Raw genomic sequence first — 288,358 nt, 5'->3', positions numbered from 1 at the left:
GAAGCTAGATCCATTTTTCTCTTTTCCAGTAGGTTTATCCAAGGAACTTAAGGTAGTAATGATGTGCATAACATCATTCGATTCATACATATAAAGCTATCTTATTCGAAGGTTTAAACTTGTAATCACTAGAACATAGTTTAGTTAATTCTAAACTTGTTCGTAAACAAAAGTTAATCCTTCTAACTTGACTTTTAAAATCAACTAAACACATGTTCTATATCTATATGATATGCTAACTTAATGATTTAAAACCTAGAAACACGAAAAACACCGTAAAACCGGATTTACGCCGTCGTAGTAACACCGCGGGCTGTTTTGGGTTAGTTAATTAAAAACTATGATAAACTTTGATTTTAAAGTTGTTATTCTGAGAAAATGATTTTTATTATGAACATGAAACTATATCCAAAAATTATGATTAAACTCAAAGTGGAAGTATGTTTTCTAAAAATGGTCATCTAGACGTCGTTCTTTCGACTGAAATGACTACCTTTACAAAAACGACTTGTAACTTATTTTTCCGACTATAAACCTATACTTTTCTGTTTAGATTCATAAAATAGAGTTCAATATGAAACCATAGCAATTTGATTCACTCAAAACGGATTTAAAATGAAGAAGTTATGGGTAAAACAAGATTGGATAATTTTTCTCATTTTAGCTACGTGAAAATTGGTAACAAATCTATTCCAACCATAACTTAATCAACTTGTATTGTATATTATGTAATCTTGAGATACCATAGACACGTATACAATGTTTCGACCTATCATGTCGACACATCTATATATATTTCGGAACAACCATAGACACTCTATATGTGAATGTTGGAGTTAGCTATACAGGGTTGAGGTTGATTCCAAAATATATATAGTTTGAGTTGTGATCAATACTGAGATACGTATACACTGGGTCGTGGATTGATTCAAGATAATATTTATCGATTTATTTCTGTACATCTAACTGTGGACAACTAGTTGTAGGTTACTAACGAGGACATCTGACTTAATAAACTTAAAACATCAAAATATATTAAAAGTGTTGTAAATATATTTTGAACATACTTTGATATATATGTATATATTGTTATAGGTTCGTGAATCAACCAGTGGCCAAGTCTTACTTCCCGACGAAGTAAAAATCTGTGAAAGTGAGTTATAGTCCCACTTTTAAAATCTAATATTTTTGGGATGAGAATACATGCAGATTTTATAAATGATTTACAAAATAGACACAAGTACGTGAAACTACATTCTATGGTTGAATTATCGAAATTGAATATGCCCCTTTTTATTAAGTCTGGTAATCTAAGAATTAGGGAACAGACACCCTAATTGACGCGAATCCTAAAGATAGATCTATTGGGCCTAACAAACCCCATCCAAAGTACCGGATGCTTTAGTACTTCGAAATTTATATCATATCCGAAGGGTGTCCCGGAATGATGGGGATATTCTTATATATGCATCTTGTTAATGTCGGTTACCAGGTGTTCACCATATGAATGATTTTTATCTCTATGTATGGGGTGTGTATTGAAATATGAAATCTTGTGGTCTATTGTTACGATTTGATATATATAGGTTAAACCTATAACTCACCAACATTTTTGTTGACATTTAAAGCATGTTTATTCTCAGGTGAATATTAAGAGCTTCCGCTGTTGCATACTAAAATAAGGACAAGATTTGGAGTCCATGTTTGTATGATATTGTGTAAAAACTGCATTCAAGAAACTGATTTCGATGTAACATATTTGTATTGTAAACCATTATGTAATGGTCGTGTGTAAACAGGATATTTTAGATTATCATTATTTGATAATCTACGTAAAGCTTTTTAAACCTTTATTTATGAAATAAAGGTTATGGTTTGTTTTAAAAATGAATGCAGTCTTTGAAAAACGTCTCATATAGAGGTCAAAACCTCGCAACGAAATCAATTAATATGGAACGTTTTTAATCAATAAGAACGGGACATTTCAGTTGGTATCAGAGCGTTGGTCTTAGAGAACCAGAAAATTTGCATTAGTGTGTCTTATCGAGTTTGTTAGGATGCATTAGTGAGTCTGGACTTCGACCGTGTTTTCTTTAAAAATGATTGCTTAACATTTTTGTTGGAAACTATATATTTTTAACATATGAATATTATGTGATATATTAATCTCTTAACGTGTTTGATATTATGTGATAGATGTCTACCTCTAGAACAAGTCCCATTGACTCACCTAATAATAATGAAGAGTCAAATGTAAATTGGAATGATTTGTGGACTGATTCACAAGTTCCCGAAGAGGAACCGGAAGAAGAGTCGGAACCGGAAGAAGAATCGGAACCGGAAGAAGAATCGGAACCGGATGAAGAAATAGAACCGGTGGGAGAAATAATAAAACGGTTAAGTAAAAGAAAATCCTCAACCAACCGACCAAAGTTAATTATGGTCAATGGTGTTTCCGCCAAGGAAGCAAAATATTGGGAGGATTACCAATTCTCCGATGAATCGAATTTCGACGAGAATTCCGATGATGTTATAGAAATTACCCCAACTGAATTTAAAAAGGCAAAAGAAAATAATAAGGGAAAGGGCATAAAAATAGAGAAATCTAATTCCAACCCCGATGAACTTTATATGTATCGTCAACCCCCGAAGTCCTTAAGTTGTAACAATGACCCGGGAACCTCTAAACCACCAGGTTTTTCTAAACCAATGTGGAAAATTACGGCTCGTATTAGGGGAACATCATATATCCCTAGAAACTTGGCAAAACGAACCAAAACTGAAGAAGAAGAAACGAGCGAGTCGGAATAAGATAGTTGTATTCGTGTGGTGTAATATATGTAATATAGTGTGCTTATGCTTTATGATATATGTAAAAATTGCTTGTATTAATAAGTATTTTTTTTATGAATCTAACTCTTGTCTATTTTACAGTTTAAAAACACAAAATGGATAGACAACCCAATATTTTAAGAGACCTACCCGGAGACATGATTGATGAAATCTTGTCTAGAGTTGGTCAGAATTCCTCGGCACAACTATTTAAGGCGAGATCAGTTTGTAAGACATTCGAAGAACGTTCCAAGAATGTCTTGGTTTATAAGAGACTTTCGTTTGAAAGATGGGGGATATCACATTGGGAAACCCATAAGTTACGATGTGTTTACTTTGACGCATATATTGCGGGGAACCCAAATGCTATTTTACGCAACGGGTTAAGAAATTATTTTGACTCAATGTATCCGAATATAGGACTTCATGATTTAGAAAAAGCGGCTAACATGCAACATAAAGAAGCATGCTATGCTTACGGGTTAGTAATGTTCGCTTCTCACCAAAGTGAGAAAAAGAACATCGGGCTACAGCTATTAAACAAAACGTTCCCACAAGTGACGGAGTCGGTAATTGGGGTAAGAAATGAGGTTTTTAGATTGTTACGGGACTGTTGGACATTACGTAACCCTCGTCCCTTTGATGACGTTACAACACGCTGTCTTATCAACGGCCATAACGGTTATGTTGCACAAGACCAAGGATGGGAAGTAGTCCTAGTAAAACCAGAATGCATGACTTGTTTCTGGACGTATGAATTACGTGTCTTTATTGCCTTTGCCGAACGACTTGTGTACTAGCTAGAATTGTCTTCACAACTATCTTGTATCAAAGTTATTGTGTGCTATATTTCATGCTTTATGTAAAATAAGCGGTATTGTAAGTTTGTAAAATATTGTATAAAAGTTTGAACGCGAAATATTATTATAATCAGTTTTTCATATAGAATTGTAGTAGTTGAATTGTATATTAGCTACTAAGTATGAACTTAACGGGTAGGTACTACCCGAATTTAAACTTATAAAACGCTAATATGAAGAAAAAGCTTTTATAAATGAGTTCATATTATGCTACGAAATACTATTAACTACTCTTAATATTCTGTATGATTAACTTGTTCCATTTAACTATTTTGAAGGAAATGGCACCGACTACTCGACACACCGTGAATATGAATGAAGAGGAATTCCGTACTTTTCTAGCTTCAAACATAGCCGCAGTACAGGCTGCGCTACATACCAACAATAACCTTGGATCTAGCAGTACAGGAAATCGTGTAGGATGTACCTACAAAGAATTCACTGCCTGCAAACCTTTGGAATTTGATGGAACTGAAGGACCGATCGGATTGAAACGGTGGACCGAGAAGGTCGAATCGGTGTTTGCCATAAGTAAGTGTACTGAAGAGGACAAAGTAAAGTACGCTACGCATACCTTCACAGGTTCTGCGTTAACATGGTGGAATACCTATCTGGAGCAAGTGGGACAAGACGATGCGTACGCACTACCGTGGTCAGCATTCAAGCACTTGATGAACGAGAAGTACCGTCCCAGAACCGAGGTCAATAAGCTCAAGACAGAACTTAGAGGGTTACGAACCCAAGGATTTGATATTACCACGTACGAAAGACGATTCACAGAATTGTGCCTATTGTGTCCGGGAGCATTCGAAGATGAGGAAGAGAAGATCGACGCGTTTGTGAAAGGATTACCGGAAAGAATCCAAGAAGATATAAGTTCACACGAGCCCGCCTCCATACAACAGGCATGTAGAATGGCTCACAAACTAGTGAACCAGATTGAAGAAAGAATTAAAGAACAGACTACTGAAGAGGCCAATGTGAAGCAAGTCAAAAGAAAGTGGGAGGAAAACGGTGATAAGAATCACCAATACAACAACAACAGCAATTACAACAATAATCGCAACAATTATCCCAACAATCGCAACATCAATCGCAACATCAACAAACGGCCCAACAACAACAACAACAACAACAACAGCAACTACAACAATCATCCCAACAACAATAATAACCGCAACAACAACAACAATCAGAAGCAGCTATGCCAAAGGTGTGAAAAGAATCACTCGGGGTTCTGCACCAAATTTTGCAACAAGTGTAAAAGAAATGGTCATAGCGCGGCGAAGTGTGAGGTCTACGGACCAGGGGTTAATAGAACGAAAGGAACAAATGGTGTCGGAACGAGTAATGGCGGAGCAAGTAGTGTCGGAGCAAGTTATGCCAATGTAGTTTGTTATAAATGTGGAAAACCAGGCCACATTATTAGAAATTGCCCGAACCAGGAGAACACGAATGGACAAGGCCGTGGAAGAGTTTTCAATATTAATGCGGTAGAGGCACAGGAAGACCCGGAGCTTGTTACGGGTACGTTTCTTATTGACAATAAATCTGCTTACGTTTTATTTGATTCGGGTGCAGATAGAAGCTATATGAGTAGAGATTTTTGTGCTAAATTAAGTTGTCCATTGACGCCTTTGGATAGTAAATTTTTACTCGAATTAGCAAATGGTAAATTAATTTCAGCAGATAATATATGTCTGAATCGAGAAATTAAACTGGTTAGCGAAACATTTAAGATTGATTTGATACCAGTAGAGTTAGGGAGTTTTGATGTGATAATCGGTATGGACTGGTTGAAAGAAGTGAAAGCGGAGATCGTTTGTTACAAAAATGCAATTCGCATTATACGAGAAAAAGGAAAAACCCTTAATGGTGTACGGAGAAAAGGGCAACACGAAGCTACATCTTATTAGTAATTTGAAGGCACAAAAACTAATAAGAAAAGGTTGCTATGCTGTTCTAGCACACGTCGAGAAAGTACAAACTCAAGAAAAGAGCATCAATGATGTTCCCGTCGCAAAAGAATTTCCTGATGTATTTCCGAAAGAATTACCGGGATTACCCCCACATCGATCCGTTGAATTTCAAATAGATCTTGTACCAGGAGCTGCACCAATAGCTCGTGCTCCTTACAGACTCGCACCCAGCGAGATGAAAGAACTACAAAGCCAATTACAAGAACTTTTAGAGCGTGGTTTCATTCGACCAAGCACATCACCGTGGGGAGCTCCTGTTTTGTTTGTCAAGAAGAAAGATGGTACATTCAGGTTGTGTATCGACTACCGAGAGTTGAACAAACTTACCATCAAGAACCGCTACCCACTACCGAGAATCGATGACTTATTTGATCAACTACAAGGCTCGTCTGTTTATTCAAAGATTGACTTACGTTCCGGGTATCATCAAATGCGGGTGAAAGAAGATGATATTCCAAAGACTGCTTTCAGAACACGTTACGGTCATTACGAGTTTATGGTCATGCCGTTTGGTTTAACTAATGCACCAGCTGTGTTCATGGACCTTATGAACCGAGTGTGTGGACCATACCTTGACAAGTTTGTCATTGTTTTCATTGATGACATACTTATTTACTCAAAGAATGACCAAGAACACGGTGAACATTTGAGAAAGGTGTTAGAAGTATTGAGGAAGGAAGAATTGTATGCTAAGTTTTCAAAGTGTGCATTTTGGTTGGAAGAAGTTCAATTCCTCGGTCACATAGTGAACAAAGAAGGTATTAAGGTGGATCCGGCAAAGATAGAAACTGTTGAAAAGTGGGAAACCCCGAAAACTCCGAAACACATACGTCAGTTTTTAGGACTAGCTGGTTACTACAGAAGGTTCATCCAAGACTTTTCCAGAATAGCAAAACCCTTGACTGCATTAACGCATAAAGGGAAGAAATTTGAATGGAATGATGAACAAGAGAAAGCGTTTCAGTTATTGAAGAAAAAGCTAACTACGGCACCTATATTGTCATTGCCTGAAGGGAATGATGATTTTGTGATTTATTGTGATGCATCAAAGCAAGGTCTCGGTTGTGTATTAATGCAACGAACGAAGGTGATTGCTTATGCGTCTAGACAATTGAAGATTCACGAACAAAATTATACGACGCATGATTTGGAATTAGGCGCGGTTGTTTTTGCATTAAAGACTTGGAGGCACTACTTATATGGGGTCAAAAGTATTATATATACCGACCACAAAAGTCTTCAACACATATTTAATCAGAAACAACTGAATATGAGGCAGCGTAGGTGGATTGAATTATTGAATGATTACGACTTTGAGATTCGTTACCACCCGGGGAAGGCAAATGTGGTAGCCGATGCCTTGAGCAGGAAGGACAGAGAACCCATTCGAGTAAAATCTATGAATATAATGATTCATAATAACCTTACTACTCAAATAAAGGAGGCGCAACAAGGAGTTTTAAAAGAGGGAAATTTAAAGGATGAAATACCCAAAGGATCGGAGAAGCATCTTAATATTCGGGAAGACGGAACCCGGTATAGGGCTGAAAGGATTTGGGTACCAAAATTTGGAGATATGAGAGAAATGGTACTTAGAGAAGCTCATAAAACCAGATACTCAATACATCCTGGAACGGGGAAGATGTACAAGGATCTCAAGAAACATTTTTGGTGGCCGGGTATGAAAGCCGATGTTGCTAAATACGTAGGAGAATGTTTGACGTGTTCTAAGGTCAAAGCTGAGCATCAGAAACCATCAGGTCTACTTCAACAACCCGAAATCCCGGAATGGAAATGGGAAAACATTACCATGGATTTCATCACTAAATTGCCAAGGACTGCAAGTAGTTTTGATACTATTTGGGTAATAGTTGATCGTCTCACCAAATCAGTACACTTCCTACCAATAAGAGAAGATGACAAGATGGAGAAGTTAGCACGACTGTATTTGAAGGAAGTCGTCTCCAGACATGGAATACCAATCTCTATTATCTCTGATAGGGATGGCAGATTTATTTCAAGATTCTGGCAGACATTACAGCAAGCATTAGGAAGTCGTCTAGACATGAGTACTGCCTATCATCCACAAACTGATGGGCAGAGCGAAAGGACGATACAAACGCTTGAAGACATGCTACGAGCATGTGTTATTGATTTCGGAAACAGTTGGGATCGACATCTACCGTTAGCAGAATTTTCCTACAACAACAGCTACCATTCAAGCATTGAGATGGCGCCGTTTGAAGCACTTTATGGTAGAAAGTGCAGGTCTCCGATTTGTTGGAGTGAAGTGGGGGATAGACAGATTACGGGTCCGGAGATTATACAAGAAACTACCGAGAAGATCATCCAAATTCAACAACGGTTGAAAACCGCCCAAAGTCGACAAAAGAGCTACGCTGACATTAAAAGAAAAGATATAGAATTTGAAATTGGAGAGATGGTCATGCTTAAAGTTTCACCTTGGAAAGGCGTTGTTCGATTTGGTAAACGAGGGAAATTAAATCCAAGGTATATTGGACCATTCAAGATTATTGATCGTGTCGGACCAGTAGCTTACCGACTTGAGTTACCTCAACAACTCGCGGCTGTACATAACACTTTCCACGTCTCGAATTTGAAGAAATGTTTTGCTAAAGAAGATCTCACTATTCCGTTAGATGAAATCCAAATCAACGAAAAACTCCAATTCATCGAAGAACCCGTCGAAATAATGGATCGTGAGGTTAAAAGACTTAAGCAAAACAAGATACCAATTGTTAAGGTTCGATGGAATGCTCGTAGAGGACCCGAGTTCACCTGGGAGCGTGAAGATCAGATGAAGAAGAAATACCCGCATCTATTTCCAGAAGATTCGTCAACACCTTCAACAGCTTAAAATTTCGGGACGAAATTTATTTAACGGGTAGGTACTGTAGTGACCCGAACTTTTCCATGTTTATATATATTAATTGAGATTGATATTTACATGATTAAATGTTTCCAACATGTTAAGCAATCAAACTTGTTAAGACTTGATTAATTGAAATATGTTTCATATAGACAATTGACCACCCAAGTTGACCGGTGATTCACGAACGTTAAAACTTGTAAAAACTATATGATGACATATATATGGATATATATATAGTTAACATGATACTATGATAAGTAAACATATCATTAAGTATATTAACAATGAACTACATATGTAAAAACAATACTACTAACTTAATGATTTTTAAACGAGACATATATGTAACGATTATCGTTGTAAAGACATTTAATGTATATATATCATATTAAGAGATATTCATACATGATAATATCATGATAATATAATAATTTAAAATCTCATTTGATATTATAAACATTGGGTTAACAACATTTAACAAGATCGTTAACCTAAAGGTTTCAAAACAACACTTACATGTAACGATTAACGATGACTTAACGACTCAGTTAAAATGTATATACATGTAGTGTTTTAATATGTATTTATACACTTTTGAAAGACTTCAATACACTAATCAAAATACTTCTACTTAACAAAAATACTTACAATTACATCCTCGTTCAGTTTCATCAACAATTCTACTCGTATGCACCCGTATTCGTACTCGTACAATACACAGCTTTTAGATGTATGTACTATTGGTATATACACTCCAATGATCAGCTCTTAGCAGCCCATGTGAGTCACCTAACACATGTGGGAACCATCATTTGGCAACTAGCATGAAATATCTCATAAAATTACAAAAATATGAGTAATCATTCATGACTTATTTACATGAAAACAAAATTACATATCCTTTATATCTAATCCATACACCAACGACCAAAAACACCTACAAACACTTTCATTCTTCAATTTTCTTCATCTAATTGATCTCTCTCAAGTTCTATCTTCAAGTTCTAAGTGTTCTTCATAAATTCCAAAAGTTCTAGTTTCATAAAATCAAGAATACTTTCAAGTTTGCTAGCTCACTTCCAATCTTGTAAGGTGATCATCCAACCTCAAGAAATCTTTGTTTCTTACAGTAGGTTATCATTCTAATACAAGGTAATAATCATATTCAAACTTTGGTTCAATTTCTATAACTATAACAATCTTATTTCAAGTGATGATCTTACTTGAACTTGTTTTCGTGTCATGATTCTGCTTCAAGAACTTCGAGCCATCCAAGGATCCATTGAAGCTAGATCCATTTTTCTCTTTTCCAGTAGGTTTATCCAAGGAACTTAAGGTAGTAATGATGTGCATAACATCATTCGATTCATACATATAAAGCTATCTTATTCGAAGGTTTAAACTTGTAATCACTAGAACATAGTTTAGTTAATTCTAAACTTGTTCGTAAACAAAAGTTAATCCTTCTAACTTGACTTTTAAAATCAACTAAACACATGTTCTATATCTATATGATATGCTAACTTAATGATTTAAAACCTAGAAACACGAAAAATACCGTAAAACCGGATTTACGCCGTCGTAGTAACACCGCGGGCTGTTTTGGGTTAGTTAATTAAAAACTATGATAAACTTTGATTTTAAAGTTGTTATTCTGAGAAAATGATTTTTATTATGAACATGAAACTATATCCAAAAATTATGATTAAACTCAAAGTGGAAGTATGTTTTCTAAAAATGGTCATCTAGACGTCGTTCTTTCGACTGAAATGACTACCTTTACAAAAACGACTTGTAACTTATTTTTCCGACTATAAACCTATACTTTTCTGTTTAGATTCATAAAATAGAGTTCAATATGAAACCATAGCAATTTGATTCACTCAAAACGGATTTAAAATGAAGAAGTTATGGGTAAAACAAGATTGGATAATTTTTCTCATTTTAGCTACGTGAAAATTGGTAACAAATCTATTCCAACCATAACTTAATCAACTTGTATTGTATATTATGTAATCTTGAGATACCATAGACACGTATACAATGTTTCGACCTATCATGTCGACACATCTATATATATTTCGGAACAACCATAGACACTCTATATGTGAATGTTGGAGTTAGCTATACAGGGTTGAGGTTGATTCCAAAATATATATATTTTGAGTTGTGATCAATACTGAGATACGTATACACTGGGTCGTGGATTGATTCAAGATAATATTTATCGATTTATTTCTGTACATCTAACTGTGGACAACTAGTTGTAGGTTACTAACGAGGACATCTGACTTAATAAACTTAAAACATCAAAATATATTAAAAGTGTTGTAAATATATTTTGAACATACTTTGATATATATGTATATATTGTTATAGGTTCGTGAATCAACCAGTGGCCAAGTCTTACTTCCCGACGAAGTAAAAATCTGTGAAAGTGAGTTATAGTCCCACTTTTAAAATCTAATATTTTTGGGATGAGAATACATGCAGATTTTATAAATGATTTACAAAATAGACACAAGTACGTGAAACTACATTCTATGGTTGAATTATCGAAATCGAATATGCCCCTTTTTATTAAGTCTGGTAATCTAAGAATTAGGGAACAGACACCCTAATTGACGCGAATCCTAAAGATAGATCTATTGGGCCTAACAAACCCCATCCAAAGTACCGGATGCTTTAGTACTTCGAAATTTATATCATATCCGAAGGGTGTCCCGGAATGATGGGGATATTCTTATATATGCATCTTGTTAATGTCGGTTACCAGGTGTTCACCATATGAATGATTTTTATCTCTATGTATGGGGTGTGTATTGAAATATGAAATCTTGTGGTCTATTGTTACGATTTGATATATATAGGTTAAACCTATAACTCACCAACATTTTTGTTGACATTTAAAGCATGTTTATTCTCAGGTGAATATTAAGAGCTTCCGCTGTTGCATACTAAAATAAGGACAAGATTTGGAGTCCATGTTTGTATGATATTGTGTAAAAACTGCATTCAAGAAACTGATTTCGATGTAACATATTTGTATTGTAAACCATTATGTAATGGTCGTGTGTAAACAGGATATTTTAGATTATCATTATTTGATAATCTACGTGAAGCTTTTTAAACCTTTATTTATGAAATAAAGGTTATGGTTTGTTTTAAAAATGAATGCAGTCTTTGAAAAACGTCTCATATAGAGGTCAAAACCTCGCAACGAAATCAATTAATATGGAACGTTTTTAATCAATAAGAACGGGACATTTCACATGATCCCATGTATATGGTAGTGTATGCATGGAGAGATATGCTCCTTGTACTCATTATATATATGGTTGTAATTGGAAGATAGAGTTAGGCCTCACAAATTACTTTCAATCGGCACATGTAATTTGAGAGAGAATTGCTCCACTTTATTTTCTATTTTATAGAAGATAAGAAACTAGGGAGAGCCTCTAATTGCTTTTGACGTTTGTAATTAGAGAGAACAACATCAATAAAAGATATTGTTTCCCTACTTATATTTTGTTTCTACTATATTTCTTGTTTCCATACAAAACGACAATAGTCACACGAACACAAACACATTAGTTTCATCCTCGCGAGTGACGTCGAGTATTCCATCTCCTGGCGGATCAGCTAAAGGTGGATATACAATAGATGCAAACACATTAGTTAGACGACTAAAATCTTTATATTCTCATTGGTGTGAACAAAGAGATGAATTATGGGGAACTTCTAATGCCTTTGAAGTAGCTACACCACCACCATATAATGATCTTCGTTATTTAAATTCTTCATCTCTCAACATTTGGCTGCTTGGTTATGAATTCCTAGAAACAATAATGATTTTTTTCCGACAAGAAAATTCATTTCTTATGCAGCCGAAAGAAAGCTTCACTACTTGATGTTGTCAAAAAGTCTACTAAAGAAGCAGTAGGTGTAGATGTTGTGATGCACGTGAAAGGAATAAGTGTGATCGGTCGACCTAAATGGTTAGCATATTACGGGTCACCATCTGCTCTGGTTCTAGTGGTGATGGCTGCTACGGTCACCATCTGCTCCGTTAGCACGATACTCACATGGTATAAGTGAACTCCGGTGGTCTCTGTTTGGTGTCAAAATTGTGGTCACTATGGAATTGATATGCTAAAGATGAAAATGACTATATGTTTTTAAGCAATTTAATTTGGGGTTGTTCTTTGGAAGAAAGTTAGGACGGACCGACGACTTAGGGTGTACAAAAATGAGGGACCAATGACGTACATAAATGTCTAGAAATGAAATTGAGGTGACATGGAAGGTTAACTATTATAACAGGTTAAATACATTTCTATAGAATAATTTAAATAGTTGAATGCATATAATACGAGATTTAAAAGTTAGACTCATACAATAGGAATTTGGTGAAAATTCAATGTATTTTCAAACAATTTTCCATAATTAATATGACATGAGATATTGTTATCCAGCGTTATTTGAAGCAACACGTTTATATTATGTTTTTTCCTTTGTTTGTCACATAAGTCATTTAACAATAAGAGGCCCCATGTGCCTTTAGTTGGCTATAAATTTGGTTGTCCGAATTTCAAATTATTCAACCTAAAAGGATATTCAGTTGTCCACATCTAAACTTTGTGGTGCTTCTCATTCTTCAACTCCTTTACTATCAAATGTTGATCATGATAGTAAGAAAGATGTTGCTCGCAACACTGTGAATTCTTATGCTAGTATTTGGGGAGATCAGTTTCTTACATACGATGAGGTTTGAACTTTAAATTATATTGTATGCCTAAATTTTAGTTTTATACTTTTTTTTTTTTCTAGGAGAGGTAGTAACTCACATACACCAATACAAAAATATAATATGCTAAGTTTTTTGAATCCAGTTAAGAATGTTATTAATTCGGTTTTCAATTTACTACAAAAAAAAATGTTTATTTGTAACGATTTTTAGTGAGAACTTACTATTTGATCAATAATAATACTATTTAGTTACCATTAAACAAGTCGTTACTAAATTTTAATCACTATATATGGTATTAGTGACCAAACAAATGGTCACTCTAGTGAAGAATTTTAGTATTTTGGTCTATAATAATTATTATTGACGAATAGCTCTTGTCCCTAAAGCCCCCTTTTTAGTGATTAGTTGGTTTATTCGTTAATTTGTTCAGTTTTAAAATTTTGGAAGCGAAAAGCAAACCGAACCAAAATTTTTGGTTCAGTTTTGATAAAACTGAAAATCAAGAAATCCTAATTCAACCAAAATTCATGAATTCAAATTTTGGTATTAAAATTGGTATGCGGTGTGTGTGTGTATATATATATATATATATATATATATATATATATATATATATATATATATATATATATATATATATATATATATGACAAAATTGCATGGGGGGTCCCTGTGGTTTGTTCGAAATAACAAGCGGAGTTCAAAAGAATTTTTTCACCTTGGGGGGTCACTGTGGTTTGCAATAGTTTCATGGGGGGTCCAATTGCCTAACACCGTTATCTTTTTCTGTTAACTTTCATCATGTGCATAGCATGTGAGGGTATAAACGTCATATTTGTTCACCTTGTCCTTTTATAATTCTTTTGGACCCCGGTTGTTGTATCGAACAAACCACAGGGACCCCCCGTGCAATTTTGTCTTAATTAAATAATTTAATTTTTTTTTTCCTCTTCAAATCACCCACTCCTGCTATTCTCGATTTCATTACTTCTTCACTTGCACATATCAAAATTAAAACCCCATTATTAGATATACTTTAATACCCCATTATTCATTCATAATCACAAATACAAAGTTTGGATCTCGAAAACTAGATTTGAAAAAAAAAACACCCATAATTAATGATGAAGATGAAGCGATGATGATGAATCGATGAAGATGAAGCGATGATGATGAATCGATGAAGCGATGATGATGAATCGATAATGGTGACGATAGTGAACGCCATTATCGAGAAACAGATATTCCGGCGTTCACTATCGTCACCATTATCGATTCATCATCATCGCTTCATCTTCATCGATTCATCATCATCGCTTCATCTTCATCATTGATTATGGGTGTTTTTTTTTCAGATCTAGTTTTCGAGATTCAAACTTTTGTATTTGTGATTTTGAATGAATAATTGGGTATTAAAGTAGATCTAATAATGGGGTTTTAATTTTGATATGTGCAAGTGAAGAAGTAATGAAATCGAGAATATCAGGAGTGGGTGATTTGAAGAGAAAAAAAAAGAAAAGAAAAGAAAAATTAAATTATTTACTTAAGACAAAATTGCACGGGGGATTCTTGTGGTTTGTTCGATACAACAACCGGGGTCCAAAAGAATTATAAAAGGACAATGTGAACAAATATGACGTTTATACCCTCACATGCTATGCACATGATGAAAGTTAACAGAAAAAGATAACGGTGTTAGGCAATTGGACCCCCCATGAAACTATTGCAAACCACAGTGACCCCCTAAGGTGAAAAAATTCTTTTGGACTCCGCTTGTTATTTTGAACAAACCACAGGGACCCCTCGTGCAATTTTGTCTATATATATATATATATATATATATATATATATATATATATATATATATATATATATATATATATATATATATATATATATATATATAGTGGTAGGATCAAGAGGGAAGTAACCAATCGGGGGAAGCGGGGGGAAGCAAAAACTTTTTTTTTTCGTTTTTTGAAAATACCTTGTTCACGAACATTATAGATGGGATGAAAATATGAACATTTAGTAGAGACACTTTGTGATAAATGTTTTTATTTTAGCGGGAAAACGCTCGAAGAAGTAATATATAACAATTATCGTGTTTTTCGAGCGTATGTTGAGGTTTTAGCTATTGGGGTTTAGATATTAGGGTTTAGATATTAGGGCTTATAGGGTTTAGATATTAAGGTTTAGAAATTTAGGGTTTAGGGTTTAGATTTAGTGTTTAGATTTAGGATTTAGATTGAGTTTTTAACACGAACGGTTTAGAGTTTAGGGTTTAGGGTTTCGGGTTTGGTGTTATGGGTTTATGGAATAAACCCAAAACACCAAACGCTAAACCCTAAACCCTAAACCCTAAACTATAAATCGGGCTAAATTTTACTTCACAAAACATGAAAAAAAACGTTCATATTCTTCACGAACAATATTATCTTGAATGTTATTTTTGTCGATCGTTTTCCCGCCTAAATAATAACATTCATCACGAAGTGTCTCTTCTAAATGTTCATATTTTCGTGTGATCTTGATGCCGAAAAAAAAATATTCAAAAAAAACGAAAAAATTTTTTTTTGCTTCCCCCGGCTTCCCCCCGATTGATTACTTCCCCATTGATCCTGCCCCTATATATATATATATATATATATATATATATATATATATATATATATATATATATATATATATATATATATATATATATATATATATATATATATATATATACTTCTCTCCATTTTGTTCTGGACCACACAGTCATATATATACTTATGAATTTTCAAAGTTTTTCTTTCTCAACTTTGAATTTAAATATATTTCTTTGTGTTATATAATATGTGACAAGTTATATAAGTAATTGAGTTTTAAATGTACATTTTATTGTTATGAGTTTTATCAACTACTATATAACACAAATAAAGATATTTGATATCAAAGTTGCGTAAAAAAGACTTTGAAAGTCAAAACAATATATACATACATATATATACATACATACATATATATACATATGTATATATATATATATATAAATATATATATATATATATATATATATATATAGATATATATATGTATATACATGTATATGTATACATATATATGTATATACATGTATATGTATACATATATATATATATATATATATATATATATATATATATATATATATATATATATATATATATATATATATATATATATATATATATATATATATATATGTATACATATATATATATATGTATATACATGTATATGTATATACATGTATATGTATACATATATATATATATGTATATATATATATATATATATATATATATATATATATATTACGGAGTATAATTTATTATAGATTATTCTCTCTCTCTTCGTTTCCAAGAATTCAAAAACAAGTCACACCCATTTCTTCACCTCCTACGGCCACCGGCTTCCGCTGGTGGTCCGGCGCCTCTATCGCTACTTTTTCGTTTTTTCCCTTCCTTCTTCTTGTCTTTTATTTGTTTCTTCCTCGCATTGGGTCTAATCCGTTTGGGTTTCAGTTTCCACGACATCTTCTTACCGCCGCCATCAAGATCCGTTGAGTACCGCGAGTCTTTTCCGGTGGTCTGTGGTTTCTGATAGTGGTGTTGAGTTTATTGACGGTTTTGAGGCTGGATCCAGTCGGAATAGGATGTTTCTTTTTCGTGGTTCAATCGAGATATTATGTGAGTCGACGGATTTTGTTTTCCGCAACAGGAAGATGGGTTTGTGCCAGATCGATCAAGTTTGTCGTTGGTTATCGTCTCGTGCTCCGTCGGTAGGTGTTACTTTTTCGTGGGTAAACCGGATTGTATTTTGGTGGTTGTCGATTTTTGGTTTCCATTTGGAGTGGTATTGGTTGTAGGTCGTGGCCTTTGTGTGATTGTTCGTGGATATAGCCTCGTTTGTGAAGAATTCGACCGGTCTTCGTGGTTTCTGCACCTCATCTTTTCAACTTCGTGATGAAGGTCTCCATCGTGTTTTTTCTTCTTAACCATCTTGGCACATTGCATTATCGCCACTCGATTTGAGAGTGTGGTAGGATCGTTTGGTTTAGTTTTCGATGGGTTTCGTGTTTGTTGTTCGTGTGCTCCGAATCCACGCTTTCTATCGGGTGTTTGCCCTTATGTGATTATGTTTTGTGTTTTGGTTTGGTTAATGAGGGTGTTTCTTGATGGTTTGATCCTTCATAGTCTTGTTAGAATTCGTGTTTTTAGGAATCGTGTATTTGTCATTCGAGTTTATGCTTGTCGATTGGAATTTGTACGTTGTCGTGTTGTTGTACTACCTAGCATCTTGCTAGTGTTTATTTATTAATATAATATATTGCCTTTCAAAAAAAAAATTATTATAGATTGAACTCAGTTTTAATTTAACCGAATTAAAAAAACTAATAGAAAATTAAAAGCAGAATTCAACTTTATAAAAAGAAGCGAATTGAACCGAATACCAAATTGAAATTTATTGTTTTTCTTTCGAATTTCGGATTAAACAGTTTGAAGCCAATATTAACAACCGATAATGGAATTTTATAAATACTTGTGTACCTGCAGACAGAAGATTTAGTAATGGTGAAACAACTTGTTGAAGATCTAAAAGGAAAAGTGAGTAAAGAACTAGTGATCCGAGCTTGTGACAATTCAATCCAACATATGAAGTTGATAGAGCTTATTGATGTTGTTCAACGCCTTGGCATAGCCTATCTCTTTGAAAAGGAGATTGAGGAAGCCTTGCAATATATTTATGTCACATATGGTGAACACGGGATCGGTATTAACAATAACCACCTACAAAGCATTTCTCTTTGGTTTCGAATCCTACGACAAGAAGGCTTTAATGCTTCACCAGGTATTTATTGAGAATTTATTTGTTCTCTAACACCCACTTGAGAAATATTGAAATGAATCCAACTTTTAAGTTGAGATCAAGAGATCAATTAGAGTGCGACATATGACGCGAAAATCAATGTGATTGAAAAAAATATTTAATTTTTTTTTTAGAAATTATTTTGTTTTAGGCACACAAAAAAAAAATTTCAATCACATATGATTACATTTGACATGCAGTATATCACATGTTATTCTGCATGCCAATTACATGTGATTGTAAAATTCAATCACATGTGAATGAAAAAATAAAAATAAAAATTTGAATTTTTTTTTTTTCAATCACATATGATTAGATTTAACATGCAGAATCACATGTGATTAGGTTTTACAATCACATGTGATTGGATTTGATATGCTAAATTTTAAAAAATAATTGTGTTTTTTTTCACAAAAAAAAAATAAACTTTTTTTTTTCACAATCACATGTGATTGTTGCGCCACATGTCGCGCTCTGATTGATCCGTTAGATTTTAAGCAAATTATTGGATTAAAGGATTACAACTCCCCACTTCTAATTAACTTCTTAATATCAAGGTTTTATGTTTATTATAGTTATCCTTAAATAGATGCGCTTGACCCTTAAAAATTGTTATTTCCCTGTCCCGAAATTACTGTCATAGTTTGTTTTTTCTATTTTTATTTAAGATATGTTAATAATAAATTATTTAATTTATTTTTCACTCAGGTAGCTAGCTGTTTTAAACAAAAAAAATTAGGGAGTAACTAATACAATAAGTTATACTAGTTAGTTAGTTGTCATTATGAATGTTTTCTTTCTAATAATAAAAAGGGTATTCGTTTGAGTATTTATTGTTATTTCGATTAGTCGACAAATTTTTTGCAAGAACCGAAAATTGTAATGTTGATTGTTGAACAAAATTTTTTTGCAAGAACCAAAAATATTAAGCTATTTTAACCAAAATAATGAGTAACTAATAAAATAAGTTGTAGTTAGTTAGTTGTCATTAATCATTATGATGTTTTCGCTCTAATAACAAAAGGGTATTTGTATAAGCATTTATTGTTATTGTTATTTCGATTAGTCAGACAAATTTCTTCAATCGATTGAATTTGACATGCAAAATCATATGTGATTAGGTTTTATAATCACATGTGATTAAATTTGACATGCCAAATTTTTATAAATTTGAAAGAAATTTTTTTTTCAAAAAATATAATTTTTTTTGAAAAAAAAATTCAATCACATGTGATTGTCGCGCCACATGTCATGCTCTAATTGATCCGTTGAATTTCAAACAAATTGTTAGATTCAAGGGATTACAACTCGTTATAAATATATAAAAATAACGAGGTAAATTTATTTTAATCTTTTATCCATAAATTAATATAAAACAAAAAAGATGGGTAAAAAATAAATAGTGTAACTCTATGACTAACAAAATGTACTAAACAATGTAATAATGTTCCTTAAATTGCGTTTTTTTTTTCTTTGACAATAAAGATGGGATGAATGGAGTAGTATCTAAATAAATTCATTGTCTCATTTTATAATTTATACATGCTATTCTTATGTGGGTTTTTAGTACTTGGTGTTCTTGAATTGTTACTTTCATATGTTTTTTAATAGGTTTTACATTGAAATTTTTGAAACATTACCCGGGGCGTTTATATTTAGTTGCATATAATGGCAAAATTGTTATAATTCAGTAGGCTTATAACTACCTTTAGTGGTTTGATTCTTGATGTTATAATTCAGTAGGCTTATAACTACCTTTAGTGGTTTGATTCTTGATGTTATAATTCAGTAGGCTTATAACTACCTTTAGTGATTTGATTCTTGATTTAGAATACTAATAATGAAGTGTAAGAACAAAGATGATAATGGAGAGAAAGAAAGAAACACTTTGTAAGTGTGAGAAATGGTGCAAGTTTAATGCTTGCATTCATGAGTATTTATAGCCTAAAATCTCAATATAAAAATACATACTTTGTGTACCAAAATTGACTATATGTATACACCAAAATTGACTATCCATATCTATATTATTATTATTATTATAACACTCCCCCTTGGATAGCAATTTTATTTTGTTGAAGATCAACTATAAATTACTGCCTCGTTAAAAACCTTGCTAAAGAAAACCCAGTGGGAAAAAACTTTAGCTAAGGGAAAAAGAGTGCATCATGGAGTTGACTCCCCCTCAAGTAGACATCGCTTCAGCTGTTACATCTTTTGAACATGTCTCATGCCAATGTTATGAACGTGTGTTCTGAAAATAGCAGTTGGAAGTGCTTTCGTGAAAAGATCAGCAGAGTTTTTGCTAGATTGCACATATCTCATTTCAATCTGGTTGTCCTTAATGAGATTTTGAGTGTATGAGAAGAATCTAGGTGGTATGTGTTTTGTTCGGTCACTTTTGATATACCCTTCTTTCATCTGTGCTATGCAAGCTGCATTATCTTCATAGATAGTTGTTGGACTTTTATCGCGTTCTAGTCCACAAGAATCAGTAATGAGTTGTGTCATTGATCTCAACCAAAAACATTCTCGAGTAGCTTCATGTAATGCAATCACTTCGGCATGATTTGACGATGTAGCAACAAGTGTTTGTTTTTGAGAACGCCATGATATTGCAGTACCTCCATTTAGGAATACATATCCAGTTTGAGATTTAGCTTTATGTGGATCAGATAAATAACCTGCATCTGCATAACCAACCAAATCTTGTTTTGATTCGTTAGAATAAAATAATCCTAAATCAGTAGTTCCTCGAAGGTATCGAAATATGTGTTTGATCCCATTCCAGTGTCTTTTGGTAGGAGCAGAGCTGAACCTTGCCAACAAATTAACTGCAAAAGAAATGTCAGGTCTTGTACAATTTGTAAGATACATAAGAGCTCCAATTGCACTAAGATATGGTACTTCTGGTCCAAGAATGTCTTCTTGATCTTCACATGGACGAAATGGATCAGCTTCAACATTGAGTGATCTAACAACCATAGGAGTACTTAATGGTTTTGCCTTGTCCATATTGAAACGTTTCAAAATCTTTTCAGTATATGTTGTTTGATGTACAAGTAAACCATTAGGCATATGCTCAATTTGTAAACCAAGGCAATACTTGGTTTTTCCGAGATCTTTCATTTCAAATTCTTTCTTTAGAAGTTGAATGGCTTCATGGATCTCTTTATTTGTACCTATGATGTTAAGATCATCAACATAAACAGCTATGATCACATATCCGGATGTTGTTTTCTTAATGAAAACACAAGGGCAAGTAAGATTATTTGTATACCCTTTGCTTATCAAGTAATCACTTAATCGGTTATACCACATACGTCCCGATTGTTTTAACCCATATAAAGATCTTTGTAATTTAATCGAATACATTTCTTTGGGTTTTGCATTTGATGCTTCTGGTACCTTAAATCCTTCAGGTATCTTCATATATATATCACTATCAAGTGATCCATATAGATAAGCAGTCACAACATCCATGAGATGCATTTCTAAATTTTTAGAAACTGCCAGACTGATTAAGTACCTAAAAGTAATTGCATCCATAACAGGAGAATAAGTTTCTTCATAATCAATTCCCGGTCTTTGAGAAAAACCTTGAGCTACAAGTCTAGCTTTATACCTTGTAACTTCATTTTTCTCATTTCTTTTTCGGACAAAAATCCATCTGTATCCTACAGGTTTCACATCTTTAGGAGTGAGAATGATGGATCCGAAAACTTTTCTTTTATTGAGTGATTCTAATTCAGCTCGTATTGCTTCTTTCCATTGAGCCCAATCATGTCTATTTTGACATTCAACCATAGATGTTGGTTCTGGATCATCATCATTATTCATGATGTCATATGCAACATTAAATGAAAATTTCTCATCAAGATTTTTCATTTCATTTCGGTTCCATAATATTTTTGAATATGCATAATTGATTGCAATTTCTGTATTGACATCATCAATCTCCTCTGCAGTAGGAGTACTGATTTGTGGTTCTTCTTGAACACTTTCTTTTACTTCATTATCAGCTGATTTTCTTTTTCGAGGATTTTTATCCTTTGAACCGATTGGTCTTCCACGTTTCTGACGTGGCAAAGATTCATGAGTGACGTTATTGCCAGCTTTTGGAATTTCAATTCGAGCTGGAGTATTTACTGCTGGTATATATGATTTTGTCACCGTTTTTGTATCTGTAAATGCATCAGGCAATTGATTTGCAAGTTCTTGTATATGCATTATCTTTTGAACTTCTGTCTCGCATTCTTTTGTGCGAGGATCAAGATACTTTAATTGAGGTTCACACCATGAAACATCATTTTCTTTATTTTTCATTTCTCCCCCTAATCTAGGGAACAATGTTTCATTAAAATGACAATCAGCAAAACGTGCTGTAAAAACGTCACCTGTCATAGGTTCAATATACCTTAATATTGAAGATGTTTCATATCCAACATATATTCCCAACCTCCTTTGAGGACCCATTTTTGTACGTTGTGGTGTCGCAATTGGAACATACACTGCACAACCAAATGTTCTAAGATGGGAAATATTTGGCTCTTGACCAAAAGCAAGTTGTAGGGGGGAATATTTATGACTTGCACTTGGTCTGATGCGAATCAATGCAGCAGCATGTAAAATTGCATGACCCCATATAGATACAGGGAGTTTTGTTCTCATTATCAATGGTCTAGCGATTAACTGTAAACGTTTAATCAATGACTCGGCTAAACCATTTTGTGTATGCACATGAGCAACAGAATGTTCAACAACAATTCCTATAGACATGCAATAGTCATTAAATGCTTGAGATGTAAATTCACCAGCATTATCAAGTCTCACCCTTTTAATGGTGTAATCAGGAAAATGAGCTCTCAATTTAATAATTTGGGCAAGAAATTTTGCAAATGCCACATTACGGCTTGATAACAGACAAACATGAGACCATCTGCTAGATGCGTCTATTAGAACCATGAAATATCTAAATGGTCCACATGGTGGATGAATTGGTCCACATATATCACCTTGAATTCTTTCAAGAAACATTGGTGATTCTTTCTCAACCTTAAGTGGTGAGGGTCTAGTTATCAATTTTCCAAGAGAGCAAGATGTACATGGAACCATTGTATCATGATGGATTTTTCTATCCTTTAGTGGATGTCCATGAGTACATTCAATAATCCTTTTCATCATTGTTGATCCTGGATGGCCTAATCTGTTATGCCATAAACTGAATACACCAGGATCAATATATTTTTCGTTAACTACCATATGTATTTCTGGTACATTTATATGTGTATAATGTAATCCAGAACTAAGTCTTGGCAGTTTTTCAACCACATGACTCTTGTAGTGATACTTAAATATTTCTCATTTTCTGTTGTCACTGACTGATAATCATACCCGTTAAGGTATATGTCGGAGAAACTCAATAAATTTCTGCTTGACTTGGGAGAAAATAAGGCATCATTTATTAAAAATTTTGTACCATTTGGTAGTATGAAATTTGCCTTTCCTATCCCTTTTATCAAGTTAGCAGGTCCTGATATTGTATGTATAGTTCCTTCCGTTGGTTTTAGATCAATAAAATATTTCTCGGATTTAAGTATAGTGTGTGTAGTTCCACTGTCTGCTATACAGAGATCTCCACCACTTGATTGATGTTGTATTCCATCAAAATTCATATTGAACTTCATATATAAGAAATAAATAGTGAGTACATTAATATTACACAATATTTTAAACGCAAATAGATAGTACTGAAACATTTAGCAAACATAATGACAAAGACAGACGATATTAAATCGTTTATTTTTCAAAAGACACACAACTTAAACATTCAAGAAATCTTCATATAAATCAGATGGTTTCTCAGTGACTGTTGGATCAATATTATCCACAAAATTTACTTCCTTTTCTTTACCTTTCAGCGAATCCTGATACATCTTAACAAGATGTTTAGATGTTCGGCAAGTATTAGCCCAGTGGCCCATTCTACCACATCTGTAGCAAGATTCTTCAGAATTTTTAGAAGAATTTTCTTCAACATCTTGTTTAATGGGCTTGTTTTGTGGTTGATATTTATATTTTCGTGGATTACTATTTCTTTGACCACCACGGCCACGACCACGACCACGTCCACGCCCATTACCATTACCATAAGGATGGTTTCTACCATAGTTATGGCTTTTGGCATGATGATGGTGATGGTTATTATAACCACGACCTTGCCCGCGTCCTTGTCCCTGTTTATAATTATTTGCAGTATTTGCTTCAGGGATTGCAAGTGTACCAGTAGGACGGGATTGCTGATTTTTCATTAATAGCTCATCATTTTGCTCTGCAACTAAGAGATATGAATTAAGTTCAGGATATGTTTTGAACTTTAGCATTCTCAAATTTCTTTGCACTGTGATGTTTGCAGCATTCATTGTGGAGAAAGTTTTCTCCATCATGTCTGCATCACTAATTTCATGTCCACAGAATTTAAGTTGTGAACATGTATTATACAGAGCTGAGCTGTATTCATTTACTTTCTTAAAGTCTTGGAACCTTAATGTTCTCCATTGTTCCATTGCAGCTGGAAGTAAAATTTCTCTTTGATTATTGAATCTGCTTTTGAGACCTTCCCATAAAACATGGGGATCTTCTACAGTCACATAATTATTTTGTAAGCATTCATCAATATGTTGATGAATAAAGCAACATGCCGTAGCTTGTTCTTTTTCAGAACAAGTGTTGTTTTCATTTATGGTTTCAAGAATGCCCATTGATTTAAGATGCATTTTTACTTTTATAACCCATGGCATGTAGTTGTTTCCAGTTGATTCTAAAGGAGTAAATTTAAGCTTTTCCAGATTCGACATTTTCTATTATCAAAAATTAAAACAAACATCATGATAAATTAGAGTCAATTTATATTCATAAGTATATAAACATTAAACATAAATTTAATATAACATAAATGATAAGTAGGTGACAGTGTCGACCATGTGTAAGCAATCATAAATAAATGTTATATAACAAAAATATAAATATTAGTAAACATAAATGAAAATTTGGCGACAGTGTCGACCATATATTTTTTCAGGTGGTATAACCGACCTATATCATTCTGGTGGTATAACCGACCATATATCATTTTGGTGGTATAACCGACCATATATCATTTTGGTGGCAGAGCCAACCATATTTAGTATTAAGATTATCGTGCTGATAACGTGTTATAATTCAGTAGGCTTATAACTACCTTTAGTGGTTTGATTCTTGATGTTATAATTCAGTAGGCTTATAACTACCTTTAGTGGTTTGATTCTTGATGTTATAATTCAGTAGGCTTATAACTACCTTTAGTGATTTGATTCTTGATTTAGAATACTAATAATGAAGTGTAAGAACAAAGATGATAATGGAGAGAAAGAAAGAAACACTTTGTAAGTGTGAGAAATGGTGCAAGTTTAATGCTTGCATTCATGAGTATTTATAGCCTAAAATCTCAATATAAAAATACATACTTTGTGTACCAAAATTGACTATATGTATACACCAAAATTGACTATCCATATCTATATTATTATTATTATTATAACAAAAATAACCTATATATGTATTTCAGGAAGAACAAGAAAGACCACACATTCCTTCAAGCATAGAATGCTATAGAAAGGAAACAGGAGCAACCGAGCAGGAAGCATGTGATAGAAGTTGAAGATGCATGGAAAGTTATAAATAGAGAGTCTCTTAGACCTACATCTATCCCATTTCCTCTAATTATGACTGCAATTAACTTTGCACGTGTGTGTGCTGTTCTTTATAAAGGCAATGATGGGTACAAGCATGTTGGAAAAGAAGTGATAAGCTATATCAAATCTCTCCTAGTTCACCCAATTGCTCTTTAATATTCCAAGTCTTGATGGTTTCTATTAAAGTTCTACAATCATCTTTGGTAGTATAAGCTTATAATGTTGTCTCATAAGATGAGCAACCAATAATGTTTAAACTTATTTTTTTATAAGACGTGCTCTTTAATAATGTTGCTATTACTAAAGTTCTATTAAATTTTAGGATAGTGTGGTTTATGTTTAAATCAATGGTTTTATCATATACGTAATATATAATTTAATATTAAGATCGTTTTGTATTTAGATCCTAACTAGTAATCGAGCCAGTACGCTACGCTGGGCTCAATTTAAAACTCAAAACCATTATGATTAAGGAAAATTGGTCAACATGCCCTCATCTTCGAAAGTCTTTAACAATATGCCTTTAAAAAATTGCAACATATGTCCCCTGTCCACGCATCACTCACCACACATTATGCAAGTATGCTCGTGTGTGATATGTGGACAAAGAGCACTTAGGAAACAAGCACGTTGTTAGTAGATACACACTAAGTAACTTGCAACACGCACTATGTGTGTTGCTTTTATAATAAAGCCGCGCATTCCAGTTTTAAACTTCCACACCCACCAATAACCGTATAAGTACGCACGCAAGGCGAGTTTTTGGAAATCGATCATTTTATCAAATTTTTGCTTGTCACTCACTCGGTGTCGATAAACATCAACCTACGACCGTGATTATACCCCAAGTTACCAACATCATACACATAATCAAGCATCAAAAAACCCACAATCATCTTTATAGTTGTTGAACGAGGGAAAATCCGTTAAATTCGACTTATTAAAGTGTTTGATCAAGAAACTGGACAATGACACATCGTCCACAATGTCAAAGAAACGGGTAAAATCGATATTACATTGGTTAGATTCGTTATTTGTTGCATACATTTCATCGGACACTAGGTGTGCATTTAAGTTACTAATTAATTGGTTGCCGTTAAATTGTTTTTGATGTTGTTTATACTTAGTTGAGTACTTATATCTTGTAAAATAAAAGAAAAACTCATTTTTGGGTTGTTAACGTATCAACCGGCAAAAAAACAACATGCACACACCACGCACTGAGCATTTCTGCAACGTGGGTGGTGTAGGGTGCGTGATGTGTGCTGGTGGTATTTTCATTTCTTTGAAATATTTATTGTTGGTCGTCATTGTTACTTTGACATACTGACATATCAAGGCCCGATTTGAGAACACAATGGGGCTAGAGACTACTGATGACGATAGCGTCCGGCTAGCTATAATTGTCATCGTATATATGAGAATGATTGGTAAGCAACCACATTACAAGATTGATGAATGTTTCTACATTTCATCGAGGATTTTAATAATATAGAACAATATATGTGGGGTTCTCGTGTCTGGGATTATAGTACCAAGGCTTAAAAGACCCTCTTTCAGAGCGTGATATGGAACCAACTGTAAAGTTAAATACACCATTCGTGGATTCATCTGGGCACTTAAGGTATTAATTAATAGGTTGTGTTTATATTAATATTTAGTTAATTTTAAAAGTGAACATACAAGATCACTTAATGATTATATACTTCTAAATTGCAGATTGGATTTGGGAGATATTCTGGAGGCAAATTGGGCGTAAAGCCATGAAGGTCTCGGAGGATGGTATTCCGAAGGCGGTTTACTGGGAGCGTCAAAGGAAGGCACTTTGGAAGGAGTGTTTGTCCTTGCTAGGCTTGGTAATTTGTTTCTTATTTTCGCTCGTTAAAAAACTTGGTAATCCTAAACTCATTTATCTAACTTTTAACATATTTTCGTGTTGATGAATCATGATGGTGTTGCTACTGATGACAGACCTCTAGAATGTTGGAGCCTACGCCGACAAAGGCAACATTCGACTGGTGGGTGGCCTCTTCCAATTTTTTTGACAGAGAGTTGGCTGTTGCTTAGGCACACGCACCAGCAGCCCCATCACCTACATCACACTCATCATCACCACCACCCACATCTTTAGCAGCACCCTCATCACGTCTACCACGTCTTGTGATGTTCGAGACTAGTTGAATGACCTGACCATACGGGCTCAAAATGATTGGACGACATATTTCCATCAAGAGCGTATGGTAATATCGTATAGTTATGTTAAATTTATTCTACTAATAAGATATATTTATTCATGTTTTAACATAAAATGTTGGTTTTATCTTTGGGAGGATGGGTACACTTCTTACACGGATGTTGCATTAGCAATTCGGAGATTACCAGTGACATCGGTCAAAAAGTTACGTTTTTACCTCCGATATTGAGCCCTTGATATTGGCTAAAAAGTCACGTTTTTACTCCCGATATTAGCCCCATTTATGATAAAGTAATTGACATTATCATCTAAATAAGCATTTATTTGCTTCATTTGGTAGATTATGTCATTACAAAGGCTATGTTTCAAGAATCACTAAAAACAGATGAAAAACGAGGAAAAACGAGCGAAACCGGTTAAGACGATTAACTCGCGTTTAAATAAATTATTTATAATTTTTGGAATAGTTTATCTACTTAATCTCATGTTGTAGGATATTCAATTATGAACGCGTGGGCGCAAGAATAGTTAGAAACATAGCTAAAACGAAGATTCTAGAGCGAAAACGGTGAAAGACAAGAAATCAAGTTACGATCCAACGAATCAGCAAGCCAAACGGCCTGCCAAACGGGCTGCCAAACGGCTTACCAGTATGGCAAACGGCCTGCCACACGGGTCAAGCAAACGGGCACAGCAAACGGGCAAGGCTGGCAAACGGCTTGCCAAACTGCCTGCCAGCCGTTTGCAGACAAAATTGGAATAATCTAGAATGTGCTTGCTCTCCAAGTTATACTTGCTCTCCAAGGTCACCTTGGTCACCAAGCCCATTTATTTACAACTTTGCCATCAAGCTTTCCTATAAATAGGTGGCTCATCCCACCATTTCAACACACACCATTCTTCACTTCTCTCTCAAATATCTCTCTATAGTCGCTCTCTAGTGATCTATAGGAGATTAGTTCTCTCTCTACTTTCTCTCTCTAGTTTCTAGAGAGAAAAGTACAGAGATTAGGAAAATAATTATCTCTCTATTGTCGCTCTCTAGTGATCAATAGGAGAATAGTAAGTAGTTAGTAGTAGAAGCTATCAAGCATTGTAACGCTATGGATATTATGAAGAAATACAAGTGTTATTCTGCCGACATTATTTGGTAACATCTTTCCTTTCTTTTATCAATTTATTATAATATTCTTATTCGATGTTTATGATTTATTAATATTAGAATTGCTTGTTGTCATGATGTGTGAGTAATTGCTTAATTGTTTGCCATGATTTATTAATGTTAGTTAGGGATGATTATCATTTCGTACTCGCTTTCTGTCTATGATATTAAACCTTGTTATTATAGTTCTTCCACCAATAAACGTGATTAAAACCTTTTATAAAGTTGACAATTATTAGGTAATTGATTATCTGTGTTTATACATTGGTCAATGTATGAACCCATTGGAAATACTATAAAGTACATGGGGAATTACTGTAGGACCATATCAAGACATTGGTCAAAAGTAGAAGACTCGAGGAAATACTGTTGCAACAGTAGAGTACAGTGTCGATGTACTATAGGACCACTTGAGCATGGTCAAGGTTAGAAGCTATGGAACCACTATAAGTCTAGTACATGGTGGATAACTAAGGGATTTATTGGGTAGATTTAAGTAAGGGCTGGTTTAAATCATAAATGGGAGCTTAACGCACTACAATACAAACTAAGCTTATAAATCTTTAAGGATGACTGGGAACTATCAAAGGTTCTAATTTGTCTACAAACCCTTAGATTTTACCAAACCATTGACAGATTGGAATTCGAAACAAAATCATAACCACTCACTTGGGTGATACACTAAGGTGTTAAGAAATGTTGGGTATTATATGGCTATGCTACTTTATTCGTGCGCTCAAGGTATGCACTGCATCCAAGATGGGCCACTTATATTCTTAAACCAGATAAAGCGTCGGGAGTTGAGCATAGTCCATCCGATCAGAATCTTCAAAGCCTAGTTCCTCTTGACATGCTAATCGGGAAACCGCTTAGTAGGAAATCTAGTGTTCACACTAAGATATATCTATCCAAAGAGTGTCTCGCAATCATCCCGACACTATGTTATCTTAAATCATGGTGAACTATCTTAATTACAATTATATAAACTATTCAACCCAACTATTGCCTTTACACAATTTGATATTCCGGATAAAAGTGGTGTCTAGAATAAACCGATTGGACTTGGTTGTTGGATTTTCCGAACAGTTGCCAATTTATTGGGACCAAAAGGATCCTGCCTCTCCACACAAGGTGTACCTGGCCACTAGCCTTGGATACTAAATTGTGTATAAACCCAATCTTAATTACTAAATTATCTAGATAAGCTTTGTTTCAAATTCGACCGCTCAAGGAACGACCCTAGGTCATATTTTCCCTTGCTAACCCATAGAAAAGAATAATAGATTTAGGCCCAGCAACATATAAATTAAACAATCAACTTCTTCTGTTGATATCTTGAATTGATGTTTTGAAACCTAAGGACACCGCATAAATAAACCGTCTGATTCGGGCATATCAGCCCTAAATCCATAAAGTTCCAAACTTTGTCTGCAAAATAATCGCTTTTTTGGTTAATTTTGTAGATTAAGAAATTATGAGGGCGATGCAAAAGGAATCAAGTAAAACGGAGCTAAAACGAAGATTCTAGAGCGAAAACGGTGAAAGACAAGTTACGACCTAGGAAATCAAGTTACGATCCTGGAAAAACAGCAGACCAGGGCAGTCATACAGCTTGCCATCCGGCCTGCCATACTGCTTGCCACAATGAATACGGCCTGCCATGCATTCGGGCAGAACAAACGGCCAGCTATGCCATGCGGGCAGGCCATACGGCCTGCAAGCCGTATGGCAGCTGGATCCTTGCCTATTTATGGGGCTTTTTGCATTCATTTTTATACACACTCAATTTTTAATTCAAATTAGATTTTTAAGTATTTTAGTTAGTTTTTAGTAGTAGCTAGCTTAGCTTTTATTTTCCGGAGGATATCCCGGCGAGTCCCTGCGATCTCGGGCAGATGTCTTCGGCCATTTCAGGTTTTTATCCGAGAAGGTTGTCTTATTAATTAAACATGTATTGTTATCATTTATGTTTAATAATGCGTTTCGATATTGCCATGTTAGCTTAATTAATTTGTATGTTGCTGTAACGACCCGACTTTTTCGACTTATAATTATACTTTATACTTTCACGAATCTGCGTATATGTGCGTACTGAGCTAGATAATATTCTAGACTCATTATCCATGCTAATTACTCTTGTTAATACCTTACAACGTGTTATTAAGTGCTTAATTACTTAACTTGATCCTCGAATGCATTTACGACCGTTAGTGTCTGATATGGCCGAAACGGACGGTTTTTATTCGTGCGGTGTCGTCGGACCGCAGCACGCCAGGATCAGCCACCCAGGGGGAAGGTACTGTTTTAAATTTATATTTAGCGGGGCCAAAATCGTACTACTCCTTAGTATGAGTAAGGGAAGTATGACCTAGAGTCGTATTTTAGAGATATCAGTAGAATCGAGCCTATATTTAAGCCTAAGATAGTTAGGAAGGAGTAGTGGTTACTTAATTTTGGGATTTTCTAATTTATAAGACAGATAAAGTAAATGCGATAAAATTCGTTATTCAGATAAAGTTAAAGTGAGTGCATACTATGACTTCATCAGTTATTCTGCCGAGATTATGGAATGCTGGCTCATGAATAGGCAGAGGCCTTGTATTAATTACACTGGTCCTAAACGCCCCTGTCATAAGACATATCACTGGGTACTGCGTTAGGCTTAAAGATTCAAAATAGACAGCAACGTCCCTTACCTCCGACGCCCGTGCAGTTTGACTACAGGCATACACGTTCAGACGTCTCATCTAATTGAGCGACTCGGTTGGGTGACGTATTAACATTCCACAATGGTCTAAACTTTCTTAAGTATAATAGAATACATGGTTTACAATATCCGAAAGACGTGATGTGTTTTAATGCTTTCGTTAATGATTGGTTTTAAAAGGTAGTTAGGACCTTAAAAAGAGTTCAACCATAAAGAACACCATGGCCAAGTCAAGCTAACTTCCATGAACAAGTTCGGTTATCCAAACGGTCCAATCCTTTATGTGTCTAAACAAACAGTTCCTTAATTAACTAACAATTCCTCAAGCGGGGTGCAATGCTTGATACCGCGTTATAGTGCAGTGTACTAATCAACACTGACCGGGTTCCATGGCCTTACTTAGCAGAGGTACAGGTTACAACAACCATTATGCTTCAGCGTGCACGTACGAATTTTATATGCATGGTGACTACACTAGCATAGTCTGGGACCGACAATGTACTACGGGTCTAGTCAGATGTTTCACTACGAAAGAGTCCTCGGTCGGAATACAAATCTTTATAGACTTACTACGACCGGTGTGCCTCAGTCGATCTTACGTTGTATCCGATAGACTTCTCTTACCAAGGGGTGACACAAATAGTGTACTCTGAATCGGGGTTCGCGACTTCCAAATAACAGAGCCAATAACTACGTTCTATTAGTTGGAAAAGCGATTGAGTTTAAAGCATAATCGGAAAGCATTTCAACAGCATACACAAACCATAATATTATTTCGGAATTATAACCGCTTACATCATAGCATACACTAAAGATAACTACTCGCTAATCATGGCAACAATATGACATAATATAATGATAGAAGACATTATATAAAGATAAGGGATAGAAGTACCAGTAGATTAAACGAGTTCTGTATACAAAAGTGACAACTTCAAGACTCCAGACTGCTCCTAATACAATCTTTGACGTTCTTCTCCGGGTAATAGGTTTCCCGCACGGATTCGAAGGCCTTGAGAGTATGACTAATATTGTACAAGATAGAGAAAGAAGTGACTTGAAGTGTGTGTTGGAATGAATGATAAAGACCCTTTAAATAAACAATGTTTTTTCCTGCAAACGGCTGGCAGGACGTTTGGCAGGCCGTTTTTGGAGGCCGCTTGCTAAGGCAAGCCGTTTATCGAGTCCGTTTGATCTGACCGTTTGACAGGCCATTTGCCATACTGGCAGGCCATTTGGCAAGCCGTATGGTAGGCCGTTTGCTGGCCTGCTCAGCCTGATTTTCCTAGATCGTAACTTGTTTTCTTGTCTTTCACCGTTTTCGCTCTAGAATCTTCGTTTTAGCTCCGATTCTCTTGATTTTTTTTGCACCGTCTTCGTAATTACTTGTCCTTCAATTCTAACCAACGAAGTGGGTATTTTGTCGATAAAGTTTGAATCTTTCTTGTTTTTGGGCCTTAATACCGGGGTGAAAACGTGACTTTTTAGCCGATATCAGTGTCACTAGTCATTTAAAGCGAGATATGTACTTGGTACACGTTAAACTTTGGTCATAATTGGAGTATTATGACTACTTAATCCTAATTGTTATTTCTAAATGACAATTACTTAGCTTGTCGGTTACCTAATTACGCTTAGTGTTTTATTAATGCACACTAGTTAGTATTAATGGGCTTATCACCTTAATGGACTAAGATCACCAAGGCCTACCCTACTCTAGCTAATGGACTAGTAAGTTAGCCCATCTTAATGGACTTATGAACCCATTAAGACATAAGACAAAATCCATTAAGATATAAGACAAGATTTCATGCATGCTTATGTACCTTTCTTACATGTTTTAACCTCATGCAACATGCTAGCCAACATGCCTACATCACCATTGTACCACCACCATGGACCACCCCACCACACCACCAAAACCGATCAATTTTGGGGAGTATTATTATTATTATTATTATTATTATTATTATTATTATTATTATTATTATTATTATTATTATTATTATTTCTTTTTCTTTCTTTGTTATATACACACACTTCATTCATTTTTCACAAACACACACTTCTCTCTACATTCTCACACTAGAATTCTCTCTTATTTGTAAGTTGTAAAACTTATTTCCTTTCTTTCTTTCTTTCTAAAATCGAAATCATCATCATCATTATTCAAAGATTCAAGTTTTGTAGCTTGAATCTTCATACATCTTGTAACTTCAAGCCTTGGTTTGAAGAACATGCAAGAACAAGGAATCCAAGCTTTGTAGCTTGAGGGTTCTACAAAAAGTTTGTCAAAAGATCAAGTTTATTAACTTATGATCTTCTTTAAGTTGTTTTACTTCAATTTTGTAACTTGCGTTTTCATTAAACAAGGATACAAGCTTTCTAGCTTGAAGTCTCATAAGTATTGTTAAGAGATCCAAGCTTTCTAGCTTAGGGTTTCATCATCTTGTTTGATCGAAATGTAACTTATGGTCATCCAACTTGTTAAAACAAAGGCTCACTAGCTTATATTCATTCTACATTGTAAAAATTTAAGTTTTATAACTTAAGGTTTTGTAAAAGTTGAAAGTCTAAGTTATATAACTTAGGGTTTCACATAGAACACAAGATCTAGACTTTCTAGTCTAAGGTCTTCAATATTTAGCTAAGATCTAAGTTCTATAACTTAAGGTCTTGCTTGTTTGGTTTGAATCCAAGTTTATAGCTTAAAATTTCAAATAGAACTTATATTTGTGTCGAAACTATATATATATATATATATATATATATATATATATATATATATATATATATATATATATATATATATATATATATATTAAGAACTTGATGTAACTTTGGTTCATCATCTTTCTCAAACTCTTAAATGAGTTGTACTTCTTTTCTTAGTCTTGACATTGTGTGTTTATGGTTAAAACTTGGTCAAAATGATGCTAAAACACCGGAGCACTAGAATCTGTTTTTCAGGGTCTGATCTGACTCCTGGAGCTTCAGGAAAATTAATTTCCAGAAAGTTCGGGATGTGTAGATGACTTTTCGTTTAAGACTCGCCTAAATCCGATATACGGTTTAGGATTTATGGTCTTCCGAAGTTCACTACGCCTTCGTAACGACGTGCTGAATTTTCTGACCTACTTGCACTTTGACCGTCGCCACGGTCAAACGACATCAAGTAAGGATCTGAGCTTCGGATAGTGGTAAGAGGACTCACAAACAGAGCCTTGGCCACTGGCTGCGCGTCATTTCAGTTTGTGAAGAGGTTGTATCGGCTGTTCGAATTCATCTTTTCGTTTCGACCTCTATTCTTGTTGAAAACTTACTTTACCTTTTACATATGATGATAATGATGATACTTAAGACTTAACTTACTTACTTTTAAATGTTTTGGGACGATTTACTGACTTATTAACCATTGAATTAGGTTGAGGACCTTTTGGACCGACTTACTACTTGCTTACATTTTTGTATCGACTTTACCGTACATCCACTGTGAGTTATAGCTCCCTTTTTACTTTAACTATTTTTGGGACTGAGAATACATGCACTTTTATGTTTTTCATACTAGACATGAGTACTTAAACTTTATATATGTGTGGGTGACATAACGGCACAAATTTTCCCCGTAGCTCGGTAACGTTTAGTCATTGGTTTATGAACCGGTGAACGCGAATCTTAGATATGGATCCATAGGGTTTAACATCACCACTCGGGCTAGTCGCGCTAGCATTCAACGGGTGTGTTTAATACTTCGTCTATTTTAACGCACTCGTCAAGTGTACTTTTAGGGGCTGATATATATATATATATATATATATATATATATATATATATATATATATATATATATATATATATATATATATATATATATATATATATATCTTTGTTAAGTTAGTTACCAAGCGCCAACGGTTAAGTATATATTTTTCATACTATTTTAAATACAAAAATCTCGTGGTCTACATTACTTTATTGTTTACAATAAAACTATAGCTCACCAACATTCGTGTTGACCTTTTTAGTATGTTTTATTATTAGGTAACTAAGACGATTATGCATCCGATGTACTCTGCATTGTTAGAGATGTCTCCTAGTCATGGACTTTTTATTTTGCATTCACTACTTATGTTATATTCGAACCATGGTTTTGTAATGACCTAAGTGTCACGTACTATTGTTAATGCTTTCTATCCATAGAAGCATGTACTTTATAAAAAAATTGTCGTTGGAAAAACGTTATCTTTTTATGAATGCAAAAACCCTGTTTTAAAATAGCATATAGTGTTATACCGTGTAATGGACCTGTTGTTGATGATCCGTACCATGATGGTTTTGGACGGGGCATCACATTTGGTATCAGAGCATTGGTTGTATGGAATTAGGTTGCATTAGTGTGTCTTGACCGAGTCGATTAGGATTCACTAATAGGACTAATCTACAACTTGATCGTTTACTTGATTCTGCGGAACTACTGCATACTACTGCTTACTATTACTGTTATGTGTTATTGCCGTATGCTATTGTTTATTCCCACTACTGCATGCCACTACTATCTGCTTTTGATTTCATGATACCGTTGTATGATACTATTATTTCCATGCTATGTACTGCTGTAGATGATCTAGGATGCTGTTGTTATTATACCTGATTACATGCTTGCTATATGTCTTACTGACATGGAAAAATTTATTTTTTCTTGTTCAGATATCGAACATATTCTCCCACACGTGATGCACCTGCACCACCCTCAGATGACTTAGACAGTTCATCATTAGACGAGACCAGTGAGGAGGATCCCGAGGAGGATACTGAGGAGGACCCCGAGGAGGAGCTTGTACCGCCACCCTATACCCCTCCGAAGAAGCGTTACCACTACGACAGTACCGTCATTCCTGGGGTAAATGGGGGTAAGCCATTCGTGAACGCACAGGGACAGTTGTTTAGGATCACCGCTCGTAAGCTGGTTGTGCCGATACCTCCTGACCCATTTGTGCGTAAGGTCGCTCGTAATGCGCCATCTACTTCTAGTGCTACTTCTGCACCACCTGCACCAGCTGCACCACCTACCCCACCGGCACCTCCCAACATCGAGGAGCTGATGATGGAAGTGCGTGCCCTACGTACCCGAGTGACTGAGCTCGAGGACCAGGTGTCCCACCTGATGGATGTCATTTATCCTCCATCTCCATAGGACTTATGTACTAGATTTCATTTTGTATTTCCATTAGTAGTTTTATGATTTCATTCGAGTATTGTACGAAAACTTATGGAGTTGTATGCGACTTTTTCTTATTATGTATGGAACCTAATGTTGTTTGATTAATTGTACGTCGTTTTCTTTAAGAATTGTATGATGGTTTTATGATATCTGTAACTAGTTTGCCATACTTAGTTAACATGTATTGTGTTGATTAAATAATTGATTACCATATTACTATGACATTATTAATTATTGAATAATAGATTTTGACTTAAGTCGAAATTTTTGTCTGGAAGATCAATGGGAGAAGGAGAGGTCCAAAAGAAATACCCACTACAGCGCAAATTGAGGAAATGGTGGCTACTCGAGTGGCTGTAGCCATGGCGAATGTCAACCCTGCACAAGCTCCGATAGCTAACCAAAATGTTTAGAATGGGTGCACGTACAAAGAATTTATGAGTTGCAAGCCACAGACTTTCAGTGGAACAGAAGGACCAGCTGGGTTAACAAGATGGTTTGAAAAGTTAGAATTGGTATTTCGGGTTAGCAACTGCTCTGATGCGAACGGGACTAAGTACGCATCCTGCATGCTGTCGGATGGCGCTCTGAGATGGTGGAACATGTTTGCCCAGGTTCAGGTAATTGATGAAGCATATACAACACCATAGGAAGAGTTCAAGAGGGCGATAATAGAGGAGTACTGCCCTAGAACCTAAATTCAAAAGATGGAGACAGAATTTTGGGGATTGAAGGTCTTAGGAACTGACCTTGATGGTTATGATCAGAGATTCTTGGAGTTAGCCTTAATGTTCCCCACAATGGTTACTCCTGAGTACAAACGGTTAGAGCGGTATCTGTGGGGACTTACCAAAGACATCCAGGGGAATGTCACTTCTTCAAAACCAGGGACTGTCCAGGAAGCTATGCGCATGGCGCACACCTTGATGGATCAAGTTATCTGCCAAGAGCCAGAGAAGGTGCAATCAGGGTCTGGAGCAAGTAATGGGAAGCGCAAATGGGATGGAAACAAGGGTAAAGGTATCAATCAGAATCCAGTCAAGAGGCATGAGAACTTTAGGGGAAACAATGAGGGGAGGAACCCTAACTACAAAGGTAACCTTCCTCAGTGCAAGAGATGCTATAGGCATCATACTGGGTACTGCAATGTGGTGTGTGAGAAATGTAAAGGGACGGGAGACATCGACAAGGATTGTGGGATCAACACTCCAGCTGTGAATGCGAACCCGAATGCGCCAAAGAAGTGCTTCGAGTGTGGCAAACAGGGTCATTTTAAGAATGAATGTCCTAACAAGAAGAAGGATGGCGGGCCTGCACATGGAAGAGTCTTTAATCTGAATGCCATAGATGCCCGTGAGGATCCTGACTTGGTTACAGGTACATTCACTATCAATAAACTATTAGCTTCTATCTTGTTTGATACTGGTGCCGATAGTATGTGTAGACAATTTTGCTCTAAGTTAGATTGGTCATTAGTTCCTTTGTATGAGAAATATCTTGTTGAGGTGGCTAATGGGAAATTTGAGAAAGCTGATCAAATTTGTCGCGAAAGTATAATAAACTTAGCTGGTGTGGATTTTAAGATTGATTTGACACCCATTAAGTTGGGAAGCTTTGACGTGATAGTTGGCATGGACTGGCTGTCTAAGGTAAAAGCAAAAGTTGTTTGTGGAGAGAAGATTATTTGTATACCTCGCGAGAATGGTGTGCCATTAATAGTTTACGAGGAGAGATGTAACCCAAAGCTGAACCTTATTAGTTGTATGAAGGCACAGAAGGTCATGAGAAAAGGGCATTTTGCCATTTTGGCGCATGTAAAGAAGTTGGAAGCTGAGGAGAAAAGAGTGAAGGATGTACCGATTGTAAACGAATTCCCTGAAGTTTTTCCAGAAGAGTTGCCGGGATTACCTCCACCGCGACCAGTGGAATTTCAGATTGATCTAGTATCGGGAGCTGCACCTGTAGCTCGCGCACCTTATCGACTTGCACCAACTGAAATGCAAGAGTTGCAGAGTCAACCACAAGAACTGCCAGACCGTGGATTTATTCAACCAAGTTCTTCGCCTTGGGGCGCTCCCATTTTTTTCGTAAAGAAAAAGGATGGATCTTTCCGTATGTGTATCGATTATCACGAACTAAACAAGTTGACAATCAAGAACCAGTATCCCCTTCCCAGGATTGATGATCTATTCGATCAACTGCAAGGATCAAGCATTTACTCTAAGATTGATTTGCGATCAGGCTATCACCAGTTGAGGGTAAAGGAGGGCGATGTCCCTAAGACTGCGTTCAGAACTCGTTATGGTCATTATGAGTTTCTTGTGATGCCATTTGGTTTGACTAACGCACCTGTTGTGTTTATGGATCTTATGAACCGCGTGTGCAAGCCGTATCTAGACAAATTCATTATCGTATTCATAGACGATATCTTAATCTATTCAAAAAGCGAAGAAGAACACGAACAACACCTCCAACTCGTACTTGAACTCTTGAGACAACAACAACTCTATGCCAAATTCTCCAAGTGTGAATTTTGGTTAAAGGAAGTTCAATTTCTTGGTCATGTTGTAAGCGATCAAGGTATTAAAGTCGATCTCGCGAAAATCAAAGCCATTAGTAATTGGAAAACCCCCACTACTCCTACTCATATTCGTCAATTTTTAGGTCTCGCCAGGTATTATCGTAGATTCATCAAAGGTTTCTATTTGGTTGCACGTGCTTTAACCGTGTTAACTTATAAAAGAAAGAAATTCGTTTGGGCGGCCGAACAAGAGACGGCGTTCCAAACCTTAAAGAAAAAGTTAACCACCGCTCCTATCTTATCTCTTTTTGAAGGCAATGATGACTTTATTGTATATTGCGATCCCTCGAAACATGGTTTTGAGTGTGTATTGATGCAACGAAAGAAAGTTATTGCTTATGCATCTCGACAATTGAAAATTCACGAACGAAACTACACGACACACGATCTCAAACTTGGAGCCGTTGTCTTTGCACTCAAATTGTGGAGACACTATCTTTACGGAACCAAAAGTACCATCTTCACCGACCACAAAATCCTCCAACACATTTTCGATCAAAAACAACTAAATATGAGACAACGACGGTGGATCGAAACATTGAATGATTATGATTGTAAACTTCGTTACCATCCCGGGAAGGCAAATGTAGTAGCCGATGCCTTGAGCCGAAAGGAAAGAATGAACCTCTTCGTGTCCGAGCCTTAAACATCACCATCCACACAAATCTCAATAGCCAAATCCGTGTAGCACAAGATGAGGCTCTCAAAGATGAAAATATTTCTCACGAACGCTTGAACGTTCTCGTCTCTCAATTCGAGGTTAAAGAGATCGGGCTCCGATATTTCGCGAAAGAATTTGGGTGCCTAGTTATGGGGATTTACGAAGCCTTATTCTAGACGAATCCCATAAGTCAAGGTATTCGATTCGTCCCTTGGCCCGTAAGATGTACCACGATCTCAAAGAACAATATTGGTGGCCGAATATTAAAAAGGACATTGTTACTTATGTTGAAAAGTGTTTAACTTGTTCCAAGGTCAAAGCCGAACATCAAAGGCCATCTGGGTTACTTCAACAACCTGAAATCCCGCAATGGAAGTGGGAAAGAATAATGATGGACTTTATCACGAAACTACCAAAAACGGTAGACGGTTATGATACCATTTGGGTTATTATTGACCGTCTCACCAAATCCGCTCACTTCCTAGCCATGAAAGAAACCGATGAGATGGACAAACTTGCACAACTGTATATAAATAAAATTGTATCCCGTCACGGTGTACCCTTATCAATTATTTTCGACCGAGATGCCCGTTTCGCTTCTAGATTTTGGGGTTCCTTACAAGAAGCCTTGGGAACACATTTAGACATGAGTACTGCATATCACCCACAAACCGACGGACAAAGCGAACGCACAATTCAAACCTTGGAAGACATGTTACGAGCTTATGTTATTAAATTCGGAAAAGCTTGGGAAAAGCATTTACCTCTAGCCGAATTGTCTTACAACAATAGTTACCACTCGAGTATTAACGCCGCACCTTTCGAAGCTTTATATGGCCGTAAATGTTGTTCTCCTATTTATTGGGCCGAAGTGGGTGATAAGCAAATCACGGGACCCGAACTCATCCATGAAACAACTGAGAGGATCGTTCAAATCCAAGAAAGGCTCAAGACGGCCCGTAATCGCCAAAAGAGCTATGCTGACATTAGATGTAAAGATCTCGAATTCCAAGTGGGTGACCGAGTAATGTTAAAAGTTGCACCTTGGAAAGGTGTAATCTGTTTTGGGAAGCGTGGAAAGCTAAATCCACGATATATTGGTCCTTTTGAAATCTTGGAGCGTGTTGGACCCGTTGCTTACCGTTTAGATCTTCCGACTCAATTAAGTTCCGTTCATCCCACTTTCCACGTATCAAACCTGAAGAAGTGTCTTGCCAAACAAGAACTTGTCATACCTCTCGATGAGCTTAAGATTGACGACAATCTCCACTTCGTAGAAGAACCTGTTGAGATCATGGACCGCGAGGTCAAGAACTTGAAGCAAAGCAAGATTCCAATCATCCGAGTCCGTTGGAATTCTAAACGAGGACCTGAATTCACTTGGAAGCGAGAGGATCAGATGAAACAGAAATATCCTCACCTCTTCGCGACCCTGCCGTCTACCTCAGCTTAAAATTTCTGGACGAAATTTTCTTTAACAGGTGGGTAATGTAACGACCCGACTTTTTCGACTAAAAATTATACTTTATGCTTTCACGAATCTGCGTATATGTGCGTACTGAGCTAGATAATATTCTGAAGTCATTATCCATGCTAATTACTCTTGTTAATACCTTACAACGTGTTATTAAGTGCTTAATTACTTAACTTGATCCTCGAATGCATTTATGACCGTTAGTGTCACTAGTCGTTTAGAACGAGATACGTACTTGGTACACGTTAAACTTTGGTCATAATTGGAGTATTATGACTATTTACTCCTAATTGTTATTTCTAAATGACAATTACGTAGCTTGTCAGTTTCCTAATTATGCTTAGTTGTTAGGACCCCGAAGTTGTATAGTGTTAATGTGAAATAAGCTTAATTGAAGGTTCCTTAGAAGAGGGCTATATAAGGAACCTAAGTAGTCCTAATTAGATAGCCATTGCATTATAACTGAGTTCTAGAAGCTGTGGAATGTAATTGTACCGATTCTCTCTAATACCGAGTCTCATGCTTACATACCGAATCTCTCTTTATCTTATCATTTCTCTCAATCTCAACATGATCTGACCTATCATTTGGTATCAGAGCTTCCAGGAAGTGATTCTACATCACTATATCGATCCAGAGATTGTAGATTACAGAATCTGAATACTCTCGGTATTTTGAATCACATTCGGTATTATCGAATTTGATAATCTGACGTTCAGATTCTTGTGATAAGTTCAGCGAAGGTGCATTAGGTATTTTAGAAAGAGTTTCGATCATCATTACAGCTTTTTAACTTCAGTTATGGAGAATCAAGTTGATTTTTAGAGTTTGTGGCTAAAACTCTCGGTATTGCTTAATTCAAGCTTGATTCTGGATTTTTGTGAAGATTTAAGGATTCAGTTGTGTTCGTGAGGTGTTAAATCACATTTCTGACGGTTCAATTTCTTCAATTCATCAAGTTTTGAAGATTTGATCAACACTCGGTATCGTAACTGTCATACCGAGTCTGCTTCATTACTTAAATTCATCTTAAGTGTTGCAGATTGTGGTGTGATTGTGATTATATAACATTCGGTTTGATTATACGCAGCTACTTGGTGTGGTTTAAGAAAGGATTCTGTCATATTTCTAAGTTTTAAACTTAGACTCGGTATTGTCAACTGCTACAGTTGACATTTGGTATCCTATACTTTCGGTATCTTTGATATTTTGTGTGATACTAATGTGTTTCCTTGTGCAGCAAAGTTACAGAATCTAATTCAAAAGGATTGAATTGAGTTTGAACTTCAAATTCATACGGAATCTGACTACCGAATCAAATACAGAATTTGAGTTTCTGTATCACTTAATCCATTATTTTAAGTGGTTAAAGGCTACAATTCTTGTGATTACCGAATCTATACTGAATCTGAGTGTGTCACTTGTATTTCTGTTCAGTTTCTCTTACAGAATCTGATATACAGAATCTTTACCGAAACTGCTACAGTACCGAATCTGACACAGAATCTGACATTCTGATCAGATTGTTGTGATTTTTCATCTTAGATTTGTGTAATACAGAATCTTTACCGAATCTACCTCATTTTCAAGATGTCTACTCAAGATACTTTGATCATTGGATCAGATTCCCATCCTCTAGTGTTGTTTGATGGAAAGTACACTCAGTGGCTTCACCGTATCACTCAGTACATAGACTATAAGGGTGAGAAAGCAAAGTACATTTGGGCTTCTCTGAGAGATGGTCCAGTTGTTGATTATCATCCGGATACTGGTATGCCAATTCCAGTCTATGAACTTTCTGGTGATAAGCGTGAGAGAGCTCAGGGTGACATAGAGGCAAAGAATATTGTTATGCAAGCTATCCCGTATGAATTGTTTGAAAATGTTGATAGTAACACAACAGCAAAAGATATATGGGATGAGATCAAACGACAGCAAGAAAGTTATGACATGTCAGACGTTACTAAATTGAATAAGGCTCTGGATTCTATGAAGATTTCAAGCAGGAAACTGATGAACCACTCAAGGATACCTATCGTCGTTTCAATGGTGTTCTCAATAAGTTAAAAAGGTGCAAGATCATAAAAGTAAATGCTGAAGTCAACATGAAGTTTCTCAAAAAGCTCAATGCTGATTGGCTTCCTTATGGAACCATTGTTCAATCTACTAAAGAGATTGACAAGTTGACTATTCATGAGCTTGTTAGAGTTCTTATGCATTACCAACCTGAAGTGTCTAAACTTCAAGAAGGAAGGAAAGAGTCTTCTCCGGGCGATCCACTTGCCCTAATTGCCAAAAAGAAGAGCAAATCGTTGACGTCTTTCAAAAGCTTGTCCAAGAAAGTGCTTGTAGAAGAATCAACTGATTCAGAAGATTTGAATCTTTCTGATGTTGATGATTCCCACCTTGAATTAGTCAAGATGGCAGCCATGTTCACAAAAACCTTGAACAAACACAAGTTTAAAGGCAAAATCAAGCAATCAACGCAAAAACTCGTCATCTTCCTCGTACTACAAGAAAGCTGATCAATCTAAACAACAACGTGCTGATGATTCCAAGAAGGAAGATTCAATTTGTTTCAATTGTGGCAAAGCTGGTCATTACTCTCGTGAGTGCAAGATGCCTAAGAAGAAGGACGCAGCTTACTACAAGAAGAAAATGTTGATGGCTAAGATTGTGGAAACTGGGGGAGAGCTAAAACCGGTTGATGATACTTGGTTTAACTGGACTGACGATTCAGATTCAGAGGTGGAACATGCAAATGTTTGCAAGGTGACAAAGCTCATCAAAGCTAAGGAAGCAATGGAGAATTCTGACTCAACATCCGATGATGATGAGGTACAATCAACTGAAATCTCACCTGATTTTATAAAAATACAAAATGACTTGATGAAGAATCTGGTCTCAATGTCAAAAGAAGTGAAAGGCTTAAAATCTGAAAACAAGGTTTTAAAAGATAAAATCAAAATGAATGAGACCAGACCTTCCTCATACAAATTGCAAACGGATGTGCAACAATTGACTCTCCAACTCAACTCTACGGAAACTGAGTTGGAAGATATAAAAAAGATAATTCATCCAATTAAAGTTGAAAGAACTGATTATCGTTTAAAATCGGAACGACTTGCAGAAAAAGTTCAATTTTTAGAAAAAGATCTTTCTGATTTGAAAAACCAACATGAACCCACACTTTCAAAACTAAACAAGAAAATCGTTCAATTGGAAAATACCATAATTGAAAAGAACACTGAAATTTCTTTATTGTCAAAAGAATCTTTTCAAATAAAAGCTCAACTTGCTCGATATGAGGAAAAACTCTATCGAACAGAGCAATCCAAAGCTATCATGGATATGGAACTTTCAAAACAAACGATTTTCATGAATAGACCAAAAACGATTCATGGTGAAAAGTGAGGGTTGGGTTATGAAGATCCAAAAATTTTGGAAGATGCTTCCAAAAAGATTTCAGGATTATATCATTCTGATTATTTTCAAGCCAGTTTACCATCGCATTTTGTACATACTTCTGATGCTGATTTTGATAATATTATTGTAAATCGTAAATCTAGGAAATACCATCAAATTAGCTTAATGTATGAAAAAATCAATGCTAAGATAGGTAAATCGAATCCTGATTTCTTGAAAAATCTTGTTGAAACTGAAAAGAACATGCAACGTGAAGATTATGTGCCTAAGCGTAGACTGGTTTATATCCCAACACTCATGCTAGAGAAATACATTTTAATGCTTGAGAATGAAGTGTTTAACAAACCTAGTTCTAGCATTACTGCAATAGATGAGGTGTTTGATGAACTAATTTTTGATGTGAAACCAATTCTACCAACTCTACCTGCATGTTCAGATGATGTTTTCCGTGAAGACCTAGCACATGAACTAACTGTCTTCTTTGAGACAGATTCTCTAGGTCAAAATTCTTTAGATGAAAAAGTAGAACCTCAGGATGAACCGAACATTGAACCTTTGATAGATTTTGAAAGTCAACTTGATCCTTTGCATGATTATTACTTGCATTTGCCTGCTGTACGTAATTTGAATCGTATAGTAGCTCAACTTGAACAGGAGAATATTGACTTGCAACTTAAGTGCCAATCATTAGAACAAATGCTTGCTTTGTGTGATAAATTGCCTTCACTGCCTAAGAAAGAATGTACTTATGCTTTTAAGGAGGGTGAAGTGATAGTTTCTGCTGAAGAATTATGTCTTGAGATTAAAAGCTTAAAACAAAAGATAATTCAAATGAAACAGGCTAACACACTTAAGCAAACGTCTAATGTTGCAACCAATGTGCTTGAATGTACTGGTGGGATTACTAAGAAGGGGAAGGGAACAACAACATCTAAGGATGTAAAACCCATTACTATTCTTAAAAATCCTCTACGTTCTCAATTTGACAATCATGGTTCGAAAGTTGTTTCTACAACTCAGTATATTGTTAAAAAGGTTCATTCTCCAAATGGTTCTGTGTTAACTGAAAAGATTCCTATGATTCCTATGACAAAAACTTCAAAAGAGAGTCTTTTAAAGAAATCAGTTAAGTCCACAACACACAAGTTCTAAACCTGATTTAAGTGAGTATGATGCAAAAGAACGTACAATCAAATTGGAAATTCTGCAAAATCAGTCATCTCATGTGTCAAGTGAAAAGTTTGGACGTCTAACTAACAAAGGTGTTTTTCGTGTCACAGGTCATAATCCAAACTTGAATTACAAATCTGTATGGGTTCCTAAGTCCACGACTAAGAAAGAAGCAACCAAACCAAAGCAATCTGTTAGTCGGCCTAGGAAATCATCTAATGTTTTTCATTTTTCGTCTGTGAACAAAACATCTAATTGGAATAAATTGTGTGTTAAGACTTCTGATAACAATGTAAAGATTGATATTGCGTATGATGCTTCATGTAATGTGGTTTTAAATGATGCTTTATTGTCTAAACTACATGATGCTTTACGTGATTATTTCATCATTGATCCAAAGTTTGTTGTTAATCAAAAGTTTATTGCTGGTACTAACCGAAAAGGACCCAAGAAACTTTGGGTACCTAAACTCTAGGGAATTCACATTTACAGGGTTTCGACGTCTGTGTTTGGTATATCGATTCCGGTTATTCTCGACACATGACGGGCGATAAATCCTTGCTTGTCAACTTCATTGACAAATTCCTAGGAACGGTTACATTCGGAAACGATGAGATTGCAGCAATAACGGGTTACTGAGATTTTGTGAAAAATGGCATAACAATCAAACGGGTTTCATATGTTGAGGGTTTGGGGTGCAGTTTATTTAGTGTGAGCCAATTCTGCGATGGAGATCTCAAAGTTTTGTTTGAACGTCGACAATGCTCGGTGCAATCCACCGAAGGGAATGATCTTCTTATTGGTAACGTTGTGCTTCACTATATACTATTGACCTCAATGATGCATCATCACATGCAACCATGTGTTTGGCCACTCGTTCTACCAAAGAAAATTCATGGTTATGGCATCATCGGATGTCACACCCGAATTACAAGGGTATCAATCGATTAGTCTCTAAAGATTTAGTTGATGGTATTCCAACCTTTCAATATGATAAGCATCATGTGTGTCCATCATGTGCGATGGGTAAGCTGAAACGGACTAATCATCCGCTTAAACAAAACCCCAGTACTTCATCGTCTTTGCAATTATTGCATATGGACTTATGTGGACCCATGCGTATTTCTAGCCTCAGTGGCAAGAAACATGTGCTTGTCATTGTTGATGACTATACCCGGTTTACATGGATTTTTCTTTTGCGAACTAAGTCAGAAACCCCCGCCATTATCATTGAATTCATTAAAAAGATTCAACGCTCTTTTAACAAACATGTTAAGAGCATCAGAACTGATAATGGGACGGAATTTAAGAATGACCCGCTTGATAGTTATTTAAAAGACCAAGGAATTGAACATCAGTTCTCTGCTGCTCGGACCCCCCAACAAAATGGAGCAGTCGAACGACGTAATCGTACGTTGTGCGAAGCAGCACGAACGATGCTTGCATACTCCAAATTACCTCACAAAATATGTGGGGGAGGCCATTTCAACTGCATGCTATACCCAAAATCGTTGTATTGTAAACAAACATTTTGATAAAACTCCATATGAGTTATTATATGGTAGACGCCCGAATGTCAAATATTTCCGTGTTTTTGGTTGTATATGCTATGTGCTTAACAATTTTGACAGCCCCGGAAAGTTTGATCCTCATGGCGATCAGGCCATATTTCTTGGTTATTCCTCGAACAAAGTTGCTTATCGTGTTTATCATAAGCGGACAAAGATGATTAAAGAGAGCATTAACGTCAAGTTCGATGAATTTTCGGGAATGGCTTTTGAACAACTCAGTTCAAAACCCGATCCTAACCTGGCTACTACTTCTTCCGCGCAAAACTCAATTTTATCGAAGAAGGGTGTTCCTACGGTTACATCAGAGGAACTGGATATCTTGTTTGATAGTCTTTATACTCCTCAACGGGATTCAAATGTTCAAATCGTACCGGTTACACCATCACAGTCAACTACTGTGGAGACTCTTCAAAGTCTTTTTGATGAAGATTCAACACCAACTAATTCACCTGTTGCTTCTTCATCCTCCCTCCAACCTCCTGTTATTGATAATCTTGAACAAGATCAAGAATCATCATTTGATACAACTCCAGCTGTTTCTCCAGATACTCTATTGAATCCATTAGATACTGTTATATCAGATCAAGCAGATCAAGGCTCAACGTCAATAACGGTTAATGTTCTGATGGATACAATTGATGTACAATCTCTTCCACACACCCGTTGGACTAAAAGTCATCCAATAGATCTTATTATTGGTGACGCATCTGCTCCAGTTTCAACTCGAAGGGCTACTCAGAATATGTGTCTATTCACAACCTTTCTTAGTAAGATTGAACCAACAACGGTTGCTCAAGCTTTACTAGATCCATACTGGGTAGTTGCAATGCAAGACGAGATCAATCAATTTGAATGATTGAAAGTATGTCGATTAGTTCCAAGACCAACGGGTCAACGACCAATAGGGGTTAAGTGGATTTTTAAGAACAAAAAGGATTCTGATGGAATTGTGGTTCGAAATAAGGCACGTCTTGTGGCCAAAGGATATCGACAACAAGAGGGCATTGATTATGAAGAAACGTTTGCTCCGGTTGCTAGGATTGAGGCAATTCGTCTTTTCCTTGCATTTGCTTCTCATATGAAGTTCACGGTGTTTCAAATGGATGTCAAAACTGCTTTTCTGAATGGTTATCTTCAAGAGGAAGTCTATGTTGATCAACCAGAAGGCTTTGTCGATCCCATTCATCCAAACCACATTTACTACTTGGAGAAAGCTTTATACGGTCTGAAGCAAGCACCGCGTACATGGTACGAGACCTTAACAAAGTATTTGCTGGACAATGGCTTCTCTCGTGGAACGATTTATACAACGCTATTCTTCCGTAAAAACCACGATCACATTCTCTTGGTTCAAATTTACGTTGATGATATTATTTTTGGTTCCACGTCCCCGGCCTTATGCAAAGAATTTGGTGACCTTATGGCCAGCAAATTCGAAATGAGCATGCTTGACCAGTTAACTTTCTTCTTGGGGTTAGAGTAAAACAATTACCAAATGGGATTTTTATCAGTCAAACAAAGTATATCAATGATATGCTAAAACGTTTTAAAATGACTGCTTTAAAACCAATGACTACCCCAATGAGGACTTTACTGGATGCTGATACTAATGGGGAACCCTTTGATATTACGCTTTATCGAAGCATGGTTGGTTCTTTAATGTATCTGACTGCGAGTCGACCAGACATTACACTTGCCGTAACTGTCTGTGCCCACTTTCAGTCCAACCCTAAGAAATCTCACTCCAAAGCGGTTGTTAGGATTTTTCAATACCTTAAAGGTACACCTAACCTTGGGATCTGGTATCCTCATGGATCCGATTTCAATCTCACTGCTTATAATGATGCGGATCATGGTGGTTGCCATGTTGATAAAAAGAGCACATCTGGATCAATTCAGATGTTGGGGAATATACTAGTTGGTTGGTCATCCAAAAAGCAGAACTGTGTGTCTTTATCAACAGCTGAGTCTGAGTACATTGCTACTGCTCACTGTTGTTCACAAGTTTTGTGGATGCAAACTCAACTCTTGGACTATGGCTTTAAGATTTCTAAGACCCCGATCTATTGTGATTCACAAAGTGCTATTGCAATAACAAGCAACCCGGTTCAGCATTCTAAAACTAAACACATAGATATTCGTTATCATTTCATTAAGGACCATGTAGAGAAAGGGGATATAGAGTTATACTTTGTACCTACTAAAGTGCAATTAGCTGACATGTTCACTAAACCTTTAGATGAACTTAGGCTAAATTTCTTGATCAAAGAGATTGGCATGGTAGAGTATAGTGCTTGATATTCCTTAGATATGTTGGAACTTATTTTTGGGATCTTGTGTTTAGGGGGAGTAGATACTTTCTAGGGGGAGCAACTAAGTTTCAGTGCTTTAGATAATTTTTCTTTAATTGACTGCCTTTAGATTAATGATAACTTCCTAGATATATTTGTTCAATGGTTACGCAAGGGGGAGGTAACTCATTGATATCCTATTTCAAGGGGGAGTTAATTCATTTTCTTGGGAATATAATCAAAATGCTGATTTACTTTCTTGTATATCACATTTTGAGGGGGAGAAAAAGGGAGAAAATGAGAAAATAATTCAAAAATATTGTTTTTCAAAAGTGAATTCAAAATTTCTTTGTTTTTATCTGAAATAATTCACTATGGCTTGTATACATCTCAGTATGCAACCCGTGTCAACAATTGGTATCACTGAAGATTTGTACTTTGTATAAAATTCAAAGTTCTTTTAAGTACAAATCTTATTTCGAAAAATTCATAAAAATTGGAAAAGATAAAATCCAAAAATACTTAAATTTTACTGAATAAATGCTATTTTTAGCATTTTACCGAGTCTGACAACCAACAGTACAGATTCGGTAAGTTCAAAGTTTTCAGAAATTGTCTCAGAATTGTTTTTCATGAAAAGATTGAAATGGATTTCAAGAGGAAAAAATCAATTTGTCAAAATTTCAAGTTAAATTGTTAAAGTTTTGAAAAATTGGACTGTATTCGGTATTTTAGACCCATTCTGTAAAGCCCATTCGGTATTTTACTTTCGGTATCTATAAAAAGGAGAGTCAAAGTCAAACATTACTCTCTTACTGTTATTAATTACCTACCGAGTCTGTTGATTATACCGAATCTGCCTAATTCTACCGAGTCCGTCATTCTGTTTCTTCAAATTCTTGGTAATTGTTCATTTTAATCAATGTTTAAGATATATAATTGTAGATCTGAGATAATTATATTTTTATCAACCAGAAAAGATCAAAATAACTGGATTATGACCTTTAATTTTTGAAATCTTGTTGATTATACCGAGTCTGAGTCGATTTCAATTAATCTTTGTTTAAACTTAATTGATTTGGAAAATCAACATGAAATCTTGTCTAATCTGTGTTAAATTGACTGATCTATCATTTGACCGAGTCTGATTACATGTTTAATTGCTTATTTGATGAATTCTGTATCTACCGAATGTGTTCTTATCCTGATACCGAGTTTGTTTATACAATTAACATGTTAATATACTTGTAATTGAATGGTTAATTGATCATGGTTGTGATATTACTTGATATATGATAGAATATGCATGTTTGAGCGACTTTCTGTTAATTGTTGAAGATACCGAATCTGGTTTTCTTTCTTGATACCAAGTCTGAAATTTGGTACCTTGAAATTTTCTAATTTTTTATCTTCAAACACTTAACATGTTTATTCTATATCTTTCTGATATGAAAACTCAAGCTTATTTGGTTACAGAATCTAAAGTTTTCATAACTACCGAATCTGCTTGAAATGTGTTTAAAAATTGACTAAGTGTTGTTCTGAGTCCTTGTGTTATATAATTGACCTTGCATGATGATTTTATACTAAGATGAATATTATATGAATGTCATGGTTTTCAATTATTTGTTCATATTTGAGAATAAAAGACTTTTATATTTTTGAAAAACCATAAAAATCTTAAAATTTAAAAATATAAAAAGGATTTCAAAGGCAAATAAGAATAGAGATATATGCTTTCTGTTAAATATCTTGTGGTCTTCTATTTCTTATTTATACAGCTAAATGGTGAACAATCACTTCATCAACTCTGAAATCCGTATACCCTGCAACTACTGGACAGCAATTCTAGAGAGGCACACACTGTGGCCTGCTCTCAATACTACTGCCAGTGTAGCTGTAACAGATTTGGAGTTACTTAATAGAACAATTAGGTTTGTGGAAGCTACACAACCTACTACTGAAAATCCAGAGGGAACACAAGCTCGTTTTGAATTTCAACTAAGAGGAGTTCAAGGGAGGAGGAGTTTCACTAAAGCTGATTTCAGGAGGGTCTTCAGACTTCCTCTTGTACAGAATGCTCCTGCTTTTCCTGCTACTCAGCAAATGATGACTTCTGTCTTTGATCTTGGTTATGTTGGAGCTACCAACGTTCCACCAGCTAAGTTTCAGAAGAAATATCTGCACTCAAGGTGGTATGTGATCTTCTCAATCATCAACAGATGCTTGCTGATGACAAGGAGTGGATCTGATAGCTTGACTGTGCCAATGCTGAAAGTATTCTACTCTTTCATAAGAGTAGAGGCTCCTGACTATGCTGAGCTTTTATGGGATCTGGTTCAAGCTCAAGTTGATAAGCCAAGGGGTTCATACATCCCTTGCGAAAGGTTTTTCTGTATCTTTATCCATGATGCTATAAATGCTTGCAGAAATGCAAATATATTTGTACCAGGTACACATGGATTACAGATTAAAAGGTTTGGAGAGCTGAAGATTAACACCCCTATGGTGTCTGATAATCAATTCACTGTGCCAATTCCAAATTGGCTAGTGAGGCTAGCTGAACCCCAAGACGCTCGTATGCGTTCTTATTTTTAGGCTGTAGGAATACCTCTTCCGAACCCGGTACAACAAGAACAAGTTGAACCTGCCGTGGTTCCAGCTCCAGAGGTTGTAGAGGAACCTGTAGTTCAACCACCCGGGCCAGCTAATCCTCCACTTAGGGTGAACCTCAAACGATCTAGGGTAGCACACCAAGCTCAACCCGTGAGGATCAGGGAACCTAGTCCAACTAGGATTGAACCAACCCTTTCCACAACACCCGAAGTAAGCAGTGACACTTCAGCAACAGCATCTGAATCATCTCCTGAACATTCTCCTAAGAGAACTCGATACATGCTTGATGAGATGATTCAGACTCCGCCAACCCAACGAGTAACTAGATCTAGGACTTTGACACCCATCGTCCGCCAAACAGTTACTCCAACCGTTGGTGATACGGACCAAGACCAAGAGCCAATTAGGTTACCCTCACCTATCTCCGTATCACATCCAAGAATAACAGTAAGCCCTATGCTAAATGAAGCGCAAGCTTCAGTAGGCAAGAGATCTAAACGCACGGATGGTAAAAAGACCACTAAGCCCATCCAATCTAAACAGGACTTAATAATAAATCCTACAAAGTAAGGTGCTTCTGCATCTAAGGAAGTAAAGTCTTCCTCTGCAGTAAAGTCTGTGTTGACTCAATCGATTGAGGAAACTCAATCATTGAAGTCCAGAACGGCCGAAGGGGAGCCGAAAAATCTTGAAAAGGCACCCTGCGTATCGGCTGGAAATCCTCCTGTACCTCAACGTACAACAGGGTCTCGAGGTCCGGCTTATCTTGATGAGGAAGATCTGCTGCGTCCCATGGAAACGAGTTAACATGACAATCCTTCGGGATATTTATCAGACTTCCAGCAGACTATTCCCTTGGTTCATGAAAGTGATCCATTGGTTCAAACCACTTCTCTTCCGGATTCTGAATCTCAGGGTCTGGAGGAAGAGTCTTTAACTGAAAGAGATGTGCCACCTCATGGTATATCAATGATTTCAGGAGTCGGGGATAGCAATATCTCTGCGAGAACTAAACCGACGGGTAGTCCTGCTACTTTGTCAGAGTCCCATGAGACCAAAGTCATGGAGGCGGATGCTTCGAAAGAAACTTCGCCGGTGACCACTCCAGTTGTTACCCAAGCTCCATCAGAAGGGGATATCACGAATCTGACTAGTAGTATGTATAGCCCTACATATAAGAATAATACCGCACAATCATCCTTACCTGCCCTCACGGCAACTCAAACACTTCCACCAACATCGCCTTCAACAGTTGCTGCTGCTGGTGTTCCTATTGTTACTTTTCCACCATCACCTTCTCGTTTACCACATTTCTATGATGCTTTGGAGCAAGAATATTTCAGTCGTATGTTTTCTAGAGTCAATCTAGATGTTCTTCGACGCACTTCGCTTCAAGCATTGTTTCATGCTCGTGTTCGATATCCACTTATTTCCTGCTCTTCTCCGTTGAGGCCTCACTGTGATGATGAACATGACGATTCTGATCCTCAGAATAGCCATGAGGGGGAGATAGGAGTAGATGGAGAATATCTAACGGTAAACATTTCAACTAAGGGTGGTGGTGTAAGGTCTTCATCAGCTTCACAAGCTCAACAAGTTCAGATGGAATCAGAAATGGTTACTACACATGATGAAATTGATGATAAGGAGCCTGAGCAAGTTATAATTCCAATTGTTCATAATGAGGCTGATAGTGGACTGGTAGATGAGGATTTGAACTTGAGTGATTTCTATCTTGAAGAGACGGATGACGATGGATTTGTCATTCTAAGCAAGTTATCATCAGTATCTTCAATTCCGGAAGATGTAGAGATTGTAGATGAAGAGAATCCTGAACCAGTAATAGAAAGTGATGATGAAATGGATTCTTCTGATGACGATGACGATAATCTTTATGTTAATCCAAATGAAGATGAGATCTTTGATCATATTGAAGATGATGATGTTCCAAATAATGATGCAACAGATCCTACTGGTCATTCATCAAATTCTACACCCTCATCGAGTTCAAATCCAACAAATGCTAATGAAAGTTCAACTTCTGGTACATCTACATCAAGTGAAACAGTGAATTCCAGATTCAAATACAATCATGGAATATTCTTTAAGAATCGGGAGCAAAGATTATTGTTGGGAGTAGAACATGATTTTATAATGTTACGAAACACATTCATCGAAGAAAATGCTTATAAGATCTTCCGAATCAATGAATTACCAAGGAGTAAAAGGTTCACTTATATAGGTTCACGATTGCTTCCAGCAAGTGAAAGGAATTGGTATGAGTTTATGTGGAGGAATCATATCAACAAAGATGAAGATGATTTGTGGCTTCAAATAAAATATCGTATTTCAGAAGTGTTGAATATTACTCGAGTCGGAGTAGAGATAAGCGAAAAGAAAGACGTCATCAGTCAGTTCCACGTTATCAGAGAAGATGAGAAAGAGTACAAGTTCACTGAAACAGATTTTCATAATCTAGATATGCTTGACATCATTCACATCTACAACTACCTCAGTATCATCACCATACGACCTTTTGCTAAGGCTCAAGCTTTGGAAGCTGTGAAAAGATACATGATGGAGACAATTGAACTGATGAGACATGAAGACTTTCAAATAGGTCTCGAAGCAAAAAGGAAAAAGATTCCAATTACGTGTCCGGATCAATTTACAGAGGGACTGAAGGATATGAGGATGTTTCAAATGTAATTCGAACCCGAAGGGTTTGTTTTTTGTAAATTCTCAAAAAGAAAAGGTGTTCATTCGTACTGAAGAGCTAAACAAATATTCAGATGGAACACTTAAGGCTGCACTGAAGTATCTTAAGATTCATCAAAGCAAGTTCCATGACATTGACATGATAATGGGTCTTGGAGAATTCATAAAGCATATAAGAGATCGTCTGAAACTCCGGGTTCGTACAAGACAGTTTGAGATACTTCGTGGACAGAGAAAGAGAAGATATTTCAAGGAAATGGATGAATATCCATTATATGAGGGAGATCCAAGAAAAGCGTGGGGTGTCTGGAAACCTTCTAAGCAAATTTCAAAAAATCAAGTAGAAGTTTCAAAACCAGATGGCACACGATGGAAACTAACGTTTGGACCTCTCAAGATTACAAAATAGGATTATGTTGTAAAGTTCACATTTAACACTAAGGGGGAGATTGTTAGGACCCCGAAGTTGTATAGTGTTAATGTGAAATAAGCTTAATTGAAGGTTCCTAAGAAGAAGGCTATATAAGGAACCTAAGTAGTCCTAATTAGATAGCCATTGCATTGTAACTGAGTTCTAGAAGCTGTGGAATGTAATTGTACCGATGCTCTCTAATACCGAGTCTCATGCTTACATACCGAATCTCTCTTTATCTTATCATTTCTCTCAATCTCAACATGATCTGACCTATCATTAGTGTTTTATTAATGCACACTAGTTAGTATTAATGGGCTTATCACCTTAATGGACTAAGATCACCAAGGCCCACCCTACTCTAGCTAATGGACTTGTAAGTTAGCCCATCTTAATGGACTTATGAACCCATTAAGACATAAGACAAAGTCCATTAAGATATAAGACAAGATTTCATGCATGCTTATGTACCTTTCTTACATGTTTTAACCTTATGCAACATGCTAGCCAACATGCCTACATCACCATTGTACCATCACCATGGACCACCCCACCACACCACCAAAACTGATCGGTTTTGGGGAGTATTATTATTATTATTATTATTATTATTATTATTATTATTTTTATTTTTTCTTTTTCTTTCTTTGTTATATACACACACTTCATTCATTTTTCACAAACACACACTTCTCTCTACATTCTCACTCTAGAATTCTCTCTTATTTTTAAGTTTTAAAACTTATTTCCTTTCTTTCTTTCTTTCTAAAATTGAAATCATCATCATCATTATTCAAAGATTCAAGTTTTGTAGCTTGAATCTTCATACATCTTGTAACTTCAAGCCTTGGTTTGAAGAACATGCAAGAACAAGGAATCCAAGCTTTGTAGCTTGAGGTTTCTACAAAAAGTTTGTCAAAAGATCAAGTTTATTAACTTATGATCTTCTTTAAGTTGTTTTACTTCAGTTTTGTAACTTGAGTTTTCATTAAACAAGGATACAAGCTTTCTAGCTTGAAGTCTCATAAGTATTGTTAAGAGATCCAAGCTTTCTAGCTTAGGGTTTCATCATCTTGTTTGATCATTACGTAACTTATGGTCATCCAACTTGTTAAAACAAAAAGCTCACTAGCTTATATTCATTCTACATTGTAAAAATTTAAGTTTTATAACTTAAGGTTTTGTAAAAGTTGAAAGTCTAAGTTATATAACTTAGGGTTTCACATAGAACATAAGATCTAGACTTTCTAGTCTAAGGTCTTCAATATTTAGCTAAGATCTAAGTTCTATAACTTAAGGTCTTGCTTGTTTGGTTTGAATCCATGTTTATAGCTTAAAATTTCAAATAGAACTTATATTTGTGTCAAAACTATATATATATATATATATATATATATATATATATATATATATATATATATATATATATATATATATATATATATATATATATATATATATATATATATATTAAGAACTTGATGTAACTTTGGTTCATCATCTTTCTCAAACTCTTAAATGAGTTGTACTTCTTTTCTTAGTCTTGACATTGTGTGTTTATGGCTAAAACTTGGTCAAAATGATGCTAAAACATCAAGAGTTGTACACTTGAGGCTTATACGCATCAAGGACGAGAACCGTGATAAGCATCAAACAAAAAGAAACCCACCGGAGCACTAGAATTTGTTTTTAAGGGTCTGATCTGACTCCTGGAGCTTCTGGAAAATTAATTTCCAGAAAGTTAGGGATGTGTAGATGACTTTTCGTTTAAGACTCGCCTAAATCCGATATACGGTTTAGGATTTATGGTCTTTCGAAGTTCACTACGCCTTCGTAACGACGTGCTGAATTTTCTGACCTACTTGCACTTTGACCGTCGCCATGCTCAAACGACATCAAGTTAGGATCTGAGCTTCGGAAAGCGGTAAGAGGACTCACAAACAGAGCCTTGGCCACTGGCCACGCGACATTTCAGTTTGTGTAGAGGTCGTATCGGCTGTTCGAATTCAGCTTTTCATTTCGACCTCTATTCTTGTTGAAAACTTACGTTACCTTTTACATATGATGATAATGATGATACTTAAGACTTAACTTACTTACTTTTAAACGTTTTGGGATGATTTACTGACTTAGTAACCATTGAATTAGGTTGAGGACCTTTTGGACCGACTTACTACTTGCTTACATTTTCGTATCGACTTTACCGTACATCCACTGTGAGTTATAGCTCCCTTTTTACTTTAACTATTTTTGGGACTGAGAATACATGCACTTTTTATGTTTTTCATACTAGACATGAGTACTTAAACTTTATATATGTGTGGGTGACATAACGGCACAAATTTTCCCCGTAGCTCGGTAACGTTTAGTCATTGGTTTATGAACCGGTGAACGCGAATCTTAGATATGGATCTATAGGGTTTAACATCCCCACTCGGGCTAGTCGCGCTAGCATTCAACGGGTGTTTAATACTTCGTCTATTTTAACGCACTCGTCAAGTGTACTTTTAGGGGGTGATATATATATATATATATATATATATATATATATATATATATATATATATATATATATATATATATATATATATCTTTGTTAAGTTAGTTACCAAGCGCCCACGGTTAAGCATATATTTTTCATACTATTTTGAATATAAAAATCTCGTGGTCTACATTACTTTATTGTTTACAATAAAACTATAGCTCACCAACATTCGTGTTGACCTTTTTAGTATGTTTTATTATTAGGTAACTAAGACGATTATGCATCCGATATACTATGCATTGTTAGAGATATCTCCTAGTCATGGACTTTTTATTTTGCATTCACTACTTATGTTATATTTGAACCATGGTTTTGTAATGACCTAAGTGTCACGTACTATTGTTAATGCTTTCTATCCGTAGAAGCATGTACTTTATAAAAAAATTGCCGTTGGAAAAACGTTATCTTTTTATGAATGCAAAAAGCTTGTTTTAAAATAGCATATAGTGTTATACCATGTAATGGACATGTTGTTGATGATCCGTACCATGACGGTTTTGGACGGGGCATCACATTTGGTATCAGAGCATTGGTTGTAGGGAATTAGGTTGCATTAGTGTGTCTTGACCGAGTCGATTAGGATTCACTAATAGGAGTAATCTACAACTTGATCGTTTACTTGATTCTGCGGAACTACTGCATACTACTACTTACTAATACTGTTATGTGTTATTGTCGTATGCTACTGTTTATTCCCACTACTGAATGCCCCTACTATCTGCTTTTTATTGCATGATACCGTTGTATGATACTATTATTTCCATGCTATGTACTGCTGTAGATGATCTAGGATGCTGTTGTTATCATACCTGATTACATGCTTGCTATATGTGTTACTGACATGGAAAAATTTAGTTTTCCTTGTTCAGATGTCGGAGATATTCTCCCACACGTGATGCACCTGCACCACCCTCAGACGACTCATACAGTTCATCATTAGATGAGACCAGTGAGGAGGATCCTAAGGAGGATACTGAGGAGGACCCCGAGGAGGAGCTTGTACCGCCACCCTATACCCCACCTAAGAAGCGTTACCACTACGACAGTACCGTCATTCCTGGGGTAAATGGGGGTAAGCCATTCGTGAACGCACAGGGATAGTTGTTTAGGATCACCGCTCGTAAGCTGGTTGTGCCAATACCTCCTGGCCCATTTGTGCGTAAGGTGGCCCGTAATGCGCCATCTACTTCTAGTGCTACTTCTGCACCACCTGCACCACCTGCACCACCGGCCCCACCGGCACCTCCTACCATCAAGGAGCTGATGATGGAAGTGCGTACCCTACGTGCCCGAGTGACTGAGCTGGAGGACCAGGTGTCCCACCTGATGGATGTCATTTATCCTCCATCTCCATAGGACTTATGTACTAGATTTCATTTTGTATTTCCATTAGTAGTTTTATGATTTCATTCGAGTATTGTACGAAAACTTATGGAGTTGTATGCGACTTTTTCTTATTATGTATGGAACCTAATGTTGTTTGATTAATTGTATGTCGTTTTCTTTAAGAATTGTATGATGGTTTTATGATATCTGTAACTAGTTTGCCATACTTAGTTAACATGTATTGTGTTGATTAAATAATTGATTACCATATTACTATGACATTATTAATTATTGAATAATAGATTTTGACTTAAGTCGACATTTTTGTCGGGAAGATCAATAGCAGAAGGAGAGGTCCAAGAGAAATACCCACTGCAGTGCAAATTGAGGAAATGGTGGCTACTCGAGTGGTCGTAGCCATGGCGAATGTCAACCCTGCACAAGCTCCGATGGCTAACCAAAATGTTTAGAATGGGTGCACTTACAAAGAATTTATGAGTTACAAGCCACAGACTTTCAGTGGAACAGAAGGACCAGTTGGGTTAACAAGATGGTTTGAAAAGTTAGAATCAGTATTTCGGGTTAGCAACTGCTCTGATGCGAATGGGACTAAGTACGCATCCTGCACGCTGTCGGATGGCGCTCTGACATGGTGGAACACGTTTGCCCAGGTTCAGGGAATTGATGAATCATATACAACACCATAGGAAGAGTTCAAAAGGGCGATAATAGAGGAGTACTGCCCTAGAACCGAAATTCAAAAGATGGAGACAGAATTTTGGGGATTGAAGGTCTTAGGAACTGACCTTGATGGTTATGATCGGAGATTCTTGGAGTTAGCCCTAATGTTCCCCACAATGGTTACTCCTGAGTACAAACGGTTAGAGCGGTATCTGTGGGGACTTACCAAAGACATCCAGGGGAATGTCACTTCTTCAAAACCAGGGACTGTCCAGGAAGCTATACGCATGGCGCACACCTTGATGGATCAAGTTATCTGCCAAGATCTAGAGAAGGTGCAATCAGGGTCTGGGGCAAGTAATGGGAAGCGCAAATGGGATGGAAACAAGGGTAAAGGTATCAATCAGAATCCAGTTAAGAGGCATGAGAACTTTAGGGGAAACAATGAGGGGAGGAACCCTAACTACAATGGTAACCTTCCTCAGTGCAAGAGATGCTATAGGCATCATACTGGGTACTTCAATGTGGTGTGTGAGAAATGTAAAAGGACGGGAGACATCGGCAAGGATTGTGGGATCAACACTCCAGCTGTGAAAGCGAACCCGAATGCGCCAAAGAAGTGCTTCGAGTGTGGCAAACAGGGTCTTTTTAAGAACGAATGTCCTAACAAGAAGAAGGATGGCGGGCCTGCACATGGAAGAGTCTTTAATCTGAATGCCATAGATGCCCGTGAGGATCCTGACTTGGTTACAGGTACATTCACTGTCAATAAACTATTAGCTTCTATCTTGTTTGATACTGGTGCCGATAGTATGTGTAGACAATTTTGCTCTAAGTTAGATTGGTCATTAGTTCCTTTGGATGAGAAATATCTTGTTGAGGTGGCTAATGGGAAATTTGAGAAAGCTGATCAAATTTGTCGCGGAAGTATAATAAACTTAGCTGGTGTGGATTTTAAGATTGATTTGACACCCATTAAGTTGGGAAGCTTTGACGTGATAGTCGGCATGGACTGGCTGTCTAAGGTAAAAGCAGAAGTTGTTTGTGGAGAGAATATTATTCGTATACCTCGCGAGAATGGTGTGCCATTAATAGTTTACGAGGAGAGATGTAACCCAAAGCTGAACCTTATTAGTTGTATGAAGGCACAGAAGGTCATGAGAAAAGGGTATTTTACCATTTTGGCGCATGTAAAGAAGTTGGAAGCTGAGGAGAAAAGAGTGAAGGATGTACCAATTGTAAACAAATTCCTTGAAGTTTTTCCAGAAGAGTTGCCGGGATTACCCCCACCGCGACCAGTGGAGTTTCAGATTGATCTAGTGCCTGGAGCTGAACTTGTAGCTCGTGCACTTTATCGACTTGCAACAACCGAAATGCAAGAGTTGCAGAGTCAACACAAGAACTGCCAGACCATGGATTTATTCGACCAAGTTCTTCGCCTTGGGGCGCTCCCATTTTTTTCTTAAAGAAGAAGGACGGATCTTTCTATATGTGTATCGATTATCGTGAACTAAACAAGTTGACAATCAAGAACCGGTATCCCCTTCCCAGGATTGATGATCTATTCGATCAACTGCAAGGATCAAGCGTTTACTCTAAGATTGATTTGCGATCAGGCTATCACCAGTTGAGGGTAAAGGAGGGCGATGTCCCTAAGACTGCATTCTGAACTCGTTATGGTCATTATGAGTTTCTTGTGATGCCATTTGGTTTGACTAACGCACCTGTTGTGTTTATGGATCTTATGAACCGCGTGCGCAAGCCGTATCTAGACAAATTCGTTATCGTATTCATAGATGATATCTTAATCTATTTAAAAAGCGAAGAAGAACACGAACAACACCTCCAACTCGTACTTGAACTCTTGAGACAAGAACAACTCTATGCCAAATTCTCCAAGTGTGAATTTTGGTTAAAGGAAGTTCAATTTCTTGGTCATGTTGTAAGCGATCAAGGTATTAAAGTCGATCCCGCGAAAATTAAAGCCATTAGTAATTGGAAAACCCCCACTACTCCTACTCATATTCGTCAATTTTTAGGCCTCGCAGGTTATTATCGTAGATTCATCAAAGGTTTCTCTTTGGTTGCACGTCCTTTAACCGTGTTAACTCATAAAGGAAAGAAATTCGTTTGGGCGGCCAAACAAGAGACGGCGTTCCAAACCTTAAAGAAAAAGTTAACCACCGCTCCTATCTAATCTCTTCTCGAAGGCAATGATGACTTTATTGTATATTGCGATCCCTTGAAACATATTTTTGAGTGTGTATTGATGCAACGAAAAAAAGTTATTGCTTATGCATCTTGACAATTGAAAATTCGTGAACAAAACAACACGACACACGATCTCGAACTTGGAGCCGTTGTCTTTGCACTCAAATTGTGGAGAAACTATATTTACGGAACCAAAAGTACCATCTTCACCGACCATAAAATCCTCCAACACATTTTCGATCAAAAACAACTAAATATGAGACAACGACGGTGGATCAAAACATTGAATGATTATGATTGTAAACTTCGTTACCATCCTAGGAAGGCAAATGTAGTAGCCGATGCCTTGAGCCGAAAGGAAAGAATGGAACCTCTTCGTGTCCAAGCCTTAAACATCACCATCCACACAAATCTCAATAGCCAAATCCGTGTAGCACAAGATGAGGCTCTCAAAGATGAAAATATTTCTCACGAACGCTTGAACGTTCTCGTCTCTCAATTCGAGGTTAAAGAGATCGGGCTCCGATATTTCGCGAAAGAATTTGGGTGCCTAGTTATGGGGATTTACGAAGCCTTATTTTAGACGAAACCCATAAGTCAAGGTATTCGATTCGTCCCGTGGCCGGTAAGATGAACCACGATCTCAAAGAACAATATTGGTAGCCGAATATTAAAAAGGACATTGTTACTTATGTTGAAAAGTGTTTAACTTGTTCCAAGGTCAAAGCCGAACATTAAAGGCCATCTGGGTTACTTCAACAACCTGAAATTCCTCAATAGAAGTGGGAAAGAATAATGATGGACTTTATCACGAAACTACCAAAAACGGTAGACGGTTATGATACCATTTGGGTTATTATTGACCGTCTAACCAAATCCGCTCACTTCCTAGCCATGAAAGAAACCGATGAGATGGACAAACTTGCACAACTGTATATAAAGAAAATTGTATCCCATCACGGTGTACCCTTATCAATTATTTCCGACCGAGATGCCCGTTTCGCTTCTAGATTTTGGGGTTCCTTACAAGAAGCCTTGGGAACACATTTAGACATGAGTACTGCATATCACCCACAAACCGATGGACAAAGCGAATGCACGATTTAAACCTTGGAAGACATGTTACGAGCTTGTGTTATTGAATTCGGAAAAGCTTGGGAAAAGCATTTACCTCTAGCCGAATTGTCTTACAACAATAGTTACCACTCGAGTATTAACGCCGCACCTTTCGAAGCTTTATATGGCCGTAAATGTCGTTCTCCTATTTATTGGGCTGAAGTGGGTGATAAGCAAATCACGGGACCCGAGCTCATCCATGAAACAACCGAGAAGATCGTTCAAATCCAAGAAAGGCACAAGACGGCCCGTAATCGCCAAAAGAGCTATGCTGACATTAGATGTAAAGATCTCGAATTCCAAGTGGGTGACCGAGTAATGCTAAATCCGTGATATATTGGTCCTTTTGAAATCTTCGAGCGTGTTGGACCCGTTGCTTACCGTTTAGATCTTCTGACTCAATTAAGTTCCGTTCATTCCACTTTCCATGTATCAAACCTGGAGAAGTGTCTTGCCGAACAAGAACTTGTCATACCTCTCGATGAGCTTACGATTGATGACAAGCTCCATTTCGTAGAAGAACCTATTGAGATCATGGACCGCGAGGTCAAGAACTTGAAGCAAAGCAAGATTCCAATCGTCCGAGTCCGTTGGAATGCTAAACGAGGACCCGAATTCACTTGGGAGTGAGAGGATCAGATGAAACAGAAATATCCTCACCTCTTCGCAACCCTGTCGTCTACCTCAGCTTAAAATTTCTGGACGAAATTTTCTTTAACAGGTGGGTAATGTAACGACCCGACTTTTTCGACTTATAATTATACTTTATGGTTTCACGAATCTGCGTATATGTGCGTACTGAGCTAGATAATATTCTGGAGTCATTATCCATGCTAATTACTCTTGTTAATACCTTACAATGTGTTATTAAGTGCTTAATTACTTAACTTGATCCTCGAATGCATTTATGACCGTTAGTGTCACTAGCCGTTTAGAACGAGATACGTACTTGGTACACGTTAAACTTTGGTCATAATTGGAGTATTATGACTATTTAATCCTAATTGTTATTTCTAAATGACAATTACGTAGCTTGTCGGTTGCCTAATTATGCTTAGTGTTTTATTAATGCACACTAGTTAGTATTAATGGGCTTATCACCTTAATGGACTAAGATCATCAAGGTCCACCCTACTCCAGCTAATGGACTAGTAAGTTAGCCCATCTTAATGGACTTATGAACCCATTAAGACATAAGACAAAGTCCATTAAGATATAAGACAAGATTTCATGCATGCTTATGTACCTTTCTTACATGTTTTAACCTCATGCAACATGCTAGCCAACATGCCTACATCACCATTGTACTATCATCATAGACCACCCCACCACACCACCAAAACTGATCGGTTTTGGGGGGTATTTTTATTATTTGTATTTTTTCTTTTTCTTTCTTTGTTATATACACATACTTCATTCATTTTTCACAAACACACACTTCTCTCTACATTCTCACTATAGAATTCTCTCTTATTTGTAAGTTTTAAAACTTATTTCCTTTCTTTCTTTCTTTCTAAAATAGAAATCATCATCATTATTCAAAGATTCAAGTTTTGTAGCTTGAATCTTCATACATCTTGTAACTTCAAGCCTTGGTTTGAAGAACATGCAAGAACAAGGAATCCAAGCTTTGTAGCTTGAGGTTTCTACAAAAAGTTTGTTAAAAGATCAAGTTTATTAACTTATGATCTTCTTTAAGTTGTTTTACTTCAGTTTTGTAACTTGAGTTTTCAGTAAACAAGGATACAAGCTTTCTAGCTTGAAGTCGCATAAGTATTGTTAAGAGATCTGATGTGCGAGCGGAGGTGTACGAAATACTATTATTGTTTACTACGAAATACGACGAAATATTACACAAGTTTTATTTATTTATTTATAGAATGGGATATACTTAAACCTTGCTACAACACTTATAGGCAGTGTACCTAATCGTAGAGTAGTGTAGTTTTTAGTAACTCCGGTTCGTTCCACAGGGATCTGCTGAGTTTAACGCTATATTTTTAACAACTATATTTATATAAAATATATATAATTATATATAGTAATATAATTATAAAAGGGGGTTTTTACTGTTTAATGACCGGTTTGTCAATTTTATATTTTAAGCGTAAAGATAAATGACGATAATATAAATGACAGAATTTAAATTGCGATAAAGTAAATTGCAGTAATTAAAATGACAGTAAATAAAGGTACGATGAAATATGAAATAAAAGTATTATGCTTATTTAAACTTCCGTAATCATGATTTTTGACGTTTTGATTTTAATTAATTGTTACCCGGGTTAATTGTCCTTTGTCCTGGTTTATTTGATACCTATCTGGTTTTTGTCCATAATAGTCCATCGGTCATAATTATAAAATGCTCGTCAAATTAACCTTATTCCCGAAGTCAAATATTCCAACTAATTAGGGATTCGAACTGTAATAAGGTTTTAATACTTTGTTAATAATTACACCAGGTTATCGACTGCGTGTAATCCAAAGTTTTAATACTTTGTTAACAATTATACCAATTATCCTTGTATGTAATCCACCCCTGTTTTAATTAGTCCATGATATATTAATTTATCCACTTGGCCAAAATGAATAATCAATTACCCAATCCAATTGATTAATTAAATGATTGTAAACGATGTCGTATAAACATCACTAAATAGGACATACATAATCATTTTAATAATTATTAGATTAACTAATTTGAAGATAGGTTCGATAGATTCTAATGAGTTGTCATTCGATTTGACAATACCCCCATCTATTAATAGTCAATAGTTCAATGTCCACAAGTGTCGGTCTTTTATCCAAACCCGATTTATGGTACAAAATCCAATAACCCCATCTTAATATTTAGCCCAACATCACAATTACTTCGGCTCAAATAAGCATAATAATAACTTAGTTACGAGACATTAATTTAAAAAGGAAGAACATAGCTTACAGTGGTGATTAATCGCGTAGCGTTACACGGACAGAGTTCCGACTTAAAACTCGTAAAACATTTCTTACCATAACCCAACTAAACCATAACTTTATTATTAAAATTAACTTAAATTAAAATTATATTATAAATATAAATATTACAGAAGAGAGAAGAGTGTGTAGATGTGCCCTTAATTCGGCCGAAAATGTTGTAATTTATAGACCTGGCCAGCAAATTGCTCCCATGCGATCGCTTGATATATACACCTCCTAGCCATGTGATCGCATGGCCAGCTGTTCCAGCTCACAAGTTGAGTTTAAAACGTGGGCGGCTGTTATATTAATATATAATATAATATATATAATTATATATATTTTATTATATTCTTGTACATAGTTGACTTATAATTTTAGCTCCGATGTCTCGTACGTTTACGCCCGGTTTATGTCTCGGTTCCGGTTTCTCGAACAATTTTTCGTACGCGTAGATATCTTGTACTTTGCGTTTTGCAATTTTGTAATTTGTACAAAAATTATTTTCCTTAACTCCCAAAATCCGCGCAAGTCCTTAACTCACTTTTAGTGGCACTTTTGAGTGCTCTATGGCTTTAGTGGCACTTTTTAGGCTTTAGTGGCACTTTTTCTTCAAATCTTAATCTTCGTGCTTCGTCTTCACATTTATTTATTTAAACGATTACAACTTAAAAATAGAATAATTATAACTAAAAACTTTACATATTGGTGTGATATTGCGACTAAATATATGTTCATTTAGAGCACTATCAAATATCCCAACACTTGAACGTTGCTTGTCCTCAAGCAATACAGTACTTGAAATTAAATCACATGAATCACTTCGTTATTCTTCACACTTTATACATTAGTGATTTTGATACGGTGGTATAAACAATGATAGTTACAATGTGGTTTACAGTCCCACATGACTATGAAAATTTAGATCCTTTAAGGAAATTGGATCTTTATGAAAACATTTGATCTTTTGAAAATTCATTCTAGATTTTACCCTAGATAAGTTTTCCGGAATAACCCTTCACCGGTGTTTGCGAAATGTTTTTGTGGGTTTTGTGGGTTTCAGATTTTTAAATTTTAGCTCAAGACTTTACGGTTTTGTGTCACCCACTTGCTAACCTTGTATTAGGAAAGCAACACGTCCAGTATACTTGCTCCATATATTACCTTTCGGTAAACTACCGTCCGGTTGTAAAGGAAAGCGTTGAACAAGAAACTGTTAAGGCAATGTCTAATGACATGCGTTTGTTCATGGTCCACAACGTGTCGGATGCAATTACTATCCTTTGTAGGAGAAATAGTAAAGATCACCCTATAATTTTTGGATCTGGCACAAGGTCCTGTCTTCGACCATGCTATGCAACCACCGTTCTTACAGTTGACACTCGGTTTGGTTCAGGTGACCTAATGAATTCCAGTTGAATTCCTAGGATTTTACATTCAATGATAATGAACGCATTGAAAATGGGTTTTCAGAAAACAAATCGGTTTGTAATTTAATCAAAATATTTTCTCGTTCAAGCTCGAGTTTAGATATCATCGAATTCCTTGAGTTTGAATTCTCAATCTTTAAGGTCAATCTCAAGGATTGAGTAATATCAGGCTTAAAAGCTGATTTTTGATCTTTTAAGGAGATTATCCTTTCTGGGGATCTGATTCATTAGTCTTATCAAGCTAATTTTCATGGCGCCCTCCCCATTTTACGAGACAGATCCTCTCATGGTTAGGATAAGTCTGACCACTTGGCGACCCTGTTTGATGCTGAGGTCCGTGGATTTCCAGCTGATTTTCGAGAAAACTTTTCAAGGTTTTTCGTAGACTCTACAATTGGTCTGGACGACAACTTCTTGACCTAAATCAAGAAGCACGTTTCTTTTTCGGAAGACTTTACTTCCTTTTAATGATGGAATTAATTCATCGTGTAGATTCATCTTTTCTTTCATCTTTATTACAATTTATCGAGTAATATAGTTAATTTAGTCCAAAACAAAAGCACCTGCAATAACTTTACAGAAACATGTGATAGATAGTTTTTTAATTGAATAACTTGGTACATTCTCCCCACACTTGGCTTTTATTTATTTCTTTGTTTGCCTTTTTATTCTCCTCTATTCCATTTTAAATGAATTTAAGCGTTTTGGGTTGTTTCTCTATTTATGTTCTCTCTCCGAGGTAACAATAATTTCGGTGTTAATACCTAGTTTTATTGTTTATAAATATGTATAAACAAGATTTTGAATTCATTTATTTGAAAATTTTTAAAAATTTTACTAAAATTTCGCAATTAAACCAAGTGTAAACCCGAGAGAATTTATAACCCTTCCCCACACTTGAGATCATGCAATTCCCTCATTTGCATGAAATCAAACTATAATTATAAATTTATGAGGTTGATTAGTGTAGAAAAGTGATTAAAAATACCGAGGTTGCAAACATATTATTTTATATCACATTTGATATTTTGCGTCTTGTCGTCAAAATTAGTAGCTTTTGCTGAACTTTAATGCCAGTCTTTGAAAGTGCGATGTTTTACCCTGTTTTGTACATAAGATAAACTACAAACATATATAATATATATATATATATATATATATATATATATATATATATATATATATATATATATATATATATATATATATATATATATATTTTATTAAACCTTTATTTACTAAAACAATTTAAATGAATAATTTTTTAAAATTTTGTTTCCTTTTACTTTAGGTAGTTTCGGTATGTTTACCTAGTCTATCCCTCGACATTATTTAAAATTTGTCGTTTTTAAAGCGATTGTTTTAAAAGCAAAGATTTTTGGGTTTTTAATTTTTTTGGTATACTTTAGATCAATAAAATTAAAAATAATAATAACAAAATGTTTCGCACAACTCTCGGGTAAAGCAATTTCAGTTCTACGACCTAGTCATTAACTTACGACGAATTTTAGAAATCATTTTTTTAAACTTAATGAAATAAAGTAAAATTTGTTTTTAAATTCACACAAAACTTAAATTTAAAAAGCGTATTAATTTTATATAAAACCTACAAAAATAAATTCAGAATGGGGGAGAAAACTAGTTCTTTAGTGTCTACTAGCGGAAAAGACCAATCGGATTCCATTCTCGAAACTACACGAGAACAGAACAACTAACTCTAGACGGCATTTTCTTTTTAGAACATTTGAATCTCCCCACACTTAAGTAGCTGTGGTGTCGAAATAGTAATTAACTTCATCGTCAATTTCTCTTGGACCATAATCAACTTGCATATCTGTGACTTTTGTTTTAAGCCATTGGTCGGATTCCTATGTAATATCCACAAATTCAACTAGTTTTGCCTTTTCTTTAGGCGATAGATTGGATACTAACCGGTTACATAACTTAAAGTTCCCCTTGGTTCTAGCATCGCGAATCCGTTTAATAAGTTTCTTCATTGAACTATTAATAACGGGGTCATTTAATTTCGTATCAACAACGGGGTTCTTTGTTATCAAGTCATCATTAGGTGTTACTTCATCTTCCCCACACTTAGGCGTTTTATTATTGTTAAGCACTACCGTTGGAGTTGGTAAAACAATATGGTTCTTACCAATCGTTTTTGTTGGTTCAACGGTTTTGGTTGGTGGAGATTTAGACTTTCGACTCACAAAGGTGATCAATTTTTCATCATTACTAAGTGTCATTCTACCCTTTCTTACATCAAATAACGCCCCGGTGGACGCTAAGAATGGTCGACCTAAAATTAGAGGAATGTTTGAGTCCTCTTCTATGTCAATGACAATAAATTCGACTAGAAAGGTTAAATTACCTACTTGAACGTGTAGGTTGTCAGCAATTCCAACTGGGTGCCTAATGGTTTGATCAAAGAGTCGAACACTCATCTCCGTTAGACTTAGCTCACCTACTCCTAATCTCTTATATAATGAAAGAGGCATAACACTCACACTTGCACCTAAATCTGCTAGTGCATCATACATGACACAATCACTAAGTAGACAAGGAACAATAAATTCACCCGGATCACCCAACCTGGGTGGAAGTTTCGGTGGAACTGTCTTCACCGGGTTTATTTTTACGGTTTTTTTTCTTGTACTTTCTTATTTTTCTTCTTTTTTCCAAAGGTATCACAAACTTCATACTCAACTCCTTTTCTTGGAAACGGGATGGGTGGTCTGTATGGTGCCACTACTGGTTTTACATACTCGGGTGGTGGTGGAGTTGTAACTTCTTCATTGTTACTCACATCTAAAACATTCCCATCTTCTGGTGCTGGTTTTTCAGAATTTGTTGACACCATATTAACATTCTCATTCCGAGGATTTACTTCAGTATTACTTGGTAGCTTTCCTTGTTCCCTCTCACTCATCATGTTAGTAAGAGTACCTACGTGTTTTTCTAGATTCAAAATGGAAGCTTGTTGAGTTCTTAATGACTGTTCAAACCTCTCATTTGTTTGGGTTTGAGATGTAATAAATTGTGTTTGAGATTTCATTAGCTTTGCCATCATTTCTTCTAGATTTAGCTTTTTATCTTCAGTTTGTTGTGGTGGTTTATACAAGCTAGGTCTTTGTTGATTGAAAGTGTTGCTTTGAGTTGGTTGGTTATTCAGACCTTGTTGGTTGTACGAGTTATTGTTGGGTACATTTGGATTGTAAAGAATGTTTTGATTTCGATTGAAGTTTGGCCTTGGCGATTGATAATTATTTCCCGACCATTGGTTCATGTAGAAAACATTCTCACGTTGTTCCATCGTTTGTTCAACATTACAATCTTTTGTTAAGTGTGGTCCACCGCATTGCTCACAACTGATTCGTATTGCGTGAATATCTTTATTCATCTTTTCCATTCGTCTCTCGAAAGCATCTATTTTTGCGGAAACGGAATCAAAGTCATGGCTAGAATCAGCTCTAGCTGCTTTAGATGAACGAAAAATATCTTTTTATTGATGCCACTCATGTGAGTGGGAGGCTGTGTTATCAATAATTTTGTGAGCTTCAGTTGCGGTTTTCTTCATAATGGAACCACCAGCTGCTCTGTCGATGTCTTTTTGTGTAGCAACATCGACACCTTGGTAGAATATTTGTACTATTTGATAAGTGTCTAAACCGTGCTGAGGACATCCTCTCAACAACTTTCTGAATCTTGTCCACACCTCATATAATGTTTCATTTGGCTTTTATGCGAACGTAACAATTTCTCCTTGAAGTCTCACGGCTTTAGATGCCGGAAAGAATCTTTTAAGAAATTTCTCAACTAAAACATCCCATGTGTCAATCGCCCCTTCAGGTAACGATTCTAACCAATCTTTGGCTTCTCCCTTTAAAGTCCAGGGAAACAACATGAGATAGATCTGTTCATCCTCAACTTCTCTGATTTTAAACAGAGTATAGATCCTATTAAAGGTTTGAAGATGTTCGTTTGGATCTTCTTTTGGAGTACCACTATATTGGCATTGATTAGTTACCATGTGTAGGATTTGTCCTTTGATTTCATAATCTGGCGCATTAATGTCTAGCTTAATAATGGCGTGACCTTGGCCCGTGCGTGTGGCTCTCATTCGGTCTTCCATACTTAGAGGTTCAGTTACTTCCATAATTGAATTTGTTGAATACGAATTACTAGAGGATTCTGATTTAACGGTTTATGGTTCAGGAGGAATGATTAGTGGTTCAGGATCTTGGAATTGTCCTTGAATATCCTCCGGGTTCTCAATTGTGAAGTCGTGTTCAAAAAATGGATTATCGGAAATTTGAATTGGAGTACTTGTTCGATTAGATGATGATTCTAAAGAAAAATCAACGGCGACAATATTGGCTAGATGCTTTGATCGAGTTACAGGAGGTGAACGTATGAAAGGTGGTGAACATTTTGCTCGGTGCATTCACAGAATATCCTATTAGTTATAAAGATAAAAATTATATAAGTTATCAAATTAATAGACTTTTCTGATTTTGCCCACGTTTCGAATAGCCAAAAGATGCAGTAGGTAGCTAGGACCCTTTAAATCGGAAGCCCACAACTCGCCACTAACAAATCCATCTATTACTACGAACCAGAAAATTTGAATGTCTATCAATTTAACCGCTTAAAATAATTTTTCGTCGAAATTTTGAAATAAAAATCTATGTCCTAAAAACTAGAGCGTAGAAATGAGAAAGAAAAAAAGTGCATCGAAAAACGTCGAAAAATAAAAAGTCAAAAAATAAAAATAAGAAAGTAGAGCGTCGAAACTTAAAAGTCTAAAAACTAAATATTAAAACTTGCGTCTAAAGGTATTAAGGCTTAAAGGAATTCTATATCCAAAACGGAAATAACTTAAAAAGGCACTAAAATATATAAACGGCGTCGCAAAATTCTAAAGCGCCTAAATCTTAATTTTAAAGAAAAAAGCACTTAAGGCATTTTACGGCAAAGTCTTAAAAGCTAAAAATCTACGATAAATCTATAACTACGAAACTAATTATGAACGACAAATATTACGAAATAAACGATAAAAATACAAATTATAACTAAAATGATAAAAATACAAATTTTATAAAAATATTATTTTTATATTATATTTTATAAAACTATTAAACTATAAATATAAAAACTTAATCAAAACTAAATTTATTAAAACTAATACTAATTATTATTAAATTAAAACCCTAATTAATAATAAATATATTATAATAAAAACCCTAAAGTGTCGGCAGAGGTATCAGACCTGTCAAATCGACTCATGCGATCGCATGAGGCTTCTGTTATATGGCCATGCGATCGCATGGGCTGTGGATCTAGGCCATAAGTTGGGCTGCTACAGTGTTCGGTCCAGTTCATTTTAATTATATTTTTTTCTGATTTTAATTTATAAAGAATATTTATATAAAATATAAAAAAAACTTATATTTAAAATTCTAAAAATAAAAATATTTTTTAATTTTATATATCTTAAATACATACATATATATATATATATATATATATATATATATATATATATATATATATATATATATATATATATATATATATAGTATTTTTTATATGTTTTTATATAAATACAAAATATTTTTACAGAATTAGTGATAAGAAATATAGCGTAAAAATACAGCATTTCGCCGTTTCCCCAGCAGCGGCGCCAAAAACTTGATGTGCGAGCGGAGGTGTACGAAATACAATTATTGTTTACTACGAAATACGACGAAATATTACACAAGTTTTATTTATTTATTTATAGAATGGGATATACTTAAACCTTGCTACAACACTTATAGGCAGTGTACCTAATCGTAGAGTAGTGTAATTTTTAATAAGTCCGGTTCGTTTCACAGGGATCCGCTGAGTTTAACACTATATTTTTAACAACTATATTTATATAAAATATATATAATTATATATAGTAATATTATTATAAAAGGGGGTTTTTACCGTTTAATGACCGGTTTGTCGATTTTATATTTTAAGCGTAAAGATAAATGACGATAATATAAATGACAGAATTTAAATTGCGATAAAGTAAATTGCAGTATTAAAATGACAGTAAATAAAGGTACGATGAAATATGAAATAAAAGTATTATGCTTATTTAAACTTCCGTAATCATGATGTTTGACGTTTTGATTTTAATTAATTGTTACCCGGGTTAATTATCCTTTATCCTGGTTTATTTGATACCTATCTGGTTTTTGTCCATAATAGTCCACCGGTCATAATTATAAAATGCTCGTCAAACTAACCTTATTCCCGAAGTCAAATATTCCAACTAATTAGGGATTCGAACTGTAACAAGGTTTTAATACTTTGTTAATAATTACACCAGGTTATCGACTGCGTGTAATCCAAGGTTTTAATACTTTGTTAATAATTACACCAATTATCCTTGTGTGTAATCCACCCCTGTTTTAATTAGTCCATGATATATTAATTTATCCACTTAGCCAAAATGAATAATCAATTACCCAATCCAATTGATTAATTAAATGATTGTAAACGATGTCGTATAAACGTCACTAAATAGGACATACATAATCATTTTAATAATTATTAGATTAACTAATTTGAAGATAGGTTTGACAGATTCTAATGAGTTGTCATTCGATTAGACAATACCCCCATCTATTAATAGTCAATAGTCCAATGTCCACAAGTGTCGGTCTTTTGTCCAAACCCAATTTATGGTACAAAATCCAATAACCCCATCTTAATATTTAGCCCAACATCACAATTACTTCGGCTCAAATAAGCATAATAATAACTTAGCTACGAGACATTAATTTAAAAAGGATGAACATAGCTTACAGTGAGGTGATTAATCGCGTAGCGTTACACGGACAGAGTTTCGACTTAAAACCCGTAAAACATTTCTTACAATAACCCAACTAAACCATAACTTTATTATTAAAATTAACTTAAATTAAAATTATATTATAAATTTAAATAGTACAGAAGAGAGAAGAGTGTGTAGATGTGCCCTTAATTCTGCCGAAAATGTTGTAATTTATAGACCTGGCCAGCAAATTGCTCCCATGCGATCTCATGATATATACACCTCCTAGCCATGAGATTGCATGGCCAGCTGTTCCAGCTCACAAGTTGAGTTTAAAACGTGGGCGGCTGTTATATTAATATATAATATTATATATATATAATTTTATATATATTATATTATATTCTTGTGCATAGTTGACTTGAAATTTTAGCTCCGATGTCTCGTACGTTTACACCCGATTTATGTCTCGGTTCCGGTTTCTCGAACGATTTTTCGTACGCGTAGATATCTTGTACTTTAACTCACTTTTAGTGGCACTTTTGAGTGCACTATGGCTTTTGATGTTATGCGAGGTGTATATGAAATAGCTTATATTTTACTAGGAAAAACTATTAAATATGATACAATTTGACACAAGATATTTATTTATTTATAGAATGGATATACCTAAACCTTGCTACAACACTTATAGGCAGTGTACCTAATCGTACAGTAGTGTAGTTTTTAGTAAGTCCGGTTCGTTCCACAGGGATACACTTAAACAAGCTTAACGTTATATTAGTTTTAATTTATAAAAATACAAATATATATATATAAGTAATATTATTATTATAAAAAGGGGGTTTTTACCGTTTAATGACCGGTTTGTCGATTTTTAAAACTTTAGTCGCAGTTAAAACCTAATGTAAAATATTAAAAATAAATATAACTTAATTTAAAGCGTAAAGTAAATAACGATAATGAAATTGCGATAAATAAAAGTGCGATAAAATAAAATTGCGATAATTAAAAAGTACGATAATTAGATGTGCAATTAAATACAATGACAATAAATAAAAGTGCGATAATTAAAAGTACAATTAAATTAGAAAATAAAAGAATTATGCTTATTTAAACTTCCATAATCATGATGTTTGACGTGTTGATTTTAGTTTATTCCCATGGGTTAATTGTCCTTTGTCCTAGATTATTCGATATGTCCATACGGATTTATCCATAATAGTCCATCAGCCATAAATATAAAGTGCAAAAGTCTTCGTCAAATTATTCTTATTCCCGAAGTCAAATATTCCAACTAATTGAGGATTCGAATTGTAACAAGGTTTTAATACTTTGTTTAGTGAATACACCAGGTTATCGACTGCGTGTAAACCAAGGTTTTACTACTTTGTTAACAATTACACCAATTACCCTTGAATGTAATCCACCCCTGTTTCAACAAGTATATTAACTATTAATCCAGTTCCGTGTCCGGTAAAATGAACAATTATTGGTATTTATAGATATCCCGCCCACCGTACCCAGTCAAGCGTATGTGGTTATATATAAATACGTCAAATTATAAGTTTATATATTAAATTAACAAGGTATTTTTAGTTAATATAAAACCCATTAATAGCCCATAGTCTAATTTCCACAAGTGTCGTTCTTTTATCCAAACCCCAATTATGGTACAAAGCCCAATTACCCAATTTTAATATTTTTAGCCCAACATCATGATTACTTCGGTATTAAATAAGCATAATAATAACTTAGCTACGAGACATTAAATTAAAAAGGTTGAACATAACTTACAATGATTAAAAATAGCGTAGCGTTACACGGACAGAATTTCGACTTACACCCTTACAACATTCGCTAACATACCCTTATTATTAAAAATTAAAATTAAAATATATATATATATATATATATATATATATATATATATATATATATATATATATATATATATATATATATATATATATATATATATCGTATGATGAATGAGGAGAAAAAGATGATAATAATCCGTCGAATTGCATGGCCTTTTATAGGCAGATTACTGTTTTTGTGTGCTCCGCGAGTGCGGTGAATTTTACCTTTATAAGCTCCGCGAGTGCGGAGCTGTGGAATCCAGCTCACACAAGTTTAGCTCCTAGCTTGCCGACGGATTTTATTATATAAATATAATATAAATATATAATTTATATAATTAATTATATATTATATTATATTTATATACATAATTAATTTGTAACTTTCGGTCCGTTGCGTCATACGTTGAAAGCTGGTTCATGTCTCGGTTCCGGATTTTCGAACGTCCTTTCGTATAATTTAATATCTTGTACTTTGCGTTTTGCGTCTTGTACTCTTGTAATTTTGAGACGTTTCTCATCAATAATTTGAACCACTTTGATTGTACTTTGTACTTTTGAGCTTTTTGGTCGTTTGCGTCTTCAATTCGTCGAATCTGTCTTTTGTCTTCACCTTTTAATTTTTAAACAAATATTCCTTGTAAATAGGACAACTGCAACTAAAAGCTTGTCTTTCTTGAGGGATAATGTGATGAAATATATGTTCGTTTTTAGCATTATCACCGGGGAACATATATTTCATCAAAAATACTTGATGTTATGCGAGGTGTATATGAAATAGCTTATATTTTACTAGGAAAAACTATTAAATATGATACAATTTTACACAAGATATTTATTTTTTTATAGAATGGATATACCTAAACCTTGCTACAACACTTATAGGCAGTGTACCTAATCGTACAGTAGTGTAGTTTTTAGTAAGTCCGGTTCGTTCCACAGGGGTACACTTAAACAAGCTTAACGTTATATTAGTTTTAATTTATAAAAATACAAATATATATATAAGTAATATTATTATTATAAAAAGGGGGTTTTTACCGTTTAATGACCGGTTTGTCGATTTTTAAAACTTTAGTCGCAGTTAAAACTTAATGTAAAATATTAAAAATAAATATAACTTAATTTAAAGCGTAAAGTAAATAACGATAATGAAATTGCGATAAATAAAAGTGCGATAAAATAAAATTGCGATAATTAAAAAGTACGATAATTAGAAGTGCAATTAAATACAATGACAATAAATAAAAGTGCGATAATTAAAAGTGCAATTAAATATGAAAATAAAAGAATTATGCTTATTTAAACTTCCATAATCATGATGTTTGACGTGTTGATTTTAGTTTATTCCCTTGGGTTAATTGTCCTTTGTCCTGGATTATTCGATATGTCCATACGGATTTATCCATAATAGTCCATCAGTCATAAATATAAAGTGCAAAAGTCTTCGTCAAATTATTCTTATTCCCGAAGTCAAATATTCCAACTAATTGGGGATTCGAATTGTAACAAGGTTTTAATACTTTGTTTAGTGAATACACCAGGTTATCGACTGCGTGTAAATCAAGGTTTTACTACTTTGTTAACAATTACACCAATTACCCTTGAATGTAATCCACCCCTGTTTCAACAAGTCTATTAACTATTAATCCAGTTCCGTGTCCGGTAAAATGAACAATTATTGGTATTTATAGATATCCCGCCCACCGTACCCAGTCAAGCGTATGTGGTTATATATAAATACGTCAAATTATAAGTTTATATATTAAATTAACAAGGTATTGTTTAGTTATTATAAAAGCCATTAATAGCCCATAGTCTAATTTCCACAAGTGTCGTTCTTTTGTCCAAACCCCAATTATGGTACAAAGCCCAATTACCCAATTTTAATATTTTTAGCCCAACATCATGATTACTTCGGTATTAAATAAGCATAATAATAACTTAGCTACGAGACATTAAATTAAAAAGGTTGAACATAACTTACAATGATTAAAAATAGCGTAACGTTACACGGACAGAATTTCAACTTACACCCTTACAACATTCGCTAACATACCCTTATTATTAAAAATTAAAATTAAAATTAAAATTAAAATATAATATATATATATATATATACATATATATATATATATATATATATATATATATATATATATATATATATATATATATATATATATATATATTGTATGATGAATGAGGAGAAAAAGATGATAATAATCCGTCGAATTGCATGGCCTTTTATAGGCAGATTACTATTTTTATGTGCTCCGCGAGTGCGGTGAATTTTACCTTTATAAGCTCCGTGAGTGCAGAGCTGTGGAATCCAGCTCACACAAGTTTAGCTCCTAGCTTGCCGACGGATTTTATTATATAAATATAATATAAATATATAATTTATATAATTAATTATATATTATATTATATTTATATACATAATTAATTTGTAACTTTCGGTCCGTTGCATCGTACGTTGAAAGCTGGTTCATGTCTCGGTTCCGGATTTTCGAACGTCCTTTCGTATAATTTAATATCTTGTACTTTGCGTTTTGCGTCTTGTACTCTTGTAATTTTGAGACGTTTCTCATCAATAATTTGAACCACATTGATTGTACTTTGTACTTTTGAGCTTTTTGGTCGTTTGCGTCTTCAATTCGTCGAATCTGTCTTTTGTTTTCACCTTTTAATTTTTAAACAAATATTCCTTGTAAATAGGACAACTGCAACTAAAAGCTTGTCTTTCTTGAGGGATAATGCGATAAAATATATGTTCGTTTTTAGCATTATCAGCTTTAGTGGCACTTTTTCTTCAATTCTTTAATCTTCGTGCTTCATCTTCACATTTATTTATTTAAACGATTACAACTTAAAAAAAGAATAATTACAACTAAAAACTTTACATATTGGTGTGATATTGCGACTAAATATTTGTTCATTTGGAGCACTATCAAGATCCAAGCTTTCTAGCTTAGGGTTTCATCATCTTGTTTGATCTAAGTTATGTAACTTGTGGTCATCCAACTTGTTAAAACAAAAGCTCACTAGCTTATATTCATTCTACATTGTAAAAATATAAGTTTTATAACTTAAGGTTTTGTAAAAGTTGAAAGTCTAAGTTCTATAACTTAGGGTTTCACCTAGAACACAAGATCTAGACTTTCTAGTCTAAGGTCTTCAATATTTAGCTAAGATCTAAGTTCTATAATGTAAGGTCTTGCTTGTTTGGTTTGAATCCAAGTTTATAGCTTAAAATTTCAAATAGAACTTATACTTGTGTCGAAACTAAGAACTTGATGTAACTTTGGTTCATCATCTTTCTTAAACTCTTAAATGAGTTGTACTTCTTTTTTAGTCTTGACATTGTGTGTTGATGGTTAAAGCTTGGTCAAAATGATGCTAAAACATCAAGATTTGTACACTTGAGGCTTATACGCATCAAGGATGAGAACCGTGATAAGCATCAAACACCAAGAAACCCACCGGAGCACTAGAATCTGTTTTTTCAGGGTCTGATCCGACTCCTGGAGCTTCTGGAAAATTAATTTCCAGAATGGATGTGTAGATGACTTTTCGTTTAAGACTCGCCTAAATCCGATATACGGTTTAGGATTTATAGTCTTCCGAAGTTCACTACGCCTTCGTAACGACGTGCTGAATTTTATGACCTACTTGCACTTTGACCGTCACCACGGTCAAGACATCAAATTAGGATCTGAGCTTCGGACAGCGGTAAGAGGACTCAAAAACAGAGTCTTGGTCACTGGTCGCGCGTCATTTTAGTTTGTGTAGAGGTCGTAACGGCTGTTCGAATTCAGCTTTTCGTTTCTACCTCTATTTTTGTTGAAAACATACTTTACCTTTTACATATGATGATAATGATACTTAAGACTTAACTTACTTACTTTTAAACTTTTTGGGACGATTTACTGACTTAGTAACCATTGACTTAAGTTGAGGACCTTTTGGACCGACTTACTACTTGCTTACATTTTCGTATCGACTTTACCCTACATCCACTGTGAGTTATAGCTCCCTTTTCCCCTTAGCTCGGTAACGTTTAGTCATTGGTTTATGAACTGATGAACGTGAATCTTAGATATGGATCCATAGGGTTTGACATCCCCACTCGGGCTAGTCGCGCTAGCATTCAACGGGTGTTTAATACTTCGTCTATTTAACGCACTCGCCAAGTGTACTTTTTGGGGGTGATATATATATATATATATATATATATATATATATATATATATATATATATATATATATATATATATATATATATCTTTGTTAAGTTAGTTAGCAAGCGCCTACGGTTAAGCATATACTTTTCATACTGTTTTGAATAAAAAAATCTCGTGGTCTACATTACTTTATTGTTTACATTAAAACTATAGCTCACCAACATTCGTGTTGACCTTTTTAGTATGTTTTATTCTTAGGTAACTAAGACGATTATGCATCCGATGTACTCTGCATTGTTAGAGATGTCTCCTAGTCATGGACTTTTTATTTTGCATTCACTACTTATGTTATATTTGAACCATGGTTTTGTAATGATCTAAGTGTCACGTACTATTGTTAATGATTTCTATCCGTAGAAGCATGTTACTTTGTAAAACATTTGTCGTTGGAAAAACGTTATCTTTTTATGAATGCAAAAACCTTGTTTTAAAATAGCATATAATGTTTATACCGTGTAATGGACCTGTTGTTGATAATCAGTACCATGATGGTTTTGGACGTCGCATCACAGTTACCATGATAGAAGTTTGGGTTAGCGTAATTATGTTAATTTAGTAGGATTACTGTTGTTATGCTGAATTTGTAACCCCGATAGATTTTTATGCTAGCATCTTAAGGATTGACCAACCTAGGTTATGTTATATAAACTTAGCTACTTCATAGGATTAAGACCCCTGGTTATACTGTACCTGAAGATTCTATGAACTCGGTATGGTCGGAGTTCCCGAGAGGCATATAATGCGCTTTTAGGACACGGAACTTAGGAATTGAGACATGAATGACCTAGTATGCCTATTGATTATTCTAAAGAGACCTCTTAGGAGCTATTAATATCTAGTTAGTGTCTTAACTGTGTGACCCAAACCTATTGCATCCATGTTTGATTGTTGCCCTAGGATTAAGTCATATCAACTGTTTAGGTATCTATTAGGTTTCTATCTGCTTTACTATCAGTATATCAACTATAATGCTGTATAATGTTTAGATTGGTATGATCTCATTAGTATGATGAAATGGTTGTTAGTTTACATTAAGATTTTTTCAACTTGACCCGACGGACTCCTTCCGTTTGTGATCAGTGTTCATTCAACACGGCACGTTGTTATTCAGTTATCCAAACTGATAACGAGGGTTAAGATTAGAACTCAACTCACTAATAAACCTAGTGATTTACTGAGGATAAACTCCGACATATAGTTACTTTTCAATTATACAACCAAGTGACATACTTTTCAATACTCAATGAGAACTCCGAGAGTCTAGAGATAAGTAGGTCTGTGTAATTGGCTCATCTAACCAGATCTACACCATTCTAATCATAGCTTTAACATAAACATAATTACCTTTCCCTAGCCCAAACCGATATCTTGGTTAACATTTCCCTGATCTGCATACTATGGATATCCCTCTATTACCTTTACTTTTCCATAATTAGGATTATTAGCTTAAAACAAACTACTATCTTTTATCGAGGTAATTTAACTAAAGACAATTATCCACTGGATCTTCAATTCGGTAAACCATTCAAAAACACGACCCTAGTTTAACTTACACGTTCTACCTTAAGAAAGTTAAAAGTAATTTTAGGCCCCGCAAAATATAAATAAATAAACCACTATTCACCCTCTCGATTAGCTGATTCTGACGCCTTGCGGCCTAACGACACCGCATAAATAAAACCGTCAGTTTCAGTCATATCATAGGGGTAACAAGTTTTTGGCGCCGCTGTCGGGGATCGAATATTTTAATTGAGAAACATTTTAAACAGACAAAAGTATTATTTGGTGGTATCTAAGAAAGCCAATTATACACAGACTGGGTTGTTGGAGTTTCTGAACATTCTCCAATTATATTGGAACCAAAAGGATTCTGCCTCTTCGTAGTTGATCTGGCCACTTAGGTACAAAGTAATCTGTAAGAAAATCCTATCAAATAGAATTTCCGATAAGGTTAACGACCGAATTTCAAGAATAATTGTTTTAATTAAATTATCGATCCTTTTAGTTAATTAATATTTTCTAAAAGTTACATTTTATAGTCTTTTAAATAGAAAATTTAAAAAATGAAACAACAAACCACCATTGCTTCTATGCAAAAGTTATGCTTAGAAAAAAGAGGAGGACCAATCACCTTAGGAACCGAAAGAATTCCTGAAATCAGTTCACATATGATCAAACTGGTCAGCATGATTTGTAAATTTCAAGGATTTTTGACTGACGATCCAAACTTTCACTTAAATAAATTTATCAGTCTGGTTGACTTCTTTAAGAAGGCAGAGAACGAGAAAAACATTTTGAAACTTCACCTTTTTTAATATTCTTTGTCTACAGGTGCTTTAGCATGGTTTGACGAGCTTAAACCAAATTCAATACATTCATAGGAGGAATTAACCACAAAGTTTTTAAACAAATTTTATCCACCTATTATACAAACCTGTTTAAGAAATGACATCACAAACTTCTCTCAAAAAGAAAATGAGTCATTGTGTCTAGCATGGAATAGAATAAAGGTGATGCTTAAAAGATGTCCAAATCATTCGTTAAGTCAGGCAGACATAATCTGCACACTTTACAATGATTTAACCAAGGATGATAAGTGATGCTCGTTTCACAAACATATAGTTATCTTCAAATTTTATAATTAAACGTGGACTCAACTATGTGATAAGCATTCGAGAAACAATAACTCGATAGTTGTAATTAGCAAGTTTTCCATTTAAGGTTCATCCCAAGAGATCGGTGAATGCTAGTTGAATCAATGAAAACTCATAATCATCCTAAGGTTTGTTTGGTTGGGGGTTTTTGAATTTTAGATATTAAGAAAACTATTGCAAATTAATCCTAGAACTAAAAGTGATTAAGTAAATATCAATATTAAAGACATGTACACTTGCTTAATCCACTTGAAGCATTAGGATTGTTCTATCGTTCACTTAAGAGCTAATTGTGTTCAAACCTTAGACTAGTATCCCTACTAGATGTTATTGTGATCAATCACCACTTACAAGTCCCATAAGCTTGCATTAATTGAATCTAGTTTAATCATGCAATTGTCATTAATACTTAGCCTAGGTTAAAGTCCCTAAAAACCCGTTGGTGATCAAAATCCCTTATGAAAACCAACTTCACTATGTTGACTAAGGACCAATTGAAAACCAATCCAAACTAAGACACCAATCCCTTGAAAGCCCTAATTTGATTGTCTAGATCACCTAAGTGTTGAAGTACAAGTTGCTTCACTAATCAAATCCCTTTGAATGCTACACAACTCATATAATCAGTCCAAAACAAGCATAATAAAGGATCTTGTGACTAATTCTAATGACAAACCACAATTATCAACTCAAATATTCATCCAAACACAATTAATACCATAGATATGAACAATCCTTAGCTTTCAAGCTTCATAAACAAGTGCACATAATAAAATCTAGCCAATCATGGCTAGAACAAGATTAATATAAGCTATAATAGTAAATCTAAACATCATTAAGCAATAAACAAGAGTAGATTGTACCAAACTTAAGAAATTACAAAATGACTAGATTATGAAGAACAAGCCCTAGATCTTGATTCAATCTTCAAATCCTTGATGTAGAATGAAATAGATGATGAAAACCTGATGGAAAACTCAATAAAATAACTATCAAACCCTAATTTGATCAGCCACCACGAATTTACTATTCTATTGAATGTTATCTCTCTATAAAACCCTTCACCTCTTTCTATTTATACTCTTCAAAAACTGCCCAGAAAATACAGTGGAACGTCGCTCCTCTTTTAGGAATGTCGTTCCTCGTCTCTTAAATGTGGAACGTCTTTCTTAACTAAGAACTTCATTCCTGAATCGTTATCCAAATGACATCTTTTTTGTTTCCATTTCCTTTGTAAATTTCCCAGGTAGAACGTCGTTCTTGGCTTTGGAACATCGTTCTTGAAGATGGAATAACGTTCTGTAGTGACCCGAACTTTTCCATGTTTATATATATTAAAATAAATTGATATTTATATGATTAAGTGTTTCCAACATGTTAAGCAATCACACTTGTTAAGACTTGATTAATTGAAATAGGTTTTATATAGACAATTGACCACCCAAGTTGACCGGTGATTCACGAACGTTAAAACTTGTAAAAACTATATGATGTCATATATATAGATATATAGATATATATATATATATATGTATATATATATATATATATATATATATATATATATATATATATATATATATAGTTAACATGGTATTATGATAAGTAAACATATCATTAAGTATATTAACAATGAACTACATATGTAAAAACAAGACTACTAACTTAATGATTTCGAAACGAGACATATATGTAACGATTATCGTTGTAACTACATTTAATTGTATAAATATCATATTAAGATATATCAATATATCATAATATCATGATAATGTAATAATTTAACATCTCTTTTGATATAATAAACAATGGGTTAACAACACTTAACAGGATCGTTAACCTAAAGGCTTCAAAACAACATTTACATGTAACGACTAACGATGACTTAACGACTCAGTTCAAATGTATATACATGTAGTGTTATAATATGTATTTATACACTTTTTAAATACTTCAAGACACTTATCAAAATACTTCTACTTAACAAAAATGCTTATAATTACATCCTCGTTCAGTTTCATCAACAATTCTACTCGTATGCACCCGTATTCGTACTCGTACAATACACCGCTTTTATATCTAATCCATATACTAATGACCAAAAACACCTACAAACACTTTCATTCATCAATTTTCTTCATCAAATTTATCTCTCTCAAGTTCTATCTTCAAGTTCTAAGTGTTCTTCATAAATTCTATAAGTTCTAGTTTCATAAAATCAAGAATACTTCCAAGTTTGCTAGCTTACTTCCAATCTTGTAAAGTGATCATCAAACCTCAAGAAATCTTTCTTATTTACAGTAAGATATCTTTCTAATACAAGGTAATACTCATATTCAAACTTTGATTCAATTTCTATAACTATAACAATCTTATTTCGAGTGGAAATCTTACTTGAACTTGTTTTCGTGTCATGATTCTGCTTCAAGAACTTTCAAGCCATCCAAGGATCCTTTAAAGCTAGATCCATTTTTCTCTTTTTCAGTAGGTTTATCCACAAAACTTAAGGTAGTAATGATATTCATAACATCATTCGATTCATATATATAAAACTATCTTATTCGAAGGTTTAAACTTGTAATCACTAGAACATAGTTTAGTTAATTCTAAACTTGTTCGCAAACAAAAGTTAATCCTTCTAACTTGACTTTTAAAATCAACTAAACACATGTTCTATATCTATATGATATGCTAACTTAATGATTTAAAACCTGAAAACAAGAAAAACACCGTAAAACTGGATATACGCCGTCGTAGTAACACCTCGGGCTGTTTTGGGTTAGTTAATTAAAAACTATGATAAACTTTGATTTAAAAGTTGTTCTTCTGGAAAAATGATTTTTCTTATGAACATGAAACTATATCCAAAAATCATGATTAAACTCAAAGTGGAAGTATGTTTTCCAAAATGGTCATCTAGACGTCGTTCTTTCGACTGAAATGACTACCTTTACAAAAATGACTTGTAACCTGTATTTCTGACTATAAACTTATACTTTTTCTGTACAGAGTCATAAACTTAACTTCAATATGAAACCATAACAATTGGATTCACTCAAAACGGATTTAAAACGAAGAAGTTATGGGTAAAACAAGATTGGATATTTTTACTTGTTGTAGCTACGTGAAAATTGGTAACAAATCTATACAAATCATATCCTAACTAACTTATATTGTATTACACATGTATTCTAATATATTATGTAATCTTGAGATACCATAGACACGTATGCAAATGTTTTGACATATCATATCGACCCATCTATATATATTATTTGGAACAACCATAGACACTTTATATGCAGTAATATTGGAGTTAGCTATACAGGGTTGAGGTTGATTCCAAAAATATATATACTTTGAGTTGTGATCTAGCCTGGGATGTGTATACACTGGGTCGTGGATTGGGTCAAGATAATATATATCAATTTATTTCTGTACATCTAACTATGGACAACTAGTTGTAGGTTACTAACGAGGACAGCTGACTGAAAATATTTAAAACATTAAAACTTATTAAAAAATGTTGTAAATATATTTTGAACATACTTTGATATATATGTACATATTTGTTATAGGTTCGTGAATCGACCAGTGGCCAAGTCTTACTTCCCGACGAAGTAAAAATCTGTGAAAGTGAGTTATAGTCCCACTTTTAAAATCTAATATTTTGGGATGAGAATACATGCAGCTTTATAAATGTTTTACAAAATAGACACAAGTACACAAAACTACATTCTATGGTTGGATTATTAAACCGAATATCGCCCTACAAGTCTGGTAGCCTAAGAATTAGGGAAATGGCCCCTAATTGACGCGAATCCTAAAGATAGATCTATTGGGCTTAACAACCCCCATTCAGGTTATGGATGGTTTAGTACTTTGAGATTATTATACAGACGAGAGGTTCTGTTTTGGGGATATTCTATGCATTAAGTTAACGTCGGTTACCAGGTGTTCAACATATGAATGATTTTTATCTCTATACAGTTTGCGAAATGCCTGATAAGAGATGTGTTATAAAAATGAAATCTTATGGTCTATTATTATGATTTAATAATATGTAGGTTAAACCTATAACTCACCAACAATTTTGTTGACGTTTTAAGCATGTTTATTCTCAGGTGATTATTAAGAGCTTCCGCTGTTGCATACTAAATTAAGGATAAGATTTGGAGTCCATGCTTGTATAATATTGTTTAAAAACTGCATTCGAAGACTTATGTTGATGTGTAATATTATTGTAAACCATTATGTAATGGTCGTGTGAAAAACGCTATATTTTAGATTATCATTATTTGATAATCGTCGTAATATTTTAAAGGTTATGGTTTGCTTTAAAATCGAATGCAGTCTTTGAAAAACGTCTCATATTGTGACGATCGCTCCAAATCCATATGGACGAACACGTCATTCATCGATTTTATTGCGAGGTATTTGACCTCTATATGATACGTTTTGTAAACATTGCATTCTTTTGAAAAGGCACACCATAAATGAATATTTAAATCAAAGGTTTTCGACATCTGATGATTTCTACATATAGACAATCACCGTAAATAATAGTTTACAATAGTAATTCCGTTGACAATGCAGTCAAAATAAGATACATGGTGATGATTTGGTGAATGCAACATTTCCTTGATAAATATGCCATGTAAGACTCCATGCACATAGCTTATCTAACATATAAGCAAACAGCGGAAGACTTCTAAGGAACCTGAGAATAAACATGCTAACAAGTGTCAACACAAAGGTTGGTGAGTTCATAGTTTTAGTGTTTCGCATAATCTGTATATAAAGGTGGATCACAAGATTTCAGTTGTTTCATCCGAAACGTTTATCAAAATATTCTACGAAATTGAGCACCCTGGTAACTAAACTTAACGTATATATAATAAGTACCCCTGTTTTAACATACATGCAACCAACATGTACAATACACGCAAACCAACGTGTACTAAACTCAAATAGCATACGTCCGCTTTTAGTTTAGGCTAGGGTCTCTATACCTGGAACGGACGGGGATGTCAAGCCCTATGGATCCATGTATAACTACTCGCGCCCACCAGTTCTTATAACCGGCAGTTACTAGTTACCAAAGCTAAGGGATTTTCGGTTTAAACTCAGGGTAGAATTTAGTATGTACTTGTATCCATTGCGTTTAAAATAAAGTGCATGTATTCTCAGCCCAAAAATATATATTGCAAAAGCAATTAAAAAGGGAGCAAATGAAACTCACCTTAGCAGCATATAAAGTCGTTCACCAAAATGTTACTGAAACTCGGATTACCAAATAACCGTAGATCTCAACCTAGAGAACATATGTTGGTCAATAATTGTCTATCAAGCTAGGTTAGGTCATAGTGTATCACAATCCTAATGCTCAAGATCGACATACAAAAGTTATCCAAAGTCGTTTCAAAAAGTCAATTTTGACAATAGTTCAACAAAGCAAGACGTGCCTTATATAAGGATTCATTTACTCGGCTGGTAATATTTAAAAATCCATTTTATCAATCTCGTAAACAATTTGTTTAAATCTTAATTGCAGATTCAAAAGCAATTTCAATTAACGTCAATCATAATTCAGTTGATCATATCTTTTAATCCGTTCATCGAAACTATTCGATATCTAAATGAAAAGTTATTGATTTTTTGTTAGCTTTCCAAAAACATGTATATCATATACCTTTTACTAGTAATATATGTATTAAATTCGTGATTCATTATAAACTGTTTAACGACGAAATTTAGCATACAAGCATGCATAAATATATATACTCGAGCACTAGACATGGATACACAATTAATATATAAAAGATAAGATATGAATGCTCACGTATCAATATTGTGATTCAATATTGCAGGAAAGTACGTAGACGTAACAGAGATGATAAACACTAGGTTTGACTTGAAAAATAATACTCACGAACATTACCCATAACCTCCATAGTTATAACCCATAGTTTCCCTAGCTCTATCCCGCTCGGAAGGCTTGTTTGAAAATAATTCGCTCATGACCTCGTCGTAGTATTTTATGTATAATAATACTAATAATAATACTACTAACTATAAGATTAATAATAATATTAATCTTAATAATAATAATAATAATAATAATAATAATAATAATAATAATAATAATAATAATTATTATTATTATTATTATTATTATTATTATTATTATTATTATTATTATTATTATTATTATTATTATTATTATTATTATTATTATTATATAAATATATATTACAGAGGGAGAGGATTGATTGTGGAGGGCGTAATAAAATTCGAGCAGAAACTGACATTTTATAGGTAAATTTTTGGAATCTGATGCCCATGCGATCGCATGGGTTTTTTGCCTATTTCACATGCGATCGCATGGCCCTCTGATCCAGCTCACAATCATTTGTTGTTTTGTTTGTCGACATATTTAAATATAATATATATAATATATATAATTTAAATAATTAATTATATATTATATTAAATTCTTGTGCATAGTTGACTTGTAATTTTTGTTCCGATGACTCGTACGTTGTCACTCGACTTATGTCCCTGTTCCGGTTTCTCGAACGCATTTTCGTACACTTAGAAAACTCGCAATTTACGTTTTATGACTCGTACCTTTGTCAAAATATAATCTTAAATTATCAATAAACTATATCATTCAAAGTGTATCTTAAACTTTCGAGTGTTTTGGTCATTTACTTCTATAAATCATTATCTCGCTATTTGTTAATATATATATATATATATAATAACAATTCGTTTTATGACCAGTTTAATATTATATTTTATATATTTTCAATATTAATATATACATTTTAAAATACATATCACAAGTTATTCATATATCTAATTCCAACAGTTAATATTCCTTATTATTGTATGTCTCCAAATTAAGTTATTTAAACAAACACTTTACCATTTATTTCGAATATCGTTAAAAATGAACGATTTCCCAAATCAACGTGGACCTCACAACAGAGACTCGTAATAATATCATAATCTTTAAGGGTATCAATAAATATCTTTTAATTCAATCGTTTGGCAAAATCTTTTAACTCTGTAGTTAAATATATCAATCAGATAATCAAACCAATAAGGTTAATGCACAGTATCGTTTTCATAACACTTTGTTACGTTTTCAAGTTATAGTATATATATGTATCTATTTACATATATTTGTTCGCGAATCGTTGAGAACAATCGAAGGGTATTTGAATAGTTCAAGAATTTTAAGATTCAACTTCATAGACTTTGCTTATCGTGTCGGAAACGTTAAAGATTAAGTTTAAATTTGGTCAAAAATTTCCGGGTCATCACGGTACCTCCCCGTTAAAGAAATTTTGTCCCGAAATTTGAGTGAGGTCGTCATGGCTAACAATAAAAATGTTTTCATGACGAATATGTGTTGATAAATAGAATTTTTATCACCGTTGAATAATATGGATTAAAAAAATCCAATTACTCGAAGCGTATGAGGGAAGTTATCGTAATAGAGTGAAATGGAGAATAGAGATTCGTCTTATCTCTTGACGTAGTAACGATTGATTTCCGGAATTTAAGGAATAGAAAATCTTCATAATCTAAATAAGATTTGATTCTTCAGAATTTAAGGAAATTAATATTTCTTTTGATTAAATGCGTAATTTGCCTCGATTGCTATGTCTGATATTTTACTATAAATTGACCTCTTCCGTTTCATTTATTTTCACCACTCCTATAAGCTTCTTTCTTATTTCATACTTCCTAATAGATTTTGAAAATGCTTAATCCAGTTCTGATTCTTGATATTTTCTTGGCTATCGTATCCTTCATTCTTATTTTTCATCTGCCACCAGAGAAGGTTATTTTCTTCTACTATTACCTTGAGGTTATAGTGTTTTTCATTCTCCCGTGTCTTTATATTGCTATAAGCATTGATATACACGGTTTGTAATTTCGGGATTTTTATCGGGCTTTTTATTCTCCATTATATTTCAGAGCTTCATGCTTTTATTTTTCGTTCCTGACTTCAAGTCAAGCGAATAATGGTCCAGAATTCGTAGGTATGGAGTTTTGAATGAACATAGTTAATGTTCTAAGAAGGTAATCGTATTGGCACGATCTTGATTTGTCAAATTACTAGAATATCCGGAAAGATAGAACTATCATGAAGATATGTTCTTAATATGTTTGGAGATTGGGTAGAATGTAAGAGTCGTGTAACATAGCACATGATGACGGTATGATCTGTGAACCTTTATCACGTTCCATTAGAAACTCAGCATGACTTACTGTAATATAATCACGTTGATCAAGTGTCATTATATTATACTAACTCATGCTTCAATTCCCAACATTACTTCAAACATCCATTTTTTTGAATTTTTTAGATTTTTTAAACTAAAATAGTTTCTTTCATGATGTAATACAGATAGCGCAAAGATATAAATGATTTTAGATAAGAATAGTTGTGAAAATATCTTCAGGAATATCGAAGATATTTGTAATGAAAGATACGATGATATCTTAGAATTTCTATTATTGAAGGATGATGAAGAAGACTTGTTCATAAAGGTTTAGAGTCAGGAGTAAGGTATTCGTTAATGACTTCAGCAGACACTGAATCATTTGGATTCTTTGAAGGCACATTTAGTCTTTGTGATTTGTCCACAGCCGTCTTCATAGTTTGCTCAATCCATTTTCCAGTTCCAAACCTTCTCTTTTTCTGTGCTTTTCCAACACACTACTCTTTATCATCCAACTTTCGACTGTTAAGGTCGTTTATAGTTTTTGCTGCTTCATCAGCATTTTTCCAAAATTCGGAGGACTAGTTTCACAGTTTTGGGTGTTTTTCAGAAACTTCACATTCGAAGTAAGTAAGTCTAGGAGATAGACATTATATGTATATATATAACTGTTGGCGTAGAATTGATGCGAGATTCAAAATATTGATTGCTAATTCCTGGTAGTTGGTTTGGCAATTATTGTTACAAGATGTGGATGAGTATGTGATAGGGTTTCTATGAGTATAATGATTTTTCGAAACATCAAAGATAAATGAAGTTGTTGGTAAATTTACTGCTAATGTGGTGGAACATGAAAGGTTCCCCAGTAACAATGATGAAGGGGTAATCGTTATAATAAGGCTTATTCGAATGAACAATTGAAGGTGATTTGCTGGAGTGGTGACAAAACTGTCTATTTTAAAAGGGATTGAAAAATTATTTTAGCTAATAAATGCCAAAGGGTCTGACACGGATACGTGTTAAACTATGACTTTGAATTTGAGGGTTTTTCCGGTACAAGACTGCGGTAACATGTGGTAGGATCATCATCTCGATGATTCATTATTTGAAGTGTCTTCAGGAATTTCGAGGAATTTGAACATAGATTTTAATCATTAATATTCATATGATGTTCTAGGAATTTGAATGATACAAATACTTTTCTGGGTTCTATGATGTTCTAGCACAGTTTTGAAGTCAAAGTATAGCTTCGAAAGATGTAGGAATCTAATAATGGTGTCTTTTGTTAAATCTTGACTTGGATTTTGATTTGTCAAAATCAAAATATGTAATTAAATTTGGATGAGGATGGTTGCTTTGATTTTTATAAAAGTATATATATTGTTGTGAAAGTAGTGAGTATAGTTGAGGATTTGTTGAATCAGAATTGAAGAATGTAACATATTAATTGTGAATTTATATATCTCTCGGGTATTACCTACTCGTTAAAATATTCTCACCATTAACAGTTTGTACAAAAGAATTTTCTTAATTACAATCTTTATGAAAATATACATACATATATATTTTCCTTAGATGTAATCATGGATTTAATGAGTTAACATAATATTAATCTCATCTGGTTTTCGACTAGGACTAGAATATATAATCTCTAAAACTTTTAGAAACTACATATTCTCTGCAAAATATTTCTTCGATGAAGTTATGAATCAATACTTCATTGTTTGTTGTTGTTGGTATTCCTTGGTATCTATGGTGCGTATGACGGTGATGTTTGAGGTACAGATTGTGATGTTGAGGTGTGGGATACGGATGTTGTTGGTGGTGGTGGTGATGGTACTGTTGGTGTTGCTGATGGTGGTACTGTTGCTGTCGGTGCTGCTGCTGGTGCTTGTAACCTTTGCACCACATTCTCCAAAGCCACTACCCGAGTGCGAAGCTCGTTGACTTCTTCTACTACACCGGGGTGATTGTCGGTTCGGACGAGTGGACGAATAAGATCTAGAATTTGAGATAATATATAATCATGACGAGACACTCTGGAAATGAGAGAAAAAATGGTGTCTCAAATAGGTTCGCTGGTAAGTGCTTCAGGTTATTCGCCAAGAGGGCAATGTGGTGGATGGAAGGGATCGCCTTCTTCTTGTCTCCAATAATTAAGCAGGCTAAGAACCCATCCCCAATTCATCCAGAATAGGTGATGGCTGAATGGTTGATCCATTCCGGTTACACTGTCTTCGGAATTCAGGTGAATATCCATATCGGAATAGCTGTCGGAGTTTAAGTAATTTGAACTAGATACGGGATCCATCTTGTATAATTAGAGAGATGATTTTTGATATGAAATAGATTATAGAAGTTAGATTGGTACTCTTCAATACATAATTTACATATGTATATATAATACCAAATTCCATAAATCACGGAAAAATTTTCAGAAGATGTCAGGAAAAGTTTACAGTAACAAATACGCTAAGATATGAATTTTTGTCTATACACTATTTATGCAATAAATGCAGGAAAACGTGTCTAGACTTAAGAATGATAAGCAGGTAATTTTCGACAAAAAAATGATAAGCAAAACTTTTGACATGCAGCTACGGTCGAAGTCCAGACTTACGAATGCATCCTAACAATTATCAGTTAGACACACTAATACAAGACCTGGTTCACTAGGACCAACGCTCTGATACCAACTGTGACGATCACTCCAAATCCATATGGATGAACACGTCATTCATCGATTTCATTGCGAGGTATTTGACCTCTATATGATACGTTTTGTAAACATTGCATTCTTTTGAAAAGGCACACCATAAATGAATATTTAAATCAAAGGTTTTCGACATCTGATGATTTCTACATATAGACAATCACCGTAAATAATAGTTTACAATAGTAATTCCGTTGACAATGCAGTCAAAATAAGATACATGGTGATGATTTGGTGAATGCAACGTTTCCTTGATAAATATGCCATGTAAGACTCCATGCACATAGCTTGTCTAACATATAAGCAAACAGCGGAAGACTTCTAAGGAACCTGAAAATAAACATGCTAACAAGTGTCAACACAAAGGTTGGTGAGTTCATAGTTTTAGTGTTTCGCATAATCTGTATATAAAGGTGGATCACAAGATTTCAGTTGTTTCATCCGAAACGTTTATCAAAATATTCTACGAAATTGAGCACCCTGGTAACTAAACTTAACGTATATATAATAAGTACCCCTGTTTTAACATACATGAAACCAACATGTACAATACACGCAAACCAACGTGTACTAAACTCAAATAGCATACGTCCGCTTTATAGTTTAGGCTAGGGTCTCTATACCTGGAACGGACGGGGATGTCAAGCCCTATGGATCCATATATAACTACTCGCGCCCACCAGTTCTTATAACCGGCAGTTACTAGTTACCAAAGCTAAGGGATTTTCGGTTGAAACTTAGTGTAGAATTTAGTATGTACTTGTATCCATTGCATTTAAAATAAAGTGCATATATTCTCAGCCCAAAAATATATATTGCAAAAGCAATTACAAAGGGAGCAAATGAAACTCACCTTAGCAGCATATAAAGTCGTTCACCAAAATGTTACCGAAACTCGAATTACCTAATAACCGTAGATCTCAACCTAGAGAACATATGTTGGTCAATAATTGTCTATTAAGCTAGGTTAGGTCATAGTGTATCACAATCCTAATGCTCAAGATCGACATACAAAAGTTATCCAAAGTCGTTTCAAAAAGTCCATTTTGAAAATAGTTCAACAAAACGAGACGTGCCTTATATAAGGATTTATTTACTCGGCTGGTAATATTTAAAAATCCATTTTATCAATCTCGTAAACAAGTTGTTTAAATCTTAATTGCAGATTCAAAAGCAATTTCAATTAACGTCAATCATAATTCAGTTGATCATATCTTTTAATCCTTTCATCGAAACTATTCGATATCTTAATGAAAAGTTATTGATTTTTCGTTAGCTTTCCAAAAACATGTATATCATATACCTTTTACTAGTAATATATGTATTAAATTCGTGATTCATTATAAACTGTTTAACGACGAAATTTAGCATACAAGCATGCATAAATATATATACTCGAGCACTAGACATGGATACACAATTAATATATAAAAGATAAGATATGAATGCTCACGTATCAATATTGTGATTCAATATTGCAGGAAAGTACGTAGACGTAACAGAGATGATAAACACTATTTTTGACTTACAAAATAATACTCACGAACATTACCCATAACCTCCATAGTTATAACCCATAGTTTCCCTAGCTCTATCCCGCTCGGAAGGCTTGTTTGAAAATAATTCGCTCATTACCTCGTCGTAGTATTTTATGTATAATAATACTAATAATAATACTCCTAACTATAAGATTAATAAAAATATTAATCTTAATAATTATTATTATTATTATTATTATTATTATTATTATTATTATTATTATTATTATTATTATTATTATTATTATTATTATTATTATTATTATAATATAAATATATATTACAGAGGGAGAGGATTGATTGTGGAGGGCGTAATAAAATTCGAGCAGAAACTGACATTTTATAGGTAAATTTTTGGAATCTGATGCCCATGCGATCGCATGGGTTTTATGCCTATTTCTCACGCGATCGCATGGCCCTCTGATCCAGCTCACAATCATTTGTTGTTTTGTTTGTCGACATATTTAAATATAATATATATAATATATATAATTTAAATAATTAATTATATATTATATTAAATTCTTGTGCATAGTTGACTTGTAATTTTTGTTCCGATGACTCGTACGTTGTCACTCGACTTATGTCCCTGTTCCGGTTTCTCGAACGCATTTTCGTACACTTAGAAAACTCGCAATTTACGTTTTATGACTCGTACCTTTGTCAAAATATAATCTTAAATTATCAATAAACTATATCATTCAAAGTGTGTCTTAAACTTTCGAGTGTTTTGGTCATTTACTTCTATAAATCATTATCTCGCTATTTGTTAATATACATATATATAATAACAATTCGTTTTATGACCAGTTTAATATTATATTTTATATATTTTCAATATTAATATATACATTTTAAAATACATATCACAAGTTATTCATATATCTAATTCCAACAGTTAATATTCCTTATTATTGTATGTCTCCAAATTAAGTTATTTAAACAAACACTTTACCATTTATTTCGAATATCGTTAAAAATGAACGATTTCCCAAATCAACGTGGACCTCACAACAGAGACTCGTAATAATATCATAATCTTTAAGGGACTCAATAAATATCTTTTAATTCAATCGTTTGGCAAAATCTTTTAACTCCGTAGTTAAATATATCAATCAGATAATCAAACCAATAAGGTTAATGCACAGTATCGTTTTCATAACACTTTGTTACGTTTTCAAGTTATAGTATATATATGTATCTATTTACATATATTTGTTCGCGAATCGTTGAGAACAATCGAAGGGTATTTAAATAGTTCAAGAATTTTAGGATTCGACTTCATAGACTTTGCTTATCGTGTCGGAAACGTTAAAGATTAAGTTTAAATTTGGTCAAAAATTTCCGGGTCATCACACTTATAGAGGTCAAAACCTCGCGACGAAATTAATTAATATGGAACGTTTATAATCAATATGAATGGGACATTTCAGTTGGTATCCGAGCGTTGGTCTTAGAGAACTAGAAATTTGCATTAGTGTGTCTTATCGAGTTTGTTAGGATACATTAGTGAGTCTGGACTTCGACCGTTTTTTTCTTTAAAAACGATTGCTTAACACTTTTGTTGGAAACTATATATTATTAACATGTAAATATTATGTGATATATTAACCTCTTAATGTGTTTGATATTGTGTGATAGATGTCTACCACTAGTACAAATCCCATCGACTCACCTAATAATAATGAAGATTCGAATATAATTTGGGAAGATTCACAAATTCCCGAAGAAGAGGAACCGGAAGAAGAGGAATCTGAAGAAGAGGAATCGGAAGAAGAGGAACCGGAAAAAGAGGAACCGGAAGAAGAGGAACTGGAAGAAGAGGAATCAGAAGAGGAGGAACCGGAAGAAGAAGAGGTTCCGGAAGAAGAAATATTGATACCTATAGTAAATCGATTAAATAAAAGAAAATCCTCAACCAAAGGACCAAAGTTAATAATGATCAATGGTGTTTCCGCCGAGGAAGCAAAATATTGGGAAGATTATCAATTTTCTGATGAATCTGATCCCGATGAGGATTCCGATGATGTTATAGAAATTACCTCAACCCAATTTAATAAAGCGAAAGAAAATAATAAGGGAAAAGGTATAAAAATAGAGAAACCCTATTCCAACCCCGATGAACTTTATATGTATCGGCAACATCCGTATTTCCTAAAATGTAACAATGACCCGGGAACCTCTAAACCACCCGATTTTTCTAAACCACTGTGGAAAACGACAGGTCATATTAGGGGAGCATCATGTATCCCTAGAAAATTAGCAAAACGAACCAAGTCCAAAGAAGAAGAAACGAGAGAGTCGGATTAAAGAGTTGTAATCATGTTGTGTAATATATGTAATATAGTGTGCTTGTACTTTTATGTTCTATTTAAAAATTGCTTGTATTGTTTGTTAGTTATCTTTTACGAATCTAATCCTTGTCTATTTTATAGTACAAAAACAAAACGGACGTTAAGAGTAGACAACCGAATATTTTAGAAGACCTACCAGAGGATATGATTGAGGAAATCTTGTCTTGAGTCGGTCAGAATTCATCAGCACATTTAGTTATGGCGAAATTAACTTGTCAAACATTTGAAAGACTTTCCAGAAATGCTTTAGTTTATAAAAGGCTTTCCTTTGATAGGTGGGGTATATCACATTGAGGAGACCGTAAGTTACGCCGTGTTTTCTTTAAAGCGTTAAATGCGGGGAACCCAAATGCAATTTTACGCTACGGGTTAAGAACCTATTTTGACTCAACATATCCCAACATAGGATTTCGTGAGTTAGAAAGAGCTTCTAACATGCAACATAAAGAAGCATGTTATGCTTACGGGTTAATAATGTTCGCTTCTCATCAAATTGAGAAAAAGAACATTGGGTTGCAACTTTTAAATAAAATATTCCCACAAGTGATGGACTCGGTAGTTGAGATGAGAAACAAGGTTTTTAGATTATTACGGGGCTGTTGGACATTACGAAACCCTCGTCCTTTTGACGACATTACAACATGTTGTCTTGTCAACGGTCACAACGGTTATGTTCCACAAGACTAAGGATGGGAAGTAGTCATAGTAAAACCAGAATGCATGACTTGTTTCTGGACGTATGAATTACGTGTCTTTATTGCCTTTGTTGAACGACTTGCATATTAACTAGAATTGTCTTCGCAACTGTTTTGTATCAGAGTTTTTATGTGCTATATTTTATGCTATATGTAAAATAGCGGTATTGTAAGTTTGCAAAATATTGTATAAAAGTTTGAATGTGAAATATTATTATAATCAGTTTTCATATAGAATTGTAGTGGTTAAATTGTATGTTAGCTACTAAGTATGAACTTAACGGGTAGGTATTACCCGAATTAAAACTTATAAAACGCTAATATGAAGAAAAAGCTTTTATAAATGAGTTCATATTATGCTACGGAATACTATTGACTACTCTTAATATTCTATATGATTAACTTAATTCTTTTGGCTATTTTTGAAGGAAATGGCACCGACTACTCGTCAGAACTTGAACATGAGTGAGGAAGACTTCCGTGCTTTCCTTGCAGCAAATATAGCCGCAGTACAGGTTGCAATGCAAAACAACAATAACTCAGGGTCTAGCAGTGGAGTTAACTCCATAGGAAACCGTGTAGGATGCTCCTACAAGGCTTTTACTGCCTGTAAACCTCTGGAATTCGATGGAACTGAAGGACCAGTTGGACTGAAACGATGGACCGAAAAGGTCGAATCTGTGTTTGCTATAAGCAAATGTGCTGAGGAAGATAAGGTAAAGTACGCCATGCATACCTTCACAGGTACTGCATTAACATGGTGGAATACCTATCTCGAACAAGTGGGACAAGATGCTGCTTACGCACTACCGTGGTCAGCATTCAAACACTTAATGAACGAGCAATACCATCCCAGAAACGAGGTCAATAAGCTCAAGGTAGAGCTTAGAGGGTTATGAACACAAGGGTTTGATATTACCACGTACGAACGACAATTCACAGAGTTGTGCCTATTGTGTCCGGGAGCGTTCGAAGATGAAGAAGAGAAAATCGACGCATTTGTAAAAGGGTTACCGAAAAGGATCCAAGAGGATATATAAGTTCACACGAGCCCGCCTCCATACAAAAGGCAAGTCGAATGGCTCATAAACTTATAAATCAAATTGAGGAAAGGATTAAAGAACAGGTGGCCGAAGAAGACAATACGAAACAAGTCAAGAGGAAATGGGAAGAAACCAGTGACAAGGGTCACAATTTCAATAATCAACCCAACAATCATAACTACAATCGCACCAATTTTTGCAATAACAAACGCAATAACAACAACCACCCCAGCAACAACTACAACAACCGTTTCAACAACAATAACAAACGCAACAACAACAATCCCAACAATAACAACAAGAGGCAGAAATTCTGCCAGAGATGTGAAGGATACCATCCAACTGGGCTCTGTACAGCAGTGTGTACTAAGTGTAATAGAAAAGGCCATGGTGCGACAAAGTGCAAAATCTACGGATCAATGGCTAAGGGAACAAATAATGCCGGAACAAGTTATGCAAACATTACCTGTTTCGGATGCGGGAAGAAGGGCCATTACAAAAATATGTGTCCAAATCAGGGGGATAATAATGGGCAAGGCCGAGGAAGAGTCTTCAACATTAATGCGGTTGAAGCGCAGGAAGACCCGGAGCTTGTTACGGGTACGTTTCTTATTGACAATACATCTGCTTATGTTTTATTTGATTCGGGTGCGGATAGAAGCTATATGAGTAAGGATTTCTGTGCTAAATTAAGTTGTCCATTGACGCCTTTGGATAATAAGTTTATACTAGAATTAGCAAACAGTAAATTAATTGCAGCAGATAATATATGTCAGAATTGAGAAATTAAACTGGTTAGTGAAACATTTAAGATTGATTTGATACCAGTAGAGTTAAGGAGTTTTGATGTGATAATCGGCATGGACTGGTTGAAAGAGATGAAAGAAGAGATCGTATGTTACAAAAATGCAATTCGCATTGTACGAGAAGAAGGAAAACCCTTAATGGTGTAAGGAGAAAAGAGCAACGCGAAGCTAAATCTTATTAGTAATTTGAAGGCGTAAAAGCTAATAAGAAAGGGTTGCTATGCTGTTCTAGCACACGTCGAGAAAGTACAAACTGAAGAAAAGAGCATCAATGATGTTCCCGTCGCAAAAGAATTTCCCGATGTATTTCCGAAAGAATTACCGGGATTACCTCCACACCGATCCGTTGAATTTCAAATAGATCTTGTACCGGGAGCTGCACCAATAGCTCGTGCTCCATACAGACTCGTACCCAGTGAAATGAAGGAACTTCAAAGACGAATACAAGAACTTCTAGAGCGTGTTTTCATACGACCAAGTACATCACCATGGGGAGCTCCTGTTTTATTTGTCAAAAAGAAGGATGGTACATTCAGGTTGTGTATCGACTACCGAGAGTTAAACAAACTTACCATCAAGAACCGTTACCCACTACCGAGAATCGACGACTTATTTGATCAATTACAAGGCTCGTCAGTTTATTCGAAGATTGATTTACGTTCTGGGTATCATCAAATGCGGGTGAAGGAGGACGATATTCCGAAGACTGCTTTCTGAACGCGTTACGGTCATTACGAGTTTATGGTTATGCCGTTTGGATTAACTAACGCAATAGCTGTGTTCATGGACCTCATGAACAGAGTGTGTGGACCATATCTCGACAAGTTTGTCATTGTCTTCATCGATGACATACTTATTTACTCAAAGAATAATCAAGAGCATGAAGAACATTTGAGGAAAGTACTGGAATTGTTGAGGAAAGAAAAACTGTACGCTAAGTTTTCAAATTGTGCATTTTGGTTGAAAGAAGTTCAATTCCTCGGACATGTTGTGAGCAAAGAAGGTATTCAGGTTGATCTGGCAAAGATTGAAACCGTTATAAACTGGGAAACCCCGAAAACTCTGAAGCATATACGTCAATTTTTAGGACTGGCTGGTTACTATAGAAAATTCATCCAAGATTTTTCCAAAATAGAAAAACCCTTGACTGCATTAACGCATAAAGGGAAGAAATTTGAATGGAAGGATGAACAAGAAAAAGCATTTCAATTGTTGAAGAAAAAGTTAACTACGGCACCTATATTGTCATTGCCTGAAGGAAATGATGATTTTGTGATATATTGTGACGCCTCAAAGCAAGGCCTCGGTTGTGTATTAATGCAACGAACGAAGGTAATTGCTTATGCGTCTAGACAATTGAAGATTCACAAGCAAAATTAAGCGACACACGATTTGGAATTAGGCGCTGTTGTTTTTGCATTAAAGACTTGGAGGCACTACTTATATGGGGTCAAAAGTATTATATATACCGACCACAAAAGTCTTCAACATATATTTAATCAGAAACAACTGAACATGAGGCAGCGCAGGTGGATTGAATTGTTGAATGATTACAACTTTGAAATTCGTTACCACCCGGGGAAGGCGAATGTGGTAGCCGACGCTTTGAGTAGAAAGGACAGAGAACCCATTCGAGTAAAAGCTATGAATATAATGATTCACAATAACCTTACTACTCAAATAAAGGAGGCGCAACAAGGAGTTTTAAAAGAGGGAAATTTAAAGGATGAAATACCCAAAGGATCGGAGAAGCATCTTAATATTTGGGAAGACGGAACCCGGTATAGGGCTGAAAGAATTTGGGTACCAAAATTTGGAAATATGAGAGAAATGGTACTTAGAGAAGCTCATAAAACCTGATACTCAATACATCCTGGAACGGGGAAGATGTACAAAGATCTCAAGAAACATTTTTGGTGGCCAGGTATGAAATCCGATGTTGCTAAATACGTAGGGGAATGTTTGACGTGTTCTAAGGTCAAAGCTGAGCATCAGAAACCATCAGGTCTACCTCAACAACCCGAAATCCTGAAATGGAAATGGGAAAACATTACCATGGATTTCATCACTAAATTGCCAAGGACTGCAAGTGGTTTTGATACTATTTGGGTAATAGTTGATCGTCTCACCAAATCAGCACACTTCCTGCCAATAAGAGAAGATGACAAGATGGAGATGCTAGCATGACTGTATTTGAAGGGATGGCAGATTTGTTTCAAGGTTTTGGCAGACATTACAACAAGCATTGGGAACTCGTCTAGATATGAATACTGCCTATCATCCAGAAACTGATGGGCAGAGCGAAAGGACAATACAGACTCTTGAAGACATGCTACGAGCATGTGTTATTGATTTTGGAAACGGTTGGGATCGACATCTACCATTAGCAGAATTTTCCTACAACAACAATTACCACTCGAGTATCGAAATGGCACCGTTCGAAGCACTTTATGGTAGAAAGTGCAGATCTCCAATTTGTTAGAATGAATTAGGGGATAGACAGATTACGGGTCCAGAGATAATCTAAGAAACTACAGAGAAAATCATCCAAATTCAACAACGGTTGAAAACGGCTCTGAGTCGACAAAAGAGCTACGTGGACCTTAAAAGGAAAGATATAGAATTTGAGATTGGAGAGATGGTCATGCTTAAGGTTTCACCTTGGAAAGGCGTTGTTCGATTTGGTAAACGGGGGAAACTAAATCCAAGGTACATTTGACCATTCAAGATTATAGATTGTGTCGGACCAGTAGCTTACCAACTGGAGTTACCTCAACAACTTGCAGCTATACATAACACTTTTCATGTCTTGAATCTGAAGAAGTGTTTTGCTAAAGAAGATCTCACTATACTGTTAGACGAAATCCAAATCAACGAAAAACTTCAATTTATTGAAGAACCCGTCGAGATAATGGATCGCGAGATTAAAAGGCTCAAGCAAAACAAGATACCAATTGTTAAGGTTCGATGGAATGCTCATAGAGGACCTGAGTTCACCTGGGAATGAGAAGATCAGATGAAGAATAAATACCCGCACTTATTTCCAGGAGATACGTCAACACCTCCAACTGCTTAAAATTTCGGGACGAAATTTATTTAACGGGTAGGTATTGTAGTGACCCGAACTTTTCCATGTTTATATATATTAAAAGAAATTGATATTTATATGATTAAGTGTTTCCAACATGTTAAGCAATCACACTTGTTAAGACTTGATTAATTGAAATAGGTTTTATATAGACAATTGACCACCCAAGTTGACCGGTGATTCACAAACGTTAAAACTTGTAAAAACTATATGATGTCATATATATAGATATATATATAGTTAACATGGTATTATGATAAGTAAACATATCATTAAGTATATTAACAATGAACTACATATGTAAAAACAAGACTACTAACTTAATGATTTCGAAACGAGACATATATGTAACGATTATCGTTGTAACGACATTTAATTGTATATATATCATATTAAGATATATTAATATATCATAATATCATGATAATGTAATAATTTAACATCTCATTTGATATAATAAACAATGGATTAACAACACTTAACAGGATCGTTAACCTAAAGGCTTCAAAACAACATTTACATGTAACGACTAACGATGACATAACGACTCAGTTAAAATGTATATACATGTAGTGTTTTAATATGTATTTATACATTTTTTAAATACTTCAAGACACTTATCAAAATACTTCTACTTAACAAAAATGCTTACAATTACATCCTCGTTCAGTTTCATCAACAATTCTACTCGTATGCACCCGTATTAGTACTCATACAATACACAGCTTTTAGATGTATGTACTATTGGTATATACACTCCAATTATCAGCTCTTAACAGCCCATGTGAGTCACCTAACACATGTAGGAACCATCATTTGGCAACTAGCATGAAATATCTTATAAAATTACAAAAATATTAGTAATCATTCATGACTTATTTACATGTAAACAAAATTACACATCCTTTATATCTAATCCATATACCAACGACCAAAAACACCTACAAACACTTTCATTCATCAATTTTCTTCAACAAATTGATCTCTCTCAAGTTCTATCTTCAAGTTCTAAGTGTTCTTCATAAATTCTATAAGTTATAGTTTCATAAAATCAAGAATACTTCCAAGTTTGCTAGCTTACTTCCAATCTTGTAAAGTGATCATCCAACCTCAAGAAATCTTTCTTATTTACAGTAAGATATCTTTCTAATACAAGGTAATACTCATATTCAAACTTTGATTCAATTTCTATAACTATAACAATCTTATTTTGAGTGGAAATCTTACTTGAACTTGTTTTCGTGTCATGATTCTGCTTCAAGAACTTTCAAGCCATCCAAGGATCCTTTGAAGCTAGATCCATTTTTTTCTTTTCCAGTAGGTTTATCCATAAAACTTGAGGTAGTAATGATGTTCATAATATCATTTGATTCATATATATATAACTACCTTATTCGAAGGTTTAAACTTGTAATCACTAGAACATAGTTTAGTTAATTCTAAACTTGTTCACAAATAAAAGTTAATCCTTCTAACTTGACTTTTAAAATCAACTAAACACATGTTCTATATCTATATGATATGCTAACTTAATGATTTAAAACCTGAAAACATGAAAAACACCGTAAAACTGGATATACGCCGTCGTAGTAACACCGCGGGCTGTTTTGGGTTAGTTAATTAAAAACTATGATAAACTTTGATTTAAAATTTGTTCTTCTGGAAAAATGATTTTTATTATGAACATGAAACTATATCCAAAAATCATAATTAAACTCAAAGTGGAAATATGTTTTCCAAAATGGTCATCTAGACGTCGTTCTTTCGACTGAAATGACTACCTCTACAAAAACGACTTGTAACCTGTATTTCCGACTATAAACTTATACTTTTTCTGTACATATTCATAAACTTAAGCTCAATATGAAACCATAGCAATTGGATTCACTCAAAACGGATTTAAAACGAAGAAGTTATGGGTAAAACAAGATTGGATATTTTTACTTGTTGTAGCTACGTGAAAATTGGTAACAAATCTATACAAATCATATCCTAACTAACTTATATTGTATTATACATGTATTCTAATATATTATGTAATCTTGGGATACCATAGACACGTATGCAAATGTTTTGACATATCATATCGACCCATCTATATATATTATTTGGAACAACCATAGACACTCTATATGCAGTAATGTTGGAGTTAGCTATACAGGGTTGAGGTTGATTCCAAAAATATATATACTTTGAGTTGTGATCTAGCCTGAGAAATGTATACACTGGGTCGTGGATTGGGTCAAGATAATATATATCAATTTATTTCTGTACATCTAACTATGGACAACTAGTTGTAGGTTACTAACGAGGACAGCTGACTGAAAATATTTAAAACATTAAAACGTATTAAAAAATGTTGTAAATATATTTTGAACATACTTTGATATATATGTACATATTTGTTATAGGTTCGTGAATCGACCAGTGGCCAAGTCTTACTTCCCGACGAAGTAAAAATCTGTGAAAGTGAGTTATAGTCCCACTTTTGAAATCTAATATTTTGGGATGAGAATACATGCAGCTTTATAAATGTTTTACAAAATAGACACAAGTACGCAAAACTACATTCTATGGTTGGATTATTTTACCGAATATCGCCCTTCAAGTCTGGTAGCCTAAGAATTAGGGAAATGTCCCCTAATTGACACAAATCCTAAAGATAGATCTATTGGGCTTAACAACCCCCATTCAGGTTATGGATGGTTTAGTACTTCGAGATTATTATACAGACGAGAGGTTCTGTTTTGGGGATATTCTATGCATTAAGTTAACGTCGGTTACCAGGTGTTCAACATATGAATGATTTTTATCTCTATGCAGTTTGCGAAATGCCTGATAAGAGATGTGTTATAAAAATGAAATCTTGTGGTATATTATTATGATTTAATAATATGTAGGTTAAACCTATAACTCACCAACAATTTTGTTGACGTTTTAAGCATGTTTATTCTCCGGTGATTATTAAGAGCTTCCGCTGTTGCATACTAAATTAAGGACAAGATTTGGAGTCCATGCTTGTATAATATTGTTTAAAAACTGCATTCGAAGACTTATGTTGATGTGTAATATTATTGTAAACCATTATGTAATGGTCGTGTGAAAAACGCTATATTTTAGATTATCATTATTTGATAATCGTCGTAATATTTTAAAGGTTATGGTTTGCTTTAAAATCGAATGCAGTCTTTGAAAAACATCTCATATAGAGGTCAAAACCTCGCGACTAAATCAATTAATATGGAACGTTTATAATCAATATGAACGGAACATTTCACGTTCCTTGATGATGGAACGTCGTTCTTGTTGTCAGGTTGAGCACTTTGCAGTTTTCTTGATACATTTGCACACTTTGGTCAATTTTACACCAAATTTACACTTAGAACTGCAATAGCACTCAGAACACGATAAACCCCAAGATCATAGCTTTTTGAGCACTTTGGAAACGAAAACCAAGTAAAATGAGATAGATATTGCGTGAGAAACATAGCGTGGATGAGCAATATCAATAAGTCTCTCCTAGACATGGCCTCACAAGGCAATTTCTTGTCACGAACAGCAGACGAAGCATGGAATCTCTTAGAAATAATAGCTATAAACCTAGTAAAATGAGGTAGATACCCTCACTCTTCAAAGTGCTCAAAAAGCTATGATCTCACCCTCACTCTTCAAAGTTATCAATTCCTAAAAGTTCCAACGCTACTAGAACCAGTCTAAGGTATCCTTACCCTAGATGGGCATATAAACAACAGAATAGCTCGGACTCTAATATAATCTTCCCATTACACCAACCTACTCTCCACTCTAAGGAAACTTTAGTTGACTTTATGAAAAAGCAATACATGATAAACCTTCATGTCATAGAATGCCAAAATAAGTTTGATACTTTGATAAAGACTTTTGAAGAATTAATAACCAATTTTCAGCTTACTCTTAAAAAGTTGAAATAGAGTGATGCCATAGTAGTAACTAGAGGTGAGAAGGAAACAACTGTTAATATACCCATACAAGATTTTTTCGATACGGAACCTGTGCCAATTGACCCAATTGTCAATCCACCGGAACCTATCTCTCCTAAAGCTCTGAAAATTATTCAGCGAGCCCGCATACCTTTTCCAGGTAGGCATAGGAAGGAAAAACAAGAAGTGCAATTCGCTAAGTATTGGGATATTATTAAAAATCTGCATTTGAATGTACGACTAGTAGATGCTTTAGTAGAAATGCCAAACTGCGAATTTTTCAAAGAATTGCTTTCAAACAAAGAGAGATTAAGAGAGATATTTAGTTTACCCTTAAGTGAGGAATGTTCATTAGTGTTACAACATGGTATTCCCCCTAAGTTAGGAGTACAGTAAGATTCACGGTACCTTGCTACCTGCAAGATGTCCAAATCAGCAATGCGTTAGCAGACTTAGGAGCCCGTGTAAAATTAATGCCCTATTCATTTTTCAAAAAGTTAGGACTTAATGACTTAAGACCTACCATAATGACTATCCAACTCGCGGACAGATTAGTTAAGATTCCTCGAGGAATAGCTGAGGATGTCCTAGTCAGAGTGGATAAGTTTGCATTCCTCGTTGATTTCGTCATTATGGATATTGAGGAAGACACAAAGGTTCCACTCATACTTGGCAGACCATTCTTGAATACTGCCAAGGCCATAATTGACGTACACGAGAAATCACTGAAATTAAGAGTTGGAAATAAAGAAGTCACATTTAATGTCGACCGACTCATGACCCATCCTCGCGAAGAAGATCTCAATCACGCCGCTTCATTTCAAGAACTCATCAATGAATATCTGGAGGATACCATGGCTATATGCAGTCAAGATCAATTTCTAAGGATCTGTTCTTTACACCTCCTGAAGGAATCCTCGATAACCATTTAGCCATAGATCCTGGTCAAAATAAATCTCCTCTCTCTGAAAGTAACTTTCTCGGCAAAACTATCCGAATAGCACCGCTAAGACAAGGTATTCCCCTACCTCTGTTAAGGAGAAGATCGAATGAAGAAACATATTTCATTCAGGTATTCCAGGAGCCACAGTTAATTGAGGACTGTGATGAAATTCCTGAGCCAACCTTCAAAACTAAAGAAGAAGTTTATGAAGATGAAGCATTAAGAAGGACAATTTTCAGAACCAAAGAACAGATAGCATCAGTGACCGCTATTAAGGAGGAAGAATCAGAATTCCAGGAGAGATATGACTCGTTAGACAGAAAGGAGATAGCAAGAATGAATCCATCTATCGAAGAATCTCCGGAATTGGAGTTAAAAAAGTTACCCAAACATCTGGAGTATGCATTCTTAGAAGAAGAATCGCAACTCCCTGTAATCATTTCTAAAGATCTCACGTCGCACGAGAAGGCAGAATTGATTAGGGTTCTGAAATCACTTAAGAAAGCAATAGCTTGGAATATTTCTAACTTAAAAGGAATCAGTCCAAACTATTGCACCCACAAGATCTTCATGGAAGATGATTTCAAACCATCAGTTCAGAGATAAAGAAGGTTCAATCAATGATTCAAGAATTTTCAAGAAAGAAGTAATCAAACTTCTGGACGCCGGTCTGATATATCCTATTTTCAATTCGCCATGGGTCAGTACTGTTTAAGTGGTACCTAAGAAAGGAGGAATGACAGTAATAAAAAATGAGAATAATGAACTTATTCCAACACGGGAGGTCACCGGTTGGAGGGTTTGCATAGATTATCGTAAACTAAATGATGCAACCCAGAAAGATCATTTTCCACTTTCGTTCATTGATCAAATGTTGGAACGCCTATCAGGAAATGAGTTCTATTATTTCCTTGACGATTTTTCCAGTTACTTTCAAATTCCCCTCGATCCAAAGGACCAAGAAAAAACAACCTTCACCTGTCCTTATGGAAAATTTGCCTATCGACGCATGCCCTTTGGGTTGTGCAATGCACCTGCTACATTTTAGAGGTGTATGGTAGCTATATTCCATGACATGATCAAACGTTGTATGAAAGTCTTCATGGATGACTTCTCCATATTCGGAAGTACCTTTGAGTCATGCCTTTCTAACCTTGACAAGATGCTCACCTGGTGCGAAGATTCGAACTTAGTTCTAAATTGGGAAAAATGTCACTTCATGGTAAAAGAAAGAATAGTTTTAGGACATAAGATATCAAAGTCAAGAATAGAAATCGACAAGGCTAAATTGAAACCATAACCAAACTTCCAGAACCTATCACAGTAAAAGTTGTGAGGAGTTTCCTTGGACACGCCTTTTTCTACCGAAGTTCTATCAAAGATTTTTCAAAGGTCGCACCACCTATTACTCATTTTCTCGGAAAGGAAGTTCCGTTCATCTTTAATAAAGAATGTGTTCAAGCATTCAACTATCTAAAGAAACAGCTCACACATGCACCCATCATGATAGCTCCTGATTGGAGTTTACCATTCGAAATCATGTGTGATGCTAGTGACTTCGTAGTTGGAGCTGTACTAGGACAACAGAAAAATAAGCATTTTCATCCGATCTATTACGCTAACAAAATCTTAACCGGAGCTTAAGAGAATTACACTACTACGGAAAAGGAGTTGCTAGTAGTAGTTTTCGCCTTCAACAAATTCTGTTCTTATCTCATTCTGTCCAAAACTACGGTTTACACAGATCACTCAGCCCTAAAAAATCTGTTTACTAAGTAAGATGCTAAACCAAGACTCCTACGATAGATCTTACTCCTTCAAGAATTCGTTATCAAGATTAAAGATAAGAAAGGAGCAGAGAACATTGTAGCAGATCATCTTACTCTTTTAGAGAAACCGGCGATGGAAAAACTTATTGAACAAGATATTAGAGACAAATTTCCAGAAGAACATCTTATGAGCTTAGGACAAGCCAACATAGGATCACAATTCACTGATACCCCTTGGTACGCTGACATAGCCAACTACCTAGTTGATAGAGTGGTACAAAAAGGAATGAGCACATCCCGAAGAAGGAAGTTCTTCAGGGATGCTAAGTACTACTACTGGGAAGATTCGTACCTGTTCATAATTTGCCCTAATCAGATAATCAGTAGGTGCGTAGATGAGAAGCAAGCAACATGGATTCTTCACCAATGTCATCACGGACCAATTGGAGGTCATAATGGAGCAAACTTAACAGCAAGAAAAGTCTACGATTCAGGATTTTATTGGCCTACTATATTTCGAGATGCGCAAGAGCTTGTAAAGCGTTGTGACGCTTGCCAAAGACAAGGTATTGTCTCTATGAAGAATGAGATGCCTTGGACTAATACCAAGCTTGCGAGATCTTCGATATATGGGGATTAGACTTTATGGGACCATTCCCCAAGTCTAATGGAAAATAATATGTCCTCGTAGCAGTAGTTTACGTCTCCAAATGGGTCGAAGCCCAAGCATTTCCAACCAATGATGCCAAGGTCGTCACCAATTTCCTGAAAAGACTCTTCTGCCGATTTGGAACTCCCCGCGTTATAATAAGTGATAGAGGCACACACTTCTGTAATACTCAATTCATGAAGGTGATGCAACAATACGGAGTTACCCACAAGATGTCCACTGCCTATCATCCGCAGACCAATGAACAGGCAGAAGTCTCTAACAGAGCACTCAAAAGAATTCTAGAACGAACTGTCGGACATCATGGGAATAAATGGGCCGAAAAACTAGATGATGCTCTGTGGGCATTCTGGACTACTTACAAGAATCCTTTAGGAACTACACCCTAGCGCATGATATATGGAAAAGTCTGTCACCTTCCGCTAGAACTCGAATACAAAGCTATTTGGGCATTGAAGACCTGTAACCTCGATCCTTCAGTAACCACTAGGCATCGAAAGATGCAGATGAATGAACTCACTGAATTAAGAGACCAAGTATATGAGATGTCGTATATCTACAAGGAACGAACGAAGCTGACACACGATGCAAAACTGATACCAACAAAGTTCGCTCCTAGAGATAAAGTTCTACTCTTCAATTCTCCATTCAAGAAGTTTGCTGGTAAATTCAGATCACGATGGAGTTGACCATTTAAAGTAATACACGCTTTTCTGCATGGATCCGTAGAATTAGAAGGACCCACCAAAAACTTCAAAGTTAATGGCCATTAATTGAAAGCTTATCTAGAAGACCACAACAGGGAGGAATATCTCTTCTCCCTTATTCCATTCTGAAGATATGACAGAAAAGTCGAGCTGTAACGACTTGATAAACAAAGCGCTCTTGGGAGGCACCCCTTGCTTATCCTTTTTAATTATTTTATTTTTATTTCAATTTATTTTTAGTCTACAAAATATTTTACTGTGAACTAACCCTAAGCGCCGTACTTGCGCTTAGTACTTACTAGTTTGTTGAAATGTATTCAGGCAAAATGCCAAGTTAATGAGCTTCCTAAAACATTCCCATCCGCAGGAGAAGGACTCCTAGGGTTTACCTATCAGAGAGCAGCATAGATCAGCACAGGCCTTCAACAGGACAGCTAGGCCTGAGACGTTTGATTCTAGAGAGTGTTGAGGAGGATAACAGTACGGCACCACCAGCCCCTCCAGTACGACGCTCCAAGCGTTTAGATTCTAGACTCGCTAAGTATCCAGAGCCATTATAGCCGCGTGAGTCAAAGGTTGTGATTCACCATGGAGTCACCATGAGTGACCCAACTATCACATAGGCATTACTTAGAGATCATCAGAGACTCTACGGAGCTTTCAGAGCATATCTTCAGCGTGAAGGAATGCCCCAGAGTATGCTAGGCCCTTCATCATTCAGATTAGCGCATCGTGTCCCACCTACATGACAAGCTGCTCCTAGGCACTCTACTACTGTCTCAATGCATTCAGTAGCCTCAGTAGTCGCCCCCGTTCGTGCCACTCATATCACGCTGCCTGTTTTAGCTGTTTCACCTACTCCAGTCATTGAGACGGTCCCTATTCGTCAGCTGCCTAAGGGCTACCACCTAGTCACAGTTCCTATTTCAGTATAGCCACATATGCCCCAGGTCATTGAGATCACCGGGAGCATCCCTGATGTGGAGCCATTCCTGATCCTATCACACCTGGAGATACCATCAGACCTATGTCTAGACACACTATTGGGCCCTGAGTTGGATGCAGGATAGCCACTTGAGGATTTGCCAAGATTTGAGGACGATGATGATATCTTCGGACCTAATGGATACTTCGCAGGCGCTGCTCTATAAACAGGTCAGGAGAGTATTTCGTAGACTACTTTATTTTCTTTTAAACTTATCTTTGTTATAAAAGCATTGTATATAAAAATATATCTAGTGGAAATGCTACTCTATTTTGTTCTTCGTGCAAAATTTTATCAAAGAGACTGGTCCTTTCCAGCACTAGGAGCATAGCTTAACCATAGGAAAGCCCAGCACTTGGAGAACAACTTAACCGTAGCGAATTAATCTATCCTCAAACCTCTTTCAATTATTACACACTAAAATCTCTAAGTGTGGGGTCATCCCCGTAACCAACTTAGAGATTCTAGAAGATATTGTCCTTAAACTATAAAAGTATTCAAAATATGCTAGGGAACATTAGGGACAATGTTCTTCTAAGTGTGGGGTATTGGGTAAAGGTTTAAGAACAAGTAACCGTAAACGCAAAATTAAAAAAAAAAATTCTTTTGTCTAAAATGTAGTTAGCAAAGAATATTAGGGTAATTCAAAAAATTCTTACCTCGTTTTACCCAAAAGATTCTGTAAAATTGCTAGAAATCAGTTTTTGGAACATTCACTAGAACGTAACGTTTAAGCTAAAACTCATGATTTGTGTCAAAAGATTTCTTCCGAATAAATATGTAGAAGGCTACGCATGACCAAGAACGACCCCTACTCCCAAAAAGTGTGGAATTCTTGGACCCAAAGTACTTGTATGACCCATCAAATCTACAGTACTTTGTCAATTCATTTGATGAGCGTGCCAGTGTACGGTTTAAGTTAGAACTTGATTTTGACATACGTTTCAAGGCCAATGGTTAGTAAGCGCCATACATGGTGTAGTTTTGATCCTCCTTCCGAAATCACTCTGAATAGAGAAGACAAAAAACATCTGTTTCCATTTCCACTCCACGCATTTAGACCGACCAACTCACACTAAAGAGTTGATGAATCAGAAAATACTCATCCTAAATTCACTCCCAAAATTACACAACCCTTTCACCTTCATTTCTTTCCCGCTCTTCAAAAGATCCAGAGATCAACAAAGAGATAGAGCGATCAACTTCGCTTCAAAAGCCCTTGTCGAAAGTTTCTGAACCCTCGATTGTTTTTTATAGGTCAAAGACCTATTTTCGGTGAATTATCACTTCCTCTCTGGGCACCAGGAACAAAGGACAAAAGTTATGAAGAGAAGGGTGTGCCGAAAAAAATTGAAATAACAAAGTCTCTAGAATAAAGGCAAGAAAAACCAGAGAAGTTGCCCAAAGAAGGATTGTCGGAAGAGCCAAGAAAAATTCTAGACAAAAGTCTTAGCAATATCCACATCTTCCAAAAGAACTCATCGTGGAATTCAAGCCATTCTCTATCCAAAAATGGGTGCTCTAAAGAATCAAAATCTATCAATTATCTTTAAAGATCCAAATACCTTTCACCTTCCCATAAAACGCTCCGCCAACCAACCCTCCAACCCGTCTTCCTCTTGAAAGAATGCCTAGGAAGAAGATCAGTGTCGTCCTTACTTAACCGGTGGAGATATCGATGCTTTACCAAGCCTATGATGAGAACCGTTACACGACTTGCTTCTGAGCGACAATAAAACTAGATTAGGGCACCCTAAACACTTGAGTGATATGAGTGATCTAAAGTGAGAAGCTGGTCATGTATACTCTACATGTGAGAGTTGGAAAGTATGGCTTTTTCACCATGGACGCGATTGAAATCTAGCGACTAAACCATTGAAGTTCGAAACTTTTTCTACTACTTTCGAAAGATGTGATGACTTCTGATGAAAGCATAATAAAAGAATCCAAGGGTAGGTGAGGGAGAATCTATTAGAAGAAAACCTTCTATTCCCGCTTTTTGCTTGAGGACAAGCAAAGCTAAGTGTGGGGTAAAATAATCGGCCAAAAGGTGACGTTTTTACCCCTAATATTGAGCCATAAATCCATAAAGTTCCTAAATTTATCGGAAAAATAATTGCTTTTTCGATTAATTTTGTAGATTAATTAATTACGAGGGCGATGCATAAAGAATCAAGTAAAACGGAGCTAAAACGAAGATTTTAGAGCGAAAACGGTGAAAGATAAGTTACGACCCAGAAAATCAAGTTACGATCCCGAAAAAACAGCAGACCAGCGTAGCCATACGGCTTGCCATCCGGCTTGCCATCCGGCTTGCCCTACGACTTGCCACAATGGATACGGTCTGCCATGCATCCGGGCAGAACAAACGGCCAGCCATGCCATACGGGCAGGCCATACGCCGTATGGCAGCTGGATCCTTGCCTATTTAAAGGACTTTTTGCATTCATTTTTACACAACTCAATTTGTAATTCAATTCAGATTTTCAAGTATTTTAGTTAGTTTTAGTAGTAGCTAGCTTAGCTTTTATATATCCCGGCGAGTCCTTGCGATCTCGGGCAGATTTCTTCGGCCTTTTCAGGTTTTTATCCGAAATGCTTGTCATATTAATTAACTATGTATTGTTATCATTTATGTTTAATAATGTGTTCCGATATTTCCAGGTTATCTTAATTAATTTATATGCTGCCATGATAGAAGTTTGGGTTAACGTAATTGATATGCCCTAATCGGACGGTTTATTTATGCGGTGTTGTTATGTAGCAAAACGTCAATTTAGAATATCAACATAAGAAGTTGATTGTTTAATTTATATATTACTGGGCCTAAATCTATTATTCCTTCCTATGGGTTAGCAAGGGCAAATATGACATAGGGTCGTTCCTTGAGCGGTCGAATTTGAAACGGAGCTTATTCAGATAATTTAGTAATTAAGTTTGGGTTTGTACATAATTTAGTATCCAAGACTAGTGGCCAGGTACACCTTGTGTGGAGAGGTAGGATCCTTTTGGTCCCAATAAATTGGCAACTGTTTGGAAAATCCAACAACCAAATCCAACCGGTTTATTCTAGACACCACTTTATCCGGAATATCAAATTATGTAAAGGCAATAGTTGGGTTGATTTGATTTATAATTGTATTTAAAATATTAAAGCAATATAATTTAAATAAGCTAGCTAGCATGCAACAGCTAAGGACAGAGAAGACGTGGTTCACCATTATTTAAGATAACGTAGTGTCGAGATGATTGCAAGACACTCATTGGATAGATATACCTTAGTGTAAATACTAGATTCCCTACTAGTTGATTTCTCGATTAGCATGTCACAAGGAACTAGGCTATCGTGATTCTGATCGTATGGACTATGCAACTCCCGACGATTTATCTAGTTTAAGGATATAAGCAGCCCATCTTGGATGCAATGCATACCTTGGGTGCACGAATAAAGTAGCATAGTCATATATATAGAATATCCAACCTTTCTTAACACCTTAGTGTATCACCCAAGTGAGTGGTTATGATTGTGTTTCGAATTCTTTTCTGTCAATGGTTGGTAAAATGTAAGGGTTTGTAGACAAATTAGAACTTCTGATAGTTATCAGTCACCCTTAAAGACTTATAAGCTTAGTTTGTATTGTAGCCCATTTATGATTTAAACCAGCCCTTACTTAAATCTACCCAATAAATCCCTTAGTTATCCACTATGTACTAGACTTATAGTGGTTCCATAGCTTCTAACCTTGACAATTCTCAAGTGGTCCTATAGTACATCAACACTGTACTCTACTATTGCAACAGTATTTCCTCGAGTCTTATACTCTTGACCAATGTCTTGATCTGGTCCTACGGTAAATCCCCATGTACTTTATAGTATTTCCGATGTGTTCATACCTTGACCAATGTATAAACACAGATAATTAATCACCTTATAATTGTCGACTTTATAAAAGGTTTTAATCACGTTTATTGGTGGAAGGGCGATAATAACGAGGTTTAATATCATAGACAGAAAGCGAATACGAAACGGTAATCATCTCTAACTAACATTATTAAATCATGGCAAACAATCAAGCAATTACTCACGCATCATGGCAACAAGCATTTCTAATATTAATAAATCACAAACATCCAACAAGAATATTTTAATAAATTAATAAAAGAAAAGGATAGATATGTGACGACCCGGAAATTTCCGACCAAATTTAAACTTAATCTTTATATGATTTCAATAAGATAAGCAAAGTATGTAATGTTGAGTTTAGAAAATTTTGAAAACGATGTTCATATATTCAATTGACCTTCGACTGCTCTCGACGATTCACGAACAATTAATTGTAATTAGAATGTGTGTATGTATATATAAATAATAATTCGAAATATAATTTGAAATAATAAGCTACAATTTAATCAATAGTAATAAATATATAAAAATATATAGATTAATTAATTGCTATAAAAATGTAAATATATATATGATTACTAAACATAAGTAATATTATATATATTGTAATATTAAATGTAATTACAAGTTTAACTATAGATATTATATTATCATTAGAATTAATATTAGTGATATTATAAAAATTATAATACTGAAATCTGATACACTTTTATTATTATCATTGTAACTAGTAGTAAAGTTATGATGATAGTATTACGATTAATATCAGTTTTATATTTAGACAATATTATTATTAGTAGTAATCTTTATTGTAATATTTGTATTAGTATTTACCAATAACGTTATCAATGTCATTATTAATAATACTATGAACATTGTAGTAACCCGAACTTTTCCATGTTTATATATATATATTAAATGAAATTGTTATTTACATGATTAAGTGTTTCCAACATGTTAAGCAATCAAACTTGTTAAGACTTGATTAATTGAAATAGGTTTCATATAGACAATTGACCACCCAAGTTGACCGGTGATTCACGAACGTTAAAACTTGTAAAAACTATACGATGACATATATATGGTTATATATATATAGTTAACATGATTTTATTATAAGTATGTATCTCATTAGGTATTTTAACAATGAGTTATATACATAAAAATGAGACTATTAATTTAAGAAACTCGAAAACGATATATATAACGATTATCGTTATAACAACGTCTTACTAGGTACATATGAATCATATTAAGATATTGATACACTTGGTTAATTATGTTAAATGATAAGTAAATATATTATTAAGTGTATTAACAATGAAATACATATGTAAAAATAAGACTACTAACTTAATGATTTCGAAACGAGACATATATGTAACGATTATCATTGTAACGACATTTAACTATATATATATCATACTAAGATATATTATATATCATAATATCATGATAATATAACAATTTAACATCTCATTTGTTATAATAAACAATGGGTTAACAACATTCAACAAGATCGTTAACCTAAAGGTTTCAAAACAACATTTACATGTAACGACTAACGATGACTTAACGACTCAGTTAAAATGTATATACATGTAGTGTTTTAATATGTATTCATACACTTTTGAAAGACTTCAAGACACTTATCAAAATACTTCTACTTAACAAAAATGCTTACAATTACATCCTCGTTCAGTTTCATCAACAATTCTACTCGTATGCACCCGTATTCGTACTCGTACAATACACAGCTTTTAGATGTATGTACTATTGGTATATACACTCCAATGATCAGATCTTAGCAGCCCATGTGAGTCACCTAACACATGTGGGAACCATCATTTGGCAACTAGCATGAAATATCTCATAAAATTACAAAAATATGAGTAATCATTCATGACTTATTTACATGAAAATAAAATTACATATCCTTTATATCTAATTCATACACCAACGACCAAAAACACCTACAAACACTTTCATTCTTCAATTTTCTTCATCTAATTGATCTCTCTCAAGTTCTATCTTCAAGTTCTAAGTGTTCTTCATAAATTCCAAAAGTTCTAGTTTCATAAAATCAAGAATACTTCCAAGATTGCAAGTTTACTTCCAAGTTTTCTAAATCCATTCCAAGTAATCATCCAAGATCAAGAAACCTTTGTTACTTACAGTAGGTTATATTTCTAATACAAGGTAATAATCATATTCAAACTTTAAATCAATTTCTATAACTATAACAATCTTATTTTGAGTGGAAATCTTACTTGAAATTGTTTTCGTGTCATGATTCTGCTTCAAGAACTTTCAAGCCATCCAAGGATCCTTTGAAGCTAGATCCATTTTTCTTATTTCCAGTAGGTTTATCCAAGGAACTTGAGGTAGTAATGATATTCATAACATCATTCGATTCATACATATAAAGCTATCTTATTCGAAGGTTTAAACTTGTAATCACTAGAACATAGTTTAGTTAATTCTAAACTTATTCGCAAATAAAAGTTAATCCTTCTAACTTGACTTTTAAAATCAACTAAACACATGTTCTATATCTATATGATATGCTAACTTAATGATTTAAAACCTGAAAACACGAAAAACACCGTAAAACCGGATTTACGCCGTCATAGTAACACCGCGGGCTGTTTTGGGTTAGTTAATTAAAAACTATGATAAACTTTGATTTAAAAGTTGTTATTCTGGGAAAATGATTTTTATTATGAACATGACACTATATCCAAAAATTATGGTTAAACTCAAAGTGGAAGTATGTTTTCTAAAATGGTCATCTAGACGTCGTTCTTTCGACTGAAATGACTACCTTTACAAAAACGACTTGTAACTTATTTTTCTGACTATAAACCTATACTTTTTCTGTTTAGATTCATAAATTAGAGTTCAATATGAAACCATAGCAATTTGATTCACTCAAAACGGATTTAAAATGAAGAAGTTATGGGTAAAACCAGATTGGATAATTTTTCTCATTTTAGCTACGTGAAAATTGGTAACAAATCTATTCCAACCATAACTTAATCAACTTGTATTGTATATTATGTAATATTGAGATACCATAGACACGTACACAATGTTTCGGCCTATCATGTCGACACATCTATATATATTTCGGAACAACCATAGACACTCTATATGTGAATGTTGGAGTTAGCTATACAGGGTTGAGGTTGATTCCAAAATATATATAGTTTGAGTTGTGATCAATACTGAGATACGTATACACTGGGTCATGGATTGATTCAAGATAATATTTATCGATTTATTTCTGTACATCTAACTGTGGACAACTAGTTGTAGGTTACTAACGAGGACAGCTGACTTAATAAACTTAAAACATCAAAATATATTAAAAGTGTTGTAAATATATTTTGAACATACTTTGATATATATGTATATATTGTTATAGGTTCGTGAATCAACCAGTGGCCAAGTCTTACTTCCCGACGAAGTAAAAATCTGTGAAAGTGAGTTATAGTCCCACTTTTAAAATCTAATATTTTTGGGATGAGAATACATGCAGGTTTTATAAATGATTTACAAAATAGACACAAGTACGTGAAACTACATTCTGTGGTTGAATTATCGAAATCGAATATGCCCCTTTTTATTAAGTCTGGTAATCTAAGAATTAGGGAACAGACACCCTAATTGACGCGAATCCTAAATATAGATCTATTGGGCCTAACAAACCCCATCCAAAGTACTGGATGCTTTAGTACTTTGAAATTTATATCATATCCGAAGGGTGTCCCGGAATGATGGGGATATTCTTATATATGCATCTTGTTAATGTCGGTTACCAGGTGTTCACCATATGATAGATTTTTATCTCTATGTATGGGATGTGTATTGAAATATGAAATCTTGTGGTCTATTGTTACGATTTGATATATATAGGTTAAACCTATAACTCACCAACACTTTTGTTGACGTTTAAAGCATGTTTATTCTCAGGTAAATACTAAGAGCTTCCGCTGTTGCATACTAATATAAGGACAAGATTTGGAGTCCATGTTTGTATGATATTGTGTAAAAACTGCATTCAAGAAACTGATTTCGATGTAACATATTTGTATTGTAAACCATTATGTAATGGTCGTGTGTAAACAGGATATTTTAGATTATCATTATTTGATAATCTACGTAAAGCTTTTTAAACCTTTATTTATGAAATAAAGGTTATGGTTTGTTTTAAAAATGAATGCAGTCTTTGAAAAACGTCTCATATAGAGGTCAAAACCTCGCAACGAAATCAATTAATATGGAACGTTTTTTAATAAATAAGAACGGGACATTTCAAACATTATCATTAATAATAAGTAATATCATTAATAATATCATTTAATTATTGATTATTATTATTTTCATAGTAATAATGATTATTATTAATTATTATTATTATTTTATATTATTAATAGTATTAATATTGTTATTAATCTATTTACCTATTGATTAATACAAATACAATATAAAGTCAGAAAATTATATATCTGAATCCTGGTATGCTTTTACATCGACTGTATTTGATGGATACCTTGTCTCCAAAACCGTTTCACATCATTATCCTTCGTACAAATCAGATAAACATCTGATTCGATTTTTATTTTTTAGTTGTTAGATTTTTCTGTCCTTCTCTACATGATCGAATAAATGATGTATGCAATCTGTTAAACGTCAACTTCCCAAATCAATTAGGATTAAAGGGAACTGTTAAATCACGTACACAATTATACAATATAAATTACATACTGCTAGTTACGAATTAAAAGGAGAAAATAAAGAAAACCCAGCTATACCCTATGTTCTTGACTTTTTATTTTAAAACCTTCAATCTCAAATCAATTCCAAAATGTATAAGTGCAGAGTTGTTAGTAATGATGTATTTAAACTATCTGGAAAGATTCAATATCCAATTTTCCTTATCGAGCTCCAATTTTTAAAGTCAAAGTTAATATTCAAAAGTCAAACGATTTGATCTTCACAAAATTTGATTTCGTTTTTAGGTTTTGAGTAAAATTGACAATCCAGAAAGTTTTCATGATCGATTTAAAACTTATTTCATGTTATAAATTTTATCCAAAATAATCTACATTTCAAAAATGGGATTTAAGTTTCATATTTATGTTTATTCGAACAGTGACATGTTCTTCACTTCTGTTTTATTTTTATTTTTTCGTGAATGATAAATTAAAATCACAGGTTTGGTCGTTTCATGTTTCTAATTTAGAACCTAAAACAATTACTTTGATGAACAATTACCCCTCTGAATCGATTAATTGGAATGGGGAAGAAGAGGTTACGAGTAAACGGGTTAAAAGATTTTAAGATGGTAATAAAACACATAAAAAGCACATGGGTCGATGGTTTAGGGTGATTGCGGGTTAGCGAGGGGTCTCGAGTTCAATCCTAGACTGGAACATATTTTTTTTTAAATAGCTCTTAAAGGTAGTCTTTATTTTTAAAGTTATTATTATTATTATTATTATTATTATTATTATTATTATTATTATTATTATTATTATTATTATTATTATTATTATTATTATTATTATTATTATTATTATTTATGATTATGATTATTATTATTATTCCTATATAAGTATCATGGTTATTAGTATTATTATTGTTAAAAGTACTACTAGTAATATTAGTATTATCATTATAATCATCATAATTATCATTATAATTAGTATTATAGGTATTATTATTATTATTTTTAAGTATCATTATTGTTAGTATTAGAATTAACATTTGACATTAAATATTAGTATTGTAACAATTAGAATTTTTATTAACAAAAGTATTATCATTAAGATTACCATTAATAATGAGATTGTTATAATTATTATTATTATTACTAAATATTAGGTATTATTAACAAAATCATTATTTTCGTTGCCATTACTATTAAATTATTCATTTTATTAAAGACTACTATTATTATCATTATTATGAAATTTATTATATATTATCATTTATAGAATTATTAATACTATTATCATTATTATCAATATTAGTACTATCATTATTATTATTGTCATCACTTAAAATATTATCTTAAAATACTACTTTAACAAATGAATGATATTTATATAAATATATTCAATACATATCACATAACAAAAATTTAAATATATTTTTATGTACAAAATAAATATATGAAACACACACACACAATATATATATATATATATATATATATATATATATATATATATATATATATATATATATATATATATATATATATATATATATATATATATTTGATACAAAAAGGATATAATTAATAAACTTATAAATATATTTGTTCGATTACCATTACGTATATTAATAAATATACAAATGATATAGGTTCGTGAATCCGAGGCCAACCCTGCATTGTTCAGTTGTTCAATATAGTCATATGTATTTTTACTACAAAATACATTAGGTGAGTTTCATTTGCTCCCTTTTTAATTGCTTTTGCAATATATATTTTTGGGCTGAGAATACATGTGCTGCTTTTATGTTTGACGAAATAGACACAAGTACTTAAAATATATTCTACGTTGAGTTGTACCACTTTGCATATCTTCCCTAATAGCTTTGTAACTAATATTTACATGTTGGAAGAACATGTAAGCGCGAATCCTATTGATAGATCTATCGGGTTTGACCACTCCAACCGGGCTAGTCGCTCTAGTATCGTAAACGGTTGCATAGTACTTCATTTTTACTACACTTGGTACAGTGTAGGGAGATTTCAATAAAGGGAATATGCCACATTAATTGTTTAAGTATGGTTACTGAAGCGCTCAACAACTTATAGAATACTTTTATACACTTGCGAGTGTACATATATTTATAAACGGAAATCTTGTGGTCTATTAATATATTGAAATGATTGTTATGATAAACCTATGAACTCACCAACCTTTTGGTTGACACTTTTAAGCATGTTTATTCTCAGGTCCGAATTAAGTCTTCCGCTATGCATTTGCTCATTTTAAAGATATTACATGGAGTCGTTCAAGACATATAGAGGTCTGTACCTCGCAATGGAACCAATTGTTGAAGCCTTCGTCCAGGTGGATTAGGACGGGTCATCACAGTTGGTATCAGAGCGTTGGTCCTAGCGAACCAGGTCTTGCATTAGTGTGTCTAACTGATAGTTGTTAGGATGCATTAGTGAGTCTGGACTTCGACCTTAGCTGCATATTATAAGTATTGTTTATCATTCCTAGTGGAAAATTTCCTGCTTATCATTCCTAAGTCTAGACACGACTTCCTGCACTTATTGTATAGATAGTTTATAGATAAATTTATATCCTAGCGTATCTGTTATTATAAACTTTGCCTGAGAGTTTCCGAAAGTTCCTCCGTAATCTACGGGATCTTCTATATTATATATAGGTATTCTATGTAATTAGAATATCATCCGATATCCGAAAATCATTTCATATCGAAAATCCTCTATCCGACCGTACAAGATGGAACTCGCAACTAGTTCAAGTTCCTCGGATTCCGACAGCTATTCCGATATAGATTCACACTTGAGCTCAGAAAGTAGTATAACTGGAATGGATCAACCAATCAGCCATCCCCAATTCATCTGATGGGTTTGTAGCCTACTTAATCACTAGAGACAAGAAGAAGGTGATCCCTTCCATCCACCACATTCCCCTCTTAGCGAAGAACCTGAAGCACTTACCGGCGAACCTGTTCGTAATACCATTTTCACCCTCATTTCCCGAATATCTCGCCATGATTATATACTATCTCAATTCTAAACCTTATTTATCCGCTCGTTTCGACCAACAATCATCCCGGAATAATATAAGAAGTCAACGAACTTCGCGCTCGAATAATAAATTTGGAGAATATGGTGCAAAATTTACCAGCTTCATCAACATCATCAGCACCAGCAGTACCATCAATAAACAGCACCAGTACCATCAACAATCCATGCCTCAACATCTCATTCTGTACCTCGAGTATAATCATCGTTCTACGTATCTTTCTACATCAATTATCTTCGTTCTTCATGGTGATTATGTAATCTCTAAAGTTTTAGAGATTATTCATTCTAATTCCAACCGAAAACCAAATGAGTTTAATATCATATTGACTCATCAAATCCATGGTTACATCTGAAGAAAATATATATGAATATATGTTTTCATAAAGTTTGTAATTAAAAATTCTTTTGTACAGACTGTTAATGGTGAAAATATTTTAACGGGTAGGTAATACCCTAGAAATATTTAGATTTCACATTAATAAATTACACTGTGCATTCTTCCAATTTGATTCAATAGTCATTTACTATCCTACTTACATCCACAGATATATGAATCCGTTCACCACAGAATAACCATTTTTATTCAATTTCACATTCGGATTTTGACCTACCAGAAATCCAACAAGTTGCATAATGAAGAAAACATTGGACAAAATAAAATTTGTTAGAAACAAACAAATTAACTACGAGAAAAATTTGTTAAGAATCCACGCTAACTGTTCCTAGCTAACTGTTCCTAGCTAACTGATTACGTTTTATTTATCGCAATTTAATTATCGCAATTTATATTCTAGCAATTTTATTTATCGTCATTTAATTTCTGTTATTTATTTTACGCACTTTAAATATCGGGACACGTATACAAAGTTTTGACATATCATATCGACGCATCTATATATATTATTTGGAATAACCATAGACACTCTATATGCAGTAATGCTGGAGTTAGCTATACAGGGTTGAGGCTGATTCTACAATAATATATATACTTTGAGTTGTGATCGAGTCTGAGACATGTACACGGGGCACGATACGTATTATTTAATTCGAATATTATATATTAAACTATATATATGAATTATTGAATTACTAACTGTGGACTATCAACTGAGGACCAACATTGGACAATTAAAATGAATTAAAATATTGATTATAACATATGAAACTAAACAATTCTTCAAGTTTGCCACTTGATTTCATCTTAAACCTCATTTGTATCTTCACGATTATAGTCTGCGTTCAAACCTTTCATGATTTTGAAAACACCTCAATCGAGAGGAGGAACCAACCGCACTTCATCTACGGAAGAAAAGATTGACGCATATAGTTATGCACTTGAAAAACTCTCGGAAACTAAGTAAATGTTTAACACGTAGCTGTGAAATTTTCTTTAGCGTTATTATTACCGAAATAAATTTACAATCCCTTTTCAAGGTAGCGAGTTTTGTCACAGCTCCAACAAGTCAACTTCGATTCTCCAATCGAAACAGTCTTATTATAACCTTGATATATACGTTACCCTTTCACCATCGTTACTGAGGAACCTTTCATATCTCGCCACATTAACAATAAACTTACTGACAACTTCACTTATCTTTGACTTTCCGAAAAATCATCATATTTATCAAAATTCCATCATTTACTCATTCGCATCTTGTAATGAGAATTGCCATACGAATCATCAGAATTTAGCAATCAGTATCTTGAAATCTCGCAGCATGTCTACATCAACAATTATATGTATACATATAACATTTATCTCTTAGAATTATGATCTTTTATTCTGAAAAGCACCCAGTCTACAAATCAATACTTCAAATTCTGAAAAAAGCTGAATACAGCAGCAAAAACTATACACGACTTTAACAGTCAGAAGTTTGATGATAAAGAATAGTAGGTTGGCAAAGCTCAGAAAAGTTGAAACTAGAAAACGGATTGAGCAAACCGAGAAGGAGACTGTAGACAAATCACAAAGAATAAATCTGCCTTCAAAGAATCCAAATGATTCAGTATCTACTAAAGTCATTAACGAATACCTTACTTCTGACTCTAAACTCTTACGGATAAATTTTCTTCATCATCTATCGATATTAGAAATTTTAAGATATCATCGTATCTTTCATTATAAATATCCTCCATATTTCTGAAGATATTTTCATAACTATTCTTATCTGAAATCATTTATCTCTTCGTGCTATCAGTGTTACATCATATAAGAAACTGTTAGTTTCTATATTCTGTAAATCTTCGAGTTTAAACTATGAATGATTTTAAAGTAGTGTTAGGAGCTGAAGCATGAGTTAGTATAATATAATGACACTTGATCAACGTGATTATATTACAGTAAGTCATGCTGAGTTTTTTAAATGGAACATGATGATTCACAGATCATAACATCATCATGTGCCATGTTACACGACTCTTACATTCTGTCTAAATCTATAAACATATCAAGAACATGTTTTCCTTGATAGTCCTATTTTTCCCTTGAATTCTGGTAATTTGACAAGTCAAATTGTACTATTACCATTTCTTTCCTAGAACATTAACTGTGTTCATTCTGAAATTTATATATGTGAATTCTGGACCATTACAAGAGATACCTAACCGCAAGAAGAAGAAACGAAGGGACAAAGCTCCGAAATAAAAATTGGAGTATAAATCGCAACAAATAGGAGGGAGTATTAACTATGGATGACAGTGTTTATAGGGAACAGAAATAGGAACATTGAAATATAAGGGAAGATATAAACCCAACAAAACATAAATTACAGACCATGGATATTAACACGAATAGCAATATAGAGATACGGTATAATTAAGAATAGTATCATCCCAAGGTAATAGTAAAAGTAAATGGATTTTTCTGGTAGAATATTTAAAAGAAGGATGACAGAAATGATAAATAGGAAAATATCAAAGATTAGAATGGGATTAAGTATTTTCACAATCTTTTAGATGTATGAACTAAGAAAGAAAGTATAGGAATAGTGAGAATAATAGAACGGAAGAGTTTAATTTATAATGGAAAAGTCAGACAGAGTAATCGAGGCAGATCACCGTATTTAATTATAGATATCTTAATTTCCTTACTCTCCGAAGAATCAAACCTTTTATCGATTACAAGGATTTTCATTAAATTCCTTAAATTCCGGAAATTCAATCGTGACTACGTCAAAAGTTAAATCTCTATCTCAATCTTTTGTGACAACTTCACTCGTACGCTTCACATAATCGAATCATTTTATCTATATTAATCAATAATGATAAAACTCTATTTGTCAACTCATATTCGTCATGAAAACATTTTTATTGTTAATCATGACCACCTCACTCAAATTTCGGGACGAAATTTCTTTAACGGGTAGTTAATGTGACGACCCAGAAATTTCCGACCAAATTTAAACTTAATCTTTATATGATTTCAATAAGATAAGCAAAGTATGTAATGTTGAGTTAAGAAAATTTTGAAAACGATGTTCATATATTCAATTGACCTTCGACTGCTCTCGACGATTCACGAACAATTAATTGTAATTAGAATGTGTGTATGTATATATAAATAATAATTTGAAATATAATTTGAAATAATAAGCTACAATTTAATCAATAGTAATAAATATATAAAAATATATAGATTAACTAATTGCTATAAAAATGTAAATATATATATGATTACTATACATAAGTAATATGTAACAACCCAAACCGTAACCGACCAAACACGACGAAATTTCAAACAAAAAAAAAAAATTTCTGGTGCAGGCCATCTGCGCGGCGCGCCAGGTGGCCGCGCGGCGCGCCAAATCACCTGGACAGCCCGCTGTCCCCGGAAGTCTATTTAACGAAAATGTTTGACTAGTTCCCGACATTTTTAGCCAAAACGCTTTTAACCATACATTCATATATGTAAAACTAGCACATAACTAAGGTTTGAGCGAGTTTTACAAAGTGGGGCCCACACGTGCCCAAAACGCCACTAAGTTTAAAATACAATGTTTAATACAAATTAGAGTTTCGACCACGAAAAGTTTAATTGCCAAACGATACAACGAGCATGGTGTTTGGGGTCAAACTACCCAAATCTCGGTCAAACTCCAAAATCATCACATCCCAAAAGCGTCACTAAACAAGACGGGATCTCTAATCCAACCGGATGCCCTTACCCTTGTCCACACCGGAACCTATAAAAATAGTGAACAACGAGAGGGTAAGCAAAGCTTAGTGAGTAAAACATATATATACATGCATATACAACTTACCCACACGCATCCACGATATCAAATAACACATAACAAATCTCGATAAGCAAGCTAGTATCACCAAACGTATCACTAGCAATAATCATAGCATAAATACTCATAACAATAATCAAATGCTAGTATGAACAACAATAAATCATGGTTAACCAATCTCTTCGCTAGGGAACGACTTCGCGAAACAAGTCATCGATGTTCATAACATTCGTTAGCTTCCAAAAACGGCTATGGCATGCTAACCCCCCGAGGTGTTCCAAAAACGGCTATGGCATCACCCCTCAAGTGTTCCAAAAACGGCTATGGCATCACTTGCTCAATGTGAGTAGAACACGGCTATTACTCACGCTTTCGTACACCAACACGGCTATGTGTACGGGTAACTCAAATAACAACGTGGGAGTAAAACACGGCTATTACTCGCCACTAAATGCACAAACACGGCTATGTGCCTTAGTACAAAACATGGACTAATACGGCTAAGTCCCACAACCTTGGTCACAAAACGGCTATGTGACACCATCAACACGGTACATAAATCATATACATACATATATAGATATTCCACTCACCTCAAAATCTCTTGTCGAAAGATAACCGAGCTCGAACACTTCAATGTAACGCACCTATTACATTTATCACAATATCAAAATCATAACTCAAGTTGGTCAACACTCTAAAGCTCACTCCTAGAGCCAATTTGACCTATGGTGCAAATTCGACCCATTTGCACCCTTAACCCTAAAATCGGGTTAACTCATCACAAAACCCTATCATTAACCAAAGTAGGTTCTTTACACATTTTAACATTAGTTTTAGGCTTCAACTACACATATTAATTAGCTTAAGTTCAATTTGACCCATTTGGCACTTTCAAAGTCAACCTACCCATTTTTGGGTCAACCACTAACCCTTTTACACCCATTTACATAAATCATGGTGTTCTAACCCTCTTACTAGCTAATTAGGGTTCTCTAACATCAATTAACACTTCCAAAACCCTAGTTAACTCAATATTGAGTCTATATGACCCAAATTACCCAAGAATACCCAAAATTAACCAAAAGTGGGTTTTATGTTCACCTTTGACTCAAACCCTAGCCCTAAATCAAATTAAACAAAGGAATTAAGATTAGAGCATACCACAACTACCAAAACGAAGATAATGACGAGATGAACAACTTTAGAACTTGGGCTTTAGCAAGAAACCCTCTTCTTCCTCTTCAAAGTGAGCTTTCCCTCTCTAAAACTCACTCTCTCACTAAAATAAATTGGGAGGTGATAAGGTTGGTGAACAAGGGAGTAAATGAGCTCCCAAACTACTGAACCAAGCATTAAACTCGGCCTTGATGTGAATTTACCAAAATACCCCCAAAATATCTAATTTAAAAAGAGAAAGGGATCTGTCACAGACAGTTGGCGCGGCGCGCCACAAGGCCGCGCGGCGCGCAACCCTGCCAGTTCAGCTCCTTTTGTATTTTAAATACACGCAACAGAACCCCGTTTCAAGTACCGTACATTACACTTATATACACATATGTACACTATAAATAATCGGGTCTTACAACTCTTCCCCACTTATTCGGATTGCGACCTCGCAATCCATGCCGCATGACAAGCGGGAAGATAAACCAACACAAACTCTTCAGGTTCCCAAGTGAACTCGGAACCCTTATTCCGCCGCCATTGAACTTTAAAAGTCCTAACCTCCTTATGCCTCAACCTCTTGACCTTTTCATCAAGTATTGCAATTGGCTCTTCAACATACTCCAACTTATTGTTTAGCTCAATTTCATCTAAAGGCATCCATGAAGAATCATCCGCAAGGCACTTACGGAGGTGAGAAACATGAAACGTGTTATGGATCCCCGCAAGCTCTTCGGGCAATTCCAATCGATATGCAACTTCACCAACACGAGCTAAGACTTTAAACGGCCCAATAAACCGAGGACCTAACTTTCCCCGTTTTCGAAATCGAATAATACCCTTCCATGGCGAAACCTTAAGCATTACCATGTCGCCCTCTTGGAATTCGATCGTTCGTCTACGTTTATCGGCATACGACTTTTGTCTATCTTGAGCCTTTTTCAAATGTTCGCGAATAATATCAATCTTGTTATTCGTCTCTAAAACCAAATCGGTACTTCCGATTTCTCTTTGACCCACTTCTCCCCAACAAATGGGAGTTCGACACCTTCGGCCATAAAGCATCTCGTAAGGTGGCATCCCGATACTAGTATGAAAACTATTATTGTATGAGAATTCCACCAAGGGTAAATGCTCATCCCAACTACCACCAAAATCAATGATGCACGCTCGTAGCATATCTTCCAAAGTTTGATTCGTACGCTCGGTTTGACCGTCCGTTTGAGGATGATACGCCGTGCTCAACTTTAATTGTGTACCCATATCTTCATGAAACTTTTCCCAAAATCGAGATGTAAAACGGGTATCTCGATCCGAAATAATAGATATAGGAACGCCATGTCGCGAGACCACTTCCTTGATAAACAACTTAGCCAAGGCCTCCGACGATATTGCTTCTTTAATGGGAAGAAACAAGGCACTTTTCGTCAACCGGTCCACGATCACCCAAATCGAATCATATTGAGTTCTCGCCGTCTTCGGTAACTTAGTGATGAAATCCATGGTAATGTGCTCCCATTTCCACTTCGGGATTTCTAACGGTTGCAACTTACCATAAGGCTTTTGATGCTCGGCTTTAACTTGCAAACAAGTAACACATCGTTCGACGTATTTTACAACATCGCGTTTCATGCCCGGCCACCAATAATCTTTCTTCAAGTCATGATACATTTTCGTCGCGCCCGGATGAATGGAATATTTCGACTTATGTGCTTCATCGAGTAGCACCCGTCGGTAATCACCCGTCTTAGGCACCCACACCCTTCCTTGAAAGGACAACAAACCCCGCGGACCCATAGTAATAAACTCCGATTGGCCCACAATTCGTTCCGTGTGCTTATCGTGAACATAAGCCTCTATTTGGTCTTCACCCATCTTTTCAAGAAAGTCGTTAGTGATAATCAAACGTAACGATGTTGTACGTATCGCCGGATGTTGAGTCTTTCGACTTAACGCATCCGCGACCACATTCGCCTTACCCGGATGGTAAAGTATCTCACAATCATAATCTTTCACCACATCCATCCATCTACGTTGACGATAATTCAAATCCCTTTGAGTAAAAAGGTGTTTCAAATTCTTATGATCCGAATATATCGTACACTTGACACCATACAAGTAGTGGCGCCAAATTTTCAACGCATGCACAACCGCCGCCATTTCAAGATCATGAGTCGGGTACCTCGTTTCGTGTTCCTTTAATTGTCGAGAGGCATAAGCAATGACTTTACCCCTTTGCATAAGAACGCACCCGAGCCCATTTAAGGAAGCATCACAATAAATCACCATGTCTTCGACGCCTTCCGGTAACACTAACACCGGAGCTTGACACAACTTCTCTTTCAATAATTGAAAAGCAATTTCTTGCTCGTTTTCCCAATTGAACTTAGCACTCTTCCTCGTCAACTTTGTTAATGGAGAAGCAATCTTAGAAAAGTCTTGGATAAACCGACGATAATAACCGGCCAATCCGAGAAAACTTCGGATCTCCGTGGGCGTAGTCGGTCGTCCCCAACTCTTCACCGTCTCAATCTTCCCCGGATCCACTTGGATACCGCTTTCGTTCACAATGTGACCAAGGAATTGAACCTCCCTTAGCCAAAATTCACATTTAGAGAACTTTGCATACAACTTCTCTTTTCTTAGCGTCTTCAAAACTTCACGTAAGTGACGTTCATGTTCGTGCATACTTTTCGAGTAGACTAGTATGTCGTCAATGAATACAATAACCGACTTGTCCAACATAGGTTGGCACACCCGGTTCATAAGATCCATGAATGCCGCCGGTGCATTCGTAAGACCGAAGGGCATAACTACAAATTCATAATGCCCGTAACGCGTTCGGAAAGCCGTTTTCTCAATATCTTCCTCACGGACCCGCATTTGGTGATAGCCGGACCGTAGGTCGATCTTAGAGAAATACGTTGCGCCTTGAAGTTGATCAAACAAATCGTCGATCCTAGGTAGTGGATAACGATTCTTGATCGTCACTTTATTCAACTCACGGTAATCAATGCACATACGCATACTACCGTCTTTCTTCTTCACAAATAAGACCGGAGCGCCCCATGGCGAAGCACTCGGTCGGATAAAACCCTTCTCGAGCAATTCTTGAATTTGATTCAATAACTCTTGCATCTCCATTGGTGCTAAACGATAAGGAGTTTTAGCAATGGGGGTAGCCCCCGGAACCAACTCGATGCGAAATTCGACTTGTCTTTCCGCCGGGACACCCGGTAACTCATCCGGAAAGACATCTTCAAACTCATTAACTACCGGAATTTCACGAATTGGTGGTGGCTCATTACGAGTGTCGACAACATGAGCAAGGAAAGCCATACCACCGGTAACAACGGAATGACGTGCCCGTGCAAAAGTGCATATCGGCACCGGTCTTCTTCTCTTGTCGCCATGAATAATCATTTCTCCCCCACTTGGGGTCTTCACACGAATACACTTATCATGGCATGCAATATTGGCTCTATAACGATCGAGCCAATCCATACCAACAACGATATCAAAGTCGCCCAAGGTCATTGGAATAAGATCAATTTTAAAAGTTTCGGCACCAAAAACAACATCACAATTTTTACACACATCAACCACTAGCACCGTCTTGCCGTCCGCTATTTCGACTTCTACCGGACGACTTAACTTAGCGAGCGGACTATCAAGTTTAGGCACAAATTCAGGAGACACAAACGACAAATTTGCACCGCTATCAAAAAGAATCCTTGCCGGATTAGAATTAACCATGAAAGTACCTGAAACAACTTCGTTGGATTGTTTGGCTTCATCGTTCGTCATCAAGTAGTTTCGCCCTCTAGCCGACCCCGCCGCCTTCTCAATCTTCTTAACATGATCATTATTCAACTCGGGGCATTCCGGCCTCTTGTGCCCCACTTTACCGCAATTAAAACACGTAACCGTCTTGGCCGTGCATTCACGGGCGTAATGACCCGACTTCCCACAATTAAAACAAGTGGGCGCAAAAGTACCCGTGCCACCTTTCTTCACACTATTAACGCTCTCGGTGCCTTTCCTAGACTTCTTGTTTGAAAAATTCGAATAGCTCGAACCTTCAAACTTCCTTTTCGAGAAAACAAAATCACTCTTCCTAGGCACCTCCGGCTCAAAACCCCGAGCCAACTCAAACAATTCATCGAAAGTCTTAGCCATACCCCGGCTAATCTTGCTCTTGTAGTCGGCATTCAAAGTACGATAAAAATCTTTCATAAGCTTATGATCATCACCCACATACTCCGGGCAAAAACGAGTCTTTGCCAAGAATGTAGACTTGAGGGTAACTAAATCCATGGAACCTTGTTGCAAATGATGCAACTCGTCCCGAATTCGATCAAGATCGGATGAAGTTCGGTATTCCTTGAAAAACTCTTTCTTGAATTCCTCCCACGTCAAGCCCATGCATTGCTCCTCGCCATACAAATTGATTTTATCATCCCACCACAACTTGCCTTCTTCACGTAACATGCTAGACCCAAACCTCGCCTTCTTCTCGGGAGGACACTCCGCGGTACGGAAGGCCCCCTCGATGTCCGAAATCCAACAAGTACTTTTCAACGGATCCCTCACCCCATTAAACGTCGGAGGTTGAGTATCCTTAAAATTTTTGTAGTGGAAGTCTCTCTTTCCATCACCCCCTTCACCTCGAGGATAAACGTTTCTAGCATCAAGGGCCTCTTCAATAGTGGCCTTCAATCGTTCATTTATCATTTCGGTCACTTGCCCATCGACCGACTCTTGGAAGACCCTTCGGACATCCGCAAGAAAATCCGATTTCAACTTCTTAAAGACGGCCTCGACCTTGGTCGAGAACTCGGCGTCTTCACTTGTACTCCCGTTTTCATGATCAGGACCGTTTCTCGTCTTCATTCTATAAAACGAATTAGGTTAAACCATGAAACGAAAGGACAATTATACCCAATTACATACGTATACACCACACTACCCCATCTTGCTCAACAATCGTCGTACATTGCTTGTTTGACCCGATTTGCACCCGTAGTAATGGTAGCTAGTCATTACCACGCAAGCACGTCGCGCTAACTCGCTAGTACAACGTCCATCTCGCTTGATGATTGCTAAACACAACACAAACAAATAGCGCATGATTAGTTCACATAAACCTATGCACTAATCATACCGATCCGACCCAAAGTCCTACAAGTCCCGCATAAACACGCACACAAAGTCTAAGTCTAGGCGCCTATCTCAAGTCACCTAAATCCCTTAGACCATGCTCTGATACCACTTGTAACAACCCAAACCGTAACCGACCAAACACGACGAAATTTCAAACAAAAAAAAAATTTTCTGGTGCAGGCCATCTGCGCGGCGCGCCAGGTGGCCGCGCGGCGCGCCAAATCACCTGGACAGCCCGCTGTCCCCGGAAGTCTATTTAACGAAAATGTTTGACTAGTTCCCGACATTTTTAGCCAAAACGCTTTTAACCATACATTCATATATGTAAAACTAGCACATAACTAAGGTTTGAGCGAGTTTTACAAAGTGGGGCCCACACGTGCCCAAAACGCCACTAAGTTTAAAATACAATGTTTAATACAAATTAGAGTTTCGACCACGAAAAGTTTAATTGCCAAACGATACAACGAGCATGGTGTTTGGGGTCAAACTACCCAAATCTCGGTCAAACTCCAAAATCATCACATCCCAAAAGCGTCACTAAACAAGACGGGATCTCTAATCCAACCGGATGCCCTTACCCTTGTCCACACCGGAACCTATAAAAATAGTGAACAACGAGAGGGTAAGCAAAGCTTAGTGAGTAAAACATATATATACATGCATATACAACTTACCCACACGCATCCACGATATCAAATAACACATAACAAATCTCGATAAGCAAGCTAGTATCACCAAACGTATCACTAGCAATAATCATAGCATAAATACTCATAACAATAATCAAATGCTAGTATGAACAACAATAAATCATGGTTAACCAATCTCTTCGCTAGGGAACGACTTCGCGAAACAAGTCATCGATGTTCATAACATTCGTTAGCTTCCAAAAACGGCTATGGCATGCTAACCCCCCGAGGTGTTCCAAAAACGGCTATGGCATCACCCCTCAAGTGTTCCAAAAACGGCTATGGCATCACTTGCTCAATGTGAGTAGAACACGGCTATTACTCACGCTTTCGTACACCAACACGGCTATGTGTACGGGTAACTCAAATAACAACGTGGGAGTAAAACACGGCTATTACTCGCCACTAAATGCACAAACACGGCTATGTGCCTTAGTACAAAACATGGACTAATACGGCTAAGTCCCACAACCTTGGTCACAAAACGGCTATGTGACACCATCAACACGGTACATAAATCATATACATACATATATAGATATTCCACTCACCTCAAAATCTCTTGTCGAAAGATAACCGAGCTCGAACACTTCAATGTAACGCACCTATTACATTTATCACAATATCAAAATCATAACTCAAGTTGGTCAACACTCTAAAGCTCACTCCTAGAGCCAATTTGACCTATGGTGCAAATCCGACCCATTTGCACCCTTAACCCTAAAATCGGGTTAACTCATCACAAAACCTTATCATTAACCAAAGTAGGTTCTTTACACATTTTAACATTAGTTTTAGGCTTCAACTACACATATTAATTAGCTTAAGTTCAATTTGACCCATTTGGCACTTTCAAAGTCAACCTACCCATTTTTGGGTCAACCACTAACCCTTTTACACCCATTTACATAAATCATGGTGTTCTAACCCTCTTACTAGCTAATTAGGGTTCTCTAACATCAATTAACACTTCCAAAACCCTAGTTAACTCAATATTGAGTCTATATGACCCAAATTACCCAAGAATACCCAAAATTAACCAAAAGTGGGTTTTATGTTCACCTTTGACTCAAACCCTAGCCCTAAATCAAATTAAACAAAGGAATTAAGATTAGAGCATACCACAACTACCAAAACGAAGATAATGACGAGATGAACAACTTTAGAACTTGGGCTTTAGCAAGAAACCCTCTTCTTCCTCTTCAAAGTGAGCTTTCCCTCTCTAAAACTCACTCTCTCACTAAAATAAATTGGGAGGTGATAAGGTTGGTGAACAAGGGAGTAAATGAGCTCCCAAACTACTGAACCAAGCATTAAACTCGGCCTTGATGTGAATTTACCAAAATACCCCCAAAATATCTAATTTAAAAAGAGAAAGGGATCTGTCACAGACAGTTGGCGCGGCGCGCCACAAGGCCGCGCGGCGCGCAACCCTGCCAGTTCAGCTCCTTTTGTATTTTAAATACACGCAACAGAACCCCGTTTCAAGTACCGTACATTACACTTATATACACATATGTACACTATAAATAATCGGGTCTTACATAATATTATATATATTGTAATATTAAATGTAATTACAAGTTTAACTATAGATATTATATTATCAATAGAATTAATATTAGTGATATTATAAAAATTATAATACTGAAATCTGATACGCTTTTATTATTATCATTGTAACTAGTAGTAAAGTTATGATGATAGTATTACGATTAATATCAGTTTTATATTTAGAAAATATTATTATTAGTAGTAATCTTTATTGTAATATTTGTATTAGTATTTACCAATAACGTTATCAATGTCATTATTAATAATACTATGAACATTATCATTAATAATAAGTAATATCATTAACAATATCATTTAATTATTGATTATTATTATTTTCATAGTAATTATGATTATTATTAATTATTATTATTATTTTATATTATTAATAGTATTAATATTGTTATTAATCTATTTACCTATTGATTAATACAAATACAATATAAAGTCAGAAAATTATATATCTGAATCCTGGTATGCTTTTACATCGACTGTATTTGATGGACACCTTGTCTCCAAAGCCGTTTCACATCATTATCCTTCGTACAAATCAGATAAACATCTAATTCGATTTTTATTTTTTAGTTGTTAGATTTTGATAGCGCTCCAAATGAACATATATTTAGGCGCAGTATCCTTCCAATATGTAAAGTTTTCAGTTGCAATTGTTCTATTTTCAAGTAATATTCGTTTAAATAAATAAGTACGAAGACTGAAGACGCAAACGACGATTAGAAGAAGCAAATGACCAAAAAGCTCAGACGTACAAACAACAGAGCATGGAGTACAAGTCCACGAAGCTTGAAGTAAAACTGTCGGCAGACAAACCTTTAGTGCCATCCACATATTCTACAAATAGAATTTAAAATATAAAAGTTGGTATTGGTCAATGCAAGTGCAACTTTTCGGTTGCTTTTTGTTTAGACAAGTGAAAAGAAAAAGATTAGTGGGAGATTAAATGATGAAGAATAGGTCTTGTTAAATAAATACGGAGTATATGAAGAAGCCTCACACACAAGTCAAGTGTGGAGAATTTAATTCTCAAATCACCACAAAAATCAACACCTACACATACACACGTCTTTTTCCATTTCTATTTTAGTTTTCAAGTTTGAGGTAACAATTGTATTGTACCATAAGTTATTACGGGCATTTTAAATTCAAGTTGCTACCACTCGAAGATGATAAAAGTGAAGACGAAGCGCGAGAAATGAAGAGTTTATTAAGAGAACGTCAAAGAAGACACGACAAGGTACAAGTGACACTCCAAGAGGTACAGATTATTGAAGCATTAAATGATAAAAATTGAAGAGTGTACAAGCTACGCAACGCAAGTTACAAGCCTTCAAAGCATATATATATAAATCAAAAATAAATTAAATATAATAATAATATATAAAGTGTCGGCAAGTTAGAAAACAAGTCGATGGTTGCTGATCCAGCTGGCCATGCGATCGCATGGCCAGGAAGCACGAAAGTCATGCGCTCGCATGAGCCCAATTCCTTGGCGAAGTTTATAAATTGCGATGAATTCAGCCGAGTTGTGTACACCATCATATATCTCTCTTCCTCTTTAATATATATATATATATATATATATATATATATATATATATATATATATATATATATATATATATATATTATAGTTTAGTTGTATATTAGTTTAGTTTAGGTAATGTAAAGGTTAATTTACGGGTTTTGAAGTCGAAGTTCGGTCCGTGTAACGCTACGCTATTAATAATCATTGTAAGTTATGTTCTCCCTTTTTAAATTAATGTCTCGTACTTAAGTTATTATTATGCTTATTTAATCCGAAGTAATCACGATGTTGGGCTAAATATTAAGATTGGGTAATTGGGCTTTGGACCATAATTGGGGTTTGGACAAAAGACCGACACTTGTGGAAATTGGACTATGGGCTATTAATGAGTTTTATATTTAATTAACTAAATGATATCTTGTTAATTTAATATAAAGGTTACAATTTGACATATCTATAAATAACCACATACGCTTAATCGGGCACGGTGGGCGGGATATTTATAAATACCAATAATTGTTCATTTTACCGGACATGGGGATGGATTAATAATCAATGGACTCGTTAAAACAGGGGTGGATTACATTCAAGGATAATTGGTGTAATTGTTAATAAAGTATTAAGACCTTGGATTTCTCGCAGTCGATAACCTGGTGTAATCATTAAACGAGTATTAAGACCTTGTTATAGTTCGAATCCCCAATTAGTTGGAATATTTGACTTCGGGTATAAGGTTAATTTGGCGAAGACTCTCGCACTTTATAATTATGACTGATGGACTATTATGGACAAAACCAAATGGACTTATCAAATAATCCAGGACAAAGGACAATTAACTCAGGGTAATAAATTAAAATTAAAACGTCAAACATCATGATTACGAAAGTTTAAATAAGCATAACACTTTTATTTCATATTTCATCGTACTTTTATTTACCGTCATTTTATTTTATGCATTTTAAATATCGTCATTTATCTTTATTCTTAAAATATTAAATCGACAAACCAGTCATTAAATGGTAAAACCCCCCTTTTTATAATAATGATAATTGTAATATATATATTTATATTTTGTACAAATATAGTTATATAAAAATATAGTGTAAAATAAGCCGTCTCCCTGTGGAACGTACCAGACTTACTAAAAGCTATACTACTCTACGATTAGGTACACTGCCTATAGTGTTGTAGCAAAGTTTAGGTATATTCCATTTGTAAATAAATAATTAAAACTTGTGTAATTTGTATCGTATTTCATATTAAAAATAATAGTATTTCGTACCCCTTCGCTCACACATCAAGTTTTTGGCGCGGCTGCCGGGGAACCGGTGAAACACTATATTTTTAATTTATATTTGTAAAAATATAATTATAAAAAAATATATATAAAAGAAGAAAAAAAACATATTTAAGAAAATCTTGTACACCTTAAAGAATTTATGATTTACTACTCCGTATTACTTATTTATTTTTATTTTAAATTTGAAAAATAACTTTAAAAAAAATGGCACGCTTTGTCCCTATTTTGTTGTACTATTTTTTTTTATTTTTAAAAGTCATTGGATGCTTGTTCTCACTATCATTGTTTTCACTATCATTGTTCCCACTATCATTTTTCTTTTAATAAAAAAAACCGTATCATTGGGGCAAGGGGAAAAGAAAAAAAAATAAAAAAAGGATAAAATTTGTGCACACCCCATATCAATTCATAGTCTATATCACTGACGTTAGTTTGACTTTTTTTTTCTTTCTAATTTATGATTTATATTAAAAACACTTTTTTTCTTTTTTTTTGTTATATGTTACGAGTATGTCTAATGGGAACATTTTATCTTTTACTTTAATGAATTTTTTTTCTCTTTTATTGATTTAAAAAATATATTTTTTCAAATATTATATATATTTTATTAAAAGTGTATTAACAACAAATTAAATTATTAATTTAGTTGAAACTAATTTTTTTTTAACGACAAATTTACGCACCCTACGTTTTACACGAATAATGTCTTAAACAGGAATTAAACCCATGATCTAAAGGTCAGAGGGGTTTCTTCGATACCACTAAGCCGAAGTCCCTTTGGTCTTTAATTGATACTAAATTTTTTTTTATTTTCTCAGTTGTGTAAAATACATTCAGAATTATAAAACTTGTATTATGAATATAAATTGGATTTAAAAAGGATGAAATGCAATTATTAAGAACGATCAGTGATATGGTATGGAACAAGAGGAGACGGAGGGTAAAAAAAACATGAGGTGAATAGATGATCCTGTCCAAAAAATTACTACGAGTAAAAAGAGAGAAAATAAATAAATAAAATTAAAAAGTAAGATTGAAATGATAGGGAGTCAGATTTATATCATGGAGGGACTTTAGAGGGGTGTACTCTTATTAGCTTCCTAAAAAAAGAAAAATTGATAAAGTGTCGCGGGCCTAGGAGGGTGGGATCCGGGGATTTCTTTAGAATTACCGGAAAAAAAAGAAAAAAAAACTGAAAACTGCCGAATTTGAAGCTGCAAACAACTAAACATGCATCAGTTTTGAGTCTGCACTCCTAATTTGAGCCTGCATATTAAAAAAAATGTAAAATTAAAATCGAAAATTAAAAAAAAATTATTTCTTTCTTTTAAAATTTTCTCTAAAATTTTAGATGTTAATTTTCTTAGTTTTTAGGTTTTAGACTTTAGCTTTTCGACAAGTTAATATATTTTTGTACAAACGATTAAATTAATAGACAACAATTTTCTGGTTCGTAGTAATAGTTAGATTTGTTAGTGGCGAGTTGTGGACTTCCGATTTAAAGGGTCCTGGCTACCTGCTGCATCTATTGGCTATTCGAAACGTGAGCAAAAGCAGAAAAGTCTATTAATTTGATAACTTATATAATTTTTAGTTTTATAACTAATAAGAATAATTAGTAAATGCACCACATTGTAGCTAAAATTTAGAAAAAAGTGTATTATGAAAATTTTTGAGAATATGTTGGAAACTCTTTCTGACATGCGAAATCAATTAAATCAATACTCTCAAACGAGTGTTGATGAAAATTCGTTCTATCAAACTTGGATCACGAATGATGAAACAATAACTGGTTGTGAAATCTGTGGAGATTATCACTCAATATGGGAATATTATTATTACGTTCCTATGGAAAATTATGCACCCATAGAGCCTGAATGGAATGATTATGATGAATACAATTCAAATTGGGATTATTCCCAAGAATATATCCAAACTCAACAACCAGAGGACGAGAAAAATTATGTGTCTGAAAATTTATTAGATTATATGAAAATCAAACTCGACGAATTTGATGCTCAAAATGAATAAATGAGAGAGTTTGCAAATAGGCAAGCTGAAACTGTATCAGACTACACACCTGTTGATCTGAGGAGTCATGTATAAGAAAATCTCATATCATCGAATTTTGTTGAATTCGAGAGCTCCGAAATCACCAATTATCCCGATGATACTTTTAATTCAGTTTTACCAATTTCACAACATATCGACACATTATCCTCCACTGATGAAATCATCAATCCATCAATGGATGAAGAAGAAATAAGGGTAAAAAATTGGTACTCTTGGGAAAACGATAATGTTGAAAATTTTACTCCCGAGACCAAAGTGGTGGGACCGATAAGGACCGTTAAAGAAGAAGAATTTGCTTCGATCCTGAAATTAACAATTCCACAACCTTCCAACCCAATATTCTCAATAGACGAGTCATCTACCAAAGATGAACTACGAGCTGTAATAGATAATGACACCTCGGATTTCACCCAATTGGGTAATAGAGGTGAAACCTTTGATCCCGAGAATGAACGGAAGAAAATGTTAGGAATTGTCCACCCTATAGAAATATGTATGTCGGTGTATATCGATCTATTTGACCAAGAACCCGAAAAGAGACATATCCATTTACTAAAAGCTACACTTAAAAAAGAATTAAGTAGTGACAATCGGGTGGGTCTAAACTTTATACCCATTGATATATTTTATACCACCCGAGATGTAAATAACTGGATCACTATTCTAATTCGTGGAACTTATTCTACCGACTTCACATGTCCTCAGCTAAGTGTGGGGAAGTCTAACCCCACTTAACGTTAAATACGGGGTTCGGGTTAGTGCATAACTCGTTAATAAAAACGCATGATAAATTAGGGTAAAAAATGTATTTTCATAGATTAGCAAACAGTTCAGAAAAGCAACCATTTTTGAAGAAAAAAAATATGTGAAAAAACAACAAAAGGAATGAACGATGAGGCGCGCCATCTATCATTCGATGAGCTTAGCAATTATAAACTTGTATTTTTAATCACCTTTCTACACTAATCACCCTCATTAATTTATAATTATAGTCTGATTTCATGCAAATGAGGGCATTGCATGATCTCAAGTGTGGGGAAGGGTTATAAATTCTCTCGGGTTTATACTTGGCTTATTTTCTAAATTTTATGAAAATTTGAAAAAATTTCAACTAAATGAATTCAAAATCATGTTTATACATATTTATGAACGATAAAACTCGGTGATAATACCGAACTTATTGTTACCCTAAAAAGAGGACATAAATTGAGAAACAACTAAAACGCTTGAATTTATTTATTAAGAAATAAAAAGACGCATGAAACAAGCCAAGTGTGGGGAGAATGTACCAAGTTATTCAATTAAAAACCATCTATCACATGTTTCTGTAAAGTTATTACAGGTGCTTTTGTTTTGGACTAAATTAACTGTTTTACCCGTATTATTGTAATAAAAATGAAAGAAAAGATGGATCTACACGATGAATCAATTCCATCATTAAAAAGAAGTAAAGTCTTCCGAAAAGACACGCGCTTCTTGACTTAGGTCAAAAAGTTGTCGTTCAGACCAGCTATAGGTTGACGAAAAATCTAGAAAAGTCATCTCTAAAATCAGCAGGAAATCCACGGACCTCAGCATCAAACAGGGTCGCCAAGTGGTCAGACTTATTCTAACCATGAGAGGATCTGTCTCGTAAAATGGGGAGGGCACCGTGCAAATTAGCTTGATAAGACTAATGAATCAGACCCCCAGAAAGGATAATCTCCTTAAAGATTAAAAATCAGCTTTTAAGCCTGATATTACTCAATCCTTGAGATTGACCTTAAAGATTGAGAATTACAAACTCATGGAATTCGATGATATCTAAACTCGAGCTTGAACGAGAAAATATTTTGATCAAATTAAAACCGATTTATTTTCTGAAAAACCTATTTTCAATACGTTCATTACCATTGAACGTAAAATCCTGAGAATTCATCAGAATTCATTAGGTCACCTGAACCAAATCGGGTGTCAAACGTAAGAACGGTGGTTGCATAGCATGGTCGAAGACAGGACCTTGTGCCAGACAGAAAAATTACAGGGTGATCTTTACTATTTCTCCTACAAAGGATAGTAATTGCATCCGACACATTGTGGACCATGAACATCTGCATGTCATTAGACATTGCCTTAACAGTTGCTTGTTCAACGCTTTCCTTTACAACCGGACGGTAGTTTACCGAAAGGTAATATACGGAGCAAGTATACTGGACGTGTTGCTTTCCTAATACAAGGTTAGCAAGTGGGTGACACAAAACCACAAGCTTTGAACTAAAATTTTAAAAATCTGAAACCCACACAACCCACAAAAACAATTTGCAAACACCGGTGAAGGGTTATTCTGGAAAACTTATCTAGGGTATAAGCTAGAATGAATTTTCAAAAGATCAAATGTTTTCATAAAGATCCAATTTCCTTAAAGGATCTAAATTTTCATAGTCATGTGGGACTGTAAACCACATCATTATTATCATTGTTTATACCGTCGTATCAAAATCACTGATGAATAAAGTGTGAGAATAAAAAAGTGATTCGAGTGAAGTGCGATTTTATTTCAAGTTCTATATTGCTTGAGGACAAGCAACGTTCAAGTGTGGGGATATTTGATAGCACTTCAAATGCACATATATTTAGGCGCAGTATCCTTCCAATATGTAAAGTTTTCAGTTGCAATTGTTCTATTTTCAAGTAATATTCGTTTAAATAAATAAGTGCGAAGACTGAAGACGCAAACGACGATTAGAAGACGCAAATGACCAAAAAGCTCAGACGTACAAACAACAGAGCATGGAGTACAAGTCCACGAAGCTTGAAGTAAAACTGTCGGCAGACAAACCTTTATTGCCATCCACATATTCTACAAATAGAATTTAAAATATAAAAGTTGGTATTGGTCAATGCAAGTGCAACTTTTCGGTTGCTTTTTGTTTAGACAAGTGAAAAGAAAAAGATTAGTGGGAGATTAAATGATGAAGAATGGGTCTTGTTAAATAAATACGGAGTATATGAAGAAGCCTCACACACAAGTCAAGTGTGGAGAATTTAATTCTCAAATCACCACAAAAATCAACACCTACACATGCACACGTCTTTTTCCATTTCTATTTTAGTTTTCAAGTTTGAGGTAACAATTGTATTGTAACATAAGTTAGTACGGGCATTTTAAATTCAAGTTGCTACTACTCGAAGATGATAAAAGTGAAGACGAAGCGCGAGAAATGAAGAGTTTATTAAGAGAATGTCAAAGAAGACACGGCAAGGTACAAGTGACACTCCAAGAGGCACAGATTATTGAAGCATTAAATGATAAAAATCGAAGAGTGTACAAGCTACGCAACGCAAGTTACAAGCCTTCAAAGCATATATATATATATATATATATATATATATATATATATATATATATATATATATATATATATATATATATATATATAAATCAAAAATAAATTAAATATAATAATAATATATAAAGTGTCGGAAAGCTAGAAAACAAGTCGATGGCTGCTGATCCAGCTGGCCATGTGATCGCATGGCCAGGAAGCACAAAAGTCATGCACTCGCATGAGCCCAATTCCTTGGCGAAGTCTATAAATTGCGATGAATTCAACTGAGTTGTGTACACCATCATATATCTCTCTTCCTCTATAATATATATATATATATATATATATATATATATATATATATATATATATATATATATATATATATATATATATACATATATATATATATATATACATATATATATATATACATATATATATATACATATATATATATACATATATATATATACATATATATATATATATATATATATATATATATTATATATATATATAAATATAAAATATAGTTTAGTTGTATATTAGTTTAGTTTAGGTAATGTACAGGTTAATTTACGGGTTTTGAAGTCGAAGTTCTGTCCGTGTAACGCTACGCTATTAATAATCATTGTAAGTTATGTTCTCCCTTTTTAAATTAATGTCTCGTACTTAAGTTATTATTATGCTTATTTAAGCCGAAGTAATCACAATGTTGGGCTAAATATTAAGATTGGGTAATTGGGGTTTGGACCATAATTGGGGTTTGGACAAAAGACCGACACTTGTGGAAATTGGACTATGGGCTATTAATGGGTTTTATATTTAATTAAATAAATGATATCTTGTTAATTTAATATAAAGGTTACAATTTTACGTATCTATAAATAACCACATACGCTTAATCGGGCACGGTGGGCGGGATATTTATAAATACCAATAATTATTCATTTTACCGGACACGGGGATGGATTAATAATCAATGGACTCGTTAAAACAGGGGTGGATTACATTCAAGAGTAATTGGTGTAATTGTTAATAAAGTATTAAGACCTTGGATTACTAGCAGTTGATAACCTGGTGTAATCATTAAACAAAGTATTAAGACCTTGTTACAGTTCTAATCCCCAATTAGTTGGAATATTTGACTTCGGGTATAAGGTTAATTTGGCCAAGACTCTTGCACTTTATAATTAGGGTTAAAGCCAAAAATAGGCTACAAACTTACACAAATGTACCGATGTCGCCCACAAACTCATTTTCGTCCTACTGTCGCCTACAAACTTATAAAAAATGTGCTGATGTTAACATTTCACTACCGGTTACCTGCTGAACCGGTAAAGTTAATTATTTAACTTTTTTTTATTCTTTTTATATGTCCCAATGTCGCCCATATACTTTCATCTGTGTCCCGATGTCGCCCATATACTTTCATTTATGTCCCGATGTCGCCCATATACTTTCAGTTCTGTTTCGATTTGGCACCGACGTGTCATTACTACTTAGAAGCCACGTAATCAACCATTTTGTTGACGGTTAAAAAAAGTATTTTGTTTATATTAGCACATTTTTTATAAGTTTGTAGGCGACAGTAGAACGGAAATGAGTTTGTGGGCGACATCGGTACATTTGTGTAAGTTTGTAGCCTATTTTTGGCTTTAACCCTTATAATTATGACCGATGGACTATTATGGACAAAACCAAATGGACTTATCAAATAATTCAGGACAAAGGACAATTAACCCAGGGTAATAAATTAAAATTAAAACGTCAAACATCATGATTACGGAAGTTTAAATAAGCATAACACTTTTATTTCATATTTCATCGTACTTTTATTTACCGTCATTTCATTTTACGCATTTTAAATATCGTCATTTATCTTTACGCTTAAAATATTAAATCGGCAAACCAGTCATTAAATGGTAAAACCGCCCTTTTTATAATAATGATAATTGTAATATATATATTTATATTTTGTACAAATATAGTTATATAAAAATATAGTGTAAAATAAGCCGCCTCCCTGTGGAACAAACCGGACTTACTAAAAGCTATACTACTCTACGATTAGGTACACTGCCTATAGTGTTGTAGCAAAGTTTAGGTATATCCCATTTGTAAATAAATAATTAAAACTTGTGTAATTTGTATCGTATTTCATATTAAAAATAATAGTATTTCGTACCCCTTCGCTCACACATCAGATTTTTCTGTCCTTCTCTATATGATCGAATAAATGATGTATGCAATCTGTTAAATGTCAACTTCCCAAATCAATTAGGATCAAAGGGAACTATTAAATCACGTACACAATTATACAATATAAATTACATACTGCTAGTTACGAATTAAAAGGAGAAAATAAAGAAAACCCAGCTATACCCTCTATTCTTGACTTTTTATTTTAAAACCTTCAATCTCAAATCAATTCCAAAATGTATAAGTGCAGAGTTGTTAGTAATGGTGTATTTAAACTATCTGGAAAGATTCAATATCCAATTTTCCTTATCGAGCTCCAATTTTTAAAGTTAAAGTTAATATTCAAAAGTCAAATGATTTGATCTTCACAAAATTTGATTTCGTTTTTAGCTTTTGAGTAAAATTGACAATCCAGAAAGTTTTCATGATCGATTTAAAACTTATTTCATGTTATAAATTTTATCCAAAACGATCTATATTTCAAAAATGGGATTTAAGTTTCATATTTATGTTTATTCGAACAGTGACCCGTTCTTCACTTCTGTTTTTTTTTTCGTGAATGATAAATTAAAATCACAGGTTTGGTCGTTTCATGTTTCTAATTTAGAACCTAAAACAATTACTTTGATGAATGATTACCCCTCTGAATCGATTTATTGGAATGGGGAAGAAGAGGATACGAGTAAACAGGTTAAAAGATTTTAAGATGGTAATAAAACAGATAAAAAGCACATGGGTCGATGGTTTAGGGTGATTGCGGGTTAGCGAGGGGTCTCGAGTTCAATCCTAGACTGGAACATATTTTTTTTTAAAATAGCTCTTAAAGGTAGTCTTTATTTTTAAAGTTATTATTATTATTATTATTATTATTATTATTATTATTATTATTATTATTATTATTATTATTATTATTATTATTATTATTATTATTATTATTATTGTTATTATTATTATTTATGATTATGATTATTATTATTATTCCTATATAAGTATCATGGTTATTAGTATTATTATTGTTAAAAGTACTACTAGTAATATTAGTATTATCATTATAATCATCAGAATTATCATTATAATTAGTATTATAGGTATTATTATTATTATTATTATTAAGTATCATTATTGTTAGTATTAGAATTAACATTTGACATTAAATATTAGTATTGTAACAATTAGAATTTTTATTAACAAAAGTATTATCATTAAGATTACCACTAATAATAAGATTGTTATAATTATTATTATTATTATTACTAAATATTAGGTATTATTAACAAAATCAGTATTTTCGTTGCCATTACTATTAAATTATTCATTTTATTAAAGACCACTATTATTATCACTATTATGAAATTTATTATATATTATCATTTATAGAATTATTAATACTATTATCATTATTATCAATATTAGTACTATCATTATTATTATTGTCATCACTTAAAATATTATCTTAAAATACTACTTTAACAAATGAATGATATTTATATAAATATATTCAATACATATCACATAAGAAAAATTTAAATATCTTTTTATGTACAAAATGAATATATGAAGCACATATATATATATATATATATATATATATATATATATATATATATATATATATATATATATATATATATATATATATATATATATATATATATATATATATATTTGATACAAAAAGGATATAATTAATAAACTTATAAATATATTTGTTCGATTACCATTATGTATATTAATAAATATACAAATGATATAGGTTCGTGAATCCGAGGCCAACCCTGCATTGTTCAGTTGTTCAATATAGTCATATGTATTTTTACTACAAAATACATTAGGTGAGTTTCATTTGCTCCCTTTTTAATTGCTTTTGCAATATATATTTTTGGGCTGAGAATACATGCCCTGCTTTTATATTTGACGAAATAGACACAAGTACTTAAAATATATTCTACGTTGAGTTGTACCACTTTGCATATCTTCCCTAATAGCTTGGTAACTAATATTTACATGTTGGAAGAACATGTAAGCGCGAATCCTATTGATAGATCTATCGGGTTTGACCACCCTAACTGGGCTAGTCGCTCTAGTATCGTAAATGGTTGCATAGTACTTCGTTTTTACTACACTTGGTAAAGTGTAGGGAGATTTCATAATAAAGGGAACATGCCACATTAATTGTTAAGTATGGTTACCGAAGCGCTCAACAACTTATAGAATACTTTTATACACTTGCGAGTGTACATATATTTATAAACGGAAATCTTGTGGTCTATTAATATATTGAAATGATTGTTATGATAAACCTATGAACTCACCAACCTTTTGGTTGACACTTTTAAGCATGATATTTAGAGAGAGAAGTGAAGAAGGTGTGTATTGAAATGGTGGGATGAGTCACCTACTTATAGGAAAAGCTTGATGGCAAAATTATAATTAAATGGCTGAAAAATGGCTGGCTGGCCATTTGGCAAGTCCATTTTTGGTTCTCGTTTGCTGGCAAGCCATTTTTCCTAATGGCAAGCTGTTTGGCAAACCGTTTGCTGGATCGTAACTTGATTTCTTGTCTTTCACCGTTTTTGCTTTAGAATCTTCGTTTTAGCTCCGTTTCTGACGATTCTTGTGCCCACGCATTCATAATTAAATATCCTACAACATGAGATTAAGTAAATAAAATTTTCCAAAAATTATAAAATAAGTTATTTAAACACGAGTTAATCGTCTTAGCCGATTTTGCTCGCTTTTCCTCGTTTTTCATCCGTTTTTAGTGATTCTTGAAACATAGCCTTCGTAATGACATAATCTACCAAATGAAGTAAATAAATTCTTATTTAGATGACAGAGTCAATTACTTTATCATAAATGGGGCTAATATCAGGGGTAAAAACGTGACTATTTAGCCACGAGATTTCAGTGACTTAGCTATTTATCCACATATATGAACTTAGCTACTTCATAGGATTAAGACCCCTGGCTATACTGTACCTAAAGATTCTATGAACTCGGTATGACCGGAATTTTTGAGAGGCATCTAATGCGCTTTTAGGACATGGAACTTAGGAATTGAGACACGAATGACCTAGTATTCCTATTGATTTTTCCAAAGAGACCTCTTAGGAGCTATTAAGATCTAGTTAGTGTCTTAACTGTGTGACCCAAACCTATTTCATTTTTTTGTTTGATTGTTGGCCTAGGATTAAGTCATATCAACTGTTTAGGTATCTATTAGGTTTCTATCTGCTTTACTATCAGTATATCAACTGTAATACTGTATAATGTTTAGATTGGTATGATCTCATTAGTATGATGAAATGGTTGTTAGTTTACATTAAGGTTTTATCAACTTGACCTGACGGACTCCTTCCGTTTGTGATCAGTGTTCACTCAACACGGCATGTTGTTATTCAGTTATCCAAACTGATAACGAGGGTTAAGATTAGAACTCAACTCACTAATAATCCTAGTGCTTTATTGAAGATAACCTCCGATATATAGTTACCTTTCAATAATACAACCAAGTAACATACTTTTCACTACTCAACGAGAACTCCGAGAATCTAGAGATAAGTAGGTTAAACGTTGCCTATTAGTGGAAGCGAAATGGTTAAACATTGGGTATAATCCGAAATTAAAAGAGTACATGGCTAATGCATTGGTAACCGTTGGATATACCATAATGATAGTGAAATCTTATGTTGGTCGGGGTATGGTTACCGAGGATACCTTCAAAATGATGGCTTATCCTCCTTTAGCTAAAGCTACATGTTTAATTTTTAGGCTTACAAATGATATTAGCTCCCACAAGGTACTACCATGTATATGTTCATATACATGTTTGTTATCCGTGTATTGTTTCCGACCTTTCTCACAATATGAAAGTGAAACATGATAAATGTGAATCATTTTTACGTTTCACTTTCATATGTTTTTTAATAGGTTTTACATTGAAATTTTTGAAACATTACTCGGGGTGTATATATTTAGTTGCATATAATGGCAACATAACCTCTATATCTATTTCAGGAAGACCAAGAAAGACCACACATTCTGTGACGCCCCGTACAAAATCAATGTGTACGGATCATCAACAATAGGTCCATTACACGGTTACAACACTATATGCTGTTTTAAAACAATTTTTACATTCATTAAAAGGTTACATTTTTACCAACGTCAAATGTTTTACAAAAGATGACGTCTTTACCAACGTCAAATGTTTTACAAGGATAACGTGCTTCTATGAATAGGAAGCCTTAATATAAGTACGTGACACAGAGGTCATTACAAAACCATTGTTCAAATGTAACATAAGTTGTGAATGCAATGTAAAAGTTCCATGATTGAGACATCTCTAAGAAATATAGCAGAAGTCTAACACAGCGAGTCTGTAACAGCAAGTCTATAACACCAAGACTATAACAGCAAGTCTAACAGCGGAAGCAACAACTTCTAAGCACCTGAGAAATACATGCTTAAAAAGTCAACACGAATGTTGGTGAGCTATAGTTTGTTTGTAATCAGTAATGTAATATAGACCACGAGATTTCAGTGCTTCAACCAGCGTTTCAAATCAGTATTTCAAATCAGTATGATAAAGTATATGCTTATCCGTGGGCACTCGGTAACTAACTTAACAAGTAATATATCACCCCCTAAAAGTGCACTTGGCGAGTGCGTATGTTTACGAAGTATTAAACACCCGTTGATTGCTAGCGCGACTAGCCCGAGTGGGGATGTCAAACCCTATGGATCCATATCTAAGATTCGCATCTACCGGTTCATAAACCAATAGTTAAACGTTACCGAGCTAAGGGGACACTTTGTGCCGTTATGTCACCCACACATATATAAAGTTTAAGTACTCGTGTCTAGTATGTAAAACATAAAAGGAGCATGTATTCTCAGTCCCAAAAATAGTTAAAGTAAAAAGGGAGCTATAACTCACAGTGAATGTGCGGTAAAATCGATACGAAAATGTAAGCAAGTAGTAAGTCGGTCCAAACAAGTAAGTTGGTCGATCCAAAAGGTCCACAACCTAAGTCAATGGTTACTAAGTCAGTAAATTGTCCCTAAAAGTTTAAAAGTAAGCAAGTTAAGTCTTAAGTATCATCATCATAATCATTCGTAAAAGATAAAGTAAGTTTTCAACAAGAATTGAGATCGAAACAAAAGGCTGACTTCGTATGGCTGTTACGACCTCTATACAAACTGAAAAGACCCGTGGTCAGTGTCCAAGGCTCCGTATGTGAGTCCTTGTACCGCTATCCAATTTTCAGATCCTAACTCTATGTCGTTTGACCGTGGCGACGGTTCAAGCGCGAGTATGTCAGAATTTTCAGCACGTCGTTACAAAGGCGTAGTGATTTTCGGAAGGCTATAAATCCTAAAACGTATATCGGATTTAGGCGAGTCTTAAACGAAAAATCATCTACTCGAACTGAACTGTCTGAAAATAGATTTTCCAGAAGTCCCAGGTGTCTGATCAGAACCCGAAAAATAGAAAACAAGTGCTCTAGTGGGTTTCTTGGTGCTTGATGCTCATCACAGTTCTCATCCTTGATGCGTGTAAGCTTCAAGTGTACAACTCTTTGATGTTTTAGCATCATTATGACCAAGTTTTAAACATAAACACACAACTAAAAGTAAAAGCTAACTTTATACAAGTTTTGAACATCAAGATTGTCTCTTTATTGTATAATCACAATAAAGCTTCAACCTTTGTCCTTTTGATACAAGTTTATGCATCTTCATCATATGAGATGATGAAGACTTGATTTTTATCACCATAAAAATCATAAAAAAGAAGGTTCCAATTAAGTGAGATCTACAATAATGACTTTGATCTCAAGTGTTAAGAAACCCTAAGCTAGAAAGCTTGGATCTTTACAAGATTAATGAGACCATAAGCTAGAAAGCTAAGATTTAGTAAAAGTAATGAGATCATAAACTTAAAAAGCTTAGATCTAAACAAAATAATGAAACCCTAAGCTAGAAAGCTTGGATCTTTAATGTTCTTGAAGATCCTTAAAGCAAAAAGCTAGATCTACAAGTTACATGAAGATCATAAACACAAGTTTTGATCTTTTAACAAAATAAAGTGATCTTAAGCTTCAAAACTTAGATCCAACAAAGTAATGAAGATTCAAAGCTAAAAAGCTTGAATCTTTCATGTTCTTGAAGATTTCAAATTAAAGTTTGAATCTACAAGATATAACAAGATCAAGAAGCTAAAAAGCTTGATCTTATGATGATGATGATGATGTCGTGTATAAGAAGAAGAGAAGAAGAAGAAGAAAATTTAAAACTTACAATTTTAGTGTGAGAAAGAATAGAGAGAAAATTAGAGAGTAAGTGTGTAAAATGAGAATGAAATCAAGTGTGAAATGGAAGAAATAAGGCTTGTATTTATAGTGGTGGAGGGGTGATGGGTGTCTCCAAAACCGTAGCCTCATGGGGGGACAAGGGGGGACAACTTTTGCTTTTTGCATGGTGGTGATCTAAAAGGTAGTGCTTATTGTTGGGATCCCATGCAACATTTGTAGTAATGGTTAACAAAAATGCTAGTATGTTGGCTCATCTTAATGGATTTTTGTCCTACATCTTAATGGATCATAAATCCATTAAAGTTGAGCTAATTTAATGGTCCATTAACTAGAATATGGTGGGCTTAAGTCCAATAAGGTAGAAAGTCCAACAAGACTAACTAGTATGCATTAGTAAATTACTAAGTGTAATTAAGCAACCAATAAGCCAAGTAATTGTCATTAGAAAATAACAATTAGTATTACGTAGTCATAATATTCCAATTATGACAAAAGTTAAACGTGTACAAAGTACATAGCTCGTTTCAAACGACAAGTGACACTAACGGTCATAAATGCATTCGAGGATCAAGTTAAGTGATTACGCGCTTAACAACACGTTGTAAGATACTAACAAAAGTAATTAATCCTAAATAAAGATCCCAGAACATAAACTATCTCAGTACGCATATATACGCAGATTCGTGAAAGTATAGAGCACAAAACTATAAGTCGAAAAAGTCGGGTCGTTACACATTCCTTCAAGCATAGAATGCTATAGAAAGGAAACAGGAGCAACTGAGCAGGAAGCATGTGAATATTTCTTAAAACAAGTTGAAGATGCATGGAAAATTATAAATAGAGAGTCTATTATACCTACATCTATCCCATTTTCTCTAATTATGTATGCAATTAACTTTGCACATGTGTGTGATGTTCTTTATAAAGGCAATGATGGGTACAAACATGCTGGAAAAGAAGTGATAAGCTATATCAAATATCTTCTAATTCACCCAATTGCTCTTTAATTTTCCAAGTCTTGATGGTTTCTATTAAAGTTCTACAATCATCTTTGTTAGTATAAGCTTATAATGTTGTCTCATAAGATGGGCAGCCAATAATGTCTAAACTTGTAATATTGTTTTATAAGACGTGCTCTTTAATAATGTTGCTATTACTAAAGTTCTATTAAACTTTGGGATAGTGTGGTTTATGTTTAAATCAATGGTTTTATCATATATATAACTTAATAATAATATCTTTTTGTATTTAGTTCCTAACTAGTAATCGAGCCAGTGCGCTACACTGGGCTCAATTTAAATCTCAAAACCATTATGATTAAGGAAAATTGGTCAATATGCCCTCATCTTCGAAAGTCTTTAACAATATGTCTTATAATGTTGTTCCAAAAGATGTGCTCTTTAATAATATAGTTTTTATTCAAGTTTTATAAAACTTTTGGATAGCGTACTTTATGTTTAAATAAATGGTTTTATCATATATAACTTAATATTAGTAACCTTTTGTATTTTTTTTAATTTCTATAAACACCTCAATTATTACAGTATTATCATAACGGTTATAAATTATTTTGTGCTTTTAAGTTTGTGGCCATCACAATTATGGAACGTTCCAATTAAAAAATGCGATATGTAGCCAATTCATAAATTTTTAACAAACTCACTTGATATGGCCAAAACGGACAGTTTATTTTGTGGCGGTGTCGTCAGGTCGTCGGCCGTCTAGTTCAGATATTAATTGGAGAGTACGGTTTTAAATTTATAATATGTGGACCTAATTCTACTACTCCTTCCTATGAGTGAGTAAGGGAAGTATGGCCTAGGGTAGTTCGTTTAAGAAGACAACAAAATCGAACTATATCTATAGAATTATCCTAATAACTAAGTAGATCGAGGAGTAATTTTGGGTTTTTCTAATGGTCTAAGGCAAACAGGTAAGTAAAGGAAAGTAAATGCAATAAAATTTGTAATTCATATAATGTTAAAATGATTGCGTGTTATGATTTCATTAGTTACTTAGCTGAGATTGTGAAATGCTGGCTCATGAATATGCAGTGACTTTGTATTTGATATGTTGTATCTAGACGTTCCTATCACATTGGTGATATGTCACTGGGTAATTACGTTTGGTTTGGTTATTCTAAATAGACAGCAATTTCCTCAACCCCCGACGTCCATCAAACACGAGTACATTTAGGCATGGGCGGCTCATCAATAAGAGCGCTAAGAAAAGGCGACATATTAACATTCCACAAAGTCTAAACTTTCTTATGCATAACAAAAGACAAGGTATTCCTAATTCGATAGACACGATGTGTTTCGATACTTACGTTAACAACAACAACAATACCCAATCCCACAAATGTAGGGTATGGGGGAGGTGGAGTGTAGGCAATCATTCTTCGAACCCTATATTAGATGGAAGTCACTACTCCACCCGCGGGTATAGAACTCGCGACTAGATAAGATCGTCCCTCCCTCTACTCGAGAGCCAAGAGATTGCTTCCTAAAGGACCTCCGGCCAGGAAAGCTCATTAAAACGAGATAGTGCGGGCATACGTACCTGTAAGAGTTATGTGTACCTAGGAAGATGCAACCATACAAAGTAGCCAAAAAGAAAACACATATAGCAGTAATGCACAACAGTATGATAGAGAGCATGAATAATATAATGTGCAGTAATATGTAATTTCAAGTAGACATATAAACAATCAAAATACACAGTCACACATTCACATACATACATACATACATTTATCTATATATGCTCCCACACACATAAGCATGTATAAAAACCTATAACTGAACATGTATACATATAGATACTCTCATAGGTATATATACCTAGGTACTGATACAGACATACATATACACTTAGATACATACATATAAAGATACAAACATATACACGGGACCCTATATATATATCCTAAATAAAAACACATAGATACCGAGATGCAATATACAGCTATACAGGCAAAACATATACCATGTAGAGGGATATTGTGATGGCCCGTCAAGTACCCTTAACGGCTCCGTCACTTGGTCCCACAGCTTGATCGAACTCTAAATGAATTTATTAAACAACATTGCATTCTTTAATCAAAACAGTTTCCCAAAAAGGAAATTTATCAAAATAAGTAGTTCTAAACAAACCCAACTTATAAAAATATCCAAAGTTGACCAAAACATTGTCAACAAACACCCACAATACAGTAAACCAAAAGAGAATGCAAAGTTTTAATGTTTAACAAAATCTGCCAAAATGCATGCAGACTCTCTAACACAGCGGAAGCTCAAATAATCAAGTACCTGTGAAAACATGCGAGTAAACTGTCAACAAAAATGTTGAGTGAATTATAGGTTTAAATAAACGTATAAACTTTAGACCACAAGATTTAAAATGTTAGAAAACATTAAACTATTATTCCATTAATCCATGAGTCACCTGGTAACCACTTAACCAATTCCACCCTTACCAAACACAATATACATTGAACAGGTGTATCTTCAAATAATAACGAAGTACTAATACATTCCGATTATAAATTGCTAGCGCGACTAGCTCGAAATGGGGTTGTCAAACCCGATATATCTATCCATAGGATTCTCGTTCACCAGTAGAAACCAGTGATTACAGTTACCAGACTATGGAATATTTTCGTTCAACTCATAATGAATAATTTAAATTTAATTGTCACTTGTGTGTAAACGTAAAACAAATTCATGTAATCACATCCCAAAAATACTTTAAATAGTATAAAGACGGGACTATAACTCACCTTAACATAACGAAGTAATAACACAAAAACGTGAACCACAAGAAGTAAAGTGATCAAGAATGATCACAACGTCGACCTATAAATAAAGCAGGTCGATATAAATAACTAACTTAGGTCAAGTCTTAGTATGATAGCTATATTACTTGTTGCAAGTAAACATAGAACAACACTCAGTATGTTTTGGTATGATTAGGACAGCGTAAAAACACGTACTTTCTATTTTTAGAAAGTTCTATTTTTAGCAGGTTTCCATTTCTGAGAAAAAAAATTCTATTTTTGAAAAGTTTCTATTTTAGGAATGTTTCTATTTTAGGAAAGTTTCTATTTTAGGAAAGTTTCTATATTTAGAAAGTTTTCATATTTAGAAAGTTTCTATTTTTAGAAAGTTTTTAACTTAGGAATGTTTCCTTAATTAGAAAGTCAACAAAAGTCAACTGAAAGTCAAAGTCAACCGAAAGTCAACTCAAAAGTCAACCTTGGTCAAACATAGTCAACATTAGATTTTAAAGTATAAGTTATAATAATAATAATATAAGTTATAATGTTATTTAAAGTCATATATGTATACTCATGTCATATCATAAGTTTAATTAAATTAAATTGAATTAATAAAGTTAACATAAGTTTAAATGATATAATTAATATAACATAAGTATTTAATTTATTAATTAAATATTAATCATAACATAAGTATTATTAATTAATATTAAATTTTAATCATATCATAAGTATTTTTAATTAATAATGAATTATTAATCATATCAAAAGTATTTAATTATAATTATTAAACCATAAGTATTTAATAATTAAATTATAATTAAATAATAATTAAGCCTTATAATAATTAAATAATTATTTAATCCTTATTATAAGTCTTATTATAATAACCTCATAACATAAGTTTAATACTTATCATAAGTATTTTTCATTAATAATAAAAGTATTATTAATCATAAGTTTAATTAAATGTTTAATTAAATTATAAAGTAATTAATAAATGATATAATAAATATATATATCATATGTCTTAAATTAAAATAATTAATTTTATATCATAAGTAATTTAATAATAATAAAAATCATTATTTATATCATAATTTAAATTTTATAGCCAAAAGTTTAATTAAAACGTTCGCCCGGTCATAACTTGAGCCTCGGGTGTCGATTTTCGACGAATTTTATATATATCTTCATATAACCAAATCACCTGAAACAATAGTGTACTCAATAACACCCTAAAGTCAGTTCACAAGTCGTGATGAACTGCCCTGAACCAACTTAGAATATTTAATCCGTTCAAAATCATGTTTTAGTCATACCGGGTGATCCGTCGCTCGGATTTCGATGACCCGAACATGAATGTTTATCCAATCATCAATTCTAACACACTAGTACACCATAGAGACTCCAAAAATGGTCACAAAGTCGGACCAAAACTAATTACATTCGTTTTTATATTTTAATCTCATGAAAATACTAAATCAAGCATAACTTAAGATCCGGGACTTGAAATAACATGAATCCAAAGTCCAAAATCATTGTCTTGATGAGAGGAACTCATCTAAACACTTTAATTTATCAAAAACATCATTTAAATGTACTGAAATGATCAAAAAGTCTACTGTCCCACTTTTATCAAACCGAAAACATACACAATCGAGCATTTCTACATATACAATCAACAATACAACAATACACAAGTGCTATACTATCATAATAACATCAAAATCAGTAAAATTGAATAAAAATAAAAAAAATTAGAGTTAGGATTTATACCCTAATCGAGAAATGAAAGGTATGAGCATGTAGAGAAAGATGCGGTGAATCCGATGATGCTAAAAGCCCCTTGAATTGAGTGCTTGATTGAAGAAGATGATGATGATGATGTTGGGGTGTGGTGTCGATGGCCAAGAACAAGGAAAAAGGGAAGAGAGAAATGAAAAAGAAAAGGCTAGGTTAAAAATGAGAAGTTTAAAATGATTTTTGAGATTAAAATGTGATTAATCAAAAATTGCACAAAAGCCCTCCCCCCTTCTAAATGGGGTTCGGCCGAACCAAGGCATGGGGTTGGGCCCCACTAGCCCAGCATTATATAAAGTCAATTAGCTTGTGGCCCGAACGCTCGAACGAAACCTGAAACGCGAAAATGCTACTACGCGAGTAAATATTCGGAGAGATAACATATACGCGATAAATAAAATATATAAACACTATATATAAACATATGATATAAAAATGTCATATTTAAAATATTTTGGATTTAAAAATCCTAAAAGTCTGACCATTGGTTTGAATACCGAAAAGATTCGCCGGATAAAAATCTGCAACACGTAGAAACGTACAACTTTAAATATGAAAACAAATATTCACTTAACACATAATAATTAATATAATATTACAAAAATAATAATATAGGTCATAGAAATGACGTAGGATGAATAACAATTAACGGGCCTTAAATAATAAACGGTAAAAGATAACGGAAAAAGTAGGGTAGTGACAGTACCTTCCCGTTACGGAAATTTCGTCCCGAAATTTAATCAGGTGTAGGGGTTGACTCGTCATCTGGGAACAAATGCGGGTACTTCAGCCTCATTTGATCTTCACGTTCCCAAGTGAACTCGGGTCCGCGTCTGGCATTCCATCTAACTTGGATGATCGGAATTCTACTCTACTTGAGTGTCTTAACCTCTCGATCCATAATCTCAACAGGTTCCTCAATAAAATGGAGTTGTTTATCAACATGAAGTTCGTCAAGAGGAATGGTCTTATCGGCCTCGGACAAACACTTCTTCAATTTCGACACATGGAAAACGTCATGAACAATGCTAAGTTCTTGTAGCAACTTCAAACGATAAGCCACAGGTCCAACTCTCTCTGTAATTTCAAAAGGTCCAACAAATCGAGGATTCAACTTTCCACTTATACCAAATCGTACCACACCCTTCCAAGGTGATACTTTCAACATAACACGGTCACCGACCTGAAATTCTAAATCCTTCCTTCTAATATCGGCATAACTCTTTTGCAGACTTTTAGTGGTTCTCAATCTTTCCTTCTTCTGTACGATCTTCTCTGTAGTCTCATGAATAATCTCAGGGCTTGTGAGTTGAGCATCCCCAACCTCATTCCAAGATATAGGAGACATACACTTCCTACCATACAGATCTTCAAACGTTGCGACTTTAATACTTGCATGATAGCTGTTATTATAAGAAAATTCAGCCAGTGGCAAGTACCTATCCCAACCATTACCAAAATCAATTATGTATGCCCGCAACATGTCTTCTAATGTTTTGATGGTCCTTTCACTCTGACCATCTGACTGTGGATGATAAGCAGTGCTCATATTCAACTAAGTTCCCCAAGCTTCTTGTAAGGATTGCCAAAACCTCGATGTGAATCGACTGTCTCGGTCTGAAATAATAGATACGGGAACACTGTGTCTCGAAACAATCTCCTTCAAATACAGACGAGTAAGTTTCTCCATTGAATCAGTTTTTTTAATCGGAAAAAAGTGAGGTGATTTTGTGAGTCAATCTACAATTACCCAAATGGTATCGTAACCACCCACAACTCTCGGTAACTTAGTAATAAAGTCCATCGTAATCCCTTCCCACTTCCACTCGGGAATCTCAGGTTGCACCAGAAGTCCAGACGATTTCTGATGTTCAGCTTTAACCTTAGCACAGGTCAAACACTTAGCCACATAAGTAGCCACATCAGTTTCCAAGTTAGGCCACCAGTATAGCTCCTTAAAATCATGATACATCATTCCTTAACCAGGATGAATAGTGTACCTAGACTTATGAGCTTCATCTAACACAAGTTGTCGCAAATCACCAAATTTCGGAACCCAAAGACATCCCGCAAAATACTGAGTACCATCGGCTCGTACCTCAAATTTCTTACCCATGCCTCTGACCTTCTCATTCACAAAATTCTCCTCCTTCAAGGCTTCTTGTTGAGCCGCAAGAATCTGCCTTGTGAGGTTTGTTCAAATTGTCATATTCAAGGCTCTAAACCTGCGTGGTTCAACTCTCTCTTTTCGACTTAAAGCATCGGCCACAACATTGGCCTTCCCCGGATGATACAGGAGTTCACAATCATAATCATTCAACGTCTCAACCCATCTTCGCTGCCTCATATTTAGCTATTTTTGATCAAGAATATTTTGAAGACTTTTGTGATCAGTGTACACTGTACTTTTGACCCCATATAGATAATGTCTCCAAATCTTAAGTGCAAATACAACAGCTCCCAATTCTAAATCATGGGTTGTATAATTCTGTTCATGGATCTTTAACTGACGTGACGCTTAAGCGATGACTTTCTTTCGTTGCATCAAAACGCAACCAAAGCCTTGACGCGAGGCATCACAATATCAGAGCGGAAGTTAACTTCTTCTTCAGAGTTTCAAAAGCGGCCTCTTGTTCATCCTTCCACTCATACTTTTTCCCCTTGTGCGTTAAAACAGTCAGAGGTTTAGCTATTCGAGATAAATCTTGAATGAACCTTCTATAATAGCCTGCCAAACCTAGAAACTGACGAATCTGAGTAGGAGTTTTCAGAATTTCCCACTTCTCTATCGCCTCAATCTTAGAAGGATCAACTTGAATTCCCTTCTTACTAACCACGTGTCTAAGGAATTGAACTTCTTTCAGCCAAAATGCACACTTTGAAAACTTAGCATACAGTTCCTCTTTTCTTAACAAATCGAGCACTAACTTTAAATGTTCTTCGTGCTCTTGATCACTCTTGGAATAGATGAGAATATCATCGATGAAAACGATAACAAATTTGTCCAGATAGGGTCTACACGCACGGTTCATGAGGTCCATGAACACAGCATGTGCGTTAGTCAGACCGAACGGCATAACAAGAAATTTGTAGTGACCATAACGGGTACGGAATGCGGTTTTCGGAACATCGGTTTCTTTAACCCGAAGTTGGTGATAACTGGAATGAAGATCGATCTTAGAATAAACGGACGAACCTTGAAGTTGATCGAATAGATCATCAATTCTCGGAAGAGGGTAACGGTTCTTAACTGTAAGCTTGTTCAACTCGCGATAATTAATACACAAATGGAAGGAACCATCTTTCTTTTTACCAAACAGAACAGGAGCTCCCCAAGGAGACGAACTGGGACGAATGAAACCTTTGTCTAACAACTCACGGAGTTGACTCGACAATTCTTGAAGTTCAGAAGGAGCGAGTTGATAAGGAGCACGTGCTACAGGAGCAGCACCGGGAACAAGATCGATTTGAAATTCTACCGCGCGTTGTGGCAGAAGGCCAGGTAAATCCTCGGGAAACACCTCAGGAAAATCTTTAACAACAGGAACATCACTAATGCTCTTCTCTTCTTTATCAGAATCAACAACATGGGCTAGAATAGCATAACAACCTTTGCGAAGATATTTATGAACTTTCAAATAGCTAATAAGGTTCAACTGTCTGCATTTCTTATCCCCAAAAACCATCAGCGGCTCTCCAACCACACTAGTAATACGAATAGCTTTCTCATAACACACGATTTCAGCACGATTCTCAGACAACCAATCCATACTAATAACAACGTCAAAACTGCCTAGTTCAATCGGTACTAAGTCTACCTCAAAATCTCTACCAGCCAGATTAATGTTACACTTACGGTATACGTTCTTAGCAGTAAGCACCTTACCATTAGCTACATCTACAACATAAGTTCTATCTAAAAGAGTTAATGGTGTTTTGATTTTTGGACTAAATTTACTTGACACAAAACTTAAATCAGCCCCTGAATCAAATAGTACATACTCCAATAAGTCATTGACCGAGAGCGTACCAGTAACAAGTTTTGGATCTTCCTCAGCATCCCTGGAATTAATATTGAACACCCTTTCACGCGCATTCTCAGTAGTCTTCTTGTTAGGGCAGGTATCACGGAAATGCCGAGGCTTACCACATTCATAACAAACTTTCTGAGTACCACCACCGTTCTTTGACTTCCCATTACCATTACCACTATTATTACCACCACTATTACCACCACTTGTAGCAGGAGGAGTAGTATCCGGCATGATCACCTTACAATCTTTAGCAATGTGTCCCTGCTTGGAACACCTTTTACAAGTAACCGAAAAATAACCATCGTGTGCCTTATAACATCTCGGACACACGCGCTGACCACGATTACCCGAACCCGAAGTATTCTGCTTCTCTTGCTGGCTTTGGTTCTGGTTGCGGGAGTTATCACACTTCCTTTTTCCATCGTCAGACTTTTTAACAACTTCATCACTAGCATCTGACGCAGCTTTCTTTCCCCTCCTCGGAATCTTATCATTAAGCTTATACACCATAGAGATGGCAGCTTCAATAGTCTGGGGCTCACTAGACTCAACCCCAGTCTCAATCTGCTCAGATAACCCGTCAATATAAGCTTCAATCTTGCGATCCTCATCAGGATAAGTATTTGGACATAACAGCGTTAATTCAAAGAACCTTTGATCGTAGGCATCGATATCGGTGCCCTTCATCTTTAAGTTCTTAAGTTCAGTTTCTAACTTTTTAAGTTCACCCCGAGGACGATAACAGATGATCATCCTCTCTTTAAAGGCGTTCCAAGTCAAACCATAAGCAGCATCATTACCCAAACTGTTCACCAAATTATTCCACCAAGTTAATGCACTGTCCTTGAGAGTGCAGCTGGCCAAAACTAACCTTGTCCTCCTCGCGGACTCGGCTAACCCGAAAAATAGATTCTATTTTCTCAAACCAGTAGGTAAGTCCAATGGGTCCTTCGGTACCACTAAACTCCTGTGGGCGACTGGCCATAAAAGTCTTGTGGGAGCATCCCACCTGATTGTTGGCATTGGCATTAACATTAGCATTAGCATTAGCTGCCATTGTAACTGCTATCCCTTCAGCGATTAAGCGTTGCATGCGACCTTCGTTGGACTCACGGAGAGGCATGATTTTTAAAACAGAATAACACAACCGTTAGTACTAAGAATAATACCGGTGTTGTAAAGGGATAGATCGAACACGAAAAGATTAACCATTAAAATTATAGTCAATGAGCACTATGAGTAATACCATAATAGTTATGATAGTTATAGAAATAGCCACCACATGCATACGTACTTATGATAAAAATCATACATCATACATAGCATCTAACATACATGAACTATATTATCATATAATATAACATGCCAAGAGTCACAACACCAGAATAATAACATGCTAATGATAAACAGATGTTATAAATGAAATAACCATCCATACATAAATGAAATATGTCATAACAAAATCCTTGGCAAAACGCCGTACATCACCCAAAAATGAATGTATAAAAGGACAATAAGTCTATGAAATAAAATAATCACTCATGATAACATCATATCACATCTGCTTGGAGCGGGTGCGATAAGCTGGGGCGGTATGAGGCTCCTCAGGAGTCTCGTACTTCCTCAACTTACCCTTAACCTCCTCCAAATCCATCTTGAGACCACGCATCTCGCTCTCAAGAGCCTCGAACTTAGTGTCCACCTCTCGGTTACGCTTCCGGATCCCGAACTCGATCTCATTCTTGAAACTGACGAATGTGTCCATATCAGCTCTAATCTCATCCATCATCTCCATATGCGGAAAAACACGCATACAGTCGCTTAGAGCATCAATGCGCGTCTCGGGCGTATATGTCCTAGTCATATGAGTGATGGTAGCCATGTAGTAGTTAACCGGGTCATTCATGCAAGGCTGACGAGCACGACGATGAGCGGCAGAATGGGAAACAGGAGCAGGAACGGAACTGTTGCTTGAAGCCGACATCTGCAAACAGCAAAATCCACAAACCAAAAACAAAAAGAAACAATATAAGCAATAACTTATAGACCTTCTTCATATGAAATGAAATGCATAATAATGCTATATCAAGAAAGGTCGGGCTATAGACTAGACTCTAATGCACCCTAAAGACCAAGGGTTGACCACATTATGACCGCCTAGTTCCCTACAACAAGAGCTCTGATACCAACTGTGATGTCCCGTTAAGTACCCTTAACGGCTCCGTCACTTGGTCCCACAGCTTGATCGAACTCTAAATGAATTTATTAAACAACATTGCATTCTTTAATCAAAATAGTTTTCCAAAAAGGAAATTTACCAAAATAAGTAGTTCTAAACAAACCCAACTTATAAAAATATCTAAAGTTGACCAAAACATTGTCAACAAACACCCACAATACAGAAACCAAAAGAGAATGCAAAGTTTTAAAGTTTAACAAAATCTGCCAAAATGCATGCAGACTCTCTAACACAGTGGAAGCCCAAATAATCAAGTACATGTGAAAACATGCGAGTAAGCTGTCAACAAAAATGTTGAGTGAATTGTAAGTTTAAATAAACGTGTAAACTTTAGACCACAAGATTTAAAATGTTAGAAAATATTAAACTATTATTCCATTAATCCATGAGTCACCTGGTAACTACTTAACCAATTCCACCCTTACTAAACACAATATACACTGAACAGGTGTATCTTCAAATAATAACGAAGTACTAATACATTCTGATTATGAATTGCTAGCGCTACTAGCTCGAAATGGGGTTTTCAAACCCGATAGATCTATCCATAGGATTCGCGTTCACCAGTAGAAACCAGTGATTACAGTTACCAGACTAGGGAATATTTTCGTTCAACTCATAATGAATAATTTAAATTTAATTGTCACTTGTGTCTAAACGTAAAACAAAATGCATGTAATCACATCCCAAAAATACTTTAAATAGTATAAAAATGGGACTATAACTCACCTTAAGGTAATGAAGTAATAACACAGAAACGTGAACTGCAAGAAGTAAAGTGATCAAGAATGATCACAACGCCGACCTATAAATAAAGCAGGTCGATATAAATAACTAACTTAGGTCAAATCTTAGTATGATAGTTATAGTACATGTTGCAAGTAAACAAAGAACAACACTCAATATGTTTCGGTATGATCAGGACAGCGTAAAAACACGTACTTTCTATTTTTAGAAAGTTTCTATTTTTGGCAGGTTTCCATTTCTGGAAAAAAAATCTATTTTTGGAAAGTTTCTATTTTAAGAAAGTTTCTATTTTAGGAAAGTTTCTATATTTAGAAAGTTTCCATATTTAGAAGTTTCTATTTTTAGAAAGTTTTTAACTTAGAAAAGTTTCCTTAATTAGTAAGTCAACAAAAGTCAATTGAAAGTCAAAGTCAACTGAAAGTCAACTCAAAAGTCAACCTTAGTCAAACATAGTCAACATTAGATTTTAAAGTATAAGTTATAATAATAATATAAGTTATAATGTTATTTAAAGTCATATATGTATAATCATGTCATATCATAAGTTTAATTAAATTAAATTGAATTAATAAAGTTAACATAAGTTTAAATGATATAATTAATATAACATAAGTATTTAATTTATTAATTAAATATTAATCATAACATAAGTATTATTAAATAAATTTTAAATTTTAATCATATCATAAGTATTATTAATTAATAATGAATTATTAATCATACCATAAGTATTTAATAATTAAATTATAATTAAATAATAACTAAGCCTTATAATAATTAAATAATTATTTAATCCTTATTATAAGTCTTTTTATAATAACCTCATAACATAAGTTTAATACTTATCATAAGTACTTTTCATTAATAATAAAAGTATTATTAATCATAAGTTTAATTAAATGTTTAATTAAATCATAAAGTAATTGATAAATGATATAATAAATATATATATATCATAAGTCTTAAATTAAAATAATTACTATTATATCATAAGTAATTTAATAATAAAAAAAATCATTATTTATATCATAAGTTAAATTTTATAACCATAAGTTTAATTAAAACGTTCGCCGGGTCATAACTTGAGCCTCGGGTGTCGGTTTTCGACGAATTTTATATATATCTTCGTCTAACCAAACCACCTGACACATTATTGCACTCAAGAACACCCTAAAGTCAGTTCACAAGTCAAGATGAACAGCCCTGAACCAACTTAGAACATTAATCCGTTCAAAATCATGTTTTAGTCATACCGGGTGATCCGTGGTTCGGATATCGATGACCCAAACATGAATGTTCATCCAATCACTAATCCTAACACACTAGTACACCCTAGAGACTCCAAAAGTGGTCACAAAGTTGGACAAAAACTGATTACATTCATTTTTATATTTTAATATCATGAAAATACTAAATCAAGCATAACTTAAGATCCGGAACTCGAAATAGCATGAATCCAAAGTCCAAAATCATTGTCTTGATGAGAGGAACTCATCTAAACACTTTAATTTATCAAAAACGTCAATTAAATGTACTGAAATGATCAAAAAGTCCGCTGTCCCAATTTTATCAAACCGAAAACATACACAATCGAGCATTTCTACATATACAATCAACAATACAACAATACACAAGTGCTATACTATCATAATAACATCAAAATCAGTAAAATTGAATAAAAATAAAAAATTTAGGGTTTGGATTTATACCCTAATTGAGAAATGAAAGGTATGAGCGTGTAGAGAAAGATGCGGTGAATCTGATGATGCTAAAAGTCCCGTGAATTGAGTGCTTGATTGAAGAAGATAATGATGATGTTGGGGTGTGGTGTCGACGGCCAAGAAAAAGGAAAAAGGGATGAGAGAAATGAAAAAGAAAAGGCTAGGTTAAAAATGAGAAGTTTAAAATGATTTTTTAGATTAAAATGTGATTAATGAAAAATTGCACAAAAGCCCCCCCCCCCCCCCCCCCCCCCCCCCACCACCACCTCTCTCAATGGGGTTCGGCCGAACCAAGGCATGGGTGTGACGACCCGGAAATTTCCGAACAAATTTAAACTTAATCTTTATATGATTTCGACACGATAAGCAAAGTCTGTTAAACTGAGTCTCAAAATTTTTGAACTGTTTCATATATTCATTTAACCATTAATTGACTGTTCTCGACAATTCATGAACTTTTAATTGTAAACAGAAATATATATATATATATCTATATATACATATATATATATATACATATATATATATATATACATATATATATATATATATATATATATATATACATATATATATATATATATATATATATACATATATATATATATATATATATATATATAGATGATTATATATGTAAATAATTATATATATAATAAATTAAGTATATTAATGAACTATTATGTGATTTAGTTATTATGACTTAAAATTACTAAAATTTGTTATTTTAAATATATAGAGTATATTGAAGATAAATGATTTCGAATATAATTTGTCAATGTTAACAAAGCATTAAATGTATATTGTTATATTTTGAATTTATTTTTTCAAATATATATAATTAATATATAGCTAAGTAATGAAATTTGTTATTTACAACATAATTGTATATATAATAGTTTGAAAATAAATATGTAAATATATATGATATCTATACATAATTAATGATTATATGTATTTTGTAAAATACTAAATATTCAATATATACATAATTAATAATATGTAATAATAATATATTAGATGTAACTACAAATCAAAATCTAGTTGTTGAAATAATATAATTATTATCTTCATTATCATTATTCATATAAAAATCAATATTTGTATTATTACTGCTATAATAGTAAATATTAAAAGTCTAATAAATTTAAGGTTAGGATTCTCAAAAATAAAGATTTTAAATATAAATATTAGTATAAGAATGATTAAAATTATAATTAAATTGTAATTCAAATATTATTAGTTACTATTATTAATACTATTATTCTTAGTAATATAATTACTTTCATTATTATTATTAAAGTAAATATTAAATATTAACATTAGTGTTATTATTGTTATTATATATATAATACATAAATATGAAATTTGATATGTAAGAATTATTATATTATTATTATTAATATTAATATTATCATTAATAATATTAATATTATTATTATTAGTAATATAAATAATATTATTGTTATCATTTTTATTATTAAACTTATTAAATAACATTTTTATGATTACTAGTATCATTGTTACTTATTGTTATTATTATTAATAGAATTAGAGATATTATTATTTTTTTATTATTATTAGTATTTGTATTGTTATTAATAAAATTATCAATATTATTATTAATAATATAATTATAATTATTAATAATAAATTTAAAAAAAAAAGAATCAGGATCAGTTTCATCTCGCAATCAGCTGTATTAGGTTTTTGTTTCTGTCTTCAATCCGTTACACATCAGTATCAAACGTACCAATTGATATTCAATCACATTCTACCTTTATATTTTTTTATTTATTTCTGTTGTACTGATCGAATCTGTGAATGTCGACTCAATCTGAGCTATAAAACAAACACAAACGATTCCTAATGCTGTAGTAATCATTAATCATCACATTATATATACATCCTACTGCAATTCATGGTATTAAAAACTAAAAATATATCAAACTGTTCTGTAAGCTCTGTTCTTGATTCATTTATCAAAAGCCCGGTTTCAAATCAAATTTTAAAAATCTAGTAATACAGTTTTGTTAGGAATTGTCTACCTAAACTCTCTGCAAGATTTCAAATCCCAATTCTTCGTATCAAGTTCTAATTTTCGAGTCAAATTTATTTTCAAAAAGTCAACTATCGTATTCATAGAGAAATTTGAATTCGTTTGATTGTTTCTGAATTAGTTGATGATCCCAGAAGTTTTTAACAACAATTTACTACCTATTTTATTTAGTAACCATCGCCTAAAACGGTCTCTAAATTCAAAATCAATTTTGGGTTCAAAAACGTGTTCTACATCAGTTTCTTATTATTATTATTTTCTGTTATAAAAGTCAATTAAACTAAATCGTAGTTGTTTCTGTTTCGTTTGAGAGTCCTAAAACCACAGGAATTATTTGTTGTTTTGATTTGGTTGGTATCCTGGTCGATTGTATTTGAGGAGAGGAAGAAGAAAATGGGAGAAACAAAGATACGGGTTATATTTATATCGAATTAGATTATATCAGAAAAAGTTACAGTAGCTCAATGGTTTAGAATTTTTGCGGTTTAGCGAGAGGTCTCGGGTTCGAGCCCGGTTGGGTGCATTTTTTTAAAAGGGCTTTTAAGGTAGTTTTTGATAATTATTATTCTTTTTATTATTATTACTATTATTATTATTATTATTATTATTATTATTATTATTATTATTATTATTATTATTATTATTATTATTATTATTATTATTATTATTATCATTATTATTATTATTAATTATGTTATCATTATGTTAATAATTGTTATCACTAAAATTAATATTATGAATATTATTATCATTATTATTAACTTAATTATTATTAACAGAATAAGTATTACTATTATTATTATTATGATTAAAATTATTGTTATTATATATTCATTAATATTGTTATTATTATTATTGTTAACTATATCAAAATCAATAAAAGTATTTTTATTAAAATTTTAGAATTATTAGTATTATTAATATAGGAATTTCTATTATCACCATGATTAAGATTATTATTATTATTATTATAAAAAATAATACAAATTATTTTCATTAATATTAGTACTTGTATCATTTTATAATTATTAGTATTATTATTATTATCATTAACATAGGTATTAGTATTAGTATTACCATTATTATTATTATTATTATTAATATTACAAAGTATCATTAATAGACTTATCATTTAAACATTAAATATTAGTGTTACTGTATGATTACCGAAATTTCTATTAAAACTATTAAAAATTTCCATTATTATTAAAAGTAGTATTTTACTAAAAATATCATTATTATTGTTATTAGTATTATCTATATCATTATTATTAAAATAATTACGATTATGAAAATAAAAGTTTTAATGACGTTGTTAAAATTATAAGCATGAAAATAAAGATTATGTATATAAATACATATTTAATACACATAACTTAACTATATTAATATCTCTATACATAAAATGAAAATATATATAATGAAACTTATTAATTTACTATATATATAAATTACATCACTAATAATAATATATATATTTGTTCGATTACAACAATGTATATTAATAAATATACAAATGATATAGGTTCGTGAATCCGAGGCCAACCCTGCATTGTTCAGTATCATCGTATGAATATTTTTACTACAAAATATTGTACCGTGAGTTTCATTTGCTCCCTTTTTAAATGCTTTTGCAATATATATTTTTGAGACTGAGAATACATGCGCTGTTTTATAAATGTTTTACGAAATAGACACAAGTAATCGAAACTACATTTTATGGTTGGATTATCGAAATCGAATATGCCCCTTTTTAGTTTGGTAGTCTAAGAACTAGGAAAATGGTCCCTAATTGACGCGAATCCTAAAGATAGATCTATGGACCTTGACACGTCCCATTCGGGTTACGAATGCTTTAGTACTTCGATTATCGTATCCGATGAGAGTCCCGAAATGATGGAGATATTCTATATGCATCATGTTAGTTCGGTTATCAAGCATTCACCATATGAATGATTTTTAATTCGGGGGTTACACGTATTATTTTTGTACTCAGGTTACGTGTACAATTAAATATCTGAAAATCTTGTGGTCTATTAAAATGATGAAAATAAATGATTATGATAAACTAATGAACTTACCAACCTTTTGGTTGACACTTGAAAGTATGTTTATTATCAGGTATTAAAGAAATCTTCCGCTGTGCATTCGTTCTTTTTAAAGATATTACTTGGAGTCATTCATGGCATATTTCAAAAGACGTTACATTCTAGTCGTTGAGTTCAATAAATATTATTATTAATTAAATGACAGATTATGTCATTTATAGTTTGGATATTATGAAATGGTATTCATGTCTGTCAACTTTCGATGAAATGAAAGTTTGTTTTTTAAATCGAATGCAATGTTTGTAAAATGTATCATATAAAGGTCAAATACCTCGCAATGTAACCATATGTTATTGTATTCGTCCTTATGGATTAGGACGTGTCACTTCAATGGGGGTGGGCCCCACTATCCCAACATGATATAAAGTCAATTAGCTTGTGGCCCGAACGCTCGAACGAAACCCGAAACGCGAAAACGCTACTACGCGAGTAAATATTCGGAGAGATAACATATACGCGATAAATAAAATATATAAACAGTATATATAAACATATGATATAAAAATATCATATTTAAAATAGTTTGGATTTAAAAATCCCAAAAGTCTGACCGTTGATTTGAAAACCGAAAAGATTCGCCGGATAGAAATCCGCGACACGTAGAAACGTACAACTTTAAATATGAATATAAATATTCACTTAACACATAATAATTAATATATTATAACCAAAATAATAATATAGGTCATAGAAATGACGTGGCATGAATAACAATTAACGGGCGTTAAATAATAAACTGTAAAAGATAACGGAAAAAGTATGGTCGTGATATATATATATATATATATATATATATATATATATATATATATATATATATATATATATATATATATATATATATATATATATATATATATATATATATAGGGTTGTAAAATAAATATATACTACCCTTAAAAAAAAAAAAAAAACTCTAGCGCCTATATTCTAGTTCTAATATGCAAAAAAAAGAGTCTTACTCAATTACACTAATTCTACTCCTCCACAGGCTCCTATCAGAAGTCATTTCCTCCTTCAGTAGAAGCTCTTTCATGTCAAGCTTCAATCTATCCTTCAACCTACGTCTGGGTCTACCCCTTCTCCTTACGCCCCCAACAACGAGGGTCTCAACTCTCCTAACCGGGGCTAAAAGTGGGCGCCTCATAACATGCCCAAACCATCTAAGTCGTCCTTTCCTCAGCTTGGCCATGGTGTTCTTTATGGTTGAACTCTTCTTAGGGCCTAACTATTTTGTATTAACCAATCGATACTTACGTTAACGATTGGTTAATACAAAAGAATACCATGGCCAAGTTAGTAGGTAACTTCCAAGAACACGTTCGTTTATCCTAACGATCTAATCCTTTATAGATTTTAAACAAAGAGTTCCTTAATTAATTAAGAATCCTTCAAGCGGGGTGATATCGGCTAAAAAGTTACATTTTCACCCCAGTATTGAGGCCCAAAAATAATAAAGTTGCAAGCATTATCGCCAAAATACTCGCTTTGTCAGTTAAAAATGAAGATCAAGTAATTACAAAGCCGGTGCAAAAAGAATCAAGAGAATCGGAGCTAAAACGAAGATTCTAGAGCGAAAACAGTGAAAGACAAGTTACGACCCCAGAAACCAAGTTACGATCCCGAGAACAGGCAAAACGATCCAAGCAAAACAGCAAACCAGGTGGCCTATGGCTTGCCATACGGCCTGCCACGTCACAAACGGCCTGCTATGCAAACGGCCTAAGGAAATGGCTTGCCTAGTCAAACGTGTAGGGATTTAACAAGTTTGATAAGTCTTAAAACCTTTTAAGAATCATAATAAACGGAAGCGTGTAATTCACCAAATTTAAACTTGTTATCTTTAAACCAATTAAAGCTAAATCCCTTCTTGGATCAAGTTGTGAATATTATGCTTACTAATTAACAAGAAAAGATAGAATTTTATACCTCCCTAAACTAAGTTTAAGGGCTGAAAATTGCTTGTATGATGATGAGAAAGATGATGAAACAAAGTACCAACACACCCTTGTATTGGCTAAACTTTAAGCACCTTGAATCCTAGCTTCAAACCCTCTTTCTTCTCTTTGTAAAAACCGAACAGCAGCACCTCTGAAGAGTGCAGAAACTAATGAAGGAGATGATGAGAATGTAGCCTCTAACTTGAAGCCTCAAGTGTGTTATACCCCAAGCAATAACCTCAACACCTTTGCCTTTAGTTAGGGTTTGATTGACACTTAAAATGAACTTACAAAAGCAAACTTAGAACCCTCCTTTTGTCCTTAAACAGCCACGGCAGTAGCAGCAGCTATATGCTGTATTTTTCTGCTTTTTTCTTCACACTTGAGAATGTGTATGCATGTATATCTTTAGTCTTTGGTCAAGGGACATACATATGTGTAATTGTGTCATAGAAAGCAACAAGAATAAGCATGGGATGACATTTCTTGGGGCTCCAAAATCTGCACATTCCATATATATATTTTATACCAAGATTTATTTTATAAAACTTGTAATTGTTTTATAAAACTTGTATAAAATAAAAGTGTATTTGTTACTTGTAATAATTTTATAAACCATTTTATAAAATATAACACAAAATAATTATTTAAACCTATAAATAATTAAATCCACATCATATATAAATTATCCAAATAATTTATCTCAAGTGATTATAATTTAGAAAACCGATTTTCTAAAGTTCAAGTGTCGTGTATTCATTTAACAATCCAGCCGTTAAAATAAATACATATAAAGTGTTGGTAAGCTTGTTATTGGGTATGACCCAACTTGGATCGTAACATAGTGGCCACGTTAATTTAATATGTCTCTCGGGCATACGAAATACCTTCAATCTCCCACTTGCACGAGAAACATAAGAAATTAATGCAAGTGATGGATACCACCTAACTACCGTCCATCACCCCCAATATGTTATGACTTTGTGCCATTCAATAACATCATCCTTTTCGAGTTCCCGTCTCGAACATGAATAGGTGAATCTTTCATTATTTCCTTTCGTCCAAGATGTCATGTTAAATCCAAGAGATACAGAGTGATCACTCTCTTATAGATTTAACTTTATCAGGCCTTAGACATCTGACTCTCAACGAATAAGAGGGACAAATTCCATCTTGACTACATACGTCCAAGATATACACTTTACATTATACCTGAGTTCTCCCTTATGTACTACCATATTTCAGAATAGCGAAGGAAAGAATCAAGGCACAATATTTGGTGAATATCCGAACCCAATATGTATCTCAGGTCAGAGGATACAATGATATTCTCCTTTACTCAAGATTACATGTGATCAACCACAAAGGCTCTATACAGTAATTCTTGAGAGCGGGTCTTCCAATATTTGTATCCCACAAATATCTATGAACCTTGGTTGCAACCTTGCCCCACATTCAACCTGAATGTATACCAATCCGAGTTCATAATAGTCTAAACCTCACAATTGTTCCCACAAATGTGATCGACTACGGAATTTAGAATAATAGTTTATTCATGGATAAAATATGCAAAATTGGAACATGACTCATAATTAAATTAATACCATAATTATATTAATGAGTTTGAACTAATTCGTTCCGTTACAATACATAAAATAGATCATTTCCAATCACTAGAATATCGAAGCCCCAATGCACAAACATGTCCTTCATGTTTTGGCCCATGTAAAAGCTTCGTGAGTGGATCCGCAACATTTTGATCTGTGTGAACTTTGTGAATACATATCTTTCCCTTTTCAACCTCATCCCTGATGTAGTTGAATCTCCGCTCAATGTGACGAGTCTTTTGATGAGCACGAGGTTCCTTGATTTGAGCAATCGCATCCTCGTTGTCACAAAAGATCTCAAGAGGGTCCTGAATGGAAGGGACCACTCCTAAGTCGTCTATGAATTTCTTCATCCATGCAGCTTCCTGAGCTGCCAGTGAGGCGGCAATGTACTCTGACTCTGTAGTGGATAACGCAACAACCTCCTGTTTCGAACTCTTCCAAGAGACCGCACCACCATTTAACATGAAGACATAACCGGATTGTGATCGAGAGTCATCTCGATCAGTTTGGAAACTCGCGTCCACGTAACCTTTTACAGCGAGTTCCTCCTCACCAGATCCATATATTAGAAACATATCCTTAGTCCTCCTAAGGTATTTCAATATACTTTTAACAGCAATCCAATGACTGTTTCCTGGGTTATTCTGGTATCTACTTGTCAAGCTTAGAGCGCATGACACATCCGGTCTAGTACATATCATTGCATACATGATAGACCCAATAGCAGATGCGTATGGGACTTTCTTCATTCTCTCTTGTTCATCTTTCGTGGTAGGACACTGAGATGAACTGAGAACGGTTCCTCTTTGAATAGGTACCAAACCTTTCTTAGAGTTTTCCATCTTGAACCTTTTCAAGATTTTGTCAATGTATGTACTTTGACTTAAACCTATCAATCTCTTGGATCTATTCCTATAGATCCCAATCCCCAATATGTATTGTGCTTCTCCAAGATCCTTAATGGAGAAGCAACCTTTTAGCCAAGTTTTGACCTCTTGCATTGTGGTTATATCATTCCCAAACAATAATATATCATCCACATATAGCACAAGGAACATTATAGAGCTCCCACTAGCCTTCTTGTATACACAAGCTTCATCACCATTTTTAATGAAGCCAAATTTCTTTGCCTCTTCATTAAAACGATGATTCCACATTCTAGATGCTTGTTTCAATCCGTAGATTGATTTCTTTAACTTGCATACCTTTTTAGGATTTTTCGGATCAACAAAACCTTCGGGCTGTACCATATAAACATCTTCCTCAAGATATCCATTTAGGAAAGCGGTTTTGACATCCATTTGCCATATTTCATAGTCATAGTGAGCAGCAATGGCAAATAATATCCTAATAGACTTTAGCATTGCCTCTGGCGAGAAAGTTTCATCATAATCAATCCCTTGAGTTTGAGTGAAACCTTTTGCTACAAGTCTAGCTTTGTATGTATCCAAGTTTCCATGTATGTCGGTTTTCATTTTGAAAAGCCATTTACAATCAACTAGCCTAGAGCCAGGAGGTTGCGTAACAAGTTCCCAAACTTGGTTGTCATACATGGATTGCATCTCAGATTTCATGGCTTCCTGCCATTTATCTTTATCAATCCTTGATAAAGCATCTTGGTAGTTTGTTGGTTCATCCAAATCAACCGTATAGCAACCATCTATGAGAAAACCATATCTCTCAGGAGGATTGCTAATCCTACCAGATCTACGAATGTCTTGTGTATTTTGATCATCCATTTGATCACTATCAACATTTTCATGTTGAGTGCTAGTGTCAACCAATTGTGTATCATCTATTTGATCTTGAACCTCTTCAAGATCTATCTTCCTTTCACTATTTCCTTCCATTAGGAACTTAGTTTCAAGGAATTCCGCCTTCCGAGCAACAAATACATTTTGTTCAGATGGATCATAGAAATAGTATCCCATATCATTCTTGGGATATCCTATGAAGATACACTTCGTGGATCGAGCATTCAACTTATTAGGGACGTAACGCTTAGGATAAGCTTCACATCCCCATATCTTTAAGTATGATAGAGAAGGAGGTTTTCCAAACCACATCTCGTAAGGAGTTCGTTCCACTTTCTTGGTTGGGGCCATATTTAAAATACGAGCCGCGGAGCTTAGACAATAACCCCAAAATGATAGAGGTAACGAGCTTCTTGCCATCATAGATCTAACCATATCCATTAGGGTTCGGTTCCTCCTTTCGGAAACTCCATTAAGTTGGGGTGTTCCGGGTGGAGTAAGTTGTGAGATAATCCCACAACTCCTAAGATGATCTTGGAAAGCATCGCTTAGGTATTCACCTCCTCTGTCGGTACGAAGTACCTTAATTGTCTTATTGAGTTGATTTTGTACTTCGTTTTGATATTCTTTGAATGCTTCAAACGTTTCGTCCTTGTGTCTTAATAAGTAGACATATCCGAAATGACTAAAGTCATCAATGAAAGTAACGAAGTATCTTTCACCATTTCTAGTCATGGGCTTAAAGGGTCCACATACATCTGAATGTATTAATCCCAATAAGTCTTTAGCCCTTTCATAGGTCCCTTTGAAAGGCGCTTTAGTCATTTTGCCTTGTAAACAAGATTCACATACATCAAACGAGTCCATTTCATTTGATTTCAAAAGTCCATTCCTTTGAAGTGTATGCATACGATTCTTGTTTATGTGACCAAGGCGACAATGCCATAAGTAGGAATCACTCAAATCCCTTTTGAGTTTCTTGGTGCTAGTATGGTACATTGAGCTACTAGATGATGCATCATCATGAACCAATTCATAAATTCCATTTGAAGGCGAAGCCTTGAAATAGAATACATTATCTAAATAAACATGGATATCATCATTAACAAAATTAAGATTAAAACCACATTGTTTTAAGCGAGAAATAGAAATAATGTTTCTACACAAATCCGGAGCATACAAAACATTTTCTAAAATAAGTTCCAATCCGCTTGGAAGCTTCAAAACAAAATCTCCTTGAGCTTTAACATGCACCTTTGCACCATTGCCCATATAGAGACTTGATGTTCCCGCCATATGATCACTTCTTTTGAACCCCTGCAAAGAATTGCAAATATGAGTTCCACATCCTGTGTCTAATACCCATGTATTAGAAGAAGTAATATTAAGCTCAATATATACCATATATATGTTACCTGAGGTTTGCCCTGCATCCCTCTTGTCCTTCAACTCCTTAAGATAGACCGGGCAATTTCGCTTCCAGTGACCCATTTCACCGCAACCGAAACACGGGTCTTCTTTGGGGTTTGCCTTCTCAGCTACCTTTTGCTTCTTAGCCTTGTTGATGGTTGGGGTAACCATCTTCCCCTTCCCTTTGCCTTGATAGGCGGGTCCTTTTCTCTTAGCCACCTTTGGCTTAGAGGTCTTACCTTTGGATCCACCTTGATCGATTGCTAACACGGGTAAAGCCCTTTTACCCATGCTAGTTTCCGCCGTTCTAAGCATACCGTGAAGCTCACCTATGCTTTTATCCATCCCATTCATATTGTAATTAATTACAAATTGATCAAACCTTTTTGATAGGGAGTTAAGGATAAGATCGGTGGCTAACTCATTTGATATGTTTAGGTTAAGACGGTTAGAACGATCAATAAGGCTTTTCATCTTAAGCACATAAGATGAAACCGATTGGGTATCGTCCATACGACAAGTATGTAGCGCCCGAACGGTCTCGAAACGCTCGACATGCGCTTGTTGAAGGAACATCTCCTTCAATTGCGTTATCATGTCGTATGCACTATGATGCTCGAAATCCTTTTGGAGTTCGGGAATCATAGTCCCAAGCATTAGGCATGAGACTTGAAGGGAGTCGCGGCAATACTTATCGTAAAAGGCCATTGCCTCCTCATCATCCTCATCCGGTTGATCGGGAATGGGGTCCTCAAGTACATACGCTTTATCCTCTTGTTTGAGGACAATCTGAAGATTGCGGAACCAATCCATAAAGTTGGTATGGTTGAGTTTGTCTTTCTCTAAGAGAGACCTTAATGATAGGTTGTTTAGGTTAAGTGGTGCGTTTGGTATGTTGTTGTTGTTATTGGCGGCCATCTACAAAATTAACAAAGTTCGTTTAAGTATCGATTTTAATTTAACATTCAATACCCTTTAAATCAAATTGAACTATTAAATTCTAGAATCCAACGGTAAACCAAATTTCGGTTAGGTGACCTTTATCCCGCAATTTGATTTAGCTAGGTAGTCAATAAATGACAATTGCAATCCATTTGCAACTTCTAGAGTATGGGATCATGCAATCCTTTTGCATGGCATATTTATCCCATCAACGCCTATTTGTTCCTCATGCTTCGGTGACCCTAAGTTCATGATTCCCAAATCAAGTCGTCCTACTTGTATAGACTTGTAAATTCAGCATACATGTGGTTAGGTGACCTTTATCCCACAAGCATGCGAAATTTACCTTAATCATATTAGTTTGCTCATAACGGTTAGGTGACCTTTATCCCATTATGAGTTCCCTAGTACTTTTAAGTGTCACACAATAGGATGGCGTTTAACTTGTTTGCCTTGTAATAAGGAATTTTAAGTTTTCATTAATTCTAGTTTGAGAAAACTTTTATGTCATACACCAACATGCATTTAGTGTATGGTACTTATGAAAAACCAATTTCATGTCTTGTAATATGCCAATTACTTGATATAAACCATTTTATATATATGTGATCCTTTTCTTGTTCTTAATAACCATTTATTAAGGTCTGTAGATGCTTTTAATTTAACCAATTAAATTGTCGTTTTGCATGTACTTAGTACGTCTAATTTAATCAATTAAATTGTCGTTTTGTTTGATGTTATCTTGTGATTAATTGTATCAACCAAACATACAAAACAATAATCATACAAACAACCACACATGCAAAATAAGTGTGTTCACAATCAAGCCATTTTGGTGGACATTTGTTTAGCCGAAAACAAATGTCACCGGGTTAAGGGGCAATAATACAAAGTAGGAGATAACAATCTCCCACTTAACCTTGCATCCATATGCTCCTTGTGTTCTTCAAGTCTTCATCATCTTGTATCTTCATTTTTACAAAATATGTATCCTAATACATTTTATTTAGAAAATGAAAATACAACCTAATCTATTTTACATACCAAATATAAAATAAAATTACATAGCCTTATGAATGAACTATTACATGCCAAATGAATAAATATTACAACCATATGAATGATTAATAATTACATACCAAATGAATCATACAAATCATTCAAACATTCAACCAAACACAAGGTCAAGGCATAGATTGTGAACTTTAACATGCAACCAAGTATGATCAAAAGAGAGAGTCCAAAACCCATTTTTGGACTTCAAAACTTTCGGCCATTTTGAGTAACCCACCCAAACCCATGAATTTTTGCATTCTTCTTTCATGCATGTACTTAGAATGCAAAGTTGATGGGTTTTAAAGCAACAATTCGAAGCATATTTCAACAACTTCGGCTCTAGATACCATTGTAGTGATTTAACAAGTTTGATAAGTCTTAAAACCTTTTAAGAATCATAATAAACGGAAGCGTGTAATTCACCAAATTTAAACTTGTTATCTTTAAACCAATTAAAGCTAAATCCCTTCTTGGATCAAGTTATGAATATTATGCTTACTAATTAACAAGAAAAGATAGAATTTTATACCTCCCTAAACTAAGTTTAAGGGCTGAAAATTGCTTGTATGATGATGAGAAAGATGATGAAACAAAGTACCAACACACCCTTGTATTGGCTAGACTTTAAGCACCTTGAATCCTAGCTTCAAACCCTCTTTCTTCTCTTTGTAAAAACTGAACAGCAGTACCTCTGAAGAGTGCAGAAACTAATGAAGGAGATGATGAGAATGTAGCCTCTAACTTGAAGCCTCAAATGTGTTATACCCCAAGCAATAACCTCAACACCTTTGCCTTTAGTTAGGGTTTGATTGACACTTAAAATGAACTTACAAAAGCAAACTTAGAACCCTCATTTTGTCCTTAAACAGCCACGGCAGTAGCAGCAGCTATATGCTATATTTTTCTGCTTTTTTCTTCACACTTGAGAATGTGTATGCATGTATATCTTTAGTCTTTGGTCAAGGGACATACATATGTGTAATTGTGTCATAGAAAGCAACAAGAATAAGCATGGGATGACATTTCTTGGGGCTCCAAAATCTGCACATTCCATATATATATTTTATACCAAGATTTATTTTATAAAACTTGTAATTGTTTTATACAACTTGTATAAAATAAAAGTGTATTTGTTACTTGTAATAATTTTATAAACCATTTTATAAAATATAATACAAAATAATTATTTAAACCTATAAATAATTAAATCCACATCATATATAAATTATCCAAATAATTTATCTCAAGTGATTATAATTTAGAAAACCGATTTTCTAAAGTTCAAGTGTCGCGTATTCATTTAACAATCCAGCCGTTAAAATAAATACATATAAAGTGTTGGTAAGCTTGTTATTGGGTATGACCCGACTTGGATCGTAACATAGTGGCCACATTAATTTAATATGTCTCTCGGGCATACGAAATACCTTCAAAACGGCCTGGCCATACGGCTTGCCATACGGCCTGTCAGCCGTATGCCAGCAAACACAAGTCTATTTAAAGGGCATTTGTCATCTATTTTTACACACACTTAAATTCACTTCTCTCTCTATATATATATATATCTCTCTCTCTCTCTTTCTACAATATTAGTCATACTTTCAAGGTCTTCGACTCCGTGCGGGAAACCTAGTACCCAGAGAAGAACGCCAAAGATTGTATTAGGAGCGGTCTAGAGTTTGAAGTTATCACTTTTGTATTCGGAACTCGTTTAATCTATTGGTACTTCTATCCTTTGTCTTTATATAATGTCTTTCATTAATATGCTTTGTGATATTGTTACCATGATTAGCGAGTAATTATCTTTAGTGTATGCTATGATATAGTTAGTTATAATGCTGAAATACTGTTATAGTTTGTGTATGTTGTCAAGATGCTTTCCGATTATGCTTTAAACTCAATCGCTTTATCAACTAATAGAACATAGTTATCGGCTCTGTTATTGGGAAGTCACGAACCCCGATTCAGAGTACACTATCTGTGTCAACCCTTGGTAAGAGAAGTCTATCCGATACAACGAAAGTTTGATTGAGGCACACCGGTTGTAGTAAGTCCACCGAGCCTTGGATTTCGGCTGAGGACTCTTTCGTAGTGAAATATCTAACTAGGCCCATAGTACATTGTTGGTCCTAGACCATGCTAGTCTAGTCACCAAGCATATAAACTTCGTAGGTGCACGCTGAAGCACAACGCCCATTGTAAGTTGTACCTCTGCTAAGTAAGACCATGGAACTCGGTCAGTGTTGATTAGTACACTTCACCATAATGCGGTCTCGAGCATTGTACCCCGCTTGAGGGATTCTTAGTTAATTAAGGAACTTTTTGTTTAAACACATAAAGGATTGGACCGTTAGGATAACCGAACGGGTTCATGGAAGTGAAACCGACTTATCCATGGTGTTCTATATGGTTGAACTCTTTTTAAGGGCCTAACTATCTTTTTAAACGCAATCATTAATGAAAGCATCGAAACACATCACGTCTCTCGGATATGGCATTCTTTGTACTTCATTGTGCTTAAGAAAGTTTAGACCTTTGTTGAATGTTAATACGTCACCCAACCGAGTTGCTCAATTGGATGATCCGTTTGAACGTGTATGCATGTAGTCAGACTACATGGGCGTTGAGGGTAAGGGACGTTGCTATCTATTCAGAATCTTCAAGCCTAACGCATTACCTAGTGACATGTCTTATGATAGAGGCGGTAGGACTAGTGTAGTGAATACGCGGTCACTACGTATTCATGAGCTAGCATTCCATAATCTCGTAAAAGTAACTAACGAAATCATAGTATGCACTTTCTTTAACCTTATCTGAATTACAAATTTTATTGCATTTACTTTATTTTATTTTATAAGCTAGAAAACCCAAAATTCGGTAATACACAACTACTCCTTCACTTTAGGATTATCTTAAGTTATAATTATAGGTTCGATTCTACTGATATCTTAAAAATTAGACCCTAGGTCATACTTCCCTTACTCAACATAATAAGGAGTAGTACGATTTAGGCCCTGCTAGATATAAATTTAAAACTATTGCTTCACCTCCCGATACTTGATTCTGACGCCTTGCGACCTAACGACACCGCATAAATAAAAACCGTACATTTTAGTCATATCATAGGTAAGGTAAGTTTTTGGCGCCGCTGCCGGGGAACTGGTATCAGACAATACTGCTTCTATCAAACCTATTTGCAAGCATTTAGTGGTGTCTAAAAAAGACAATTATACACGGACTTGGTTGTTGGATTTTCCAAAAAGTCTCCAATTATATTGGAACCAAAAAGATCTTGCCTCTCTGTAGTCGATTTGGCCACTTGGTTGTTGAATAGTTCGTGCGAAGCTCCGTTATCGAAATACCAAAGAATCAGTAGCAAGAACCAAAAACATAACTAAACTTAGGATAATTACCTTAGATTACCACAGATTACCTTAGATTACCTTAGATTAAGATTGCTTTAGTTTACTTTAGACTAAATTAGGAACTTAGTACATTTAAAATTAGAGGGCATTCTCAGCGTATGACCCAAACCCGATCTAGACCAGGGCCGTTGTTATTCGTACTTGATCCAGACATAATAATCTCTAGAGCACGCAAAGAAGAACGAATCAAAAATCGAATGGCGGTACGCGTTACTCTAGCAGAAAACACCAAACCCTCGATTGAAGGTCGAGGAGACCGATCAAGTTCCCAGAGATCTAAGGACACTCGTTCGAGTTAAAGCATCACATTATACAACTCATCCAAAATGGCTGTCAATTTCACGGATTACCGAATGACGATCCTAACTCTCACCTTGATAAATTCATATCTCTTTCGAACTCATACAAACAGCCAGAGATAGGACAAGATATAGTTTGGCTATACTTGTTCCTCTATTCTCTTACTCATCATGCACAAGTATGGTTGAAGGATTGGAAAAAGATTCCATCACGTCATGGACGGAGATGGTAACTAAATTCCTAACCAAATATTTCCCTCCTTCTAAACAAACCAAGCTTAAGAATGACATCATTAACTTTAAACAAGTTATGATGAATCTCTTTACGCCTCATGAGAGTGATTCAAAACCCTGTTGAACAAATGCCCTAATCACCAACTAGAGCGTTCAGCTCAAATCTGTACCTTCTACAATGGTCTTACGGTAAATCATAGGACGGCGATCGACACAACAGCTCAAGGAAATATGATGAACCAAACCATAGACGAAGCATGGGAGTTTCTCGAGAACATGACAATGCATCATCATGACTGGAACTGTGATGAAACAACTTCATCATTTGCTCCATTGTACGAACTTAATAATCAAATGGAGGCCATCAAATCCCTCATGGATAAGATGGAGTCTCTTGCCAAACAACTCGGAGAATTGAAGATGCAACCGCAGCAAGTTAACCAGGCTCAGTCCTGTATCAACTATACCAACCCGCAACCCACTAAAGAATATCAAGTTGAGTACGAGAATCCTAACGGTTCAGTCTGTTACGCTCAATACCCAGCTCGTTAATCAAATCGCGGATTCAATCAACAACCTAAAGTTAACCAATTTCAAAGAAACAACCAGCCTTTTCACTATCGTTACCCACCTTATCCACCCCAACAATCTCAACTGACCTACGATCAACCACTTCTATTCACTGGACCACCAGCTGAGGAAAATTCTCCAAACACCCAAATTACGAAAGTAGCAAACAATGCTCTCGGACTGATGATAGTTGACTCAGTTCATTTAAGGACAACAATAGCTAAATCAGAGAACAACTTCTAGATAAGACTAGACTGTAATGACCCGACTTTTTTGACTTACTTCTGTGCTTGTTACTTTCTGCAAAACTGCGTATTTGTGCGTACTGTGTTGGCTTATATTATGGGATCTTATTTCATGATTAATTACTTTCGTTAATACCATACAATGTGCCATTAAGTACTTAGTTACTTAACTTGATCCCCGAATGCTTTTACGACCGTTAGTGTCACTTGACGTTGAGAACGAGCTATGTGTTTTGGTACACGTTTAACTTTTGTTGTAATTGAAATATTACGACTACGTAATACTAATTGTTATTTCCTAATAACAATTACTTGGGTTTTTGGTTGCTTAATTACACTTAGTAATTTACTTATGCTCACTAGTTAGTCTTGTTGGACTTTAGCCCACCCTACTCTAGCTAATGGACTATTTAATTAGTCAAATTTTAATAAGTTTATGACCCATATAAATGTAAGACAAAAATCCATTTATAAGAGGGAACATACTAGCATTTTATTAACCATAAACACAAAAGTTGCATGGGATCCTAACATAAGCACCACCTTTAGACCACCACTAACCAAAAAGCAAAAAGATGTCCCCCTTGTCCCCCCTAAACCCCACGGCCAACCACCACCACTTTCATTATATATACCAAGCCATTTCCACCCATTTCACACTTAATCTCATTCACATTTTACACACACTTCCTCTCTAATTCTCTCTCTAGTCTTTCTCACTCTAAAAAGTGCAAGTTTTAATTTTTCTTCTTCTTCTTTTCTTCTTCAAAGCATCGACATCAACATCATCATGCAAGGATCAAGCTCTTTAGCTTCTTGATCTTGTTATATCTTGAAGATTCAAACTTTGATTTGAATCCTTCAAGAATATGAAAGATTCAAGCTTTCTAGCTTTGAATCTTCATTACTTTGTTGGATCTAAGTTTTCTAGCTTATGATCCCTTTATTTTGTTAAAAAGATCAAAACTTGTGTTTATGATCTTCATGTAACTTGAAGATCTAGCCTTTTGCTTTAAGGATCTTCAAGAACATTAAAGATCCAAGCTTTCTAGCTTAGAGTTTCATTATTTTGTTAAAGATCTTAGCTTTTTAGCTTATGGCCTTATTACTTTTACTAGATCTTAGATCTTTAGCTTATGGTCTCATTAGTCTTGTAAAGATCCAAGCTTTCTAGCTTAGGGTTTTCTTAATACTTGAGATCTAAGTTATCATTGTAGATCTCACTTACTTGGAACCTTTTTGTGATTTTTGTGATGATAAAGATCAAGTCTTCATCATCTCATATGATGAAGATGCATAAACTTGTGTAAAAAGAACAAAGGTTGAAGCTTTATTGTGTTTATGCAATAAAGAGGCAACCTTGATGTTCAAAACTTGTAGAATGTTAGCTTTTACTCTTAGTTGTGTGTTGATGGTTGAAACTTGGTCAAAGTAATGCTAAAACATCAAAGAGTTGTACACTTGAAGCATACACGCATCAAGGATGAGAACCGTGATGAGCATCAAGCACCAAGAAACCCATCGGAGCAATTGTTTGCTGTTTTTCGGGGTCTGATCAAACTCCTAGGACTTCTGGAAAATTGATTTTTAGATAGTTCGTTTCGAGTAGATGACTTTTCGTTTAGGACTCGCCTAAATCCGATATACGGTTTATGATTAATAGCGTTCCGAAAGTCACTACGCCGTTATAACGACGTGCTGAAAATTCTGACATACTCGCGCTTGAACTGTCGCCACGGTCAAGAGACATCGAGTTGAGATCTGAATATTGGACAGTGGTTAGAGAACTCACATACAGAGCCTTGGCCACTGACCAAACGTCTTTTCGTTTTGTATAGAGGTCGTAGCAGCTGTTCTAAGTCATCCTTTTGTTTCGATCTTGTTGAAAACTTACTTTAGCTTTTACGAATGATGATGAAGATGATGATACTTAAGACTTAATTTATTCACTTTTAAACTTTTGGGGACAATATACTGACTTAGTGACCTTTGACTTAGGTTGACGACCTTTCGGACCGACTTACTACTTGCATACTTTTCATATCGACTTTTACTGCTTATTCACTGTGAGTTATAGCTTCCCTTTTTACTTTACTATTTTTGGGACTGAGAATACATGAACTTTTTATGTTTTACATACTAGACACGAGTACTTAAACTTTATATGTGTGTGGGTGACATAACGGCACAAAGATTCCCCTTAACACGGTAACGTTTAATCATTAGTTTTTGAATCGGTGAACGTGAATATTAGATATGGATCCATAGGGTTTGACATCCCCACTCGGGCTAGTCGCGCTAGCATTTAACGGGTGTTTAATACTTCGAGAACATACGCACTCACCAAGTGTACTTTTAGGGAGTATTATTATTACGTTAAGTTAGTTACCGGGTGCCCACGGTTAAGCATATACTTTTCATACTGTTTTGAATACGAAATCTCGTGGTCTACATTACATTACTGAATACAAACAAACTATAGCTCACCAACATTCGTGTTGACCTTTTAAGCGTGTATTTCTCAGGTGCTTAGACGTTGTTGCTTCCACTGTTAGACTTGCTGTTACAGACTCGCTGTGTTAGACTTCCCCTGCATTACTTAGAGATTTCTCAATCATGGAACTCTTATTCTGCATTCACAACTTATGTTATTTTAAATAATGGCTTTGTAACGACCTTTGTGTCACGTTATCTTTTGTAAAACGTTATCCTTTCATGAATGAAAAACTTGTTTTAAAACAGCATGTAGTATTATACCGTGTAATGGATCTGTTGTTGACGATTCGTACATGATGGTTTTGTACGCGGTGTCACATAGACAGAGATACTCATGTGAAACCAATTGGCTCTGCTCAAAATTCTAGAAATGCAGCTCGGACAGTTATCACAACGCCTTGAAACCCGACCACAAGGAAGATTACCTAGTAATATTATCCAAAATCCCCACATAGAGGAAGCTAAGCAAATGGATTCCATAATCCCTAAAAGAAGAACCACGGAGAAGGTCAGCTAGACTCAAGAACAAATCGACATATACTCAGAAGCTGCCCGCGCAAACTCCAGTTTGTGTACCTTATCCCGGAAGGCTATTGGAAGAACCATCCAAGCTTGATGCCTACAAACTTGACGGAAGATTCCTGGACACCATGTCCAAAGTTTCCAACCAGAAGAGATACATTCGAAGGCTTCTCTCTACAAAGGAAAGGATACCAGATTCCAACAAAATTTCACTGAGTGAAGAATGCTCGGCATTGCTCAGAAACTCTCTACCGAAGAAATTAGGAGACACGGGCCGATTCATTTTTCCATATTCAATCTACCAATCTGGAACCATTCATGCACTAGCAGATTTAGGAGAATGTATCAACCTAATTCCCTATTCTCTCTACAAGAGATTAGAGCTAGGAGACTTATTACCAACCAAAATGACAATCCAACTTGCCGATCACACAATTCGATATCTTAAGGGCATAGTTGACAACGTTTTAGTGAAAGTCGACAAATTCTTGTATCCTACGGATTTCATAGTGATGGATATTAAGGAAGACTTACATACCCCGATAGTATTAGGAAGATCTTTCCTGAACACGGCTAGGACTGTCATTAATGTGTACAATCAAATCTTGATCTTGCGATCACATGGGGAGAGCGTTACCTTCAAAATTGACCGACCTACCGATCTTTTCTGGACAGGTAGATATGTTTGCTATTTCCACCGGATGGATCACTTCTAATGATGAGTCCCCACCACCAGCCGATGATGTCGAAATGGGTTTCAAATCACAGTCTGCTTGTTATTATGGGTGTAAAATGCTGAAATGTCTAAAACTTATCCAAAATAGGGTTTTTAACCGTTTGATCATTGTATTTTATTTGCAAGAGGTAGTGACTACCTACTTAACCTATTTAAGGGATCAAAGTACTCATTAAATAAAATAATAAACATTATAGTATTGATCCACTAAGCTTAAATGAAGAAACAAAGGAAAACCAGCAATTAGGGTTTTCGAAAACCCTGATTCAGGATTCAGCCGGGAAGCTCAGTTCCAGAACTCAAGAAGACTATCCGGCCTTGGAATCACTCAATTAAGAAGTCTTAATGAAGGTATAACAATAATATAGAGGCCTCCAAGATACCTGTACAATGATCAAGGAGTTCCAAGACTTACACACACTGAAACATATACAAAACCCTAATCACACAATACTTCAAATACAATTGCAAGGACCGTTGAAGAGTTATTTAGGGGTTACGTGGGACTATTACAAGTCTAAGGAACCCCAATAGAGTGCATTTACTGAACTTCAAGTCAGAACGCATACGGGTATGCGCAAGGCTAATTGCGGAATGCACAACGCTAATTGCAACCCAGTTATCCAACTGGCGACCCATTTAGGTTAAATGGAGACCTTGTTAGCTCAACTGAAAACCCGTTGGTAAAGAAACGACTTCTCTCTTTTATCTACGGTGGAGGAAAGATTGTCTACATCTCACCTCTCTCATACCTTGCATGTGCGGGATTGAGTATTGTTGCTGTTGTTGTTGTTGTTCTAAGTTCTTTCCGTATTTGTTTTTTGTATCTTGTATTTTGTTTTTCTTTTCTCATTTTGAAAAAAGATTCAATTATAAAGTTTTCGTTTTTTGTAAAAATAAAAATTATTATTATTATTATTATTATTATGTAAATGTAAATGTAAATAATTTGATTGGTATTTTACAAATTCACAAGACTCCCCCTAACACTCGCCATTAATCAAATTCAACAATTAATTGCCCAAACATCCAAACACCCACGACACATTCCAAACATTGACTCCATCGCTAAACTCATCGTCCTCATCAATCTCATCACCCAAATTTCACTCCAAAACCACTTCAATTCAATAATTAATCAATGAATCGCCGCTAAAACACTTTACCGGTCCACCAATTTCATCATCAAACAATGAACTTATACACACTGTTCTGTATTTCACTATTATCATTAGGTTTAACAAAAGTACCAATAATTTGTGCCTTCAAATTACCGTTCAAAGTCGACGATGTATTACCTGCTTTACCGCATCAAATTTCATGGCCAGTTATGAATAGTTTCGGTAAAGCCGTTGATTTATTGCCGTCGTTTGTCGGAACGATTTCGCCTAATAACGGTTCGATTGCGTGGAACGGTGCGTGTTTTCGTGGTAACGAAGCTCGTATGGAGTTTATTGTTGGTGATGATGATCGTGGTTTAGGTGGTGGTATGATTTACCTCAAGGTCAGTTTAATTTATTTGATTTTATTTGTAATTATGTTTAACTTGATTTATATTTAAAATTGTTATTAGATTAGGTGTAAACTTAGGAGCCAAATTAGAGACTAATTTCTTGTACTTTGTATAACTTATACTACTTAATTAATTCATTTGATATATGTTACTATTTTAATTTTAGGTTTTTGTGATTGTTATTCCATTATTAGTGCTTAAGTTGGGAGCAAATAGATAGACCTAATTTTATGTACTGTTCATATAGTGTATGGATGGTTATGTGTGCAATGAACAACTTAGTTGGATTGTAGTCGAAATGATTGTAACAATATTAGAAGCTTGAAACTCTAATTGAGTCTTTATTTATGAGTTTGAGGTCGAATAATAAATGGTAAATTTTCAGAAAAAGGTAACTGAAGTTTTTAAAAGGCTCGAGGTTGGAAATGTAAGCTCGGCACATTAAAGATTGGAAGAACAGTTATTAAATAGTTAAATTTAATCAACAAAAAGGTAAGATAAAAACCCGGAATTTTGGTTACGTACGTTGGGAATTGTACCAAGTAACTTGGTCCAAGTTACTTTTTTAGTAGAGTTGAGTTTACAGCCCTTTTTTTTCTTTGAAAGACAAGTCCTTTTAACGAGTGGGATTCCCTTACATTACCTACATCAAACATTTTTGAGAATTATCATTACTTCGTTAGTAGTTTTCGCTTTATTCGATACTTTAGAGCTCTGTTAGTTGTCACTTGATTACCAATCCTTAAATATCAATAGTAGTACTAGTTTTGAGCACGTTTTGACTCACCTCATCACTTCGGTACTTCAATCGGCTCGACTTGATTAGACGGTACCGTACATATGTATCAACGTTCGTGAATTGCTCGCAGGCGACATTACCTAACTTTTGATGTTTATCCCATAGTATAGCAATTTATTTTTTTTTATTTTTTTTTTTTTTTGTTAGTGAAAAAATTTATGTAAGGTTTATTTTAGTTATATGCAAGTATGTATACAGTTTGATTCAGTTGGTTAGAAATTTTGTATGAAATTTATAGTCATGATTATGTTTATGTTTTGTTTTTATATTGCCAGAATAGATGGAGAAAGAGAAATTTTCTTGTTGAATATGATTCTTATTCTTATTAGAATTAATTGTAGATTTTTAAAACTGTGCTTTTTTGTTGTTATTAATATATAGACGGAAGAAGCTCAGAGTTGGGCTTGCGTGGATCTCTATGTTTTCGCTACGCCTTATAGGATTACATGGGACTACTACTTTGTAGCACGTGATCATACTCTTAAGATTGATTCTTGGGAGGAACCTGCAGAGTTGGAATATGTACGGCCACCATTATTGCAGATTTTTAATCTTTTTGTATTCGTGGTGGTGTTTAGAGGCATTATTTTGGACCCATTTACTATTGAATGAGTCAAAACGGGATATTTGTTCAAAAGGGAAATGGGTCAATATGGTCAAAAGTTACTCACAGTTTGTTTATAATGACCACATGATGATGCAACCTCATACATCGTTTTGTTTAAAGATTCTGATTTGTGTAAACGTAAGCAATACAAAAATTATACACAAGTTTCTTTTACAAAAATATGTGCAGGTCAAAATAACCCGGCCCAGCCCATTTATTTTTGTATGAAAACATGTCCTATACTTTTAGGGCGATTGACTTAATCATCTTTTATTTTCTATATGTAGGTTAAGCAACACGGGCTATCTGTGTTTCTGATGCCTTCTGGAATGTTAGGAACGTTGCGTTCTTTGGTTGATGTCATGCCTTTATTTTCCAATACGAAATTTGGTCAAGATGCAAACCTTGCTTTTCTAAAGAATCACATGGGTGCTACTTTTGAGACACGGCCCAAACCATGGCGTGCAACCATCGATCCAAGTGAAGTCCACTCTGGTGATTTTCTAGCCGTGTCAAAGATCCGTGGACGATGGGGTGGTTTCGAAACTTTGGAGAAGTGGGTTACGGGTGCGTTCGCTGGTCATACAGCCGTTTGTATGAAGGATGACCTCGGCAATCTTTGGGTTGGAGAATCAGGACACGAAAATGAAAAGGTAAAGGCGTTTGTATAATGATTTTGCACAATTTGACACGCGGCCTTAGTAATCTTAACGATGTAAAGAAATATGGTGTGTCTAGGGGCACCTAATGTATTTTGAAAGTGTGTGTGTGACGTTGAATAATGGCGTCCTTCTCGGCCGACTAGTCGGTTTGGTGACTATCCCATCTCGTTTCACCCAAAAACATCTAATTAGTCGGTCAGCTCTAAAAAGTCTAGTAGGCCATAGTCAGTCAAAGTCGGGTCCGAGACGGTCAATATCTGTCAAATTCAAGGTTGTTCAAAGTTAAAGTTAGGTCAATTTTTTATATTTCTTGTAATCAGATTGTGCCCCATACATATGTTTGAAATATATATGTTTTGATATATTAACGTATAATATATATGTTAAACATATGCATAAATAAAAGTCAACGTTAGTCAACGCCCGACTCAACCGACTAGTCGATTCAAAGTCCTGATCGACTCATTTCAGTCTCGCGAATTTTCCAACATTGCCAACTGTTATCCAAGATTGATTGTTAGATACTTGGATTCGTAAAAAATTGAAAGCTGAATCCGCTTATTTCAGCACTAAAAGTTAGTTATGCGATTATAAGTCACCATTTCCAGATAATCACAAATTCAAGCACCCGCAATACCTATCAAGTGTTAGCATATACTGAATTTCAACTGAATATGCTTTTTTGGAAAAGCTATTTTTAGTAACATTCAATCTTTATGTTGGAATTTGGTGTTATTGTAGGGAGAAGAAATAATTGTTGTAATTCCGTGGGATGAATGGTGGGATTTAGCCCTTAAGGACGAATCTAACCCACAAATAGCTTTGTTGCCTTTACATCCCGAGATACGTGCAAAGTGGAACAACACTGCAGCATGGGAGTACGCTCGGAGCATGTCGGGCAAGCCTTACGGCTATCATAACATGATTTTTAGTTGGATCGACACTCTTGGTGACAATTTTCCGCCACCTATTGATGCTCACTTGGTATGTTTATTTAATATTTATTAGAGGTAGCAAATGCAGCCCATATCGACGAGTGGGTCACTTGGTACTTATTTACCCTGTTTTGATTCTTATAATAATAACAATTTTGTGATACACATTTCTCAATAGGTGATATTTTCTGTTAATATTTGTTTACAATGAATTAAGGTTTTTCTAACATAACTTAGAGTTGTCGTGAAAATGCATAAAAGTGTTGTGCATTAAAATAATGGTCACTTTATAGTCAATATAACCGCTATGTACAACTCTTTTATCACATTAATGACAATCCTATGGGCCATCGTTATAATAATCTTTAATTTATCTGAAATATGTCATATCAGTGAATTTTGCCAGAATTGAACGGGTTAAACAAGTTGAAGTCACCCAAAATCTATTTTGACTGGATACAATCATACAACGTTCTACCTCATTCTATTCTCACGTTCAGAATATTTATGTCATAATATTGTTTTTATATTTTAAATTGCTACAATAGTTTTTTTCAAAGCAAACCTGCCCATCTTCGCATCTATACTTTTGAGCATGTATTTATACTATATTTTAGCTTCCCTCGCAGATATTTAAGTGATGAAAAACATTGCAGGTGATTTCTGTCATGTCTATGTGGACTAGACTGCAGCCTGCATATGCTGCCAATATGTGGAATGAAGCTTTGAATATGCGTCTTGGTACAGAGGTAACTGTAACCTCACAAAAATTATTTTAATATTCTTTAAAAAGGTTAATCTTGAAATTATAAACTTCTGAAATCATATATATATAATCGTTTTCAAAAAAATGACCCTTTTCATACCGAGCCAGTTTTGACCCACTATTCAACCCACCCGTCTTACCACCTTTACCTTTAGGGTTTGGACTTGTACAAAATTTTAGAGGAGACGGAAAAAAGAGGCATGTCTTTTGATGAATTGCTTACAATTCCTGAGAATGATGAATGGGTGTATAGTGATGGCAAATCTACAACTTGTGTTGCTTTCATTCTTCAAATGTATAAAGCTGCTGGTGTTTTTGGCCCTGTTGCAGATTCTATTCAAGTAACTGAATTCACTGTAAGAATCTATACTTGTACTTCTTATAAGTCCTATAGTAACTTTTGAGTTGGTATCAAAACCATATTTTAATTTGATTTGGTATGGGCTAATTGGGGTGCGGTGCGGGTTTTCAACGGGTGTTATTGGACTCTTTACTTTTTTTTATTTTGCTTAAAATGGGTCGAGATTGGACCCACTCTTATAATTTTCGTTAGTGTTCACAAGACCCAATGGGTCCAAAACTTTGACCCATTAGACCCATTTTTTTGTTTTTTTTTGGGTCTCAATTGCCAGGTATAGTAATGACGTATTTGATCACACATGGCATCTCATATGTCGGTAACTTTGATTTGATCCTGTCGACCTTTTTTCTTCTTATATTGATGGTCAAAAGCCTATAGAAGATTACCTTAACTGAAATTATTTTAAATTTAGAGTCCAAAATCTGTCTCTTTATGCCATTTCAATGGATTTTTGTGTGAAAATAGAATTTGCATCCATTTCAAAATTTAAAGCTAGTTCATTTCTGCGTTACAGATTCGTGATGCTTATATGCTCAAAATCTTTGAGAATAACCAGACACGGCTTCCCACATGGTGCAACAATGGTGATAATAAGCTCCCGTTTTGCCAAATTCTTGGTAAGTATCGTATGGAACTACCGTTGTACAATACGTTAGAGCCGTATGCTAACATGAATGAAAACTGCCCTTCTCTGCCTCCAACTTATGAGAGGCCTATGCATTGCTAACACCTTTAAAGTCTAGAATTGCAAACTTTGCATTGTATTAAATTCTTGCACATTAACATACTCGAAGTACGGAAGTAAGTACGTGTAAGCAGTAAAATCTTCCACTTGACATCTTCTACTAGTTATTGTTTGTATATAGTTTTTTATTTGTGGTTTTGGTTTCTTGATATAATCTTTAGTCTGCATTTGGAAAATGTGATGAATTTAAAAGATATTGTGCCCTTTTTCAACATAGTAATGACATGATCCATAGCTACGAAGAAGACAATGCTAACTTTGTAATTATTTCATTTGAGACAACAATTTACGACATGTGGCGTGAAAACAAGCTAAAGTTAGTAGTTTATATATGTCATAGATTGTTACATTACGTTTTAGGGTTCTTGTAAATAACGCTCTCATTGTGCTGTTTTGATTATATGGTTACCTTGTATCTCATTTGAAAGTCTTCTGATGTATTGAATAAAGTCTAGTTTAGGTCAAGTACTTTTAGGTAACTTAGAATCAAAATCAACATACTTTTATGCAAAATTGTTAAGTCACTACTCACTAGTCGGTCAATTGACTGAATTTTATAACAGTGTTTAAAGGCTTCAATCTTATGTCCGATATGGTGAAACACCCCAATTATTTTGAGGTATCATTTAATGGTTATTAGTTAACTAACTTTGGTTAGAAAAGGACTAGTAATGTTAAGTTCTAATTGGGCATACGTAAAATAGTAATTTTGGCTAATATCTTGTTTAATAAAACAACCAAAACACCCCCATAGTTCTCTTTGTGCAGAAAAAAATTAAGAGTACAAGTGTGTGAGAGGGAGAGTGGCGATTTTTGGAGAAGAAGTCCTAAACTCTTGAATCTCTAGCATGCAACTTGATCTAGGAGTATTATCTACATCACTAACACTTGCTAGTATCATATGAAGTTTTGTTTCTTCATCTTTTCTTCACATCTTTTATGTTAAATTGGGGGTTTCTAACCCTAATTAAAGGTATGAACTAATTATCCTTAAAACTTGAATTTATATTGTAAGATAGTGTTATTATTGTGGAAATTAAGGGTTTTGATTCCTTGAAACCCTAATTTGAAATTTTGTTGAAAGACTTATGAAAATAAGTCTTGGTTTTGGTTAAAGTAGGTGTCAAAATGGTGATTTAGGGGTCAAGAAACTGGGGATTTTAAAGAGGATGAACTAGTCAAAATTTAAATTAGTAAATGATGATGTGTTGATTAAGTCAAGAAACTGATTTTACCATGTTGTCTAGGTGTAAGTGATTATATAAGTTATAAAAGTTTTGAGTTGATGAAATTGTGTTGAAAGACTTATGTATATAAGTCTTGGTTTTTGTTAAAGTGGGTGTCAAAATTGTGATTTAGGGGTCTAGTAGAGTTGTAGCTAGACTTGTTAATTTTGTATAATCTAAAGTCATATGAGGAGGTTTGTAATATGCTTGAATGTTACTTTGATGAACATTTGGTAATTGAGATTTTGGATTTGGTAAGGATTGAAGACATAAGTCTTGTGTTTCGTCAAAATGGGTTTTGTGTGTTAAAGTGAGTTTAGTAACTAAAATTGTCAAATTGAGTTTTGTAAATTGGGATGACTTATGGTTATAAGTCTTGAGATTAATCAATCTATGTTTAGCGATGAGATTGAGGGTTTAATGATAAATCCCAGAATGTTAAAGACATAGATGATTATGTTGTGATGTGTATATGAGTATGCTTGTATGCTAGGTTAATTGCTTGGAATTTGACTAAGGATCGTGCTTTGCTGAAGTTCAAAGTCTTGCATAGACTTATTGCTTAATTGTGCTTTGTATTGATAATCTCTCAACCAAGGTGAGTACAAGAAATATGTATATGTATGTGTATGCGTTTAGGGCGTCCGGGACGCCGGGTATATTGTTTGATTGTGGAGGAGTCCTTGGGACAATGGTTACCTACTTAACGTTATGCGTTGAGTTTGAGGTCATGCATCCGGGATGCAGGTGGGCCCTCTAGGTGTGCTCGGTTCAGGGCACACTAGAGTGTCCAAATTGGCACTTTGATGTAATAGTGGAAGTCTCTATATTAGTGTTCGGTACGTGGCACTTCTGGAGCCGGCATCTGGGATGCTGAGGGGGGTTTGTATCATGATGATATGGTCAAACCTCGGGATGACATGAGTTATCATTGGTTGATGTACGAGATGAATTTGATTGTGGTTGACGGTATGCATACACATATATATATTTGTTGTGTTCACTAAGCGTTTGGCTTACTCGTTGTTGTTTAACCATTTTATAGGTTTGCTTGCGGATAAGGGAGTGGTAAGCTAGATTATTAGCTAGATGATGCAAATGTATGCTTGTGATGTGGAAATGCTTGATTTGCTTGATGTGAATGCTTATTGCTTTTGTGTAATTGCTTTTGGGTAGGATAGGTATATCCCGAAGACCATGCTCATGAACTTGTTGTCATTTTGTCAATTGGGTCAAAAGTTTGCCACATGATGTGATAATGGGTCGGTTTAATACTAAATATGTAAACTTGTTGAAGGAGTAGGCTTGAATATATTTGAAATGAAATGTGTTTTGGTTAAACAACAGGTGTCGAAGTGAGTCTTGGAATCGGGTAAAAATATTGTAAAAGGGCTGGAACTGAGGTCACACCAGCTGGTGCGCCGCACCTAGAGTAGGTGCGCTGCACCTGATCTTCAAAAAAAAATTGTCGTTTCTCGGGATATGGGTCGAGGTCGTTTCAAGTGGTATCAGAGCATGGTTTAAGGGATCTAGATAGTTGCTTGTAGAGTAGAGGTTCCTAGACTTGAACGGTAGGAATGACATATTATGTGAAATTTTGTGGGGCCGTGTTTGATGGTATGACCCGAACTTGTTGTATTTTATGTGTCTTGATAGAAGCTTAATGCCTTTGGGATATAAGTAAGTAACTAGCATTATTATGTGATGATTATTTAAATGAATTGGTATGCATGTAATTGCGAATGTAAAACTATATGAGTTGAATTGTGTAAAGTATTGCGTGAATGTCACCTTACTCCACGTAAAGTACTTCTTATGTCATGTGAAGGCGATAAAGTACATGTTTGTTGTAATGCCTGATCAACATTATTACAATCGTGTATCTTGTCACACGAGCACGATATATTGAGTATCAAACGGAGGAACGTGACATGGTTAGGATTGGTGGGATGAGTATAAAATCACATAGTGATTCCTTGATTGAAATGATTTTGAGAGATAATGTATTAGAGGATCATTGGATCCTATAAAATTCTTGGGAGTGGAATCCAATTGATGAAGATAGGTTGTGAACCGAAAGAGTAGTAATGAGTCGATAGGTAGAGTCTTGTAAGGACTCTCCCTTACCCTTATGGGTTTGTGTGTTGAGAACGGTGGACATCAATTGAGAGAAATTCGTAGATAATGCCCGTTCTTAAGGGCATAGGGAAACAAGAGATACATGTCGAGAAGCACGTATTTTAGATTAAGTAGACTGACGTTGTGTTCGGAGAAATTTCGGAGTAATCTAATGGTTCCTAGAGTGCGGTGGTCTAGGGTGATGTGTCTGGTGTCACATTGGGTGCGTTGTAGGTTGAGTAGAGTTACGGTGAAAATATTTACCTAAGGCAAGTAGGTGGACTCGCGAGATTGGTAAGTTTATAGCCACCCTAAGTAGAGGGCGTGTGATCGTGATCATATGATTATGGTATTCTACCGTAACTAGGATGACTGACACGGGTGCCTGGTAGAGACTTGAATCCCGTAATGGGATGTAACAAGTCTTGTGATTTTAGTATGGGCTACGGCCCAATAGAGTGTGTGGCTAGAGAATCATGTCGCGATTCTAGTTGTGAGTCTTCTTTTGGTGTTGGTGTATCGGAGAGTCATTGGGTCACTAAACTCATAAGAGTGAGACCTTTATGACGATGGATTACGCTAGTATGTTTGCGGGGTTATCGGGTAGCGTTCCTTAAGGAATTTCCCCTGTATTGATGTTGTATCGGGGTGCAGAAAAATGTAAGACTTGGTATTCCCAAGCATCTCTTTAATGTTGATTAAGGGCTTTAGTTGGGCTATATCGCATGGCCTTAGTGGGTTGTGAGAAATGTGTGCTCACTAGGATTTGTGAATTAATGAACCGTAGAGTTTCTCGGGTAGTTATGAGTTCCGGACACGATGTGGCGTGAAGGGTAAAATCGGGTGTATGGAACCCTAAAGACCGAGCTTCAAGTCTCGGTAGATGGTAGTGGGAGTCTGTATGACACTGCGACATGTGCCCTTTTATACCTGCTAGTGTGATGTTCGACTCCGACGAAGGTGTATTCATGTTCTGCTTAGGGTACCAGTGAGAGACCCCTGGAAGCAGTAGGGATAGGAATGGAGAAAGATCGAAAAGAACTACTTGATAGTGGAGAAAGTTGAGTTTGAGAGTTGTGGTAATACTTCATGTAAAGAGAAGAAGGGCGAATGAACTTTATTGTCATTTGCTATGCACAATCCTGAAGCGGAGATGCATTTTGTGTATGACGATCCTACAAGACGGGTGAATCTTGTTGCTCTTAAGTTCTCGATGGATTAGGATGATTGGCGAGGAGGCAACTGACTCTGTTAGGTCATGGTTGATGATAACGCGTTGTTAATACGGGTGAGGGATTCGTTGTGTCAGATTGGTCACTCTTCTCCATGAGAGTGAGCAAAGGTTTGTTAGCGATTAACTGTTATTTTGAGCGGGAGGTCGAATGGGATCGACTGACAAATATGACTGATCGAGCACGGTGGCGTATGTCTAGTCTCAGAGGCGTATGTAGAAATTCGGAGAGTCTACCTTGTAGGTGACGGATGTGACATTGTGAAGGTGTGATGTCATTGTAAGTATGACGTCTAGGGTGATTGTGCATGTCAGTTTCAGGAGTTTGAAGTAGATTCTCGAAAAATTTGGTGTAAATGACCAATGGTGTGACGACCCGGAAATTTTCGACCAAATTTAAACTTATTTAAATGAATTCGACATGATAAGCAAAGTCTGTAATGTGGAGTCTCAAAAGTTTTGGAAATAATATTCATGTAATCATTTGACCTTGACTATTCCCGACGATTCACGAACAATTGTTTGTAAATAATTATGTATATATATTATGTAAATGTAAGTATATATATAATAATCTGAAATTATCAAATGTAAAAATTAAACATTAGATTCAAATATGTAAAATAAGATACAAAATAATTAAGGGTAATTTAAAATGAAGTTAAATATAAATATATATGATTTCTATGTAAAATTAAAAATATTGTATTATATATAAAATATATAAATAATAAATAGTAATAAAAAATTATTATATATGATTATTAAGTATTACCTAAGTAATAATACATATATATCTACAGATATATATATATATATATATATATATATATATATATATATATATATATATATATATATATATATATATATATATATATATATATATATATATTAAAACAAATTAAAATATAGTTGTTATGATAATATTATTACTCTCATTATTATTAAAATAAATATCAATATTGTTAATAATATGATGCAAATATGAAATTTGATTGTGCAAACTAGTATAGTATTATTATTAATATTATTAACATATTAATATTATTATAAATAGTATTATTATTGGTATTATGAATATTATTACTATTATCATTTTTATAGTTATTATTGTTATTAATATTATTATTTATTATTATTATGATTAATTATTATTAGTGTTATTATTATCAATATTTATTAGAAAATAATACATTTTATTTTTATTAATATTAATAATAAAATTATCATCATTTTTATTAGTATCATTATTATTTATTATTAATATAAATATAATTATTATTATTAATAATACAATTATTAATAATAAATATAATTATTATTATTAATAATACAATTATTTGTTATTAATATTTAAACTATAAAAACCAAAACAAAGTCGTACCATATTGTTACATGTATCAATCAAAGTATTTTAAAGTGAGGATTCTGTCTCCAATCTGATTCAGTAAGGATGACTCCATACTACAAGCAAACAAATTCAGTTATAAATCAGTATCATGTTATATTTTTTATTTATTAAACACTATTCCTGATTGAATCAATTTGTCAAGTTTCTTTGTTATTAAACAACCAAATCACTCACGTATTATACATAACCCATTCAAGCGTTTTTTTTCATCACCGTCAATTATCATTTGAGAGTACACCAATTCACTGAATCAAACTAAATTATTTTATTTTTATATTTTTTTCTCTCAACAGCTCGTTATACCTCTGTTTTGTATTTTTTTTTTTTAAAACTCAAAATCGAATGAATTGTTAAAATCTGGAATTGCAGAATTGTTAGGAATCTCGTTTGAAAAGTTTCTGTAAACATTCAAATCCTAAATTACAGAATCGAATATGAATTTGGGAGTCAAAAGATTTGAAACAAAAAGTCAAACGAACCATTTTCTTAAAATTTGAAGCTGTGTTAATATTTTAAGTTCAATTGATAATTTCGAAGGTTTCTATAGGTAATTTAAGGCGTAATTCATGTTGAAATCTTGCTCTGAAACAGTCTCTAGATTCAAAATCGACTTGGAGTTTCATCGTTTTTTTTAAACAGCTCGTTATCATTTTTTTTATTTTGTGTTTTAAATTAATTGAGTCATTCATTAAAGGACACTTCTGTTTCAATTTTTGATCTAATTCGAGATTTAAAGCTAGTTAATATTTTGGTTTGGTCGATTGTGTTAATTGAAGAAGAAAAGAAAATAAATAATACGGGTTAAGAATAAATAGAATGGTTTTAATCTCAGATAAACAGAACAGAGGAATGGTTAAGGGGAGTGGCGATGAGCGAGAGGTTTCGGGTTCGAGCCCAGCGAGTGGCAGTTTTTTTTTTTTAAAAAGCGTTCTAAGGTAGTTTACATACCAAAAATCATTATTTTTGTTATTATTTTTATTATTATTATTATTAATGTTATTATTACTTATTGTTGTTATTATACAATTAAAATGATGATTATTATTAACAATTAGTTATTATTAAGTAATAACATTAGAGCATAATAAGTATTATTATTATTATTATTATTATTATTATTATTATTATTATTATTATTATTATTATTATTATTATTATTATTATTATTATTATTATTATTATTACGATTTTGGTTATTATAATTATCATTAGTATTATTGTTATTAATACATGAAAATGATTATTATTATTATTAGTATTATTATTGCTATTACTATTATTATTACTATTATAGTTCAGTATTAGTAGGTAATATTATTATTGTAGTATTTATTATTATTATTATTATTATTATTGTGAAAATAATACAAACTATTATTATTTTCATAAATATTAGTATTATTATCACTTTATAAAGGTTAGAACCATTTTTATAAGTATATTATTATTAATATCATTATTTTTATCACTAATGAAATCATAACCATTAGTATCTCAATTAGTAATATTAAGTAGTATAACTATTATCATTTTTATTATTATTAATATTACTTTAGTATTAATATAACTAATATTTTGTAAACAAAAGATTAAGTAAATAAAAATATGTATAATAACCACAACTTAAATATATAAACACTTTACTTAAATATACAAAATGAATATATAATAAAGTATATAAATTATTAATATAAAAATTATCACTAATAATAATATAATTAATTGTTCAAATACGCTTATATATATTAATGAGAATACAAATGATATAGGTTCGTGAATCCGAGGCCAATCCTGCATTGTTCAGTTTCGTCGTATGAATATTTTTACTACAAAATATTGAATAGTGAGTTCATTTGATTCCCTTTTACTCTTTACAATTTTGGGACTGAGAATACATGCGCTACTTTTACAACTGCTTTATTAAATGCTTTTGAAATGCATTTTGAACTGCGAATACATGAAATGCTTTTATAAATGTTTGACGAGATAGACACAAGCAAAACATTCCTCGAATGAATTATGTGGACGTGATAATTGCCACCATTGAATTATGTGGACGTGATAATTGCCACAATTGATATGAATATTTTTTCCCTGATTATTATTGCTTGGTAACCTAAGAATTAAGGAACATCACTAATTTTGAGAATTAGTGCACGCCTAATTGACGCGAATCCTAAAGGTAGCTACCGGGTTTAACACCCCCACCCAGAATGTTCACTAGACGGAAGGGCTAGTGGGCGTGGTGTTTAGTACTTCGAAGTTTATATGATTATTATACAGACGAGATGTTCTGTTTTGGGGATATTATTATGCGCATTATATATTAAGGTCGGTTACCAAGCCAAGCTATGAAAGAAATGAAAAGTGAATGTTATGTATCGAGAGAATGATTTTATATACAGGTTATGTGTATGTTATTTTTGTGCACAAGATATGTGTACGGTTACTAAGATTTATGAAAGATGATTTTGTACACGAGATAGGTGTACTGTATTTAAAAGATATCGCATGTACATTACAGGTGGGTATAGGATTCGGGCCCATTTGTACCATGCAGGATTTAAATCTTGTGGTCTATCAAAATGATGAATTTTTTTTGGTTTTATGATAAACTTATGAACTCACCAACCTTTTGGTTGACACTTGAAAGCATGTTTATTCTCAGGTATGAAAGAAATCTTTCGCTGTGCATTTGCTCATATTAGAGATATTACTTGGAGTCATTCATGACATATTTCAAAAGACGTTGCATTCGAGTGGTCAAGTTCATCAAGATTATTATTAAGTCAGTTATAGTTGGAGGTATTATGAAATAGTATGCTTGCCGTCAACTTTCGATGTAAAGAAAGTTTGTCTTTTAAAAACGAATGCAATGTTTATAAAATGTATCATATAGAGGTCAAGTACCTCGCGATGTAATCAACTATTGTGAATCGTTTATAATCGATGTGGACATCGTCCGAATGGATTAGGATGGGGCACGACAGTTGGTATCAGAGCGGTGGTCTTAGCGAACCAGGTCTTGCATTAGTGTGTCTAACTGATAGTTGTTTAGATGCATTAGTGGATCTGGACTTCGACCGTGTCTGCATGTCAAAAGTTTTGCTTATCATTTCTAGTCGGAAATCATCTGCTTATCATCCTTAGGAAATTACCTGCTTATCATTCTTAGTCTAGACATGTCTTACTGCCTCTATTGCATAGACAGTGTATAGATAAATTCATATCTTAGGGTATCTGCTATTGTTACCTTTGCCTGACAGCTTCCGTAGATTCCTCCATAACTTATGGGATTTTAGTATTATATATGCATATGTAAATTATGTATTGCAGGGTACTAATCTACATCCTATAATCTATTTCTTATCTAAAATCCTTTACTCAGTCGTACGAAATGGAACTCGTCACTAGTTCAAATTCTTCAGAACCCGACGGCTATTCCGACATGGATGTTCACCTAAGCTCCGGAAAGCAGCGTCACCAGAATGAATCAACCAATCAGCCATCATCAATTCATCGGATGGGTTCGTAGTCTACTTAATCATTGGATACAAGAAGAAGCGATCCCTTTCATCCACCATATTGTCCGATGGGTGAAGAACTTGAAGCATTCACTGGTGAACCAATCCGAAACACCATTTTCACTCTCATTTCCCGAATATCTCGCCACGATTATATTCTATCTAAAATCTAAACCTTATTCATTCGCTCGTCCTTACCGACAATCATCCCGGAGTAATTGAAGAAGTCAACGAACTTCGCGCTCGAGTAATCAATTTGGAAAACGTGGTGCAAAACCTACTAGCTTCAGCAACAGCACCGGCAACACCAGTACCACCAACAACCCAAGTTTCAACATCACACGCCTCAACATCTCATTCCGTACCTCGATTATAATCATCGTTCTACGTATCGTTCTACATCAATTACCGTCGTTCTTCATGGCGATTAAGTAATCTCTAATGTTTTAGAGATTATGTATTCTAGTTCTAACGATAAATCAAATGAGATTAATATCATATTAACTCATTAAATCCATGATTGCATCTGAAGAAAATATATATGTATATATGTTTTCATTAAGATTGTAATAAAAAAAAATTCTTTTGTACAAACCGTTAATGGTGAAAATATTTTAACGGGTAGGTAATACCCGAGGAATATTTAGATTGCACATTAATCAGTTACACGGTACATTCTTCGAATCTGATTCAACAGTTATTTACTATCTTACTTACATCCACAGATATACGAATTCGTTCACCACAGAATAACCATTTTTATTCAATTTCATATTTGGATTTTGACTTATCGGAATCCAACAAGTGGCATAATGAAGAAAAACATTGGACAAAATAAAATTTGTTAGAAACAAACAAATTAACTATGAGAAGAACTTTGTTAAGAATCCACGCTAATTGTTCCTAGCTAATTGGTTACATTTTATTTATCGCAATTTATATTCTCGCAATTTTATTTATCGTCATTTAATTTCTGTTATTTATTTTACGCACTTCAAATATCGGGACACGTATACAAGGTTTTGGCATATCATATCGACGCATCTATATATATTATTTGGAATAACCATAGACACTCTATATGCAGTAATGATCGAGTTAGCTATACAGGGTTGAGGTTGATTCTATAATAATATATATAATTTGAGTTGTGATCGAGTCTGAGACATGTACACGGGTCACGATGCGTATTAATTAATTAGAATAGTATATATGAATTATTGAATTGTTAACTGTGGACTATCGACTGTGGACTAATAACGTTGGACAATTATAATGAATTAAAATATTGATTATAACATATGAAACTAAAAACTTTTTCAAGTTTGCCACTTGATTTCATCTTAAACCTCATTTGTATCTTGACGATTACAATCTGCGTTCAAACCTTTCACGATTCCTGAAAACACTCGGAACCTGAGTAAACGTTTAACAAGTATCTGTGCTAGCTCCTATTGTGACGACCCGAAAATTTCCGACCAAATTTAAACTTGATCTTTATATGATTTCGACACGATAAGCAAAGTCTGTTAGGTTGAGTCTCAAAAAGTTTGAACTGATTCATATATTCAATTGACCTTCGACTGCTCTCGACAATTCACGAACAATTAATTGTAAATAGATATGTGTGTATGTATATATAAATAATAATTCAAAATGTAATTTGAAGTATTATATGTTGTTGTTATTAAAAATTAATAAAATAAAAATAAGATATTATAATAATTATTATTTAGAATATATCTCTATATATAAATAAAGTATATTAAAAATAAATATTAAATGATTGTAATACTCGTTTGATGTTTCGATTGATATTAAGTAAGTTAAATTCAAACTTATATGATTTTAAAATAAACGGTGATACGAAAATGAGTTCTATAAATTTTAAGCTTATTATAAATGTATTTAGGAATTATTTGTTAAGTTTTAACACTTTTTATATTTTACCCATAATTGAGAGGGACAGTTGATGTAATTTTTATTTAACAATTTAAGGATCGAATTTTATACCATAATTACCAAAATAAATAAATAAATTTAATTTAAAAATATGGGATTTTTCTGAACACTTTTATCCGCCACTAATTTCGTACGATACACAGCCCGTGAAAACTGTCGGTAGAATAAGTTGAAACTGAGGCTGCTAAACTGTAGGATACTGTGGAAGATTGATTCGTTTCAATTCACTTCATTCACTGATTTCAAACTATTATTATTATATTATAATTATATTATTATTATTAAATTTAAATTACTATTTTTGTTGATTACCAAATCTATCTAAATTATATATATACATACAGACTTAAATAGACTTAAATATAACCCACCATCCTTGATTCTTTTCCTTTTGCAACCACTGGCTACCACCACAATCTCCGGCACCAATGACCACCACCGAGACCATGGTTCACCACCTTACATCACCACAATCCACCACCATCAACAACTACAACCCACCTGTGAAAATTTGTATGTTTCTATTCCGGTTCAAGAGCAAAACAACCAAACACCGATCACTTGATCTTCATTGATCACCAACCTTGATCATACAATCAACTACCACCTCATAAACCCACCACCACTTTTATTTAACTTCAAAACCGTCACTAATTACCTTCAAATTAAATTAATTGATGTTACTGCTACATATACGTTTACGCTGCTGCTCAGCTTGTTTCTTGTTGTTACCACCACCGTAATATTTTGTCTTTCGGTTTAGTCTAATCCACACACCAAAAACCACCTACAACTTCCCTTTTCTGCTACAGTTACGTTTCTGTTTTATTCAATTCCTACTCCTGTACAGTGAACGAATAGAATGATGATAAGAAGTAATGATTCATAAGTGATAACGATGAAGATGGAAGACGATGTAAAGTGATTATCCGGCTGCTGCTGTACGTTCTTTCTATTCCTAATACGATGTAAACTTTAATGATGGTGAACTATGATGATGATATCGTGATGATCGTAATATTAATTAATGATGATGATTCATTGATAATAATGAAGCTGTGAAGAAGTGGAACGATGAAGACGATTGTAAATTGATGATGTCGACGTGTGATATTAGTTGATGATGAGGATATATAATGGCGGGGTTTACAGATTGAATGGTGATGATTAAATAATATAGATAATGATAATGACGATGCTTTCTTTTTTAATTACGCTAACACTGAAAACCCAAAATGCTATTAGCCTGCTATTCGATTTAGTTTGAACCCATAGACAACCCACGAATTTGTTTAGGGCCGTGTTCTTTATTTTGGGCCGAGATAATATATGTTTCCTGGTGGGCCGAGTGTTATGTTAAACGAAAAAGAATGATGAAGAGATAAACTGGAACGGGATATATATTTGGTTATAGAATTATTTAGATAAACACAGATGGATGGAATGGTTGTGGGGTGTTTGTGTTAGACAAGAGGTCGTGGGATCGAGCCTTGTCTGGGGCTTTTTTTTTTTAAGAAAAAGCTTTTAAAGGTAGTTTCTAGTATTATTATTTTTATTGTTATTTTTATTATTAATTGTTGTTGTTATTAAGTTAATTATTATTATCACCAATATTAGTAATATGATTATTAGCATAATTAATAGTATTATTATTAAGTATTATTATTATCATTATTATTAGTATCATTAGTAGTAAATTTGTTATTATTATTATTATTATTATTATAAGTATTATTAATTATTATTAAGTATTATTATAAAGGTTATTATTGGTAGTATCTTTATGATTAAAATCATTATTTTTATTAATATCATTATTATTAAAAATTATTATTTTTATTATAATTATTATTATTATTATTAAAATTAACATTTTATTTAAAAATTATCATTATTATTATTGGAATTATCATTATTTTTATTATTATTTTTATCATTAACAATATCATTATCATTATTTTTATTATTATAAAGTATCATTATTTTTAGTAATATTATTATTATCATTACTATTATTATTAGAATTATCATCGTTATTATTATTAATTTGATCATTATTATTATTATTATATAAAGATACAACTTTGTATTATTATTTTATCAAATAAATATTAAATATATAAAAATTCATTTAATACATATAACATAACTAAATGACATAACCAATTTAATATTTTTATAGTAAATTCTAATTATTTACCTAAAGTATATAAGTTAAATATAGTTAATTATATTATTAATAAGACATATAATTTACTAAAATAACAATTAATAATAATATATATATAAATTTGTTCAATTACAAATATGTGTGTTAATATACATATAAATGATATAGGTTCGTGAATCCGAGGCCAACCCTGCATTTGTTCAATGTCGTCATATGTATTTTTACTACAAAATACAGTATAGTGAGTTTCATTACTCCCTTTTTAAATGCATTTGCAATATATATTTTTGGGACTGAGAATACATGCGCTTTTATAAATGTTTTACGAAATAGACACAAGTAATCGAAACTACATTATATGGTTGAATGATCGAAGCCGAATATGCCCCTTTAGCTTGGTAGCCTAAGAATTTGGGAACAGACCCCAAAATTGACGCGAATCCTAAAGATAGATCTATCGGGCCCAACAAGCCCCATTCTGGAATTTGGAATGCTTTAGTACTTCGATTTTATCATGTCCGATGGGTGTCCCGGAATGATGGGGATATTCTATATGCATCTTGTTAATGTCGGTTACCAGGTGTTCAATCCATATGAATGATATTTTTGTCTCTATGCATGGGACGTATATTTATGAGAAATAGAAATGAAAATCTTGTGGTCTATTAAAATGATGGAAATGATTATTTATGTTAAAATATTGAACTCACCAACCTTTTGGTTGACACTTTAAAGCATGTTTATTCTTAGGTATGAAAGAAATCTCCCGCTGTGCATTTGCTCATTTTAGAGATATTACTTGGAGTCATTCATGACATATTTCAAAAGACGTTGCATTCGAGTCGTTGAGTTCATCAAGATTATTATTAAGTCAATTATAGTTGGATATATTATGAAATGGTATGCATGCTGTCAAATTTTGATGTAAGGAAAGTTTGTCTTTTCAAAACGAATGCAATGTTTGTAAAATGTATCATATAGAGGTCAAGTACCTCGCGATGTAACCAAATGTAATGTATTCGTCCAGATGGATTAGGACAGGTCGTTAGACCTTTGGCGCTGTTATTACCGAAAATAACTTTGCAATTCCTTTTTCAAATTAGCCAATTTTGTCACAACTCCAGCAAATCAACTTCAATTTTTCATTCGAATAAACTTTATTATAAAGAATACCCCTTCATCATCGTTACCGGAGAACCGTTTATATCCCACCACATTAGCAGTAAACTTACCAGAAACTTCACTGATCTTTGACTTTCTGAGAAATCATTACATTCAGTGAAACCCTATCAAATACTCATCCACATCTTATAACGAGAATTACCATACTAATTATCAGGAATCAGCAATAGTATTTTGAATCTCAAAGCGTTTCTACATCAAAATTTATATATACATATAACATTTATCTCTTAGAATTATGATCTCTCATTCTGAAACTCTGAATAGCACTATAGTCTACGAATCAGTTCTTTGAATTTTGAGAAAGCTGATAAAGCAGCGAAAACTGATGATGACTTTAACAGTCAAAAGTATGATGATAAAGAATGGAGTGTTGGAAACACTCAATGGAAAATTTGTACTGGAGAACGAATTGAGCAAACCATGAAAGAGGTTGTGGACAAATCACAACGACTAAATCTGCCTTCAAAGAATCCAAATGATTCAAAATTTGCTGAAGTCATTAACGAATACCTTGCTCCTGACTCTAAATCCTTACGGACAAATCTTTATCATCATTCACCGATATTAGAAATTCTAAGATATCATCGTATCTTTCATTATAAATATCCTCGATATTTCTGAAGATATTTTCAAAACTATTCTTATCTGAAATCATTTATCTCTTTGCGCTATCAGTATTACATCATATAAGAAACCGTTAGTTTCTATATTCTGTAAACATTCGAGTTTAATTCATGAATGATTTTGAAGTAGTGTTGGGAACTGAAGCATGAGTTAGTATAATATAATGACACTTGATCAACGTGATTATATTACAGTAAGTCATGCTGAGTTTCTAATGAAACATGATGATTCACAGATCATAACGTCATCATGTGCCATGTTACATGACTCTTACATTCTATCTAATCTATAAACATATCAAGAACAAATTTTCTTGATAGTTCAATCTTTTCTCTTAAATTCTGGTAATTTAACCAATCAAGATCGTGCTATCACAATTTCTCTCTTAGAACATTAGCCACGTTCATTCGAAACACCATACCTACGAATTCTGGACCGTTACTTGTTGTACTTAGAGTCGAGAAGAGAATAAAAAAAAAAGAGCAAAGAGCTCTGACATATAAGGGAGAATATAAAGCCCAACAACAACACATAAATTACAAACCATGTATGTCAATGTTTATCGCAACATAAAAACACGGGAGAATTAAAAACACTATAACCCCAAGGGCGAAGTAGAAGAAAACAGATTCCTCCGGTGGAAGTTGGAAAAGGAGAATGATTGTTGTGATAGTAAGGATAAGGACAAGAATCAGAACTGGATTTAGCATTTTCACAATCTTTTGAATTTGGAAATAGAGTATAGGAGTGGTAAAAGTAATGGAACGGAAGGAGTTAATTTATAGTGAAATATCTGATAAAGAAAACAAGGCAGATTTCCGTATCTAATTAGAGAGATCTTAATTTCCTTAAATCCCGAAGAATACGATCTTATAGATTTTCAAGATTTTCTTTTAAATTCCTTGAATTCCGGAAATCCACCGTAACTATATCAAAAGTTAAATCTCTATCTCAATCTTTTGTGATAGCTTCACTCGTACTCTTCACATAAACAAATTATTTTATCCATATTACTTACTGATGATAAAACTCTAATTTTCAACTCATATGAGTCATGAAAACATATTTATTGTTAGCCATGACCACCCCACTCAAATTTCGGGACGAAATTTCTTTAACGGGTAGGTACTGTGACGACCCGGAAATTTTCGACCAAAGTTAAACTTAAATCTTTAAATGAATTCGACATGATAAGCAAAGTCTGTAATGTGGAGTCTCAAAAGTTTTGGAAACAATATTCATGTAATCATTTGACCTTGACTATTCCCGACGATTCACGAACAATTGTTTATAAATAATTATGTATATATATTATGTAAATGTAAGTATATATATAATAATCTGAAATTATCAAATGTAAAAATGAAACATTAGATTCAAATATGTAAAATAAGATACAAAATAATTAAGTGTAATTTAAAATGAAGTTAAATATAAATATATATGATTTCTATGTAAAATTAAAAATATTGTATTATATATAAATAATAAATAGTAATAAAAATTATTATATATGATTATTAAGTATTACCTAAGTAATAATACATATATATCTACAGATATATATATATTAAAACAAATTAAAATATAGTTGTTATGATAATATTATTACTCCCATTATTATTAAAATAAATATCAATATTGTTAATAATATGATGCAAATATGAAATTTGATTGTGCAAACTAGTATAGTATTATTATTAATATTATTATCATATTAATATTATTATAAATAGTATTATTATTGGTATTATGAATATTATTACTATTATCATTTTTATAGTTATTATTATTATTATTAATATTATTATTTATTATTATTATGATTAATTATTATTAGTGTTATTATTATCAATATTTATTAGAAAATAATACATTTTATTTTTATTAATATTAATAATAAAATTATCATCATTTTTATTAGTATCATTATTATTTATTATTAATATAAATATAATTATTATTAATAATAATACAATTATTAGTTATTAATATTTAAACTATAAAAACCAAAACAAAGTCGTACCATATTGTTACATGTATCAATCAAAGTATTTTAAAGTGAGGATTCTGTCTCCAATCTGATTCAGTAAGGATGACTCCATACTACAAGCAAACAAATTCAGTTATAAATCAGTATCATGTTATATTTTTTATTTATTAAACACTATTCCTGATTGAATCAATTTGTCGAGTTTCTTTGTTATTAAACAACCAAATCACTCACGTATTATACATAAACCATTCAAGCGTTTTTTTCATCGCTGTCAATTATCATTTGAGAGTACACCAATTCACTGAATCAAACTAAATTATTTTATTTTTATATTTTTTTCTCTCAACAGCTCGTTATACCTCTGTTTCGTATATTTTTTTTTTTAAAACTCAAAATCGAATGGTTAAGGGGAGTGGCGATGAGCGAGAGGTTTCGGGTTCGAGCCCAGCGAGTGGCAGTTTTTTTTAAAAAGCATTCTAAGGTAGTTTACATACCAAAAATCATTATTTTTGTTATTATTATTGTTATTATGATTATTATAATCATTATTAATGTTATTATTACTTATTGTTGTTATTATACAATTAAAATGATGATTATTATTAACAATTAGTTATTATTAAGTAATAACCTTTTAGCATAATAAGTATTATTATTATTATTATTACAATTTTGGTTATTATAATTATCATTAGTATTATTGTTATTAATACATGAAAATAATTATTATTATTATTAGTATTATTATTGTTATTACTATTATTATTACTATTATAGTTAAGTATTAGTAGGTAATATTATTATTGTAGTATTTATTATTATTATTATTATTATTATTATTATTATTATTGTGAAAATAAGACAAACTATTATTATTTTCATAAATATTAGTATCATTATCACTTTATAAAGGTTAGAACCATTTTTATAAGTATATTATTATTAATATCATTATTTTTATCACTAATGAAATCATAACCATTAGTATCTCAATTAGTAATATTAAGTAGTATAACTATTATCATTTTTATTATTATTAAAATTACTTTAGTATTAATATAACTAATATTTTGTAAACAAAAGATTAAGTAAATAAAAATATGTATAATAACCACAACTTAAATATATAAACACTTTACTTAAATATACAAAATGAATATATAATAAAGTATATAAATTATTAATATAAAAATTATCACTAATAATAATATAACTAATTGTTCAAATACGCTTATATATATTAATGAGTATACAAATGATATAGGTTCGTGAATCCGAGGCCAATCATGCATTGTTCAGTTTCGTCGTATGAATATTTTTACTACAAAATATTGAATAGTGAGTTCATTTGATTCCCTTTTACTCTTTACATTTTTGGGACTGAGAATACATGCGCTACTTTTACAACTGCTTTATTAAATGCTTTTGAAATACATTTTGAACTGCGAATACATGAAATGCTTTTATAAATGTTTGACGAGATAGACACAAGCAAAACATTCCTCGAATAAATTATGTGGACGTGATAATTGCCACCATTGAATTATGTGGACGTCATAATTGCCACAATTGATATGAATATTTTTCCCCTGATTATTATTTTTTGGTAACCTAAGAATTAGGGAACATCACTAATTTTGAGAATTAGTGCACGCCTAATTGACGCGAATTCTAAAGGTAGCTACCGGGTTTAACACCCCCACCCAGAATGTTCACTAGACAGAAGGGCTAGTGGGCGTGGTGTTTAGTACTTCGAAGTTTATATGATTATTATACAGATGAGATGTTCTGTTTTGGGGATATTATTATGCGCATTATATGTTAAGGTCGGTTACCAAGCCAAGCTATGAAAGAAATGAAAAGTGAATGTTATGTATCGAGAGAATGATTTTATATACAGGTTATGTGTATGTTATTTTTGTGCACAAGATATGTGTACGGTTACTAAGATTTATGAAAGATGATTTCGTACACGAGATAGGTGTACTGTATTTAAAAGATATCGCATGTACATTACAGGTAGGTATAGGATTCGGGCCCATTTGTACCATGCAGGATTTAAATCTTGTGGTCTATCAAAATGATGAATTTGTTTTTGTTTTATGATAAACTTATGAACTCACCAACCTTTTGGTTGACACTTGAAAGCATGTTTATTCTCAGGTATGAAAGAAATCTTTCGCTGTGCATTTGCTCATATTAGAGATATTACTTGGAGTCATTCATGACATATTTCAAAAGACGTTGCATTCGAGTCGTCGAGTTCATCAAGATTATTACTAAGTCAATTATAGTTGGAGGTATTATGAAATAGTATGCTTGCCGTCAACTTTCGATGTAAAGAAAGTTTGTCTTTTAAAAACGAATGCAATGTTTATAAAATGTATCATATAGAGGTCAAGTACCTCGCGATGTAATCAACTATTGTGAATCATTTATAATCGATATGGACATCGTCCGAATAGATTAGGACGGGGCACGAAAAATGGTGAGGATGGTCATGTCTGTTGGAGAACGATCAGTTCGCAAGATGTTACCATCTTGGAGAACTGAGTGTGGAGCTAAGTTCTAAGTGGGGGATTTTTAATTGCCTCCAAAAGAAGTTTTGATGGTGTCATGCCGGAAGAAGTGTTGATACGTATAGTTCTATACCTCAATAAAGATTTGAATTCCTAACGAGGTAGAATGATGTAATATTGATATTGGACTCGAGGTCGGGTGATACGATCTTCGGGTTATGATTCGGGAATTTCATGTGTGGAGTCTTTTGTGAAGAGTAGGTTCTCGTATGTAGGGTGATCGGGTATCACTGATACGTAATAGGAGGCCTAATATGATCATTCGGAATCCCGAAGTAAATGAGTGAGTTGATCGTGAAGGGTCTTTTCGCAACATTATATAGAGGAATAACGTAGATCTCGTATGGTGATAATGTGTAATTCTGAGTTTTGTGTTGGGAAGATTACCTATTTTCCATGTTCGGGAATTGTGATCGTGAGAATTGTTAATGGAATACTCCACTTAATGGACGATTGTTAGATGTTGAGTCCCAGTTCCGATTATCTCACATACAGACACATGATTGTTGTTGATTATGAGGTTGTGTTCCTTGGTATTATGAGAACATGTTGTGTTGGGATGCCGAGGACTTCTTTAATAGACGGTCAAGGCGAGAGGCTCATCCGGTGTTGGTGCGCATATAGTGAGTTGTATGATGGATTGCAGTGCTAGTTAAGGAAAATGCATGTTATGGACAAGATTCTAAGTACAATAACAGCTTTCATGCTAGTACTAGGAAGCTGTCATGTGTGTAATGTGATGAATAAAATAAGAGGGGGAAATCCTGTATAATGGAGTGGCGGATTGTCGAGAGTGCGGTGTAATGACATTGTCCTGGAGTGATTAAGAACGGATAGATTGGTTGCGAGTAGGTAGAAGGGACTGTTAGTGTTCCATGAGTGATCGTATGACGATATTTAAGATTTCACCGTGAAAAGGCATAGTCCGATTGTGGTGTTAGGAAAATTTAGTTCTCGAATTAGAGACCTTTCATGATTTACCCAAGTTGACTTGGCTTGTTGCCGCCAGTGGAGTTCTAATACAATGATAGCCTTGTGCTGGTATTGGAGCGCCACCGTACAAGGTGCTCAATGAAGGAGAGTGTCAACTATACTGTTGGTATAGATGTAGGTAAGAGTGAGACTAACGGAGAACTACCGAATGTGGGTGAGGTAGACAAAACTCCTATGTGAAAGCAAATTTGCGACCGGTTTTAGTGGCGTGAGTTGTTAGGACATATGGTATGACCGCGGTAAATCCTTTTTGATTTGGGATGATACAAGATTTAGTTCACACTATAGTGGGCTTGGTAGATCGCGATTAACGTTGGAGTTGCGAGAGGTAACTTATATCAGAATGTACCTAAGGAACTTGCAAGGATACATGGTGCCTTCTGTGTTTCCTAAGCAGACATTTTGGTTGTTTGAATTGTCTATTGTGGTGTGTAGTTAGTGTTGCCAACGGGAATTGTGGAATGCATGATACCTTTTGTATTTCCTTCGGAATGCTTTGCTAAAGAGGTTAGAGAAGTGTTGGTAGATGAGTTAAAGATAAATAGTGAAATCGGGCGTTGAAGAGTCAATTCTTATGATCGGTTAACGCAAAAGAAGGATTTTATATATGACTAAGAACTTATACGTAACTATAAATGAAAAAGGGGTTCAGAGTTAGCATGTAAGTTGAGGGTTTATATTGAATTTCTATCTTTCGGGTAAGTATTATAGATCACGAGGACGTGATCCGAGATAAGTGGGGAAGAGTTGTAACACTCAATTATTTTGAGGTATCATTTAATGGTTATTAGTTAACTAACTTTGGTTAGAAAAGGACTAGTAATTTTTAAGTTCTAAGTGGGCATGGGTAAAATAGTAATTTTAGCTAATATCATGTTTAATAAAACAACCAAAACACTCCCATAATTCTCTTTGTGCAGAAAAAAAAATTAAGGGTACAAGTGTGTAAGAGGGAGAGTGACGATTTTTGGAGAAGAAGCCCTAAACTCTTGAATCTCTAGCATGCAACTTGATCTAGGAGTATTATCTACATCACTAAAACTTGTTAGTATCATATGAAGCTTTGTTTCTTCATCTTTTCTTCACCTCTTTTGTGTTAAATTGGGGGTTTCTAACCCTAATTAAAGGTATGGACTAATTGCCCTTAAAACTTTTATATTGTAAGATAGTGTTATTATTGTGGAAATTAAGGGTTTTGATTCCCTTGAAACCCTAAATCGAAATTGTGTTGAAAGACTTATGTAAATAAGTCTTAGTTTTGGTTAAAGTGGGTGTCAAAATGGTGATTTAGGGGTCAAGAAACTAGGGATTTTAAAGAGGATGAACTACTCAAAATTTAAGTTAGTAAATGGTGATGTGTTGATTAAGTCAAGAAGCTGATTTTACTATGTCGTCTAGGTGTAAGTGATTGTATAAGTTATAAAAGTTTTGAGTTGATGAAATTGTGTTGAAAGACTTACGTAAATAAGTCTTGGTTTTGGTTACAGTGGGTGTCAAAATGGTAATTTAGGGGTCTAGTAGAGTTGTAACTAGACTTGTTAATTTTGTATAATCTAAAGTCATATGAGGAGGTTTGTAATATGCTTGAATGTTACTTTGATGAACATTTGGTGATTGAGATTTTGTATTTGGTAAGGATTGAAGACATAAGTCTTGTGTTTCGTCAAAATGAATTTTGTGTGTTAAAGTGAGTTTAGTAACTAAAATTGTCAAATTGAGTTTTATAAATTGGGAAGCCTTATGGTTATAAGTCTTGAGATTAATCAATCTATGTTTAGAGATGAGATTGAGGGTTTAATGATAAAGCCCAGAAAGTTAAAGACATAGATGATTATGTTGTGATGTGTATATGTGTATGCTTGTATGCTAGGTTAATTGCTTGGAATTTGATTAAGGATTGTGCTTTGTTGAAGTTTAAACTCTTGCATAGACTTATTGCTTAATTGTGCTTTGTATTGATAATGAAAGGACCCGTTCATATACATTATAAACGATTCACAATAGTTGATTACATCGCGAGGTATTTGACCTCTATATGATACATTTTACAAACATTGCATTCGTTTTTAAAAGACAAACTTTCTTTACATCGAAAGTTGACGACATGCATACCATTTCATAATACATCCAACTATAATTGACTTAATAATAATCTAGATGAACTCAACGACTCGAATGCAACGTCTTTTAAAATATGCCATGAATGACTCCAAGTAATATCCTTAAAATGAGCTAATGCACAGCGGACGATTTCTTTAATACATGAGAATAAACATGCTTTAAAGTGTCAACCAAAAGGTTGGTGAGTTCATAGGTTTATCATAATAATCATTTTCATAATTTTAATAGACCACAAGATTTTCTTTTTATAACATAATCCTCAAGCAGAATCCTCTCGTCTGCATTAAGGTAAAATTATTCATATGGTGAACACCTGGTAACCGACATTAACAAGATGTATATAGAATATCCCCAAAACAGAATCCTCTCGTCTGTATAACAATAAGTCGAAGTACTAAAGCATCCGTACCTCGGATGGGGTTTGTTAGGCCCATAGATCTATCTTTAGGATTCGCGTCAATTAGGGGTACTGTTCCCTAATTCTTAGGTTACCAAGCTAAAGGGGTGATATTCGATTTCGATAATCCAACCATAGAATGTAGATTTGAGTACTTGTGTCTATTTCGTCAAACATTTATAAAAACAGCGCATGTATTCTCAGTCCCAAAAATATATATTCCAAAAGCATTTAAAAAGAGAGCAAATGAAACTCACAATACAATATCTTGTAGTAAAAATATTCATACGACGATACTGAACAATGCAGGGTTGGCCTCGGATTCACGAACCTATATCATTTGTTTATTTATTAATACACACAATTGAAATTGAGCAAATATATATATAAATTTATTAGTTATATCCTTTTTATATTAATAGTATATATATATATATATATATATATATATATATATGTGTTTCATATATTCATTTTGTATATAAATTTATTAGTTTTTGTTATTTTATATGTATTAAATATATCATTTGTATATTAATAATAAAAGTTATAATAATACCAAAAATAATATTATTAGTGGTAAAAAATGATTATAATACTTAATATTATTAATAAAATAATAATGTTAAAGATTCTATTAATGATAATAATATTGTTATTAATGATAATAAATGTAAAAATATTAATTTTACTGTTAATGATAGTTATGATACCGATTTTAGTAATTACATAATAATAATAATACTCGTGATAATATAAATAATAATACTTATGTTAATATTAACAATTCTATTATTTATAAAAAGGTACTAATACTAATATTTACGAAAATAATAATAATTCGTATTATTTTCATAATGATAACAATAATAAACTTTTTTATCATAATGATAATAATATTAAAGTTTTAAAATTAATAATAATATCATAAGTAATACTCATAGTAATAATACTAATAGATATAATACTTATATTTATGATAATAATAGTAATAACAATTATGATACTTATATTAATGAGTAATAATACTAATAGATATAATACTTATATTTATGATAATAATAGTAATAACAATTATGATACTTATATTAATGATTATAATACTAATAATAACAATAACAATAATAATCATAATAATAACAATAACAACAACAACAACAATAATAATAATAATAATAATAATAATAATAATAATAATAATAATAATAATAATAATAATAATAATAATAATAATAATAACTAGTAATAATAATGATAGAAATACAAATAGGAGTGTATACCCTTTTAAAATCTTTTTGTAAAAAGAAATGCCCGGGACCGGGATAGAACCCGCGACCTGCTGCTAACCGAACACACACCCTAACCAACGATCCAATTTTGTTTCTCTGAATTAAAGCCCCACAAATATTTATTTAACCCGATATTATTTTCTGTTATTTCTTGCTTTTCTTCCACAATCAAATCGACCCAGATCAAATCAACCACATCAATAATAGATTAGATTTGTTTTTGTGTTCTTAACCTAAACAGAAACTTTATATGATTGTTGAAAATAATTAAATCAAAGAAAGATAAAAAAAAATAATAATAATAGAAACTAGAACAGGTATTGAAGCACTCGTATGAACCCCAAACTCAAATTAATAATACGAATTCCTAACCAACATCTAAGACTTGAAATTTGATTATAAATAACTGAGTTTGATACCTTTGTTAAATCAAACAACAACAAAATAAATAAAAAAAATTTAACAGCAATATGCTGTTCGCGACACAGGAAGGAAAAAGAAAACATTGATTTTAAATTTGAAGATGTTTTACAACATATTTATAACATGAAACATGTTTGAAATCATCATTAGAAACTTCCTGATTCGTTAATTGAACCAGAAACTTATAAACTAATTCGAATTTCGCGAAAAACAACACTTTAACTTTTTGAATTCAAAAGTTTGACTTCAAAATTTGAAATCGATAGGAAAAATTTGACATTGAGCTTTTGCAGAGAGATTGAGTGAAGGATTTCAAACAAGACTGCGTTATTACATTTTTAAAAATGTTTCAAATTCGAATTTTCACCAAAAAAATTATATACAGAGTGTCGAGCTTTATATCTGGGTTTTTGGTATTTTTCTTTCTCTCATTACAGCTATATACATATAAAGTGTGATAATAATACTCGAATGATTGATGTTGCAGAAACAAATAGATTGTTCGGTGTTTGGTAGTGAAGGTTGAGAGTAATTTGAAAGGACCCGTTCACATACATTATAAACGATTCACAATAGTTGATTACATCGCGACGTATTTGACCTCTATATGATACATTTTACAAACATTGCATTCGTTTTTAAAAGACAAACTTTATTCACATCAAAAGTTGACGGCATGCATACCATTTCATAATATCCAACTATAAATGATCTAATCTGTCATTTACTTAATCATATTCTTTATTGAACTCAATGACTTGAATGCAACGTCTTTTGAAATATGCCATGAATGACTTCAAGTAATATCTCTAAAATGAGCAAATACACAGCGGAAGATTTCTTTCATACCTGAGAATAAACATGCTTTCAAGTGTCAACCAAAAGGTTGGTGAGTTCATTAGTTTATCATAAACGATCATTTTCATCATTTTAATAGACCACAAGATTTTCATTTCTCATAAATACACATCTCATATCAGGCATTTCGCAAACTGCATAGAGATAAAAATCATTCATATGGATTGAACACCTGGTAACCGACGTTAACTTAATGCATAGAATATCCCCAAAACAGAACCTCTCGTCTGTATAATAATCTCGAAGTACTAAAGCATTCGTACCCCGAATGGGACTTGTCAAGGTCCATAGATCTATCTTTAGGATTCGCGTCAATCAGGGGCCATTTCCCTAAATTCTTAGGTTACCAGACTTGAAGGGCGATATTCGGTTTAATAATCCAACCATAGAATGTAATTTTAAGTACTTGTGTCTATTTCGTAAAGCAGTTGTAAAAGCAGCGCATGTATTCTCAGTCCCAAAAATATATATTGCAAAAGCATTTAAAAAGGGAGCAAATGAAACTCACAATACAATATTTTGTAGTAAAAATATTCATACGACGGAACTGAACAATGCAAGATTAGCCTCGGATTCACGAACCTATATTAATTATATATTTTTATATGTTGGTCAATATTTGTCTAATAATTTAAGTCAAATCATAGTGTACCACAATCCTAATGCTCGATGCTAATATGCAAAAGTCAACAAAAGTCAATTTGACTCAAAATATTTTTCAAAATTTATACATGATTATTATATACTTTAAATATCGTCGTTTTATATTTTTAAATATTTTTAAAAGATTTATTAAAGTAAATAATATAATTCATTTATTAATAAATAAAATTTTATATAAAAATATACTTTTATATATCTTAAGTAATAAAATTTATAAAGTTCATTTAATATCATAAAATATTATGATAGGTTTTATTAAAGGTGATTATATTATTTGTGTTACATATTTGTTTGATAAAATAACATTGGTAATAATAACAAGTAAAAGTTTTATTATTTGGTAGTAATAATTATTATCATCCTAAAAATATTAATTTTTATATTTACTAAAAATGATATTATGATAAAATGATTGTTCTGATTCATAATAATAATGAAATTTTATATTAACAATGATATTCCTCTTAAAATAAAATTTTTTTGTAAAAATGATATTTTTAATATTAATATTACTTTTAATAATAATAATGATAAAAATAATGAAAAATGATAATTTTATCTAAATCAATGTCTTACAATATTTTAAATTTCATCATGGTACCCATAATCATTATTTCCTAATTGATTTGTTAGTAACTTTTAAATCGTCTTTTATAACGCTTTCATTTTAATGATAATAATAATAATTATAAAAATTAAGTGTTACGAATATTAGTTTTACTGAAAATAATCAATATTATGATAAGGTTATACTAATAACTATTTTAATGACAATAATAATAATAATACTAATTATAATTTTAACGATAATAACGATAGTAATAATAATAAAAATAACATTTTTGAATGATAATACTCCTTATTGATAACATTAATAATAATAATAATAATAATAATAATAATAATAATAATAATAATAATAATAATAATAATAATAATAATAATAATAATAATAATAATAATAATTTGATAAAAACTAGAACGGTGATAATAACGATGATAATAATAAAAAATTCAAGTGATTATAATTTCTAATCCGTTCGTCGAAACCATTCGATATCTAAATGAAAAGTTCTTAATTTTTCGCTAGCTTTCCAAGGACATGCATATCTTATACCTTATCTCAACTGCAAGTGTAACTAATTCAAGATTCAACATAACCTATCTAAGGGTAATATCAAAAGTACAAGCATGCATAATCCTATATAATCGAGCACTAGTTAGGGATACACTATTATTATGTAAAAATTTATTTACCAGTACTCACGTATCAATATTGAGGTTCAATATTGCAGGAAAGGTACGTAGACACAACGGGGATGACAAACACTAAATTTGACTTTATGAACATACCCATGAACCATACCCATCACCTCCATAGCTATAACCCATAATTTCCTTAGCCCTATCCCGCTCTCAAAACGTGTTTGAAAATAGCCGCGTACCTCTTGTCGTAATATTTTATGTATAATACTAGTAATATTACTCCTAATAATACTAATACTAAAAATAATAAGATTAATAATCTTAATAATAAAATTAATAAATAAATAAAATAAATAAATAAGTGATACGGAGTAATATAAGAGAAGTTGAGATGAGAGATTGATGAAATGAATTTGGGAATGAGGAGTTTGAGTATTTAAAGAAGTTTCCTTTTTTTTTACGCTCGCATGCTTGCTTCCAGCTCATAAACCACAAAATGGTTGCCGACACTCTTATATTACACATACATGATATAGTTTTATATTATTTAATATATATTATATTTAATCTTTAGAATTAATTAAATATTATATTATATTTACGTGCGTAATAAAAATGTAACTTTTACAAAAATGACACGGACGTGATCTCACGACTCATGTACCACTTTTGGTTTTTCGAGCGCACTTTCGTACGTTTAGAAAACTAGCCTTTTACGTTACTCGACGTGTACCTTTAGCAATAGTTTGATTTATTCATCAATAAATTACCTTGTAAAAATGTATCTTATAAAATTTGAGTATTGTGGTCATTTGCTTCTATAAATTAGTGACTCGTTGTTTATCAAAATATATTATTTTAAATTTGGACGTTTTATGACTAAATTAAAATATATAGATATATTTATACATATTTAGAACTGTAATTTTGTATTTAAAATCTTTATTAAATAATATAACATTTAGTTTTTTTTTTTCAAAACTATTTATATTTCAAAGTTTATTTTTATTTCGTTTAGAAAAAATTAACGCGTAACGTTTTCATTTTAAATAGATACAAATCGTTTTAAATATCAATTGCGTCACTAGGCGAGTATTACTACTATGTACTTGATTTGAAAACATATGTATTTAATGAGCATGTTTTAAATACACGTTACAACCAATATTCCAACTTATGTTTATTTAATCAAACGCAGTATAGATAGACAAGTCCTATTATATCAAAAAGTGTTTTCGTACAGTGGAAAACTACATCAATTGATTACTATGAAATTCCATCGCTAACCTATGAACCAAATACCATTATGTAAAGTATTTATATTAAACACTTTGTTATCGTTATCAAGTTATAATATATACACATATTCATATATATTCATTTACGTTCGTTTAATGGTTCGTGAATCATTGGAATTTGGTTAAGGTTAAACGAATATACCAACACAGTTTAAAATTCTAGAGGTTCAACTTAACAAATTTTGCTTATCGTGTCGGAATAATATAAAGATAAAGTTTAAATTTGGTCGGAAATTTCCGGGTCGTCACAATACCTACCCGTTAAAGAAATTTCGTCCCGAAATTTGATCGTGGTCGTCATGGCTAATCATAAAAATGTTTTTATGACGAATATGAGTTGATATATAAAGTTTTATCACTATTGAGTAATATAGATAAAACGATTCGATTACTTGAAGAGTGCGAGTGAAGCTATCATAAAAGAAATGAAATGAGAAAATAAAGTTTTGTTTTAACTTTTGAGGTTGTCTTGGTTGAATTCCGGAATTCAAGGGATTTAAGAAAATCTTTAAAATCTAAAAGATTTGATTCTTCGGCGAACAAGGAAATTAGGATCTCTTTAATTGAATGCGGAGATCTGCCTTGATTTCACTATCAAACATTTTTCTATAAATTAACTTCTTCCGTTCCATTACTTTTATCATTTTTATACTAAATTCCCAAATTTAAGAGATTATGAAAATGCTTAATTCAATTCTAATCCTTGTCCTTATTCTTACTATCGCAACAATTATTCTTCTTTTCCAACTTCCACCAGAGGAATCTGCTTACTTCTATTTTGCCCTTGGGGTTATAGTACTTATAATTCTCTCGTGTCTTTATGTTGCGATAAACATTGATATACACGGTTTGTAATTTAGGTGTTGTTATCGGGCTTTATATCTTTCCTTATATTTCAATGTCCCTATTTCCGTTTCCTATAATCATTGTCATCCACAGTTAATACTCCTTCCTATTTGCGGCGATTTATACTCCAATTTCTATTTCTTTTGGAGCTTTGTCCCTTCGTTTCTTCTTTTTACGAGTGGACATCTCTTGTAATGGTCCAGAATTTGTAGATTTAAATTTTAGAATGAACAAAGTTAATGTTCTAAGAAGGAAACGGTAATAGCACAATTTGACTTGTCAAATTACCAGAATTCAAGGAAAAGATAGGACTATCAAGAAAGATATGTTCTTGATATGTTTATAGATTAGACAGAACGTAAGAGTCGTGTAACATGACACATGATGACGTTATGATCTGTGAATCATCACGTTCCATTTAGAAACTCAACATGACTTACTGTAATATAATCACGTTGATCAAGTGTCATTATATTATACTAACTCATGCTTCAGTTCCCACACTACTTCAAAAATATTCAAAATTTAAATTCGAATTTTTCAGAATTTTAGAAACTAAAACAGTTTCTTTTATGATGTAATACAGATAACGCGAAGAGATAAATGATTTCAGATAAGAATAGTTATGAAAATATCGAGGATATTTATAATGAAAGATAAGATGATATCTTAGAATTTCTAATATCGAAGGATGGTGGTGAAGATTTGTCCGTAAAAGTTTAGAGTCAGGAGCAAGGTATTCGTTAATGACTTCAGCAGTTATTGAATCCTTTGGATTTTTTGAAGGCAGGTTTAGTCTTTGTGATTTGTCCACAGCCTCCTTCATGGTTTGCTTAATCCATTTTCCAGTTCTAAACCTTCCCTTTTTTTGAGCTTTTCCAACACACTATCCTTTATTATCAAACTTTTGACTGTTAAGGTCGTTTCAGCTTTTGCTGCTTCATCAGCATTTTCCAAACTTCGGAGAACTAGTTCGCAGTTTAGGGTGTTTTTCAGAAACTTCACATTCAAAGTATATAAGTTTAGGAGATAGACGTTATATATACACCTATAACCGTTGGCGGAGACATGCTACAATATTTCAAAATACTGATTGCTGATTCCCAGTAGTTGGCATGACAATTCTTGTTACAAGATGCGGATGAGTAAATGATAGGTTTTCGATAAATATAATGACTTTTCGGAAAGTCAAAGATCAGTGAAGTTGTTGGTAAGTTTATTTCTAATGTGGTGAGACATAAAAGGTTCTCCGGTAACGATGACGAAAGGGCAACGTCTATATCAAGGTTATAATAAGACTGTTTCAACTGAAAAGTTGAAGTTGACTTGTTGAAGCTGTGACAAAACTGACTAATTTGAAAAGGAATCGCAAAGTTATTTTTGCTAATAAATGCCAAAGGGTCTGACACGGATATGTGTTAAATTATGACTCTGGTTTCGAGAGCTTTTCAGATGCAAGACTGTGGTTAATATGTGGTTGGATCATCATCTCGATTGTTCATTATTTGAAGTGTCTTCAGGAATTTCGAAGGGTTTTGAACACAGATTGTAATCGTTAATATACATATGATGTTCTAACACAGTTTTGAAGTCAAAGTATAGCTTGTGAAAGATGTAAGGATCTAAGAGTGATGATTTTGGTCATATCTCGAGTTGAATTCTGAGATTTCAAAATCAGAATATGTAATTAAATTTTGAATGAGTATGGTTGTTTTGATTTCTATAAAAGAATGTATATTGTTATGAAAGTAGGGAGTATAATGGATGATTTGCTGAATCAAATTCGAAGAATGTAACATATAAATTGTGAATTTACATATCTCTCGGGTATTACCTACCCGTTAAAAAAAAATTCACAATTAATATTTTGTACAAAAGAATTTTATCACAGTCTTTATGAAAATATATATATATATATATATGTATATTTTCTTCAGATGTAACATAGATTTAATGAGTTAATGTTAAATTAAACTCATTTGATTTACAGTTGTAACTAGAATTGAATATCCCTAAAGGCTTTAAAAATTACATAACTTTTACGGAGTATTTCTTTAATGACATTGAAATTATGAATCAATACTTCGTTATTTGTTGATGTATGATGTTCGGTTCGTGGAATTCTTGTGAATTTCGCAAAGTACGAATGATGTTATTTGAAAAGTTTCGAGTACATCGATGATGAAAGTGTAAAATCAAACATATATTTGAATAATACACTTGATTTATTATGAGATGGAATTTATTGAATTAAAACAGAGATTGTAGTTAACGATGGTTAAGTTGTTAAGGAAGGGTGTACATCTTAGCATATTAGCAATATGAATTTAATCGAGTAGTATCTACCCTTATTTAATTCATACATAATAGCTTAGTACGAAAGATTTATTTTGATCTCAAAATTTATATATATATAATATACATATAATTTCTTCAGAGAAAATGAGTTAATACTTCATAACTCGTTGATACAATATACGCGTCATTGATTCGTAATGATGTCCACGGTGATTCTTGAACTGACGGAGTTTGTGATGTTATAGGTGTTGCTGATTCTGATGACACTGACGACACTGACTGTGATGGTGATGCTACGGTACTGTTGATGTTGTTGGTAAAACAAGTCTAGCTTATAAATCACGCATCATTCTTGTCAGGGTTTCTACTCTTCCTTCTATCATTTCGATTCACTCATCTGATTTATGGTTAGGGTTAGAATAGATAATCTCTAAGACTTTAGAGATTACATATTCGCCGCGGAGTGTTTCTCCAATGAAGTTATGAATAAATACTTCATCGTTTGTTGTTGTTGGTATTCCTTAGTATCTACAGGGCGTATGACATTGGTGCTCGTGGGACAGATTGTAAAGTTGAGGTTTACGACGCGGTTGTGGTTGGGGGTGTAATGGTACTGTTGGCGTTGATGATGGTAGTACTGGTTATGCTACTGGTGCTGCTGCTGGTGTTTGTAACCTTTGCACCATATTCTCCAAAGCCACTACCCGAGCGCGAAGCTCGTTGACTTCTTCTATTACACCGGGGTGGTTGTCGGTTCGGACGAGCGGATAAATAAAATCTAGAATTTGATGTAATATATAACCGTGACGAGATACTCTGGAAATGAGAGAGAAAATGGTGTTTCGGACAGGTTCGCCGGTAAGTGCTTCAGGTTCTTCGTCAAGAGGGCAATGTGGTGGATGGAAAGGATCACCTTCTTCTTGTCTCCAATGAATGAGGAGGCTACGAACCCATCCCCAATTCATCCAAAATAGATGATGGCTGATTGGTTGATCTATTCCAGTCACACTGCTTTCGGAGCTTGAGTGAGATTCCATTTCGGAATCCGAGTGACTTGAACTAATGGCGAATTCCATTTCGTACGACTGAATAAAGAATTTTTCAATATGAAATGATCTTCCTGCTATCGGATGGTATTCTAATTACATAGAATATCTATATATATAGAGCAAAAGATTTCGTAAATTACGGAGGAATTTACGGAATATATCAGGCAAAGTTTAAAGTAACAGATACGATAAGATATGATTTAGCAGATACGCTAAGATATGAATTTTGTCTTTACACTACTCTTGCAATTAATGTAGCAAGACGTGTCTAGACTAATAATGATAAGCAGGTAATTTCCTAAGGATGATAAGTAGATGATTTTCGATTAGAAGTGATAAGCAAAACTTTTGACATGCAGACACGGTCAAAGTCCAGACTCACTAATGCATCCTAACGACTTATCAGTTAGACACACTAATGCAGACCGGGTTCGCTAAGACCACCGCTCTGATACCAACTGAAAGGACCCGTTCATATACATTATAAACGATTCACAATAGTTGATTACATCGCGAGGTATTTGACCTCTATATGATACATTTTACAAATATTGCATTCGTTTTTAAAAGACAAACTTTATTCACATCAAAATTTGACGGCATGCATACCATTTCATAATATCCAACTATAAATGATCTAATCTGTCATTTACTTAATCATAATCTTTATTGAACTCAATGACTTGAATGCAACGTCTTTTGAAATATGCCATGAATGACTCCAAGTAATATCTCTAAAATGAGCAAATGCACATCGGAAGATTTCTTTCATACCTGAGAATAAACATGCTTTCAAGTGTCAACCAAAAGGTTGGTGAGTTCATTAGTTTATCATAAACGATCATTTTCATCATTTTAATAGACCACAAGATTTTCATTTCTCATAAATACACATCTCATATCAGGCATTTCGCAAACTGCATAGAGATAAAAATCATTCATATGGATTGAACACCTGGTAACCGACGTTAACTTAATGCATAGAATATCCCCAAAACAGAACCTCTCGTCTGTATAATAATCTCGAAGTACTAAAGCATTCGTACCCCGAATGGGACTTGTCAAGGTCCATAGATCTATCTTTAGGATTCGCGTCAATCAGGGGCCATTTCCCTAAATTCTTAGGTTACCAGACTTGAAGGGCGATATTCGGTTTAATAATCCAACCATAGAATGTAATTTTAAGTACTTGTGTCTATTTCGTAAAGCAGTTGTAAAAGCAGCGCATGTATTCTCAGTCCCAAAAATATATATTGCAAAAGCATTTAAAAAGGGAGCAAATGAAATTCATAATACAATATTTTGTAGTAAAAATATTCATATGACGGAACTGAACAATGCAAGATTGGCCTCGGATTCACGAACCTATATTAATTATATATTTTTATATGTTGGTCAATATTTGTCTAATAATTTAAGTCAAATCATAGTGTACCACAATCCTAATGCTCGAGGCTAATATGCAAAAGTCAACAAAAGTCAATTTGACTCAAAATATTTTCCAAAATTTATACATGAATATTATATACTTTAAATATCGTCGTTTTATATTTTTAAATATTTTTAAAAGATTTATTAAAGTAAATAATATAATTCATTTATTAATAAATAAAATTTTATATAAAAATATACTTTTATATATCTTAAGTAATAAAATTTATAAAGTTCATTTAATATCATAAAATATTATGATAGGTTTTATTAAAGGTAATTATATTATTTGTGTTACATATTTGTTTGATAAAATAACATTGGTAATAATAATAAGTAAAAGTTGTATTATTTGGTAGTAGTAATTATTATCATCCTAAAAATATTAATTTTTATATTTACTAAAAATGATATTATGATAAAATGATTGTTCTGATTCATAATAATAATGTTATTTTATATTAACAATGATATTCCTCTTAAAATAAAAATTTTTGTAAAAATGATATTTTTAATATTAATATTACTTTTAATAATAATAATGATAAATGATAATTTTATCTAAATCAATGTCTTACAATATTTTAAATTTCATCATGGTACCCATACTCATTATTTCCTAATTGATTTGTTAGTAACTTTTAAATCGTCTTTTATATCGCGTTCATTTTAATGATAATAATAATTATTATAAAAATTAAGTGTTACTAATATTAGTTTTACTGAAAATAATCAATATTATGATAAGGTTATACTAATAACTATTTTAATGACAATAATAATACTAATACTAATTATAATTTAAACAATAATAACGATAGTAATAATAATAAAAATAACATTTTTGAATGATAATACTCCTTATTGATAACATTAATAATAATAATAATAATAATAATAATAATAATAATAATAATAATAATAATAATAATAATAATAATAATAATAATAATAATAATAATAATAATAATAATAATAATTTGATAAAAACTAGAACGATGATAATAACGGTGATAATAATAAAAAATTCAAGTGATTATAATTTCTAATCCGTTCATCGAAACAATTCGATATCTAAATGAAAAGTTCTTAATTTTTCGCTAGCTTTCCAAGGACATGCATGTCTTATACCTTATCTCAACCGCAAGTGTAACTAATTCAAGATTCAACATAACCTATCTAAGGGTAATATCAAAAGTACAAGCATGCATAATCCTATTGTAGTGACCCGGAAATTTCCGACTAAATTTAAACTTAATCTTTATATGATTTCGATACGATAAGCAAAATATGTAGAATTGAGTCTAGAAAATTTTGGAACAATGTTCATATATTCAATTGACCATCGACCATTCCCAACGATTCACGAACAACTATTTGTTAATAAATACATATATAATTAAATGTATGTATAAATAATAATTTGGAATATTATTTAGAATATTATATGAATTAATGGTAGGAAATAAATATGTAAATTAATATGCGATGTAATAAAAACTATTATGTTATTAAATATATATATATATATATATATATATATACAGATATTTATGTTTATATATAATAATACTTGTAAATATATAATATTATATTTATTTGTTTAAAAAGATATAATTAATATATTTATTTACTTAGACTTGTTAATTAAGATTGGTTATATATATATAGAAAGAGCATATATTAAAGATAAATAATTTTGAGCTTAATTAATAAACGTCGGTAACACTCGGTTGATGTTTTGTTAGTTTTAATATAGATATTGTACATGTTCATGAAAAATTGAAATAAAAGTTGGACTGTAAATTGGTTACGAAGATGTTAGATTTATTAAAAATATTTTTACCTTTTTAAGTTTAAATATTAGTACTCCATACATATAAATTGGAACAGAAAATAAATAATTCTCTAACCTTTTTGATCAGGTTTCAAACAAGTAATGAGTGAAATATTTAAATATGTTTAATCTAAAAATATAGGATTTTTCTGAATTAAATTATACGTTAACTGTTTAGCAATGGACCACGATTTAATACCCCATTCAACTCTCGGTAGAAACAGAACCCGATGGCTTTCCTGTACATCTTACAATGATTCAATATATTATTTTATTATTATTATTAATAATTATTATTATATTATTATTATTGAGATGGGATTGAGAATCACGGATGTAATTATTTACATATAGATACACATGATTAGTTAACCAAATTAAAAAGTCAAGATTTGTTGAGAAAGCGGGTCATTTGTTTAATTAAAGAAAGCAAGTGGCATGTACCCAAATTGGACTTTATTTCACATTAGTATTACTTACCTCTATTTTCCTATAATTGAGTTCTTTTTCTTCAAAGACCATCAATATGACACCCACTTGTTTTCATACGTAAATTCATTTAGCAATGAGATTTGTGTCTTACTTTTCCTATCTTATCAAATTCTATATTTATACATATTGCATATTGATACACACACATACCCTACCAACTTCTTCTTCATCGACAACCATCACCTTCTCTTCTCATCCAACCACCTTGCACCACCGGTATCCTCCTACAACCACTACAGCCCGTTGTCCACCATACACCTCCACCACAATGGTTCATCACAGGTACCCACCTATTTCAAACCATCACCACCATTTTCGCTTAGGTTACTTTCTGTTACCACTTCACCACCACTCAAATCTCTTTCGATCATGACAACCACCACCGGCCTTCACCTTCTCATCAAACCTTTAAAACCATGTCACAACTTCGATGTATTTTCTGTTATTACTATCGAACACCACCAAAACAGTCCATAATCATCACCATGGTTAACAGCTGCTTCAATGTTTCTGTTTACTGTTTTCATGACCACCTTCCTCACCTCAAAACCTGTTGCAACTTCTCTCTAACTACTGCATACTGTTTTCGGTTCAATACGAGAACTCAACAATCATCACCATGAAAAACCACTTGTTCGGTTTCAAACCCACGAAAACCCACTTGATTAAGCTAATTACTTCAACCATCATTAAACTCTAGACTCCAGCTGCTGCGTATATTTCCTGTCTCGGCCACCATTGAAAACACCAATCCCACTATGCCATAATCTCTAAAAAAAAAAAAAAAAAAAAAAAAGAGGCTGGTCGCTGAATTTTTTTTTTTTTTTTTTGTTCTTCTCATCGTTACTGCTTCCAGTTGGATTTATGAAGCTTGAATGGGACGAGATGAATGATGATGATGGAAGATGACGATAAAAGGTGATGAAGAAAGATGATGCCGAGATTATGGTATGGTGCATAATTATAAAGATGATGATGATCAAGGATGTGAAGTGATGATGATAATAAAAGATGATGTTTATGATATTAGAATGACGTTGTTACGAACATAATCATTAAGAGATGAGATGAAGATGACGAATAACGAAGATGATGAATAGTTGTGGGTTTGGTTTTAGAAGAAGAAGAATACATAAATAAAGGATAAAACAACTTAGAATCCGTAGTATAACAGAAAAGCTGAAGTAGCGGGATGGTTGAGTGTGTGTTAGTTTGAACGAGAGGTCATGGGTTCGAATCTAGGCGAGTGCATTTTTTTTCTTAAGCAATAGAAGCTTTCTTGATAAATGGGTTTGTTGGGCTTGTGCTTGCTGTTGGGCCATGAGATTGAGCTATTGGGCCGATACCTTGTTTCTTCTCAGTGGGCCGTAAATTGATGTAAAAGAAAAATAAAATGGACTATTATGATAATTGGGCCGTGTTGTATGTTGTTGGGCTGAGGCAGATAGAACATGATATATATATATATATATATATATATATATATATATATATATATATATATATATATATATATATATATATATATATATATATATATATATATATAATTGGATTACGAATAATTCAGAAAAATACGCTTGAGGAAATGGTTAATGGTGTTAGCAAGTTACCATGAGGTCTTGGGTTCGAGTCCTATCCGAGGCATTTTTTTTTTTAGGGAAAAAGCTTTTAAAGGTAGTTTCAAGTATTATTATTATTATTATTATTATTATTATTATTATTATTATTTTTGTTTGTTGTTATTAAGTTAATCATTATTATCAATAATATTAGTAATATGATTATTGGTATAATTAATAGTATTATCATTATTATTATTACTAGTATTATCATTAAGTACTATTATTATTATTAGTATTAACATGATTTTAAAATTTTCATTATTATTAACATTAGTGTTAGTATTATCATTAAATAACATTATTAGTAGTGGCATTAATATTAAAATTATTATTATTATTATTATCAGCATTATCTATATCAATATTACTAAAAATAATTACATTTATGAACATAAAAGTTTTAAAGATATTATTAAGGTTGTAAGTATGTTTTTTTTTACAAAGTTGATATAAATACTCATATATAACATGTTAGGTATTTTTATTAAAATACTAATCAAATATATATCAATATAACTATATACATATATACACAAACTAGATAAGTATAATATATAATTTAAGATATAATATATAAACTTGTTCGATTACGATTATATATTTTAATATATATACAAATGATATAGGTTCGTGAATCCGAGGCCAACCCTACATTGTTCAATGCCGTCGTATGTATTTTTACTACAAAATACATTATGGTGAGTTTCATTATTCCCTTTTTATATATATTTTTGGGCTGAGAATACATGCAAATGCTTTATTAACTGTTTTACAATAATTATATGCGTGAGTTTCATTATTCCCTTTTTATATATATTTTTGGGCTGAGAATACATGCAAATGCTTTATTAACTGTTTTACAATAATTATATGCGTGAGTTTCATTTGCTCCCTTTTACTCTTTATATTTTTGGGACTGAGAATACATGCGCTGTTTTTACAACTGCTTTATTAAATGCTTTTGAAATATATTTTGAACTACGAATACATGCAAATGCTTTATTAACTATTTTACAATATTTATATGCGTGAGTTTCATTACTCCCTTTTTTATATTTATTTTTGGAACTGAGAATACATGCGCTGCTTTTATAACTGTTTTACGAAATAGACACAAGTATTGAAACTACATTCTATGGTTGAATCATTATACCGGATATCACCCTTTAAAAAGCTTGGTAGCCTAAGAATTTGGGAACAGACCCCCAAATTGACGCGAATCCTAAAGATAGATCTATCGGGCCCAACAAGCCCCATCCAAAGTACCAGATGCTTTAGTACTTCGAAATTTATATCATGTCCAAAGGAGGATCCCAGAATGATGGGGATATTCTTATGCATATTGTGAATGTCGGTTACCAGGTGTTCAATCCATATGAATGATTTTTGTCTCTATGTATGGGACGTATATTTGTGAGAATTGAAAATGAAATCTTGTGGTCTATTAAAATGATGGAAATGATTATTTATGTTAAACTAATGAACTCACCAACCTTTTGGTTGACACTTTAAAGCATGTTTATTCTCAGGTATGAAAGAAATCTTCCACTGTGCATTAGCTCATTTTAAGGATATTACTTGAAGTCATTCATGGCATATTTCGAAAGACGTTGCATTCGAGTCGTTGAGTTCATAAAGATTATTATTAAGTCAATTATAGTTGGATATATTATGAAATGGTATGCATGTCGTCAACATTCGATGTAAATGAAAGGTTGTATTTTAAAAACGAATGCAATGTTTGTAAAATGTATCATATAGAGGTCAAGTACCTCGCGATGTAACCAACTATTGTGAATCGTTTGTAATCGATATGGACATTGTCCTGATGGATTAGGACGGGTCTTCACAGTTGGTATCAGAGCGGTGGTCTTAGCGAACCAGGTCTGCATTAGCGTGTCTAACTGATAAGTCGTTAGGATGCATTAGTGAGTCTGGACTTCGACCGTGTCTGCATGTCAAAAGTTTTGCTTATCATTTAGTGTCGAAAATTATTTGCTTATCATCCTTAAAGTCTAGACACGTCTTACTACCTCTATTGCATAGACATTGTATAGATAAATTCATATCTTAGCGTATCTGTTATTGTTACCATTGCCTGACAGCGTCCGTAAATTCCTCCGTAACTTATAGGATTTTAGTATTATATATGCATATGTAAATTATGTATTGCAGGGTACTAATCTACATCTTATAATCTATTTCTTATCAAAAATCCTTCAACTGATCGTACGAGATGAATCCCTCAACCAGTTTGAGTCCCTCAGATTTCGATAGCCATTCCGATAGTTATTCCGATAGCTATTTCGATATGGAGTTTCATCTAAACTTCCGAAAGCAGTGTCACCAGAATGAATCAACCAATTCATTTGATGGGTTCGTAGCCTACTTAACCGATGGAGACGGAAAAAAAAAGTGATCCTTTTCACCCACCAACCTGCACTCTTGACAAAGAACCTGAAACACTTACCGGCGAACCCATTCGAAACACCATTTTCACACTCATTTCCAGATTATCTCATCATGATTATATCCTATCCGTAATTCTAAACCTTATGCATCCGCTCGTTCCGACCGACAATCATCCCGGAATAATAGAAGGAGGTAACGAACTTCGCGCTCGAGTAATCAATTTAGAAAATATGGTGCAAAATCTACCAGCTTCAACAACATCACCGGTACCAACAGTACCATCAGTAACAGCACCAGTACCATCAACAATCCATGCCTCAACATCTCATTCTGTACCTCGAGTATAATTATCGTTCTACGAATCGTTCTACATCATTTATCTTCGTTCGACATTATGATTATGTAATCTCTAATGTTTTAGAGATTATATATTCTTATTCTAACGGTAAATCAAATGCGTCTAATATCATATTGACTCATTAAATCCCTGACTACATCTGAAGAAAATATATATGTGTATATGTTTTCATAAGGATTGTAATTAAAAATTCTTTTGTACAAATTGTTAATGGTGAAAATATTTTAACGGGTAGGTAATACCCGAGGAATATTTAGATTTCACATTAATAAGTTACACTGTACATTCTTCGAATCTGATTCAACAGTCATTTACTATCCTACTTACATCTACCGATATACGTATCCGTTCACCAAAGAATAGCTAATTTCATTCAAATTCAATTTCATATTTGGATTTTGACTTATCAGAATCCAACAAATGGCATAATGAAGAAATAATGGACAAAAAAAAAAAAAAAAAAAAAAAAAAAACTTTGACATCTCTTTCCAAATTAGCCAATTTTGTCACAGCTCCATCAAGTCAACTTCGACTTTTCATTCGGACAAGCCTTATTATAATCTTGATTTATAAGCTTGTCTTTCGTTATCGTTATCAGGGAACCTTTTATATTCCACCATATTACCAACAGATATACCAGAAACCTCGTCGCTCCTTGGTTTAAATCCCTCCGACAAATCACTATATTTATCTATTGAAGTCTCATCATGTACTCATCCTCATCTTGTAACAAGAATTGCCATACCAATTATCGAGAGTCAGCAATCAGTATTTCGAATCTCGTAGCCGTTCTACATCAATAGTTATATGTATACATATAACAATTATCTCCTAGAATTACGATCTTCAATTCTAAAATTTTGAAAGGCACATAGCCTACAAATCAATACATTGAACTTTGAAAAAGCTGAATGAAGCAGCAGAAAACTATAGGCAACCGTAAACGACCTTAATCGTCGAAAGTTTGATGATAAAGAATAGTATGTTGGAAAAGCTCAGAAAAGTTTGAAAATGAAAAACTGATTGAGCAAACAACGAAGGAGTCTCTGAATAAATCACAAGGACTAAACTTGTACATTAAGAATCCTGATGATTCTGTATCTGATGAAATCTTTAGCAAACGCCTTGCTTCTGAATCTAAACCCTTACGGATAAATCTTCTCTATCATCCTTCGATATTAGAAATTCAAAGATATCATCGTATCTTTCATTATAAATATCCTCAATATTTCTGAAGATATCTTCATAAATATTCTCGTCCGATATTAATTATCTCTTCGTGCTATCAGTGTTACATCATATAGAAACTGTTAGTTTCTATATTCTGTAAACTTTCGAGCTTAAAATATGAATATTATTGAAGTAATGTTGGGAACTGATGCATGAGTTAATATAATATAATGACACTTGATCAACGTGGTTATATTATAGTAAGTCATGCTGAGTTTCTAATGGAACGTGATGATTCACAGTACCATCATCATGTGTCATTTATACGACTCTTACATTCTACCCAATCTCCAAGTATATATAAAGAATATATTTTCTTGATAGTTATATTTTTCGGGATATTCTAGTAATTTAACAAATCAAGATCGCGCCATTACGAATTCCTTCTTAGAACATTAACTATATTCATCCAAAACTCCATACCTACGAATTCTGAACCATTATTCGCTTGACTCGAGGTCGGGGAAAAAAAAATATATACGAAAGCATGAAGCTCCGAAATGTAAAGAAGAATATAAAGGCCGATAATAACCCCGAAATTTCAAACCGTGTATATCAATACGTATATCAATATAAAGACACGGGAGAATGAAAACACTATAACCCCAAGGTAAGGGTAGGAGAAAATAACTTCCTCCGACGGTAGATGAAAGAGAAGAATGACAGATATGAAAGTTAGGAGTATATCAAGAATCAGTACTGGATGGAGTATATTATCGAATGTTTTAAAGTATGAATTAAGGAAAAAGAATAGAAGGTATGAGTTATGGAAGGTAAGGAAAGAAAGGGGTGGATTTATTGTAGAATATCCGACAGTGTAATCGAAACAGATTATTGCATTTAATCAAAGAAGATCCTGATTTCCCTTAATCACCGAAGAACCAAATCTTATCACGAAGATTTTCTTTAAATCCCTTAAAATCCGAAATCCAATCATAACTACGTCATCGGTTAAAATGAATCTATATTTACTCATTTCACTCTCTTGCGATAGCTTCACTTATACTATTCGCATAAATCAAATTGTTTTATCTACATTAATCAATAATGATAAAACTCTATTCATCAACTCATATTAGTCATGAAAACATTTTTATTGTTAGCCATGACGACCTTACTCAAATTTCGGGACGAAATTTCTTTAACGGGTAGGTACTGTAGTGACCCGGAAATTTCCGACTAAATTTAAACTTAATCTTTATATGATTTCGATACGATAAGCAAAATATGTAGAATTGAGTCTAGAAAATTTTGGAACAATGTTCATATATTCAATTGACCATCGACCATTCCCAACGATTCACGAACAACTATTTGTTAATAAATACATATATAATTAAATGTATGTATAAATAATAATTTGGAATATTATTTGGAATATTATATGAATTAATGGTAGGAAATAAATATGTAAATTAATATGCGATGTAATAAAAACTATTATGTTATTAAATATATATATATATATATATATATATACAGATATTTATGTTTATATATAATAATACTTGTAAATATATAATATTATATTTATTTGTTTAAAAAGATATAATTAATATATTTATTTACTTAAACTTGTTAATTAAGATTGGTTATATATATATAGAAAGAGCATATATTAAAGATAAATAATTTTGAGCTTAATTAGTAAACGTCGGTAACACTCGATTGATGTTTTGTTAGTTTTAATATAGATATTGTACATGTTCATGAAAAATTGAAATAAAAGTTGGACTGTAAATTGGTTACGAAGATGTTAGATTTATTAAAAATATTTTTACCTTTTTAAGTTTAAATATTAGTACTCCATACATATAAATTGGAACAGAAAATAAATAATTCTCTAACCTTTTTGATCAGGTTTCAAACAAGTAATGAGTGAAATATTTAAATATGTTTAATCTAAAAATATAGGATTTTTCTGAATTAAATTATACGTTAACTGTTTAGCAATGGACCACGATTTAATACCTCATTCAACTCTCGGTAGAAACAGAACCCGATGGCTTTCCTGTACATCTTACAATGATTCAATATATTATTTTATTATTATTATTAATAATTATTATTATATTATTATTATTGAGATGGGATTGAGAATCACGGATGTAATTATTTACATATAGATACACATGATTAGTTAACCAAATTAAAAGGTCAAGATTTGTTGAGAAAGCGGATCATTTGTTTAATTAAAGAAAGCAAGTGGCATGTACCCAAATTGGACTTTATTTCACATTAGTATTACTTACCTCTATTTTCCTATAATTGAGTTCTTTTTCTTCAAAGACCATCAATATGACACCCACTTGTTTTCATACGTAAATTCATTTAGCAATGAGATTTGTGTCTTACTTTTCCTATCTTATCAAATTCTATATTTATACATATTGCATATTGATACACACACATACCCTACCAACTTCTTCTTCATCGACAACCATCACCTTCTCTTCTCATCCAACCACCTTGCACCACCGGTATCCTCCTACAACCACTACAGCCCGTTGTCCACCATACACCTCCACCACAATGGTTCATCACAGGTACCCACCTATTTCAAACCATCACCACCATTTTCGCTTAGGTTACTTTCTGTTACCACTTCACCACCACTCAAATCTCTTTCGATCATGACAACCACCACCGGCCTTCACCTTCTCATCAAACCTTTAAAACCATGTCACAACTTCGATGTATTTTCTGTTATTACTATCGAACACTACCAAAACAGTCCATAATCATCACCATGGTTAACAGCTGCTTCAATGTTTCTGTTTACTGTTTTCATGACCACCTTCCTCACCTCAAAACCTGTTGCAACTTCTCTCTAACTACTGCATACTGTTTTCGGTTCAATACGAGAACTCAACAATCATCACCATGAAAAACCACTTGTTCGGTTTCAAACCCACGAAAACCCACTTGATTAAGCTAATTACTTCAACCATCATTAAACTCTAGACTCCAGCTGCTGCGTATATTTCCTGTCTCGGCCACCATTGAAAACACCAATCCCACTATGCCATAATCTCCAAAAAAAAAAAAAAAAAAAAAAAAAAAAGAGGCTGGTCGCTGATTTTTTTTTTTTTTTTTTGTTCTTCTCATCGTTACTGCTTCCAGTTGGATTTATGAAGCTTGAATGGGACGAGATGAATGATGATGATGGAAGATGAAGATAAAAGGTGATGAAGAAAGATGATGCCGAGATTATGGTATGGTGCATAATTATAAAGATGATGATGATCAAGGATGTGAAGTGATGATGATAATAAAAGATGATGTTTATGATATTAGAATGACGTTGTTACGAACATAATCATTAAGAGATGAGATGAAGATGACGAATAACGAAGATGATGAATAGTTGTGGGTTTGGTTTTAGAAGAAGAAGAATACATAAATAAAGGATAAAACAACTTAGAATCCGTAATATAACAGAAAAGCTGAAGTAGCGGGATGGTTGAGTATGTGTTAGTTTGAACGAGAGGTCATGGGTTCGAATCTAGGCGAGTGCATTTTTTTTTCTTAAGCAATAGAAGCTTTCTTGATAAATGGGTTTGTTGGGCTTGTGCTTGCTGTTGGGCCATGAGATTGAGCTATTGGGCCGATACCTTGTTTCTTCTCAGTGGGCCGTAAATTGATGTAAAAGAAAAATAAAATGGACTATTATGATAATTGGGCCGTATTGTATGTTGTTGGGCTGAGGCAGATAGAACATGATATATATATATATATATATATATATATATATATATATATATATATATATATATATATATATATATATATATATATATATATATATATAATTGGATTACGAATAATTCAGAAAAATACGCTTGGGGAAATGGTTAATGGTGTTAGCAAGTTATCATGAGGTCTTAGGTTCGAGTCCTATCTGAGGCATTTTTTTTTAGGGAAAAAGCTTTTAAAGGTAGTTTCAAGTATTATTATTATTATTTTTGTTTGTTGTTATTAAGTTAATCATTATTATCAATAATATTAGTAATATGATTACTGGTATAATTAATAGTATTATCATTATTATTATTACTAGTATTATCATTAAGTACTATTATTATTATTAGTATTAACATGATTTTAAAATTTTCATTATTATTAACATTAGTGTTAGTATTATCATTAAATAACATTATTAGTAGTGGCATTAATATTAAAATTATTATTATTATTATTATCAGCATTATCTATATCAATATTACTAAAAATAATTACATTTATGAACATAAAAGTTTTAAAGATATTATTAAGGTTGTAAGTATGTTTTTTTTTACAAAGTTGATATAAATACTCATATATAACATGTTAGGTATTTTTATTAAAATACTAATCAAATATATATCAATATAACTATATACATATATACACAAACTAGATAAGTATAATATATAATTTAAGATATAATATATAAACTTGTTCGATTACGATTATATATTTTAATATATATACAAATGATATAGGTTCGTGAATCCGAGGCCAACCCTACATTGTTCAATGTCGTCGTATGTATTTTTACTACAAAATACATTATGGTGAGTTTCATTATTCCCTTTTTATATATATTTTTGGGCTGAGAATACATGCAAATGCTTTATTAACTGTTTTACAATAATTATATGCGTGAGTTTCATTATTCCCTTTTTATATATATTTTTGGGCTGAGAATACATGCAAATGCTTTATTAACTGTTTTACAATAATTATATGCGTGAGTTTCATTTGCTCCCTTTTACTCTTTATATTTTTGGGACTGAGAATACATGCGCTGTTTTTACAACTGCTTTATTAAATGCTTTTGAAATATATTTTGAACTACGAATACATGCAAATGCTTTATTAACTATTTTACAATATTTATATGCGTGAGTTTCATTACTCCCTTTTTATATTTATTTTTGGAACTGAGAATACATGCGCTGCTTTTATAACTGTTTTACGAAATAGACACAAGTATTGAAACTACATTCTATGGTTGAATCATTATACCGGATATCACCCTTTAAAAAGCTTGGTAGCCTAAGAATTTGGGAACAGACCCCCAAATTGACGCGAATCCTAAAGATAGATCTATCGGGCCCAACAAGCCCCATCCATAGTACCGGATGCTTTAGTACTTCGAAATTTATATCATGTCCGAAGGAGGATCCCGGAATGATGGGGATATTCTTATGCATATTGTGAATGTCGGTTACCAGGTGTTCAATCCATATGAATGATTTTTGTCTCTATGTATGGGACGTATATTTGTGAGAATTGAAAATGAAATCTTGTGGTCTATTAAAATGATGGAAATGATTATTTATGTTAAACTAATGAACTCACCAACCTTTTGGTTGACACTTTAAAGCATGTTTATTCTCAGGTATGAAAGAAATCTTTCGCTGTGCATTAGCTCATTTTAAGGATATTACTTGAAGTCATTCATGGCATATTTCGAAAGACGTTGCATTCGAGTCGTTGAGTTCATAAAGATTATTATTAAGTCAATTATAGTTGGATATATTATGAAATGGTATGCATGTCGTCAACATTCGATGTAAATGAAAGGTTGTCTTTTAAAAACGAATGCAATGTTTGTAAAATGTATCATATAGAGGTCAAGTATCTCGCGATGTAACCAACTATTGTGAATCGTTTGTAATCGATATGGACATTGTCCGGATGGATTAGGACGGGTCTTCACACCTATATACTCGAGCACTAGTCAGGGATACACTATTATTATGTAAAAATTTATTTACGAGTACTCACGTATCAATATTGAGGTTCAATATTGCAGGAAAGGTACGTAGACACAACGGGGATGATAAACACTAAATTTGACCTCATGAGCATACCCATGAACCATACCCATCACCTCCATAGCTATAACCCATAATTTCCTTAGCCCTATCCCGCTCTCAAAACGTTTTTGGAAATAGCTCGCTCGTACCTCTTGTCGTAATATTTTATGTATAATTCTAGTAATATTACTCCTAATAATACTAATACTAATAATAATAAGATTAATAATCTTAATAATAAAATTAATAAATAAATAAAATAAATAAATAAGTGATACGGAGTAATATAAGAGAAGTTGAGATGAGAGATTGATGAAATGAATTTGGGAATGAGGAGTTCGAGTATTTAAAGAAGTTTCCTTTTTTTTTTTTTTTAACGCTTGCATGCTTGCTTCCAGCTCATAAACCACAAAATGGTTGCTGACACTCTTATATTACACATACATGATATAGTTTTATATTATTTAATATACATTATATTTAATCTTTAGAATTAATTAAATATTATATTATATTTACGTGCGTAATAAAAATGTAACTTTTACTAAAATGACACGGACGTGATCTCACGACTCATGTACCACTTTCGGTTTTTCGAGCGCACTTTCGTACGTTTAGAAAACTAGCCTTTTACGTTACGCGACGTGTACCTTTAGCAATAGTTTGATTTATTCATCAATAAATTACCTTGTAAAAATGTATGTTATAAAATTTGAGTGTTGTGGTCATTTGCTTCTATAAATTAGTGACTCGTTGTTTATCAAAATATATTATTTTAAATTTGGACGTTTTATGACTAAATTAAAATATATAGATATATTTATACATATTTAGAACTGTAATTTTGTATTCAAAATCTTTATTAAATAATATAACATTTAGTTTTTTTTTTTTCAAAACTATTTATATTTCAAAGTTTATTTTTATTTCGTTTAGAAAAAATTAACGCGTAACGTTTTCATTTTAAATAGATACAAATCGTTTTAAATTTCAATTGCATCACTAGGCGAGTATTACTACTATGTACTTGATTTGAAAATATATGTATTTAATGAGCATGTTTTAAATACACGTTACAACCAATATTCCAACTTATGTTTATTTAATCAAACGCAGTTTAGATAGACAAGTCCTATTATATCAAAAAGTGTTTTCGTACAGTGGAAAACTACATCAATTGATTACTATGAAATTCCATCGCTAACCTATGAACCAAATACCATTATGTAAAGTATTTATATTAAACACTTTATTATCGTTATCAAGTTATAATGTATACACATATTCATATATATTCATTTACGTTCGTTTAATGGTTCGTGAATCATTGGAATTTGGTTAAGGTTAAACGAATATACCAATACAGTTTAAAATTCTAGAGGTTCAACTTAACAAACTTTGCTTATCGTGTCGGAATAATATAAAGATAAAGTTTAAATTTGGTCGAAAATTTCCGGGACGTCACATGATTGGGTTTCACGAGCAGAATAGAATAGAGAATTGGGGGGAAAAAATGATACTGAAACAATCAGATAATATCACGTGTAATTTTTATATATATCAGTATTTATTTATATAATTGTATATATCTGTATTCATATATCTATATTTATAAATTATAATTAATCTCATTAATTATAACTATATTAATATATAAATCTTATAAATATAACTATATTAATAATACTCTCAATATAATAAATAATAACAAAATTTATAATAATATATTAGTAATAATAGTATTATTATTAATGATAATGATAATAATAACTATAAAATTTATAATAATAATATTATTAATAATAATAATATTAATTATAATAATAATACTAATATCATTAATGATAATAATGATATTAGTAATAATAATACTATAACAATTTATATATATCCAGTTCGTATCTATAGGTTATATTTTTAAAATAATATTAATAACACTAGTATTGATATTAATATTGAAAGTAATAACAATATTAGTATTGATATTAATATTGAAAGTAATAACAATATTATTATAACAATTATATTTATAATTAAATTGAATATATACGTATTACATATTATTATTTTTGTAATTTAACTATATAATATACAACATAATAACTTATGTTAGAATATTAAATTTTATACATTTTAACATATATTACAATATACATATAATAATAATAATATAGGAATCATATATTTACATATAAATTTTATTTTAATTACAACTTAATTATTTTATATCCTAATTTGCATATTAAATTTTAATGTTTAAATTATATTTTATAATTTCAAATTATTATATATACTTACATATATATATATATATATATATATATATATATATATATATATATATATATATATATATATATATATATATATATATATATATATATATATATATATATATATATATATACATATACATGTTTATTTATAAATAATTGTTCGTGAATCGTCGGGAATAGTCAAAGGTTAAATGTTATTCATGTAAACAGTTCAAAACTTTCTAAGACTCAATATTACAGACTTTTATCAATAATTAGACTTATTTCACGAGGCAATTATTGTAAAGCATGCATTGAAAGTTAAGCAGGAATCTTTACTAACTTTTGTCCAGTTACCGTTAATTGACACTTTGTTCTCACATGTAGATCACTTTATCATTTATTTCGAATATTGTTAAAAAGGAAATATTTCTCAAATCAACGTGAACCTCACAACAGAGACTCGTAATCATATCACATTGTATCTGATAATTCAATCATTTGATATTTTTATCTCATCGATAAATATATTAATCATATATTGAAATAAATACGTTTATGTAAAGTATTATACATCTAATACTTTGTTAATGTTTTCAAGTTAATATATATATATATATATATATATATATATATATATATATATATATATATATATATATATATATATATATATATATATATACACACACACACACATATATAATTATATCCATTCATTTATTGGTTCGTGAAACGTCGAAATTTGGTCGAGGTTAAATGAATGTATGAACACAGTTTAAAATTCTTGAGATTTAACTTAACAAACTTTGCTTATCGTGTCGGAATAATATAAAGATAAAGTTTAAATTTGGTCGGAAATTTCCGGGTTGTCACAGATAATCTCTCTACCAAGGTGAGTACAATAAATATGTATATGTATGTGTATGCGTTTGGGCATCCGGGACGCCGGGTATATTGTTTGATTGTGGAGGAGTCCTTGGGACAATGGTTATTAACGTTATGCGTTGAGTTTGAGGTCATGCATCCGGGATGCAGGTGGGGCCTCTAGGTGTGCTCGGTTCAGGGCACACTAGAGTGTCCAAATTGGCACTTTGATGAAATATTGGAAGTCTCTATATTAGTGTTCGGTAAGGGGCACTTCTAGAGCCGGCATCCGGGATGCTGAGGGGGTTTGTATCATGATGATATGATCAAACCTCGGGATGACATGAGTTATCCTTGGTTGATGTACGAGATGAATTGATTGTGGTTGACGGTATATATATATATATATATATATATATATATATATATATATATATATATATATATATATATATATATATATATATATATATATATATATATATATATATATATATATATATATTTGTTGTATTCACTAAGCGTTTCATTTACTCGGTGTTGTTTAACCATTTTATAGGTTTGCTTGCGGATAAGCGAGTGGTAAGCTAGATTATTAGCTAGATGATACAAATGTATGCTTGTGATGCGGAAATGCTTGATTTGCTAAATGTGGATGCTTATTGCTTTTGGGTAATTGCTTTTGGATGGAATATGTATATCCCGGAGATCATGCTCATGAACTTGTTGTCATTTTGTCAATTGGGTCAAAAGTTTGCCAAATGATGTGATAACGGGTCAGTTTAATACTAAATATTGTAGCTAATGATGTAAACTTGTTGAAGGAGTAGGCTTGAATATATTTGAAATGAAATGTGTTTTGGTTTAACAGCGGGTGTCGAATTGAGTCTTGGAATCGGGTTAAAATATTGTAAAAAGGGTTGGAACTGAAGTCACAGCAGTTGGTGCGCCGCACCTAGAGCAGGTCCGCCGCACCTGATCTTTAAAAAAAAAAATCTCGTTTCTCGAAAAATAGGTCGAGGTCGTTTCATATGGTGGGCTACAAAGTCTCCAATTTAATACTATATTAGTATTGTACCAGAAGGTTAATGAATTTTCCATCTTTATAAAATGCCAACAACCACTTTATTACTTAATGGATGACATGATAAAAAGTCAAGAATCTTCTTTTTTTCAAGTGTGATCATTGTTGTGGACACGCTTCAAATAAAAACTAATTTTAAAAACTAAATTTTTCAACAGTCGTAGCAGTTACTGACAGGGTCGAACGCGATGTCGACATTTATCCACTCGATCATTTCCTTAATATGAATGTTTACAATTCCAACGCACCTTATGAGGAAACTTACACGACAAATTCATTGTGTCATTTTGATTATATAGGAAGACAAGTCACAATCACTACACAAACTCTGTTGTATAAAAACTTCTTATTTGGCTTAAGTATTCATACACCACCCATTTTTAATCATTTTTTATTTCTAAGCATGTGTATATATATTTTTACTCACGTGTATACGATCTAATCAGGTTATTCTCACGTTTGAACATTTTAATCTCTCGTTATTAACATTATCATTATGAGGTCAATTTTTAAGCTATTGTCTGATGGTCTAGCTTTACTTTACTACATACAAATGGTGAAATTTAAAATTAGATAGAAAACGTCTACAGAGGATTTTAATATATTGTTCTTATCAAAGACCTATTCCGATCGTACATAATTTTGGTACTTGGAGGTTTGTTGTATATTCAGAAATTTATGATTTGTTTGAAAAGTAAACTTTAGTGGTCGACAAATGTCAATTATAGACGTAATGATAGATTTGCAAACGTGTATGAACATGTCAATTCCTATTATTTAAGTATTACCAGATACGAATTTCATGTTATTAAAATTTGATTTTTTTATGTTTACTTTATGGAGAAAACTATCCGAATACTCATCCATTTTTTTTACATAAAATGTTGAGTCACACATTTTTTAATGTAGAATTACTACTACTAAATATAATATTAAGGGTTATGATATGACTTATTGGAAAATATTATCCAAACAGAAATTCTACATAATTTATACAAAATGATGTGCCATGAGGTACATAGATTCATTTATAAAATAATTTATTGAATTTAATATTAATTGGACAATTTGTTGTCGTTCACAAAAATTAATTAAGTTATTCTTTCAATTATTTCGTTCATTAGGTAACTAATCCACCTCACTTTGTCAACAAACTGTTATAAGAGAGAAATGCTTCATATTTCAAAATAAAAATCCATATAATGAAATAAATAAGCAGATGACTAACCACGCGTTGCGCCAGCCACCTTGAAAGCATTCATGTGCGGTTGGCATATATCACATTGTTGTTTGCTACATACGTGGTAAAAGTTTGAAATCATTCGAGAAGTACAAATGTGAAATATCTATCAAAACATAAAAAACTTATAAATTTAGCTATAATCAACTGTTAAAAGTTGTGAATCGAATTGAAGCCATGATTTGCTACCTTTCTTTCTCTTGCTACAAAAATAACAACAAAAGTATATGTTACTTCATAAAACATAATTGTCGTACTTTATAAAGTTTTTAATGTTTTAGCCAACCTTCCAATCAACAGGTTTTGTCAACTTTACAGTTTACTCGAAGCAAATTTCAATTGAATGGCAAGTAAAGAAGAGTATCAACATGCTTTGCAACATCTTCATAGCTTCCATGACCATTAATGTATGTAGAGGAATCCCACTAATTGTACATGTAGTTTGTAATCCTTATCAAAAGATAAAGTTCCAACATCTTGTAATACATGAAAAAGTTATAGTACGAACATGACCATACACTTTCCCTTTTATCATTCAAATAAAGACAATGGCAGGTATAAAACAAAAGAAAACAGACTTAATAAAATCAATACTCAATTGACTAAGTTTTTTTTTGCATCTGGTAAATGGAGGTGATCTTCATACATCACTTTTTAATCCATCTACATTTTTTTATCATACATTCACAGTTATACCCCTAAATTAATTTTGGGAGTTGAACTTATATTATTATTCTAAGTATAATTAAGGGTATAATAGTAAAATATATGTAGATAGATTAAAAACTGGTGTGTGAGGATCACCTCTCTTGATATAACATCACAAACCAGTGCATACTGGCAAAAGTGTAACTGATAAAGTTTTACCTACATTTTTGAAGTCAAAAAATGAATAAACTTTTTTTTTCGGCGAATATATATATATATATATATATATATATATATATATATATATATATATATATATATATATATATATATATATATATATATATATATATATATATAAGTCGTAAAGATCCGATGGTACACAATAACAACAATAATTGAAAGGTCTCGCTCTAAAACGTTTACATAATTGACGATAATTGAAAGAGAGCGAGCACATTGAAAATGTAAGACACAAATAATGATAATTGACAGTACACACGAACACACCAACAAACCTAAATCTATAACATATATAAAATCGATCTCGTATCTAACACCGCATTGCCGCTACTCGAAAGCCGCTCAACTAAAAAGAACGCCGGGCACTCCAGCAGCACCTAACCCGAGGCCTGCAAACCAAAGAAACCTCTCGTACCCGAAAAAACCAGTATCAACTCCAAACCTGAGAAACACTAGCCCATCGAATAAGATCAAATCCCCGTTCGAGCGGAAAAAAAGACCCCAGAGGACACTCCAATAAACATCAATTTTCCGAGGTTAACTAGTCAATACACGTCGGCAACGACATCGAGCCCACCCGAATAGACTCGACTACAGAAAAGGTATGAACTAAGCAGGCAAGTAACAACCAAACAACGCGAAACGTCGAGTCTGTGACGACCCGGGAATTTCCGACCAAATTTAAACTTGATCTTTATATGTTTCCGATATGATAAGCAAAGTCTATAATGTTGAGTTAAAAATTTGAACTGATTTCATTTATGCAAATACCCTTTGACTGTGCTGACGATTCACGAACCCTTATGTGTGTGTGTGTGTGTGTGTGTGTGTGTGTGTGTATATATATATATATATATATATATATATATATATATATAATAATAATAAAATATAATTTAAACAATAGAGTTAAATATGTAAAATAAGATACAAAATATTTAGGTGTAATTTACAATGAAATTATATATATACATATATATGATTGCTACTAATAATTATTATATTGTAATATATATAAAATAGATATAAATGTTAAATATTTAAATATGTTATTAAATAAATAAGTATTACCCAAGTAATGAAATATAAAGTTAATATATTATATGTTAATGTATGAATGTTGTATTATGATCATTACCTTCGTTAAGGTTAATATTAATATTATTATAAGAAGTGTTATTAATAAAATTGATAATGATATTATTGTTATCATTGATAATATCATCATAATTAATAATAAATTTTAATAATAGTTATTATGATTATTATTAGTATTATTATTAAATATTATTATTAAGAATTGTTATTATTACCTTTATCATCAAAAATTATTATTAAATATTATTATTGAGAATACACGCTCTGCTTTTATAACTGTTTTACGAAATAGACACAAGTACTCGAAAATTGCATTCTATGGTTGGATTATCGAATCGAATATCACCCTTTTAGCTTGGTAGCCTAAGAATTAGGGAACATACACCCTAATTGACGCGAATCCTAAAGGTAGATCTACGGGCCCTGACTCCCCCCATACTGGAAAATGGTATGCTTTAGTACTTCGAGTTATAAATACAGATGGATTTCTGTTTTGGGGATATTCTATATGCATGATGTTAATGTCGGTTACCAGGTGTTTAATCCATACGAATGATTTTTAAACACTTGCGAGTGTATGATTATTGAATAAAGGAAATCTTGTGGTCTATTAAAATAATGGAAATGATTGTTTATGATAAACTAATGAACTCACCAACCTTTTGGTTGACACTTGAAAGCATGTTTATTCTCAGGTATGAAAGAGATCTTCTGCTGTGCTTTTGCTCATTTTAGAGATATTACTTGGAGTTATTCATGACATATTTCAAAAGACGTTGCATTCGAGTCGTCGAATTCATCAAGATTATTATTAAGTTAATTATATTCGGATATTTTATGAAATGGTATACATGCCGTCAACTTTCGATGTAATGAAAGTTTGTCTTTTGAAAACGAATGCAATGTTTGTAAAATGTATCATATAGAGGTCAAGTACCTCGCGATGTAACCAAATGTAATGTATTCGTCCAGATGGATTAGGACGGGTCGTTAGAGTTGGTATCAGAGCTGGTATAACTGCATCCATGTGTGGCGGGTTAGTCGTAAAGGAGGTTCTCACAGTGTGACCTGTGGCGAAGCATTGGCTCTTAATCCTTGCGATCCCTTACGAGGGTTGGCAGTAGCCAAGAGGAATGCCCTAACATCAGTATCTGAGGTACACTCAGTGGTCGCCGGATAGTTAAGGCACTGGGTGGGACGGTGGTTGTCCCCAACTGTATTAGAGTTGGTATCAGAGCGGTGGTCTAAGCGAACCAGGTCTTGCATTAGTGTGTCTAACTGATAGTTGTTTAGATGCATTAGTGGGTCTAGACTTCGACCGTGTCTGCATGTCAAAAGTTTTGCTTATCATTTCATGTCGAAAATTATTTGCTTATCATCCTTAAAGTCCAGACACGTCTTACTGCCTCTATTGCATAGACATTGTATAGATAAATTCATATCTTAGCGTATCTGTTATTGTTACCTTTACCTGACAGCTTCCGTAGATTCCTCCGTAACTTATGGGATTATAGTATTATATAGGCATATGTAAATTATGTATTGCAGGGTATTAATCTACATCCTATAATCTATTTCTTATCGAAAACCCTTCATCTGATCGAACAAGATGAATCCCTCAACCAGTTCTAATTCCTCGGATTCCGACAGCTATTCCGATATGGAGTTTCACCTAAGCTCCGAAAGCAGTGTCACCAGAATGAATCAACCAATCATCCATCCCCAATTTATCTGATGGGTTCGTAGTCGACTTAATCAATGAAGACGCGAAGAAGGTGATCCCTTCCATCCATCACATTTCCCTTTTGGCGAAGAACCTGAAGCACTTACCGACGAACCTGTTCGTAATACTATTTTCTCTCTCATTTCCAGAGTATCTCGTCACGATTATATACTATCTACAATTCTAGATCCTATTCATCCACTCGTCCGAACCAACAATCATCCCGGTGTAATAGAAGAAGTCAACGAACTTCGCGCTCTGGTAGTGGCATTGGAGCATATGGTGCAAAATTTACCAGCTTCAACAACATCACCGGCACCAACAGTACCACCAACATCAATACCAGTACCATCAACAATCCATGCCTCAACATCTCATTCTGTACCTCGAGTGTAATCATCATTCTACGTATCATTCTACATTAATTATCTTCGTTCTTCATGACGATTATGTAATCTCTAATATTTTAGAGATTTTATATTCTAGTTCTAACGGTAAACCAGATGAGTTTAATATCACATTGACTCATTAAATTCATGATTACATCTGAAGAAAATATATATGTATATATATTTTCATAAAGATTGTAATTAAAAATTCTTTTGTACAAACTGTTAATGGTGAAAATATTTTAACGGGTAGGTAATACCCAAAGAATATTTAGATTTAACATTAATAAGTTACACTGTACATTCTTCGAATCTGATTCAACAGTCATTTACTATCCTACTTACAGCCACAGATATACGAATCCGTTCACCGCAGAATAACCATTTTCATTCAATTTCATATTTGAATTTTGACCTATCAGAATCCAACACGTGGCATAATGAAGAAAACATTGGACAAAATAAAATTTGTTAGAAACAAACAAATTAACTATGAGAAATTTTGTTAAGAATTCACGCTAACAAAATCCTAGCTAACTGTTCCTAGCTAACAGTTAATTCCTTATTGAAGCGACCCTTCCTAATCCATCCGGACGAAGTCCATATCGATTATAAACGATTCACAACAGTTGATTACATCACGAGGTACTTGACCTCTATATGATACATTTTACAAATATTGCATTCGTTTTTGAAAAGACAAACTTTCATTACATCGAAAGTTGACGGCATGCATACCATTTCATAATATATCTAACTATAATTGGCTTAATAATAATCTTGATGAACTCAACGACTCGAATGCAACGTCTTTTGAAATTGCCATGAATGACTCCAAGTAATATCTTTAAAGTGAGCAAATGCACAGCGGAAGATTTATTTCATACCTGAGAATAAACATGCTTTAAAGTGTCAACCAAAAGGTTGGTGAGTTCATTAGTTTAACATAAATAATCATTTCCATCATTTTAATAGACCACAAGATTTCCAACTGTGACAACCCGGAAATTTCCGACCAAATTTAAACCTAACCTTTATATGTTTCCGACACGATAAGCAGAATTTGTAATGTTGAATCTCAAAAAGTTTGGAACTACATTCATGTAATCAATTACCTTTTGACCGTGTTTGACGATTCACTAACAATTATGTGTATATAGATATGTATATATAATATATAATAACTGAAAACATTAACAAAGTATTTGATATATATGATACTTTACATGAACGTATTTGTTTCGATATATTTATCGATAGAATTAAGAGATAATATTAAATGATTGAATTATCAGATACATGATGATATGATTATGGGCCAATGTTATGAGGTCCACTGTGATTTAAGAAATCTATTCTTTTTGACAATATTCAGAAAATGGTAAAGTGATCTATAAGTAAGAATGTGGAGTGTAAATAACTTAGATGTTGGATATCGACAAGTTAAGTAACTCGACATTTTTCATTAAGATGATTTCATACGTTTATTAAACCTTTGGACTTTATCCCATGCTTCACCAACAGACTGTAATTTAAAAACTTAAAACCTATTATGAATATATATAATTCTACTTTTCTAAAATGTTTTATGATATAACGATTTAAATTAATATTAAATATATTTATACGCGTATTATACGTACATAGTTTTATACTTTTACTATAATTTAACTTTACCTTTACTTTACTTTTACTTTACTTTTACTTTACTTTAACTTTAATAATTCACTTTAATAATTCATACTTTAATAATTCATACTTTAATAATTCATACTTTAATAATTCACTTTAATAATTCATACTTTAATAATTCACTTTAATAATTCATACTTTAATAATTCACTTTAATAATTCATACTTTAATAATTCATACTTTAATAATTCACTTTAATAATTCATACTTTAATAATTCATACTTTAATAATTCACTTTAATAATTCAAAAATCTATTATAAATAGAATTCAATAGGTTTCATTATTTCATAGAAACTTGAAAATATATTTCTCTAAACTATCTCAATCGAATTACATATATATATTTACTTAGTATTATTTCAAGATATTATTAGTATACATAAAATACTACGACGGAGTTATATTCAGACGATTTCAAAATAAGTTTTCAAACGGGATAGAGCTAAGGAAATTATGGGTTATAGCTATGGAGGTTATGGGTATTGTTCGAGGGTATTGCTCGTAAGGTCAACCTAACGTTTATCATTTTCGTTGCGTCTACGTACTTTCCTGCAATATTGAATCACAATATTGATACGTGAGCATTCATATCTTATTTTTTTTATATTCATAGTGTATCCCTGACTAGTGCTCGAGTATATATGATTATGCATGTTTGTATGCTTAGTTTCGTCGTTAAATAGTTTATGATAAATCACGAATTTGATACATATGCTACTGAGATAAGGTATATGATATGCATGTCGTTAAAAAGCTAAAGAAAAATTAATAACTTTTCATTTAGAAATCGTGTGGGTTCGATGAACGGATTAAAAGATATGGCCAACTGAATTATTATTAATTTTAATATTATTATTAAAACTATTATTATAATTGTTATCAGTTGATGTTATTACTAAAATTATCTTTATTACTAAAAATTAATATTTTTATTGAAACTATCATTTTATTATTTGTATCATTATTATTATTATCAATATTATTTAATCAAATAAATATGCGTACAAAGATATTTTTAACACACGTAATATAATTACATTAATAATACATACCACTATATTTTTATGATATCAAGTGAATTTTATAAATTTTATTACTTGAGATATATAAAAGTATATTTTTTATCATATATGAATTTAAATATAAATTTTTATTTATTAATAAATGACTTGTATTATTTAGTATAATAAGATCTGATAAATATATTTAAATATATAAAATGACTATATATAAGTTATATAATAAACATGTATAGATTTTGGAAGTCATTTTGGGTCAAGTTGACTTTTGTTGACTTTTGCATGTCGGTCTCGAGCATTAGGATTGCGATACACTACGACTTGACCTAAATTGTTAGACAGATATTGACCAACATATAAATATATATACTTAATATAGGTTCGTGAATCCGAGACAAACCCTGCACTTGTTCAGTTCCGTCATATACATAATTGCTACGAAATACAGTATTGTGAGTTTCATTTGCTCCCTTTTTAATTGCTTTTGCAATATATATTTTTGGGCTGAGAATACATGCGTTGTTTTATAAATGTTTTACGAAATAGACACAAGTACTAAAACTAATTCTACGTGGGTTTAAACCAGAAATATACCCTTAGCTTGGTAACATTAAACTACTTGTCTATGTACGGTAGGCGCGAATCCTAAAGATAGATCTATTGGGCCTGACAAACCCCATCCTGACTATGGGATGCTTTAGTACTTCGAGGTTATATTAAACACACCTGATCTGGTGTACTTCAGAGGGTAAAACATGAACGTTAAGGCTTGTTACCGGGTGCCTACAACTTATAGAATACTTTTATACACTTGCGAGTGTACATATATTTATAAACAGAAATCTTGTGGTCTATTACTATTACGAAAATGATTGATTATGATAAACTAATGAACTCACCAACCTTTTGGTTGACACTTTAAAGCATGTTTATTCTCAGGTATTAAAGAAATCTTCCGCTGTGCATTAGCTCATTTTAAGGATATTACTTGGAGTCATTCATGACATAATTTGAAAGACGTTGCATTCGAGTCGTTGAGTTCATCAAGATTAATATTAAGTTAATTATAGTTGGATGTAATATGAAATGGTATGCATGCCGTCAATTTTAGATGTAAAGAAAGTTTGTCTTTTAAAAACGAATGCAATGTTTGTAAAACGTATCATATAGAGGTCAAATATCTCGCGATGTAATCAACTATTGTGAATCGTTTATAATGTATATGAACGGGTCCTTTCAGTTGGTATCAGAGCGGTGGTCTTAGCGAACCAGGTCTTGCATTAGTGTGTCTAACTGATAGTTGTTAAGATGCATTAGTGAGTCTGGACTTCGACCGTGTCTGCATGTCAAAAGTTTTGCTTATCATTTTTAGTCGAAAATCATCTACTTACCATCCTTAGGAAATTACCTGCTTATCATTCTTAAGTCTAGACGCGTTTTCCTACATATATTGCATAATAATGTATAGACGAATTCTTATCTTAGCATATCTGTTACTGTAAACTTTGATTGACATCTTTCAAAGATTCCTCCGTAATTTATGGGATTTTGGTATTATATATACATATGTAAATTATGTATTGAAGAATACCAAATCTAAATTCTACAATCTATTTAATACCAAAAAATTCTTTCCCTGATCTTACAAGATGGATCCCTCAACCAGTTCGAGTTCCTCGGATTCTGACAGCTATGCCGATATGGATTTTCACATGAGCTCCGAAAGCAGCGTGACCGAAATGGATCAACCAATTAGCCATCATCTATTTTGGATGAATTGGGGGAGAGTTCGTAATCTACTTAACCATTAGAGACAAGAAGAAGGTGATCCATTTCATCCACCACATTGCCCTCTTGGCAATGAACCTGAAGCATTTACCGGCGAACCTGTCCGAAACACCATTTTCTCTCTCATTTCCAGAGTATCTCGTCATGATTATATACTACACCAAATTCTAGATCTTATCTATCCGCTCGTCCGAACCGACAATCACCCCGGTGTAATAGAAGAAGTCAACGAGCTTCGCGCTCGGGTAGTGGCTTTGGAGAATATGGTGCAAAGGTTACAAACACCAGCAGCATAACCAGTACCACCATCAACAACATCAACAGTACCATTACCACCACCAACAACAACCGCTTCGCAAACCTCAACTTCACAATCTGTCCCACGAGCATCGACGTCATACGCCATGTAGATACCAAGGAATACCACAATGATGAATTATTGATTCATAACTTCATTGGGGAAACATTCTACGACGATTATGTAATTTCTAAAGTTTAGAAATTATCTATCCTAGCCTTAACCATAAATCAAATGAGTTTAATTTAATATTAACTCATTAAATCTATATTACATCTGAAGAAATATACACATATATATTACCATAAAGACTGTAATAAAATTCTTTTGTACAAAATATTAATTGTGAAATTTTTTTTTTAACGGGTAGGTAATACCCGAGAGATACATAAATTCACAATTAATATGTTACATTCTTCGAATCTGATTCAGCAAATCATCCATTATACTCCCTACTTTCACAACAATATACATTCTTTTATAGAAATCAAAACAACCATACTCATTCAAAATCTAATTACATATTCTGATTTTGAAATCTCAGAATTCGATTCAAGATATAACCGAAATCATCACTCTTAGATTTCTACGTCTTTCAAAACTATACTTTGACTTCAAAACTGTCCTAGAACCTCATTTCTATTCATGAAACTCACAAAAATATTTGTATCATTCAAAATCTTAGAACATCATATGTATATTAACAATTACAATATGTGTTCAAACACTTCGAAATTCTTAAAGACATGCGAGATGATGATCCAACCACACATTACCCACTGTCATGCACCTGAAAAGCTCTCGAAACCAAAGTTATAGTTTAACACGTACCCGTGTCAGATCCTTTGATATTTATTACCAAATATAATTTTTCAATCTCTTTCCAAAATAGACAATTTTGTCATAGCTTCAACAAATCACCTTCATTTGTTTATACGAATAAACCTTATTATAACAATTACCCCTTCATCATTGTTACCGGGGAACCTTTCATATCTCGCCACATTAGCAGTAAACTTATCAACAACTTCATTAACCTTCGACTTAAGCCTCTCCGAAAAGCCACTATACTTATTCATTAAAACCCCATCATGTACTTACCTACATCCTGTAACAATAATTATCACACCAACTACTGGGAATTAGCAATCAGTATTTTGAATTTCGCTACAATTTTACGTCAAAAGTTATATGTATACATATAACGTCTATCTCCTAGACTTACATACTTCGAATGTGAATTTTCTGAAAAACATCCCAAACTATGAACTAGTTCTCCGAAATTGGAAAAATGCTGATGAAGCAGCAAAAACTGTAAACGACTTTAACAGTCAAAAGTTTGATGATAAAGAATAGTATGGTGGTAAAGCTGAGAAAAAGAGAAGGTTTGAAACTGAAAAACAGATTGAGCAGACCATGAAGGAGGCTGTGGACAAATCACAAAGACTAAACCTGCATTCAAAGGATCTAAATGATTCAGTGTCTACTGAAATCGTTAGCAAACACCTTACTTCTTATTCTAAACCTTCACAGGCAAATCTTCTTCATCATCCATCTATGTTAAGAATTCTAAGATATCATCGTATCTTTTATTATAAATATCTTCCATATTCCTGAAGATATTTTCACAACTATTCTTATCCGAAATCTTCTATCTATTCGCAATATCTGCGTTACAACATAAAAAGAAAATGTGTTAGTTTCTAAATTCTGAAGAAAAAAAAATTCGAATTTAAAATAGGAATGTTTTTGAAGTAGTGTTGGGAACTGAAACATGAGTTAGTATAATATAATGACACTTGATCAATGTGATTATATTACAGTAAGTCATACTGAGTTTCTAATGGAACGTGATGATTCACAGAACATACCGTCATCATGTACTATTTACACGACTCTTACATTCTACCCAATTTCCAAATATATTAAGAACATATCATCTTGATAGCTCTATATTTTCGGATATTCTGGTAATTTGCCAAGTCAAGATCGTGCCATTACGATTTTCTTCTTGGAACATTAACTATGTTCATCCAAAAATTCATATCTACAAATTCTGGACCATTATCCGCTTGACTTAAGGTCGGGAAGAGAAAACGAAAGCATGAAGCTCCGAAATATAATGGAGAATATAAAGCCCGATAATAACCCCGAAATTATAAACCTTGTATATCAATGCGTATAGCAATATAAAGATACGGGAGAATGAAAAACACAATAACCCCAAGGTAATGGTAGAAGAAAATAACTTCCTCCGGTGGTAGATGAAAAAGAAGAATGACAGATATAAAAGTTAAGAGTATATCAAGAATCAATACTGGATGAAGCATATTAACGAATGCTTTAAAGTATGAATTGGGGAGAAAGACTAGAAGGTGTGAGCTGTGGAAATAAAGAAACGAAGGGGGTGGATTTATAGTAAAATATCAGACAGAGAAATCGAGACAGATTATCGCATATAATCAAATAAGATCATGATTTCCTTAATCGCCGAAGAACCAAATCTTATAGCAAAGATTTTCCTTAAATTCCATGAATTCCGGAAATCAATCATAACTACGTCATCGGTTAAAACGAATATACGTTTACTCATTTCACTCTCTTACGATAGCTTCACTTATACTATTCGCGTAATCAAATTGTTTTATCTATATTACTCAATGATGATAAAACTCTATTTATCAACTCATATTCGTCATGAAAACATTTTTAAAGTTAGCCATGACGACCTCGATCAAATTTCGGGACGAAATTTCTTTAACGGGTAGGTACTGTGACGACCCGGAAATTTCCGACCAAATTTAAACCTAACCTTTATATGTTTCCGACACGATAAGCAGAATTTGTAATGTTGAATCTCAAAAAGTTTGGAACTACATTCATGTAATCAATTACCTTTTGACTGTGTTTGACGATTCACTAACAATTATGTGTATATAGATATGTATATATAATATATAATAACTGAAAACATTAACAAAGTATTTGATATATATGATACTTTACATGAACGTATTTGTTTCGATATATTTATCGATAGAATTAAGAGATAATATCAAATGATTGAATTATCAGATACATGATGATATGATTATGGGCCAATGTTATGAGGTCCACTGTGATTTAAGAAATCTATTCTTTTTGACAATATTCGGAAAATGGTAAAGTGATCTATAAGTAAGAATGTGGAGTGTAAATAACTTAGATGTTGGATATCGACAAGTTAAGTAACTCGACATTTTTTATTAAGATGATTTCATACATTTATTAAACCTTTGGACTTTATCCCATGCTTCACCAACAGACTGTAATTTAAAAACTTGAAACCTATTATGAATATATATAATTCTACTTTTCTAAAATGTTTTATGATATAACGATTTAAATTAATATTAAATATATTTATACGCGTATTATACGTACATAGTTTTATACTTTTACTATACTTAAACTTTACCTTTACTTTACTTTTACTTTACTTTTACTTTACTTTAACAATTCACTTTAATAATTCATACTTTAATAATTCATACTTTAATAATTCATACTTTAATAATTCATACTTTAATAATTCACTTTAATAATTCATACTTTAATAATTCACTTTAATAATTCATACTTTAATAATTCACTTTAATAATTCATACTTTAATAATTCATACTTTAATAATTCACTTTAATAATTCATACTTTAATAATTCATACTTTAATAATTCACTTTAATAATTCAAAAATCTATTATAAATAGAATTCAATAGGTTTCATTATTTCATAGAAACTTGAAAATATATTTCTCTAAACTATCTCAATCGAATTACATATATATATATATTTACTTAGTATTATTTCAAGATATTATTAGTATACATAAAATACTACGACGGAGTTATATTCAGACGATTTCAAAATAAGTTTTCAAACGGGATAGAGCTAAGGAAATTATGGGTTATAGCTATGGAGGTTATGGGTATTGTTCGAGGGTATTGCTCGTAAGGTCAACCTAACGTTTATCATTTTCGTTGCGTCTACGTACTTTCCTGCAATATTGAATCACAATATTGATACGTGAGCATTCATATCTTATTTTTTTTATATTCATAGTGTATCCCTGACTAGTGCTCGAGTATATATGATTATGCATGTTTGTATGCTTAGTTTCGTCGTTAAATAGTTTATGATAAATCACGAATTTGATACATATGCTACTGAGATAAGGTATATGATATGCATGTCGTTAAAAAGCTAAAGAAAAATTAATAACTTTTCATTTAGAAATCGTGTGGGTTCGATGAACGGATTAAAAGATATGGCCAACTGAATTATTATTAATTTTAATATTATTATTAAAACTATTATTATAATTGTTATCAGTTGATGTTATTACTAAAATTATCTTTATTACTAAAAATTAATATTTTTATTGAAACTATCATTTTATTATTTGTATCATTATTATTATTATCAATATTATTTAATCAAATAAATATGCGTACAAAGATATTTTTAACACACGTAATATAATTACATTAATAATACATACCACTATATTTTTATGATATCAAGTGAATTTTATAAATTTTATTACTTGAGATATATAAAAGTATATTTTTATCATATATGAATTTAAATATAAATTTTTATTTATTAATAAATGACCTGTATTATTTAGTATAATAAGATCTGATAAATATATTTAAATATATAAAACGACTATATATAAGTTATATAATAAACATGTATAGATTTTGGAAGTCATTTTGGGTCAAGTTGACTTTTGTTGACTTTTGCATGTCGGTCTCGAGCATTAGGATTGCGATACACTACGACTTGACCTAAATTGTTAGACAGATATTGACCAACATATAAATATATATACTTAATATAGGTTCGTGAATCCGAGACAAACCCTGCACTTGTTCAGTTCCGTCATATACATAATTGCTACGAAATACAGTATTGTGAGTTTCATTTGCTCCCTTTTTAATTGCTTTTGCAATATATATTTTTGGGCTGAGAATACATGCGTTGTTTTATAAATGTTTTACGAAATAGACACAAGTACTAAAACTAATTCTACGTGGGTTTAAACCAGAAATATACCCTTAGCTTGGTAACATTAAACTACTTGTCTATATACGGTAGGCGCGAATCCTAAAGATAGATCTATTGGGCCTGACAAACCCCATCCTGACTATGGGATGCTTTAGTACTTCGAGGTTATATTAAACACACCTGATCTGGTGTACTTCAGAGGGTAAAACATGAACGTTAAGGCTTGTTACCGGGTGCCGACAACTTATAGAATACTTTTATACACTTGCGAGTGTACATATATTTATAAACAGAAATCTTGTGGTCTATTACTATTATGAAAATGATTGATTATGATAAACTAATGAACTCACCAACCTTTTGGTTGACACTTTAAAGCATGTTTATTCTCAGGTATTAAAGAAATCTTCCACTGTGCATTAGCTCATTTTAAGGATATTACTTGGAGTCATTCATGACATACTTTGAAAGACGTTGCATTCGAGTCATTGAGTTCATCAAGATTAATATTAAGTCAATTATAGTTGGATGTAATATGAAATGGTATGCATGCCGTCAATTTTAGATGTAAAGAAAGTTTGCCTTTTAAAAACGAATGCAATGTTTGTAAAACGTATCATATAGAGGTCAAATATCTCGTGATGTAATCAACTATTGTGAATCGTTTATAATGTATATGAACGGGTCCTTTCACCAGTTCTCATAAATATACGTCCCATGCATAGAGACAAAAATATCATTCATATGGATTGAACACCTGGTAACCGACATTAACAAGATGCATATAAGATTATCCCCTATCATTCCGGAAAATCCTTCGGACATGATAAAAACAACATCGAAGTACTAAAGCATCCGGTACTTTAGATGTGGTTCGTTAGGCCTAATAGATCTACCTTTAGGATTCGCGTCAATTAGGCGTGCACTAATTCTCAAAATTAGTGATGTTCCCTAATTCTTAGGCTACCAAGCAAAAAGGGGCATATTCGGCTTCGATCATTCAACCATATAATGTTGTTTCAATTACTTGTGTCTATTTCGTAAAACATTTATAAAAATTGCGCATGTATTCTCAGCCCAAAAATATAAAGGGTAAAAAAGCAAATGAAACTCACCATACTGTATTTTGTAGTAAAAATACATATGACGACATTGAACAAGTGTAGGGTTGGCCTCAGATTCATGAACCTATATCAAGTATATATATTAACACCTATAATTGTAATCGAACAGATTTATATATTATAAATGTTATCTTAATAAATTTTGTGTTTCATTAATAACTTAGTTAAATATATTTGTTTTATATACTTTATACAAATAATCAATGTTTAAGGAGAAAAAAAATAATATAGTTAGCTTATATGTAGTAAATATAATTTTATCTAACTAATAGTTATTTGATAAAATAATATTGATAATAACAAATATAAAGTTGTTTTATTTTATAATAATAATAGTACTTACTATAATTTCTATAATAATACTTTTACTAATAGTGAAAATAATAATGTTATTAATAACAATAATAACACTTATAATAATAATAGTAATAACAATAATAATAATAAAATGATAATTTTAAAAATAATACTTTTGTTAATAATAATACTTCTAAAAATGATAATTTTTCATAAAAATGATAATTTTAATAATAAGGATATTACTAATATTATTCTAGATGCTAATACTAATGCTAATAATAATAATAATAATAATAATAATAATAATAATAATAATAATAATAATAATAATAATAATAATAATAATAATAATAATACTAATAATAATAATAATAATAATAATAATAATAATAATAATAATAATAATAATACCTAATATAAGAGTACGCCCCCCCCCCCCCCCCCCCCCCTTTTATTAGGGTTCCCAGAAACAGATTGAGATAACAGAGCAGTATGCAGGAGAGAAAAATCACGGTTTAGGGTTCTTCAATTCCTCCACTGACTAATCGATCAAGAAATAATTTCCGATGTATAGTAGATCTTCGGTTCTTCATCATCATCATCAACGTTCAAGCCTCAACAACCGAATAGCAGGTCTTCAATATCGATCTTTATTATGTCAGAATCATTATCATATCATCCTTCATCAATTGATCATGTAATCGATTCATTAATTAATCAAATAGGGAATTGGTTCAATGATATTATATTTTTTCTTCATCCATTTATATCTATTCAGTATTTTTAATTGAATTGAATACGAGCAATAATAAATTATTTTATTGAAGGATTTCAGTGATAATTGATTATAGTTAAATACCTGTTTGTGGCTTTGATTATTGATTTCAGCAATAGCGAATCAAAGGACAATTAGTGGCATGTTATTTGATTGATGATCAATAAAGAATCAGGAATTTGTGATTGGTTAAGTAGAAAATTATAGTGGTGTTCATGGGTGGTCTTGTGAGTTTGTAGTTGGTGATTATTAGAGAAGAAGTATCGAACAGTAATGGTTTTTGTCAACAATGCACCAAGTAGCAGTAGTCTGTTCAGTTGATATTGCATCAAACAAGAATAAACCGTAACAGTTCCTTGTAATTGCAGGTTGTCGAATGCAAGAAGAAACAGGACACGAGTAGTAGAAGTAGCTGTGGTTCCAGGAACTTCATCAGGTGGAAACAGTAGCAGTCAACAAATCAATGGTGTTTGTATGCGGTTTAATTTATTGACAGTAGCAACCCTAGCAATGGGTTGTAGCTTCGGTCCAACTACAGGAGGTTAATAGCAGCAATGATGATGATGGTGGTGGTTTGGTCATTGAAAAATGATACAAGTTGTAGAAATCTTTAGTGTAACAGGTTCGTGTTTGCTTGAGAATTCGAATAGCAGTAACAAACAGTTTATTATGATGTTTATTATGATGATCATGTATGTTGGTTGTAACAGAATTATAATTGGAATAGTGGCTGTTGTGGTTATGATTATGGTTTGACGATGGTGCAGGTTTTTGTTTGGTTTGCAGATGTGTACAGCAGAAACAGCTCAAAGTGTTTGATGATTGTAATGTAATCGTGTGCATGTATATATATATAGAGGTGGTGTTGGAAGAAGAAGAAGGTGGTTGTGAGAATCACAATCGAAATATTCACTGTTGGTTTAGTCGTTTGAAGTAGAAAAGAAAAGACATAGCAGTATTTTGATGAAGGTTTGTAATTGTGTCAAACTGATCCAGAAATAGTAACAGAAAGAAACCTTAGTGATGATGGTTTAGGTGGTTCGAAGGTGTCGTGCAATAGAAAGGAAGAAGGTTGAAGGAAGAGAACAAGTAAGGTGGTGTGCCAAATTGATAACCAAGTAGATAATTCCAATGTGTGTCCCTTATGTAATACTTAGACATATACAATTTAATCTATCGATTAAAGAATTACATGTAGATTCGGAAGACAGAAAACAAACTTAGATAGTGATATATAACAACTTCAGATAGTGGTATTGTCTTGGTTTGGGATTCTAACACTGTTGCAGGTAGTAAAATAATAATAGTATGAGATTGTGTGATCTAATAACAACAATTAGTCAAAGTGTTTGTACGAAAAGTAAATAGAAAGGCCACTAGTGCATATTTGTTAGGTAAATAATTAAGTAAGAATGATATAATAGACACAGACTTCTTGTTTGAAATATGTGATCAAGAATGTGTAATGTATCTATTTTACAATAATTCCATATAATAATATGAATATGTAATAATGATATAAATAAAATAATACTTGTAAATGGAATTAACAACAATAAAGCTAAAGTTAGTGGATGTGAATCCTAAATAAAAATAGTTAGTAACCTGAGTTTTGCTTGTGTTCGGAAGAAAAGAAAGAAAGACGATATAAATATAGTATCCTCTATCTATTACCATGCGCTAAAAAAATGATTGGTTAACAACCAAGCTCTATTAGTCTATCTCTAATGTTTAGTTACACAATTATCGATATGAGCTGTAAACACTTTACTATAATTAAATATAATAGATAAGATTAATTTTTATAGATGAGCTATATAAATATTAGAGATAGTATGTGATATTCGAATAAGAGACCATAACAAAACACATTGTACTTGTAATCACATTTAATATATTAATCCTATATTTCATTATTTATGTAATACCTATTTTATATAATAATATATTTGAATATTTAATATTTATATTATTTATATATGTATGTATATATATATATATATATATATATTACAAAATATATAATATTAATTCCAATTGATTAAAGTGTATTTCATTAATTAAAAATATTATATATATACACACACACACACACACACACACACACACACACACACACACATATATATATATATATATATATATATATATATATATATATATATATATATATATATAAACATATATATTTACATCTTTATTTACACACCATTGTTCGTGAATCGTCGGAAGTAGTTAAAGGATAATTGATTACATGAATATAATTCCCAAAACTTTTTGAGACTTAACATTACAGACTTTGCTCATCGTGTCGGGAACATATAAAGATTAAGTTTAAATTTGGTCGGAAATTCCCGGGTCGTCACAGTACTACCCGTTAAAGAAATGCCGTCCCAAAATTTGAGTGAGGTGGTCATGGCAAACAATAAATAATGTTTTCATGACGGATATGAGTTGATAAATAGAGTTTTATCATCATTGAGTAATATGGATAAAAAAATTTGATTATTTGAAGAGTACGAGTGAAGCTATTCACAAAAGAATGAAATGAGAAACAAAGATTTGTTTTTAACTTTTGACGTAGTCGCGATTGAATTTCGGAATTCAAGGGATTTAAAGAAAATCTTCGAAATCTGAGATATTTGATTCTTCGGCGAATAAGGAGATTATGATCTCTATAATTAAATACGATGATCTGCCTCGATTACTCTGTCTGATATTTCCATTATAAATTAAACTCCTCCGTTCCATTATTCTCACCATTCCTATACTTTCTTTCTTAGTTTATACATCCCAAAAGATTGTGAAAATGCTTAGTCCAGTTCTAATCCCTAATATTTTCCTATTTATCATTTCTGTCATCCTTCTTTTAAATCTTCCACCAGAAAAATCTGTTTACTTTTAATATAACCTTGGGGTGATACTATTCTTAATTATGCCGTGTCTTTATATTGCTATTCCTATTAATATCCACGGTTTGTAACTTTTGTGTTGTTTTTGAGCTTTATATTTTCTCTTATATTTTGGAACTCTTTGCCTTTTTATTATCCTCCCGACCTCTAGTAAAGCGAGTAACGGTCCAGAATTCGTAAGTATGGAATTTTGGATAAACATCATGTTCTAAATAAGAAAAAAAATGTATTAGCACGATTTGATTTGTCAGATTACCAGAATCACTGAGAATAGAACTATCAAGAATATACTTTCTTGATATGTTCAGAAGTTAAGCATAATGAAAGAGTTATGTAACATGGCACATGATGACGTTATGATCTGTGAATCATCACATTCCATTAGAAACTCAGCATGACTTATTATAATATAATCACGTTGATCAAGTGTCATTATATTATACTAACTCATGAATCAGTTCCCAACATTACTTCAATAACATTCATATTTTAAGCTCGAAAGTTTACAGAATATAGAAACTAACAGTTTCTATATGATGTAACACTGATAGCACGAAGAGATTAATGATTTCAGATAAGAATAGTTATGAAAATATCTTCAGAAATATGGAGGATATTTATAATAAAAGATACGATGATATCTTGGAATTTCTAATATCGAAGGATGATGAAGAAAAATTGTCCGCAAGAGTTTGGAGTCAGAAACAAGGTATTCGCTAAAGATTTCATCAAAAACAGAATCATCAGGATTCTTAATGTACAAGTTTAGTCCTTGTGATTTGTTCAGAGACTCCTTCGTAGTTTGCTCAATCAGTTTTTCAATTCCAACTTTTCTGAGCTTTACCAACATACTATTCTTTATCATCAAACTTCCGATGATTAAGGTCGTTTACGGTTGTCTACAATTTCTGCTGCTTCATTCAGTTTTTTTTTTCAACATTCAGAGTATTGATTCGAAGACTGGGTGCTTTTCAGAATTTCATAATGGAAGATCATAATTCTAAGAGGTAAATGTTATATGTATACATATAACTGTTGATGTAGAAACGCGACGAGATTCAAAATACTGATTGCTGATTCCCGGTAATTGGTATGGCAATACTCGTTACAAGATGCAGACGAATATATGATAAGGTTTCAATGAACAAATATGATGGTTCTTCGAAGAGACTTAAGCCAATGAGTAATGAAGTTGCTGGTAAGTTTACAGCTAATGTGGCGGAATATAAAAGGTTCCCCGACAACGATGACAAAAGGCAGACTTATATATCAAGGCTATAATAAGGTTATCCGAATGAAAGTCGAAGTTGACTTGCTGGAGCTGTGACAAAATTTGCTAATTTGGAAAGAGATTGCAAAGTTATTTTCTGTAATAACAACGTTAAAGGAATTAGCACAGTTACGCGTTAAACGTTTACTCAGTTTTCGAGAGTTTTTCAGGTGCATAACTATATGCATTGATAACGCCAAAATTATACATGTTTATTGCCGTTATTTCGATCCAAAGTTGTTCTATTTGTATGTAATTGTTGTACGTATGTATTGTAATTCGTATATATTTGTAAAATTCCATTGTGAATGAATAAATGAAGACCAACAGCGAAAACAGAGTTAAAACGAAGATTGAACGTGTAAAACAGCCCGAAACCACTGAGACAGGTCCAAATGCGGTGCATCTTTCTTAGATGTGGCGCATCTATGCACCAAATAACTCCCGACAGTTTCAGATGCGGAGCATGAAGACTTCTGGACCAAAACAGCCTCAGATGCGGCGCATCCAAGCCAGATGCGGCGCATCTGTCTCAGATGCGGCGCATCTGATCCCCCGCCGAATGTCCTGAGTGCAGAATCGAGCTGGAATCTACTGAACGTAAAGAGATGCGGTGCATCCCAAAGAGATGCGGCGCATCTGGTCAATTTCTGGCCATTTTACCTAACTTTTGAGCCTATTTAAGAGAGCCTTTGGTTACATACTTCATATACCTTCACTACTACCTTCTCCCTCAGTTCTAATACGATTTTCAAGGTTCAAGGAAGGCTGCAAGTCAATCTCCACTCTTTCAACATCAAGATTAAGCTAGGATCATTCATCACTATTGGTACTTTTGTTCTATATCTTTTAAACATGAATTCGAATTGTATTTACTGTTCCATTAGTTCTACTATGATTATGTTTGGCTAAAAGTCTTGTGTGTTTGCTTCAATGTAAGATTTATGGCTTGGGATTGTTCTATACTTTGATGTTATGCTAGTTATATATATGTTTAATTGATTAAATTATCTAGTTCAACCATAAGAACCATTGTTATGCTTGCTTAGTTCATTACTTCAATTAAATGGATTGCAAACCTATTAATGTGAGTTAACTAGGAAAACAATCTATACTTCAATACACCTAGTAATCTAGATGATTAGATGCATAACTTAAGTGATTTTGTTATGTGTTTAATTCGGTAATTGAATAAATTCCAAAGCAACATAGTTATGAAATTACCTCAAGTGATTGTTGTAATTTAGATTTCACGTGAGTTTAACCGGGTTGAATCTAGTTAGTTAATCAATCTAAATCACCATGTTCTTTCAAAAGATCCATAGTTGTAATCATCCTTGTATCCTAGTTCAATTATGTAAGTTATGACTTGGTTTATGTGAATTTATCAAAGACCATAGCTTATACTTCAACACCTAGTGATCTAGCCACCTATATGTGAGTATAGGATGTTAATTGAATGATATTTAGGATATACAATCATGTAGTTTACTTAGAGTGATTTTAGTAAACTAGGTTTTATGTGAATTCAACCACGAAAGAATCTTGTTGATTAAACATAGCTCTTAAGTTTATAGAAATGTGAAATTGATATAAACTGCTCTATTGTAACTATTACATAACGGTTTTAATTATAGAAGAACAATCCCTGTCATTTATTAAGCATAGAAGTAAACATCGCATTCTCATTCTTGTTAATTACTATATTTATTTACTGTTTCATTAAACGAAAATACAACTTCAAACACAAAACCCCCCTTTTAGAATAATTAATCGTGGTAAAATCTTAAAAACAAACTTCTCCCTGTGGATCGAACTGGTCAATTTACTTGCTAGTTACTGCATGATTGGGTTTTAGTTGCCTGTATTATGTGTTAATTATTAAGCATATTATCTTCATTTTAAAGGTTACGTTTTGACACATCAACTTTTTGGCGCCGCTGCCGGGGACGCGGTTTTGTTAAAAGATTTTAATAAACTTTGAATTATTCGATCCTTTTGTAGGAATTCAATTCCTAGAAAAGTTACTTTTTATTGTTAGCTTGTGTTTTTGCAATTGGTTTGTTTGTGGTGTTGTGATTGCAGGATATGTATTAGTGCATGAATCTACGTTCTTCCAACTCTAATTTAATTTCTTCATATCTTGAACCTGAAAGAGAACTTCACGAACGCTTAAGAGCTCAAGACGTAGAATCTCTTGCTCAGGGTTTAGAATTACTTTCATTAGATTCTAACTCTGAACCAATTGTTCAACCAATCATTGAGCCAGTCATTAAAGAAGAGGAAGAGATGACTGCTACAAATCAAATGATGGATGCTTTGATGAAGGCAACAAGGACAGGACAAGGCCACGCAATTATTCAACCTACGATGACTGATGATTTTGAAATAAAGGGGCAATTTCTCCACATGGTAACTAATACATGCCAATTAGGTGGAGCCCCAAATGAGGATGCTAACGAGCATCTTCGTAAGTTTGTAAGCATTTGCAAGCTTTTCAAAATCAAAGATGTCTTCGATGAAGTTACATGTTTAAAAATCTTTCCATGGTCCCTAAAGGATGATGCAAGATATTGGCTAGACTCATTACCGGAAGGTTATATTGAAGATTGGAATGACATGATGGACAAATTTTTGTCAGAATTCTTCCCTGCTTCAAAAGCAGCAAAATTGCAAAGTGATATAAATCACTTCAAGCAAAAGTCTAACGAGACTCTTTATGAAGCTTGGACCCGATTCAATAAAATGCTTAGGGTATGTCCTTAACACGGGTTGAATACATTTCAAAAGGTCCAAATATTCTACAAAGGAGTCAATGTGGCTACCCGAAAGGAAATAGATGTTGCAGCAGGAGGATCAATCATGGAAAAAATGCCCAAAGACGCTCACACAATAATTGCTGATATAGCAGCCCATTCTCACAATTGGCATCAAGAGATGGAGTTCTCTAGATCATCAACAGTTGCTAATGTCGAAAGCAACGATGAAATCGCTGCATTAAAAGTTCAATTGGAAAATCAAGCAAGGCAAATTGAGAAGGTAACCAAAGAAATGCACGCTATCAGGGTAGGGTGTGAATTGTGCCAAGGTCCCCATCTCACTCGAGATTGCGACCAAACGACAATGGAAAAGCAAGCAAATTTCTTAGGTTACTTGCGTAAAGGTGAAATGAATTTTGACGACTTTTCGACGGTTGATGCAATGAACCGGAAATACCCTCCTGTCAACAGTTATCAAATAGGGGGACCTTCAAGTTCAAACAACAATTACCACGGAGTAAATTCAGGTTACCTAAATAATCGGAATTTTCCAAATCAAAATCAAAGAAATGTACCACCTGGTTACAATCACATAAACAATCGTACTCAACCTCCACGAAATTACCAAAATAATTTCCAACACAATCAACCACAACCACAACCACAAGCACATGTACAACCACAACCTGAGAAGAAATCCGATTTAGAAGATCTTTTGAGAGATTTTATGGTTAAACACGAGCAAAATGCGGAACTTCAAACTCAGCAAATTCGAAATCAACAAGCTACGATTCAGAATTTAGAAAGGGATGTTGGAAGGATCTCACAGTTACTAGCAGAGAGACCACCCGGTGCTCTCCCCTCAAATACTCAAGTGAATCCCAGTAACAATTAAACAAGGAATGAGCATGTAAATGCTATAACTACTAGAAGTGGTTTAACCACTAACCCGGAGATTCCAAAGTCCCCGGTAGTTCCTTTGTCTCCTTCTGTTTTACAGGTACCTGTTGATGTAGATGAGCATGTTGAAAAGAACAAGAGAAAAATGATTCACCAGAGGTCATATCGAAGAAAAGTGAAGAACCACCAATGAAGGTGTACAAGGCACCTATTCCATACCCAAAAGCATTGAAGAAAGACAGACTCGCGAGCTAATATCAGAAATTTGCGGATATGATCAAGCAAATCAGCATTAACATGCCACTCGTGGAGGTTCTTAAGGGTATGCCCCATTACGGGAAGTTTTTGAAAGATCTCATATCCTCGAAGGGTAAATACCACGATGTTTCTGCCACATTCCTCCATGAGGAGTGTTCGGCCATCTTGAAAAAGCAAAATGTACCTCCAAAATTGGGAGATCCGGGTAGTTTTATCATCCCATGTATGATGGGTGATTCGGTAGTATACGATGCACTAGCCGACCTAGGTGCAAGTGTTAACCTAATGCCTTACTCGTTATATTTGAAACTTGACTTAGGAGACTTGAAACCAACCCGGATAGGTATTCGATTAGCAAATCAATCATTTGATACTCCCATAGGTATAGCCGAGGATATTCTTGTAAAAGTTGGCTCACTTATCTTTCCCGTCGACTTTGTTATTCTAGAAATGCAAGAGGATACAAAAGTTCTTATCATTTTAGAACGTCCTTTCTTTAACACCGCAGATGCTATCATTAATGTCTAAAAAGAACAATTAAGCCTAGGTGTGGGAAACGAGAGAATAATTTGTCATATTGACAAAGCCATGAAAAGACCCACTTCCACCGATGACTCTTGTTTTCAAATTGATGTTATAAATCTTTGTGTTGAGGATGAATTGCAGGAGCTACTTGAAATTGATACATCGGGGTTTGCCCCGGTAAGTGAAAGTGAGTATTTCAGTATTGATGAAGCTTTTGATGAATTGATGAAAGTGGTCACGGATGATGAGACCATGGAAGAAGAAATTCTCAAGGAAGAGGAATCATTTGAAGATATCGAAAATACAGATAGATTCCGAATAAAGAATTCCTTGGAAGAACCACCCGTGCTAGAGCTTAAGGAGCTACCCAAACACTTGGAGTATGCTTATCTCGAAGGTACATCTCAATTACCGGTAATTATTGCTTCACATCTTTCCGGTAACGAGAAGGATAGGTTAATCTCTGTTTTGAAAACCCATAAAAAGGCTATAGCCTGGAAAATGACCGACATTCCAGGGATAAACCCATCTTATTGTACACATAAAATTCTCCTTGAGAATGACTTCAAACCAGTAGTATAAAGACAACGTAGGCTAAATCCCAACATGAAAGAGGTTGTTAAAAAGGAGGTAGTCAAGCTTCTTGATGCCGGGTTAATCTACCCCATCTCCGATAGTCCTTGGGTTAGTCCAGTACAAGTAGTGCCCAAAAAGGGGGGTACAACCGTTATTGTAAATGAAAAGGACGAACTCGTTCCAACTAGAACGGTTACCGGCTGGAGAGTATGTATTGATTACAGACGTCTCAATGATGCCACTAGAAAGGATCATTTCCCGTTGCCTTTTATTGATCAAATGATTGAACGATTAGCGGGGAAAGAATACTATTGCTTTCTAGATGGTTTCTCCGGTTACTTCCAAATTCTAATTGATCCCAACGACCAAGAAAAGACCACATTCACTTGTCCTTTTGGTACCTTTGCCTATCGCCACATGCCATTTGGTTTATGTAATGCACCCGGAACCTTTTAAAGGTGCATGATGGCAATTTTTGATGATATGGTAGAGGATTGTATGGAAGTCTTCATGGATGACTTTTCCGTGTTTGGAGATTCCTTTGAATCGTGTCTTTTTAACCTTGAACGTATGCTTATCCGATGTGAGAAAGCAAAATTGGTCCTAAATTGGGAAAAATGCCACTTCATGGTGAAGGAGGGCATTGTACTTGGTCACAAGATATCTCGTGCGGGAATAGAGGTAGATAAAGCTAAAATTGAAGTTATCTCTAAGCTACCTATACCGACAAATGTCAAGGCCATTAGAAGCTTTCTTGGTCACGCGGGATTCTTCAGATGATTTATCAAAGATTTTTCTAAAATCGCCCGCCCAATGACCAAACTTCTTGAAAAGGATGCTCCATTTGACTTCGATTCAAATTGCAAGAATGCATTCTCCATTCTAAAGTCAAAACTCACACAAGCTCCCATTATCGTATCTCCGGATTGGAGTATGCCTTTTGAGTTAATGTGTGATGCGAGCGACAATGCCTTAGGTGGTGTCTTGGGACAACGACCCGATAATCATTTTCGTCCAATTTATTATGCGAGCAAAACGCTAACGGGAGCTCAAATTAATTATACCACCACGGAAAAGGAGCTCTTGGCGGTTGTTTATGCGTTTGATAAATTTCGGTCATATTTGGTGTTGTCCAAAACCACTGTTTACACGGACCATTCGGCCCTTAGGTACTTATTCTCAAAAATAGATGCAATACATCGTCTCATACGTTGGGTTCTTTTACTTCAAGAGTTTGACATTGAGATACGTGATAAGAAAGGAGCCGAGAATCTAGCCGCCGACCATTTATCTCGACTTGAAAACCTCGAATTAGAAAAACTCGATGATACAATCATCAAGGACACATTTCCTGATGAATCTCTAATGAGGGTTGACAAGGAATCTGAAATCCCATGGTTTGCCCATTTTGCAAACTATCTTGCGTCAGGCATTCTTCAAAAAGGACTTTCTTATCAACAAAAGAAGAAATTCTTTGTGGATTTGAAGTCCTATTTCTGGGAACATCCCGACCTATTTCATGTTGGTGCGGATCAAATGATTCGCTGTTGTGTGTACGGAAAAGAGGCTCAACAAATTCTTGAGCATTGTCATCAAGGGCCCATTGGCAGTCATTTCGGACCAAACCACACCGCAAGAAAAATCCTTGACTCGGGCTTTTATTGGCCCACGATCTTTAAAGATGCCCATAATTTCGTTCGGACTTGTAATGCATGCCAACGAACGGGTAACATCACGAAAAAGGATGAGATGCCTCAAACCGGCATCCAAGTTTGTGAAATCTTTGATATTTGGGGAATCGATTTCATGGGACCATTTCCAAGTTCCCATAAGTGCAAGTACATCCTAGTAGCCGTTGACTATGTATCTAAGTGGGCTGAAGCGAAAGCTTTACCTACGAATGATGCTAGGGTGGTGGTGAACTTCTTGAAAAATCTCTTCTCGCGCTTTGGAATCCCGAAGGTACTCATATCCGATCGAGGAACACATTTTGCCAACAACCTTCTTGAAAAAGTGTTGAAGAAGTATGGCATAACTCATTGTTTCTCTACTCCGTACCACCCGCAAACTAGTGGTCAAGTGGAGAACACGAATCGTGCCTTAAAATGCATACTTGAGAAGACGGTTGATAAGAACCCTAAGATTTGGCAACGCAAGTTAGATGATGCGTTGTGGGCCTTTAGGACTGCTTTTAAAACACCAATCGGTACCACGCCATTTAGACTTGTATATGGTAAAGCGTGCCATCTTCCGGTTGAAGTGGAACATAGAGCATACTGGGCATTGAAACTTTGTAATTTAGACATGGAAAAGGCTGGTGAAAACCGATTCATGTAAATGCATGAATTGGAAGAGTTGAGGTTAGAGGCGTACGAGAATTCAAGCTCGTATAAGGAGAAAACGAAAAGGTGGCATGATGCCCGATTGAAAGAAGTGAAAGAGTTTAAAACCGGTGATAAGGTTTTGGTTTTTAACTCACGGTTTAAATTTTCTCCCGGAAAGTTGAAGTCCCGATGGACGGGACCTTATTTGGTGAAACAAGCATATCCATCGGGATATGTTGAGTTGTTTGGAAATGGAAATACTTTTAAAGTGAATGGTCATCGATTAAAACTCTATTTTGATGGAGTTAATACCACGGTTCAAGATGACATCACTTTCTCCCCCAACGCTAATTAGCTTGGGAAGGAGTCGCGTGAACGACTCACTAATAAACCTCACAATGTGTACATAGTCTCATTCATGCGTCTCGTTTCCTAGGATTGATTATTTTTGAGTGTTTTGAGTGATTTTTCAAATTTTAGTTCGAACCAAGTTGTTTAGGGACCTTCCGCAATGTTTAAAACGCGAAAAAAACATTAAAAGCTGGTGCAACAGGGCCAGATGCGCCGCATCTGTAGTGGATGCGCCGCATCTGAGGACAAGAAAAAAGCCGACAGTTTCAGATGCACCGAGATTAGGTCATGCGCCGCTTTTGGGCCACCAGATGCGCCGCATCTGATACAGATGCACCGCATCTGTATCTGAATGTTGGAGACTGCCCATTTTTTTTGCACAAATACGGGAGTTTATCATTTTTATTCATTTTTTCACCTACAACTCCGACTTTCATCTCATTTTCTCTCAAGGATTCCATCTCCAAACACTAAATCAACCGATTAAACCCATCTTTGAGCATATCATCCGTATATCAACATGAGAAAGGTAAGATTAATCTTCATTTCTTCATGGTTCTTGTGTTCTTCATTCTCAAATTCGGATTTAGCTTGTTCTAAGTATGGGAATGTTTAAATCTTCATGTTTTGGTCATTATATGCTTGTATTGTTGTTACTAATCCTTATTCATGCTCGAATTTCATGCTTAATTGCTCAAAAATTTACTTTAGAAATTAGGGTTCTTCATGAATTTGGGGATTTCGAAAAAATGACCATTACTTGTTTAAATTGGGATGCTTTAGAGTTCAATTACTAGTATACATCGGCAAATCCGCATGAACCTTAATTGAATTAAACGATTACACAAATTATTGAATGTTAGGATTCTTAAATTGGGGATTTTAACTTTTGTTGACTTAGTGAGTGTTCTAAGTGGAATTAAAGCAATTCATTGATTATGCTAAACTCATATATGCCTTAACTTAGTGTTTGTTCGAATTCAAAAGTTTTATTTGTGAAAATTAAGGATTGTATGCTTAGGCTTTTTGATGAAATTGTATACTTGAGTCGACTTTAGTGTCTAAATGTATGATAACCATTGATTGCATATTGTTTGACATGCTTATTGATGAATGCTAATGGTTTCATATACTTGTTTTGGTGAAACTAATTATGCTAGATATGATTGAACTTATGAAGTGATAAAGATTATGAGTCATATTAGTACATGTTTGTTAAAAATGAGATAAGTACATCCATGATAGAATCATGTTTGACATGAGAGTTTGTGTCATGCGTACGATATAACATGTTCTACATGGTTTTGGCTTGTGCAATATGAAAGATGTTTTGAATTTCTTTAACGCTAATCAACTTGGTTTGTTGTTTTATTTGTTTGATTTTGTTGTGTTTTTGTAGACTAGAGCATCATCATCAAACCCAAAATCAAAGAAGCAAAAAGCCCCGGCAATTGTAGATGAGGAAACAAGTGAAGAAGAAAATGCTGTTGAAGAGGAAGAAATAGATATTGACAACCGACAGTTAAATGTCCGTGGATTAACCACTCCGGATCCATGGTGTGACGACCCGGAAATTTCCGACCCAATTCAAACTTCAATCTTTATATGTTTCCGACACGATAAGCAAAGTCTGTAATGTTGAGTCTCGAAAACTTTGAAATTTATATTCAGTTACCCTTTGACTATTACCGACGATTCACGAACAACTATTTGTAATAGATACATATATATTTAAATCTATGCAAATATAATAGTAATTGGAAATATAAATTGAAATATTATATGTTATTGTTAATAAAATTATTTAGGTAAAATAAAATAAATATAAGATATTATAATAATAATTATTTAAAACATATCTATATATATATATATATATATATATATATATAAAGTATATTAAATATATATTTTGTAATTTCGAGTCTATTTAGTAAACGTCAGAAACACTCAAATGTCATTCGATGGATATTAAACGAGTTAAATACGAACTTAAGTGATTTTAAAATAAACGGTGATACGAAAAGAAGTTATATAAGTTATAGGCTTATTAAAAGTATATTTAGGATCTAATTATTCAATTTTAACACTTTTTATATTTCACCCATAAATGGGAGGGACAGTTGATGTAATTTTTATTTAATAAATTAATGATCGAATTTTATACCATAATGACTGAAATAAATTAAGGAATTTAAATTAAAAATATGGGATTTTTCTGAAAGACTTTTATCCGCCACTAATTATCAACGGGATACGAAATAGTAGCCCGTGAAAACTGCCGGTAGAAAGAAAACAAGAAATCAGGCTGCTAAACTATTTCATTTCAATTCATGAATCATTGGTTAGTTTTACTGTTTGTCCTTTTTGATTCTTACTTCACTGAAAATAAGATTACGGAGTATATATAATATACATATTCTTATGCATTCCATACAAAACCAAAACTTGCATCACTATCTGTATTTTTTTGTTTGATTCCTTCTGTCTAAATTTTGTTACACTTGTCCATCAAACTTTTAAACTTTCTGCATCTTGTTTCTTATATCATTATGTGAGTAATAGATATAGATATTTATATATATTATGGGATAGGGAATATGCATATACATAGGTACAACATCTTTCTTCTCCTACTTTATATCTCTTCTTCATATTCAACAAGCCACCAAGGTCCACTGCCATCACCAACCCTCTTTACCATCCTACAACCACCATGTACGCCATCATTAAAACCATTAAAGCTATTGCTTTACTACAACCGTAAACCAAGACTTTCTTCCTAATCATCAAAGCTAACCGACACCATTAAACTACTATAACTTGTTGGTGTTTGTATTTGAAAACCACTTTCCATAACTCATCTTTTTGCTGCTCAAACAGAACACAAACACCCATTTGTGCTACTACTCGATGCTATTTTATGTTACTATAAACCATCTTGTAATTTCCTACTGTGACTACAACATCTATTAAACTTCGATCACCACTACCATCCATATACCCATCGCTAGATTAACATCACTATCATCAATCGTTTTATTTTTATATTTGTTGTTTCCTGTTTCGTTTAGCAACCCAGAACCGAGACCACCACATGAAAACCCACTTATTTCCATCAAAACCCACTTACTATTATTTCAGCCTTCTTCTCTGTTACAGCCAAACAGACCCTCATTACCCATTTATGTAATCAAAACAACCTGCGAATGTTTTATTTATTTATTTTTTTTTGTTGTTGAGACCATTATCGAACACCATAACCAAAACCACCCTACCGCTATATTTTTCCCATTTCTATTTCGATTAACCTTGATCACCATCATGTTTAATCTCGAACCATAACCCACACCCTAACCCGTCTTTTCCTCTCTCCTCTCTCTCTCTCTTAAATTCTTGTATCCAAAACCCGTTTCATTCCCAATTTTATTTCAGTCACCTGCGTTACGGCTTTATTCTATTCATGATGATGACTATGATGAACGAGTATGATGATGATCACAGTGATCATGATGATGATCATAACGATGTTTAACTGTGATGAAGTTATGTTCCTGTTATAATAAAGAAGACAAAGAGGTTTTAACGATGAATGTATGATGATGCGTAAAGTTTCTGTTTTCTTTTCTGTTCCCTATTACCAGACAACACCCTATACATATTTCATTGAATCACAATTAAGTGGGACCTTGTGGGATTCCTAAAGTCGGCAACTACAAAAGGCAATGGAGTCCAGTTTGCTATCTGAACGAATTTTATTTAAGCTATGTTAGTGGACTAGCTAAAGGATCCATTTAATCAAATGGACTATTAAATGGGCTCCTAAACACCTAAATTGGGCTGCTCGACATGTTAAACTCACACCCCACGTAAATTGTTTTTATCTCGAAGCCATAGATAATGATGAAGATGATGGGCTGAAATAGGTGATGAAGAACGTGAGTTACTATGATAGATAAAGATGATGATACAGGGAACTCGACGAGGATGATGATAATAGTTGTTGATACATAAAAAAAATAACGAGGGGTTATAACCATTTAATTTACTAGTTAAATCAGAAAAGTAAACGACAGTGCAGTGGTTAGGAGTGTTGCGGGTTTTCGAGAGGTCGGGGGTTCGAGCCTCGTATGAGGCACATTTGTTTTTTTTAGAAGCCCTTCCTAAGGTAGCTTTCTATTTTTATTGTTGTTATTATTATTATTATTATTATTATTATTATTATTATTATTATTATTATTATTATTATTATTATTATTATTATTATATTTATTATTATTATCATTATTATTATTATTGTTATTGTTATTAGTATTATTATTGTTATTGTTAATGTTATTGTTATTATTAGTAATTATAATTGTTATTATATATACAAAGATTAATACTATAATTGTATGATTATTACTAATATTATTATTATTATTATCATTATTAGTATTATCATTAAATATTTTTATTATTATCGTTATTATTAATTTTTATAAGACTATTACTAATATAAGTATTAGTTACCAATTATTATTACTACTATCATAACCTTAGTTACAATTATGATTATGATTATTATTAATGTTATTACTAATATTATTACCAATTAAAATATTATTACTAATTAATATGACTATTAATATTATCAATATTAACAAGATTTCTATTATTATTATTATCATTAGTATTATCACTAAAATCATTAGTAGTAAAATTATTATAGTTATTATTCTTAGAATTAGTATTATTAATACCATTATTACTAAAAGTAACATTATTTTCAAACCTGACGTTTTTGTTAAAATTAATATTATCATCAAAAGTAACATCTGTACTATCATTATTATTATTAGTAGTAGTATTATCAATATCGTTAAAATTTTTATGATTTCGAAAATAAACGTTTTAAAGATATTGTTAAGGTTATAAATATAAAAATAAAGATTTCATATACACAAAAATGTATGTAAAATTACATAACTATGTTAATATTTCATGAAACTTATAAATTATTAATATATCAAATACCTCATTAACTATAATATATATATTTATTCGATCACGAGTATATGTTTTAATATATATATATATACAAATGATATAGGTTCGTGAATCCGAGGCCAACCCTACATTGTTCAATATAGTCATATGTATTTTTACTACAAAATACATTAGGTGAGTTCATTTGAATCCCTTTTACTCTTTACATTTTTGGGACTGAGAATACATGCGCTTTTATAAATGTTTGACGCAATAGACACAAGTACCTTAACTGCATTCTATGATAGAATTATCTGGGATTGGGGTTGATTATTATGACACGCATTAGCCCCCGGTTTCCGTCAGAGCGTGTGAGCTCCCGAGCCGGGTGGATGGTTTATTATTTACGACATTTTGGCACCGGTTGGCCTATATTTTATAAATATGTGTTCAGCCGTGGGGTGTAAAGACCGGCACAGAGGTTCTATATTTTGAAGGCACATGTATTCAGCTGTGGGGTGAAAGACCGGCACAGATGGTTACTATTATATTTTGAATCCTCACCAGGTGTTCTTCATATGAAAGATATTTTTTTTTGTGCAGTTGGAATGGGACTTCTGCACTTTTTATAATATTTAAAATCTTGTGGTCTATTAAAATGATGAAAACGAAATGATTACTATAAACTGATGAACTCACCAACCTTTTGGTTGACACTTGAAAGCATGTTTATTCTCAGGTTTGAAAGAAATCTTCCGCTGTGCATTAGCTCATTTTAAGGATATTACTTGGAGTCATTCATGACATATTTCAAAAGACGTTGCATTCGAGTCGTTGAAGTTCATTAGAGATTATTATTAAGTAAATGACGGATTAGGTCATTTATAGTTGGATATTATGAAATGGTATGCATACCTGTCAACTTTCGATGTAATGAAAGTTTGTCTTTTAAAAACGAATGCAATGTTTGTAAAATATATCATATAGAGGTCAAATACCTCGCGATGTAATCATATGTAATGTTCTCGTCCATATGAATTTGGTCGGGGCATCACAGGTGGTATCATGTATTAATGGTTTATTAATATCATGAGTAGTTGTTAGGTTATATTAATGGTTTATTATTTACGACATTTTAGCACCGGTTGGCCTATATTTTATAAACATGTGTTCAGCCGTGGGGTGTAAATACCGACACAGAGGTTCTATATTTTGAAGGCACATGTATTCAGCCGTGGGGTGAAAGACCGGCACAGATGGTTACTATTATATTTTGAATCCTCACCAGGTGTTCTTCATATGAAAGATATTTTTTTTGTGCAGTTGGAATGGGACTTCTGCACGTTTTATAATATTTAAAATCTTGTGGTCTATTAAAATGATGAAAACGAAATGATTACTATAAACTGATGAACTCACCAACCTTTTGGTTGACACTTGAAAGCATGTTTATTCTCAGGTTTGAAAGAAATCTTCCGCTGTGCATTAGCTCATTTTAAGGATATTACTTGGAGTCATTCATGACATATTTCAAAGACGTTGCATTCGAGTCGTTGAAGTTCATTAGAGATTATTATTAAGTAAATGACGGATTAGGTCATTTATAGTTGGATATTACGAAATGGTATGCATACCTGTCAACTTTCGATGTAATGAAAGTTTGTCTTTTAAAAACGGATGCAATGTTTGTAAAATATATCATATAGAGGTCAAATACCTCGCGATGTAATCATATGTAATGTTCTCGTCCATATGAATTTGGTCGGGGCATCACAGGTGGTATCAGAGCGGTGGTCGTAGCGAACCAGGTCAACATTAGTGTGTCTAACCGGTAGTTGTTAGGATGCATTAGTGAAGTCTGGACTTCGACCTAGTAGTTGTTAGGTTATATTAATAAGTCTGGACTTGAACCTGGCCTGCATGTCAAAATTTATGCTTATCATTTCTTGTTGAAAATTACCTACTTATCATTCTTAGTCTAGACACATCTTACTGCATTGATTGCATGAATAGTGTATAGACAAAAATTCATATCTTAGCGTATCTGCTAATCCATATCTTAGTGTATCTGTCACTATAAACTTTGCTTGATATATTTCGTAAATTTCTCTGTAATCTACGAAATCTTTTGTTCTATATATATATATATATATATAGATATTCTATGTAATTAGAATATCATCTGATATCCGAAAATCATTTCATATCGAAAAAAAATCCTTTATTCAAGCGTACGCAATGGAACTCACAACTAGTTCAAGTTCCTCGGATTCCGATATGGAGTCCCACTCCAGCTCCGAAAGCAGTGTCACCAGAATGAATCAATCAATCAGCCATCCCCAATTCATCTGATGAGTTCGTAGTCGACCAAATCAATGGAGACGAGAAGAAGGCAATCCTTTCATCAACCAAATTTCCCACTTGGCAAAGAACCTGAAGCACTTACCGGTGAACCTATTAGAAACACCATTTTCACCCTTATTTCCAGAATATCTCGCCATGATTATATTCTATCAAAAATTCTAATCCTTATTCGCTCGCTCGTTCTTACCGACAATCATCCTGGAATAATAAGTCAACGAGCTTCGCACCCGAGTCGTAGCATGGGAGAATATGGTGCAAAATGTACCAGCTTCAGCAACATTACCGGCATCAACAGTACCACCAATAACAACATCCGCATTCCAAGCCTCAATTTCACAATCTGTCCCACGAACATCAACATCATACGCACCATAGATACCAAGGAGTACCAACAGTAATGAACAATGAAGTATTGATCCGTAACTTCATCAATATTCTGCGAAGAATATGTGGATCCTAATAGTTTTAGAGATTACTTATTCTAGCTCAAATCGAAAATCAAATGAGTCTAATATTATATTGACTCATTAAATCCATGATTATATCTGAAGAAAATATATATGTACGTATGTGTTCATAAAGATTGTAATTAGAAATTCTTTAGTACAGACTGTTAATGGTGAAAATATTTTAACGGGTAGGTAATACCTGAGGAATATTTATACTTCACATTAATAAGTTACACTGTACATTCTTCAAATCTGATTCAATAGTCATTTCCTATCCTACTTACATCCACAGATATATGAATCCGTTCACCACAGGATAACCATATCCATTCAAATTTTATATTTGGATTTTGACCTATCAGAATCCAACAAGTGGCATAATGAAGAAAACATTGGAAAAAATAAAATTTGCTAGAAACAAACAAAGTAACTATGAGAAATGTTGTTAAGAATCCACGCTAACAAAAATCCTAGCTAACTGTTCCTAGCTAACTGTTCCTAGCTAACTGTTCCTAGCTAACTGTAGACTAATCAACTGAGGACTACCAACAGTGGACAATTAAAACTGAATTAAAATATTGATTATAACATATGAAACTAAACATCTCTTCAAGTTTGCCGCTTGGTTTTCATCTTAAACTTCATTTGTATCTTGACGATTACAATCTGCATTCAAACCATTCATTATTCTTGAAAACACCTCAATCGAGAGGATGAACCAACCGTATTTCATCTACGGAAGGAAAGATTTATGCATATAGTTATGCACCTGAAAAACTCTCGGAACCTAAGTAAATGTTTAACGCGTAGCTGTGCTAATTTCCTTTAGCATTATTATTACCAAAAATAACTTTTCAATCTCTTTCCAAATTAGTCAATTTTGTCACAGCTCCAGCAAATCAACTGCGATTTTTATTCGAATTAGCCTTATTATAACCTTGATATATAAGTTTATCTTTCGTCATCGTTACCGAGGAACCTTTCATATCTCGTCACGTTAGTAGTAAACTTACCAGCAACTTCATTACTCATTGGCTTAAGACTCTACGAAGAACCATTATAATTGTCATTAAAACCTTACCATATACTCATCCATATCTTATAACGAGAATTACCATACCAATTACTAGGAATTAGCAATCAGTATTTTGAATCTCGCAGCGTTTCTACATCAAAAGTTATATATACATATAACATTTATCCCTTAGAATTATGATCTCTCATCCTGAAACTCTGAACAAATTACAAGGACTAAACTTGTACATAAAGAATCCTGACGATTCTGTTTCTGATGAAATCTTTAGCAAATATCTTGCTCATTAATCGCTCTAAATCATCGTGAATGAATTTCTGCATCGCAATTTGATTCAAAAATTCTAAGATATTATCGTATCTTTCAATATTAGTATCCTCAATACTTCTGAAGATATCTTCATAAATATTCTTGTCCGATATTAATTACCTCTCCGCGCTATCAGTGTTACATCATATAAGAAACCGTTAGTTTCTATATTCTGTAAACTTTCGAGTTTAAAATATGAATGTTTTTGAAGTAGTGTTGGGAAC

At 33.3% G+C, this 288,358-nt stretch overlaps 1 protein-coding gene across 1 annotated transcript; it reads left to right on the top strand.

The window, feature by feature from the left end:
• Window positions 1-191,493: 191,493 nt before the first annotated feature.
• Window positions 191,494-197,010, top strand: LOC139897671 (uncharacterized). The gene is made up of 7 exons (XM_071880366.1): window positions 191,494-191,989; window positions 193,179-193,319; window positions 193,692-194,057; window positions 194,808-195,050; window positions 195,658-195,750; window positions 195,923-196,123; window positions 196,643-197,010. Exons 1-7 carry the CDS (start codon window positions 191,678-191,680, stop codon window positions 196,853-196,855), a joined length of 1,569 nt encoding a protein of 522 aa, XP_071736467.1. The 5' UTR covers window positions 191,494-191,677; the 3' UTR covers window positions 196,856-197,010.
• The last annotated feature ends 91,348 nt before the right edge of the window (window positions 197,011-288,358 follow it).

The sequence above is a fragment of the Rutidosis leptorrhynchoides genome, chromosome 3 (genome assembly GCF_046630445.1).
Source record: "Rutidosis leptorrhynchoides isolate AG116_Rl617_1_P2 chromosome 3, CSIRO_AGI_Rlap_v1, whole genome shotgun sequence".
Classification (NCBI taxonomy): Eukaryota; Viridiplantae; Streptophyta; class Magnoliopsida; order Asterales; family Asteraceae; genus Rutidosis; species Rutidosis leptorrhynchoides.
The sequence above is the reverse complement of the archived record's forward strand: the minus strand, read 5'-3'. Positions and strand labels throughout refer to the sequence as shown.

Coding starts and splice junctions, on each gene's coding strand:
- LOC139897671 (XM_071880366.1), top strand. CDS start 191,678: ATGAACTTATACACACTGTTCTGTATTTCACTATTATCATTAGGTTTA. Junction 193,320..193,691: donor AACCTGCAGAGTTGGAATAT/GTACGGCCACCA, acceptor TTCTATATGTAG/GTTAAGCAACACGGGCTATC. Junction 194,058..194,807: donor CAGGACACGAAAATGAAAAG/GTAAAGGCGTTT, acceptor GTGTTATTGTAG/GGAGAAGAAATAATTGTTGT.